Source organism: Asterias rubens, chromosome 2 (assembly GCF_902459465.1).
Source record: "Asterias rubens chromosome 2, eAstRub1.3, whole genome shotgun sequence".
Lineage (NCBI taxonomy): Eukaryota > Metazoa > Echinodermata > Asteroidea > Forcipulatida > Asteriidae > Asterias > Asterias rubens.
Genome location: NC_047063.1, coordinates 13,140,712 through 13,386,295, shown reverse-complemented (window position 1 = coordinate 13,386,295; position 245,584 = coordinate 13,140,712). Strand labels below are relative to the sequence as shown.

General features: G+C 40.0%; 7 protein-coding genes and 36 non-coding genes across 45 annotated transcripts; 41 read left to right on the top strand and 2 right to left on the bottom strand.

Moving 5' to 3' along the window:
- The first annotated feature begins 5,536 nt into the window (after positions 1 to 5,536).
- LOC117307413 (monocarboxylate transporter 12-like) lies at positions 5,537 to 9,408 on the top strand. Its single transcript, XM_033792161.1, has 5 exons — positions 5,537 to 5,968; positions 6,110 to 6,357; positions 6,997 to 7,140; positions 7,520 to 8,383; positions 8,796 to 9,408. Exons 2-5 carry the CDS (start codon positions 6,147 to 6,149, stop codon positions 8,924 to 8,926), a joined length of 1,350 nt encoding a protein of 449 aa, XP_033648052.1. The 5' UTR covers positions 5,537 to 5,968; positions 6,110 to 6,146; the 3' UTR covers positions 8,927 to 9,408.
- A 7,314-nt stretch (positions 9,409 to 16,722) lies between these two features.
- Positions 16,723 to 16,842, top strand: Trnal-caa. Its single transcript has 2 exons — positions 16,723 to 16,760; positions 16,797 to 16,842. It is a non-coding gene; the product is annotated as a tRNA-Leu (tRNA).
- Positions 16,843 to 17,309: 467 nt separating this feature from the next.
- Positions 17,310 to 17,429, top strand: Trnal-caa. The gene is made up of 2 exons: positions 17,310 to 17,347; positions 17,384 to 17,429. It is a non-coding gene; the product is annotated as a tRNA-Leu (tRNA).
- Positions 17,430 to 17,503: 74 nt separating this feature from the next.
- Trnal-uaa lies at positions 17,504 to 17,623 on the top strand. The gene is made up of 2 exons: positions 17,504 to 17,541; positions 17,578 to 17,623. It is a non-coding gene; the product is annotated as a tRNA-Leu (tRNA).
- A 467-nt stretch (positions 17,624 to 18,090) lies between these two features.
- Trnal-caa lies at positions 18,091 to 18,210 on the top strand. The gene is made up of 2 exons: positions 18,091 to 18,128; positions 18,165 to 18,210. It is a non-coding gene; the product is annotated as a tRNA-Leu (tRNA).
- Positions 18,211 to 18,283: 73 nt separating this feature from the next.
- On the top strand, positions 18,284 to 18,403 carry Trnam-cau. The gene is made up of 2 exons: positions 18,284 to 18,321; positions 18,358 to 18,403. It is a non-coding gene; the product is annotated as a tRNA-Met (tRNA).
- A 77-nt stretch (positions 18,404 to 18,480) lies between these two features.
- Trnal-caa lies at positions 18,481 to 18,600 on the top strand. Its single transcript has 2 exons — positions 18,481 to 18,518; positions 18,555 to 18,600. It is a non-coding gene; the product is annotated as a tRNA-Leu (tRNA).
- A 74-nt stretch (positions 18,601 to 18,674) lies between these two features.
- Positions 18,675 to 18,794, top strand: Trnal-uaa. Its single transcript has 2 exons — positions 18,675 to 18,712; positions 18,749 to 18,794. It is a non-coding gene; the product is annotated as a tRNA-Leu (tRNA).
- Positions 18,795 to 34,241: 15,447 nt separating this feature from the next.
- On the top strand, positions 34,242 to 34,358 carry Trnal-caa. Its single transcript has 2 exons — positions 34,242 to 34,279; positions 34,313 to 34,358. It is a non-coding gene; the product is annotated as a tRNA-Leu (tRNA).
- Positions 34,359 to 34,429: 71 nt separating this feature from the next.
- On the top strand, positions 34,430 to 34,546 carry Trnal-caa. Its single transcript has 2 exons — positions 34,430 to 34,467; positions 34,501 to 34,546. It is a non-coding gene; the product is annotated as a tRNA-Leu (tRNA).
- A 73-nt stretch (positions 34,547 to 34,619) lies between these two features.
- On the top strand, positions 34,620 to 34,739 carry Trnal-caa. The gene is made up of 2 exons: positions 34,620 to 34,657; positions 34,694 to 34,739. It is a non-coding gene; the product is annotated as a tRNA-Leu (tRNA).
- A 73-nt stretch (positions 34,740 to 34,812) lies between these two features.
- On the top strand, positions 34,813 to 34,932 carry Trnal-caa. Its single transcript has 2 exons — positions 34,813 to 34,850; positions 34,887 to 34,932. It is a non-coding gene; the product is annotated as a tRNA-Leu (tRNA).
- A 72-nt stretch (positions 34,933 to 35,004) lies between these two features.
- Positions 35,005 to 35,124, top strand: Trnal-caa. Its single transcript has 2 exons — positions 35,005 to 35,042; positions 35,079 to 35,124. It is a non-coding gene; the product is annotated as a tRNA-Leu (tRNA).
- Positions 35,125 to 35,197: 73 nt separating this feature from the next.
- Trnal-caa lies at positions 35,198 to 35,317 on the top strand. Its single transcript has 2 exons — positions 35,198 to 35,235; positions 35,272 to 35,317. It is a non-coding gene; the product is annotated as a tRNA-Leu (tRNA).
- A 72-nt stretch (positions 35,318 to 35,389) lies between these two features.
- Trnal-caa lies at positions 35,390 to 35,509 on the top strand. Its single transcript has 2 exons — positions 35,390 to 35,427; positions 35,464 to 35,509. It is a non-coding gene; the product is annotated as a tRNA-Leu (tRNA).
- Positions 35,510 to 35,581: 72 nt separating this feature from the next.
- Trnal-caa lies at positions 35,582 to 35,701 on the top strand. The gene is made up of 2 exons: positions 35,582 to 35,619; positions 35,656 to 35,701. It is a non-coding gene; the product is annotated as a tRNA-Leu (tRNA).
- A 72-nt stretch (positions 35,702 to 35,773) lies between these two features.
- Positions 35,774 to 35,893, top strand: Trnal-caa. Its single transcript has 2 exons — positions 35,774 to 35,811; positions 35,848 to 35,893. It is a non-coding gene; the product is annotated as a tRNA-Leu (tRNA).
- Positions 35,894 to 36,155: 262 nt separating this feature from the next.
- Positions 36,156 to 36,272, top strand: Trnal-caa. The gene is made up of 2 exons: positions 36,156 to 36,193; positions 36,227 to 36,272. It is a non-coding gene; the product is annotated as a tRNA-Leu (tRNA).
- A 73-nt stretch (positions 36,273 to 36,345) lies between these two features.
- Trnal-caa lies at positions 36,346 to 36,465 on the top strand. The gene is made up of 2 exons: positions 36,346 to 36,383; positions 36,420 to 36,465. It is a non-coding gene; the product is annotated as a tRNA-Leu (tRNA).
- Positions 36,466 to 36,538: 73 nt separating this feature from the next.
- Trnal-caa lies at positions 36,539 to 36,658 on the top strand. Its single transcript has 2 exons — positions 36,539 to 36,576; positions 36,613 to 36,658. It is a non-coding gene; the product is annotated as a tRNA-Leu (tRNA).
- Positions 36,659 to 36,730: 72 nt separating this feature from the next.
- Trnal-caa lies at positions 36,731 to 36,850 on the top strand. The gene is made up of 2 exons: positions 36,731 to 36,768; positions 36,805 to 36,850. It is a non-coding gene; the product is annotated as a tRNA-Leu (tRNA).
- Positions 36,851 to 36,922: 72 nt separating this feature from the next.
- On the top strand, positions 36,923 to 37,042 carry Trnal-caa. Its single transcript has 2 exons — positions 36,923 to 36,960; positions 36,997 to 37,042. It is a non-coding gene; the product is annotated as a tRNA-Leu (tRNA).
- A 74-nt stretch (positions 37,043 to 37,116) lies between these two features.
- On the top strand, positions 37,117 to 37,233 carry Trnal-caa. The gene is made up of 2 exons: positions 37,117 to 37,154; positions 37,188 to 37,233. It is a non-coding gene; the product is annotated as a tRNA-Leu (tRNA).
- A 402-nt stretch (positions 37,234 to 37,635) lies between these two features.
- Positions 37,636 to 37,755, top strand: Trnal-caa. The gene is made up of 2 exons: positions 37,636 to 37,673; positions 37,710 to 37,755. It is a non-coding gene; the product is annotated as a tRNA-Leu (tRNA).
- Positions 37,756 to 37,828: 73 nt separating this feature from the next.
- On the top strand, positions 37,829 to 37,945 carry Trnal-caa. Its single transcript has 2 exons — positions 37,829 to 37,866; positions 37,900 to 37,945. It is a non-coding gene; the product is annotated as a tRNA-Leu (tRNA).
- Positions 37,946 to 38,019: 74 nt separating this feature from the next.
- Trnal-caa lies at positions 38,020 to 38,139 on the top strand. Its single transcript has 2 exons — positions 38,020 to 38,057; positions 38,094 to 38,139. It is a non-coding gene; the product is annotated as a tRNA-Leu (tRNA).
- Positions 38,140 to 38,210: 71 nt separating this feature from the next.
- Trnal-caa lies at positions 38,211 to 38,330 on the top strand. The gene is made up of 2 exons: positions 38,211 to 38,248; positions 38,285 to 38,330. It is a non-coding gene; the product is annotated as a tRNA-Leu (tRNA).
- Positions 38,331 to 38,404: 74 nt separating this feature from the next.
- Trnal-caa lies at positions 38,405 to 38,524 on the top strand. The gene is made up of 2 exons: positions 38,405 to 38,442; positions 38,479 to 38,524. It is a non-coding gene; the product is annotated as a tRNA-Leu (tRNA).
- A 71-nt stretch (positions 38,525 to 38,595) lies between these two features.
- Positions 38,596 to 38,715, top strand: Trnal-caa. The gene is made up of 2 exons: positions 38,596 to 38,633; positions 38,670 to 38,715. It is a non-coding gene; the product is annotated as a tRNA-Leu (tRNA).
- Positions 38,716 to 38,787: 72 nt separating this feature from the next.
- On the top strand, positions 38,788 to 38,907 carry Trnal-caa. Its single transcript has 2 exons — positions 38,788 to 38,825; positions 38,862 to 38,907. It is a non-coding gene; the product is annotated as a tRNA-Leu (tRNA).
- Positions 38,908 to 38,981: 74 nt separating this feature from the next.
- On the top strand, positions 38,982 to 39,101 carry Trnal-uaa. Its single transcript has 2 exons — positions 38,982 to 39,019; positions 39,056 to 39,101. It is a non-coding gene; the product is annotated as a tRNA-Leu (tRNA).
- Positions 39,102 to 39,172: 71 nt separating this feature from the next.
- Positions 39,173 to 39,291, top strand: Trnal-caa. The gene is made up of 2 exons: positions 39,173 to 39,210; positions 39,246 to 39,291. It is a non-coding gene; the product is annotated as a tRNA-Leu (tRNA).
- A 74-nt stretch (positions 39,292 to 39,365) lies between these two features.
- Positions 39,366 to 39,485, top strand: Trnal-caa. The gene is made up of 2 exons: positions 39,366 to 39,403; positions 39,440 to 39,485. It is a non-coding gene; the product is annotated as a tRNA-Leu (tRNA).
- Positions 39,486 to 39,559: 74 nt separating this feature from the next.
- On the top strand, positions 39,560 to 39,679 carry Trnal-uaa. Its single transcript has 2 exons — positions 39,560 to 39,597; positions 39,634 to 39,679. It is a non-coding gene; the product is annotated as a tRNA-Leu (tRNA).
- A 71-nt stretch (positions 39,680 to 39,750) lies between these two features.
- Positions 39,751 to 39,869, top strand: Trnal-caa. The gene is made up of 2 exons: positions 39,751 to 39,788; positions 39,824 to 39,869. It is a non-coding gene; the product is annotated as a tRNA-Leu (tRNA).
- Positions 39,870 to 39,942: 73 nt separating this feature from the next.
- Trnal-uaa lies at positions 39,943 to 40,062 on the top strand. The gene is made up of 2 exons: positions 39,943 to 39,980; positions 40,017 to 40,062. It is a non-coding gene; the product is annotated as a tRNA-Leu (tRNA).
- A 71-nt stretch (positions 40,063 to 40,133) lies between these two features.
- On the top strand, positions 40,134 to 40,250 carry Trnal-caa. The gene is made up of 2 exons: positions 40,134 to 40,171; positions 40,205 to 40,250. It is a non-coding gene; the product is annotated as a tRNA-Leu (tRNA).
- A 1,203-nt stretch (positions 40,251 to 41,453) lies between these two features.
- LOC117306911 (leucine-rich repeats and immunoglobulin-like domains protein 3) lies at positions 41,454 to 123,097 on the top strand. Of its 2 annotated transcripts, XM_033791479.1 has the most exons (16): positions 41,454 to 42,194; positions 56,250 to 56,658; positions 71,582 to 71,656; positions 99,157 to 99,294; positions 100,872 to 101,015; positions 104,648 to 105,079; positions 106,165 to 106,317; positions 107,102 to 107,173; positions 107,395 to 107,558; positions 108,380 to 108,516; positions 109,358 to 109,535; positions 109,885 to 110,445; positions 112,515 to 112,652; positions 113,468 to 113,740; positions 114,447 to 114,773; positions 115,157 to 123,097. In XM_033791479.1, the coding sequence occupies exons 2-16, from the start codon at positions 56,441 to 56,443 to the stop codon at positions 115,474 to 115,476; spliced, it is 3,330 nt and encodes a 1,109-aa protein (XP_033647370.1). In that variant the 5' UTR covers positions 41,454 to 42,194; positions 56,250 to 56,440; the 3' UTR covers positions 115,477 to 123,097. The 2 variants fall into 2 exon arrangements, with proteins under 2 accessions (XP_033647370.1, XP_033647371.1); XM_033791480.1 differs by lacking the exon at positions 41,454 to 42,194 and having other exon boundaries at positions 56,046 to 56,658.
- Positions 123,098 to 123,759: 662 nt separating this feature from the next.
- LOC117307180 (uncharacterized protein At5g50100, chloroplastic-like) lies at positions 123,760 to 126,503 on the bottom strand. The gene is made up of 3 exons (XM_033791850.1): positions 126,271 to 126,503; positions 125,227 to 125,412; positions 123,760 to 124,182 (listed from the first exon to the last, which is right to left on the bottom strand). Exons 1-3 carry the CDS (start codon positions 126,412 to 126,414, stop codon positions 123,967 to 123,969), a joined length of 546 nt encoding a protein of 181 aa, XP_033647741.1. The 5' UTR covers positions 126,415 to 126,503; the 3' UTR covers positions 123,760 to 123,966.
- A 734-nt stretch (positions 126,504 to 127,237) lies between these two features.
- Positions 127,238 to 169,533, top strand: LOC117307256. Of its 2 annotated transcripts, XM_033791948.1 has the most exons (19): positions 127,238 to 127,430; positions 136,192 to 136,300; positions 136,906 to 136,982; positions 144,884 to 145,018; positions 149,489 to 149,557; positions 150,228 to 150,290; positions 153,090 to 153,232; positions 155,529 to 155,595; positions 157,265 to 157,342; positions 158,204 to 158,320; positions 158,844 to 158,909; positions 160,197 to 160,284; positions 161,650 to 163,050; positions 163,814 to 163,966; positions 164,691 to 164,730; positions 166,905 to 167,004; positions 168,091 to 168,214; positions 168,374 to 168,442; positions 168,612 to 169,533. In XM_033791948.1, exons 1-19 carry the CDS (start codon positions 127,332 to 127,334, stop codon positions 168,704 to 168,706), a joined length of 3,093 nt encoding a protein of 1,030 aa, XP_033647839.1. In that variant the 5' UTR covers positions 127,238 to 127,331; the 3' UTR covers positions 168,707 to 169,533. The 2 variants fall into 2 exon arrangements, with proteins under 2 accessions (XP_033647839.1, XP_033647840.1); XM_033791949.1 differs by lacking the exon at positions 163,814 to 163,966.
- Positions 169,534 to 177,040: 7,507 nt separating this feature from the next.
- Positions 177,041 to 182,554, bottom strand: LOC117307402 (translocon-associated protein subunit delta-like). Its single transcript, XM_033792143.1, has 6 exons — positions 182,464 to 182,554; positions 182,002 to 182,120; positions 181,492 to 181,563; positions 180,911 to 181,000; positions 178,543 to 178,608; positions 177,041 to 177,966 (listed from the first exon to the last, which is right to left on the bottom strand). Exons 1-6 carry the CDS (start codon positions 182,552 to 182,554, stop codon positions 177,862 to 177,864), a joined length of 543 nt encoding a protein of 180 aa, XP_033648034.1. The 3' UTR covers positions 177,041 to 177,861.
- A 144-nt stretch (positions 182,555 to 182,698) lies between these two features.
- Positions 182,699 to 211,414, top strand: LOC117303377 (G-patch domain and KOW motifs-containing protein-like). The gene is made up of 10 exons (XM_033787554.1): positions 182,699 to 182,853; positions 183,796 to 184,028; positions 203,312 to 203,451; positions 204,237 to 204,343; positions 206,031 to 206,232; positions 206,802 to 206,934; positions 208,027 to 208,375; positions 209,040 to 209,239; positions 210,144 to 210,229; positions 211,122 to 211,414. The coding sequence occupies exons 1-10, from the start codon at positions 182,699 to 182,701 to the stop codon at positions 211,260 to 211,262; spliced, it is 1,746 nt and encodes a 581-aa protein (XP_033643445.1). The 3' UTR covers positions 211,263 to 211,414.
- A 3,585-nt stretch (positions 211,415 to 214,999) lies between these two features.
- Positions 215,000 to 244,968, top strand: LOC117307183 (structural maintenance of chromosomes protein 1A-like). The gene is made up of 24 exons (XM_033791858.1): positions 215,000 to 215,281; positions 221,276 to 221,456; positions 222,421 to 222,541; positions 223,914 to 224,150; positions 224,898 to 225,110; positions 226,093 to 226,178; positions 226,444 to 226,609; positions 227,508 to 227,677; positions 227,863 to 227,907; positions 228,947 to 229,160; positions 229,373 to 229,584; positions 230,163 to 230,384; positions 230,992 to 231,187; positions 232,219 to 232,287; positions 232,775 to 233,030; positions 233,211 to 233,296; positions 234,282 to 234,417; positions 234,680 to 234,825; positions 235,171 to 235,320; positions 235,917 to 236,029; positions 237,145 to 237,313; positions 237,819 to 237,997; positions 239,469 to 239,649; positions 242,865 to 244,968. The coding sequence occupies exons 1-24, from the start codon at positions 215,173 to 215,175 to the stop codon at positions 242,955 to 242,957; spliced, it is 3,750 nt and encodes a 1,249-aa protein (XP_033647749.1). The 5' UTR covers positions 215,000 to 215,172; the 3' UTR covers positions 242,958 to 244,968.
- Positions 244,969 to 245,584: the final 616 nt, after the last annotated feature.

Here is a 245,584-nt window from a genome sequence, read left to right as displayed (position 1 = left end):
CCCTGTAAATGATGATACTGTATCACAGCCAGTGAAAGAATGAAAGAATGGGAGGGCAGCTGACTTCCGAGGACCAATTGATGCAGCAATGCTGTGAATGGGTATATATCTTAAGTTCTTGCCAACTCCAAAGGCCACCCAGAGCTCTTCAGGCTTGATGTCGTTCATGACAGATATTGCAATGACAACAACATCCGTGTCTACTGTGCGCACCAATAGCTTCTTACATCCTTTCTGCTTGGCATCGGCTGCATGCAAAAGCATTCGGGTGTCCGCTTCTTCATGAGAACATGGGGCTATCCTGCTGATATCGAGTGTGGATGGAGAGCAGCGAACACTTCCCCCATCAGTAGCGTATATATCTTTGCCGGGTATTGCTAACAATGTAATCTGCTGCGTCAAGAAACTGAATAACTCGGTCTTGTTCTCGTTTACACAAGTCTTTCCAGTATCTTGGCATTGTCGTTGAACCTTCAACTCGCCTACGAACACCTTTGCCTCTCTTTTCTCTTGTTGTACCCTTTAGGCTATCTGGCCGATAAACATCCCAAACAATATCCAAACGTGAAGTCTTCCCAAGCTCCTTTTTCACATATGGTACGAATATCTGCTTTGCATATTCATAGAATGTCTGAACTGTTCCTGGGGCCAACATCTGTACTATAGCAGCACCATCCAAAATTGTGGCATCAATGGTTAAAGGTTCATTTGAGCCTTCGACCTCTGCTTCCAAACAGGACATCAGCTTTGCTTTAGTTCCAAGCCTCAGTTTTCCGTTTTGTGACAAGGAAGGTGGACATGCCTGGTTCTCATGTTCGAAGAACGTGTCGATATCTCCGTCTCGTGATTGGCACGCGAGATACAACCTTGCAAAGAGGTTACAGTCACTCTTTAATGACTGTATTTGGAGTTTACTTTTGGTTCGATGGATTGGTGCAGAGCTTCTAAACAACGTCAGCTTATTCTTGCGAATTGTTTCAGAGACGGGCTTCACACACGTGGACAGCCTCTCCTCAACAAATGCATCGTACTGCTGCTTTCCTTTGTCTTCGATGTTTCTCACAGCTTCCACCACTGATTCTTGCATTATTTCTTTTGTATCCAAAACAAGAAGATCCTTGCTTGTTTCGAGAAACGGATTTCCGAGCTCTTCCATCGCTGTTTTAAGGGAACTGACATCTGCTTTGAACGTATTCTGCACTGCCGGACGCTGTTCATGGTGTCGCTCATTATTACCTTTTCGTGCCTTTTGGGATATGCTTAAGTGGTCTTCTTCAAACTCAGTCAGTACACGGACGACCTCAGGCCCTGCCACCATCCAACGCCTTAAAGCTCCCGGGTTATCCGTTAGCCCAACTGCTCCTCCCGTACCCTTTATCAAAGCATTGTTCTGCTCATGGCATTGGTCGATGGCCATTCCTGAAAATCGGTGTACCGACTTGTTGACGACGAACTTTCCTGCTCTGAATTCCTCTAAAATGGAAGGGTGTTTTTGTTCTAGAGACATCATGTCACGGATGTGAACAGACAACCACCGAGAGTAGTGAGTATGGTCCAGTGCAAAAAACCAGGGCATAATTGCAGTGAGAGATTGAATGTATAAATCAAAGTTCCCTTCGCGGATGGAGCGCACAAAGATTAGAAGTTTGATCTCTAGAGAGATTACCTTCATCCAGTAGTCGAAGTGGACACTCTCTCGAGCACGCTGTGAGCACCAGTCATCAAATGATAGACTACATTCTGAACCAGTGGTTCCATCAGTGTAATCAGTGTAAGCATCTTGAAGAAGAGCATGAAGAGCGGCTGCAGTGACTTGGTGTGCATGACGTGTCTTTGTTACATGGCATACCCTGATGAATGAGTCCGATGTACCCGTGCTAGCAATGCTTGCTTCTGTTAGAACACTGGTCCATCCACTACCATCTAGCCAGTCCCCAAGTAGCTGGAAAGAGATTAATAGAAGTCAAAGTTAAAACACAAAAAAATCTAGTTAAAAAAAAAAGAACCACACAATTTAAACATTGCGCTTATGTACAAATAGTAGAGTATGGTTTATAGTTACCTTTAATATGGCCATCTCGTTTGTGGAGTCCTCCAAACATCACAACGATAGAGTCTTCTCCATGTGATGCTGGCCACATCCACTGAATTTGCTTTGCTAGGGCGAAGAGTGGTTGATCTACTGCAAGTACAGGAACTTGACCAGGGTTGAGGTACTTGACCGCCGCACTGACAACATCCATAGAATGCTTTATCATGGCAACTGAGTGAGCATTTTCCAAGAAGAGTGGCATCAGAGCATTCAATGCTGGTGGCGGGGCATCTGTTTGCTGTGTGTCGGCATGGTATGCACTCCACGATATCCATTCTGAGTCATCTAGTTTGTCTCTCTTCAAGGCTGCAGTGACCACATTTAACCACTGTTTCTCCTCTCCAATGGCCTTAGAAAACAGTTCGTCAGTGGGAAATAACGGCCCAGGTACTGCAGGTGCAGTGAACTCCTTTTTCTTCATAGCAACTGGTGGAACAGATGTGTAGAAGGTTGGTAGGTGAGAAACCGACTTCGTACAGCTTGAAGATGTTTCTTTGTTGATCAGTACCAGTGCACGGTCAATACCGGTATCCCTATATGATGGATGTTGCATGATGGATATGCCTGTACCATGGAATGAATCATGAGATGTTGTAGAGCTGGGATTGTGATCTATATTATCCACTGCCCCTGTTGTGAAAAGCTCATGACGCATTTTACTTGGGCACACAACTTTTTCTGTTTCAAATTGGTTACATATTCCATTTGCCATGTCTGCTGTAATTTGGAGAAGTCTGTCATAGGATACACACATACCAAGGCAGTAGAATACATCAACCAGATTTCTTTTTCGGGTTAGTCCATATAGCTTTAGAGCAATGTACACGGGCAGAGGTGTTTCTCTTTCTCTTGTGTGGCGTATTCTGTTACCCGATTGAAGATGAGACTTGTTTGCATGTTGAACACTGTTGAACATTAGCAATTGGGATATAGATAATGCAGACGGGGTCCTGGATGACGTACCATCTGCAAGTTTAGACTGATTTTCGATGTTTGGTCCTTCTTGTATCATTTTTACCAGAGCTAGCAAAGAGGATGGTACAGCATCTTGTTGGCAACCTTGCTTGAATGTTCCCAAGAACGAACATTGATGAGTGAACATCTCACGGCGTACAATTTTTGCAGCATTTGCCAAATGTATGGCATCAGTGTCACAATTACACGCTTTTATCAAAGCTGCTCCAAGATTTGTATCAAAGGTAAGGAGAACATCACGGCCCTCTGCGTGTGCTGACAAATGAGGAAGTGCTGTCATTAGACGATCTTTTAGCCGTGTACTGTGAACTCTAGAATCACAGACTGCTCCCATCTGCTGTAGCCGGTCCTGGTAAAGAGTAGCAAGATCGGATAGTTTGAACACAGGAGCAAGATCTTCTTGATCACAAAAGTCTTCCATGTACGAAACGAGTTCTGCCAAAACGATGCCATGCAGATGAGCGTCAGGATCATGAGATTTACTGGGCTTGTCTCTAGCAGCCTTATTATACAATGTGACTAAACACCTTGCATGATATTTTGCTTCTGTGGCTATCATGTCACCATCTGCCAGCTTCCGAATTAGCTTTGAATCTTGCAAATCAAGAGCACACTTTCTAACTCTTGCGTCAAGGTCAAAGGTCGACACACTGTGAAGAAGTAGTTTCCCAGCAGGTTCTTCACAGAAGAAGCATAATGGTTCAGAGCATGTTTCACTTGGCCGTCGAGTTTGAATTGTTGCATTTCTCTCATGTGTGCTTCTCGTATTTTTAGACTTGATGGCGCGCTCTAACTTAATTTTACTGAACTTCAGCAAACAGCTTTTGTGCCACACTGCGTTATGCTTCATTAGTGTTGCCTCGATGCCACGCCCATCATCATCAAGCCTGCTAGGATCAAGGTCAATGGGCAATGGGCATCCGAAATCTTGAAACTGTTTTAGATTCTCTGCAAAGGTCATGTATCCAATTCCTGCATACTTTGCTGGGCATTGCAGAGCTTCATCCGTATCAGTTTGGCACAGGGCACATCGCTCCCAGGTTGTTGATAAAATCTTTGGCTGCTTGGGTGTGCTCGGCTGGAAAGGATCAACAAGCATGTAGCGCTTGGCCATTTTTAGTCACTGTGTACCAGTTTATGTCCAAACAAGGCCTACTCTGTCTCTTTGCTCTGTTGTAATACCTCACTTTATATTACTTATTCACGCTGGTGCTTAGATCAGATTTTCTTCATCGGTATGGCTGAGTCAGACTGAAGCTGTGTCTGTAATACAGTTAAATGGGAACTTGGTAAGTTGAGTTATCCATGCAATTTCATACACTAAAATCCTTTGAATGGAGAAGAGTTACTGCAGAAAATGCGATGGTGTAGTTGGGTTGTAAGTTATTATCAAATTAAAGAGTGAATTTACTTCCCTACGGACCATGCTTTGTATAAAAATGTCAAAATAATACTCACCACGTGGCTGCACTTAACCAGATCATAGGGGCTGCCATATTGGTTTTGCGCCCTCTTGTGACAATTACAGTTGCGCCCTCTTGTGACGCTTACAATTCTCAAGGGTAATATGGTATTCAAGCAAAGAAACGTTTGTCTTATTGTATAGATGTATCATCCACTGACTATCTATAAACAATCGCTGTTAAAAATTGTTTTAGAAGTTACTATCTGTTAAGATACTAAAAAAGGAAGCAAAATTTTATGTTACATGTATACCCTAAGATGTTTCTCCCCAGTGTTTAAAATACAACCCCACCCACAAAAGAGGGTCCGATAGGGGAGATTTAATTTAAGATCAATTTCCATTCAGTCTAATGTCTATAAATAACATGTTTGTAAAAAAAAATATGATACCACACAAGGAAACGAAATTCTTTTAAAAAGACGCCCACTTTTAGGAAAATCGAAGCTCCGCCCACTAAGGGGGGATTTAAAAAAAAAATTGTACCCCCAAATATAATGATATTGTTCAAGCTTGTAATAATTGCAAAAAAAATGCAAAATTTCTCAATTCTATAATTTGTTTTCTAATTTTTTAACTATCGACACCCCCCTTTTATGCAAATTAAGCTCCGCCCCAAAATAGGTGAGACCCAAGGTGGGTCCAAGTCTAAAAATGATATTTAGCCCCATACCAACCATCATAGCAAATTTCATGCTTTTACCACAAAGTGCACAATTGTTCACCTTAGCAGCTGCACTATAAGCCTTGTTAGTGTAGCCATGGAGGAATAAACCTCCCATTTTAAAAAAAAAAAATCAACAGATTCAGAACAACTGAAGATTACTTTTTGTTGAATAGTTATCCCTCTGTCCTTACTCTATGGTTATCCAGACGGTCTGCAGACTGGTCACAGATATTCAGTGCCTCATGTTTATTCATTAGCCTATTGACACTCCAACAATAGTGCCAACCCAGTGCACCTTATTAACTGTGCTGCGCTTGGCCGCACATGACCGTTCTGTCTGCAGACTGTCTGCAGAGGAACGGCTGGGGAATTTCGACAAGGCCCCTTACAGTTGGAAGCACTTTCGTTGACTTTACGAACTCTGTGGAATTTGAGCCATGGTTTGAGTGTCCTTACTCTATGGTTTGAGCGTGTAGATATCAAGTTCGAATGGTGAAATGGTTGACTGCAGTCACTGATTCGAAGTATGATAAAGTGTAGTTCGGTGAAGCAATGCTTGTAACACTGAGTTGCGAGTTATGCACAAACAAGTTAAATTCGTAACCTAAAGCGTCTGAGGCTGATACAGCTTTGATCTGTGGGTGCGTTCGTTTAGCTTCCCTGGGTCGACCCCGTCGTGCGGGTTTATTTCTTTCCAGGACGAACGTGTGCAGATAATTCCCCACGGTGGTCCTGGAAAAAAAAGCTTTGATCTGTTTATCCCAGCAGGCAGGTAAGTTGGTTCAAATATTGTGTTGTTTTTCTAGTAAACTTTTAACCTAATTCTGGAAAGCACATTGTTGTTTTTTTTGTTTAGATAATGCACTTCTATAGGGATTGCAGTTTATGATATTATTTAATTTTGTTGGAACAGGGGTGTCATTTATAATTGAGCAACTCGGCTGTGCGTTATGTCTTCTCAACGAAGACCAGTTCATCACCAGGACAAGGATCCTGGGGGTTGGGTTGTTGTGGGCGCAACATTTGTCGCTATACTCATCACGTTCGGAAATCTGAAGGCTCTGGGTGTCCTCCTCCTAGCCATGCAGAATGACTTCGATAGTGACGTGTGGATAATTGGTTGGATGGCTGTCATGTATAACTCAGTTAGTTACATCTCCGGTAAGACACTTTCCATAATTTTAACAATATTTGTATCTGGATGGCAACTTTTTGCGAAGCAAGCAAGTATAGTAATACGTGCCTTGTTCATTTGAACCTTGTGGAGAAATGCTTGCTTGCTTGCGTGCGTGCTTGCGTGCGTGCTTGCGTGCGTGCTTGCGTGCGTGCGTGCTTGCACGCTTGTGTGTTTCTGTGGTTGTGTGTTGTGGTTTTTTGGTTGCGCCTCAGTTGAGTTAAATAGTTAAGTGTGCTTGTTTTAAAAAAAATCTATGTTTTATCTAAGTTAAGTTCTCATAACGTCTCTTTTGTCTTTCATTTTAAAAATTTTAATGTTTCCTGTGTATAAAATATTCTCCTGTGCTTTTTAAACTTTGAAATAAAAATGTAAATCTGTATTTTAATGGACTGCGACAAACAGTTGTTTTTTACAATAAACCAGTGATAATAATAATCATAATCATAACATAATCATAATAATAATTGTATTTAAATTATCATTATTGGACAATATCAAGCGAAAAAGACTCCATTTGAACGGTTGGATGCCCATGCGTTTATTTCAGTTGCGGCAGTCGCAACAGGCAAAGGTGATTGGCAGAATGGTATCAGTTACAAGGTGTGTTTTGTCTTTGGATGCAGGTCCTTTTATTGTCGGCATAGATCGTCTCGTTAGCAGCAGACGCTGCGTTATTGTCGGTGGAGTACTGGGGTCAGCTGGATTCATCATCGGCTCGCAGTCGACTACAGTGTTACAGTTAACACTTTCAATTGTCATTCTATCAGGTAGTAATATTTATTGCTCAATGGTAATATACATGAATAAACTTATACTGATGGCCACCGTCTTATAATGTTGAGGCTTCGTTCTCAAAGGGCCGAGGTGAAGATTTGAGGTCTGTTTAAACTATCTTCCTGTGTAAGATTTTATGTATGTCCACAGTCAGGTAAAAATGCTGTCGTTTCTTATTTTTGTTTGGTTTAAACAACAATGACAACGACACCCGCAACGACAACAGTATCAACAGTATCAGTTGTAACTAACGCCTAACCCACTTAGCAATCATGTCGCAACGAATATAGTTGGTACGTGGTCCGATTTTTTAATCTATGAGTGGTTATTATGACACGTGGAGCTAATATATGAGTTGTCTTCCTGATATAGGTGCTGGTAAAGCTTTGAGTTTTTTCCCCTTCTTTGGTGTTCTGGCGTGCTACTTCAGTGAGAACTATTCCGTTGCTATTGCGATAGCATCATCAAGTATACCAATCTCGATGGTTGTGTATGGTCCCCTGACTCAGATACTTCTGGATACATACGGCTGGCGTGGAACCATGCTGATAGTGGGTGGTATTACTTCCAACCTTGTAGTATGTGGTGCATTGCTTAAAACTCCTGCAGTAGCATCACCAACAGATACAGAACAGTACCAAAAGGTACCAGACGATGCAGCAGACGGGGACGACATTTCAATGGGGGGAGAAAACATTCCTTCTTCCAAATCTCACAAGGGAAAGTGCTTGACGCTGAAGGAGAACATCCAGCGTTTCCTTACATCCATGGACTTTGAAATAATGGCAAACAAAAGATTCTTATTTATGACCGCGTCAATGAGCTGCGTTGACTTTTGCTTCAATGGGTGGTTAGTGTACATGGTGTCACATGGTATATTCCAGGGGCTGAGCAGTAACCAAGCTTCACTGTTACCAACATCATTCGGGATTGGATACATCCTCGGCAAGTTCATGGAACCTTTGTTGGATCACACCCGGTTCAAGCTTTCTACATGCACATGGGTTTATCTTGGCTGCGTCCTCATGAGTGCCTCGTACCTCACCGAAGCTTTCATGACACTTTTCCCTGTGCAGATGATCGTCACATGTTTCATTGGAATTGGGCATGGTATTGTATCGCAGTCAAATGACGTCATTGTGCGGTTTTTAACGTCAGGTGACCGGATCGTAGCTGTGGTCTGCTGGCAGGCGCTGATAGGAGGAGTTTGTGGGATGGGAAGTGGATTGCTAACAGGTTGGTATTTTTGCGTAGTACATAGGTTTGCAACTTTTATGTGAGATATCGAAAGTGGTGTTTGCTCGCCTCGGCGATTTCCTATGTCGCGAGTTCACTTACTCGCCTCTGTGACTGTGATTATGAGAATATTGCACACAGAATAATGACTCAGTTACTATAAAAGACGACAAAACTAATTCTTACCATTATGTGAAATAAGTGGTTAGCTCGCCCGGATTAGAACCCGTCACCTTCTATTTGCCAGTCCTGAAGCCAATTACCAGTTGATCAAGGCGACGTTTAGGAACACAGTTCGAAGTTCTGAAGCATGGGGACTATTTAACACACCCCTTACAGTGGACGAATGAACACTGATGAGAATTGCACTCACAATTTTACTATAACCTATCTCATCGTTGTTTGCTTTCAGGGTTGACTTTCGAATGGACAGGAAGTTTTCAAGCGGCTCTCATTATGTACAGTGGCATCATGCTGATTTCGATCCCATTATTTATCATATATGATATAATAACAAGACAGGAACAAGACAGGGTTAAATAAGAATGCCGAGGGTGGAAATAAGGCGTCATTTGATGCTCTCCTTCAAGAAGACTTCTTAATTTCATCCACACGGGGAGACTTCGTAAGAAATGTTATTGTATTCAACATGAACGCACATGTACTGGACGGATTTGGGGAATGGCATCATCATTATCTTTAGCTATCTACTTAACTGGGACTAGTGGGATTGACAACCTTGGGCCTCTTCGCAAATACCCTTTGCGCAAGTGCTAACTGTTGAATCAGATGCTGGTCTAGGTAGCGATCAAACTTGATTCTATCTAAACCAGCATGCACCTCAGTCCATGCCTATCGTGCGCGTACCAAGTATTTGGGATAGGCATCACGCCCTCTATCGGATGTGAGTAAACTGGTCCCTAGCCTGGGGTTAGACTGGGCCCCTGTCTTTATCCGCAAGGATAAAGACAGGTACCAGCTATTCAGATCCAGTGATTCTATTGGGTATAATGATTGGCTTTCATTGTTAGTTCGGTTTGGGCTGGTGGCTATGATATAATGTGCATTTGGGTTGTATGGTTCTTTTTTCTTAGGGCTATGGGTTTATGCTGTAAACAATAATTACCCATTATCGGTTAGGGTTTTCACCTGTAAAATGTATTGTCATCATAGGAAATAACAATAGTACTAGTATACGAACCGTTTACAGTCGCAGAAATTATGTTTTTGATTTTGTTTAACCCCAACAGCTGCCGAAAATGTTCCTATACAACGCTTTACTTTCGTCGTTTCAAGTCTATACATAACTGCATCCTGGGTGCCGATCGATCCTTCTTTTAAAAATACAATTTCAATTGAGATTATTGTATGCACTGGGTCTGCATTGTTACCATGAGCAGCGAGCTGTATCAGCTATTGGCAAAGTGCAATCACCCTCAGGGAGGGTGACTGCACTTTGCTTGAACGAAATTATTTGAGTTTTTGTATTGCCTTTTTGAGTTAAATGGTAGCCATAACAGGAGTGCACTGAGTGGTTTTGATGTATACAGACAGATTTACTATCGTGTCCACCATCTCTCAAAATTGCCCTATTGTTACTCGAAAGTAATTATCGTCATATAAGTTAGCTCACATGACGTTTTATAACACTCGAGTAAAAATGCAAATTTGATTTATAGTTTGCCAGTCAATCTGAGCAAACAAATTGCCCGACAGTAGACAAAATTGCAACACAATTGTTTGGGTTTTTGGAGGTTTTTTTGCAACAGTTTCTCAAAACAACAATCCTCAAAAACAACATAACAAAAAAGTTTTTAAAAAGTAAGCAGTGAAAAATAATAAATTATGCATAGTTTGCATATAATAATAAAAAATTGATGTTTTCGCCTCTACTTACACTTCTGCCTGTGTCGGTCACCCTGTAGTTGTAAAAGTGATACAGATTTTACCCCAAATCTGCATGCAAATCAGTACTGATGAAAATGTCTCTTGAAACCCTACAAATAAAGTATCAAAACAGTAGAACAAATATATACGGAAAATAATTTGCATAAGTTAAAAAATGTCGTGTTCGCCTCTATTTAAACTTGTGTATGTGTGCACACGCCCTGATAGTTGCAAAGATTGATATCATTTTCATCCAAATGTCTCTTGACACCAGATAACCCTCACAAATTAAGTATCAACAATATTCAAAGTATCAAAGTTGGCAATACATTTTAATACAATTTGTTTTAATAAAGTTACGTGCGTATTATACACTAACAAGAAATGCAATATTGACTGCTCCTTTAAAATAATTATGTTTGACGCCTGGACTGTTCACCACTGGGTCAGAAGATGTTAGAGAGAATCCAAACTTAAAAACACTTATTATGCCTAGCCCGAAGCAAAAGGATTTGGCAAAGTTTTTTATGCCCTTTGTCATGTAAATTTTTATAGTGTGCGTTTTGCGGCTCAGATGAGATTTAGCTTTTTTTCAATGTGGTCTCCTTTTTATCAGAAATGGGGTTGTGGGTCCGCTTGACACTTATTTTTTTTGTATTTTATTTTTTACAAATGATTGTTTATAAAGCAATGTTTTACTAAATTTTTGCTACTTTTTTAACTGTTGTGTATTTTAAAAAAACATTTTGCTATTTTTTCTCATCTTTTTAAATCCTGCTTTTAAATGTTTTTCTTGACTGTACGGCGCTTTGAAACAGTCTTTTAAAAAGCGCTTTGTAAATGCATTTAAGTTCAGTTAATTTAAGTTAAGTTAAGTTAAGTTAACTACTTCTTATCTATAATTAATGCATAAACAGAGAGATTCAGTGTGTGTCGTCGCCCCCCTCCCCCCCCCACCCCATTTGGCAAACTGCGTACAAACTTCTCCTGATAGCGCCCTCTTTTGAATTGTCCTCCTCTAGCCAGTGAACTGGTTAAGCGCCCTCTCTTGTTGGAGCAGCTCTATCTTTTATATACTGTTTTTGTGTTCTTATCGCAAGGACAGGTATTGGTTTTACAAACACGCAATTTCATTGGATACAACGTACATGTATTTAAGTATAATAATGCAGATTTATTATTAACTGTGTCTGTAGAGTTTGATTGCGAAATGAATGCGAGTTCAAATGTACATCCGTACCACGTGACCGTCAAAATATTGGCGCAGGCTCGAGACAACTCTGTGGTGTTATTCACGAACCTCGAAGTGTGACGTCAGATTGTTCAGGTTATGTCCATTAATACTGCTATTTTTAAAACAGCAACAATTCTGGATTTGTTGATGACTCATTCTAGAATGATGTTTACTCCAGGGTTTCACCAGTGTTTAACAGGGACCTGAAGTCCATTTAAAGGCACTCGGCACTATTGGTAATTACTCAAAATAATTGTTAGCATAAACACTTACTTTGTAACGAGCATGCAATGGAGAGCTCTTGATAGTAAAACGTGAGAAACGGCTCCGTCTGAAGTTATGTAGTTTTTGAGAAAGAGGTAATCGCTCACCCAAATACAAAAATACTTCTTGCCGGCCTTAGCTCTTTTTAGGCACATGCAAAGCAAACAAGTTTGTGCAACAAAGTGTTTTTTTCTTTAACTATCTTGCACTAAGACTATCCGATGACCCTTTGAGTCCAAGTTTTCACGGATTTATTATTTTATGTTTGTTTGGATACACCAAGTGAAAAAAAAAATTGCCCGTTCCAATGCCTTTTAGGCTAACCTTTCCGCAATCTCAAATGAGCATGGAAGTGGGACAATCAAATGTATAAATCAGAATAATTGGTCTTTATTGATGCCTCCTAAATAGCTTTCCTTCCCCTTTCAATAGTGTTGCGTTTCCCTCGTGAAGAACCCTAACCTAAGTAATTGTTTCTAAATTGGGTCATGCCTCTCTCTCTCTCTCTCTCTCTCTCTCTCTCTCTCTCCTTTACCAACTTAATTGGATTGAAATTGATAAAGTGTTTCTTTTTATCCCCTGAAGCTCGTTTGGGAACTTGTGTAATATGACATGTAGGCCTAGTACACAATTTTATTAAAAAGGGTGGTTTAATGGTCAGCAGGCACTGGACACTATCGGTTATTGTCAATATCTCAAAATGTGCATAATATAATTGTTTTTAAAGCTGTGAAAATTTTGGGATAAACTGGTCATTGAATTTACAAGAGAATAATGATGAAAAACCCCATGGGTGCATAATTTTGTGTACTTTCAGATGCATAGGCCTAATAAAAGGCTTCAGCTGAGGTCTTTTATTATTTGACTTAGAAATTACCTCTTTCTCCAAAACTACGTTACACTATAGGGAACCTTTTCCCACAAAGTTTTGTATACTATCGACAACTCTCCATCTTGCTCGTTACCGAGTCAGTTTTCAGGATGTGATGGTATTTTCCAACAGTGTCCATGCCTTTAATGGACGACCTGTTACACTTTATTGTCGTCTGTGTTATGGTTCACCGACTTTGCACTGACAATAACAGTTCTAAATCTTGGGTCTTAATCAGGTACCAGGCTATTTCCCACGATTTTTGTGAGGTAGAGAAAAACTTGCACATGAAGCAAGAATTATTCAAATAAACATGGCAACAATTTTTAGGAAAATGTGTCTTGCTTGCAACCCTTATATAGATACGCGTCTATATAGAGTGGGGGTTATGAATAAATTGGTCATGACATCATAGTTGCTAATAAGAGAGCGCATTATGGTGATTTGGTGTAAGATTGGGTATTTACCTGTTCAAGTATAACTGCCATCTTTCCCGGGCAGGACTTTCTTCAATAAACTGGAGTGGGTGCATGGACTCCCCCTTTCTCACCGTGGCCTCTGACATTGGCCTTTGACCTCACTAGCCTTCTTGCCCACCAAAGGGCAATTTATAATTGTTGTGAAATTCCAGTCATTGAAACAACGGCGGTGAAAACACGTTTGCTGCAAGAAGATGGCAATAAAACTGATCTACGGCATTAAACCAGTGATTCTGATAAAACATTGTGGCGCCAAAACCTCTCAAAATGGAGCCTCAAAGTGAGGAAACAAAAGCATTTTACCAAGGGGGAAATGCACTTCCGAACCGTCTAGTTGTATAAATACATATGCAAAGTCTCTCCTACTCTGCAGTTCGCACGTATTGCTATCGATTGAAGTATAACATGAAGTCGGATGCTTGTGTTGTGTGCACTCAATGTAGACAGAATGCCACAACATGCGAGTGTGTGCTGAGAAAACATATTGGCTGCGACTAGATTTTTTTAAATGGGGATTGTCAAACAGCCGTACAGCGAAAATCAAAACGGTTGCGTCATGGAAAGGCATTTTTTTATATATTTTTTTCACCCTCAGAATCTTCAAAAAAATGATACTAAAATTTTGATCAATATTATTTAGATCTAGCGCACCTTCAACAAAGCAGCAAAAGACCATTTCCACGACATAATTTATGTAAATTGCACATAGCGCGTGCACACACACTACGGTTGTCAAAATGAGAAACCACAATGCCGTTTTCTACGGAAGGCACTAAAAACTAACCTCTACAGCGGTTCGGAACTTTTCGTGTGCTCTCGGAACCTTCCGGCACGGTTCGCGACGATCCCCCACGCAGCAGGTTTGGGGAGTTGTTTAATACATAAGAGTGGACTAACCACTAGGACCTGGTTGTTAATGATTTCATTTCTAAAAGATGCAAGTACTGCTTCAGACCTCTTTATTCAAGTACATTTGTAGCAGCAGGTTTGGGGAGTTGTTACATAAGAGTGGACTAACCACTAGGACCTGGTTGTTAATATTTTCGTTCTAAAAGATCAGTACTGCTTCAGACCTCTATATTAAAGTACATTTGTAGCAGCAGGTTTGGGGAGTTGTTACATAAGAGTGGACTAACCACTAGGACCTGGTTGTTAATATTTTCATGTTTAAAAGAAGCAAGCATATGCAAAATGACGTCATAAGGTCATTCTCGCTCGGGTATTCTCCGATGGGCCGAACCGCTGTGGAGTTTAGTATTTAGTGCCTTCCGTTTTGGACGCGATTGTGCGTCTGTTATGCTACTCTCACACTAGGAAGAATATGCTAGCGAATGTGCTTACGAACGGAATATTGAACAGTCGCTCAAAATTCGACACAAATTCACTACGTTCACAAGTCATTCTCCACCTCCTTACAAAGATCTGTCACTTTATGCTGCTCTCACACGGCGAATATGCTAGCGAATATGCTATTGGAAGGAAATATTGACAATCGCTCAAGCTTCGCAACACTCGCCGTGTCTTCGTAAGCGTTGGTAACAAATTCAGAAACTTCACAAAATTATTCCCCACCTCCTTACGAAGATCGCTCAATTTCCAAACCGGTTTGTAAATTTCAGCGAATGTTGCGAAGACGGTCATTCGGCGTGATTTTCGTAAGCATTGGTAACGTTGGTAAAGCGTGCGTAAGCGTTTGCAACGTTCGTAAAGGCATTGGCAAGCGTTGGTAATCATTTGTAATATATTCGTAAGATATTGGTAAGGAGAGGGCCGACCGAGGACGATCGAGGGGTGAGACCGAGATGAAAATAGTCACTATCCAACCGCCATTTTGGACGAATTCAACGCGAAATTCAAATGTTCATTTTCGCAAGAACATTCGCCACACTGTGAGAGGGGCAATACGAAGCACTTCCGTACATTCAGCGAATGTTGTGAAGACGGTAATTCGCCATCGATTTGCGTATAAGCATTTGGTAAGCCATTGGTACTGTTGGTAAAGCGTGCGTATTATGCGTAAGATATTTGTAAGGAGAGGTTTAAGGACGACCATAACATATTTACTATCAAATCGCAACATTTGAGCGAATTCATCGCGAATTTCAAACATTCATATTCGCAAGATATTCGCCCAAGTGTGAGAGTACAGCATTATAGAGTGCACATCTCTATGGCGTTTGCCAACCAATATGTGCGCATGCGCGAATGTAAAAAGTATAATGGTGGCGCCCTGATAAGGTATGTTTGTTGATAATTTTTCAACTAACATGTAGGTTATTTGTATTTTAACCAAATCGAGACCCAGTGTATGAATGGCATTATATTTTGCACAATCGCTTGTATGTACATGTATATAGGAAATAAACGATGGATTTAAATGGACCGTAAATTTAATGAAAGCCAGTTCAATTGGTAACCTACGCTCCATGCAGTTATTTATGGTCAACTTTGTCATCAGAGACAATTAAATACTGTACCGCAATGGAAATTCAAAATTGGTAAATTTATTGCTTTTCGTTAAGCTGCACCCTGATCAGAAAGCATCCAAGTCTGGTTCGCAATCACCTAAAGTGCTGTATTGCTGATTGCAGTCGGCTTTGGGTGATATAGATTTGAAATCCCCTTCAGCCCCCACCCCAGCAACCACCAACTGAGTCACACTTAAAGGCACTGGAAACTATTGGTATTTTTCAAAACAATTATTAGCACAAAACTTACTTTTCAGGCATCTGAAAGCACACAAATTTGTGCAACAAAGGTGTTTATCTTTTATTTCTCTTGCAACTTCGATGGTCAGTTGAGTCAACATTTTCACAGAGTTTGTTATCGATGCGTTTGTTTGAGAATACTGGTCTTTGAAAATTGTCCGGTGCCTTTAAACACTGGTTCCACTCCTTCATTTTGATCAATCCCGAAGATGATCTAAGTTTGAGGTGAATATCTGTTAACCAGAGAGATCTCCAGGAAAATAAAGACAATACTGGCTTTCAATCTTGTTTTCATTAAGGATACGGCCCACTTGCTTCCATTAGTGTTGCGACCTAAAAGGTACAGCCATACGCCTACCACTATGCCACCTTTGGACTTGGAGATTCATCGATGACATATGCACATACACAGATGGTGTAAGACGAGAACCACTGTTCAGATTAGAACAACATTTGTGGGGAGAAATGGTGCCCAGTTACCCTCGGGCTGTTGAACTTGGGGGTTTGTGGGCCACAAAAGGAAAACCTGTCAGTGATGACTTATTGACCAAAGTGTTTTGTTTCTTGCCATACTTTACTAATTCCAAGAAGTTTTGATTTAACTGCTTAAGGTTGTTGGTGAACAAAGAGAAAGGATGTCACAACATAATGATTGCACTTTTCAAGTTACTGAACAAACTAAATCGCATCTGCCGACTTTTGTTGGTTTACTTTAAATATGTTACTCTTTACTGTACTTTATTCATTATCTGGTATTGAAAGAGATTGTGGAGAACCCTGACTCGTTTTAAGGCGTGAGTTCGATCCACACCTCTAACATAGCTTTTGTTTTTAAACTTATTTATTTTTTCAAGATTAAAGTGAATTGTCGCCCATATTTGTATGTCTCATATCGTGTCAGGATGGCCGAGCGGTCTAAGGCGCCAGACTCAAGGTGCTAAGCCTTCACTGAATACAGTGATTATGAGTGTTCTGGTCTCCAATTGGAGGCGTGGGTTCGAATCCCACTTCTGACATTAATTTTTGTTTCGTTTTAAGATGTGAATTGTCACCCATATTTTTATGTGCTACCAGTATACCTGTCTCATATCGTGTCAGGATGGCCGAGCGGTCTGAGGCGCCAGACTCAAGGTGCTAAGCCTTCACCGAGTATGGTGATTGTGAGTGTTCTGGTCTCCAACTGCAGGCGTGGGTTCGAATCCCACTTCTGACATTACTTTTATTGTCGAGACTGAAGTGAATTTCACCCGGTTTTTTTGCCCACCAGTTTGCCTGTCTCATATCGTGCCAGGATGGCCGAGCAGTCTAAGGCGCCAGACTCATGGTGCTAAGCCTTCACCGAATACAGTGATTATGAGTGTTCTGGTCTCCAATTGGAGGCGTGGGTTCGAATCCCACTTCTGACATTAATTTTTGTTTCGTTTTAAGATGTGAATTGTCACCCATATTTTTATGTACTACCAGTATACCTGTCTCATATCGTGTCAGGATGGCCGAGCGGTCTAAGGCGCCAGACTCAAGGTGCTAAGCCTTCACTGAGTACGGTGATTATGAGTGTTCTGGTCTCCAATTGGAGGCGTGGGTTCGAATCCCACTTCTGACATTACTTTTATTTTTAGAGACTGAATTGAATTTTCACCATTATTTTCGCGTACCAGTTTACCTGTCTAATATCTTGTCAGAATGGCCGAGCGGTCTAAGGCGCCAGACTTAAGGTACTAAGCCTTCACTGAATACAGTGATTATGAGTGTTCTGGTCTCCAATTGGAGGCGTGGGTTCGAATCCCACTTCTGACATTAATTTTTGTTTCGTTTTAAGATGTGAATTGTCACCCATATTTTTATGTGCTACCAGTATACCTGTCTCATATCGTGTCAGGATGGCCGAGCGGTCTGAGGCGCCAGACTCAAGGTGCTAAGCCTTCACCGAGTATGGTGATTGTGAGTGTTCTGGTCTCCAACTGCAGGCGTGGGTTCGAATCCCACTTCTGACATTACTTTTATTGTCGAGACTGAAGTGAATTTCACCCGGTTTTTTTGCCCACCAGTTTGCCTGTCTCATATCGTGCCAGGATGGCCGAGCAGTCTAAGGCGCCAGACTCATGGTGCTAAGCCTTCACCGAATACAGTGATTATGAGTGTTTTGGTCTCCAATTGGAGGCGTGGGTTCGAATCCCACTTCTGACATTAATTTTTGTTTCGTTTTAAGATGTGAATTGTCACCCATCTTTTTATGTACTACCAGTATACCTGTCTCATATCGTGTCAGGATGGCCGAGCGGTCTAAGGCGCCAGACTCAAGGTGCTAAGCCTTCACCGAGTAGGGTGATTGTGAGTGTTCTGGTCTCCAACTGGAGGCGTGGGTTCGAATCCCACTTCTGACATTACTTTTATTGTCGAGACTGAAGTGAATTTCACCCGGGTTTTTTGCCCACCAGTTTGCCTGTCTCATATCGTGTCAGGATGGCCGAGCAGTCTAAGGCGCCAGACTCATGGTGCTAAGCCTTCACTGAATACAGTGATTATGAGTGTTCTGGTCTCCAATTGGAGGCGTGGGTTCGAATCCCACTTCTGACATTAATTTTTGTTTCGTTTTAAGATGTGAATTGTCACCCATATTTTTATGTACTACCAGTATACCTGTCTCATATCGTGTCAGGATGGCCGAGCGGTCTAAGGCGCCAGACTCAAGGTGCTAAGCCTTCACTGAGTACGGTGATTATGAGTGTTCTGGTCTCCAATTGGAGGCGTGGGTTCGAATCCCACTTCTGACATTACTTTTATTTTTAGAGACTGAATTGAATTTTCACCATTATTTTCGCGTACCAGTTTACCTGTCTAATATCTTGTCAGGATGGCCGAGCGGTCTAAGGCGCCAGACTTAAGGTACTAAGCCTTCACTGAATACAGTGATTGTGAGGATTCTGGTCTCCAATTGGAGGCGTGGGTTCGAATCCCACTGCTGACAATTGTTTTCTCAGTTTAAATAAACAAAGCAACATAGTGAGTTTGGACACAAGCTGTCTTTTGAACAAAGTGTAGGAAACCTTGTCTGGAATGAACACGTGTGATTCTCCGTTTGAAGGCGTGGATTAGTTCAGTGTGTTTCTTCATCGGGTCTCCTTTGAAAACCTGGGTCAGCATCAAACCAAAATCTTACAATATTCTTACGGAAACAACAAGTACACGGGGCGGCTGCATGCATCCCATCTAAGATGACAGACTCACGGTAAATTATAGTTTTGTCCTTATAGCACCATGATTGTGAGTGCTTTGGTGGTTTTCATTCAGATGTGTGAATTCGTATCCCACTTCTGACACTTTTTTAAACTAATATTAAATTGAGAGCATGTAATTATGAGCGTGATTAGTCATGCTAGGTTTCGTTCCATTTCCGCAATCTGAAGGAGTTGGTTCGAATCATATTTCTCTTGGAAAACCGTCCCTTCAACCCTGAACCTGTCCTTAGTTAGATAAAGATAACCTTTTACTTATCCTCGTGTACTTATGTTTCAAATATTTTTTTAAGTGTCTCCAGGGATAACGTTTCCTCAATACTTATCCTAGGGTCACCGACCAGTGTAAACCATCCATAACCGCTCCTCGTCCTGGCTTACTCTTATCTCAAAGTGATTGTGAAGATTAATTACCCATCTCATAGATGGGAAAAGGTGTATTGTTCTTCCCAAGTAGTTGGAGATCGGGTCGGCGTCCAGTTGAGCACTTTTTTAACCCCCTAGTTTCGGGTTTTTGTGTACCCGGTTGGAGTGGCTTCAGCTCCGGGGCCCGTACGGACCACTTGAACCCTCTTGAGGCAGGTATCAGCCCCATTGGGTTGCGACCCATAAGGGTAAAAGGTATACAAAGCCCAGCCCAACCAGCATACCGGTATTCATCCGAGATTCACAGGTGTGACTATTGTCATCGTAATACAACTGGTATGTGCCCCGTTATAATATGATGACATCTGCGAGGTATTTTAATGGGGCCACACGGTGGTTTTTGTTTATACTGGTGCTGTTTTTAATTTTGCAGGTATGACCAATGGTTGAAATATTTGTGTCGGGACTTTCAAGGCGGGGATCCGCGTAGGTAGTAACTGGGGTTTCGATCAGTTTCCTCTGAACATATTCAGATACGGTAGATTGTGATAAAGCCCGATAATGTGGCAGAGGGTACCCCCCCCCCCCAAAAAAAAAGGGGGGATGCTCCCTAACGTTTACACACTATTTCTCTTGTATAGTAGAACCCCCCCCCCACCCTTCCTTAAGACTTCTAAAAAAAATCCTGGGATTTCAAGCACACATGCAGGCTAATAATGAGGTTGGGGTTATATGCCAAGCCTCATATCGAGCACAGTATTAAAATGGTGTGTACACAACGAAAACTATAAGGAAATCGTTCCGGACAATGTTCTCCTTTCCTTTTTTTTTTTGTCGAGAACACCCGCACTCTCCAATGAGAATTCCCAGAGTCGGTTTAGTCTTTAAACAAGGCAGTGTGTAAAATCCATTTGAAGTGTATTTACAACAGCCATGAATGACTGTACAATGGTCATAAACTGCGAAATATCATTTGTGAAATGTGTTCAATGTTTACTTTCCTGCGCCATAAAGTGCATTAAAGTAGTAGCCCGCATAGTAACAAACGAACCGCTGCCCATCACTGTGCCAAAGGCAATGTTATTAAAATGACGAACGTAGATCTTATCCCAGTTTCGTTTTTCTCAAAAATAGCGAAAATAGGTCAGCAAAAACAAACTATAAAACGGCTCACTGTGTTGGAACCTGTGTGTCATGAAGCACCATGTTGAAGTTTGATTCAATACAAAACTCGAACAGTTTTATTGGGTCGTATCCATGTTGGCGTTTACAACTACGGCTACGGCTGTTGCTAAGGTTGTTTTGCTACGGACGTCCTATGCCTCAACTCATGACCCACTAGCTGCAGCCACAGCTGTAACCGGACACGGCCTGGATTAACAAACTCTGTGCTCATAATTTTCTAGAAATAAAATCCAAAAATTATGTACCGTTCCTTCCTCCTGAGGCCCCATCCGAATTTGCGTCTACAGCTCACCGAAGCCGTAGCTGGTAGCCGCCAATTTGGGCACGGCCATAGATTGTACTTTATGTTGCCACACGAACGGTGTGGTGTACAAACGTAAGCAAGGGGTCAGATTAGGCAAGGGTAAGATTGCGTGATAGTTCATTTTAAAACAAATCCAAAGAAAGACATCATTAGGATGAATAAATTAATCACGACCATCGACCATTCGGATGGTTCTCGGGTTAGAAACCACACTTTCACGTAAACACCAAAGCTGTTCCATGAAAAAGTTAAAATATCTAAAATATCCCATAACTTAATTATAATCGGATGGCCTTAAAACTTATGTTGTTTTAACTTTTTAGAAAATTGACAATGTACAGGATTTGATCGATTAATATTTCCCACTTTGACAACTTCCTCCCCAACCCCCAAACGAAGAGCGTGTTTTCTCCCTCTGTCGCGTGATGATATCAACGGCTGCCGACGTACATAAAATGACTTGAATTTGGGTCTCTCAGACATTAAGCATAACAGTTTGGGCGCCAAATCTCGCGAGGTCAAAGATTTGGCGGGAAAATGGAGAGCGATCGATACGTGCGGGCCCGATCCACGCAGACACGAGTGCTCTTTACGGTGCCAAATCTGATCATTAAACGGAACGGGCCAGCCTGCCGTTTGTCTTTGACTTGCTGTTTGCTACCGTAGCTATTCGATAATCGGCACCTCTCGTAAATTATTTCATATCAAAGGTTCTCAATGGACAAACTCTAGAGTCTTTGGGTTCACCTCATTTTCCATTCCGCTTTAATAACGGCAACCGTTTCCTGTTCAAAATGAAATTTGTTTTTCGCTTTAATCTCATTGTTTGCTAACTTTCTCTTCTCTAAATATAGGGACATTCAATCTGCTTTCCTTAATATTATAGTCCTTGCCATTACACTACAACAGTGGAAGATGCTACAAATCATTATTGAGGCCTCTCCTTTGAAACTCTATATATCAGGTCACGGGTCAGTTGCCGAGATGGAGAACAGGGTATTACTGACCCGCGAATGGTAATGGGTGAGCCATACGGACCCGTCTAACGGGTCAATGTAATGACCAGGCACTTTTTGGAGTGCTTTATTGACCCTATCTTTTTGAAAACCTTCCACACTATAGCGGCCGCTTTCGAACTTCCACTCAAAAATAATTTCGCAAAAAAAAGCGCACATTTTTGGCGGGGTTTTGAAGGAGTGCGTGTCGCGCCCTATGATCATCTGGATTAGTACTGGACTACACACACCTGCTAAATGTACAGCAAACGAGCTCATTCACACGTTCAGATTTGTCTTTTTTATTAACTCAGGTGGTGGGGGGGGGCTTTCTTTCATCTCATTATTGTGTGTCTCTCTTTGAGTTCTATTTGAGGATTAAACATTGTCACAACGTGAGGGTTATTAGCCACGGTGGATATATTACGAACATGCAACACGTTTGACATGCGAATGGAGCTGTACGGTCCCATCAGGGACCCACGTCATCACTCCCCCCTCCGGACTCCGGGGGGAAGTAGGCTTGATGGTGTGTCACAGACCTGTCAATCAAGAGTGACGTGTGAACGGCTTAAAGGGAGACTTCATCATCTCATGCCACTTTGGCAGTTGTTTTTGGTTCACACGGAGAGGGGGGTAAATGAATCATAGGGGTAAATCATCTTCATCAGTTGGTGGATCCGAGGGGGTTTCATCTCCTAATAAACTGTTCCTTTTTGTGAAATTTTTTAACCTTCACATCTTTACCATCTTATACGGTGACACCTGTTTTGGGCCTGTTCATAATGAAACCTACACCGTATGTAACATGGTTGTTAAAAAAAAAAGACCGAAGCCGAATTAGCGGTTACAATGATGCGTTTCGCGTATGGAACGCCAAAGAGGCATTTAATCATCGGTGATGGTCTTTTGCAACCGGTGATCAAATTTGTCATCGGTGGTGGTCCTATGCGATCGGTGATCAACTTTAGCGAGCGGTGATAAAACACGATCGGTGGTCCATTTTAGCGATCGGTCATGCATATTCATGATCGGTGATGGTATATAGCGATCGGTCATGCATATTCACGACCGTTGATGGCTTTTTGCAATCGGTGGTCAACTTTAGTGATCGGTGGTGGCCTTTTGCAGTTGGTCAAGTTTAGGGATCGGTGATGGCTTTTTGCAATCGGTCAACTTCAGGGATCGGTGATGGCTTTTTGCATGCGGTCAACTTTAGTGATCGGTGGTGGCTTTTTGCAATCGGTCAACTTTAGTGATCGGTGGTGGCTTTTTGCAATCGGTCAACTTTAGGGATCGGTGATGGCTTTTTGCAATCGGTCAACTTAAGGGATCGGAGGTGGCTTTTTGCAATCAGTCAACTTTAGGGATCGGTGGTGGCTTTTTGCAATCGGTCAACTTTTGCAACCGGTGATGGGATTTTGGGATATCCGAATTTTGCGTCCGGTCGGTGCAGGCCTACTTCAAAACCTATGATTGTGTAGATTGTGGATATTAGTTGTTTTCTAGTTCACACCACCATGGAGGAATAAATTACACTCACCAGCGGGTTGACTGACTTGCCAAACATTTTTAGAAGAGTACCATTTTATAACTATGTAAGGGGGAACACAACAAACATCAAATTAATCAGCTTTTTCTAAAAAGATAATAATAATAATAACAAATGGGTAGGATAGGGTGTGGAAGGGTTATCTATGTCCCACAATTGGTTGTCGTCTTCCGGAAATGGTGTATGCCGGGGAAATACAAATTATTTATATTCAGTGAAGGGAAATGTTTTTGAACAAGAGTCTCTACCGATAGTTTTGTGTGTAAGGGGAAATCTGAAATCATACAAGTAGCCCTGTGTAAACAGACCCGGAGGTGAGAACATTATGACCACACAAAAACCGTTTTGATGGAAAACACATATTATGTGCATCATGAATGTGATGGACAAACACAGACCGGGACGCACTCAACACGTTTTATAAAAGGCTAGGTAAAGTATTATACAAATATTTCCTTGTAATAAACGAAGAGGCACGTATTAATTGAATCCAAAGCGAAAAACGTATAATATAAAGTTCTTAATTTAGGGGGGGGGGGTGTATAAAGTATAAAGATAAAAGAGTTTAATCTTATATAAAATTGAAGCTTGAATATAAGCTTTACTCTAAACGTAATTTTGTTTTAAATTATTATTTAATTAACCTTGTGATCTTCATTTGCATATTTAATTAGTAAATCTTAGTAGAGCGCCATATCTCAAGAAGTATACTTCCGGGTCAACCGGAAGTTGGCCCATTTTTTGTTTCAGTTATACTACATAATCAATCTTCATTTTTTGTTTCAGTTATAGACTCCTTTTAAATTTTTACTTTGGAACACCGTGACCCTATGTTGACCTCTATTTTCGGGTCAACCTGAATTGGGACCAGATCTCAAGACCTATACAACCTATTTCAAACTTGTCCCAGTTTCCGCGACCACATGTTGACCTCTACTTCCGGGTCAACCGGAAGTGGGACCATATCTCAAGAACTATACAACCGATTTTCAAACTTTTTTTTCAGTTGCACACTCCTTTGTGTTAAATATTAACTTTGAAAAATGTGTCCCCTTGTTGACCTCTACTTCAGGGTCAACCGGAAGTGGGACCATACCTCAAGAACTACACCACTAATTTTCAAACCCTTTTTTACTTATAGACTCTTTGGGCATTAAGGATTAACCTTAATACAATTTGGCCCCCATATTGACCTAGCTCTACTTCCAGGTCAACCGGAAGTGGGACAATATCCCAAGAACTTCACAACCTATGTTCAAACCTTTTTTCAGTTATAGCCTAACAAACAATACAGTATCGGGCCAATGGTGGCATGTACCGGCGTCGAGTTTCGATACGGTGCCGTTAATTGTGATGATGATATTGAGCCAGAATTGGGCCAGTGCTGGCCTTCTTCAGGTCAAGCGTCATGTCCTTGCTAGTAAAGTGCCCACACTGGGCCAATGTCGGTTTTATAGAGGCAAACTATTTTAGTTAGGACGGAGGTTTGCCTGTCTTGGCCAATATTGGTTTTGTGCGGCACACCGTTTCGGCAAAATGATTAACCTTTAATGGGCCAATGCTGGTTTTGTAGCGGTGCACCATTTTGGGAAAGTGGTAGAAAACCTGCAGTGGTCCAATACTGGTTTTGTGGCACACCATTTGGGAAAACAGGCAGAAAACCTCTCATTGAGCCAATACTGGTTTTGTAGCTGCACACCATTTTTGTCAAAATGGTGTCATATAGAAAACCTTTTCGGGGCCAATCATGCCAATACTGGCTTTGGCAAAACGGTAAAGAAATAATGTTCTAATTACTAAACCGACTTGATATTTAAAAAGGAATCAGCCATTGCAAGTTATTGAAGCTGGGGTGGATTTCACAAAGAGTTAAGACTAGTCTTATCTCGAGTTAGGAAGAGTTAATCGTCCTAACTTAGGACTAGCCATACTAGTTCTTATATCTCCAAGGACTATGTCCGAAGTTAGGACTAGGCCTAACTCTCTGTGAAATCGACCCCTGATGGTACCGGCATTTTGAGAAACCGAATACTATTAATAAAACAAAATTCTAAAATGTATACCTCCTTTATTATTTTATTGGTTTTTACATAGCATTTTTAATTTGATTTATTCATTGCTGCTGTTTTTTCATTTTTTATGTTTTGTGTTTATCATGGACAACTACACTTTATTGTAATGAACTTTTTTATTGCAAAGTAATTTCATTTAAATTTAATATATTTGATATACTTTTTGCATTTTTATTTTATTAATAAAAACTTACGAGTTAAAATGCTGGTTGAATTTTCGTTTGATAATGAAAGTTTTACTTTCTGTCATCTGTCTACTGGTTTGTTGGCGGCACACCATTTTGGCAAAATGGTAGAAAACCTCTATTGTGCCAACACTGGTTTTGTAGCTGCACCATAGACAATCTTTTCTGGCCAATACTTTTTTTTTAGCGCCACGCCATTTTGACAAAAAGGTATAGACAACTTTTTCTGGGACATTAATGGTTTCGAAGTGGCACACCATTTTAGCAAATAATGGTATAAAACAACTTTTTTGTGCCAATACTGATTTGGTAACGGCCACCATTGGGCCGGCATTGAACCGACATTGGTCATAATATGCAATTTTCAAGGCAGGGTGTCAAAGCTGTGGCACAGGATGTCTTAAGATTGTCGAAACAATTAAAAAATGACAAAGTAATGTAATTTGTTGAGATTTTTTTTGCTATAAAATACCCCAAAAATTGTAGATATTAATAAATCTTGATTGCAATAATGTAATATATGCCGTAGCCGTAGCCGCCAATTCGGATACGGCCAACGAATCATTCCTGTTTTCTTCTATTAAATACTCTAAATAAATATTAGCATAAAACCTTATATTTGGTAACTAGTAATGGGGAAAGGTTGATAGTATAAAACACATTGTGGCACCCACGAATGTAACATAGTTTTTGAGAAAAAAAATTATTTTCCACGAATTTGATTTCGAGACCTCGGAATTAGTTTTTGAGGTCTCGAAATCAAGCATCTAAAAGCACAAAACTTTGTGTGACAAGGGTGTTTTTTCTTTCATTATTATCTCGCAACTTCGATGGCCACTTGAGTCTACATTTCCACAGGTTTGTTATGGATAAGTTGAGATACACCAAGAGAGAAGACTGGTCTTTGACAATTACCAATGGTGTTCAGTGTCTTTATTTAAGTAACATTATTATGCACTATTGAGTACTAGGCGTGCGCGTCCTTTGAACTGTCAGCAAGATCTTCCTGTACACTCAGAAAAAGAATGGTAAAAAAAAGTTATGTTAAATGTGTTAAGTGAAAAAATACTTAACATAAGTAAAAATTAATGAAAAATTTAAACAAAATGTTTGTGTAAATAAAAAACTACTCAAATAGTTAGTAAAACTAATAGTTTACATAACTTAGCAACTTTAAACACATATTATGCAAATTTTACTGAACTGGTTGTAAAAGTTTACATGGTGTTTAGTAAACCACGATATTTTACTCAAGTATTGTGCAAAATACGCAGCGTGTGACTTGTCTGCTGGGGTCGCGCTCTGCAGTACCACAGTGTAACCACACACAACGTAACGAAATGGATCTCATGAAAAAAAAACCTTCTTGAGTGGAACTTCCCTCATTTAGTTGAGACGTTTGAAGGTAAGTACTATAACATATTTCTGTATTGATGTTATTATCTGTAGTGATAGACTATACACGACTCGTTAGCACGAGTTAGCACAGATAAAGGGACAGTTGAACGTCATATTTTGACTGACAACACTTTTGAACAGTGACTTGAATATCACAAATACATACGTAGGTCTGATCAATGGTCCCCGTATTGTGCACATAGTACACGTACAGCATGCATCGTTGAAGACCATTGTACACATGTACATCGCCACTGTGTTAAAGCACCACCACTGCATACAGCCACGGTGCATCAGGCCAATGATTGGGCTAACTTTAATCTCTCATTTGTTCAGAAGAACAATCAAATAACTTTTCAACATTTTGTCTTTACAAGATACTGACAAATGATACAACTGACTTAAAATGCAAATTCTGGGAGAGGGGAATCGCACAAACACATCTACCCTTTGTTTATTTTAACCTGTTAAAGGAATTATTCAAGAAATCTCACCCCCCCCCCCACACAAAAAAAAAGGACGAAAGAAAAAGAACAAAAAGAAAAATCAGATAAAGATCAAGAAAAATCAAAGTTTTCAGGTAGCCTACTGTTTGTTATGTGGGATTGCATATATAGCACCAAAATTATCTCTCCTCCTGGGATCCTATCACCTTATTCCAGAACTGCAAGTCTCCATCATTGAACCTTTTGTTGATTTGTTTATTTTTTAAGCCCCTATGTATTTGTTTATTTATTTTATTTTATTTCAATTTGTATTTGTACTTTTTTAAATTTATGTGCATGTACATCATGTACAAATTGTATTGCACATACATTGCAGTACTGGAACGTTGTCTCTATTGAAGTGTTGTAATATGATAATTAAACCACTATTGATATAAAATAATGGTTTAATCTGACATTGTGTGTACCCCCATCCTTAAGACAATCAGATTAAATCATTATTTTACAGCAAAATTGGTTTAATTGTAATATTACAATACTTTAAGTTCATTACAGACAATATACACGTGTCATACAATTTGTACTGCACCCCCATTGAAATTTAACCTATTGTGTTTAATATTATTCCCCTTTATGCAGGAAAACACAAGTTTGGACCAGTATTTGAAAGACATCAACAGGGACACCAGATCGCAACCATGCTGATATTAGGTGGGTCTGCACTGGCTCCACAGCAAGTGTTCGTAATTTTTGAGCAAATGCATTTGAACAGTCATCCCTTGTGAAAGCACTGGATGTGTGTTTCAAAACACATTTTGTCTTCGACTTGAGCTACCAGGAGGAGTGTTCTGGCGTTTGGGAGTTCATTGAATTGGTTGTGTTTGAACTCAAAGGCGGTGTGAAGAGCAGCACTATTCGAGAGTTCAGGGCTTACTGTTCATCTCATGATGCATCTGATTAATGTTGACCATTCCATAAGCATTGTAGTTAAAGAAGTTCTTGCACAAAATGTTTGCAAATACGTATCAAAATCATAAGAGATGTGATAGTTGTGATAGTTTGGATTTATGGAACAACCTTACAGTTTAAATAGGAACTCAAAGGTCAAATTCAAATTTGTATTCAACACCCTTCCAGTTTTGTCAAATTTGTCAAAATGTCAAATTCAACGCCGTTTTGATTGCTTAGCGACAATGAGGATAAACCAATAATTCCCCATACAAATTGTTCAAACCCAAAATTGAATTTTTACCATGGAGTTCTTCTTTAAGCTGTGTTAGCCTGGAAGTATTTATTCTGACCTTGCCAATTAATGTAATTTGACCATTCCAGAAGCATTGTAGTTAACCCTCTAGTCCCTGCACCGCCCGAGTTTCTGAAAACCAATTTTTCAAGATTCTTGCAGTAAATAACTGGAATCGTAGTTCAATTTTTAAAAGATAGCTTAATATTTATGCACAATTTTTTACCCTTTCGGTAATGTTTGTATAAAAGTACAAGCTCCCATTGGGAACAATAATCGGCTCTCGAATATTTTTTTGGAAGGATAAAATGGACACAATAGCTTTTCAAGGCTTTAATCTGACTCAATGCTCAAACTAATTAAATGCGAAGGCGTTAGTTTTCGACAATATCAATATTAATGATGAATAAATACAGTTTCCTTTGTGTTTACTAATTGGTATGAGCTAAATTATTTCATCGTCATTAGCTTCGATGAAATAATTTAGCTCATACTAATTAGTAAGCACAAAGGAAACTGTATTTATTCATCATTAATGATTGATGATATTGTCGAAAACTAACGCCTTCGCATTTAATTAGTATGAGCATTGAGCCAGATAAAAGCCTTGAAAAGCTATTGTGTCCATTTTATCCTTACAAAAAAATATTCGAGAGCTGATTATTGTTCCCAATGGGAGCTTGTACTTTTATACAAACATTACCAAAAGGGTAAAAAATTGTGCATAAATATTAAGCTATCTGTTAAAAATTGAACTACGATTCCAGTTGTTTACTGCAAGAATCTTGAAAAATTGGTTTTCAGAAACTCGGGTGGTGCAGTGAAAGTTCTTGCACAAAATGTTTGCAAATACGTATCAAAATCATAAGAGATGTGATAGTTGTGATAGTTTGGATTTATGGAACAACCTTACAGTTTAAATAGGAACTCAAAGGTCAAATTCAAATTTGTATTCAACACCCTTCCAGTTTTGTCAAATTTGTCAAAATGTCAAATTCAACGCCGTTTTGATTGCTTAGCGACAATGAGGATAAACCAATAATTCCCCATACAAATTGTTCAAACCCAAAATTGAATTTTTACCTTGGAGTTCTTCTTTAAGCTGTGTTAGCCTGGAAGTATTTATTCTGACCTTGCCAATTAATGTAATTTGACCATTCCAGAAGCATTGTAGTTAACCCTTTAGTCCCTGCACCGCCCGAGTTTCTGAAAACCAATTTTTCAAGATTCTTGCAGTAAATAACTGGAATCGTAGTTCAATTTTTAAAAGATAGCTTAATATTTATGCACAATTTTTTACCCTTTCGGTAATGTTTGTATAAAAGTACAAGCTCCCATTGGGAACAATAATCGGCTCTCGAATATTTTTTTGGAAGGATAAAATGGACACAATAGCTTTTCAAGGCTTTAATCTGACTCAATGCTCAAACTAATTAAATGCGAAGGCGTTAGTTTTCGACAATATCAATATTAATGATGAATAAATACAGTTTCCTTTGTGTTTACTAATTGGTATGAGCTAAATTATTTCATCGTCATTAGCTTCGATGAAATAATTTAGCTCATACTAATTAGTAAGCACAAAGGAAACTGTATTTATTCATCATTAATGATTGATGATATTGTCGAAAACTAACGCCTTCGCATTTAATTAGTATGAGCATTGAGCCAGATAAAAGCCTTGAAAAGCTATTGTGTCCATTTTATCCTTACAAAAAAATATTCGAGAGCTGATTATTGTTCCCAATGGGAGCTTGTACTTTTATACAAACATTACCAAAAGGGTAAAAAATTGTGCATAAATATTAAGCTATCTGTTAAAAATTGAACTACGATTCCAGTTGTTTACTGCAAGAATCTTGAAAAATTGGTTTTCAGAAACTCGGGTGGTGCAGTGAAAGTTCTTGCACAAAATGTTTGCAAATACGTATCAAAATCATAAGAGATGTGATAGTTGTGATAGTTTGGATTTATGGAACAACCTTACAGTTTAAATAGGAACTCAAAGGTCAAATTCAAATTTGTATTCAACACCCTTCCAGTTTTGTCAAATTTGTCAAAATGTCAAATTCAACGCCGTTTTGATTGCTTAGCGACAATGAGGATAAACCAATAATTCCCCATACAAATTGTTCAAACCCAAAATTGAATTTTTACCTTGGAGTTCTTCTTTAAGCTGTGTTAGCCTGGAAGTATTTATTCTGACCTTGCCAATTAATGTAATTTGACCATTCCAGAAGCATTGTAGTTAACCCTCTAGTCCCTGCACCGCCCGAGTTTCTGAAAACCAATTTTTCAAGATTCTTGCAGTAAATAACTGGAATCGTAGTTCAATTTTTAAAAGATAGCTTAATATTTATGCACAATTTTTTACCCTTTCGGTAATGTTTGTATAAAAGTACAAGCTCCCATTGGGAACAATAATCGGCTCTCGAATATTTTTTTGGAAGGATAAAATGGACACAATAGCTTTTCAAGGCTTTAATCTGACTCAATGCTCAAACTAATTAAATGCGAAGGCGTTAGTTTTCGACAATATCAATATTAATGATGAATAAATACAGTTTCCTTTGTGTTTACTAATTGGTATGAGCTAAATTATTTCATCGTCATTAGCTTCGATGAAATAATTTAGCTCATACTAATTAGTAAGCACAAAGGAAACTGTATTTATTCATCATTAATGATTGATGATATTGTCGAAAACTAACGCCTTCGCATTTAATTAGTATGAGCATTGAGCCAGATAAAAGCCTTGAAAAGCTATTGTGTCCATTTTATCCTTACAAAAAAATATTCGAGAGCTGATTATTGTTCCCAATGGGAGCTTGTACTTTTATACAAACATTACCAAAAGGGTAAAAAATTGTGCATAAATATTAAGCTATCTGTTAAAAATTGAACTACGATTCCAGTTGTTTACTGCAAGAATCTTGAAAAATTGGTTTTCAGAAACTCGGGTGGTGCAGTGAAAGTTCTTGCACAAAATGTTTGCAAATACGTATCAAAATCATAAGAGATGTGATAGTTGTGATAGTTTGGATTTATGGAACAACCTTACAGTTTAAATAGGAACTCAAAGGTCAAATTCAAATTTGTATTCAATACCCTTCCAGTTTTTGTCAAATTTGTCAAAATGTCAAATTCAACACCGTTTTGATTGCTTAGCGACAATTAGGATAAACCAATAATTCCCCATACAAATTGTTCAAACCCAAAATTGAATTTGACCTTGGAGTTCTTCTTTAAGCTGTGTTAGCCTGGAAGTATTTATTCTGACCTTGCCAATTAATGTAATTTGACCATTCCAGAAGCATTGTAGTTAAAGAAGTTCTTGCACAAATTGTTTGCAATAAAGTATCAAAATCATAAGAGATGTGATAGTTTTGATTTATGGAACAACCTTACAGTTTAAACTGTGTTAGCCTGGAAGTATTTATTCTGACCTTGCCAATTAGGAAGATTTTTTGTAATTTTTTAAATTCACTGAAATTGTTGACTGATTATGAAACATACAGAAAACCCATTTTTGCACATGTGATGTTTTGGATTGTTAATATTATTACCATTAAATTTTTATTAAAAAGTTGTTATCTTGAAATTCATGTTGTAGTCGCCAAGTCTCAGTATTTATGATGTGTCCATTTATTACAGCCCTAAACTCCATGAAATAACACTTTGCTAGTATTCAACACAAGCATTGTGTATATTATTACCAGTTTTAAAGGCACACAGTTTACATTAAAAATCGGTAAAATCTATACTTCAAAATTGAGTAATTATTTTACATGAGTGGATTTATACCCAGCAATTCAGTAAAAAAAAATACCCAATATTGATGTAAAGTTTTACACAACTATTTACATTGTAAAGCGGTAAAGTCTTACGTCACAATTAAGTAATATTTTACATGAGTGGGTTTACCCAACAATTCAGTAAAGAAAACTACCCAATATTTATGTAAACTTTTACACAGCTATTAAGCAAGATATTACCCAACGCCTGTTGGGTAAAGTTTTACCTAATAGTTATGGTGTTCGCCCACTACATCTAAAACAGGTAATATTTTACACAAGTTGTGTAATCTTTCCTCTGTGTGTAGTGGTTGGTTTATCTCACGTCCTTAACCACCAGAATTTAACGTCAACTCATCCACCCTTCTCGCTGTATCTTTAATTCAATTTTCAACTGTTTTTTTCCAACACGACTTGGAAATAGACAATCGAAAAAGTTATTTTAGAGTACAGATGTATTAGATAGTGGTTTTTCAATTTGTTGCAAGTTATTCTAAAGTGCATTCGCCTTGACTCATACGACGTTTGAAATAAAAAACGGAAACATAAAAACTACAAGGCCTATTATTAGTGATGTTTTTTCCCCTTGTTCACTAGGGGATTGTCATTAAAACCAAATCCCTAAGTCATCTTTTGTGGATGGCCTTGGCACGTAATCCCCCCCCTCCCTCTCTCTCTCTCTCTCTCTGTCTCTCTCTCTCTCTCTCTCTCTCTCTCTCTCTCTCTCTCTCTCTCTCTCTCTCTCTCTCGCTCTCTCCCTTTTTCTTCCACTACACAATGTGCACGTCTTGAAGTTCTCATCCAACGAATTAATAGATTACTGTACAGAAACAAGTCCCGTCCTGGATGATTTATTTGACGGTGCTTAAATTATTTCCATAGAGTCATCTGTTGGGTCAGTCGCCATCTGCGCCTATTAACTCATGCACCAGTCTCTAAAAGATGACGGATTCTCTTATTTATGTCCTCATAATATCCATCCTAATCCTTTCATAATAGAGAACTGTTTGGCCAATTACCATAATACATACTGTGTATCTATAAGACTCATAAATCAAATGGGAGTGAGCTACCTACAATTTGTGATTACTGATGTTGAGCTGCGACTCCTCGAACACCGGCCCATCGTACGTCGAATCCTCACCTGTCCACTGGCAGGAAATGTTCAAGAAGTTTCCATCATTTGGCTTCAAATCATTACCTTTATCGAAAGATTGGTGTAATCAACTTGGTCAACCTCAACTCAACAGTACCGAGCCTGAGAGAAAACAAACCAACAAGGTTCGTAAAAAATTAAGTGACTATTTTCATCATTTAAAGGCTGAGGATGATCGTTGCTGGCTAGGGGAAAAGGGGGAATGATGAATCTGCCATAATATCTACCTTTTTATTCATTTTGCTTCTTGTTAAATTAATTTGTGTAACAATTTCCCATTATTATATCGTGTCAGGATGGCCGAGCGGTCTAAGGTGCAAGACTCGAGGTACTAAGCCTTCACAGAATACAGTGATTATGAGTGTTCTGGTCTCCAATTGGAGGCGTGGGTTCGAATCCCAATTCTGACATTACTTTTTTTGTCGAGACTGAAGTGAATTTCACCCGTATTTTTTGCCCACCAGTTTGCCTTTCTCATATCGTGTCAGGATGGCCGAGCGGTCTAAGGCGCCAGACTCAAGGTGCTAAGCCTTCACTGAGTACGGTGATGAGTGTTCTGGTCTCCAATTGTAGGCGTGGGTTCGAATCCCATTTCTGACTTTACTTTTTTTCAAGATCGAAGTGAATTTTCACCCGTATTTGTGTGTATCAGTTTGCCTGTCTCATATCGTGTCAGGATGGCCGAGCGGTCTAAGGCGCCAGACTCAAGGTGCTAAGCCTTCACTGACTACGGTGATGAGTGTTCTGGTCTCCAATTGGAGGCGTGGGTTCGAATCCCACTTCTGACATTACTTTTTTTGTAGAGACTGAAGTGAATTTTCACCCTTATTTTCGCGTACCAGTGTACCTGGCTCATATCGTGTCAGGATGGCAGAGCGGTCTAAGGCGCCAGACTCAAGGTGCTAAGCCTTCCCTGTATACAGTGATTGTAAGGATTCTGGTCTCCACCTGGAGGCGTGGGTTCGAATCCCACTTCTGACATTACTTCTTTTGTAGAGACTGAAGTGAATTTTCACCATTATTTTCGCTTACCAGTTTACCTGTCTCATATCGTGTCAGGATGGCCGAGCGGTCTAAGGCGCCAGACTCAAGGTGCTAAGCCTTCACTGAATACAGTGATTATGAGTGTTCTGGTCCCCATTTGGAGGCGTGGGTTCGAATCCCACTTCTGACATTACATTTTTGTCGAGACTGATGTTAATTTCACCCGTATTTTTTGCACACCAGTTTGCCTGTCTCATATCGTGTCAGGATGGCCGAGCGGTCTAAGGCGCTAGACTCAAGGTACTAAGCCTTCACTGAATACAGTGATTATGAGTGTTCTGGTCTCCAATTGGAGGCGTGGGTTCGAATCCCACTTCTGATATTACTTTTTTTGTCGAGACTGAAGTGAATTCCACCCGTATTTTTTGCCTACCAGTTTGCCTGTCTCATATCGTGTCAGGATGGCCGAGCGGTCTAAGGCGCCAGACTCAAGGTGCTAAGCCTACACTGAAAACAGTGATTATGAGTGTTCTGGTCTCCATTTGGAGGCGTGGGTTCGAATCCCACTTCTGACATTACATTTTTGTCGAAACTGAAGTTAATTTCACCCATATCTTTTGCACACCAGTTTGCCTGTCTCATATAGTGTCAGGATGGCCGAGCGGTCTAAGGCGCCAGACTCAAGGTACTAAGCCTTCACTGAATACATTGATTATGAGTGTTCTGGTCTCCAATTGGAGGCGTGGGTTCGAATCCCACTTCTGACATTACTTTTTTGTCGAGACTGAAGTGAATTCCACCCGTATTTTTTGCCTACCAGTTTGCCTGTCTCATATCGTGTCAGGATGGCCGAGCGGTCTAAGGCGCCAGACTCAAGGTGCTAAGCCTACACTGAATACAGTGATTATGAGTGTTCTGGTCTCCATTTGGAGGCGTGGGTTCGAATCCCACTTCTGACATTACATTTTTGTCGAGACTGAAGTTAATTTCACCCGTATTTTTTGCACACCAGTTTGCCTGTCTCATATCGTGTCAGGATGGCCGAGCGGTCTAAGGCGCCAGACTCAAGGTACTAAGCCTTCACTGAATACAGTGATTAAGAGTGTTCTGGTCTCCAATTGGAGGCGTGGGTTCGAATCCCACTTCTGACATTACTTTTTTTTGTCGAGACTGAAGTGAATTTCACCCGTATTTTTTGCCCACCAGTTTGCCTTTCTCATATCGTGTCAGGATGGCCGAGCGGTCTAAGGCGCCAGACTCAAGGTGCTAAGCCTTCACTGAGTACGGTGATGAGTGTTCTGGTCTCCAATTGTAGGCGAGGGTTCGAATCCCATTTCTGACTTTACTTTTTTTCAAGATCGAAGTGAATTTTTACCCGTATTTGTGTGTATCAGTTTGCCTGTCTCATATCGTGTCAGGATGGCCGAGCGGTCTAAGGCGCCAGACTCAAGGTGCTAAGCCTTCACTGACTACGGTGATGAGTGTTCTGGTCTCCAATTGGAGGCGTGGGTTCGAATCCCACTTCTGACATTACTTTTTTTGTAGAGACTGAAGTGAATTTTCACCCTTATTTTCGCGTACCAGTGTACCTGGCTCATATCGTGTCAGGATGGCCGAGCGGTCTAAGGCGCCAGACTCAAGGTGCTAAGCCTTCCCTGTATACAGTGATTGTAAGGATTCTGGTCTCCACCTGGAGGCGTGGGTTCGAATCCCACTTCTGACATTACTTCTTTTGTAGAGACTGAAGTGAATTTTCACCATTATTTTCGCGTACCAGTTTACCTGTCTCATATCGTGTCAGGATGGCCGAGCAGTCTAAGGCGCCAGACTCAAGGTGCTTAGCCTTCACTGAATACAGTGATTATGAGTGTTCTGGTCTCCATTTGGAGGCGTGGGTTCGAATCCCACTTCTGACATTACATTTTTGTCGAGACTGAAGTTAATTTCACCCGTATTTTTTGCACACCAGTTTGCCTGTCTCATATCGTGTCAGGATGGCCGAGCGGTCTAAGGCGCCAGACTCAAGGTGCTGAGCCTACACTGAATACAGTGATTATGAGTGTTCTGGTCTCCATTTGGAGGCGTGGGTTCGAATCCCACTTCTGACATTACATTTTTGTCGAGACTGAAGTTAATTTCACCCGTATTTTTTTCACACCAGTTTGCCTGTCTCATATCGTGTCAGGATGGCCGAGCGGTCTAAGGCGCCAGACTCAAGGTACTAAGCCTTCACTGAATACAGTGATTATGAGTGTTCTGGTCTCCAATTGGAGGCGTGGGTTCGAATCCCACTTCTGACATTACTTTTTTTTGTCGAGACTGAAGTTAATTTCACCCGTATTTTTTGCCCACCAGTTTGCCTGTCTCATATCGTGTCAGGATGGCCGAGCGGTCTAAGGCGCCAGACTCAAGGTGCTAAGCCTTCACTGAGTACGGTGATGAGTGTTCTGGTCTTCAATTGTTGGCGTGGGTTCGAATCCCACTTCTGACATTGCATTTTTGTCGAGACTGAAGTTAATTTCACCCGTATTTTTTGCCCACCAGTTTGCCTGTCTCATATCGTGTCAGGATGGCCGAGCGGTCTAAGGCGCCTAAGCCTTCGTAGGCGTGGGTTCGAATCCCACTTCTGACATTACTTTTTTTTTTGAGACTGAAGTGAATTTTCACCATTATTTTCGCGTACCAGTTTGCCTGTCTCATGTTGTGTCATGATGGCCGAGCGTTCTAAGGCGCCAGACTCAAGGTGCTAAGCCTTCACTGAGTACGGTGATGGGTGTTCTAGTCTCCAACTGGAGGCGGTGCTTCGAATCCCACTTCTGACATTTCTTTTTGTCAAGATCGAAGTGAATTTTCACCCGTATTTGTGTGTATCAGTTTGCCTGCCTCATATCGTGTCAGGATGGCCAAGCGGTCTAAGGCGCCACACTCAAGGTACTAAGCCTTCACTGAATGCAGTGATTATGAGTGTTCTGGTCTCCAATTGGAGGCGTGGGTTCGAATCCCACTTCTGACATTACTTTTTTTGTCGAGACTGAAGTGAATTCCACCCGTATTTTTTGCCTACCAGTTTGCCTTTCTCATATCGTGTCAGGATGGCCGAGCGGTCTAAGGCGCCAGACTCAAGGTGCTAAGCCTACACTGAACACAGTGATGGGTGTTCTGGTCTCCAACTGGAGGCGTGGGTTCGAATCCCACTTCTGACATTAATTTTTGTTTCGTTTTAAGATGTGGATTGTCACCCATTTTTCTATGTACCAGTATACCTTTCTCATATCGTTTCAGGATGGCCGAGCGGTCTAAGGCGCCAGACTCAAGGTGCTAAGCCTTCACTGTATACAGTGATTGTGAGGATTCTGGTCTCCAATTGGAGGCGTGGGTTCGAATCCCACTTCTGACATTTCTTTTTGTCAAGATCGAAGTGAATTTTCACCCGTATTTGTGTGTATCATTTTGACTGTCTTATGTCGTGTCAGGATGGCCGAGCGGTCTAAGGCGCCAGACTCAAGGTGCTAAGCCTTCACTGTATACAGTGATTGTGAGGATTCTGGTATCCAATTGGAGGCGTGGGTTCAAATCCCACTTCTGACATTACTTTTTTTTGTAGAGACTGAAGTGAATTTTCACCATTATTTTTGCGTACCAGTTTACCTGTCTCATATCGTGTCAGGATGGCCGAGCGGTCTAAGGCGCCAGACTCAAGGTGCTAAGCCTTCACTGTATACAGAGATTGTGAGGATTCTGGTCTCCAATTGGAGGCGTGGGTTCGAATCCCACTTCTGACATTTCTTTTTGTCAAGATCGAAGTGAATTTTCACCCGTATTTGTGTGTATCATTTTGACTGTCTTATATCGTGTCAGGATGGCCGAGCAGTCTAAGGCGCCAGACTCAAGGTGCTAAGCCTTCACTGAATACAGTGATTATGAGTGTTCTGGTCTCCATTTGGAGGCGTGGGTTCGAATCCCACTTCTGACATTACATTTTTGTCGAGACTGAAGTTAATTTCACCCGTATTTTTTGCACACCAGTTTGCCTGTCTCATATCGTGTCAGGATGGCCGAGCGGTCTAAGGCGCCAGACTCAAGGTGCTAAGCCTTCACTGTATACAGTGATTGTGAGGATTCTGGTCTCCAATTGGAGGCGTGGGTTCGAATCCCACTTCTGACATTACTTTTATTTTTAGAGACTGAATTGAATTTTCACCATTATTTTCGCGTACCAGGTTACCTGTCTAATATCTTGTCAGGATGGCCGAGCGGTCTAAGGCGCCAGACTTAAGGTACTAAGCCTTCACTGAATACAGTGATTGTGAGGATTCTGGTCTCCAATTGGAGGCGTGGGTTCGAATCCCACTTCTGACATTTCTTTTTGTCAAGATCGAAGTGAATTTTCACCCGTATTTGTGTGTATCATTTTGACTGTCTTATATCGTGTCAGGATGGCCGAGCGGTCTAAGGCGCCAGACTCAAGGTGCTAAGCTTCACTGTATACAGTGATTGTGAGGATTCTGGTCTCCAATTGGAGGCGTGGGTTCAAATCCCACTTCTGACATTAGTTTTTTTTGTAGAGACTGAAGTGAATTTTCACCATTATTTTTGCGTACCAGTTTACCTGTCTCATATCGTGTCAGGATGGCCGAGCGGTCTAAGGCGCCAGACTCAAGGTGCTAAGCCTTCACTGTATACAGTGATTGTGAGGATTCTGGTCTCCAATTGGAGGCGTGGGTTCGAATCCCACTTCTGACATTACTTTTATTTTTAGAGACTGAATTGAATTTTCACCATTATTTTCGCGTACCAGTTTACCTGTCTAATATCTTGTCAGGATGGCCGAGCGGTTTAAGGCGCCAGACTTAAGGTACTAAGCCTTCACTGAATACAGTGATTGTGAGGATTCTGGTCTCCAATTGGAGGCGTGGGTTCGAATCCCACTTCTGACATTTCTTTTTGTCAAGATCGAAGTGAATTTTCACCCGTATTTGTGTGTATCATTTTGACTGTCTTATATCGTGTCAGGATGGCCGAGCGGTCTAAGGCGCCAGACTCAAGGTGCTAAGCTTCACTGTATACAGTGATTGTGAGGATTCTGGTCTCCAATTGGAGGCGTGGGTTCGAATCCCACTTCTGACATTACTATTTTTTTAGAGACTGAATTGAATTTTCACCATTATTTTCGCGTACCAGTTTACCTGTCTAATATCTTGTCAGGATGGCCGAGCGGTCTAAGGCGCCAGACTTAAGTTACTAAGCCTTCACTGAATACAGTGATTGTGAGGATTCTGGTCTCCAATTGGAGGCGTGGGTTCGAATCCCACTTCTGACATTTCTTTTTGTCAAGATCGAAGTGAATTTTCACCCGTATTTGTGTGTATCATTTTGACTGTCTTATATCGTGTCAGGATGGCCGAGCGGTCTAAGGCGCCAGACTCAAGGTGCTAAGCCTTCACTGAGTGCGGTGATGGGTGTTCTGGTCTCCAACTGGAGGCGTGGGTTCGAATCCCACTTCTGACATTTATTTTTGTCAAAAATCGAAGTGAATTTTCACCCGTATTTTTGGCCCACCCGTTTGCCTGTCTCATATCGTGTCAGGATGGCCGAGCGGTTTAAGGCGCCAGACTCATGGTGCTAAGCCTTCACTGACTACAGTGCTTGTTGGTGATCTGGTGTCCTTTTGGAGGCCCGAGTTCGAATACCACTTCTCACAAAGCTGCATGGATAATTCTACTTTATATTATAATTCTTAACTGAAGTGTTTCATTAATTTCATCTCCGAGTGCTGAAGATTATTTCCTCCTTGAAGATTGAAAGTTATAAATTTAATTTTCTTTTCGATCATTATTAATAAGTTAACCAATGCCAATAAGGCCCTCTGTGTTATTCATATCCAAGCAAAACACAGCTGCAACCGCATCTCTCGTCTGCAAATTAAGAGCAATCACACTGTTACGCGGCAGTACCTTCAAAAAAAAGAAGTCAAAACCTTGAGAATGCCCCTGTTATGAGGTTATTGTACACTGAAGGTGCGAACTGAAGGTGAAATCAATATGCTTGCATTCAGCGTGTTGCCACCCCCAGCCCATGACCTCATGTTGGGCCAACATCATATAAGTGGCCCGGTCACTAATTCTATCCCGCCGTAGCAATTTATCCGAGATAAAATTTCCCATCGTGCTTCCCCCTCAAAACAAAATGTGCGGTCCTGTTCGGCTTTACGTAAGATAAAGTGTGCAGATTGCCTTCGTTTTGCAAGCAATTGAAAATAAGACTGCCCGTAAGAAATTTGTGTTCTTAATAATATGGTTTTCATGACCGGGATATGAGGCAGTTCGATTTGCCATATTCTCGGTTGCGACAACTGTTCTCCGGCTCAGTTTTCATACTAGACGTGCGTCATATCGGAGTGACGGTTTATCGAGTGTCAAAGACTGAAATATTGATATTCATTTCTTGTCATAGCAATACCTGTACGCTGTCCATTTGCGAGCTCAAGTTGTTGAAATCGAAGCTGGACAATACGAGAGAAGCGCTCTGAAGTTGTGCTCTGCAGATAATCTTTCGCACCGCCCTGAAATCAACAGCTCATCTTTTTACATATTGGGGTTTTCCACCTCCCTTTAGCGATATTTTATCGCCACACTCAACAACTGTAAATCGCCCAGCTCACTCTCCTCATCGAAGGTGGGCCCAGGGAATTTTAATGTGATTACATGCGTGAGTGACCTTTTCAACACCTTCCGTGGCCAAGAATATTTCATGATAGAGACTAACAAACGCAGTGTTTTGTAAGGCACAGAGTGAGAAAAACTCCATTAGAAAAACGCCGCTCACTATGTGCTGATACCACGGTCGGTATTGACACACTTTTCGATCCTCGTTCGATCGTGAGTAAACATGAAGAACTCACCATCTAGTTGTAAGCAGTGACCACTTGCCTACAAGAAGAGCACGCAAGAAGACTGCGTTTTATAATTACGTGCATTGATACTTCTCATGAGGAGGAGTAGAAGTAGAAAAAAGACACAGCTAAGAACCCCAAAAGATCCACACACGCGTGCTCCCCGGCCAACCGAGCAGAGCCAAGTTTTGAGACTCGGATCACGCCGTCGATTGAGCGCTGAGGTCCGCCTAGCTTGACGAGGGATATCTGGAGGGTTATTCTGTCTCCGGTCTCTAATACACGACAAACGGATTTATTTCTCTACATCTCTATACGTAGCTATAAAGTTACAAATTGTTTATTTTGAACCACAACAATGACATAAATTCTGGACCGAGAGAACGAGGCTTTGGGGAGCGAGCTCGTGGTAGAGCTAGTCGCGTCTGAGTCTGACACACACACCGTCCAGTTTACACTAACGCTTGATGAACACGACTCGTTGTCATAATCATCAGTCTGAATTTGGAGATCATGTATGGTTTCACCTGATAAAGCACATGTATACTTTGAACTGAGAGGTAAGCTGTACTTATTTTCCACCGCATTTTATATAATGATTCAATATGGGGACGGAAATAGGCAAGATTGAATAATTCAATTCCAGACGTACGTATACACGCAGTTAGGAGTGGATGAAAATGCCACAGTCAATGGCTACAACTTGATTTGACTTTTTTTTGCGTGTTTTTTTTTGCGTGTTTGCGATAATAGAAATTCACAGCAACCACAAAAATGTCAAGGTAGCTATAATTCAAAAGGTGTTTGTGGATAATGTGTCTGACAGTGCGACTCTATTAATTACATTATAATTGTTCTACTTTCTTTTTTATAATTTGCGTAAATTAAAACTTGCATTTCCTTGAGGACCAAACGTTGATCCTTGCGGAACACTTAGTGGCCTAAGCTTCGCCAGCCTTGAATTGAATCAGAGCTCTGTTGGGTTCTGGGACTAAGTCGGTTAAAGGCAGTGGGCACTATTGGTAATTACTCAAAATAATTATTAGCATAAAACCTTTTTTTGGTGACGAGTAATGGGGAGAGGTTGATGGTATAAAACATTGTGAGAAACGGCTCCCTCTGAAGTGCCATAGTTTTCGAGAAAGAAGTAATTTTCCACGAATTTGATTTCGAGACCTCAGATTTAGAACTTGAGGTCTGGAAATCAACCATCTAAACGCACACAACTACGTGTGACAAGGGTGTTTTTTTCTTTCATTATTATCTCGCAATTTCGATGACCGATTGAGCTCAAATTTTCACAGGTTTGTTATTTTATGCATATGTTGAGATACACCAGCTGTGAAGGCTATTCCTGACAATTACCAATAGTGTCCACTGCCTTTAACTATTTGGTAATATTTCGTTAGGAGTATTTGATGTGTTTCTCGGTTAGGCTTAGATTTATATCCAAAATGTACCGAGAATCTTTCATTTTCTATACACGGAACACTACAGTTTAAAAACTATTGTAGCCGATGTGTTTCATTCCAAGATATAAATTGACAGGTGAGTGTCGAATGCACATATTTCTTACATGAGTGTGTCATTTTAAGTATGTGTCAAAAGACTCCCAACAATACCTATTGGCCTATATCCCACAGAATATTTACCCCCTAGTTCCAAGTCGACACCGTATGTGTTGGTATTTATGGATCCATAAAAGCAGTTCACTGTGCTAATTTCATGGCTCGGTTGGTTCGAAGGACGCGGGAAAAGAAACCAGTTTTAAGATGACAAATTATTCCTGAGTTTGATAGTCGCGGTTTGCTTTGATGTGAATTGTATGAACACAAATTCCTGATCCGAATCACTCAACTAAAGAACAGATATAGAAAGGGCACATTTCTTTTCCTTTTTTTTTTGGACAATACAAAAACACCCAGTTCTGTCTGCTCGACAAATACGGATATATTTCAATTCCCAAGTTGCATAAAAATGGCCTCTGATTTTTTTTCGATTGACAAACTCTCCTGGACTGCTGCGTGATTTTCATTGAATAATCGTTTCGTGACATATCGAGATTGGAAAATAATTAAGACGTTTTGCAGCAGCAGTAGCAGCTGGGTGTGTATGCAGTTCCATATACAGTAGTCTGTATTTATCATTGAAAAAAAATCGTGGTTTAACTGATTCATGACTATTAATATAATCCAATGTAAAGGGGCCCTCCGCACACACACAGGGCCGGGGAAGAAAACACACGAGCGTATTTGTTGGGCGTCGAGTCCTGCCGTTTTAAGCCCGAGGCACGTAGGGGCTAGGAGAGCCCGCTCACACTTGCTCTATTATACGGTGGCCGGTCCACGAACGGTTCACGTATCGAGCGGCCGCGATGAATTCTAGCCCTACCTCATTAATAACATTGCACTGTACTAAGGAATAATATAGTTTCTGTGAATTTAATTTCAATTTTCTGCTAGTTCAATAGTGACATGCACTGAATGGCTAATTTTGTACATACTATTGACATAACTGGATATAGTGTTGTTTTTACTCACCGTTAGGCATTGTATCGATATTTTGGTGTATTAGTCCACAGGTTTATAAAAGAGTTTTCTATTTGTACTCGAGAATCCGTAAGAACTGATAAATAATTCGATTGAACACTTTGGTATACAATTTATACAATGGCTTCCCAACTTGCTGTTTTCTTATTTGAAAAAAAAAGAAAAAAATCGGGTGGGTTTAGAATTTTAATTCAATTCAACTCACACTTGAAAAAGAACAGTATTGAGCATTCGGAGTCAACACAACTGTAAGTAAGTAACTATCGATACTTACACGCTACAATTTCAGTGAATTTCACCACATTTTAAAGAAACTTTCACTTTCAAGTTTGGACAACGAACCTTTGATTGGTGGCTGGCCGCTGTTACGGAGAGCGAGGTCCATTCAGCAAGCCATCGACAAAGGTCATTACCACGCAGTGAAGACTGAAAATGGTTTACAAGTGTGCCAGTTTCTAAGAACATTTAGTTTTCATAACGGATCTAAATATATGCCCTAAAAACATCTCTCAAACATGTCCACATAATGGCAAATCAATTTGAACAACTCGTATATCTTTAAATATATCCCTGAACAAATTATGTAGTTTTCGTATGTTTCAAAATTATAACTCGTAGGAGATGAGTAAATAACTTGACATTTGAGGATGTCATTAGCATAAATGCTAAGGTACCTGCAACATTAAACTAACTCTGTACTTGCCCCGTACTCAAGACTCGTCCCATGGTGCTTTATACACACAGAGAGTTGAATGTTGTATCAGTGAAACCGGGTCGGGACAAATTCCTCCCTGGGGCCCTGTCAACCTCAGCTAAGGTGAAAAGAGACATTAATCTTAAGCCTTGTTAGAAATGCGGCACAAGTGTTCTCCTACGTGTTGTATTGACAAAACGGCCATGCATCTTCAATAGTTTCCAGAACTATTTATTGGGTGCTCCTGTGTGGTGTATTATACACACAATACAAAGTGGGAAAGGTTGGCCTTCTCGGCTGTTAAAAGTATGTGCCCCCCCCCCCCCACCCCTCAAAAAATAAATAAAATAACATTGTTTAGTCTCGCGCACATTCGCATTTTGCCCCGTTAAAATGCGCAATTTTGTCTCATTCACTTCTTGCAGGTATTGGACTCGTCCAGCATTCTCACTTGGTTTATCTCAACATAATTATTGTGCAAAAATAAACAATTGTGTGGAAATTAGACTCACTTCGTCATCGAAGTTGTAAGAGAATAATATAAACGAAAAAACACCCTTGTTGAACAAAATGTGTGTGCTTTTCAGAAAAACACGACCGGTCCATTACTCCTGTATTAAGTAATTGTTAACCTGTAAACAGCAATAAGTAATGGAACAGTTTCGGTTCATTGGACAAAAATAAAGTGATTTCATGAATTGTGATCATTTAAAGGTTGTAGACCCACTTGCGTTGGGTACCAATCGTCGTGAAAAATGACGACGTGTCAAGCGATGGCAATCTTATAGATGAAATGGTAACTTAATCCTACCTCACCCTTTTGCCACTGCGCAAGAGAAGGGAAAATAAACATACAAAGCACACCCTAGACACAAGCGAGCACCATTTCAATCAAAATTTCAACAGGTAAAGTTGAGCATGTAGGCTATATGTTTCTTGGAAATTGTAAACGTCGTTGGATTAAATTCAATACACGTTTATTCCATACTCTTGTTGAGAAAAAAAAATTGTGAGAATTAAACAGTACATAGAAATTTAACAAATCTAAAGTATATTAAATTATACAGAAAAACAATATAAACTAAAAGCAAATAATAAATTAAAAACTAGGAATTAACTATGTACAATACAGGAGCGAGACCATGAGGCTGTTAGTTAAGCCGTGGCTTGTAGACAACAGCCTTTATACAGACAAGAAAACAAACAAACAAACAAACAAATAAACATCGAAGAAGAAACAAGGGCAAGACAATTACACAATGACAATACAAAATGCTGACGACAAAAACACAAAGAATGTTAAATGATGGCCTATACGATACATGGGCCAACCGCGTTCGTAATCCATTCTTCGCGCGAGCTGTTTGCCTGCGTGTCCCTGGTTGTCAGAATTGTAGGCACATTCTAATCTTTATTTTGCAGGAGCAGATCTACTAATGAATATGCATGTTAAAGTTTACAGGGGCAGATCCCCTAATAAATAAGTAGTTTTCTCCCCCAAAGGTCGCGAAAACACATTGTACTTAAATTTCAAATATCTTCAATAAATCATTAAAACACTCCCACGGACTAAATTACAAGTGGGTTTTCCCTGGAATTGTTCTCATGGGTTATCCTCCAACATAATCTAAACCTTAAACTTCCTCAATTGTCTTCTCCCTATTGGGTTCTTGGCTAGTACAGGGATTAAGTTCGTTTTTGATGTGACTGCTCCTTGACTTCATAAACAAAATAAAAGAAAGGAAATTATAAGAAAAGAAACATTCAAGTGAGAATGAACTCCCTGCATGCCTTTGAGAAACTGAATTTGTGTTGAATTGAAAATCAACAATGTCTTAATTGAGGTTGATTGAGGTGAATTATCAGCATCGACTTCATAAAAGTTGACCTTGCCAAATTTACAGAAAGCAACAAAACACAAATTCGGCTTATTTTCTCCTTGCTAATGAGGCAGGTCAAATATGACGCGATACTGAAGAACCAGACTATACCTGTATGTAATAGCATCCGCATGCGGTCAGGGTCCCGACTCACCAGGTGTTTAGTGTTCGCAGAACCCTTGACACTCAGTAATTAAACGAGAAAGGTAAAGGGGTGGATGCCAACGAAAGCAAGACAGGGTGCCAGTGACCACGTCCAGGGGTTAGAGGTCACAATAACACCGGCCAGTGACCCGGTGCATTCTTATTTTTAATGAAGGAAGACAAAATCACACACACGCACACACAATGGGATTAAACGGGCGCTTTTAGTTATTGGTGTTGGTTCCTATTAATATTCATACAAAGTATGAGCTGAATGAAATTATGAGCGGTTTGATTATCAAGGGAGATCGAAGGGGTCGAACCACTCTAAGTGTCTTGTTGAGTATGAATTTTACCTAGTTATGACTCATCACCGTTGTAATCTCATTAACGAACTCATAACCAGGAAGACAACAGTTTATGTACACGAAAGTGTTGGGCGAAATTAATTAATGTTAGTAAAAGAAAATGGGATTTGTAAATGGCTGAGTTGAATTGGTTTTTCTTTCAAAATTTGAACAGTACCGCAGTGATATGTTTTACTTTTGGTTTTAAATTCAAGACAATTTCTGTGTCTAAGTTCGGCTGTGGCGCTAATGTCGAAAGGATGTTCAAGTGGTTCCTTTGCACGCAGTGCACTGTTTAAACAATGGATTTGGACGCATTGCATAAGACGCCAAAATCGGACACTTCTCTGAAATAATAATAATAATATTAATAATAAAAAAATGCTCCCAGGCGCTTTACAACAAGAACATTTTAACCATAAAAACTAAATAATTAAAAGGTCCAAAATTAAGATCCATAAAATATGATCATAAAACAATAACGATACATGTACAAGAAAACAGATGAATATAAGTGTAATGCCATATATCAACCTTGTATAAATCGGTAATACTGACCTTCAATGGTAGCCAAAGGTGGGGACATTGAGCCCCCCCCCCCCCCCGCTCATACCCCTTCTCTACTCGGCACCCCACCTCCTAATGTGTTTAAACTATAACGACAAAACGACGTTTTTTCTCAGTTACAGTTTAACTAATGGGTTGCCACCAATTATAACCGAACGCTTTGAAATATGTTGGCTAACCGCGCGTGGGATGATGCCATTCAATCTCAAAAAGTGTGTTTCTTTGATTATTTGATAGAGGGCGCGCTTCAAGTTTCGTAAAATATTCTTCGGCTGCAAGTCTTATCTTGACTGCCGTGTTCCAGCCGTTCTTCTTAACTCATATCATTGCTCAGTATTCTCATACGTTTTGCCGAGTCTTAAATAAACTGCTATTTAGTAACCGAGCTTTGATAATCCACGAAGTTCTTGTTTCCTTCACTTGGTAACTCGAAACTCGCGTCTGATTTACATATACTCCCCGGTAGATAATTTATGTGAAACTTGAAATGTCCTTACAGGAACAAATCCGAGCACCACTATTGATCTTCCCTCAAATTAATTCATGTTCCGCTATATTATTGTTAGTCTTGTTAGATCATTTCCAAGTATTACTTGACACATTAAGTTGGGGCTTCCGTATCGAGTTTCGGGCAATGAGGGTGTGTTCTTCACCACTGTGCCTGCGGGACAGACGGTTGATCCTTCCCGCTTGTCTACCTATCAAGGGATTTGCTGTAGAATACTCCTCCGGGCATGGGGAAACAGTATCTTCCAATACATTTTGCCTGGGATTGAACCACATTATTACTGATGCACATTTTCGATTAGGAGACAACCAGTTGTAAATCATTTTTCCTTCGAGACATCAGTGACAAGCATGAAGAATATAGCTTAAAATAAACCAAGTTTTAGGGTGCGGACAACGTTGTTAAGATTTTGTAACAGATATGCTCATTATTTGTGCTAGAAATGCTGTCGTTTTTTTAGAAACTGCTACCCTGATCAATGTTTGAAAACAAGGCTTTGGAATGAATTCTAGTATTGAGCATCGTGTTTAAAGGCAAAGTATACCTTTGGTTTTTGAACCTTTCAGTTTTTTAATCCTATATAAATTACATTTCACAATAAACGAACCTGTGAAGATATCATTAACAAACGTTTTTAAGATAAAATTATCGCCGAAAATCTGGAGCGGTTATGTCTCTGCGCAGGAAGAACTTTCCGTATGGAACACAGTCTGAAACGTCTCAAGCAGAAACCTCCCCGCCACACCCATCCCGCCCCCTCTTTCTACATGGGTGTTACATCTCCAACCCCGTAATAAAGAACACCCAACACTTTCATAAAAAACATCACCTCTTAATTGACTCTAAATGGTTCTAATTGCCGCCTATTTGCCACCCTGATAAATTCGGGAGGAAGTTTGGGATCTCGTGGGGGATGACATGGACGCAGAGGTCATAAGAGGCGACTTCCTCCACGCGTTATCGAATTATCATTATGATGGACGGTGGCCCTACCCCCAACACTGTCTGGTCTCGTTTAACCTGATCATCTCCATGTGCATCTCAATGATCTGCTGATCTTCAACTTGCCAACCGTGTGAAGGGTCTTTTCTTGTTAGTTATTTTATATTGGTTACAGGTGGCATTTTTCTCGTTAAAATCTTTATTATTAAGGCCGTCCACTTCTCCTGCGATTACTTCGGTGTTAATTGCTCCCAGGTTATACAGCCATCGCTAATATCCTGAGCAGAAATAAATTCCATCTGAAATAAATTCAAATTGAAAACGAATAATCCGCCCCCAACAAATAAATAATAAAATCGCTTAATTAAATCAGATCGATTTAAACATGAGGCAATTTTATTTTGTTCTGCAGAGAAACGAGGTGAAGCCGAGATCTACTGATATAGTTTGACCTTAAAGCTGTCTTTAATAATCACCAGGAGATTTTAAAGACAAGTACAGGATAATTATAAACTATTTTTATCCAGTTTAAATCTAGGGGAAAATGTAGGCCTATATATGCCCCCAAAGCTCATAGCAGAAGTGAAGTATTTACCGTCTGAAACAAAACCATTGGTTATTTCGATCGCTGCAATTGAATTTAACATTAAGTTGTCGTGGCGCGCCCATCTTGATTTTCCTTCATTCGAATTAATGTAACCAAACAAAGTGGAAGGACAATTTAATAGTCTGGTTCTTTTTAGTCAATGGATACTAGCATCCATTTCTGCTGCTTGGATACAGAGAACATGACCAAGATGGTGGCAGAATGATAACAATATTGGCTATCATATCAATATTTCTGTCCTTGTATCTGTCTGTGGTTCACTCTGTATTTAGGCCCACTATTTCTCTGTGGTAAGGTTTAACCCCTTTTTACAATGTACCTTTTTACTGGTGACTGTTTGTTATGTGAGCAAAAAGACCAAATGAATTTCTCCGTATATACAGGGACAATAAAGGTTTATTGATTTTGCTCTTTAAACCTTTTTCATATTAGCCATAAGTTGCTACTACTATAGGCGCTATGTGTTTCATTATCTGGTTCACCTATTGTCGTCAGCACTGTGATTTTTGTTTACAGAGTACAGCGGGTGTGAGTTATGTTTTTGGGGTGAATATTTCCATGAGTGATGTCCACAACTTTAATTATTTTGATATAAACGCAATGCGAATTGGCGTGCGAACAGAAATTGTATTTTGCCAAAACAGCGTCAAGCAATAAAACAGCAGGTCCGTGTGCCGTGCTAATGGAACTCTTCAATTGTCTCAACACCCGACCGCCTCACCTGACCCCAAAAAAACTCGGTAAATTTGTCTCCTCCTCAAGCAATACGAATTAGGGAAATCGAGGCCAAGTTTGGAAGGGAAGGGGTAATTTTGTAGGTTAAAGGCACTGGACTGGACACGTTTAGTAATAATTGTCAAAGACAAGCATTGTCACTTGGTGTATCTCAACAAACTATGCATAAAGTAACAAAAGAATGAAAATTTTGACTCCTGGTCATCGATGTTGCAAGAGAATAATGAAAGAAAAACACCTTTGTTGCACAAATTGATGTGCTTTCTAATGTCAGGCCTGGAGTTTTTTTATTATTTGAGTGAGAAATTACCCTTTCTCAAAAACTTCGTTACTTCAGAGGGAGCCGTTTCCCACATACTCGTTACCAAGTAAGTTTTTATGCTAACAATTATTTTGAATAATTACTAATAGTGTCGAGTGCCTTTAACACATCACAGAAGCATACCCTGGTTTTTCAAGCACGGAGATGAAATCTGGGGTACGACATGTACATGTAATTTCATGGAAACGCTGCCGTGAAGACACCTCGATCAAATTAACGAAGAGGACCGCTTTATTAGATCTGGAGGTTTTCTGCGTGTTATCCCGATTACAATAATCCGCCGCGATTGGACGGAAGAAAATGCTCCAAGCTAGAAAAATTCATCCAAAATTGAAAAGAAGCGTGGGCTGGTGAAAGGCAGAATGGTTTTAAAGGAGATTATGCCTTCGTTTTATTTACATTCCTTCCTCCTCCTGGTCACCCCCCCCCCCCCTTCTTTAAAATGAATTTAAGTTTTTGAAAAAAAAACCTACATTTTACGAGAACTATTCAAGTTAATGTATCCCTTTGATGATAATTTCGATGTTACTTAAAACAACACATAAGACCGCAAGCTATTGGTACTTCACACGCAATTCGTCAAATCCATTTTGAAACTACAACGACAGCATATTGTGAATCTAGTCATTAGCTTGCACGACCCACATAAGGAATTAAGTATTTTATTAAAAACTTATTATTTAGCCTCTTTGAACCTTGGCTTTTACCACACTTTTCCCCGATTTGATATTTTGCCTAGTTGCGTCACACCGCGCGTCAGCATTTCATGCTCTGCTTTTTATTGGATTCGATTTATCTTTCGCTTCGGTTGCGATCTGATTCCGTCTCAATGCCAAGGTGGCCCAACGGACGGCTGAGTCGTATGATATGTGGATGGGTACGGATGCTCATTATTCAAGGCGTAATACAGAGGGTTTGTTTATCAACAAAATAAAATGAAATATGCGTATATATTTTGTTTGGTTTGTTTCTAATGTCTCGATGAGGAATGCACAAGTAAGGCAATAGAAATAAGATTGATTGTGAAGATAAATACAGGCCTGTTTGCTTCGTTTTTAAAAGAGCAATGGCACCAAGGCATTTACTCCTCGGTATTATACTATTAGGGCACCCTATATGAGGAAATTTTAAAAAAATTACTGGAGCATTTCAAGGGCACCAAGGTAATGACCAATTGAGGCAATCACCTTCGTTGCCCGAGTATAAGGCCTGAAATAACACCATGACAACAAAAACTGTAAAGCGCACAAATCCACCAAAAGGAGCCCACGGTGCTGAAACAAAGGAAGAGAAAAATAATACAAAAGGGCATGGGACCGAGAAAATAACTTAATTAAAAAGAAAGCTTATGCAGTGTGTTTTAGGAACTCGAATGGATGAAAAGTATGTTGAGGTTTTAATGTGAAGGGATGGCTGATTCCAGTGGCGCTGCAACAGAAAATGGTCTGCCTCCTTTTGCAGCGATGAGAATTTGCTTCCTTCACCCATAAACGACAACTTGAATACAGACAATGGGGTTCTTTAAAACAAAACAGTGTCAAAGAAGAATGCGCAGTTCCGACGCAATTCTTGTAACAAAATCATTGCATCTCTGATGGCTAAATTTAATTTATTTTCATGTTAACCAAGTTGGACTGAATTAATGTACTACTTTAGTACTTTTTGACAAACTGTCCCGCCTATAGGTTATCATTGAGGAAAGTAGTACATTAGCAATTTTGTTGAGAGATAATGGTTTGGAACCAATTCTAACATTAGAAACTGCACATATTAATTACAATGCTGCGATAAACCAGGTGACACACACAGCTTGGGCATGAAATTACAAACAAACCCAACTTGTTTGTAACTCTTCCATAAAAATTGTATTGTATACAATTATTATTCACTTCCCTTGTAACTGTAATGCTTACTTTTCAATTATTGAATGGATGTATGATTTCAAGAAAGTAAAAAACATTCACTATTTTCTGACCGTCGCTTTAGATCGTGAACTATTATTAGACTTCCCTTAGTTCTTTCTGAACCCATATGTATTTCTCCGAAATCTCTTTCGATAAAATACTCACTAGAAGTTTATACTGTTTCCTTTTTACAATGCCCACGATGCAACTTTCCCCTCTATTGTGATCATTTTCATACCGTGCCTGATGACGACAACAGCCTGAATTATTATACAAATCATGCCCCCATGTCTTGGGGAAATCTCTCTCCAAACGTAGCAGGTGCATTGGTCGCCACCCAGGCTCAAATCACGAACTTCTCTGAACTGTTTATGACGAGTCACGAACCGGGTAATTGACGAGTATTGTTGCTGAACTAGTTCTAAGTGGACGTGCGCCGACAAAGAGACAAATTGATGCAGTTAACAACATTACTTGCTTTCATCATTTAATTAACTCATACATCGCTATATGACTCTTGATGAGCCATTGACTCGATTTGCTTGGGGTATTTTCGTTTGTGATCACCAGCAGCCTTAATTCAGTATTTCATATCTCCTTGTCCGACAGATGATGAAAATGTCATTACCTTTACTGTCTGGATACAGATCTTTAAAGGGTAGCCCTATGTATGTTTAGGACGTTTGGTGATTATACTCAAAATTAATGTCAATAAAAATTATACGTGAAAAGGAATACAGCAGCAGCTTTGTGTAGCAGCCTTTACTGCATTTTTAGAAATATTTTACTGTGAAGTACGGCTATTGGAAAAAGTCAAGCTTAGATTCCCAACCAAAATAAAATAAGAAGCGTTTACAGTGGTCAAGCTTCTCAGGTTGTGTATTCGTATTAGGGACTATTCTTCCAGCGCGCACATTATCGCTCCAGAGTTGTGATATCTGAAGAAGAAAAAAAAATATAAAAAAATCACACGTTAATTTTATTGTAACTGTTATAAGACAATCTCGCGGTTCCACAAATCCCAAGGTACACATTGCCTCCAACATACCTTTGTCTGTCACATGGGCAACATCGGGTTACCTATATATTTTAAAGCTGTTTAAAATATTTGCACCAGTGGGGACATTAAAGTGGATTTAATTATTTGACTGTCTTTGCAGTAACAAATAAAATCCCGGACGATGCATGATGACATGTATTTCTATACCATGGTTCCTTTTTACGTAGGAATTAATGTGAAGTGGGTGGTTGCGAGTCCACGTTGCAGTAACTTCATTGTTCTTTATTCATATATACATTGATAAATGAATGTATAGTCCTCGCAGCTGTGAACATAGCCTACCTTTATATGAATAATTAGAAGGCAAAAAAACGTAAAGAAACATTAGTTTCCAGAACGTTATATTCTCCGTGTGACAAACGAAAAGCAATTATACAAACACTGCTTCTAAATAGGCCCCTACTATACTTGAGTATATATCCAATGTTGATTAAGGAAATCAAAGGTATAGCTTATACATTAATATTTTTGAGAAAATAGTATTAGCTGTTCCAAACAACTTCCAACCAAAATTGACCGATAGCATGACTTTTCGACTCTGCAGAATCGTTCATATGGTCGAAACGTCTTCTTCTTCATTTTTTCCTTTTTCTTTTCTTTTTTTCATCAATATTTTGGAAACATAAAAAAAATGATTTTTAAAATTCTCTCCTCCGTGTGACAGACAAAAAGCAATTTAAAAACACAGACGTCCAAGTACCATACTTGATTATATTAAATACCAAAGTAGATTTAAGACATCAAGGGTATAAATCTAACAGCAAAACGTCAAATTATACATGGACGCTTTGATTCAATATAGGATTGGCGTGTTAGAAAGTGAGCAAATTTGGTATCACCACGGTACAAGCCCGTCCTCTTTGTCATGCCGTGCACTCATTTCGTCTCCTTATTTAATATTATCGATTTATGAAGTGCCAATTACTTACTCCTGTTTAAACCTTGGGAGGCCCACCCTCATCCTCACGAAGTCACACCTCTGTGTCTCACAGAGAGTTCGTCTTATTTGCATGATCAAATTGTTCTTTATGAAACGCTGTCGTGAACACAATAGAACAGTTTTCATGCGCTATGGATACCTACAAATATCGTTTGTTTGCCAAATACCAAAGGTGTTGGCCGACCAGAAAAACAAAACTGCATGGGTTGTTTCGGGTGATAGGGCTTCAGCCGAACACTTCTCGTTTTTGTGGGGTTTTATTTTCATCTTCCTCTGCTTTTTGTAGGGGGGGGGGCGGCGAGGGGTCGGTGGTATTTTTATCTTCTGTCTATGGAATTCATATTAAGGTTATAATAAATAGGTCTATGTTTTGTTGTAAATAAGTTTATTTCGGAAAATTATATATATCGTGGGGGTAGAAATGCACGAGTGTTAAAAGTATTTTTATAAATTCTTAAGACGAGTCATTGCGATTTCGATGATAGTGTTTCTATTAATTATTACTTATATAAAAAGTATCTTTATGGCTGGATTAATCGTAATCTTCCCAAATCCAGAACACCATAAGTGAACATTGTAAATGGAACTGTAGGTTTCATCTTGTCATATTTTAGCCTTATTTGTATAGTTCAAGTTTGGAAATGAAAACAAAAGTTGAAAATGAATTTATTTATAGGCAAAACAAAAAAGCCTGATCATGTACAAAAATAAGGACAAATAACGTAAATCTTTGAAAAAGATGGATTGCGATTTTATTCTCAATACTTGTTAGTTTTTGTTTTGTTACTACTTATTATTATATAGCATATTATTTGTTAACTACTCACATAGTCAGATGCAGAATTCAAATCAATATCTGGTTTCTTAAAATAATTATGCACCTCAAGTCTATCTAAACGCTTTCTATCCCCCCGAGAAGTACGCGAAACACATTTTTATTTTGGCTTGGCCTTGTTTAAATAATACTTTGCATTTTGGCGAACGAGCCTAGGGGCTAATCTGAAAGGTCAGATGTTGTCCAATCAAAATATCGCTAACATGTTAAGGAATGTGTCCTCTTTATTTAACATCTTCGCTGATTGGTCCGTTGCCAGTAAATTTAGAAATATAAATATTCATGAGGAGATTAGGCCACCGCCACTCAAGTGTACGTGTACGTGTTTATTGAGAGAGCATAATGTGGGATTTCAATGCATAGCATCGTACAGTACATGTACACTGCATGCACTTATGTATAGGCGCGTTTGTTATGCATGTACCGTCGTACATTACATGTGAAGGCTTGTGCTTGCGATATCAAACGTCAACAGTTCACTAGAAAACAGGGAAGTTTTCCGCGATGTTTCGACTACATTTCCCATTTTCATAGCAGTGGAGCATTCTCTTACAGTACAATGTTTCTCTTGGATTTTTCAGCAACAATTCGGACTCAAGAAGGGGAGTGAGAAGTCTTCATTTTCCCTGTCGGTGACGCCGTTATCGTCCATTCTACTCGGAGCAGCGAATACACAGCGTTTGGTTGTGTGTTGTTGAGATCGAGAGCTTCCCCCGAACACCGTGTGCTGTGCTCCGGTCCGCGGGTTCGACCATCCAGTCGCCGAAGCAAGATGGCGTCTGCCTGGGTGACCACAATTCGAGTGATATGGTGGTGGTGTTTCTTCGGTGCTGTGGGCTTCCTTGGTCGGGGTACCCTTACTGAAGCCCAGCAGCAACCTCAATATGTTCGATGTCCTGAAGTATGTTCGTGTTTAGGAGAAATGGTGGATTGCAGTAAACGACAGTTGACGGCTGTGCCAAATGACATACCACACTGGGTCAAGATTCTGTAAGTATTTTCACTTGTCAATCACATTGTAAATAAAATAGTGTTTATGCTTCTCATTTGCCAGGGAGGTTGTGTCATTTCTAGAGCATCATCCCCTCTTCAATTGACTATTCGTGTGTTGTAAAATTCGTGGCATCCAACAAGATATAGTTTGCATATTTATAAAGTAAATGGCTAATAAACTAACAAAACAACAATCATCAAACAAACAACAAAATTGAACAACATGAACAAGGGCGAAGTGGGTTATAAAATGGTCATGTTTTCATATTGTTTGTTGTCTGAAAAGTGTGATGGCTTAGCCAAAATAACATTCAGGAATTGGAAAAGAGACAAGCCTTCAACAACAAGCTGACTGACAGTTTCACACAAAAGTTCACGAGTATGGTATGGTATTTTGATACTATTCATTCTAACGTACTTCCACAGTACGTCACAGCAGAGTCCCTAAATTTCAACACACCTGGCCGGAGTGGCCTCTGCTCCAGCCAGGGATACCCCCAGCCAGAATCTAACGATCCCTCACACTCACAAAAGGGCATGCAGGGGACCGGTCCTTCTTAGTCGCTGGTCCTCGATCCTTCTCAGTCGCTGGTCCCCGATGCTGGAAGGCCCTACCAAGTTATATTCAAAACTCCAACATACTCCAGACATTCAACAGTAAATTAAAAACACATCTGTTCTCTTCTCTTTCATAAACTTACTTTTTCGCAGCTCTCTTACCAGCGCATTGTTTCTTTGTAAATGGTGCTTTATAAGTCTTGTTTATTATTATTTATTATCAATGTATTCAACCAGTGGCAGATGACACGTTTATATTTTTGATCACAGCAAGTGCACTTTATTAAGTTATTATTTTTCTCTGGTCGCTATGGTTGGATTGTCAGCATATTTTAGAGAATTTATTAAAATGTAGGCCTAACTTTTCATTTGCGACAGCATTGACTTAAGACACAAACTATACATAAAACCTCCTCCATCCTCCTTGTGTCCGTCGGGAGGAGGGTGACGTTAAATCAATATCACAACTAACCACACAGCGAAGATTTTATTGCTCTTTCCCAACACTCTTGAATGACATAGATACAGCAGACCGTCCACCATAATTCATCCAACATGAAGTGGTAAAAGTCTGCTGTAAACTTTTGAAGGGGTCATAGACCAGAGCAACTGAGACCATCATAAAGGCCGGTTTAAAGTCGGTCGCGCGATGGAAATTTTGACGCATGACACAGTCATTGCTGAGGACTAAAAACTGTGTCCTTTTTTTTAATCTTGCGTTAAGATTTCCAGCAACTGACCATCGCGTGACCGACTATAAACTGGCCTTCACATGCATGGCCTCACTTTAATTCCATCCCTGGAAAATGTGGAACCACTCCCTTCGAAGTACTAAAATTTTTCATTTGATTCGTATTTTAGTGTTAAAAAAACTAACATGTATTTGTAACCAATTAATAACCATGTGTACTCAAAACTTAACCTGGATGTTGTAAACTTACCTCAAGGAAAAACATTCAAGAACCACAGTTTATAAATGTTCATCTTGAAGTCTAACTTTTGACTGCTGTGAGGTTGAGAATGCTGCAACCAACTGCCACTTTTTCAATTGTGATAAAAAATATTAGGATTTGAATAAAGTAAGTTCGGTACAAGTAAACCTTTTTGGGGTTTAATGATGACTGGAAAGTGACAGTCAAGAAAGGTCTAAACTGTTATCTGTCTGAGGAACTCCATAGCTCAGGTCAAGTGGAGCAATAGGAGACTTTCCAACGCTAGGTGGCAGCAGACATACCGGGTAAATTTCCATTGTTTACGTAGTTCTGAACATGCGCATAATTCTGAGAACAATGGATTTACCCGGTAAGTCTGCTGCCCTCTATCGTCCCAGAAAGTCTCCCATTTGCAATGTTTGCACGAATCTATACTAGACTATCTAGACTTTCCATGATAGTAGTATCCATGCAGATGCAGGTAGAACGATGCAGATGGAACAGTAACACCAATGCAACACCTGGGTAACACCTTGGTCCATTGGGTCTGTTGTGCTTGAGCGTCTGTCCTTGAGCAAGACACTGAGCCACAATTTTCTCCACCTAGATGCAAAGTAGACACTGTTGTTAGTTGGGAGGGTAGCTGGTTCTAGTGGTTCATAAGTCCTTCAAGGTTTTAAAATGGCTGCCTCGATTCCGGCGGTATGACTGAAGTGGAACTCTTACAGTTACATGTATGAAAAGTTTAGGAAAAGTATGGAAGAAAGAAAAGGTGTAGAAGACAGCTGTGGAAAGTCGCTGAATATCAGTCACAGTTTATTTTTCTTAGCTTTGGTTTTCTTTTTGACATTTTGTTTGTGCAGAAGTGTGGTATGGATGTTTTCAGTCAATCATCATCTTTTGAAACTTTTTGCTTTGATCGTGCTTGATAAGTGTCCAAATTGGGTGTAAAAAAAACATCTTAAAGTCATTGCACTCTCAAGTCATGTTCTCTTTTTATTCAATCAAAACAAACTCTGGAATAATACAATATACTATAGTACAACAATTATGTGGATTTGTTGTCAGAGGCTGGGATATTCCAACATTTGTGAGTTACCGGCCCAACCAATTTTATTTTATGGAATACCCATTGCACATTGTTAATATTCTCACATTCTCGTGTGTTCAAGTGTATGGCATCCTCACCGATAGCATTGCTGACGAACCAAGCAACTGGGGTCAATAGCTGAGTGACCTTTTGACCCTTATTTCCTGGGCTGTGCTTTCATTGTGTAGAGGTGGGGCAGCAATAAAATTACCCAATGTGTAGATCATGTACCTGTACCGCAAACACGGCCCTTACAAGCTCTCTTGTGAGTGCTGGCATTCACGGAGAGTTATAGCTTTATTCTTCTGCCCTAAATTCCACACTGCCTGCAGAAAAATAGTCTCATTTCTTTACTTGGTGTTATGTTCAATTGTGCTGGGATGTCAGAGAACCAATAACGGCTTCCCACGGAATCTTTAATGATACAGTCTTGAACTTTGCCCGACAGGGTAGATGTGTACATTCTCAAACACTTGCCCACTGAACCCAACTGGAATTCCTCTATTTCACTCTTGATTGTGTTTAGGCATGGGGGTTGAAATCAATGGTGTAAGAAACCTTTATTGGAAAGGCTGCAAGTTCGCAGTGTATCAGGCCTCAATACCAACATTTTTGTATGTTTGAATGTTTTGAAATATTTTTATGATTTTTTTTACAAACCTTTGTCTGGGGTTGTTTATTGCTGCCATTTTGAGTTGTTGTTTGTTTGGTTGTTTTTTCATGGGGTGTGCAAAGAGGTTGTTCATCCATCAACATTTCTGCACAAATCTGGACAGTGCACTTAAAAAAAGCTTTCTGTTAATATTCTATTTGTTTGTTCTGGGTGACGAATCCACAATTTGTTCACACCTACGTGAAGGATGGACTGGATATATTTATAACTCGCTTGTAATTGCCGCCTCATTCTATAGTCCCCTTCTCTCGCCAATCTAGGGTACATTTTACCGATATTAATGAAACATAAGTGCAGACACAACATCTGAAGCAAGCCGTCCCTGATCAGATGTGCATAAACATAAATTGCCATTAAAAAAGTGTAGGCCCCCCTTAAAACTCACCTGTGTAAACCTAGTGCAGACGGTTAATGGTGCCATATTTCACCTGACTTGTATACATTTTGTCATATTTATGCACACCTTACTTTTATTGCTTTTTTTTATAGTAAGTTTTCTATTTTCTCCAAGATTTTTTTCTTCTTTTTTCGGTGGACGAGTTTCAAGTACCCCTGGGACTACATGTTAAAAGCAGTTAGTAGTTGTATTGAGTGATTATTTTAGTAATAAAGATCAGACATTTTGACTACAAACATTAATGGGAGTGCAATTCAGGTCCATCGTTTTTTGGGGGTAGCATGAATTCTAGTTGCTGTATTTAACCTCAATCAGTCGACGAAGTTGCGTGATATTAATGAAAGACAAAAATACCCTTGGGGCACCATGTTCACATGAAGTTGTGTCAAATTCTAAATCTAAGGTCTTGAAATCAAATTCATGGAAAAAAACCTTCTTTCTCGAAAACCACGTCACTTCAGAGGGAGCTATTTCTCACAATGTTTTATACTATCAACCTCTCCCCATTACTCGTAATCAAGATTAATTATGATAGTAATTATTTGAGTAAATACCAATAGTGTCAACGGCCTTTAAATGTCACCGTAGTTATTTTTAAATGACTTATTCCCACACCTATTATCATTAACATTATTCATAGATGTAAGGATAATAATTTGCTAGATCTAAAACACACGGACACCATTAAATTACTGTATACTGCAAACATGGCAGACCTCCATCATTGTCCTGGTTAATGGCGATCCTTCATCGATATGACAATTTTATCACCCAGCCACCATCAGTCCAGGAATTTTTAATGTACCTTGGCCTTTTCACACCTTGCAACTGAATGAGTCCATGTATACCCTCACTTTACAAAATTGAAGTCCAGTTGCCCAACATAAAAATCCAGTGAAGGACTTTGTTTGTTTCACAGGGGTTCTGTTTGAGTCGCTTGCCTACTATGCTCTTTGGAACATGCAGGCGAGGATCACAATGGGTTATTGAAGTGCCGCATAAAATCATAAAAAATACAGAGTCCAGTTTGAGTCAGTGTGCTTTCTTGTTGAAGCTGGTAGTAAGCACACTATCAAATTAAATTGAACTAAATATAAGTTGGAAGGTTTGCCCCACCCAGTTTTGCCAGTTTTTTATCTTGTTTTGCGCAGCTTAGAAAAAAACAAAAAAAAAAACCCAGTAATTTCATTATAAACAGTATGTAAAGAAGACATTCACATTACCAATAAAGCTGAGGGTATGTTCAGAAAATTATTTACAATAAAAAAATAAAAATCATCATTCATCACTATAAAAATGTATTTTCATATATCCGTACTGAATATATTCAGTACGAAGAATTAATGAAATTAAATTGCTCTCGTTCAGGCATGAAACCGTTAGGCCCCTACCCTCTAAAAACATTTGAATTAAAAAACTCAAAAACAAATTCTGTTAAACGCCTCAATTGAAAATTTTTGCTCGTTCCGATAATCTTTCTCTTTGAGTTGTATACAAATAAAGTAATGGATGCGATACAATGAAAGTGAACGATATTTCAATATATTTTGAAATGATGTTGCTGGTACATGTTTATCGTAAGTATTGCTAAGTGCCTCGTGAAGAACTCTTTAATTTTGATTGCTCTTTCAGATAATATCTCTCTTTGAATTGTGTACAAATAAAGTAATGGATGCGATACAGTGAAGGTGAACAATAGAGTTATATAAGAACTAGAGGGCGCACTGGCTTATATACGCTCCCCGGCATGCGCGCAGGCGACCAAGACCATTTTCTAAGTTGAACAAACAGGCATTGCTTAGCGTGTGTTTGTGCGGCCATTTTGTAAGTTGACAAAACATGATCGCGTCAGCATTCAATAAACACAAACTCCAACGTGTACTTCATATTCAACGCGCGTGCTTTCTCGCGGTCCCATCGCGTTTGTGCAAGAAGCATCACCAGTGCGCCCCTCTAGTTATATTTACTCTATGATTTCAATACATTTTGAAATAATGTTGCTGGTACATGTTTATCGTTTGTATTGCTAAGTGCCATGTGAAGAACCCTCAAATTTTGATTGTCACATTGAAATCCCAAGATGAAACAACAAGACAAATATTGGATAAATTCAAACCCTAGCCCTTCCTATAAATCCTTCAAAATCCTCTTCCGATTCTGGAAGATAGCACAACCAACCCAAAGATGGGTGCCCTTAGTTACAAACGTACCTTTCCCAGTACATTCTGACCGCCCTAACTAGACCATGTATGTTTCCCAAACACACTATGATTATTCAATGGCTGCTCCCATCACAAGCCCTAATGAAATTTTAACCTTGGCTGTACCCCCGACCCACTGCCATCTTCTACCCAGCAGGACAGCCTGAATGTGTGAGATGCCACGGCCTTTATGTCTCGCTGGGATGTAATTCTACAAACCCCGTCAGTTGGCCTGGCAGATTAGCATGCATAGGATCAGTCAATAACAAAACAAAATACGATCAAATAAAATAGTCCTTTCAACCAAGTTGGCTTTGCTTAGAACTTGCTTTTTTTTTTTCATTTTTCATTTGGTAGATCTGCCAGTGCTTGATTTTCAACATTCAGCACCATCAAAATTAGGCATGCTTAAAAAAAACATTTTTTTATGTGACCACAATTAAGGAAATATTTTTAAATAGTCTGTTTAATTGTACAGGTACCAATGTACGGTTTGAACCCACATTGCATTTTTAAAATACACATAAAATTGTGAGCCAAAAAAGTTTTCAAAGGAAACAATTTATTTTTAAAGATTTTATCTTTTTAAACAGCATGTTGAGGTAATAATATCGCTAAGAATAATATTCAAATGCGCAGCGCATTTACAATACTCACTTACATGTAGTCAAGGGCCTTGTTTCTTGTAAAAAAAAGCCTACATGTACACTGTGTAACTTAAAAGCAAAAGCATCAAGATAGGTATCTCTGTAGACAGGAAGGTAAACCAAAATGAGGCACAGGCATTTTCAAGGTCAATTTTATTACCTGTACATGTATTTAAGTGTGCTGCCTAATACTTGCATGCAGAATTCACTTTGAGGGATGATCGAGCAGTGTGTTCTTGGTTTAGACTGGAGGTCCGGTACGCTCCAGTTGCCGTGCATGTCAGTTGTTGTTGGCCATGGCTTACGGCGCTTCCTTCTGTGCAGTCGTCCACATTAGCAGTCCTGTGAAATCATGCAGGGTATTATGATGGGCTGGAGAGTGGGATCAAACTGAGAATGCACAATTGTATACGTGTTATAGGTATAGGTCACGGCCACATTCTGATCAGCAAGGTTCGCCAGGCCTCAACGCCTGTCTTAATGGTGGGGGATTGTGACGGGCAGTGGTCAAATTGGGGAGATACAGAAAGCAAGAATAATCCCAAATAAGCGCCTAGGAATACATGATTTTAAGGTGTAGGCCTAAGTATAAAATGGAATTGCCATTTTGAGCCCACTTTGAAATGCTCAAGGTTTGTAGTAAAACTTTAATCAGACATTTTAGTTTCGAACGCCTCAAATTTAATTTGTTTACGGTGACAGAAAAAGAGAAATTCCCGTTGTTTCATGTCAATCAATGTGTAAGTCCTGACCAGGTGAAGTAAAGAAACTGCAGAGCAATAGTCATGCCAGATATTTCAAGGCCTAATTTCCACCTTTTACCACCGTGGTACATGTACGGGTAGATTGTAAGAAAGCCGCACAACCTCTATTACTGATCTCCCCTTAACCCTGTACAAGGCAATAGCAGCTGTGAAAATACGGCATAACTCGCCACCTTGTGGTGTTCCTTCAGAGCGGGGAATCTCAAGCCCCTCGTCAACAGGATCGCATTTCATTTTCACTTTTTTTTGTTTTCTCTCACTCTCTTTCTTATTCCTCTGATTGTTGGGTCTGATGCCAATGCCAGCGTTATGCCAAAAATCCAGGACACATGGTCCACACATTGCATTGATGTGGTATGCCAGAAAAGTAATGGAATACATGATAAAATATCCTAATAGGGTCTGGTCCTGGTGAGTTTGTCATTCAGAATGGTCTCCACTTGCCATCACTCACTTCACACTCACTTCTCAAAGAAATTTGAAAACTTGAATAAATTAAATTTTGTTTAAAGTCAATCTCAGATCATTAGTAGTGTCCTTTATATGAAAACTACAGCAGGATCTCATGAAATGTAGAGAAGACTAAAACGGCTATTGGAGCTTTTGATCAAACCACAATCGAAACGATAACATGACACAAATATTCACATTAATGTTCCCTGTCCGAAAAATTGGAATGGAATTGATTTGACTTGTCAAAAGATACTATTGGGTTCTTTGCCATCGAGGGTAAATAGGAACTACAACTAATTTTAAATCAAAATAAGCAATTTGTTTTGTTAATCAATGATTAGGAAGGGGGAAGTGTGAGCAGATGTAAAAAATATGATTTCTAAAATCTAAATCTGCCCAACTTTGTACAATTGTGAAGTATATAATAGATGTTAAATTTGCAACGGGGATAAAGAGTATTAATTTTGTTTTAATAAAGTATTTAACTTCTAAAGTACTTTTAAGTACTACCTTTTATAAAGGTGCTGGCAGAAAATGACATAACACTATCCCGAGTATAATATGCAGGAAATTCTTGCTGTGTGTACAATTATTCCTGGTGGTAATGTTGTGAGCACACAAGTACCCGCTGTGACATTGTGTTTGGTGACTTCAGGTGAGCAACTACAGATTGCCGTCGTCGATGTATGCCAGCGATTAAGCTCTGGCATGTTTTGTCATGTGCGCCACACTATGAATAGAAAAATAGCGGGTCGGTGAGGAATTTTGCACATGATCTTTGCATTTTACCCACTTAGAAATTAAATGAAAAACAAGTGGTAAAGGATGGTGATAGATTTAAGTGTCAACTGATGAAACACATTTGTCGGGAGGAGGGGAACAAGTGTTCACTACAAGTGTACCCTTTAAATAAAATATTATTTGTAAGACTGTATAGAAAGTTTTATTTGTTCTCACATCTGTATGAGATTATTAATGTATTTTGGTGTCTAAATAGAATTTTTTGCTTTTATAGAGCCATTTCAGAGTTAATGGTGCGTACAGACTAAAAGTGATAATAAATGTGTTCTGATGCGTATGATAAAGCATTTTAAACCACACACTGCTAAAATGAAGCACACTTGGTAAAGGGCTTCAAAAATTTAAAAAATAATGACCAATCCTGGGACATAGGTCAAAGAAAATAATGGACAATTTAAATTTGATTTTCAATGTTAGAATAGGAAAGGGAAACATTTTGTGGGGTGGCTTCTGAGGTACATGTAGAGTCAACAAATTTAGGTACATGTAGATATTTGAAGACGTTGATACTTATGAATGCCCCCACCCCCCTGTTTAGATTCTGAGCCAGCATGCAATGGTAGGTGTGACTGCTGCTGTGCTAGGGGATTTGTCCTTCAAATAACACCAAGCCAGTATTACATGAGATTCTTTGGCTCATTAGATATTCATGATGCTGTTGGGAATAAATCTTTGTTTACCTGGGCCCACCATTTTCTCATTGGCAGAATACACACATCTTCTCACATACACAATGTAGGTGTAACAACCCCCTCCTCCTTCCCTTTTGTCAGTCAGTGTTGCTGTGCATGCAGAAAGACAAAAAACAACCCCTGGGCACCTTTGCATTATGGACAAACAGCAGTTGACTGTAAATGAACACAGAATAAGGAACAACAGAGACTTGCGCAAATAATGAAGTTGCACACCTGTGCACATACTTGTGCCGTGCCATGCCTTGTGCACGGACATATATCATCGGAGGTGGGCTAAGTTATTGCAAGATGCTGTGAAATGACATCATGCATTATGTAAAGAGGTGAGGGAAAGGTTTCTGCTAGCATATGCCTGTATCTTGGTTTACGAATGCTGGGTCACAGCTTAGCTTAATAACAACATAGTTATGAGTTATGAGCACTGTATACTCAGTACTTTCCCGAGTCCTGTGAAGTACTGATTATTAATACAGTGCTAACACACATCGGTGTACGGGGAAAAACCGAAATTAACATTTTAACATCTCTTATAATCGTTGTGGTACCCGCTGCCAAAACATAGCATTTGAACTGCCTCTAGCTGCCGAGCAACCTCTGTAGTCTAGTTGGAAAGACACTTCTCTACAATTGCAAGGGTCGTTTGTCGATTCCCACCCGAGTAACATGCCTGTGATATTTTTTCACAGGACTCTTGTAAAAACCAAAATTAACATCTATAGTTATGAAAACGAAAAGGTACATGGCTAAGGGGTAGATCTGAAAACAAGTATTGGCCTGTATGCTTAGTTTTCATAAGGACAAGGGCACAAGACATCTTGTTTCTCCTTGGTAAAGGGCACCTCATGAGTAAATTGTAAATTTCTGCTGAGACAATTTCAAGGACACCAAGGCATGACCAGTGGGCATGGAGGCAATCACCTTTGTTGCCTCCGTGAAATGGGATAGATCTGATCATCGTAGTTCTGTCCTGTGTCCTCAATTTAAATCAATTAAATGTCATCACCTCGTGTGTGCAGTGGATTTAAATAAAAAAGCAACTGCACAGTATGTATAATATTAAAACAAAACAAAATCTGACAATCACTAGCGTATGTAAGGAAGGGGTACTACAAAAAGAACTTGATTTTCCATCTCTCTGACCGTGGTCTGACTTATTACTTTTTATTTACTGGCGAGAGAAAAATGGGTGAGAATGATTAGCATCCAAGTGTTGAAGTTGATGCGATCCTGGGAGCTGAGCCAGCCCCCGGTAGGGTGGCCCTACTGTGATGAAATGTCAACAGAACACAATCTGTAAGGAAAAATGGATTCCTTGCTGTTTGGGGGCAGGGACAGTATTGCGAAGTCCATGGTGCTATGTCTGTGTTATGAATCAAAACATGCTCGTCCTTCTCATTGTGTTTTCATGAAACTCCTCGTGCCAGATTAAAAAAGAAGAAATAATACTGGCGTAGTTACACTGCCGCAACTGAAAAAATCTAAAATGCTTGCGTAGTGCAACGCTTGAGGAGCATTTTTTGTGTGTTGATGGGTAGTTATTGCACAGCTGTGGCAAGTTGTTCAAACCAGAAAGTTGATGAAAATTAAATTGCAATTTTGCAACTCATGTTTTGGGGAAAAAATGGTCCAGGAAAAACAAGTTTTCTGGCTTTGTTTTTTTGTTTGGAAAATGATACTGGGTCATGGAAATCTTCACCAGAATGTGTCTGTAAAAACACCTTGATTCTTTTACTGGATAGTAGGCCTTTCATGTCTGTACTGCTTCATGTAATTAGGGCAAAGCGGTCTTTTTTAAGAAAAAAATCCTGCCGTTTGTAACTCAAAATAAGAAGTACATTGTAGTGTCCTGATAACTTTAAGACACTTCATAATTGCCTCAGTTGAAAGTTTTAGCCCCTGATCCTGAACACAAGAAGCACCTGATGTTTTTTTCCTCTAATAGAAGAGATACGCTAGAGGCAAGCTCACTTGATATGATACAAAGTATTTCATAAATCCAGTGTCAAATCTTGAATTATATATAAACTTGTTGTATCAGAAATGGACTTGGAACTGGTTTGGTTTTGTGTTTATGTAATAAGCATCACTACCAAAGTGTGAAAATAACAGATTAACTTTCATGTTGATTGAAAAGAAGGCAAGTTGTTGGTTCTAAAGGTGCCATTGTTATGTATACATCCTTCATAAGCACTGCCTTTATGAGGTAAAATGATGTTTTCTCAGTGTCTGTTTTATGGAGGTACATTCTAGGAATACATGTACACTCGTTGTAAAAGTGAACTGGAATCTAGAACTAACTGAGTAACTGACTGTGTGTAGTGTACAGTAGTCTTTCTGCAATCCCGGACGGTGCACCTGGGCATGCAAGCTTGGTTTTCTGAAGTATTGGGGAGCAATTGTAATGCCAATTGCCCCTACTAGCCACCTCTGTTTGCAACACAATTAAACCAAAGATTGATTGTGTGCCTGGTGGAGCAAGCCATTGTACGAGTTGATCGCTTTTCGCGCCCTCCAGCAAGTAGGCTTTTGTTGGCCCTGCCCTAGTAGCTCAAGGGTGTATTTTGCGCACTGTGTATGGGCTGACTCAAGCGTTCTATTGTGTCTTTCAGTTTGGGTTTTTCTCTTCAGCAAGCAAACTCTAGTATGGATGGGAATCATGGAGTGTTCCATTGGCTTGGATCAGTCCAGTAGGTTTGAATAGCCTGTTCAGGAATGCCTCAATTGCCTCATTCTGTGTTGTCGTTTCATCATAACAAAAAAAGGTTCTTCACTCAAAATAGAGAAATATAGCCTAGGTGTTAAACACGTTGCCCGATGGTTATAAATCAAGTTGTCATTTTAACATTTCGGTGCCAGGCAGATAGTAATCTGAATGATGTGTTTCACATTTTGGTGAAGAGAGAAGAAAACCTTGAATTCTGAAGAGAAAAATTGTGTGACCATTGAGAGGGTTTTAAAGGAAGTCGACTCCATGGAAAAGTTCATTTGACCCTTCAAATCCCACTATTTATCTGATTGTGTATGAACATCCAGCGCTCGATAGCCGAGGGCCTTCGCAGGAAAGTCGGTCAATCCTCAGAGATTTTACTCCACACAAAGGGCTTAAGTAGAAATGTGGTAAAAGAAAGTAGTCGTCAGAACATGGGAACCAGTTGCAATGCTACTGAGTGCCTTTGAAATATATTCATATCATATACTTACGCAGAAAATTTATGAGTTGACCGGCACTTTTTTTTTTAATGTCAAACAAAAATACTGAAATTCAATTTCCCTCTGAACACAAATCAAATTAGACAACATGAAAATGGAATGATACCTGCCCGTATCAATCAGACTCTCCACGTCATGGGGTCAGCAGAACTCTTCACAGGTGTTGTAATTGACAGTTATGGGGCGCGTAGCCACATCTCATAAAATCTGCATGTATTTTTTTTTTTCTTGACTGGCATTGTGGGTAACCTATTGGCATGATGACAGGTGTGAAAAAGCTCGGCAGGAACAAAACAACAGAAGAGCCGCCTTACAGTTTGGCGGAACCCCTTTACGGCGATCAGACAGAAACTATCCAGTCCAAATCGGATTATGCATGTTTCTGGGTCGTTTCGCCGTGCCATTATGTGCATTTTGGCAATGTTGCAAATATTTTGGCCGCTCGCCTGCTGGTGTTCACGACTGCGGTGGCATTTTTATTTAATAAAATATTAATACTTACTCGTAGCAAGGGTGACACAACTGTGATATTAGATAAACAGACTCGGGTTTTATATAGATCCTCTTGATGTTATAACACAGATTTTCTGTTATTGTTTTTAATACTCAATTGAAATTTTGTTTTGCCATCGCTCGGTTTCTGTTTAGTTATACTTTCGTTCAATTTAACACTTAAATGTGGAATGTTATCACAACATTTGTGGAGGCTTGGCAGACTTAAGTTGCACATTTCATGTACCAACGTAGACTTTGCTATTATTGTTAATACAAACTTAATTATAGGCCCTTTAACAACTTAGAAAGGTGCACTGTCTTAACACTTCCAAGCAATTGCTCGCTGCTAACAAGGTTGGCATTCCTCCATAAAGGGATGTAAAGTGTGAAGTATTTTCAGAGATGAATTTAGATGGGACAAATGAACTTACTGCAATACAACCCATTGAAAAGTGTCAGCCCAGAGACAAGTGTCAACATTTTCTAGCCTTTCTATTTGGTGCAATAAGCTACATGTAGGACAAATTGTAAAGTGGTGAACAACTGCAATGAAATCCAACCCAGTGATAAAATTGTCCAGTGGTAAACAATGCAATGAAATTGGTCTCAGTGGTATGGTGGTATACTACGTGTAAGAATGCATTTCTGCCACCTTCCACCTTTGTATGTTGTTCTACTTTACCTAGGTAGGCTCCGTGCTAATCCATGAGGACCCACCCTATTAAGGGATCTGGCACATGGGACTTCTTTATTGTTTGATCAGGTGGCCCACCCCCTTATCCTTCTGATATTTACCAGTGTACAATTTTAAACTCTGATCCCCTACCCAGAACCCTCCTCCCCTCAAATCCAAGCACAGAAAAACAAGAAAATCTATACAGTCAATAACCGATAATAAAAGATTGGTGTGAACATCTTGTTCGGGGGTGAATAGGTTTCACCCTAATGCTTTACCATGGGGTGATCCTTTTGAATTGGAGACAATGAGGCAACCTCTAATAGAGGGACTGCTTTGGTAATTAGGTGTTGGCTCCATTGTTAGCTGATTATTTGTTCATGGTTAACACCTTGGTTTCTAGAATCAGCACATCACAGGGATGTAGTCTCATGGCTCAATTAAAGAATTGCCTTTTTTTGTGTGTGGTAGCCACCTGGGCACTTGTGCAGAACAGGTGCAAATAAATTAAGTTGATATGGGGGCTCCGCCGACAAAAGTTTAAGATCCATAGTTTTTGGTTTATGATACCATATTGATTAACTTTGAATAGCTGCCTGTATGTGGAAAGTATTATGGCCAGTTTAATTAACTCTGATAAACTTTAGATGTTGGGTTAAAGGCTGGGTTTGTACTGGGGTCAGACACTGAATCAACTTCCTCACTCGTCCTTTTCTTAGCATTGACACTCTTTAAATGTTTTAAATAATGTCTTAAATAATGGAAGTAATTCCATGATCCAGCGTAATTCCGCCCAGATTTGTCACAAAAAGATCAGATGTTTGTATGTATCCACAGTCACTGTCAATGGTAATGAGAGCATTGCAACATAATTGTATTTCTCTATGCCCCCCAATTTCCCCACAAACTAATTCAATTATGTGTCATGAATGTTAAACATTAGCTAAACACAATATGGAGTCTCTTGATATTAAACTGTAAGCAATGATCTGAAATGTGTCTTTTGTGTACACAACCAGTTTTAAAAAGTAAGATTTATTGAAAATGTGTATCTAGCGTGAAAATTAACAAATTTAGCATCAATCATTCAATCATTATATAATATTGGTTAAAATGATTAATACTTTTATCTTTTATAAACATAGACCTTCAAAGACGTTGCTTTCTCCCCTCAAAACAAATAAATAAATAAATAAATAAATAAATAATTAAATAAAACTCCCCCCAAACAAAGGGATTGTGCTTTATAAGTTATTCATCACACATCAATTCTGCCATTTTGATTTATTCTTCCCTCTCTTTCTCTCATTTGTTTTCATTTGCTACAGGGATTTGAGCAAGAACCAGATAACGGAGTTCCCAACTCAGTGGCCAAGCATCAGCAACCTGACCAGGCTTCTCATGTAAGTATCTTTATTACAGGCAAAGAACACCTTTTGTCTGTGGAACTGCTCGATTGTTTTAATACCATTCTGTGAAAATTTCATTTCAAATAAATATCAAAACAATTGTAACAGAAAAGAAATAAACACTTTTAATTTTAGAACGCAGTGTTGAATAATAGCGGCGAATTCACTCGAACAATGTACTCGACATAATGATTGTTGCGTGCCCTCCCCCGCTGGCTGGCCGGCTGAGTGTGCATTTTTTACGCTAGTGCATTTCTGCAAGATCGTACCCATTGATCTCTATTACACGATGGGGAATAGTGCACACGTGCGTGGGGAATGAGGTTGTGTGTGAGCTAACGTGTCACAGTAACCTCATTCCTCATGTATCCACTATTATTGTGCCCACGCTGGCTGTACATGTACTTCATCGAAGCTTGGCAAAAAAAGTACGAAATAATGGCGACAAAAAAAGGAGACCATCTGAACAAAAATACCTTCAACTGAGTGGCCTGTGAGGTCTAAGCTAGACAGTTTCCATGTTTTCCTACCAGTAATTGTAGCGTCGATGTCCAGACAATGCCCAAAATACGGACACGTATTTTTTGCCCAAAATCCGGACACGTTTTTTTTTTTTTTTTTTTTTTTTTTTTTTTTTTTTCTCTCTCCCAATAGCTTGTTGTGGCGTTTCTGATCATTAAAACAAAAACATTTAAGGAAGACCACCCTTTTTTATGTTACATTTAAGTAAGGCCACCTTTTTTAATGACACATTTATTTTTGAAACATAGTCAGAAGATGAGGGAAATCAGGGTTTTTTCAATTTTTTTTTCACTGGCCACTATAAACATTTGTAGCTGTTCTGTTGATGCATACAGGTAATTGTTATTTCACAACAATGCCTGAAAATGAGCTAATTAGCATTGTAGAGAGTAATAGAAAGATCGGTATAGGGAGCCCAAGCTGCGCTCGCCCTAAACATTTGGGAGATGCTACTCTTTTTTTAAAATCAATGTTGGCATCTCTGCATTAGCAAAAGCTGCACTGCTTCTTACCAAGTAAGTTTTTGTGGTCGTTAATTATTCAGAGTAATTAACAAAGGTAGGCCTATACCCTCCTTTTAAGTTTAACGGATTTGGGTACTTTTCCAAAATGTCCATAGACTTACATTAAACTTACAGGGTTTGAAGGTAATGATAGTGGAAAGCTTCCTTTGAAATATTACTTACTGAGGTGCTGTAGTTTTTGAGAAATTAGTGAAACAATGTCATGAAAAAAAGTTTGTAAATGCTTCAAATAATTTTGGTCTCATGAGACCAAAATTATTTTCATGACATTGTTTTACTCATTTCCCAAAAACTACAGCACCTCAGCACGTAATATTTTCAGGGACGCTTTCTACTATCATTATCTTCAAGCTGTGTAAGTTAAGTGTAAATCTGTTGACATTGTGTTTTTTGTCCTACAAAAAGTACATACACCCTTTAAGGCAAACGAGATGTCATCAAATGCGGGAAAACTCATTTGTTTGAGCACTCAGAACTCTCCACTCTGAACTCCCCTCATCGTTGTATATTTATTGTTTACATCTTCACACCTTCTTGTTTACTACTGCCCCTATTATCACCAGCAATGTGTTTATTTGCTTGGTAACTGACGACTCCCCATTATTGATGACATTATCATGGTTTTGGTTTAAGCATCTGTCTCTTGCTTTATTTTTTTTATTTTGTTGCGGAACGGAGCACAACAGTCAACACTCCTTCCAATCTGCTACTTGTTTTCTATGTTGAGTCTTTCTAACCTGTCTTTTACAACATGTACGTGGGTGGGAATTAAATTCAGACTGATTTAATGTAATTTTATTTTCTGAACATGGGCTATCTCACGCAGGGAATTTTATGTCCATATTCAAGAGAAATTATGTCTGTCGTCGGACAAAGCGTACTTGTCTCTTCTTTTTTTTTTTGATTGAAACGATTGTTGCACTTAACAAAAAGAAAAGGAAGACAAAGACATATATTACAGAAAACTAAAGTGAAATTAAAAATTTAGGTATTGAGTCAAAGTATCTTCTTGAGACCCTCCCATTACATAGTGAAAGAAATAAATCTCATTAATTTTATAATATTTTTGTAAATTAAGGCCCCATCGCATTAATTTTTATATTATATTTTTTTTTGTATTGGAGCTCCTGTCCCATCCTGAGGGGGAAATATTCAAATATGAATGCAGGGGAGAAGGGTGGACCCAGAATTGCATCGAGTGATTTCATCGACAGGACTTGCACTTTGTGATTAAGACCACTCAGATTTACTCCATGCTCTGATTAAAAGCGCCTTCTATATGCAAGAACGGTGCACTACCATCAGCCAGGGGGCAGGCAGAACTCTATGGGATGAGCCAGTTTTAATCATAGTGTGGATTAACATAATGTCACGCTTCAGGCCGTGCTTGTGCACTCTCTCCCGCGCTTAGCTCTTCTTCGTCTCATCATCCCCCCCCCCTGTTGTGTATGTGTGTGTAGCTTTCCAAAGCCATTGTTTTATGACCGTGGACTTAGCCAGCACATGCAATTGGAGCGGTTTGCCCCCACTACTGTACACATAGAGGGGAAAGTAGAATTAGCGTAAATGATTTGGGTCATCTGGCTTAGAGGATAAACCTCGGACATCCTGGTGCTTTGGGTTTCTAGAGCAAAATCGCAGAGGCGCATACTACAGCGAGTTTGTGTCTGTGCATAGGATTTCCAACACAGCATTTAATTCAGCTGCTCATATATTGGTCTTCCTTATTTCATTACACTGTATTTAAAAGAATAAATATGGCAACGGACATCTACTCCAGCTCATTAGCTTGAGTAACTTTCAACGGCAGTCTTTGTGACATTGTGTCAAAATGAAAAATGACCCCCAAATGAAAAGCCAAGACTAACCTGTCATCCAGTAAGACTGAGACAACAGAGCAAAGAAGTATGCTTTTGTTTCCAAACCCAAATTGAAATTTAACTTATAAACAGCACATGACAAAGAGCCTCTTTAATGTGGCAGACAATCTATGGCAAAACCCTGTAAGATCTCAGCCCTTCAAACTACAGTTAAGGTGAAAACAAAAATGTCTGTGTTGTAGTCCATTTTATCTGTATATTGGATCATCATACATGTAACATAACTGAATTCTCTCAATAAAACAAACATTGATCCACATAGATCCTGTGTACAAACAATGTAAATAACACAAATATGTTATCACTTAAAAAGGTTCCAGTCACCTCCTTCAATGCGGTATAGCTCTGTATGGCACCTTTCAAATTGATGTGTGAAATGATGAATTTCCCATTTTCCCATTTCGCGGCCTGTTGGTCCATTGTTGTGCCCCCATTGTCTCGCATCGGTGAACACTTTACCACTCTCTCTCTCTCTCCCTCTCTGATCACAATCCCTCAGTTGTCAGATGAATGGGAAAGCGATTATTTGATTTGTGGAGTCCATCTGGGAAGAAGACTTGACTTTGGATATTCAGCCCTACTGTACAGAAAGGACAGGCCTCCAATTAACCCACCGCACACACACAACAATTGTCGTGGTGCCCTGTGCCTTCGCTGTAGTGCCTTTGCAAAAATACAATACAAATTTACCATTTCATTATGTCATACATGTAGTAGAAGTGCCCCTTGTAAGTTGCAATTTACTTATACCAGATGAAAATTGCTGTGCCCTTTCCAAGTCCGAAATTCAAGACCTGTAAGGAGACTGTTCATAATGAGGCTGGTCAGATTGTACGATCACAAAGGTCACAGGGTCAGTCGAGGTCAATGAATAGGGTGCGTATTTTATTTAATAATACAACTGCAATGTCTAAGCCCTGCTAGTGTTAAACCATCTGCACTTACAGCACCCTGTAAAGCGTGCGACTCTATGGACCAAAAAAAAGCACAGAATTCTGTGGTAAGCAGAGCCATGAAATTGGACCTCAATCACAATAAATAAATGAGGTATTTGCAGTACATTTTGTGTATGGTGTAGATAAACCTAAACCTATGGAATAAATTGTCATTGTTTATCAACATGGTCTGCTAAATTGTTGGTATGTGTGAAAATACTCCTGGGTGTTCAGTAATTAGTGTGTATTATTATTATGCACTCATGACTGCCCTTGATTAGTGGGTTTTACACAAGTAGATTCAAAATGGTCATACTGGATGTGTCCAGTCTTCACTTTTGTAAATTTATACAATTCGGTTGCGTATCTACGAATGATTAATTAGACCAAAAATTCACAACAAACTGTACATTGGGACTAATTGGTCGCATACATAGAGATACCGTTTTGGTTCTTGGAGATGGTTGACATTTAAATTGTTTTTATTATTTCTTATTGTCAAACGACAGCAAGTGACCTTACCCTCGTTGTTATTCGAGCTGCAAGACAATTATACAATGTGATGTCATGTAAAGTAAACACTCAGTGGAACTCTCAGAAATGACTCATACTTATGCATTACGTGTAGTGCTAAGTTTAAGTGTAGATGGGTAGATGTTCAAGCAGCATTGTCAAAGCAAAATTATGCCTATCAGAGTTAGGTTACCAGCCAAAATTACAATACCAATTGTACCATTTGTGACCGGTATCACCCTCATAGGCCTATATACTAAGCAGAAAACCGTTGAAGCCGCTTATGAAGTTTGACCCATGTACCCTTTATTCTTGTACATGTCCACAGTTGAGTTGAAGGTTTGGTCTTCCATTTGGAAGAACATCTTTGGATCCTTCTCCATAGCGATCAGAAGAGTCAAACCTTACAGAGGGTCCCCAGTGATCGTCAGAGTCAACAACATTTATGTTTCATAGTGAAGGGAAGCCTAATTATAAACACGTTCAGTGTCTGCCCTGATAAGAAACATTCAAGCGGCATTTAGACTGGACCCCTAAGCCCTTCCAACATTCTCTATAGTCTTTCCTGTGCCTATGCATGTACGTGTCTTCCCGATAAAAGCCTGATGCTGGTGTGCCCAAATCAGGAACATTCTGTCGGCCATTTTGAGGACGATCAAGCAAGGACAGGGTAGATTTTTTTTTTTGTTAATCCCAGCTGTCACTTTTTCAGAGGCGGAATTGATCGAAGAGTTACCTTCACCTGATGTAAGTTGTGGGTTTAGGGTGAAGCACCTGAGTATAATTAAGGGGACAAGTTTGTGAATTACGCAGCATCCAGTCTCTACTTGTAGGGGGTTTAACCTTGGACCCCCTTCATGTCCCCTAGTTACTAGTCTAGACTCTCTTGAATGGAGAGTCTTTGTGGTTGACATCCTAATACAGGTCTGTATGTTTTCCCGTCTGATTCATCCAGGATAGCCTTGTACAGGGGTTTTCCTGAACACCTCAGCTTACACAAATCTCTTGTTACAAACTATCTTCTTTTTTCAACCGCTGCCCCCCCCCCCCCAAACGGAATGAAAAAAGGAGAAAGTGGAGGCTAGAGAGAGACCAAAGCATTCTCAAAGTCCCACAAAAAAGTTCCCCTGTAGGGCCTACATGTATTATAGAAATAGTAGTGGAGTTTTACATTAAAGTAATTCGAGGCGTTAGAACAAAGTGAAACAATTTTAAGACATTTTAATAGTTATGAGACCATTTTGTGTAGCATCTTTTAAGGGTTTACAAGGTGCTGCAGTGCACTTATAGTTGACTTTCTCTTTCGGTCTAGTCATCATGATGTGCCATCATACAATCAAAGGGGCCAGACTATTCACCCTTCTAGCCTCACTATCAATTCCATTCTTTTCAATGGAAAGGGGGACATTAAACAAAAGGGCCGCACTGCAATGATTGTCTATTAAACCCACAAGTCGACGCATCTCAGCCTCTTTGATTGAGTTGCGAGCCGACATTTTGACTCATTGCACTCATGTGATGAACGGACACTTGTTCGTTGACAGCTCATGATGAGTGCATTAGGTATCAATCATTCCTGGCAACAGGCCTTACTGCGCTCCCCCATCTTCAAGGGGACCAGAAACACAAGCTGTGTAGAAGACGTACTTTGTACACTTTGTACAACATCCAATATCAACCCTGCATCTCTTGATGTTTAAAAACAAATTGCCTGTTAAAGTGTCTCTTATCGGCTCAGTACCCATCTTTTCCTCATGACATTTCAAATGTTTCCTGTACTTCGTATTTACACAGTTTGGATGAGTTTGCAAAGAGGGGGGGGGGATGTACATGTATTCATGATAATCACCCTGACTCTGACTCAGCGTAATAGGTCTAAATAAGTCTCGTTAAAAGTAGAAGAGAAGGAAACCTGAAAGGCAGCAGACATCAAGTTTGTCAATCAGTCGCACCTGACAGTTAACCCTGCCCTCTCGGCTGATAACAAAATACCTTAGCACGCATTCTGTAGCCAATAACCAACTTATTCTTATAACAGGAAGACCCTCGGAGGCCTTGGCACCTTGGACAGTTTGGGATTAAGATCTGATATAAGGCTTAACATCTCACCGACACCTGAGGGCTTGCTTCCCTTCAAGGAGGATGGGGCGACCAAGCTTGCTCCTTGAAATTTGTCATCACGATCCCTTCACTCCTCTGTTCTTGGTGTCAGAGGAGACGCTTTATGATTGTCTTCCTCCTGACTGCTCTTTATTTCAACAACATTTTAAGTCCTAAATCAAAAACGAGGGCGATTTTTGTTGTCACTTACTGTTCAGTACTTTGGTTGGCTCATTGAATTTGAGACCATTTATTTAAAGAGAAGTGTACAATGTGTATTAAAGTTGGCATACTGTTGGTAATTACTAAAAAAAATTAATGACAGACAAAAAAACATTTAGAGGAACTAATCCCTTCTAAGGAATGTGGTTTAAGAGAAAGGGATTCAAACAAATGTCATGAATGAAACATTTCTCAAATTGTGTATTTTTCCAATGACGGATTATTTAACCTGCTTTGAGACATAACTGATCCAGATTTTCATTGATATCTCAAAAACGCTACCACCTTTTGAAATTAATTTGTTTTCAAGGTTTTACATTCATAGGGGATTAAAACAATCAAACAGTTCTTAAAACCAAACCAAACGTATACTACTTTGCCTTTAAAAGTGTGTTAAGGGAACAGAAGTTCAACCTTTAAAAAGTGCACGTGCCTTTGTTTTCATTCCTGGCAGTCTATTCCGCAGAAAATAACACCTTCCCTGAATTTGATATTTCCTACTGAATACTAAGTATCTTCCAGACATGGGTTGAATGTTTTATGTCGACAGCCTCATCCTGCTGAGCTGTTGAACGGAAACGTATGTTCAAAAATATTTGTGCTAGAGTCGCGCGAAAATTGAGTAACGGGTATACGAGCCAGATGGCCGTATTTAGTGCAATAACTCCTCAATATGGTATGGTGTACACGTACACACATGTGTAGCAAAGCTGTTTGGTGCAGCGACATCCAGGAGCATGGTCCTGTGTATTACTAGTAATTCATTATTGGTCTGGGACTTGGGGTATCATTGCACTTCCTTTTTGGATCAGATTGTCTATAATGGGTATATTTAAACCTGAGTACCCAGGGTGCTGGGTACCATGACCAAGGGGTTAAGGAGGCAGTGACCTCTATGTTTTCCTCAGACTGTCTGGGCATGACTTTTATAAAGTGTGATGCTAGCAACCGTTGAACCCTATGCCTGAATGTGAAAGAAAATGCTGACTAACAGTTGAAAAGAGAAAAAACTGAAAAAATCAAGCCTGTAACCCTTTTTTGCACTCGTGCCATAGACCTTTTCGCAAATACCGGGGCGCGCGCGTAAAGCTAGGAATTAGGTGCATTGTGATCTTGCTGGTATCCAAATTTGATCCATATATATCCCACAATGCACCTCATTCAACAGTCTGCGCGTGCGCATTGGTATTTGCGATAAGGTCTATACATCATGTAGTTCCTTTTGATTGGTAAGTAAGTTATTTGTGACAGCTAGTTGTGTTTTCCTATTTCCCCCCCCCCCCCCCCCCCCCCGAAAAAACCACACACACAATTAGTAGACCATTTCGAAAGTACCCATTGCGCAAGCGTTAACTGTGGAATGAGATACATGCTGCCCAAGCGAGGGATCAAACTTGATCACTAGCTAGACCAGCATGCACCGCTTTCCACGCCTAACTTGAGTGTACCGAGTATTTGCGATCAGGTCAATGTACACTGTAAAATCTTGCACAAGAGTTAAACTGCAAAGTAACAGCGGTTTTGCAAATCTTTCCTTGCAGGCAATTAGTCTATGTAGTGAACGTTATAGACTCCGCCCTTGCGGTGTACCCGTAGGTATTTGTCATACACGCGATATTTTACTCGGTTTCCGCCCTTGTAGTTTCATTGCCCAATGAAAAGTTCATGTTTATTTTTGTTTGAACATTGGTATTTTTTTTAAGTTGCGCTATACTCTATGGTGACTTGTAATTTCTGAAACAAGTTTGAGTGCGAGCTTTATCTTATCTGCATAGAGCAGGCAGTATTTTGTGTTAAAATTGTGCGGGGGGGGGGGGAGTGAAGCAAGGTCAGGTGATACACACTTTCTTAAAAGTTCTTTGAAAGAAAAGAGAGCACCCAGTGGTAAAAAGGTGGGATCAGGAAAATGGTGTCTTTTAAGGTTTTACCTGTACTTATGGAAAATAATTGTAGAAGTCATGGAAATTATTCGTTGAAGTCTTGCAAGATAGTTGTTAATCTTGATAAGGTTTTGTTACATTTAGTTCAAAGCTGCACTGATTGTTATTATAGAGTTTTTATTATTTTTTTAAGGCTTTGTTAGAATTTGAAAGACATAGGACTGGCCTAGAATTTCACCCTTGCAGAGGCAATGCATTTGTCCCTTTAATACTAAAAAGGGAGTGTCGCTTGGAATATTATAAGGGGCACCAATGTCATTTTGAGGTCAACAGGAGCAATTTCCTTCCGTGGTTCTGTTTCTCTCCATACAAATCATCTCGGAGCTGGTTTTTTGCGTAAAACACGGTGGCTTTCAGAAGGAAGAAAGTGTGTCACTCTGTCCATCTGCACCAAGTTCAGTCACGAGCCTTTTCACAACACACGAGATCTTACAAAGGACAGGGTTACGTGATCTGATCGCGTATATAATGTATTATCCATTCATAAAAAACCGATGCCCACATGCCGAAGAAAGAAAAAAGAAAAAGGTCCTTCGGAACTACTTGAGGATATGTTGATGTTGCATAGGCTATGATTAAGGATTCCTCCAGTTTGTCACTATCGATGTCGGCCCTTGTCAGCGGCCGTGACAAGCCCGTCATTGATCAAGCACCCTACCCAGTCATGCTCCCAGCTACAGTATTGGCTGATGGGATATGGAGAGGGCACCACAGGGATTCGTGGTGTGCCCTCTTTTTTGAGTTAACTGGCCTGACCTATATGCATACTAATCATGCATCTACATCCCAGGGATTGGATGCATACAATGACATCAACGCAGTCACAGCCCCCCTTTTACGAGCTGCGCATACTACAGGGATGAACGTTAATGTACATATATCGTACCGGGCCGACAGTGCAAGAATATTACTACACCATGGTTGACTACATTAATCACCCGACCCCTTAATCCATATGTTCACGGTAATGTCCTTAATGGATGGTTGGCGGCTATTCAAATCCACCAGTTTTTTATAAAATTTTGATGGACTGTTCTCCTTTCTGAAAGAGGTAATCACTCAATTCAGTTTGAGCTTTTCAATATTTCCCTTTTGCCAAAGATATTCTTACAAAATGAAATCTCCTTTCAAGTCAGACAAACTCGATGGCTTTTTCAAGAACATGAAAAACTCATGGTTTGAGCCACGGATGCACCACAGCTTCCAATTGCTCCCTTTCAAGATAGAGGGAAATTGTCTGTTTTATTTTATCAAGGTTCTGCCAAAGATTTCTTAAGTGGTGGAAAAACGTTTTCCTGAAAACCATTTCCCTGAAAACCATTGCGAGATGGTTCAGTTACATACATGTAGTCATATAAATAGATTCAAATCAAAGAAGTGCTCAAAACAAATGGCTTGGGGTACCTTTTCTACTCGCAAGTTCCCAATTTTACTTTTGGTTGAAAACCTTTGAAATGAAATTGCAAGTGTAATTTTAAAGTTTCAAAAATGTGTGGTGGTCGGAAACAGAGGAAATTCTTCCAGTGATGTTTGGGGAGTCCTGATTGCTGGGGTGGTTTTCTCGGCACTGACCACTGTGGGCAGAACCCTGTTTAATGATGCAATTTCAAAAGGAAAGCTGAATTATACAAATTCACAACGATTTGTAAAACCAAGGGAGTCTGCTAAATAAATGTTGTTTTTTTTTGTTTTTTCTTTCTCAATGCGGTGTCCTCAGCACCATTGCTGTACTCGTAGGATGAATGTGTGCTAACACATACAGTTTCATCTATGACTCATACCTTCCCAAGAGAAAACATATGCTGCCATTATAAGGTACTGAAAAAGAGAGAAGGAAAAAAAAACTGGTCGGGTCGATACAGTGTTACTTTGGAGGGGATTCGGTTACAAAGCTACGTGGTAGTTTTTGGAAAAAATATGCAAGTTAAATGGGTCCCTCTTTTTGGCAATTCCGTTTGGGTTCTGTTCTGTCTGATGATTGGGAGGAAGGCCTAGTTACACAAGGGCTGATTTACCAGTGAGGGGGTTTTGGGTTACAGGTTTTAGAGAAACCTGATTTGGAATTTACTGGGGATAAGGTGCTGAATTTTGTTTTGTTCGATCTGGGACAGGTGAGCCAATCGGATCTCCTGGGAGCGGTCATATGATTATAGTCATTCAGTCTGATTGGTCTTGTTCCTTTTGTGAGGGCTAATATTTGGGTCACCTATTCTTGTTGGGAATTTGAAGGATTATTTGGGTTTTTGAGTGTTTTTTTTTATGGGGGGTGTTGGGATGTGGGTGGGGGGGCTTTTTGGGGAAGTTGGGAATATTGAAATATTGAAGGTGGTTTTCAGTCTGACCATTCTGCAGAGATACACATCGATGTATGACGGCGGGTGTTTCATCATCCTGTATGATCACCGATCACTTACTCGGGGTGTGAACTATGTCATGCAGAATTAAAAAAAAGAAAAGGAAAAAGGTTAAAGGCACTTACCTTAGTAATGATCAACTAAAAAAAAAAAAACATCTTAAGAAAAAAGAAATCTCATTTGACCAGTGACTCATTTGGTGTCTGCCAGCATCTCTTAAATCCCTTCCACACAATTAAGTCACCTGCCCCAATCTTCTGCTGATTGATGGCCGAAAAGTGCACGCAACATCTGTAAGTTTCTAAGTTTGGCTGCAAAGAATGAGCACGCCCTTCCTTTTGGCTCGGTCCTCTCTCTCACTCTCACTCTCTTCTTACACAAGCCTAGTTTGAGGTAATCAATAAGCACTTTGGGTCGTTCTGAAGTCTTCTCTCTTTTTTTTTAGGGGTTACTCCATTGGCCAATAATTCTAATGTCAATATTGTCAACCTGCAGTAATAGTGCACAGCTGAGGTTTACGGTGAAGAAAAACGTACCGAAAGAATTCAAAAGTAGTCCAATGTCATAGTGCCATAAGTCTTATTTTATCAAAAGTTTCACAAATGAAAGACATTTAAGAGTCTCAGTCAAACCATTGTCAATTACAATAAACCGGAAAGGACATTCAATAGTTGATCTAGGAAGTTCAAAATGTATGAAATGGTTATGATTTAGTCAGAAGCAATGCTATCATAACGTGTAAACGCAAAAATCTCCTCTACCTACAGTCGGCATTTATAATTTCAGTTAATTCCAAGTCGTAGATTAAGTTGCATTGCGCTCTCTCAGCTATGCGGAATGCCAGCGTTAGACATGCATAATTGTTCACACATGGGAGCCGTGTAGTGTTTCATCCCGTCAGAGCGTAGTGGCTGAGTTGCGCAGAGAGTCAAGAGTTTCTCAGCAGATGATGATGATGCAGGTGACACAGTCCAAACCTGCTGCCAGGAGCACCCGGACAAAAGCTTGCTTAATATGGACAGGGCGTGGCTGCTTCTCATTACCACTCAGACCATTGGTGTTAGCAAGAGGGGCATCTAGGTGTCGTTTGAATTTCTATTTGAATTAGAAGAGCCCACTTTGACATCCATTTACTTTCTTTTTCAATTGAAAAGTGTACCACACTAATTGGAAATGAACAAATTGTACACCCTGTATTTCAGCAAATGTTGACAGCCCTTTGGCTGCTAGTCATTGGACTTCTTTTGTTTGTGTCTTTCTTTGGGTATGTTTTTCAAATTTCCTTGGCTGAAAATTCATACCAACTAGTCAGAAATTAACAATGCTCTATTTACCGGCCAAAATACTGTGTGATGTTGTTGCTTATAATGACATCCTGCTCAGTAACTCAATGGAACACATGCAGGTGTTGAAACATTTTTGCTCATTGTTGAAGTTAAAATATTGTATGTACATGGCATCACCATTCTGCCACATCAACAATAAGCAGAAACTCATGCCGGGGATCTTTCCCGTCACGTTTCCCCTCTGGAATTCTAAAAGCAGAAACTCTCTGAAGTGCTTTCTTACTGGCGATATGTAAGGGGGGAGGGAATGGTGTATAACCAATAACCTGTGATATGTCCTCACTCCGCGATCGTACAAAGGGTGGAAAACAGAAAGCAGTGGAATTAACCTCCATAGGGACACCCATGACCTACATAACACTCATTGCACATGCACATCATGTGAACTAAATTTACATTGCACACTACTGGCTTCACACTAATGCGCTATAACCCCAACCCATAAACTAATAACCTTAATCTCTTTAACCCCCCCCCCCTTCTTGAAATGGGGCGAGCTTTGATTTCCCTGTGGTGCAGTGGTGTTCCATCCCTTATCTCATCATCAGAGCCGGTAAGTACTGGGCTGTCTGCACTGCGCTGTTCCCTTGCGGAGTTCCATCCAGGAATATTATGGTAGTCATTATACGGGGGCAGGGCGCATAAATACACAAGTCACAAAATACAGCTAATTTTCTGAGGGGAGACCCTGGATCACAGTTTTGCGTTGCAAAGAATTGATTAATCCGAAACACTATGTGGACATCTGCATGAGATGAAAAGGAAAGGAAAAAGAGGTTGAATAGGAATGAAACCTCGCACCATTCGGGTGTGTTTGGCTGTATGAGTAGGCCTCCACATGTCCGCCCTCCTGACATACACTTTAAACATTGAGTGTGTTAGACGCCACATAAGTGCATGCAAAAATACCAACTTGCAAATAATATTATCCAGTCAGTTTTTATTGTCTGTAATAAGCACTGACTTGACTTGATTTGGGCGCCTTCATTTCCGAAATTCATTCGCCAAAGCCTGCTCCACTCCTTAAGATTCAGAGTCGGGAAACTCTTATACAACTTAATCTACAATGATCCAACCATTACAAATCAGCAATTTTGGATTCAAGATCGTTTTTTTTTTTCCTGTAAATTTCTTGCATAGTACATCTCAAAGTGCCCTACCCCCTTCTCTGCTTTTTTTACGGTAAGCATCGACTTTCCCTCGACTCGTATGGAGTTTGTTTTGTTTTGAGGTGTGTTTTTTGCACAAATTTTCCTGCCCTCCTCTTTCCGAGATGGTTTTAGAAAGGGCCAGTCGGTCGGCTCACTCAAGTATTTTCCTTGTCATCACGCTGCGTAAATGGACCGGGCTTGTCTATCTCGAGTGTGCACTATTGATCTCCCGGACAATTACGGGTCATAAATGTGCCATCGCTCCTTCTAGCCAAGTTTCATTCAGGTCTTTAGAGTAACGTGATTTAATAACTGATGAGGGACATGTCATGTGATACCCCCTTCCTAGATCACAGCCGAGGTTTCGGACAAGTTCCCTTTTTTTGTTCCTAATTAAAGACGGTTTTACTGTTTCGGTAGTCGTAGTGATATATTTTGGTTGTCATTTGATTAACTGCCGAAGATCTTTTTGAGAAGGAAATTTGTATTTGTGGATAGTGTTCTCCATCTGGACGGAAATGTATTTTTGAAGTTGTTTTTAACTTTCTGATAATGATCTTCAGTGATTCTAAATGAGCACTTCAGGAGGCATGGGTAGGTAGTGCATAGAGTTGCCCCTTCTCTATGCCTAGTGGGACTCATGGACAAAGGGTTACCTTCATGAAATGAATGTAGAATGAGATGTCATCACTTTCTGTGGTGTTTTTATTGAGGTTTTGAAAAGACAACTCTGAAAAAAGGTGGCTGTGGCATCCTAATGAAACACGCCTCCATATCAGATTGTGGCTCCTGGAAGTAACCCAGAAACACCTCAACAGCGCCCTCACAAGGCCTCGCAAAGGAGTGGCCAGATCTATCACTGGAATGATTGACATAATTATACCGTTTGCCCCATCGGATGAGGCAAGCCTCTAATGTTTCAATGAATCCACCGGGCCACTTCGTCAGGTTCAGACAGCCGACACCATGAAGTGTGCAAGCAGTGTCGCTACCCAAGTCTTCCTTACTACCGGCGCTGACATTATCAGTTTTCTTGAGACGCCGTAAAGGAGTTGCATACTTCCTGGTGGAAAATCGTGTACATGTCAATAGTGCCTATCCCTTTCACTGCACCACGTCCAAGTCACTACTAGCCAATCACTCAGTGTGCCAGCTTTTTTTTTTTTCTTTTCTTTTTTGATATTATAACGGCCATAGTCCTGAGAATTCTTTCTAAATCTTGGATTACCTTATTCCGTCCAGTCCCTTTGGAATTGGAAACCCATACTTTTGGTTCGCATACCCCCAAGATTTCCTTTCAACCCAGATCTGTTCAATTTGATTGTGAAAACACCACTTGCCCACTTCTTTTGAACTGGAGCAAGAATCGGAAATTGATATTCTCCAGTTACTGAATTAAATCTTGAGAGCAAGTAAGTTTTTTCCCAAATTTAGTGTATTCAGAATACCTCAGTAGTGAAATTAATGTGGACGTACGAGTGAAATCACTATGCTGCCCAGAGCGCCCCCAGATGGGGAGACTGTACCAACCTCTGTTTTTACCTCTTCAAATCAATGTTACTTGCATGGTTTCAATGAGACCTCTTCAAAATCTGTCTTCAAAACTTAATAACAAGTTGCAAATTAACCTTAATTTTTTTTCGGATGCAAATCAACAAATGCCGTGAACATGGGTTGGCATAATTTATGGAAAAGGAACAAACATGCAAACTGGTTTGGGCAACCAGTTGAAACAGATGTACGTCGCGGAATCTGCTTTTCTGTGTAGTCGGTGCACCCCGGGGCGAATCGTCCCACCTCGCTTGCATTCAGAAAGGCATGTCTGTCATTAGTCAGACATATGGAACCCTAGAAAAACAAGGCCCCCTCACCATCAAGTGCAAATTTCATAAGCGGAAGGGAAAAGGCACGGGCTATGGAAATGTTGGCACTATTACATTTGTACCTGATCATTTTCACAAGTCCTCAAAGGATCTCTTTTTTAGTGTTCTTGAGCTGGTCAGTTTTTACAGATTTAAACAAAAAATTAAGTTGTCCAATATTGGCAGGGACATGGGTCTAGCCCCTATTTTGTTTAGTTTTAATTATAATGTCATGACCTGGATACGAACCCCCATTCTAAAAACACCAGTGCTTGGATCCTTTGAACTAGACTGCTCGGCCACACCAGCCACGTAGAATCAGTACTCATTATGGCTTACATGGAACCTGACACAAAATGAGTGTGAAAAAAAACATTCATGAAATTATACAGGACTGTAGGGGCTTGAATTTCTTTTTTCTTGGTCTAAAAAATTTAAGAGTACAATCATTTTGAGAGGTACAGAGGGTGACACTGTGTTTAACAAACTGGTAGCTCATTTAGCCCCGTTTGATGTGTAATGAAGACACAGAATTGACTGTAAGTTTTAATAACTAATTGATGATCTTCCTCTGTGGAAATCTATCTGCTTGTAGTTTGTAGTACCCCCGAGGCAACGGCTGCAAGGTAGCCCAGATTCCTTTATTAAAGGGCTCAGGAATTGACTTCAGAGGGCTCAGGGAGATCACGTCTGCTCTTGCGAGCGTCGCTGAGAGTGACTTTCGATCCGAGGAGTCTTCCTTTGATCCGCAGAGTGCGTCACCCTGATGTCATTTGTCAACGCTTCTTGATTCATTTCCTCCATCTTGTGGAAGAGAATGTAAACAAGCCATTGTTGGGTGGCTAGGCCCTTTAATTTCTGAGCGCTTCCTTTCGAAGGGGGGCCAAGCATCCCGGACATGTCTGTCAATCGTCGGCGCGATTGCCGGGAGGTGCGAAAAGACTACCTGAGTCTGATGGGGAAGACCAAGCCCATATGATTCACTACTAAGCCCCCCTCTCTCTTATCTGTTTCTTTGCAACGGGGCAAAACATTGCCTTGGAAGCATGGATTCGTCACTCAGTCCTGGAAACACATAGTGTTGAACTTCATAGTCAACTGAGTCAATGTCCATGAACATTAAATAATGGTCACATTTCACCTTGTGTTGTCGGAGAAGCATTTGGAAGGTTAGGCTGACTAACACTGGGTGATTTTTAACCGTGAATTTAGTGCATGCATGCGAAGTCTACTTTGGAAGGGCCGCATTGAAATTCTGTTCATTTTCTACGTACCCAATACTGTCACTGCTAGAAACCAATTTATTACAAGTGGGCAAACTACATGTTATACAGTGTATAACACAAAGCAATTAAAGATTGCCTTTGAAAATTTATGAGACATGCACATAAGCACCATTGGATTTGCAACATTCTGAATAACGCTGTGGGCTTGAATACCTTGAGCTGCGGCGTGTTTTTTTTGTGTGTCTCCCCTTCTTCTTCGGCCGTGTTAAGAAAACTTGCCCTGCACTCATCTCAAACAAATAACTATGAAGCCTTCATGAAGAATTGCCATCCCTGGAGGTTTTTTGCGTCTGTCCGCTTATGATATGCGCTGCTTTTCCTCACTGATGGACGTCTCATGAATACTTCATTAAAAAGTCGACATGGGTTGAAGAGATCATTTTGAAATTCAGCACAGCGCTGCCTCAGTGTATGGTGTTTCATACCTGAGGGGTGTGATGAAGTGTACGGCTAGTGTGAGTTCCCCCGTAAGCGTCCATTTACAATTTTGTTTAAAACATTTCTGAAGTACTCGCTGCATATTTGCAACCACGGCCATATCTCATGTGCCGATGACTCATCCGAACGCAGGTGAGCAGATCTTCATGTCTTTACACGGAAAGCTTTCAATTTCTGTCTTTCCTCCCTATAGAACTTTTTAGGGGTCTCTATCTCTCTCTCTTTTGCTTTCTTTCCCCCAACCCCCTTCGGCAAGTCACTTTTTTTCCTTAAGTACTTCAGAAATTGTAACATCAACTCCTCAGAAAGACTTTATTGTTGACTTGACATTTTCTCGATGCCAAGGTGCTCTCCTATGAATGAAATGTCATCCGAATAAACGCATTTCTTTCCCGCTTTTCTGGTCAAACTGTCGAGAGGTTTTTGGTTTAGGGGGACGTAGTAGAGAGATTCAGTTAAGGCTTGAGGGATTTGGGGAAGAGTGACAGTGACACGACAGTAAAATCAGCATTCAGCAGAAGTATAGAAGCTACTACTGGAGAAAGAAAAAAACAGTTAATCAGAGGAGATTTTTGTGATTTCTCTTAGACTTAATAGTACTTGGCAAATTACCAAAGTTTTGTCATAGGCAGGGTGTGATCCCTTGCTATATACATTTATGTACGACTTCTGACTGTGTTTCTGGCTGCTCAATGTGCATGGTAAACCCTTATACACTGAATGTCTCATAATTCAAAAACCGTAGAAACCGTATCAGTAGAAACATGCGCTATTTATAAGACCAGGTACATCCAAGCCTGATGCTTCCCCAAGGCAATGAAGGTGATTGCCTTGGTGCCCTTGAAATGGTCCAGTTTAAATTTACCATTCCTTGTGTGGTGTCCTTTACCAATGGTAATGCCTTGGTGCCCTTGCCCTTTCAAAAACGAAGCATACAGGTTTGTTCATGTACATCATAATTTTACTTCACCCATTAATAGTTTAATCATTTCCCAAGATTCGGTTACTGTTTTGCCTTTCCTTTCTCAATTCCCCCAGTCAACAATTGTCAGAGCCACACGTGTGACAGCTGCCCCACAAAACCGTTAGAAGATGGATATGTCACGCTGCGAGGATATATGGGTCAAGCGATTTCAGTTAATCTCATAATGCATAATTGATGGAGTGCTAATCTTACAGGCAATTTGAGGTTCTTTGCTAGTTCGCGTACTTTCCAAGTGCGCCAAATGTTAAACGGAAAACCAGACCTAATTTTATTCGTTAATGACTCCGTAATGACTCCGTAATTATAAGTATGTGATTGATTCTACGATAGTGTTCCACCATTTTGACCCCCATCTTTTTGATAATTTTCCCTGAACGTTTCATTCATTTTGTTTCTGAATGGTAAGGTAAGTTCTCCCGGGAGCAAAGCACTTCTATTTTGAAAGTGATACTGCAGATAAGTAGGTGGTTGGAGATAAAGGCCGTAAACAAAACTATAGTTGTTCAGTAACCTGAGTGTGGGATATCATTATCATGTTTAAAGCACAAGCTCATTTTTATCTACTCACTAGCTCACAAGCAATATCAATATTGGATTTTGTTAATGCTCATTTAAAAAAGAAATTGTGATTTTAAGAGTAGTTTTTGCTCAAAAAAGTGTGGTTCGAAAACAACCACTAAAAGGCGTAAGAAGTTTCAACCATGAAGTTTATCTTTGCATGAGTTCTTTTTAAGTTTAATTTCTGTACAACTAACCAAGCCAAAGTCTGGTCAATTTACTTCTTTTTTTTTAAATGCAAGTTTCCCTTCGTTGGCTACATAGTCATGTTCCTTAAATCGTAAGTTCATAGTGACTCATTAAAGAGTAACTTCTAGTACTGATTGAGGGGCGTGATAGATTTGAACCATACATCAACTTGTCCAAAACAGATGTGAAAATAAAACACACTTGCCTGTTCGACGCGATAAAATGATGAACCGGTGTACAAATATCTAGGGCAAGTACCAAACAAGTGCACTAGAAACTTTGTTGTTATGTGATATAAGGGGTTGAAGAGTAGAGCAAACACAACCTCTTAGTTTAACTGCCTCTCTGTTCTCTCTCCTCCACTCCACTTCCCTGGTTGGTAGGTACCAGAGCATGTACCAAAGCAGCTACTAACACAGGGAGCTAAACAGGTACCAAAGCAGGTAGCTAAGCAGGTACTTGTCTTGGTGCAAGACGTTTCTCGTTTTCCTTTTATGCACAGCGCGGCCAACTCACCAACAGCACCCGAATCGACCGCCACACTCACTCACCTGACTGAGTCCACTCAGTTTCTTGCGGGGCGGTGAGTGGACTAAGTCAGGTGAGTCGATGCGGCGCTGTTGGTGAGTTGGCCTCGCTCGCTGTGCGTGAGAGGAAAACGAGAAACGTCTTGCACCAAGACTAAACAGGTACCAAACTAAATGTGGGTACCAAAGCAGGTACCAAACTAAATGCAGGTACCAAAGCAGGTGCCAAACTAAATGTAGGTACCAAAGCAGGTGCCAAACTAAGTGTAGGTACCAAAGTGTACCTAATCAGGTACCAAACTAGGTAAACAAGGTACCAAAGCAGGTAAGCAGGTACCAAAGTAGGTACCATTGCCATTGGTACATTCATTACATTTCTGAACCTGGATGGGTTTGACATTCTTGATGAAAATACCTTGACAGTTTTTGGCTGCTTTCTGAACAAGTAGACACTTTCACAAGTGACTATTTATTGACAATCAGCATTACATTTGAGGAGGACGTATAAAACTCAAAAAGTGCTCATATTTGAGACATTTTCTTCTCGCCAGGTTTCACTTACTTTACAGTTATACACAAAATGAAGAAATTCAAGGGCGCTATCGCAAGCAAGGTCCAGCATTACCAGTCACTACATTTCATCATCAGAGCACTCTCCTCCCAGTTGTGACCTGGTGTATTTTAATCCTTAACTATTTTGACAAGTAAAATGACACATACATTTCTTATCAATCAAAACCAGAATGGGGTTTTTATTTCACAAAATCAATGGTGATGAACCCTGACATTAACAAAACTGTCAACTCTTACCTGTTTTTAGACGCTGCGGCACTACAATTCCACCAAAATAGCCTCATAAATTTAATCTAGTTTACGCCAACTGCAAAGCGTTTTAGTCACTCAGGAAAAGTTTGAATCCGCGTGGATTAAAACATTTCCTCCAGGAATCAAACGATTCAACACATTTGTCACTTTGAATTAAAGATGTGTCTTTAAAAAATTGTCTGGCCCGTGTCCTACTGTCCTCATTGAAAAAGTTTTCAAAGTTAGCCTGCATTGGAAAAACGGTAAGAGTTATTGCTTGGTTGAGTGGATCGTGCGTGCGGGGAGTTTTATCAGGGAGGGCCCATATTAGAAGCAAGCTACTCAATCACTCACTGCTACACAGATGGTGTTCCACTCAACAGTACATGTACGCGGATCGTGGCCTTTTTCTCTGAGCGGGACCTCTATTCCCCCAGCATTAGGGGTGTAACAATTAGTATTTTTTGGGGGTCTCGCTGCTGCAGCTGCAGGAATTAAGAACTCAAAGACGTTGATGAGGCATTTGGCTAATTGGAAATGCCTGTTTTACATATTGCTTCATTCTGAAAAGGGGAGGAGCCTAGAATGTAGAATTCAGCATTTTTGGAGGGTCGTTTTATCCTGGTTTGGTTGTGCGAGTCGTTGAAGGCTGTGCATGGAGTCTTTTCAATTCAATTTCAATTCAACGAACAGTTATTTCCACAAAGGGTAATCACTTAATAAGAAAACAAAACAATAGATACAATAAAACTAATACGTGGAGGCATTACCCAGGAAGCCGAAGCTTATAAACGGAGTAAGAGATGTATGAAATTTGCTTTGGGTTCTGAGGAATGCTACAATGTCATTTATCTTTCAAATTTGGCCACATCAAACTTGTATGGTTATGAAAACATAATAATGTTGGATGCAGAGTTATTGTACAATGATCAACCTTAGCAATGATTAAAGCCATTGGACCCTTTCGGTACAGAAAAAAAAAAAAAAAAGTTCACAGATTTACAAATAACTTACAGGGTTTACAGAAGGTAGTGGTGAAAGACTGCTCTTGAAATATTATTCCATGAAATGCTTTACTTTTTGAGAAAACAGTAAAACAATATCAATTCTCGATAGCGAGAATTACGGATTTATTTTAAACACATGTCATGACATGGCGAAACGCGCGGATACACGGGTGGGTTTTCCCGTTATTTTCTCCCGACTCCGATGACTGATTGAGTCTAAATTTATATATATATTAGTTGTGATACACGAAGTGTGGGCCTTGGACAATACTGTTTACCGAAAGGGTCCAATGGCTTTATGGGGCCTTTAAACAGCATTAAGTTTTATACGTTTGTTTTGTTGTTTTATGCTGTTTTCTTTTATTGTAATGTTCCTGTTTGTGTTTCCTCGTTGTGGAGAGAAAGCTTGTAATTTTAAAAGGCTAGATTGATTTTTAAAACTCAAGGCTAACGACACGTGTCAGGTTGCCAGCATGGAAACTTTAACAAGCATGCAGTGATCCTATGAGCGATTCAGCCTGGTGCCCTGCATAATTAACATCTGCAGAGCGGAGTCCAAACCCAGACTGTGAATCAGGTAGCCCTTTGCCCTCACTCAAGCAGTATGTAAGGTCGTCCCCAAAGTTGAAATTGCCTGCAGTCAAAGTGTAAGAATAGAACTTGGGGGTCAACCGTTCCCAGCAGGGTAGGGACTTGATACTAGTGACCCTCCATTACCAGAGAGGCCAGGGGCTAAACAGGAGCTTCCATTTCTTCACTCTCTACACATTGCGGTTGCCACGATTTCGCTCTCGCTCTCCTCCGCCTTACCAACTATAGAAACATTTCATATTTGTCTTGTAGTCCGTGATTGCCGTGTCCCTTTCGGCGGCCAGATTTTTCTTGACAGGGGATTTTTGGTTTGAGGGGTGTGGAGGTTTTAGCTGGTCGGCTGTAGTTTCATTGGGGGGTTGTTGTGTCCCTGGTGGTCAGTCTACTGATTCATTCAGTGTTGGGTCACTGAGTGACAAGGTCAGTCCGTATGCAAATAACCAGCAGAGAGAGAGAGAGAGAGGTTCATTATTCAGTGTGAATGTCCACTTGTGTGTTGTTGGTAATGATCAATTGCATTCAATGAATAGAGCTGCCGACTCTCCCTGATGCTGTAGAAGGTTCCCTGAAAATAAACCAATCTATCCATGTTCTGATGACCAAATTTTAAGATCTTCCTGATTGTTGAAACATTTTCCCTATTTATGTTGAATGTAGTTGTTACTATCTACCTGATTGTTGTGCAAAATCTCACTTATTGTAAGACACAAATGTTGGCAGCTCTGCTGTATACTTGTATCATGAAAGGGGCAAGACTTTTTTTCCCCTTTTTCTTTTGATTTTGGAAATCTTTTACCCCTTCCACTCTGGTAAAAGTTACACAACCACTCTTTTCGTCAATGAAATTCTACCTTGTAACGAATTGCAGCAACCTCGGTGTATCCCCTTAAAATGATTACAACCCTTTTTATGCATTCCATTTACCACTCTTTTCCGGAGCTGGAAATTGACTAGAGTGGAAGTTTAATAAAAAAGTGAGTTTCTCTGAAAACCGAAAGCATCGAATTTCATGGACATCATCTTTTGAGGCATTGAAGAGGTCATACCCCTGTGGCTTCCACAACAGCTTCCTCTCCATGGTGCCAGCTTCGCTGAGCTTATTTTCCCGCCTTTCGCTTCCTGGTTTAGTCAAGGGCATCTGGTTTATTACCCTACCCCCCTTTACACCACCAACAATCCAGAAACAGGTCATGATTTTAGTTGGCAAAGGTTTTTCATGATGGACAGGTGTCAGGGATGTCCCCTGTAATTAGAGTGCCGCTTTGGGTGGTTTCCTCACAGGTTTTTTTCCCCTCCTATTTTCCTTTTTTATTTCCAGAAACATTTTTTTGCATTCCAGGTTGGCACCAATTTACGGAGAAATATCACATCAAATCAAGAGTGGAGCTCCCACTTAAAATATTTGCGGGAGTTGTGTAAAGTGATGCCTTCGTTTATTTTCATTTTTTACCAGATTTCATTGAGTCCTTTGACATTTCTGACTCGAAAACAAAAAAATGGCACTGGTTTCCAGGCAGTAAAACATTGGAATGCATCTTCATACCTCATCACTTAATATTTGGAGCTCAAAAGTGGCACCTGCTAGTCCTGATTGAAAAGCAAATCTACCTGATCAGTGTCCAGTCTTTATATGGAACGAAACATCAAGTGTTTTACTCCCTTAAACTCAAGAAAATTCTCTGACATATTGACAGAGATTGAATTATTCTGCTTATTGATAATATTTCCTGTGGCAGATTGTACACCTCGATATTGTAATTTAGGTGATCCTTTTTCTTTGACTGCGCACTTGTGTATTAGGCCTATTCACTTTTGATGACATTGCATATTTCCCTGATTGATTATTAGCCTCTTGAGAGTGTTTGCGCTGCGGTATCTTTTGGACTGGAGAATGTCTATGAATAATGACCGAGTGTTTTACTTCATTCTGGTTTGCAAATCAACCTGTGAAATCTCCCGCACGATGATTATTCTGCGAGCGTGATTGTACAATGATGATAGAAACGGTGCAAGTTTTTGTGAAGTGAATGATTTCATGCGGTTAACAGTTTCGTACACGGATGGAAAATTATAGACAAGGCACAAATCATCAGGTACCATTCTCCGCTAAACAGGGTAAGCGCCATCTCTTCTGCGCTAGCTGTGTAAGCGAAGATAGCTGAATAACTTAAAGTCCACACACGCAAAAGCAAACAAAAACCTTTCTATAAACTAGCTATGAAATGCGCTTAAATTGAAGGAGCATCATTTCCATAAACAGGGCATCATGCCCTATAACAGGCCATCAAGTTCAAGATCAGGGCATAATGTCCAAGATCAGGGCATAATGTCCAAGATCAGGGCAAGGGAAGCCAGTGTACACCCTCTGTCGTTCCAGAGCTGGATTTGGTTTTCTGGACGGAAAACATAATTTGTTGCACTTTATCGTTAATGCGAAGAACAGTTCCATTATTGATTGATGTTGAAGAGTTTTCTTTGTTTACTCCTGCATGGCACATATATGATGGAACACTGTTTCTTAATGAAGTACGATTACCGAATGCTTTTACAACAAAATTAATTAGTATGCCAACAAGTTCCCCCCTCCAAAAAAAAAAATAGGGCAACTTGAATTTAAAAAACCCATGTGTTATAGTATGAATGAGTTCCTTGAGACAGTGATTAATTACCGAGGAAAATTGTTAGCGCTTGGTTCAGCGAAGCGTGCTCGTTGCGTTCATATGAAGTGATAGCAATAGGAGAAGACACTAATGCACCAAAGGTACTTAAGTATTCATCCATCGCCATCGTGATGGATAGGTGTACAGTCCCCATTGTGCTAACCACCACAAAGAAAAGAATCTTGAGAGAGAATATTGCATATGGTGCACCATCCACTCCAATCTTGCGTCCTTAGCCAACTGGGTGATTAATGCAGTACGGTGACCGTATTTTTTTATATATTTGATTGGGAAAGTGAGAAAACAAAATGAGGTCACTGTGGTACGTCTGCAGCGGTGCGTGCGAGGTCCTATCCCCCCCCCCCCCCCCCCAAAGGGATGCAGTGTTCCTGGGCCAATATCCATTAATTGATGCGGCTGGCTCGGGCATTGTTATTCCACAGCCAAGGAGACAACGGTGGAGCTATAGGGCTGTAGTTATCAGGAATCCTTGTTTGACGGTAGGTCGGCCGAGTCGGTCGTTCGGCAGCGGTAGAAAGCTCAACCAAGAAACCAGGGTTTTATTCCCTTGCTAAGCGGATCAATATAGGGGATAGTGTTACAGGGTTTGAGGCCCCGTTTGCTCCATATATTTGATGAGTTTGGGGTTTTTCTGTGCGTGCGTCTCACAGGATGAGAGGACTATTGCGAGTGCTATGTGGATTGGCAATGAGAAAATTGACTACTTAGAATGCATGAGGTATACATGTACACTGCACTCTTCCATTACAGTCCCAGCCCGCATATTCTCTACATGTCATTTACAAGTATTTAAACATGCAAGAAGGTTTGGGTGGTTTTAGGTTCAAATCATACCCATTCAGGATTTCATTTGTGTTTATGAATTGTCGTTTATTGCAACTCAACAAAACTTTTAAAGAAATTAATGAAGGGAAAACGAGTCTTTAGATACACAATAAACACCTCTGAAAGATTTTAGGAAAACAAATTTAGGTTCAGGAGGGAAAAAACAACATACATTCTGTTTAATATTAAGCTACTCTTTCTCCTAAATCCAGATCCTTGTCCTTTTTGGAAGCTGCATCCTTTTTTGTTTACTTTTTTTGTTCGCTTTATCTGATTTTGTCAACAATGAAATTTTTGAAGTTATGAGTAAAGTCTCTGAAGTTTAGGATTGAAGTTCTGGGAGTGCACACACACTGCCTCATTCATGGATTTCAATTGGAAAACGAACATTGATCGCGGTGGCTTAATATCCCCAAGGTATACCGACCAGGAACAAATTTAGTAATGGGTAACAAAGGCATAAAAAACCCGAAATCCACCACCGAAAAAGGACCTGAGCTACTTATATCCAGGCAAAGTCTGAAGCGTTTTTTTTTTTTTTTTTTTTTTTGGCTGCCTCATGTCTCGGATCGATTCAGGTCAAGTTTCGGTGCTAGTTTTCAAATTAACCCTTTGAGGGCCTCTAGGCTTGTTGGTCAGGGACAATATGCATTAGCTTGCCAGGATCCTGCAGGTGTTGATGGGAACCTATAATGCTACCAGTTTTTACAAATGGGAAAGAAGCGGGAAGGAGGGGAGAGAAGGAAAAAAAAAGGGTATTCCGGAAAAAAAAGTTGCTGTATTTGCACTCTTGGTATTCCACTTGCTCTCGCAAACAAGCGAACTAATTTTCTATTGAATGGGAACACTTTCAGTTTAATGGGTCGGCATTTACATGTCCTTCCCCCCCCCCCCCCCCCCCCCCCCCCGCCTTCATTTCTAATACTGGGTGTTTGATCTTACAAGAAAGCTAATTGTACCATTGTGGCTGGTAAAAGAATTTGTTGGCCCCCCCCCCCCCCCTCAACAATCACACTGAACTTGTCTTTTGTTACAAGTAAAGTTGGGTGAGACGAGTTTCAGCACGTTGTGTCCACAACATCAGACGCAAAGGGCCCAGAAAAATGGGGTTAAGGAAGTTTTCTTCTTTCAGACTTCTTTCAGGGGAAAGATTAAGTTGGAAATTTTGCAAAACAATTTAGGCGCAAGTTCCATGTTGAATAGTTCTTATAATAGGTCTTAAATAGGGAGCATAGAAATCTTCCGCAAACACATTCATTGTACTCGCACCTTGTGAACTAGTTCTTGAACTGTTACTGATAGCATACATGAATTCTATTTCTTTTTTAATCAAAGAGTTGAAAACTAGTTTAAGGCTTTGCACACTTACAGGAACTTAAGCTAGCGCAGCTTTCATGATAACATTCATCACACGTAGGTACATGATCATGAATCAAATCGGCCATGAAAATTGAAAAAAAAAATCCTTTTCATGAACCAAAACCTTTACCTCATTGTTAATCTGAGGTGGCATCCTCTTCAACTAAAAAAAGCACACCTGCATGAAACATACACCTGAAAAGCATTTGGGAAATTCCAGACATTCTCCAGCGATCCATGGTCCTGTTGTTTTGGCATTTAGGGCCATGTTGGTAGGGAACAGTCCCTGAGAAGAACAGAGCCTTCCTAGAGAAACACATGACCGAGGTTATTATTGCTTTCACATGAGTTTGGTGACCGATGGAGAGGCCCTCTGTTGTTCCTGAAGGATGTCCACCTGCATTGTGGCCAGGGTTTGTCCACTCTTGAGCCTCCCTTGATTTCAAGGTTTTGGGGTCGTTAGCAGTGGGAAAGGAGGTTAGGTATAATAATAGCCATGGAGTTGAGCTTATTTAGCTGTGAGTGAGTGGGGTATGGGTTCTGGCTGTTTGCCATACATTAGTGACTGTCCAAGTATGTAGAAACAGTGACGTAGCCATGGCCTTACATCATTGCGTTGGACAAGTCCTTATTAACATAGAAATTCCCCCCCAAAAAAAAAAAAAAAAAAAAAAAAACAATGGGCACATTTTACAGAGAAAACAAATACTACTCAGCACAAAGTGTTACTTTGACATGTCTTGTTAATGCCTGTTTCCCTGCTTAGCATTTTGTTTTTTTTCTGCTTCATGTAAGTGTGTGTACATGTAGCATTGACGTTTACCATTAGTCATTAACTTAAGTACTTAAAAATGCAATTTGCTTAATGTTGTATTTCTCTTCTTTTTTTCTCCAGGGACCACAATGAGATTGAATACATTGAACCGGGGTCGATGGAAGGGTTTGTGTCATTACGGAAGCTGGACCTGAGCTACAACAACATCGTTAACATCACGGAGAACACTTTCCCATCACAGAGTAACCTCCATCACATGTAGGTTTTCCTTTTTTCACTAAGGCGGGCCTTGAAGGGGGGCAAGGCAGTTTCCCCCTCGTGGCCGTTTCCCATTTAGAAAATTGAAATGTCTGTGGGACCTGTATATTTATAAGGGGAGACATGCATAGACCAGAGGCAGTGGGAGCAATTTGCCTTGCTGAAATTCAAGGACTGGTACAGTAAGTGATGATGTAAACAAAACACTGGAAGCGTGTGTAGAGATTTTCATAAATAATACAGCAGGCACTAGTGTATGTACATGTAGTTTTTCATTTTCACAGGTTGTACTGTGAATAATGCAGTTCTGGTCTTAAAACTGCATATTATTTTCCAGTTCTTCAACTAGGAGAGTATTTTTTCATTTGTCCCAACTGGATAGTATTTCTTAGCTATTCACACTGGATATTATTTTGTTATTTCACCAAACTGGATAGTATCTCTCAGCTGTTTTTTTTTTCATTTCTTTAAATTGGATATATATTATCTTTCACTCAGCTATTCAAACTAGACTTATCTCTCATCTATTCAAACTGAATAGTATCTCTCAGCTTTTTAAACTGGAAAGTATTTTTCAGTTCTTCAAATTAGATAGTATTTTTCAGCTGTTCAAACTGGGTTGTATTTGTCATTTGTCCAAACTAGATAGTATTTCTCAGTTTTTCAAACTGGATAGTATTTTACAGTTATTCAGGCTGGATAGTATTTTCTAGTTCTTCAATATGAAAAGTATTTTTCAGTTCTTCAAACTAGACTTAGCTAAGCTGGATAGTATTGTTCAGTTCTTCAAACTAGATAGTTTGTTTCTGTTCTTATTTCAAATCATCAACTGTTTCCACCCATTAATTCACAGATAAGCAGTTGTAAAAGCTGTGATAAGTCAATGTCAATGTTACACGATACAGAGCGAAGTTAAAAGGAATTGAGAATACTGCTTTTACACGACCACCCAAAGCAAGGCAAATAAAGTACTTAAAAATCAGGCAAGCATTAAATAGAATATTGTGGTAAGGTATTTTGCAATTACATGCGTGAGAGGCCATGCAGTAACACTTTTAGGTTGTTACCTGACCGAGAGGGCAGCATAAAACTCCCTGTCAAATAACACCCTTGTCAAATGTGCATGTGCCCTACAGCAGACAAAACTATGACAAAATGTTATGTGTGAATATTTGTTAGTCATTGCAGCAACAAAATATGTTTCCTGATATCAAGATTTTCTCTAACTCTCCTTGAGCCTACCAATTTTCTTGTAAAAAAATAAAGCAATCGGTAAAGAAATAGTCCTAGCCTGTTTGTTTTTTTCGTCTTACTTTTTTTCTGGTCACGCACAGAGTATGTAAACTTCCTGAATTGTAGCATTTTGGGGGTTCTTGGTCTAGAGTAATGGGGAACCCAGGCCAGCAAGTAATTTTAAAAAGAACACCAGTATAAATTATAAGCGAATCTCACACTTAAAGCAAAACTTTTGGCCGTTGACACAATATAACTCGTAACTCGAAACTTGCAGATAAATTTCTCCTGAATTTTGCCTGTGAACTGTTCTAATATTTATCTCTTATTTATCTTGTTCTTAGATTCCTGAACAACAATCGGATAACTTTGCTAGCGCCTAGATCCTTGGAACCATTGAGGATTCTACAAACCCTCAACCTGGAGAAGAATCGGATAGAGGAACTCCCTAAAGAGCTCTTCTTAATGCTGGACAAATTGGTCACGCTGTAAGTTGTACTGTTCTAGTCTTATTGTTCCAGTCTTATTGTCCAAGTGTTACACGTACTTTCAATTTGGTCCCGTTATGTTTAAAAATAAAATCAGGTTTTGTATGTACATAAAGTACAATATAATGTAGGCCACAGAAAAGGTTAAGATGACTAATTTTGAAGAAATTAGAAAAAAATCAAAATCAATGTGGCATATTGCCAGTATATAAATGACCCACGTGTGTAGAATGTAAAGTTACATGTACCAAACGGTCCTCATGTTTGAAGGGCACCAGCCAAATACGGTGGGGAATTGGTCGCTGCTCCAAGTTATTACGAAAGGAAACTTCATGATTAGAGAGAGAGAGAGAAGAACAAAAACTCGATGATTAACCTTAAATTAAGTTAGCTTTAGATCATCTACGTGGGAAAATGTTAAAGCCATTGGACCCTTTCGGTTCAGAAAAAAAAAAAAAAATGTTCACAGAATTACAAATAACTTACAGGGTTTACAGAAGGCAATGGTGAAAGACTTCTCTTGAAATATTATTCCATGAAATGCTTTACTTTTTGAGAAAACAGCAAAACAATATAAATTCTCGTTAACGAGAATTACGGATTTATTTTAAACACATGTCATGACACGGCGAAACGCGCGGAAACAAGGGTGGGTTTTTCCGTTGTTTTCTCCCGACTCCGATGACCGATTGAGCCTAAATTTTCACAGGTTTGTTATTTGATATAGAAGTTGTGGTACACAAAGTGTGGGCCTTGGACAACACTGTTTACCGAAAGGGTCCAATGGCTTTAACAAATTCAAGGGGATTCTGATGCCTGATTGCAGGGTCTGTTTCTGGTAATCGGAGTGGTGGGTACCAGTCCATGCTTCTTTAATGAATAGTCATCAATCAAATGCTCAACATGGAGTTCTACATGTTGTGTAGGATTAAGGGAAACAAGTTTGTCAAAATTGACCATGTCTCAAAAGCAAGCCAAGCATTATGATCTAAGTGTTTTATTAATGAAACTAATAATCTTACATTCTTAATCTTACAATCTTAAATGATAGGCTACTCAATGCATTCAGCATGCACGAAATAAGTTCAGTCTAAATCTTTTGCTCCGAAAAAATTGTTGGACGAAATCGTTTCTACACTACATATTTAGGTACAAGATGCATTACTGTTTAACACACTCACTCACAGGCATCACGCAGAAAAGAGTCAGCGTTCCTGAGTTAATGACAACCAGATCTCAGAAGCCAATTGTTGAAACCCAGTAAATGGGGAAGTGAGAAGGCTATACCCAGGAGGGAAAAAGGAGAGTTGCTTGTCAGCCTATGTCACAATGCCCCTACAAGGTCCAATAATGGCTATGACCTCTTATGCTCTTGCTCACTCAATAAAATAGTCTTGTTTCTCCTAGCAAACTGATGCACCAAACTTTTTTTGTTTTCCCTTATTTTTTTATACAAGCTGTAGTACACTGTACATTTGTCACTTATGCAGTTTTATTACAAAATTGAGTTATATTTGCATCTTAAATGGCTTTGATAACCATTGAAATAGGCAACATGTTTGTAAATGATGCTTAGAAGAAAGAATTATGAGTGTTTTTCTTGAACAAATTTATGTTATAATTGAAAACACAAAAGAAACACTTTTTAACATAAATAAGGGGTTGCATATATCGGCTGTTAATTGTAAATCCCCTTAATACGGTAAAAAGAGTGTCCACAGTGTATGTGTAACGTCAACACATCCTCTTTCTGATATTTAATTCTCTGCAATATTTTGTATGTATATTCAGGGTTCAATTTCACAAAGATAGTTCAAACTTAGGACTTGTCCTGGGAGTTATTAAACACTTAAAAGCTAGTCCTAAGTTAGCAAGAGATGGAAAGAGTTACTGCTCCTAACTCGAGATAAGACTGGTCTTGAACTCTTTGTGAAATCCACCCCTGGAAAACAAAATTCCCTGTTGACCAAAACGGCAAGATTTGTCTTATTCACTAGTTGGACTTTTCCTGCACTTGTATCCCAGTGGATGTATAATGAAAGAACTTTTTTATGTAATCTGACCTTAACTTTGATTTGCCCTTGCACTTCCCTAAAGCATTTAGTAAACAGTAAATCCTGGAGTTCATCAGTGAACTGTTCAAATACTGAAATCAGACAAAATTGAGAATTGAATTTCATACAGGGGGGGGGGGATATAGCCTATTTCATCTCGTAGTTACCTTCCCCTATCAAAATTTACACTTTGAAGTTGTGCAAATACTTCGTCCCACAAAGATGCTGGGATAGAGTTGACAGGCCTGTAATGTCTATCAGGCCTGGGTTGTGTGGCAAGTTTCCATGTACCATGTGTGTAAATGGGCGGACGGAAAGCTGTTTCTTTCAACAAAGCCATGTCCATTACAAATAGGAGCTGGTGCTCCCTGACCCCCCTGAAGCTGACTGGGGTGTAATAGCAAATACAGATGGCGGGGGTAAACTGGGTGGCTGGTTGTATCGCCCTTGGCTCTCCACATTGAACCTGCTTTACAATTACCCCTCATGCTGCCGAGGTTGGGATTTTTTATTTCTTTACACTTTTCTTGGCGTGTTGTTCGACTGGGGACTATATTAAAAATGATTAAGTTCAGTTTTCCCATGGTTTTCCTGGCTGAATATAATTTTTATTCTGCTTCGTGTAGTTAGTGGCTGGAGATCAAACTGAGAAAAGTAAATCTATAAGTTTAGTTTTATTTGAAGTTTTTTAGTATTTTAAGGCATACCTGAGCATGTTCATGTTAGTTTATATAATTGTTCAGGTTCTATGAAGACTTTACTGCCCCTGTTGGCAATTTATGTTCTGAGTTTGGATGAATTTTGATATTAATTGTGGTTTAGGTATTTGGGTCCAAAAGCTGTAACAAAGAGAATTTTTTTTTACTGACAGTATTTCTTTTTCAGCTTGACCCTTCAGCATGTCCCACAGAAAGAAAAAACAAACTTAAGTTGCCACGTTTTATTTATTAATTTTTAGATGACGAGATGCTATTTTAAAAATTAACGACCCTAATGAGTTATATGCGCAGTAATTACGCTGGTGATTCTTGGTGTTGTTTAGCCTGATAAATTAGTCGCAATTAGTCTTAATGTAAATTGTAATCAGACACTGGTGCAACTCTCATCAAATGGGGATTCAGAAGGTCATTTCTAAATTCTGTTAATGAGGTGGTGGTGGGGGGGGGGGGTGTGGCTGGGAGAAGAGAGGGGAGTTCTGTGGTTTGCTAGGGGTTGACAAATTCTATTGTCTGATGCTGGAGACATCCAAGTTATGGCATCAACCCATTGCTTTGGATTTTTGATAGCGGCCAAGTCCAAAGGGCTAACCCTCTTTTGAACCATCATGCAAGTGCTTGAGTTAATTTTTTGTCTTAAATGTGACGAACGAGCTAACGTTTTCTTCAATATCACCATACTTGATCAACAAGAATTATTACAATTTGATCTTGTTGAAAGGAAATCTTTCAAATATGCACCTCTGAAAAGACAACCTGATTGGTTCCCAAGCATTCCCCCCCCCCTACCCAAGTCTGATTTGTTTTGTTCTTCAACAAAATTTATATTAAGTATGTTTTGATTTTGCTTGATTTTCACCAGGAATCTGAGTCGTAACAAGCTGTCCAACATTAAGAGTCTAAACTTCGAGGGTCTTGCCAATCTGGATGTACTCAACCTGAGGCGCAATCGCATCTCCACCCTTGAAGACGGAGCCTTCTACGGGCTAGCCACCCTCCAAGACCTCCAGCTAGACGGCAACCGCATCAGCAACGTCAGCAAAGGGTGGCTGTTTGGTCTCGACGAGATCCGCCAGCTACTGCTGAGCAGGAATCTCATCAACGCTACCGATCCGGAAGGCTGGAAGTTCTGCCAGTCCCTGGAAGGCTTGGACCTCTCCTTCAATCGCATTCAGGTCCTGAAGAGGAACGGTTTTGAACGGTTGCCGGGTCTGCTGGACCTCTTCATCAACCAGAACGTTGTGTCGAACGTTGCCGATGGAGCCTTTAAAGGATTGCCTGCCCTTAAAGTGCTGTAAGTAGTGTACTCAAAATCACTTGGAACTGTGTTCATTTGTCGGACTGGACACCTTGCTATTGTTGTCCAAGCAGGTTGTTTGTCATCTCTCGTCTTCCCTGTTTGTCTACCTCTTCTTCTTTCCCCCCTTGTCCTTGGTTCCCAACTCCTAAAAACCTGTTTTGTTTGTACAGCGTATTTCCTTTCTTATTTTCTGGCTACTTGCCCAGCCTATTTGCTTTTTTTACCAATTGTAATACAAACAATGGCTGGTCACAACACCCATTGTAAGATGACTTAACGGATGTCAAGCCTAATATGTAAGGCAAGACCTTTTTGACGCAGCATGTATGTTTTATGTGAAACACCATGCACTCAAAATGCAAACAAAATGGAAATTGAAACTATATAAAATTTAGATTATCAAACAAAAAGCAACAATTTACATTCATGTATTGTAAATGTATTAACTTTAGTGCCCATTCTCATGGCACTACTTACCATGGATTTCTGCGCTTACAGCCCAATGTAGATTCATGTACTTTATCGTAAGCACAGATTTATGTGGAAAGCAGAGCCATTAAATTGGGCCTTGACATTTGTGTTCCCAATTTTCTTGAGCTGCTTAAGCAGAAAAATATTGCTTAACAATTTTCGGCTTAGCGGGAATGAACAGGATACCAGTCACAAATTGTACTTTTAAGTGACTTGCTAATTTGGCTGGTAACCTTAATCTGGTTAGCATAATTTTGTTGTTCTTTTGGTTCTTTTGGCTGGTAATATATAAATGGCACGTCATTTCACCACTAGCAGAGTCTTTCTCAAAGCTCTTAAGAAAATCTGTGCTGGGGTCGAAATATCAGGCCATTACCCTTTTTTTTGCGCAAAGAAAATTACTCATGAATCGTCAATAATCATGGAGCTTCTATTTTTTTTTAACCCTTTGCAATAACCTGAACTAGCAGCAACAATAATGGCAATTGAGCGTTTCATATGAACTGGACACTATCAATTACAGTATAATGGTTTGTATTAAAGTGAAAAAGGAAATGTATGCCCATAATCAAGTTCATTTTGGATTCCATTTCTGGTCATATTTTCAGTGAGTTGGGCAACAATCGCATCTCATGGAGTCTCGAGGACATGCCGGGAGCGTTCGAAGGCCTGACATCGCTGAAACGTCTCAACCTAGCCAATAACAAGATCCGCTCCATCGCTAAGAAGGCCTTTGATGGGATCGAGGGAATTGAAGACCTGTAAGTTCTTTCTCTTACCTCATGGATAACGATTTTAAACCCGAGAAAAACAAATCATCGTTTGATTCATGATGCAACAACAAGCTTGAAATTAAAGTAAACTAATATAGAGGTGAAAAGTAGTTTCGAAATCAGCAATACTATAAAAATATAACATTAAAAGAAGCCGTGCCTTGTGAAAGGGTATGGTACTTTATGTACGACAAAAAAAACACAATGTCCTAGAATTTACACTAAACTTACACAGTTTGAAGATAATGATGGTAGAGAGCTTCCCTGAGTATATTATGTGCAGAGGTACTGTAGTTTTTGAGAAATGAGTCAACAGTGTCATAAAAATAATTTTTGTCTCAGTGATCATGAGGCGAAAATTATTTTGGCATGTAAAACGTATTTTCATCACATTTTTTTTTAATCATTTCTCAAAAACTATAGCACTCACATCAGCTACTAATAGTTTATTGGAAGGTTTTTTAATATCATTACCTTTAAACAGTGTAAGTTTAATGTTAATCGGTGGACATTGTGTTTTGTGTTACAAAAAGTACCCAATAAGAAACAAAGTTCGCCACTAAATATGTGTAGTATTCTGTTTGCTTGATGTCTTCAACACCTCTTCACTACTGCAACAAGTATAGGTTCTATGATTGATACAAATAGTTTCCTATTTGATTGCTTTCCTCAATATCTATTCACCACTTCAACAGGTAGGTGTTCTATTGTACCTGAATCATTACAAATAGCTCTGTTTGATTGATGTCTTTAATATGTTTCTTTATTACAGGGATCTTCGAGATAATAATATCACTTCCATACAGGTCAACGCTTTCCACAATATGGACCATCTCAGCCAACTGTGAGTACATTTGTAGTCTCTAAGTGATTTGTTCTGGAAAATGCCTAGAGTCATGGGTTTAATGCATAATATATTTAGATTTTTTTTTTTTTTAATAATAAATCTTGTGATTGTGAACGTTGAACATAATGGAATCTGTTGCTGAGCGCCATGATCTAGATGGAATGGCGCTATAGAAATCATGTTAAATGATGTTAAATATTATTATTATATACCAACAGGTTGATCAACTCCAGTACTCTGTTCTGCGATTGCCAGCTCTCCTGGTTCCCTGGCTGGGTAGATGCGGCCGGTTACCGAGGTACCATCGACGGCACGTGTTCCCACCCTCCGCCGCTCAGAGGGGCCAACCTCTTCAGTGTGGAGCCTACTTCATTCACATGCGGTAAGGCAAATTCTTTGGGGAGATCAGTGGCGATGCCACAGTAAATTGGTGTATGAGTTTCATCTGTGCAAATTATTCTGGGTTTTACAGTTATTTTTCCCTGATTCAATGACATTGCTCTAGAATTTCAAAGGTCGTGGGCTTGAATCCCAACGGAGTAAAATGCCTGTGATTTTTTTTTTTCACAGACGTCGGGAAAGTACTGAGTTTACAGTGCTAACACACATTAGTGTATATGGATAAAACCAAAATTAATATTCTTTATCCCGATGCAAATTTCAGTCTATTAGTGACATATTAGTCGTGGGGTCGCAAATAAACACTGCCATTCAATCAAAACAGCAGTCTTGGATACTCAAAGAACTTTCAGAGGGATCAACTAATCAGTAGGCATTTTAAAACCAAGATAGACACCTCATAGAAAACATTTTGAATACCTTGTTTCAATTGAGCGTATTTCAGCCAAACATAAAAAAAAATTGAGTCCCACTGTTTGGAAAATCCTGGAAAAGAACCCCGAGTATATTTGAATTTGTTAACATTCAGTAATTAAAATCAAGAAATAAAGTCACAATAATGATTAAGCCCACCAGATTTCTGGTGCCTGTGGTCATTGTATTGGAATGCCCATAGATTAGAGTCGCAGCAATGGAATAGCAACACTGGTACGTCACCATACAGCACTGTCACCAACTGTTAATATCATATTCACATTATATTTTCATAAATTAGGATTGCCATGCCCAGAGTCTCCCTTAATCCCTCATATCCTGTGCTTATCATTAATGGCTTCCTATTCTTTGTTCCTGCCCTAATCCCAGATGATAACTCTAAGCCACTGATCATCCGGCAACCCCAGACGACCGAGGCACTACAGGGAGACAACGTGTCGCTGGTCTGCATGGCGTCCAGCAGCAGCGAGTCCACCATGGAGTTTACGTGGAAGAAAGATGGCGCGGTGGGTGTTTTGATTGATTGAATTCTTTTTAGGATAACAATACAGCAAGAACATGCCAAAAATATATACAGAACAACAGGAGAAAAGACGTTGAAACAAGATAAACCATATTAGAAAGCAAGATAGAAATACTGTACAAAGTTATCCATAGATAGCCCCAAAAAAGCCAATAACTTATTTCCATGGCAAAAGAACCAAAAAGAAAAGGGATTACTAAGACCAGACGATACTAGTCATGACCAAAAGGATTAATCATGGAAAACAAAGCATGAGAATACTAAATAAGAAAGTAATAGCAAGATCAGAAGGAACTTGGTTTCTTGGAAATGCTAAGCTGTTAAATTGTCTTGCAAACTCCTTCAAGATTTGTCCCTTGTTGAGACAGGAAGTGCATGCTTACCGGTTGATTGTTTTATCATTGGTTACGGACAAAGCTCTATTGTTTGCTGTTTTCAATTACTATGGAGTCCCTTTATGTCTGATAAACTGTGTCTGTCTTGTCTATTAAAACACTTAGAGGTGTGTTTTTTTAAACCACGTCTTCAAGTAGGATTTAAAGGATGGATTGGTTAAGATTATAAAAACTTACTGAAAACACATTCAGGCTTAGTATTTGAGTTTAAGTTGCTCAGAGCCTCAGAGGGGCATGATGAGGAAGTTGTCAGTTATATTCAATGATATTATGTAAATCAAAACCATTGTAAAATATATTCTAAGTTGCAAAACTCTGTAGATATTAAATGAACTTTATAGATATTTAATGTACTGCTTTTTATCAATGATGACATAATTTGACATAATATTGTGGGGGTTTTTTTCTTTTCTTTTTTTCGGTTTGCAGGTTTTGAACAACCCTAACACAGAGGTGTTTGCCAGCCAGGGTGAAGGGAACATCAGACAGTACAAGAGTGTACTGACTCTGCCTAACATTAGGAACGTTGACATGGGAAGATTCCAATGTGTGATTACCAACAAACTCGGCTCAACCATGTCCAAAACAGCTCGCATCACTGTGCATGGTAAATGCTCGTGTCACTCAATTATTCAGAGAGTTTATGATCGTTTAGCTTTTCGTAAACGCTATTATTTCATAACAGTATAATTGTGTCAGTCTAATCAACATATTCTTTGATAAATCCAATGCATGGATGAGAAACTTCAGACTTTTATCTGAATTAAGACTTTTTAAGTCAGCCTGGTGAAGAAAATCATTAACTGTATACATATCCTGTATACAGCACTCTGATCTGTGTAGGGTGCTATAAAAATGTTTCTATGTATAGTAACTGCATTTGTGCACCATAAATTGATAGTGAAATTGTTGTGACATGATTTTGATATATTTTTTTGTCATCTTTCTTTCGGCAGTGTTTCCCTCCTTTATCCTGACCCCAAACGAGAGTGAAGTCCGTGTTGGGGGCACCGCTAAGCTGGAGTGTTCCGCCACGGGTGACCCCGTCCCGGTCATCGCCTGGAAGAAAGATGGCGGGGACGACTTCCCCGCCGCTCGGGAACGCCGTTTCCAAGTCATGGATGAGGAATCTGAAATGTTCTACATCTCCAGCGTCAAGGTGACCGACATGGGGATCTACAGCTGCACAGCGACGAACGCCGCCGGGGTGATCAGCGCCAACGCCACCCTAACCGTCCTGCAGTCTCCTCGATTCCTGAAAGTCCCCGAAGACATCACTGTACAATCTGGTGAAGCTGCCGTCATCGAGTGTAAGGTCACGGGGTCACCGCGACCCAGGATAGCATGGACCAAGGACAAGGAGGCGTTTGAAGTTGACGATGGTCATCTATTGACGGACAATAATGGATTATTGATCATCAAGAATGTGCGGATGGAGGATGATGGGGTGTATACGTGTGAGGTCTCCAATAAAGTAGGCGTTGAAAAGGGCTCGGCCGTGCTGAGTGTACTCCCAAGTAAGTCAATCAAGATCAATCAGGAGAAAGCCTTTGTTGGCAAGAATCCTTATTTTATCCAAAGTAAAAAGTGTTCATACTAGCTGTTGATTTGAATGTCATGCCCCTCACAGCTCTTGCAAAGTTCCCTCTGCTGTTCTGATTATAGCCTAACGGAGAGAGCCCATTATTCTGAAAGGCATCTTCGTGTCGTTGCACTAAGGCTCTATCTTCTAAAATAGCGTTTAGATGAGTTGCAAATCTATAACAAAATTACAAACCGTAGTAGCTCACTTAAATCAGGAATTTGCGCCAAGATATGGTTTTATTACAGGGAGTGTTTCTCTCGTTTAAAGATGCAACTTTGTTGCAGAATCAAGTTACGACCTTGTTGCACTGACCTGACAAATTAATTTCCATCCTGAGTCACTGATATGATTCAGGTATGGTTAAACGGTCTAATATGTATTCCTATTCCTTGTGCTATTTCTTAAGCACACAGGGTTGTTTTGTCTAGCTTGTAAAAATATTGCTTAGCAAAAGCAGATTTATACCAGCTAATCAGTGTTCTAGCCAGGCATACAATACCAATACAGGCATGTGAGACTTCCTCTTTTCGGTTGATTTCCTCTTTTTGGTTTTGACTTTCCTCTTTTCTTCTTCACTTTCTGTGTACATGTACAAAAGTATAGAAACAGTATCTTTTCCTCTTTTTTTCTTGTCAAGTTTTCTCTTTTCCTCTTTTTTCGTGGAAAGTTACTCACATGCCTGACAGTCGCATGTTTGGCGAAAAACTCTATCCAAAATTTGTTTACTTATTTTTTTTTTCTGCCGCTAGCTATCAGTTCGCTTTCTATAACCATGAATGTATTTCCTTTGTTTAATTCGGGATAAAAATTGAGATAAATGGCTCAGGCCAGCAAGAAAGTTTTACACATTATAATCTATAGGTCGTAATGCAGCGTTATGGAACCACTTTTTTTAGTTTATCAAAAGGGTTGCTGTTAGGTTTAACCGATGTGTTTGCATTTGTGCTATATACATGTACAGTAGTTCATCATTCAATTTATGATCATCACGTAAAGTGCTTTGTTTGCTGTTTTATTTGATGAAAATGAAATAAAGAAATAAGCTGAAAATTAATTGAAATTATTATTGATTTGTTTTCCACATGACTGTAAATACTCTTAACTTTGTTATCATGAACCTCGGTTTCTAGCTGATTACATCAAAACAGTTGTGGTCCTTGCTATGGTTCGATGGTCTGCGATCCAATGGGAGACTTTCCAACGCTAGGCGGCAGCAGACATACCGGGTAAATTTCCATTGTTTACGTAGTTCTGAACATGCGCACAATTCTGAGAACAATGGATTTACCCGGTAAGTCTGCTGCCCTCTATCGTCCCAGAAAGTCTCCCATTCTCAAAGATTTGTGACTCAGATAAGAAAATAGTTGTTAAAATGAAATGAAGGTGGCACAGTTTCAATTCCGAAGTAGCAACTAATCGGAGCTCACCCATCGCCCAGGCGTACTTACGACTGAGTGGTGTAACCTTTTCGCGACAGAAACTTAGGGTTTACAACTTCACAGATGCCTACCGCTTGCAGAGTATGGCAGAAGTATAAACAAAATCTCCGGTCTAGGTATGTTAGTAAACTGCAGTTTATAAAACATACAGAAGGCCTAAATTACAAATACAAATGCTAAGAAAACCATTAATTACCATGATTATAAGCAAAGAAATTGAAGTTTAATTGATTGCAAATATTTGTGTAAATTAAGACTTCACATTGCTTAATTTATTTGTTCAGCATCAATAACAAAAAATTAAAAATCATAATTAAGTTAGGCCTACCGTAAAAGCAAAATATAAATATCAGTTTCTGAAATCGAATGGACAACGAACACTGAACACTTGCCACTATGCCATACGACTTGTATTGCCTGTAACTGGTCCCCCACTGATTTTTCATCCAGCAAATCGGGGATTGTCTCAGTTTAGCATTTCTCACATAATTTTACCCAGATCATAACTTTTCTTTACGATTTATTTGTGTAAAATAAAATGTTCGTCTTCATTTTCTTGCAGAAATGAAATACTCCAGTACAACCACTGGGATTATTATCATCTTGATTGTGTGCTGCATAGTGGGTACATCACTGGTGTGGGTGCTGATTATCTATCATACAAGGAAACAGCGGAGACACTTCACAACAGCGCATGCAGGTATGGCTTTCCTTTACATGGAAGTAGGATAACATGTTGTGAGCAGAGCTTTCAACTCTCCCTGACTCTCCAGAAAATTGGCCCAAAAATAAACCAATATTTCCATGGTCTTATGAACAGGGTCCAATTTCATAGAGCTGCTTAGCACACAAATTTGCGAAGCATGAAATTCCTTTCTTGATAAAAACAGGGTTACCAACCAAATTTCCATTTGTTACACATTGCTTGTTACTGGTATTCAGCTGTCGTTTGCATATCCTGAAAATCACGTGAAAATTTTGTTGGTAATCCTGTTTTTATCAAGGCAAAAATTTCATGCTAAGCAAATTTTTGTGCTTAGCAGCTCTATGAAATTGGGCCCTGATGCGACAATCATTCTGATTATGGAAACTGTTTCCATGTTATGCTGAATGTAATTTTAAATACATGTATCTTCCTGGTTGCTGTACAAAATATGCAGCTTGCAAATCCGGGCAGCTCTGTGTTAGTTTCAACATATTTAGTTCTTACCTCCTGATGTTCAACAACTATATTATCTCTTATAGAGTACAAAATTGGTTGGTGTTGATTCGGGGTTGCCATAACATTACAACCTCTTTCTCACCATGTTTTTACCCAGCCTATGTCTGTTCATATTTCCATTGGTAAATTTTCCACCAGTGTAACCACCTTGGTTTCCGCCCATAAGGGTTAATGGTCAATGCAGCCACGCTTTCCACAAAAACAAAGCAATAAACCGCTTGAAGAATCTGCATGAAAACCGTCAGTAACTTCTTAACAATTGCTCAATGGATGTTTCGCTTAATCAACTACAGGTGATCCAGCACTGCCGCCAGAAATCCCAAGCTCCGCCTTCAACGGCTCCTCAGACGGCACCATCCACCAAGAGACAAGTAGCGGAATATCTAGCGCCGCAACGGACAAGTTCCCTCCTGACAACCCCAGCGACTGCGATTCGTTGGACGGTGGACCCATGATACATCATAGTCTCAAGTACAGACATCGTTTACATCCGCCGATGTATCCCGGTGACTCCAGCGACGCGATGGACATCGCTATTGCTGGAGGAGACGTTGAAGATGACAAAGGTAAATGTGGATAGTAATTGGTCCTTATAAAGCGACAATAACCTAGTAGCTAGATCAAGACACGATAACATTATGTTCCCTGTTTATCAGGCATATTTTAGACCATTCCTCTAACTTTCCAAAATATCCTGGGGAGCATATAACCCCACGCTGCTGAAATTATCTCATAAGGGTTAATACAACACCCTACCTCTCGAGTTCCCATGTATACACCTGGGTTAAGCAAAGCAACTACATGTATGTTTAAGTTGCTTGAGGACACATGTGCCATAAATGGATTCGAACCCACCCTCTGATGAGTGAACTATCTGAACTTGAGTCGGATGAAGTAGACCACTCAGGCCATGACACACCACAGTACCATGTATAACCACACCTTAATTGTATGGAAAGGTTTGCGGTAACACCATGTAATGACTATCTCTAATGAGTTGGGATGGTTCTGTAAAGAATTGTTGGTTTCAACTCCAGCTTTCTCCAGAAGACGATCAGAGCATACTGATCGAACTGTCAAAAGTTTAAACCAACGGTTCTTTTCAGAGCCACCCCAACTCATTAGAGATAGTCATTACATGGTGTTACCGCAAACCTTTCCGTATCGTATTTCCACCATGCAAAGTTTCAAATCCTACACACCTTAATTGGCAGACCCATCTTTACGGAACTATTTTAACCCAATTCTCTCCATACTTTGACACACCTGTAGGTGATAGCGTGCTGGACACACCGCAGCACATCCATTACGATAAAGACCTGGACACAGACCCAGAAAGCTGCCCCGATCACAACGAGTACCCGGGCCACGAGGCCTCGGAAAACACCTTCAACAGACATCCGTACCCAAGGCACCCAGAGGCCGGGGACCACGTCGATGGAATGTCACCAGATTTCGTCGACGGTACGTTATCGAGGCTGTTCCACCCTTCGGTGCCGCCGGGGTCTACGGATCAGGAGGGCCGGTGCACGGCTGATAAGTTTAATAGAAGCACCTCTCTTGGTCGCCATTCACAGGGATGTGTGCATTGTCCAAAAGGTAAATTCTTACTTAATTCTTCCTTAATGGTTTGTATTATTTTTAGTAGTAATGTTAAAATAGGGTTTATAGACATTTCTGTTTGTGTTTACAATTCCGTTATCTTTATTTGCATGTTAATTGGCTTCTTGGTTTACATCTTTAATCTGTAAAGCACCTTCAGGGTGATTTTTCCTAGTGATTTTGGTGCCATATAAATATTGTTAAAAAATACTATTTTCTGGCCAAACTTCAGTTTGATGCTATGGTTGCATGGGGGAAAAAATCAAGAAGATTTAAGTTGGAGAGAAGTCAAGATAAATTAACTATCATTCAGACTCGAGTCTTAAAATGAATTAACTAAAATTGTTTTGTTTTTTTCTCTCTGTTTCTGTTTTCATCAGATCAATCTGCATATAACAGACATCTCCACCCACACACAATACCGAGAAGTCATCGGACTGGTACCCCTCAGCAGACGGCACCCGTCAATCTCCATGAAAACCCCACCCCTACCACAGAGACCTCAAAGGTTCCCCACACCCACTGTCGCAATAACACGCCCGGCAAGAAATCCAATGGCGGGGTGTGTCACGACACAACGTCCGCACCAAGCACCCACCTCTCCCCAACCCACAAGACAAAATCATTGTCATGCCACAAAGCGCCCTCATTGAAGGCACGCCGGGCGCAAAGTAGAATATCACCGCCAAGCAATGTGTAGATATGGTTTTATTTAATCTTATTGTTTATTCTCAAAAGCTGTGTATTACTAAATGTTATGAAATCTGGCAGATTTATTCTACAACTCCTTTTTTTAGCTTTGTATTAAAAAATGGCAAGACTTTTTTTTTTTTCGATCCGATAATGTATCACATTTTATAGATGTTATTTGGGAAGTTGGTCATTTGTAAACGTGGTGATGTAACGTTGTTCGGGCATCGATTTCATGAAGCTAATAAGCACACTAAACTTAAGTGGAGTACCAGAGTTGCAATGCGCATGGCTTTCCAGCGGTGTCCTGCCACTATACATCTGGCGGATAAAGTGTCCAACATGTGCTGCTTAAGAGCATTATGATAACGGGCCCAGGGGGTGAATATGATGATTGGGTTCACGCTGGTGCTGTTCTCGTATCCATGGATGTTCCTGTACTGTTCCAAAGATAAAGCATTAGTTGTTTCTCATTCAGACACACTCACACAAATGAGCAAAACTCAACTGTTTGTAAGGCTTTCTTGTTACTGTTAGTAGACTATTTTCATATGTATTTAAAAAATGGCTGAATATTAAAACAATAATAAAACGTTTCAAAGTATGGTCAACAAAGCTGCGTTGATACAGTGTGGTTCTGTATCGGTCGCCTGTGGTATGTCTAATAGGTGCTTTAATGATGTGATGCATTATGGGATTGATCTCAATGTTTAAAAAAAAAAAATACAAAGGAAAGTCACCTTTGGCCCAATTTTATAAAGCTGTCAAGTTAGCAAAATATAAGCAGGGCACCGGTTGCATCAATGTAAACCTAATTGCTTTTTGGCAGGTAAAATATTTGTCTGCTTTATGGAATCAGAACAATGCTTATTTGTCGCTGTTTGGGCTAATGGCATGGCTATGTTCTCTTACTCCATTTTACATACAATGCAACTTTTTTGCTGAAATTGAAGACAACATAACTTCAGAGCTGTACACCCCTTGCGCCGACCTACAAAACTTTTATTGCTGAACAGTTTTCAAACTACATGTATACTGTTTTTAAGGCAGAAAAATGCGGATGAACCCCATTTTGAATCATTAGAGAAGAAAAAGAAAAGAAAAAAAGCAAAGAAGTTGTATTGAGAATGTGTTGTAAAACTTGTTGCAAATCTGCCAGTAGGCAAGTTTGCCATCTAAGCTCGCTGCCCATCTAAATGTTAAATATTAATTAAATATGTTTTGTATGTACAGAAAGTTTGTAAATAATATATTATTACTTTTAAAAGAAAAGGCATGCTTTTTCATCCCACCCTTTATATATATATACAAATATATATATAAAATGTTGATGTTCTTAATAATGTACTAAGAGTTTTGTCAATTAAGTGTTAATTAATTTTGTTTTGATTTTTTTTATTTATTTTGTTTTTTTGGTAGTACGAAAATTATGATTGAAAAGATTGTAGATAGCTTAATGAGTAATGTTTCCTACACGACAATACCTCCGTTGCTAGTTTTACTAACGTGTTACGTGTTTGAATGTAAGTTGGTCTGCTTGATAAATTTAATATGAAGGGTTTTTGTTGTCCCTGTGATGTCAACGTCGTGCCTCAAAAGTAAAGAAACACCAGTGACAATCTTGAATATGGTATGTACGCTGCTAACCCTCTAAATGTTTACGCCAATTTTTCTGGAAGTAATACTGGGCCCAATTTTATTGCTCTGCTTACCGTAATCAAAGAAGCGGCGCATACGGATGCAGGAAATTTTGAGTTTATGTCAAGCACATTTCACGGGGTTGCATGGAATTTTGTTTTGTGCACAGTGCGAACGTCAAATTACAGGCATTCTTCCCTTAGTACCGCTAGCACAGAAATTTGGCAACGCAAAGTAAGTGGAGAACAATGATAGCAAGCATAGAATTCGGCGGTAAGCAGGGCCATGAAATGATCGCAAGCACAGAATTCGGCGGTAAGCAGAGTCGTGAAATTGGGCCCAGGTTCAAATTGTAAGCTACTTATTTGTGGACTGTATGGGTATCAATTGAAGAAGCCGCTCGTTATTAGTGATTGTATCGAGTTAGTATTGCGCAAGCTCAGATCCTGAGGTGCTAACACGTTGTTTGAAAATTAAATCGATGAAGGTCAAAGTTCGGTGAAGAACGTATAACAAATATGCTGAGTTTAGTTTCTGTTCAAATGACTGCATTCAGATGGACTTGGTTCAAAGTATGGACGTTTGATAGATACGTTTTATATCAGTGTTTGGTTTGGCCTACATCGATGCAGTAAGATTGAGTTGGTTGGGATTCGAATCAAATAATATCATAAAACCAAAGAGATATGATTTGTTTGACAATAGAGGTAGCGGACCACTTCTCTGCTTCAAGAAACTTTTTAATGGGTCAAATTTAATATGTACCTAGGAACATTTTCTGTTGTTGATGTTTTTCTGTTGTTGTTGTGTTCACAAAAAAACATGATTCCTCATGTTGATTTTTGTGACACTTTTATCTTTTATCTTCCAGTCATTTCAATTTTTACATTCATGTGCTAAACAATAATTTACACAAACTTTGTGGAGCTTTACAAACAGAGTTGAATGTACATTTGTACTTGAATAGTCTGTGTGCCAAAAACCGTTTTGATACCAACTGCCAGAGCGTCAAACTTTTTATAGCTTTCTTTTTTGGTATTAAAGTAATATTCACAGAAGCCCAACTGTTTTACATGGATGGGATTTGTTGCTGCTGCTGCTGTATATAGATAATGCACTCATGGTCAAACTATTAATTTGTCAAAATTGTGAATCTTTTTATATCCACAAGGCAAGTTTGTGTCATGATAATATGTGGGCTAATTTCATAAAGCTGTTCATTTAGCACAAATATTTGCCTTAAGCACATACAAATCTAGTTGAAATGGGTTACCAGCCACAACACAGTGGAAAATACACTGCCCGTGGCTGGTTCCCTGTAAGATTCTGCTAAGCTGGGAAATTTAAGTAGTATTTGTAGCTGAACAACTTGATGAAATTTGGCCCAGGCAGCAGACTCTTTTATCACACTGTAGCCAGTGGAGTCAGGTTCCAAGTGTGCAGTAATGGCTGCAGCACTAGTATGCATAAAGGGACCTGACTTTTGAGGATTCCATTCTCGGATCTGGTGATGAGAACTTATGTGAAAGAAATCAAGATGGCTGTACTGTTGTGTGCATTGGTTTACAAAGGTTTTGGGCTATTTCCAAAACCAAGCCTAGGCTCTGGCTCTAAGTGCCGTTTGATGCTTGCAACACCGTACAAAATGTACACTGTGAAATTGGGCTTTGGGTACCACTGCACACTTCCGGACTTGGTAGATCTTTAAATGGCAAGAAATTTACAGACAAAATATTTGTAAAATTTGAGGTCAAAATTGTTCAAAAAATAAACTTCAAAACTCAAAATATTGTAAAAGTTGAAGTGAAATTTGTTCAAGAAAAAAACTTTTTAAAGGAATACTCTAAAGATGAGAAATAATAATTCCAAATCCGGAAACAACATTAATCTCTTTTGAGTTCTGTGGCCAGTTTAAGAGAGCAGTAAAGAGCCTGGACTGATAACATGCGGGAACACCATGGTATTGTACATTGTCACTGACTGGTAGCCACTTATTTCTTCTCATAAAGTTTCTTGTATTACGCTTTGCTTGTGTAAAGGGCCCTAAGTTAATTGAGCTGCTTGAGGGCCCTAAGTTAATTCAGCTGCTAAAGCTGCCTAATTTTCTGTTCAGCATAACTAAGCAGGAACAGCAGATAATACACGCAGAAAAGGTACTTTTGATGGTAACTTTTTTTGTGGTGAGCAAAAATGTTCCGTGCTTGGCTTCTATTTGTGCTTAAGCAGCTCTTTTTAAAATGGGCCCCGGTTTCGAAGCAGTGCTGAAGTAACTAACACTTTGCTGTGTTATAGACGAATGCTTGTATGGCTCCTCAGTGGCTGATGTTGTGATCTCTCTGTACTATTGATGTCATGTACAGCTAGTGGTGCATCTTATTGATGTTGTTTCAATCATTTTTTTAAGTAATTACGTATCCGTCAATCCACCACCATTAATTTCCCACCATTTGATTTAAGAAGAAGGATTGCATATGTGGTTATTTGTTTGACCGAGATTTCAAGAATACGGGCTTGGAAGGTATCACAAGCAGTGGGCAAGATCAGAGCCTGATTTCATGGTTCTGTTTACAATAGACAAACGTATTTCACAGGTTAGCATGGAGTTATTTGTTTGACCAAGATTTCAAGAATACGGACTTGGAAGGTATCACAAGCAGTGGGCAAGATCAGAGCCTGATTTCATGGTTCTGTTTACAATAGACAAACGTATTTCACAGGTTAGCATGGAGTTATTTGTTTGACCAAGATTTCAAGAATACGGACTTGGAAGGTATCACAAGCAGTGGGCAAGATCAGAGCCTGATTTCATGGTTCTGTTTACAATAGACAAACGTATTTCACAGGTTAGCATGGAGTTATTTGTTTGACCAAGATTTCAAGAATACGGACTTGGAAGGTATCACAAGCAGTGGGCAAGATCAGAGCCTGATTTCATGGTTCTGTTTACAATAGACAAACGTATTTCACAGGTTAGCATGGAGTTATTTGTTTGACCAAGATTTCAAGAATACGGACTTGGAAGGTATCACAAGCAGTGGGCAAGATCAGAGCCTGATTTCATGGTTCTGTTTACAATAGACAAACGTATTTCACAGGTTAGCATGGAGTTATTTGTTTGACCAAGATTTCAAGAATACGGACTTGGAAGGTATCACAAGCAGTGGGCAAGATCAGAGCCTGATTTCATGGTTCTGTTTACAATAGACAAACGTATTTCACAGGTTAGCATGGAGTTATTTGTTTGACCAAGATTTCAAGAATACGGACTTGGAAGGTATCACAAGCAGTGGGCAAGATCAGAGCCTGATTTCATGGTTCTGTTTACAATAGACAAACGTATTTCACAGGTTAGCATGGAGTTATTTGTTTGACCAAGATTTCAAGAATACGGACTTGGAAGGTATCACAAGCAGTGGGCAAGATCAGAGCCTGATTTCATGGTTCTGTTTACAATAGACAAACGTATTTCACAGGTTAGCATGGAGTTTTTTCTTTTACATTCTTAACTTACACAGCTAAGCACAGAGATTTAGCGCTTGCTCCAAAGCGATAACTGGTGATCACAAGCCATTAAATCTGTCCCCTATTTAGAAGCAATAGCTTTGTGGCACTGAAATTGGCTCATAGATATTGCCTCGCCATGGCAGTGCTGCTTGTAACATAAAATACGCCACAAGTTAAACCGTTTTTTTAAACATCAATCAATGCAACAACCAGAGAAGGTATTAACAATTAAAAACAAAGTGTCAAGTAGCTCTTTCGATGAAGTAGGTGAATTTTGTTCACACTCCTCTCTGTCGGCAATTTATTATTATTTTTCAAGAAGATAACAAATCTTGCGAATGGTTCAGCATATCGATAGTCGGTATAAGACATTATTTTTGATATTTCTTCTCCCTCCTTCCACCCAACCCTTTTTCCATAGACCTTATGCGCGCATTAGGCGTGGGATGAGGTGCATGCTGGTCTAGCTAGCGATCAAGTTTGATAGACCAGCATGCATGGCACCTGGTAGTTTGCGAAAAGGTCTTTGGATCCTTGAATAATGGGAGTTTTGGCTTTATCCAGAAGGCAGCGACAGTAATTGACTTAATTGCCATTGGTGAAGATCTGGGCGCATCCTCACATTTTTTATGGTCCACCAGGGACCAGTCATCAGTCCAAGTCAGTTCTGTGCTTGGTGATGATTTTGTCAAGAAACCTGTCAAGTGTTTCCTGTTTGTGACTCCTCTAATTTTATTGGAGGGAGTGAGATTGGGGGTGGAAAATCTCGATTGAACTGGGCAAGAATTAGTTGCGAGTGTCAAATTAAGTTGTTGGTTCCTGGCGACCTTCACTGGTTTCATGGTCACATTGCACAGACTGAGAGAGAAACTCTGGTGTTCAGTTTGTCTTTGTTTGGCTAGTTTTTCTTCCATTTGGGTTTGTCAAATAGGCTCCAGGTTACACTTGCGCAAACAGATCACAACAGTTTGTGATCCTTAATATGTTGATGCTCTTGTTGTCGTCACCCTTTTTTAAATAACCAATCAACACTTCTGAAATGTTCACCTGTGGTTTCTTACGGTTGCAACGTTGGTATGTTTGGTAGCGCACAGCTTGTTCAACTCAAAATTGTTGGCAAACCTTGACACACAAGTGGAACATGCCCCCAAGTTTACAGAAGCTTATCTTTATCATGCAACTAAGTCTTGTTGAATGTCTATGTGAGCATATTCCACAAATGATTCAAGTGCTGTTCAGTTACTTAGATACTTGTTTGGGATTTAGAACCCTCATTTTTGTGATCAAAGCCAAGCAGTCTAACCAAAGTATCGGTATTGAACTTCCCATGGATTATTTCCACAGTGCAGCCATCTTTGTTTTATCTCATTCTAATCCATGCAATATCCATCTCGAGGCTGGATGGGAAAGTAGTCTGATCCCTCGTTTGTAAAAGGAGATACAGTTTCCATAAACAGGATCGCAGACAGGGAACATGGCAGTGGCATAATGAAACTGGACATTTTTTCTTCAGTATTTTTGGTGTATTTTTACAGCTTTTAATGTGCAAAGACAAACATAACTTCACTCCAAACAAGGAGGTAGAAATGTTCCAACCAACCATAATGTTAAGTCAACACAAACAATGTCATTTATTTCTTGTGTGCTCTCTAAAAAGACAAAAATGCTTGTGTGACTGGATGATAAAGATTGTTTTTAACAACGGTACAACAGGGTGTAAACTTTAAAAACTGAGGTCCGATTTTGCCTCGGGAAAAAGAAAAAAAAAGTATGAAACAATTTAAATGTTAAATTACAGGTACAAACTTTTATTGATAACTATTATTTCCCTACTTTTCTGAAATAACAGACTTTTCTTTTCTACATTTCTATATTAAAATAAAAAAAAGAACACTGGATAGTTAATACATCTTTGGTTATTTCTTTAAAAAAAAGATACTAGCCCTCAAGAGATCCAAGAAAATCCTCGAGAATTTGTAAAACACTGGTAGCAGTACCTTTACCTTCAGTGTCAGTTAAAAAATGAAATAGTTATGGTAAAGTCTGCTCCCATCCCCACCCTCAAATGACTACCCTTCCTCCTTACCCTATCTCCAAGGCCAACTTCAGCCCTCGTTAGAAATATTTACCAACAAAAAACCAAAGATAACTAATCGTAACTTAATTATCCGAATACTAAAAGGCATTGGTAAGAAATTAAATAAAAAGAAAACTCTAATTTTGACGATAGCTATATTTATGTACAATTATGAACAATGGAGGTACGCCCACTTTATAGGTACATGATTGGAAAACCACCCTGATTTGTGTTTATTTGATTTTTAAAGACGTGTATCCGTTTAAAATACATGTTCCACCGCGGTGTACTGCAATCTTCTAAAGACTGCATTTTGTTTGTTGTAGGAGTGGAGTTTTCCCGTTACAAACATTGTACAGTAATGTAAAAATATTTGAGAAGAAGGCTTAGTAAAATGCTAAAACAAAGTGAACCCCGTGTCTTGAGTGTTTTATTCTCGTTTTTGCATGATCTACTCTCCCTTGACTACAACACAATGGTCGCGCTCATACCATAGATGTATGCTGGTAGTATCGTGGCTGAGCGGACTCCCGCACCGTAACTCTTGTCCACAAATAGTTGGTGTCGGCTGTGGGTTCCCTTGCCAGTCGTGGCATTTTTGACCTTGAGCAAGCCACTTGACCATAATTGCTTCCTCCCTTAGACATAAAGCTGTACAGGTCCCCTGTGATGTGTAATTCTCGTGAAATAACACAGTGCCCTCTATTGATCTCAAGATAGGGGCGTCAAGGAGGCCCGACAGGATTGCTACCCTTTTAAAGGCACTGGACACCTTTGGTCATTGTCAAAGACCGGTATTCTCACTAGTGTATCCCAACATGCATAAACTAATAAATCTGTGAAAGTTTTGACTCGATTGGTCATTGAATTTGCAATTAAAGGAAAAACACCCTTGTTGCACAAATTTGTGTGCTTTCACATGCCTAAAAAAGGCTTCCGGCCTCAAGTCTTTCATTATATGAGTGATAATTACCTCTTTCTCAAAAACTCCATGACTTCAGAGGGAGCCGTTTATCACAATGTTCTATACTATTAACAGCTCTCCATTGCTCATTACCAACCGCCTTCAGATTCTATGCCAACAATTATTTTGACTGTTTTGAATAATTACCAAATACCAATAGTGCCCAGTGCCTTTAATCCAGCCAAATTATAGTTACGATTAAACTCTGTGAGGTTCTTGAAATCAAACAAAGTCTTGGCGTCCAGCTGGTCGATTTGTCGGTCCCAGTTGGGCCATTATTAACAGGAAGACTCTAATGTTAATTATGACAATCTCCATCAGTGGTCTTTGGCAGCGGTTTTAGGGGGTGTCTGGCATTTGTTATCCTCGCACTCACTACGCCACCCCGTCGTCCATCGAAGGCGGTTCCGAGCAAACGCCATGTATGACTTGTCAAAGAGTGTGGAGAGAATGGGCCACTTCATGTAGGCAACCATCCACCTCGCTCCAAGGGCTGAATACAACTCATGTACAGCATCTACCTTGGTGTAAACCTAAAAATAAGATAACATTTAAAATAAACTGGTAATAATCTGGAGGCTGACTGGTTAAAATAAGTTTGGGTTAAACTAAGACTTTTAAGTCTTAAAAGGCCTGATGACACAGGCCTCGATAACGAGAATGTAAACGAGAACATTAACAATACAGGGCCACGATGGTTGGAACAAGTGTGCGCATATTCTGCGCGAAGCAATTCAACCAATAGAATGCGTTCTCTTTGATTCGTGATCGTTATCGCTGCAATGTAAACTTATACAACTGTTTCACCCAGGGGTTTTCCAAAGCGAGTGCTAAAGATATCTTTAATGAAAGAACAGAGGGAAAACAACACAGATGGGTCACCATAGAGGTTTCCAAAGTATATCAATGGTTCTCAATTGGGATTCCCAACTGGGAGAAAAGGTTGCAATCAGAGAGCACTGATATCTTAACGAGAGAGTGTGGTTTACAACAGCTCAGTCAGCCCAATTCAAACTGGCATTCTTAATTTTCACCCAAGGGTTTCCCAATTGAGTACAATGACTTCTCTATGGGGAGACGAGTGATTGTGGTCAGGGTGAAATTGCATCCTAACCTGGGCTAGTTTTAAAGACATCCAAACTGTTTTGAAGTTTTAAAGACCTCAAAGGACATCAAAACTGTTGATTTTCCTTACAATAGCTCACAGTTTTATGCCCTAGTGGGGTGGGTATCACATCCAAAGAGACTTGAGTGTGTCCCAATTTACAACCCTGGGTTCGTCTCTACACCTAAAAGTTGTGAAGTGATTGGCCAGTGATTTATTCATTTTTGTTTTGGCATCAATGCAATGCAAAATTTGTAACCTGTTTTTCAGATGGCTGATTGATCTCGAACTTCTACAGGTTTGTCAGTTTATGATATATATGGTGGATTACATAAAGTGCTTACACTGCCAGCAACCTTTTTGCTAGCAAAACTAATTCTGTAACGTTCCTTCAACTGACATACGGCCAGCAGATAACTGTTAAGGGACAACATTACAAATTGAGCTATCAAAGGTAGGCCTACAAACTTACCTGTTTATCAGGCCCAATGACATGCATAACATCCATAGCCGTCTCGTATGAGATATCGTTATTGTCCTCCGGTTTGTAGTCTGGAGACGCAATGTTTACAAGGTCTAGGGTTTGCCTCTTGTCGTTCAGGTACTTCACCACTTTCATTTCTTGCATACAGAGTGGACAGTCGCCATCATACAAAACCTGAATTTCAGTAAAAATACAAAAAATACAGTAGTGAATAGGATTGACATTTCATAATATTTAAAAAATGAACACAGATTTGAACATCTTTATGCTATAGTACAATGGTATAAGGATGGTCATGGTGTACTTCTAGAAACTATGTAGTTGCGATAACGTAACCCTCCTGCCAACGCCGTTACAATAACACAACTAGGAACTATTAAGGCTCCCCAGTGAGCTCACGGGGGAGCCTTTAGGCCTATAGTTATAGTTTCTAGAAGTAGTCAAGGTGGAAACTTCCTCAAGTTGGTTTATGCAAAAAATATAACCCTTTATTCTCCCATTTGCAATTGTCGGGAGGATGGAGGGTTACTAGAACTAATAGCGTGACTGTCTCCATCGTGGAGACAAAATCGGAACGAACCTACTAATCATACATCTGTAAGAGTGGTAGAGCTAGAGGTTTGATTTAGTAAAACTATTTGAGCTACTTGGGCTGCTAGAGTTTTTCGAAAAATTGGTCTGAAAACAATTAGACAGATCCCCTCAATGGTTCAATCATTAGATCTTGTGCAGTAAGGAAACGGGAAATCCAGAGTTTATTCAATATTGTAATTGAATTTCCCATCTCTTAGTTTGCCCCCCCCCCCTAAGTTGTTAAAGGGGGGTAAACTTGAGCCGGCTTTAATAAGTGTGGCTGTGGCCGTGATGGGTCTGTGACCATTAATTGGCCCCATTAATTAGAATGAGAAGTAGTCATGATTAAGTGTCAATCATGTTACCTTATTTTGTTTTTCAATTTAATATTGTTAATTACTAATTTTGTCAAAAATTACAACAATTGTGACAAATATTTTTGTGACATTCATTTCATACCTTATATTTCTTGTCAATTTTATTTTCTGTTGAAACTGCACTGTAGAAGCACCCAGCCAAAGACGTTCTGTTCGTAGGTAGAACTGTATTATTTACTTTGGATACAAATCTACTCGTAGAACCGATTATCGCTTTCGCAGCCATTGTTTTTTACTGGTAATTGATGTAAGTTTTTCGTTAAAAATACACACGTTGTGTAACAACAATGTTGCTGCTGTCCGTGTGTGTTGTTGATGTTGTGTAACAGTTAGACTGGTTTCCAGTCTGGTGGTGGCTTTTTAGTCTGTTGGAGGTATTTTTGGGATTGCCTGAAATAGCGCCCTCTTGTGGAATAAAATCGACAAAAGCCCGATAAATAATTTAATTGACAACAAGATAAAAGGATTGGCAACCAGGGACACAGTGAACAAAAAATAGAGATAAAGATGGAGAGATGACATCATCAGGGCATATTAATGCATGGAGCATTGCTCCATGATATATGGCATGAGGGGAGAGGCCGGGCTATATCATTTTACACTGGATGGATGAACAAAGCCTAAGGCTAAAATGAATGATTAATTCCCCTTACGGTAACTGTCAAAAAAGCTGTGAGAGTTTAACAAAATTAATTTGAAAATGTTTGTAATATATAAGGGGACCGTTACGTTTACTCCCACTTTTATTAGGAGTCCCTACCATAAAAAAAGCTCACAAACTTCAGACCATTAAACTAAAATACCGCCCTCTCTCGTTTTACGAGATTATTGAGGGCGTACTTTAAAAAAAAGTTTACACGATACACACACGTACTACAAGATGAGCGCATTATTAGGGGTTTGCTCAGTCTGCGGATTTTGCTGCTTGCTTTATATTCTACAAACTGAAAAGCGCAATACAGATTGGGCAATTCTAAAAATGCGCTCGTCACAAAAGAATGCACCACTTTACACCGTAAAGTTGTGGTCAATTTCATTTCCTGGTTGGCGAATCATTTATCACCAAATAGTTTCACATGATATGAGTCAACTTATTACACCCAGCAGTACTTCGGTTACTTTGTGACATGATTGTTGTCCAAAATGTCACAGCGAGAACATTTGAAAGCCTTTCTACAACATGAAGAACATCTACGTATGCTGGCCGAGAGTGGGGAGGACGGATTTATGAAGGAGTTTATGGTGAGTGCTGGGAGAGGGGTTTAGACTTGTTGGTTACTTGTGTTGTGTTTCTTAGTAGTCAAATGTAGAATACACATTACTAGTGTATGGGGGGGGGGGGGGGGGTGTCGAACTGAGGGGGAAAATGTCCGTGTCCTACCACCACTTTTTCATTGTTACAAAAGGAATATCTCATTTGAGTGAGTTAGAAATATAAATTGAATGCATGTTGATGCATGAAAAAGTGTGTTGTCCGGATCAGCAGGATACATATTTCAGTCTGACAGTGACACTTGACAGGTTTTTTTCTCAACTGAGTTAGCCTAAATATTTAGAAATTATATAAAGTACATTTGAAACTTTAAAGGGGAATCACACAGGTAGGACAAAGTATTGGTTTTGTCGATTGTATATTAAAAAATTATAATTTTAACGAATGTCATTTAATATTTGCTGTTTCACTTTAATATAAATAATAGCTTTTGACATGTTTGTTACTTTACTTGATCCGATGGATGAAGCGATTGAAAGTGTGATGGCCTGATGACTGGGAACCGAAACCTAAGCTCTGACAACACTTGAACTGAAGTCGAGTCCAGTGCACTGAACTGCTCTGCCACGAAACTTACACATAATTCACACACATTTTTCAAAAAGTCTTCAACAACAGAAAAGTAAATAAAGAAAAGCTAAACAAACTCAGAAGTGCACTTTTTTTATATTATAGACACACAAACACACCGAGTTCTGTGTTTCAGTCACTACATGTACATGTATAGTGTGGACTGTGGGCATTCCTTTATTCTGTACACTTTTAAAGGAAAATCTATCCTATTCTTCATCACTTTAAAAAACAATGTGTGGATGTGTGTAAGTCAGTTCACATTGTTTAAAGTTCCTTTATTATGTGGATTGTGGCCCTTTTTTCCTCCAAGTCCACACTTTGTATACTTGCGTATATTATGCACTGTACATGATACATTAACTAATCAAAGCACAATATGTAGTACACTGTAGTTAGCCTAACGATTACTAACAATAGGCCTATAGTGTCAAATTTAACACCAGGACTAGCTTGCTGTACTGCACAATTACATTGCTGCAATGTGTCAGAGATTGCCGCACTGAGCTTCAATTTCTTTGTACAGCATCAAATATGATCACACGAAAAAACGGTTTTGCTCAACCTAACATTTATTTCTCTCTTCACAGTTAGACCTGTGGATGTGGCATTGTGTGCTATATTCACACAAAATTGTTCATTGTTATGTGTCCTCAACTTCTCTGTTACTCTAGGGTGTCAGCACGCTGACCACCTGCCAGCGCCCTCTATCAGTGTGTTAATCTACAACACCAAAAGATGAAACTCTATGAATTTTCAGGGTTTTCATTAGAAGGCATTTCATTAAGACAACTTTTATTCCACTTGTTGCGTACACAATACAAAAAAGTTAAATTTCCTGACTGATGGATGTATGAAAAGTAAATAGTCAATGCCTAGTTGCATGACTGCTCGCTATGGTTTAGTTGTCTGACATAATGTATGATAGTGACACTAAATCAAAGTTCTGTGTCTAAACATTAGTTACCTGTGTGCCGATGGTTTCAAACATTGGTGTTGTCACTAAATTTGGTTCCATTTATGCTGACTGATACCTTCAATAAATAAATTTCAGTGAAAAATATTACAGGATGAACGATAAACTAATGAAGAGAATTAGGGTCACGTTCTACTGTCTCAAACTTGTGGTCAAATTCAGAGGTTGTATCACGTATGTAAACACTGTTAAACGAAAACAGAATGTTCAGCGTTGTGTTCGTCCATCCAAAGGACAAACACACTAGATGTCTAGTTTTAATTATAAATACTTAGCACTGCCCATTGTATGAACTAAAGAGAACCTTCTTAAACATGACCTTCCCTCCACTTACAAACAGCCAAATAAAAACAAGTAAACAACTCTCAAGTAAACAAGGTAAAGTGTGGTTTGACAGTTCCAATGTTCGTTTTCTTAAGGATTTAGTTACAATTGTCCCAGGTATTTCCCCCATTGGCTGTCTAGATTAAATAATTGCCACCTGCCTATCAATAAAGGACTTGTTAGTACTGCAATAAAGCTTGAGCTGACACGACCAGCTCATATCCTTTGATACTTACTGACCTAGGCTGACAGGTTCGGACAATGGGTTGAGATCTCATGGTCGTTTGAAAACTTTTAAACACCATTTTTATTTGTTCAGTGCATTGGTTTGTGTTCATAGCATTCACAGTCGTCTTGTGAATGGTTCACTGCATTGTGCAGACAAACCACTGAAACATGTCGTGTTGTTTTTGAAATTGTTTTGAAATTGTTTTGTATTGTTGATGACTCATAGAAAAAGTGAATTTGATCATAAAAAGTAGACAACAAAAAGCACATAAAACGACTTCCGGTTAGTTTGAAAGTGGCTGGCTCCATTACCTCTGGGTACACTGTACTACACTGTATGGGTGTTTCTGTAGGCATCCCGTACATATTGTGATAGAATATTAGAAATAGGTTGATCAGCACTAATTTAGCGCATTGAAATATTTTGTACACGGGCAAATGTGGTCTTACATGTATTTCCTTTAAAGGCACTGGACTCTATTAGTAATTTACTCAACATAATTGTAAGCATAAACCCTTACTTGGTACAGGCAAAGGAGAGCTGTTAAGTACAAAACATTGTGAGAAATGGCTTCCTCTGAAGTAACGTAGAAAGAGGTAATTTCTCACTCAAGGGTGTTTTTCTGTCATTATTCTCTTGCAACTTCGATAACCAACTGAGCCCAAATTTTCACAGATTTGTTGCTTTATGGATCATTCATGTTGGGATACACCAAGTGAGAATACTGGTCTTTGACAATTACCAAGTGCGTCCAGTGCCTTTAAAGTATACGTTCTGTCAGTTTGAGAGCTCCAGTTCATACATAAAGCACTTCAACTCTTCAACTCTCACAATGACAATCATGTACATGTAGAATACATGTACCTTGAACAATATCACAAATTAACACTGACAGGAAATTGGTAAAATAAATGAGTAAAATAATAACCCAAGACACGTGTCATGAACTGAATTATCAATTCTTATGACATAAAAACTGTCATCTTTTTACAAAACCACATTACTTTGAAGTGAATTGTTTCTCAAATTGCCTGTATTCTATCGAAAGCTGCTGTAAGTTTCTGTAAGCTTCTAAGCAAAAGTTGTTGTTATCAAACACCTTCCCTTTAACATCTGGGCCCAATTTCATAGAGCTGCTTAGCACAAAAATTTGCTAAGCATGAATTTTTTGCCTTGATAAAAAAGAAGATTACCAACCAAATTTCGTGATTTTTCAGGAAAAGGAAACAACAATTGAATACCAGTAACAAGCAATATGCAACAAATGGAAATTTGGTTGGTAATCCTGTTTCTATCAAGAAAGAAATTTCATGCTAAGCAAATTTTTGTGCTTAGCAGCTCTATGAAATTGGGCCCAGGTTAGAGACCTTTAATTTTCCCCACTTTCATTTGAATTTTATCATTGGGAAAGTGAGTGCATAACTCTTGTTGACCTTGGAGGCCCTCTTTAACATGTTTAAGAATAGCGTTGTCTTGACGTTGTCTGAGTTGTCGATAACCAGTAGAGAGATTACATATTTCAGTCCTTCCTGGACATGACCCGAGGTAAGCCACACACAATGTCCTATCAGACAAGACACATTAGACTAAAGTGACCAGACTGATGCAGTCTGTCATGACAGCCTCTGATCTCACGGTCACTGCAAATTAACCACATCATATCATATTATTATGAAGCACAGGATGTCTACAAAGTGACAAACGAACATGCGGTTATTTGCAAGCAAAGACAACCTCACTTGTGGCGCACAGAGGTGCCAAGAAGTTGGTGTTCCAGTGTGTTGCTATGGGGGTGTTTAGGGGATGTGGTTTCTAGGGGAGGTTCACAACAAGGGGGTGTACATGGGTTTATGTGCGTTTTTCTGTTGAAGATGTTTTTAAAGAACTACGTGAATTGCATCCAGGTGAATTATTGCCCAACTTATTCAATTTTTTTAAGCACAGTGGACATGTCACGTGTAATTGATTCAGTTTCAGGCCTGATTTACAAAGGCCACTAGAGGCCACATCCTCTGTTGCCCTGGTCTTGGCCTGGGCGCCCTTTAAAAGTTTCCAAAACCCATTTTCCAAATTGAGAGTGCCCTCAGAGTAAATGAAATGAGGACTTGCTTCTCTAATTAACTGAAATATGTTTTTTATCTGAAGATTATCGTCGAAAAAGGAAGCAGGGGGAAAAATACAAAGTATCTTATAACAAGTGCAGCTACCCACACATGTATTTTTAACAAAATATTTTCTTCCTTTATATTTCCGCAGAGACTTTAAGACTTTGGGGAATCTGTAGCAATTTTGGTTGTGTTACCTTCATTAAGCTATTCCAAATGGTAAACAAATTTCCTATAGTGTACCTTTTAACAGATGGAAATCATGGCATATAAGACTTGACTGAACCCCCCTTTGTGTGGTGCTATTTCCTACATGTAGTCCAATTATATGCCAAGTAGAGCTAAAGAAGTTATGATTTGTGGCATTCACCTTCAACCTAAGTAGGCCTATCTTAATTGTTGGACTTCCTGTGTCTCAATTTATACACAATGTGTTTGAAGAAAACAAGTACCGTCACATGTTGTGTTGAGGGGTTTCCACTATACAATTTTGTATAAACTTTTGATGTGAAGAGAGGGGGGGGGGGACACTTGTAACTCAAAATACTATGTACAAAGAGGTAGAAGTGTCCAGGAGTTGCAAAATGAACATGGCCTTTCCCTCTTAAAGATGAATTGCCTTGCCTAGCTGGGAGAGTGAATAGCAGAGCCAGCGTCCCTCGGAAAATGGTGCATGATTGATTAACTGTACTTTTCCAGGTCTTGATTTTGTGTTACACAAAATCAAGATACATGTACGGAATATGAAACTGTTCAGTGACACTATTATGACAAGTGTGCTTGCCTGTCCGGAAATGCCCCGGAATGTGCAAGGTCACTCTTGGAAATAAGCTGAAATGGTACACAGGGTTTGCCTGCAATTTTGTTCACTGACTAGCCGGCAGTGGCAGGACCATTCAGCTTGTCTTTTCACTAGACCAGTCAACTTTTTTTCACTAGTCTTTGATGTTTTTAATGCTTGATGCTTTTCAACACTGAACTAACCAGCTGGACCACTTGAAGATAATTTTGACTGGTCCCAGGGCTTGAATTTGACACTAGGGTACATGTATTTGCCCGAGGCCAGTGATTTCATTGTCGGGCCAGTAAACTCAAGACAGGACAATTGAAGTGCTCTTGGGTTTTTTTCAATTCAGCATTTTTGTCTCAAAAGAATGATGTTTAAAGGAAAGTTACAGAATTGGTTAGAAACAAAAATCGTGTAGATCACAGATTTACATAAAACTTGCACGGTTTAATGATGATTTCAACATCCCTTGAAATATTTCTGTCTGAAATTTCATATTAGACAAGAAATAAATCATCTAATTTCATGTTTGAAGTTTTATCACTCAGTGAGCGTTTTATTCATTTTTGTTTTGGCATCAATGCAATTCAAAGTTTGTTATCGGTTTTTCACTGTTCTCTTGTGACCCAGAAGGCCAATCGATCTCAAACTTCTACAGGTTTGTCAGTTTATGGTGGATTACATAAAGTGCTTACACTGTCTGCAACTTTTTTGCTAGTAAAACCAATTCTGTAAGTAATGTTCCTTTAAATGTTGAGTTTGAGTCTCACAAATAACCGTCAGCGTTGCTGATAAAACAGAAGAGACAATCCTCTCTTAGTAGTGGTCAAATGAAACAGTTTAGATGATTAAACTGTGTTCTCAAATTGATTCTAGTCTCTTCTCATTTTGAATCTGGTCTTATAAATAAAATCCAGCGGTGGATTCCACGAGGATTTAAGACTAGTCTATCTTGAGTTACTCGTCCTAACTTAGGACTAGCCATACGTTTGTAATATCTCTGTCCTAAGTTAGGACTAGTCCTAAGTTAGGACTAGTCCCAACTCTTTGTGAAATTGACCCCAGGTCCAGTAAAGATTCTGAGCTACAATTTACAAGTCCTGCGGTCTTGTGGATTTTCCACCAAATCTAAGTCCGGTGTCTTCAGGTGTTTTCACCAGCATTTGGCAAGCGGACCAGTGTCAAGGGAGACACTGATGAGTGTAGTCCAATGTGATTATATTGCACATTAGACACGGCTAGGTGTTACCCTTTGACATCAGGATCTCCGGGTTCGGAGAAGCACTTCCTGATGAGTTCTGAATTCTGAATGGTGCTTCACAGAAAATGCATTCTTCATGTCCATGACTCGAATTGTACACTGGACCATGAGGCCAGTGCTTTTAGAGTAGGGCCATTAAAACTTCAGTAAACACATGACCACATTAGTCCGGCAGACTATATTTTTATTCAAATGAATAGCAATATCTTCCACTAATAATCCAGAAGTCACAGGTTTTGACTTTGTTTAAACCCCAAATAATGTTAAAATTTTACCCCAAGTCAGTTTCGCTTGTGGTTTATATTAACTGGGATGGGAAATATCGTTGTTGCCAATAGGCCGCCAAGAGCAATGATTATTTGGCATAGTTCAAATTGCCTTAGATAACATGATCATGTCAGCGTTGGCATGTTAATCTGGAGGTCACAGGTTTTAGGCCAACTCTGGTCAATTTTCTTGAATGTTTAATTATTTAAAAATAATTACCCCAAGTCAGTTTCTCAATTGTGGTTATAACTCGGATAGTAAATATCACTGTTACCAATGGGCCAGCGAGAGGTATGATTCACTGGCATGGTTGAAACTGCTTCTAGATGAAGTGCTGATGTCGCCTTATAATGAGAAACACCAGGGGATTGTTTTATGGATCGTAACAATTAATCATCTCCTTCCATTGTCAAGTGAAGCGCCCTCAAGGAAAAGCGGAACGATGCGTGACACTTGCTACACATGAATGATTGAAGCCATGTATTCAATGAATTTCAATACACACAGGTACATGCATGTACATGCCTGAAACCTTACGGAGGCAACAAAGGCGATTGCCTCCATGCCCCCTGGTCATTGCCTTGGTGCATTTGAAAGGTCCAGTACAAATTTTACAATGTCCTCATTGGGTGCCCTTTACTGAGGAGAAAATTGCCATTGCCCTTTAAAAGATGAAGCGTACAGGCCTGAGTGTATTCAATTGATACACATTCAATAAACAGTTTGTACATTTTGAGTGCTTGTCGTAACATTTTTAAACACAAATGTACACAGTGAGAAGTCTCTAACTGTCAAAGTCCAAGGCCCGCACAAGGGCCCCTAAGAAGCTCAGCCTATTTCAAATACGTCCTTGTGCATGTTGTGTTATCTGATACATCCTGATACAGGTACCATTTTGGTTGTTGATGTGGTGGGTGGGTCTACCAGTTGAAACTGACATGTTTTAACAAAAGGGGTCCGGGTGTTTTGACAGAGCGAGGGCGTCCTCGCTTTGCTTTCAATGTACAACACCAATTGAGACATCGCTAAATTAAACAATGAGCACAAAGAGAAGTCCTCCTTTTCTTGTGTTGTTTTATGTGTATTGTATAAGGACTTAGTTTTTATTTATTAATGGGTTTGGAGTGTTGTTTTTTTGTTTTTTTTTGGGGGGGGGCGGCGTGGAATTCACAAGACGGCGGCAGGGCTTGTACGTAGAGAGATTGTTACAATACCTGTGTCGCGGTCTCAGATCTGTGGCGTGCTGAAAGATCCGGGTGACGTCACCAGGCATTTCGGCACGCCGTAGTCATGGTCTCAGAAGTCTGGCGTGCCAAGCTTTCCGGGATTAGGTAGCATGCTGTCGTTGCGGGCGTGAGTCTCCTGTGCTCTGCTACCGCCGTGAATTAATCTTCGAGACCTCTTTTGTAATCGTATGTGTGCTTTTTTCCGACTGGCAACCCAAAACCCTCTTCTGGCTTTCATATGAACATTCTTCGTAATTTTCGCTCCTCAAATACTTTATTATGTGTTTACTTTTTTTCGCAATACTCTCAAAGACGCTCCACTCGTTCACCACACATTTACTTGTGGAAGCCGCCATGACAGCTACGAGCTTGAGCAAAACAGTCGACTCAGCACGGCACTAAAATCTACTACTTTTGCTTGCTGTGCGCAGGTATGGCATGACGTAATACTACCGTAGTTGGTAATCCGGATCTTTTAGCACATGGGACATTTGAGACCGCCACACCGGAATCGAAATGAGAAGAACATTATCTACACAGAGTCTCATTTGAGTTGTTTCACAGTTTCTCTCATTTAAATTAAATACTTTCAAAATTCAATTGAATTTCAAGATATTTGTATCAGGTTAGGTTAAAAATGCAGTGAGGTTCTAAGTTATCAAAAACACTGTCGTAAGTTTACTAGCCTCGGGCCTGAGATTCAGTGTTAATTTCGAGCCCTGTGTCTGTAAGTTATAGGCTATAGTTTGTTATGGAAAGGCTACAATGATGTACTTGTACATTGCTGATACACATAGTAGAACTGCAACTGGATGGAGGAGGAGGAGGGATGGGGTGCCCTCGACCTCTTTGACAGAAATAGTCAAGGTCATTCTTTACTTTACTTGTCTTTCAAAACCCATCCTTTTCTGATTATTTTTTCCTCTCAGTTTATGAAGGTGTATCTCAATTAAACCGTGAATTGTTTTTGATTAATGAATTCCAGGCACTGAAGCAGCAATCAACAAGGTATAAGACGGAGAAGACTTTCTCAACGGCAGAAGGCGAGAATGAAATCAACATTCGCAAGAATAGATACAAAGATATCCTCCCATGTAAGTACATTGTACCATCCTTCCTCAGTCATGGAATTTAATCAAACTCCTGCATGCCGGATACACGGTACTCATAATTCATAGCATAGTGTTAGCAAGAAGGGTGTTTGGGTGTCTTATGGGACGCCCTGTTTTTAATTTGGACACCCTGTTGTATCTGTAAATTACAGAACAATTTGGACACCCAGTTTTTTAAATTTTGACTCCCTTTTACCAGATCCTGGCTGATATAATTACTTCAACAAAATAATGACCCAAAACAATTTCCTGGTTTTGGTAAGAAACACTGTCTGTTAAAAATGTAACAATTTGCCTTCAAAGGAATGTTGTTTTTTAGAAAGTCAAAAACATTTCAATCTGAGTAATTTTTGTGTATGAAACTTTTCTTTGTGTATTCCAGTCACGGATTATTCTTACTGCATGGACAAAACCGCTCCAGAGTTTCAGCAATATCTCAAAAACTCATTTATTTATGTAGGATTCCACTAATCCAAGGATTCCCAAAACTATGTAAGAGATTACTTTACCTTGTATAGATGTACACAGTTTTGTAGTTAAGGGAAAAGCATAGCTTCTTTTACACACTTTTGTTTTTCCTTCAACAGTTGACTATACACGCTTCAGTTTACCGGAGCTGGAGGATGTTGAAGGATCAGATTACATCAACGCCAACTACATCACGGTAAACTTATTTTGTCATTGAATTGCAATTGTAGTTGTATATATTAACTTTGATTCCATGACTTGGATTGATGAGTGCAATCAACGCTTAGCTTGCTCCGTACGACAGAGGTCAGCTTGGCAAGTGATTTCAGACAGTTTGCTGGCGCTCATTTTCTATACCCAATCCCCCCCCCCCTAAAAAAAAAAATATATAGTAATAAAAAAAAATGGCAAAAATAAATAAAAGCAATAATCGTTTCAGGAAATATCAAAACAATTGTCGTCATAACGGGAGGGGTGGCAACTTTTGAGAAGAGCAACACTAAATAATATTATTTCAGGACTTTCAGTACAAGAACAACAACAAGCAAGGCTTCATTTTCTAGCGTAGACAATGTGTGTAAAATCCATAATTTTATGTGAGTTTTTGTCCATAACTTTAAAATAATGATAATAATACCAAAACTTATATAGCGCCCTTATCATGTAACATGTTCTAGGGCGCTGAACATGGAAAAATAGACAAACTAAAAAATAAGAAAATACGGGATTATAACAACAGGAGTAAAAAATTCTTAAAAACATTCAACAAGTTAGAAAACAACTGTAATAAATAGACATCCAGAAGTATTAAAAATGCAATTTTCTGTGATTGGTGAATATTCAAGTAAAATGTGGGTGGGAGTTGGCAATCAAGCTTTTATTAGTACCAGGCCTTGATTATTTAGAGAAAAGGGAGCAGCCACTAAAAATACTTTATAAAAGAGTAAAATGTGCTGAGCAGCTTCTGAACAAAAATTCTGATGATGGTTTTATTAATGAAGCCAAATGAAACGCAGTATACATACTTTTGGGTAAGGTTTCAGAGGCAGCTGGTCTGCTTGGCCATGGGACGAATTCTGGTACCTAACTTACATTCCATCTCTGTGCCCTGTTAATTGGAGAGCACTTGGGGTCACAGTGTGACACAAAACGGGGGCACGTGTTACTCATTTGGTGGATAGGGAAGTACATATTTCAGATGTCATCAAAAAGGAAAAGACAGAAAAAAAAGTCTGCAATTGTGTTTGGTGTGATGCGTCATTTATGAGTGAACTCTATGTACATTTGTACACCGACTGTATGGCATTGTAGCACATTCAATGCTGTTATGTCGAACAGAGTGATTTTAGAAATTTGGTGGGTGTCATACGCTTCATTAACCCTTTAGAGTACATACATTCGTTGAGATAATCATCACAGACTGCCCAGACATTGCCGACATTGATTTATTTAATCAAGTTTTGTTAGTAAAAGCATTCTACAGAGAAAACATGAAAATTAGTTTTGTGTTTAGAAGTTGGATTACCTTAACAAACTACATTGGAAAATTTCAAGTTGGGACGTGACCTTTACTTTGACCTCTCTATTTGAGTGGAAGTACATGTCGGTCAAACATTGCGTCCCCTATTTGCATTTTGGTGTTAGCTGCTAATGACTGCTTTGGTCTCGCAACCAGAAAGTGGAGTTCCTTTTTTACACCATGTATAATTTTATTGGATATACATGTAAATTACACATTGTCAACGGATGAATTTAACAAAAATGCTTGTTGACTGTTTTTTGCTGGTTTTTTTTTTGCTTCTCATGATGTGTACCGAATGCAACATAGAAATTTTCCTTTGAACATTAATTGTACTTCATGATGAACTTTTTATTTAGCTGTTTGGCTGACTTCCTCTCGTTTGTTCTTGTTAGTGCCATGGAAATCTGTATTCACTCTCCAAAGTTTTATGTGATGGGCAGTTACCTAATTTTTTGCAAAAACAAAAAGTCACATGTCCGGTCCTTTACAATGTTGTTGCATTGTTTTTGTGGAGCCTATCACACGTTTCGGGCATGCAGGTTTTCCAAAAAATCCTTGAGCCTTTAAATGTTCCTTTAAAGGAATCGCCAAGTAAAACAGTCGCCAGTGGGGGAAATTAGTAGTCCACAATGTGGACTCCACATTGTGTCCAAACGTGCGGTTTTGTGTTTCTGGTGATTATGCACATTGTCTGTTAACCTCTGGAATGGAAACATCTGTGATTTTTAAAGGGTCTAGTTGTAAAATGAGGAACCCCTGAGGCCAGCAAACCATTCGCCGGATTATTCACATTGGTCAAACCTCATCAATGAATTACTGTATGTGCCATTCTTTGTGGAAAACACACAGCTGGTTTGGAAGGATTCATGGTTTCAGATCTACATTTTCAACTTGAAAAAAAAAAAGTCATTCAAACTGGTGCAGAGATTTTTCTTAAAGAAGCAACTCGTTGTGTTTGTTTCTGTTAAATGTGTAGGATGTTACATTTTATTTCAGTGAAACTAAAAGACCAACTCAACACAAATGCAAACATTTTAGCAATTTCTGTAATTTTTTTGATGGGAAGTTGACAACATATTTTAAAAAGATCTTTAAATCAGGAAAACATCATGTGACAATTCACAGACCTTGACCAAATAAAAACACTAAAACCAAACCATTTCGTCAGTTGATGGTTGAAACAAACGTGATGATTTATGTAAGGCTTACATTATGGTTTGATTATCTGTGAGACATTCAGCATTCAGGAAACTTCCTGTTGCATTTTAAAAACATAAGCATGGCCAACATTCCCTCTTACAGTCATTGGGGTGTGTGTGCGGAGCGGTTAAAAGCACCGAATTTAAACTCTGGTGTTTCTATTCAGTAGAGTGTGGGTTCGAGTCGGACGCATGTACGAGGGCACTTCCTACATAAATTACCAATGACATCAAAAATGCCTTTTCAGAATCTTCAGGAAGTTCGTTCTTGAATAATAGCCGGATAGATTTTATTTGATTCCATAATATATTTACGTGATCGTGACGATGGAATGCAATCTTGGATTTACGAGCGCGATTAACGCCAAAGCTTGCTCCGTATGACAGAGGTCAGCTCAGCAAGGGATTTCTGACAGACTGCTGGCGCCCAATCTCTATACCCAATCTCAGAAAGAAGAAGAAGAAAGAAAAAAAATTCCTCGTTAGTTGATATCAATGGTGGAAGGGGCAAATAGAGTGGCTTTGCTGCCAAAACATTCTGAACTTGATGGGTAATCACGGTCAATGTTTTGACTCATGGAAAGAATTTACACAGCTAGAGTATTTATAGGCCCTAGCATCAACTGTTCAGAGCTTGGTATTTACTTGGTGATTACTAATTTATGCCTTGGGTGTGAGTTTGTCTTTGAGTTTGTCTTTGAGTTTTTCTTTGAGTTTGACTAGGAGTTTATCTTTGAGTTTGTATTGAGTGTGTCTTTGAGTTTGACTAGGAGTTTGTCTTTGACTTTGTCTTTGAGTTTGACTAGGAGTTTGTCTTTGAGTTTGACTAGGAGTTTGTCTTTGAGTTTGTTTTTGAGTTTGTCATGTGTTTGTCTTTGAATTTGTTTGTGTTTGTCTTTGAGTTTTTCTTTGAGTTTGTCTTGAGTGTGTCTTTGAGTTTGTCTTTGAGTTTGACTAGGAGTTTGTCTTTGGGTTTGTCTTAGAGTTTGGCTTTGAATTTGTCTTTGAGTTTGTATTTGAGTTTGTCTTCTAGTTTGCCTTTGAGTTTGTCTTGAGGTTGTCTTTGAGTTTGTCTTTGCGTTTGTCTTTGAGTTTGTGTTCAAGTTTTTCTTTGAGTTAGTCTTCAAGTTGGTTTTTCGAGTTTTTCTTCGAGTTTGTCTTCTTTTAATGCTGTACTTGGCTATGATTTTCACCTTCAAAACTTGGCAAAACATCCTCAGTGACAATTTATGATATGCCTTTATCTGATGTAAAAGTACACAGTGTGTTAATGTACTGAAGTTTTATATTTTTTATCCATGGTTTCTGATGTCTTTGTGTTTGTGAAAGCAAACGATGCAAGTTCCGTTCAGCTGTTACATAGCGTAGACTACATGAAAGTGGAAATACACTACATGTAGTTTTCGAGATCTTCTGCAAACAGAGGGGATATTTTTAGAATCTGTTAAAGGAAGTAAATAGTATTTAAACAAAAGGGAAACGGCAAAATAACAGTATTTTGTTAATCTAAATGCCAGAATCTGTATGGCAAATTTTTCAAAATTGGTAGCCCAGACACAGACAATATTTTTGAAATTAAATAAGCACTCTCCTGACTAGATGTGCTTTTATGGTTTGAACCACATTAGAGAAAATGTGTTTTGGGGAAACTCTGGGAGAGTTGCATGTATGGTAAAAGTTTGTCGTCTTTGACAGGCAAGTGATAAAACAACATAGAAACCACAAGAAAATGCTGCATGAAGAGAAAAGAAAATGCATGGTTGGAACCCAGGTTCCTGTGTTTGAGTCAAACACAATTTCACAGCAGGCTTGTTACTTCACAGAGGTAATAAAGGTGATTGCCTCCATGCCTTGGTGCCCTTGAAATGCTTCAGTAGAAAATTGTAATTTCCTTATTGGGTGCCCTTTACCAAGGAGAAAATGCCTGGGTGCCCTTGCCCTTTCGAGAACGAAGCATACAGACACATCACAGACCATAAACAAGTACAGCAAGTGTTGTGGGCTGTCATATCCAGTTCACACACACACACACACACACTGCACCTGACTATGGCAGGACTTGGTTTCCTCCATGCACAGGGTCCTGCTGTCACAGAGTTTCCTGCCTTCATATCCAGACTTCTGGTGATTCATAGTTTTTTCCCAGAAAATTATCAAACATAAACATACACTGTGTTTCGATCAGGGGCCAATTTTATTTGAGGGGGACAGGCTGAGAGATTTGCCGAGCAGTTGACCCACTTCATGTACCATTTATTTTAATGATAAATTGATCAAACACATCTTTACGTTGATTCTCTGCCAAAGGGAGACCATAATGATTCACATAAATATCCCTTGAATTTTTTTTTTTTTTTTTGTGAAATTCGCGAAAGAACACAGTCTGCTGTTTTGTAGATTTTTAACAAATTCTTCAAATTTGTTAACATTCTCTTTTTTGGATGTTACTTAGCCTAGATGTTCAGTTTGTTGTTCATCGGCTGGTGTGTGTGTGTGCGCCTACATTAGTTATACACATTCAAACCGGGGACTAATAACACCCACGCTTCGAGAAAAGGTCCACAGATGGGAAATGTGTACAAAACCAATGGGAGCTGTTGCAAAAGAGGTCCAACGTTGCATGCTTAAATACAAGATTGGGTGTGTGTGTGTCTATTGGACAGGATGGACCCTAGATCTGTGTGTAAAGCCATAAGATTTCCAGAGCAAATTTATCTGTTGGTTAAACCGTTATGCTGACCAAAATGTTTCCCAGTTATCTGTGTGCAATGCAGGATGCAGAGTTTCACGTTAAAGTCCATTCTACTTTATTTCCGTCTTTCATTGTTTGCACTTCTATGATATCAGCTAGAAGCTCTTGATGATAAATGTGTTTGTAGAGTGGTGTAATTCAATGAGATAGGGACTGTATCACCACCACAGTGCTGACCATTGCCATGCACATTCATTCAATCAAACTGCACTTTGAATTTTAAAGACACTGAATACTATTGGTAATTGTCAAAGACCAGTCTTCTCACTTGGTGGATCTCAACGTATGCATAAAATAAACCTGTGAAAATTTCAGCTCAATTGGTCGTCGAATTTGCGAGATAATAATGAAAGAAAAGTACTCTTGTCACACGAAGTTGTGTGCTTTCAGATGCTTGATTTTGAGACCTCAAATTCTAAACTTTGAGACCTCAAATTCTAAACTTGAGGTTTCGAAATCAAATTCGTGGAAAAACACTTCTTTCTCGAAATCTACATCACTTGCGAGAGTGCCGTTTCTTACAATGTTTTATACTATCAACTTCTCCTCATTACTCGTTATTTGAGTAATTACCAATAGTGTCCAAAGCCTTCAAAGGTGTTACTTTGGGAAGAATGCATTCATTTCAGTCTAGTCGATTGAATTATTGCCGACTGTCACTTTTTTTCATAAACTTCATCTCATAATGGAAAGGCTATTTTCAGTTTGAAAGTTCACTCCATCTGAACAAGTCTATTTGAATATTTAGAATTGGCACTAAGGCTAAAAGGAGGGCATGTTAATTCTAACCGGATTCCCCACTTTTGAAAGACTATGGGGGCAGCGTGTCTACTAGTTCACCCCATGGATGTTGAATTTATACTTTAAAACATTTTGTTTAGAGGCACTGGACACTACTGGTAATTACTGAAAATTATTTTTGTGCGTAAAAACTTACTTGGTAATGAGCAATGGAGAGCTGTATACAGTATAAAACGTTGTATGAAAGGTCTTCCTCTGAAGTAAAAACATTTTGTAGAAAGAGGTAATTTCTCACTTCAATATTAAAAGACTTCAGGTCTGTAGCATTTCATTATTAGGCAAATTTGTGCAAAAGGGTTTTTTTTTTCTTTCATTATTCTCTTGCAACTTTGATGACCATTTGAGCCAAAATTTTCACAGGTTTGTTATTTACATGTTGGGAAAAACAGAATGAGAATACATGGCTTTGACAGTAACTTGTAAAGTATACACCCTGCCTGTACTGTAATGATTAAAACTGGACAACCTCCCCCCCCCCCCCCCCCCCCATCCCCCACTCCTCCAAAAAAGTGATTGTTTTTAAATACTTACAGGGATACTTGCCACTTGCCAGCTCACCCTTCAAGAACCAAATTCAAACCTGTTAGTGTTGTACATGTCATGCTGTGTTGTTGGATCTTGAACAATTTATCATTTAAGTCCATGTTTTAATTCGTTAGACATGAAGGACTTTAACATGAACATGTAATTAATCGGCAGAAGATATAATTGATATTGACAAGGAGGAAATGCTTCAATTCAATAAACTAAATATTTGATCAGAATTTGGAAAGGCCATTCAACCAGTATTTCAAAATGTTAGTGTTAAAGGGAAGTAAGTGTAGATCTATTAGAGTTGGATTGTATTCACCAGGGCTCAAATTTTACACTAGAACACAGGCCCGATCCTTTCTTGTGTTTTTCATTTGAGTAAAAATACTTCTCTGTGTAATAATTAAAAACAAATTATGTTAAATTTTGAAATTGAGTCTCATGAATATCTTTCAGTTTTGTTGAGTAATGAAGTATTCTTAATACCAATAAATCCAAATATGAAAACGAAACTTCTCAAACATGACATTGCTGTGCTGTGTAGATATACGTGTTTAAGAAAATTGTTGTAACATAAAACACAATGAACACAGATTTACATTAAACTTACACAGTTTGAAGATAATGGTAGTAGAAAGCTTACCTTAAAATATTACTAGCTGAGGTGCTGTAGTTTTTGAGAAATGAGTAAAACAATGTCATGAAAATTCATTTTACATGCTAAATAATTTTCGTAACATGTTTTACTCATTTCTCACAAAACTACAGCACCTTACAAGTAATGGGAAGCTTTTTTACCAACATTACTTTCAAAATGTGTGAGTTTTATGTCAAATCTGTGGACATTGTCTTTTGTGTCCTTCAAAAAGTACCCAGACCCTTAACAAAGCGCCGCAAATCAAATAAATCTTTGGTAACCACGTCATGAAATTGTGTCCAGGATATACACCAGTATTTCCTATCAATTCAGATTTCAGATTTAAAGCCAGCCAGATTGAATCTGGGTTGAATTTGAATCAATGCTAGTTTAAACACCAGGAAGTTTAACTTTGTAGTTTTGATTCCATGTACATGAAACACTGAACAAAGAAATAAAACTGTACATGATTTAACCTTTGACATACATGTAGTCATCAAAACCATTGATTCAATTACATACAAACATTACACATTGTGTTAATTTACATTGTACATTCTTGATGATATCATGTATATTGATTTTACTGATTTTAAACAAAACTGAAACAAATCAAATACGTTTGACATTAACAAATCTGGTTTCTCTTTACCAGGATGTACATGGCAAGAAAGTCTACATCGCAGCGCAGGGTCCGTTACCGCACACTGTGGTCGACTTCTGGAGGATGTTGTGGGAGAGCGGGGTGGAGGTTGTCATAATGGCATGCAATGAGTACGAGGGAGGAAAGGTACATGAGATATAAATGGTCACTCTGTCGTATATATTGGGGTGAAGGTTGAAGTTACAGAGGAAATCATTGTTGTTTCGATGCTTTCAGTTGAAACATTAGTTGTTTGAAGGTTCCGTTATACTTTGAAAAAGATAATCCAAACATGCTGCCTGTTTGTGAACAGTGTGCATAGCTTTATATGGTTGGTTAAGAGTCCCTGCCTGTAAGAATGTACCAAATTAGGGGGGGGGGGGTGTGATTCATGGGTTCGCAGATCTTCTTCAAAAAAATTAGAGTGATACACCATCATACCAAACGAATAAATCCAAAATTTTAGTTTGCTGACGCTTTCGGTTTTGGAGTTACCAGTTATGAAAGTTTGGGGCAAAAAGCCCTCAAGAAACGAATAGTACATTCCCTGTAAACACAAAAACGTGCGCCAAGGTCATCCCACAAAAAGTAAAACATTTTTTGAAACCTCCAGTTGGGCTTATAACAAAAGTAAAAAAACAAATTTGGGATCTCGTTGGCGCGTCATTTTACGCGCACCTGAACCTTTGACGAACAGTGCCCTCGTGCCATTTTCAACGCCTCATAACTCAACGCGCCTGTAGGATCCCATGAATTGAACAAGTTCAAATGAAAGAGCTTGCATCCCTAAAACAAATTTAAGTGCAAAGCGCGTGGGATCTCGTTGGCGCAGTGAGATAATAGAGGTCAAAGTTCAAATTTTACCAATATATTGCGTTTTCGCACCTCCGTAACTTTGCGCGCCAACAACAAAAAATTGTTTTTATGGCAACTGGGTATTGGAACAGTTTTCATCTAATGACAAATGAAAAAAGAATCTTGGGATCTCTGCAACTTGCATGTCAAAAGATTTTTTGAAAATTTTCTAAAGTATTGTCATTCCACACATTTTGGCCTAAATTGGCACAACATTCCCTTTTTTCATCACTGTAAGTATCTATGCCAACAAGATCCCATCAATGTTTTCTTGTAATTGATTAAGTTGAGTGTTCCTAAACAGATTTCAATTGAAAAATAATTGGGATCATGTTGACCCACCAATATAACAAAGGTCAAAGGTCACATGAAACTACACTACTGCCTATTTCGGGCGATTTTGTGTCGTCTAGAAATCCACGCGCCAATATGATCCCATTATTAAAAAGTTGTCTGCGTTTTATGATTATATAGATTCTCAGCAACACATAAAAAGCAAAAACCAAATGGGATTGAGTGGCGCTAACAAATATTACAGATCAAAAGTTCACAATACATGCCTATACTTATGCATTGCTGTGGCAACCGAAAGTGAGAAATATCCCCCAATTTCAAAATGTTGGCAAACCATGAAGGGGATAGGTCTCCAAAACGAATTTTGGTCAAGATATAGACTGGACTTGTTTTTACAAATGGTGTTAGTTTAATGTTGGTTGGTAACTGTTGCCAAGGTCAAAGGTTACAAAGAATATGGGTGTTTTTTATATTTTCTATCAAGAGCCAACTTCAGAGCCTTTTCAAGATTTTATTTAATGAACAAGGGCTCTATCCTTTATGTTGGGGAAAACCACTTATAATATCTAGGCACATGTGATTGTCCCAAATTAATTATAGAGCCCTTGTTCATTTGATAAAATGTTGACATGGCTTTGAAGTTGGCTCTCCACAGAAAATATTGGTGTTTTGTAATACATTTTCTGTCAAGAACCAACTTCGAAGCCCTGTCAACATTTAATCAAATAAGGAAGGGCTCTATAATTAATTTGGGACAACCATATGTGCCTAGATATTATAAGTGGCTGTCCCAAACTGAAAGGATAGAGCCCTTGTTCTTTAAATAAAATCTTGAAAAGGCTCTGAAGTTGGCTCTTGACAGAAATATAAAAACACCCATATTCTTTGTAACCTTTGACCTTGGCAACAGTTACCAACCAACATTAAACTAACACCATTTGTAAAAACAAGTCCAGTCTATATCTTGTTTAAAATTCATTTTGGAGACCTATCCCCTTCATGGTTTGCCAACATTTTGAAATTGGGGGATATTTCTCACTTTCGGTTGCCACAGCAATGCATAAGTACAATGTGTATAGGCATGTATTGTGAACTTTTGATCTGTAATATTTGTTAGCGCCACTCAAATCCCATTTGGTTTTTGCTTTTTATGTGTTGCTGAGAATCTATATAATCATAAAACGCAGACAACTTAATGGGATCATATTGGCGCGTAGATTTCTAGACGACGCAAAATCGCCCGAAATAGGCAGTAGTGTAGTTTCATATGACCTTTGACCTTTGTTATATTGGTGGGCCAACATGATCCCAATTATTTTTCAATTGAAATCTGTTTAGGAACACTCAACTTAACCAAATACAAGAAAACATTGATGGGATCTTGTTGGCATAGATACTTACAGTGATAAAAAAAGGGAATGTTGTGCCAATTTAGGCCAAAATGTGTGGAATGACAATACTTTAGAAAATTTTCAAAAAATCTTTTGACATGCAAGTTGCAGAGATCCCAAGATTCTTTTTTCATTTGTCATTAGATGAAAACTGTTCCAATACCCAGTTGCCATAAAAACAATTTTTTGTTGTTGGCGCGCGAAGTTACGGAGGTGCGAAAACGCAATATATTGGTAAAATTGGAACTTTGACCTCTATTATCTCTCTGCGCCAACGAGATCCCACGCACTTTGCACTTAAATTTGTTTTAGGGATGCAAGCTCTTTCATTTGAACATGTTTAATTCATGGGATCTTATAGGCGCGCTGAGTTATGAGGCGTTGAAAATGGCACGAGGACACTGTTCGTCAAAGGTTCAGGTGCGCGTAACATGACGCGCCAACGAGATCCCTTTTTTTTTTTTTTACTTTTGTTATAAGCCAAACTGGAGGTTTCAAAAAATGTTTTACTTTTGTTGGGATGACCTTGGCGCACATTTTTGTGTTTACAGGGAATGTACTATTTGTTTCTCGAGGGCTTTTAGGCCGAAACTTTGATAACTGGTAACTCCAAAACCGAAAGCGTCAGCAAACTAAAATTTTGGATTTATTCGTTTTGTATGATGATGTATCACTCTAATTTTTTAGAAGAAGATCTGAAAACCCATGAATCCACCACTTGGTACACTCTTACAGGCAGGGACTCTTAAGCTATGCAGGACTTGTAACGTCCATGAAATTGAACAGAAGAATTGATGTTTCAATCAGGGTCTAATTTAATGGCTGCTTACCACTGAATTCTGCGTTTGTTCTCTGCTTAACTGTGCAAGCGGCCAAAATCTGCACTAGTTGTGCAGACAAAGAATGCCTAGCAAAAATGCTCTACTTACCCGTGAAATACACTTGACTTAAGCGCGAAATTCCCTGCTTACGTAAGCACCGATTCTTTGGTAAGTGTAAGCAGAGCCATAAAACTGGGCCACGAAAGATTGATTTTGTTTACATTGTGAAATGTTTGTTGGTTGTTTTTGAGACAAATAACATGCTGTTTCCTTGTTATGACGTTTGTAACCATAGAAATCCATTTAAATCTTAACAATACAAGTCAGTATAAATAAGGTTTTTTACCACTTATGGCACTTCCTCAGCTCAATTTAATTAATCACTTCAAACTGTTCACCATGGTGTGGGAGTGAAGGAAAAACTGTACTAGTTTATTCTGGCTCGATTGTACAAAACACTAAGATTTATCTGAAGATTTATGAGCTGTCAGTATCACATTGTGACATCACACTTTGCTTAGCAGTGAAGATGGATCGGCACTGAAGTTCAATCTTTGGTCTATGAATTGGGCCCAGGGGATGCTTTCACAAAAAGCTAAGATCGATCTTGGAATGAGTTGTCAGTATCACCATATTGATTTGCATTGTGACATCACACTTTGCTAAGCAATTTAGATTGATACAAAGCTTAAGATCAATCTTAGCTCTTTGTGAAATTTGCCTTTTGGGCTCATCTAATGGTCTCCACATCATACGTAGTTGATTTCATGAAACTGTGCACCAGGAAATTACATTCTGTGAGGCAATAGACAGCAGGCAGCCCCCCCCCCCGATATTATTATGGCTTATCTGTTTGAATGTCAGACTTGCCACTATGACATATTAATCATATAAATGGGAGACTTTCGAGCACTAGTTGGCAGCAAACTACTAAGTAAATCGGTTGTTCTCCGAAATATTGGTCACAAGTTCAACGTAAAACATGTACCAGGTACACAATAGCCTCAATTTGTTTTTAAACAGGTTTAAGGAAACATTTCTGCGCAAAATATGTTTGGGTTTTTTTTGGGGGGTTTTTTTTCAGTAGTAATTAAAAGCAATTTGTTTTCAAATGCCAATGATATTGTTTTAGGTAAGTTTGCTTTCTTTTGTTCGAGAAAAACAAACGGAAACATTTTTCATGCCTGTTTGTTGTTCTCACTGTCAATTACATGCTTTAATACTTTGATAAACTTTTGATTGTTTTCTCCATTCAGCATAAATGTGAGAAGTACTGGGCAGAAGAGAATGAGAGGAAACAGTTTGGGGAGATCACAGTCACACTGGTAAGTAATTCAGCATGGGTACCAGGGAATGATTTCTTCAAGCAATTTTATATTTCATTTTAGTATTTAGACTAAACCCCGTCTGGGTTTTTTTTTTTTCCCAATAATATCTTGAAAGTACTGAGAATACGACACATCAGATCATTTTTATCCCTGATGTAACTATAAATTGTTGCGGTACCCGCAGTTAAAATAATGCATGTGCGAACTGCCTCTGAATACCGGGCAGTCTTGATGGTGAAGTGGAAAGACACTGCTCTGTCAAATTGCTTGGTCGAATTGTAAGGTTTTTGTAATTTTTTAATATTATGTATATTTTTTTAATAAAAACTGAATTTCAATTTTCAAATATTTCTTATGACCCACCCATCCACAATTTCTAGAAAAACAATATAAATGATAAAACATTCTGAACGGCCCCTAGTGTAAATGGAATTCTAAGTATCTCCTTGTTTGTGTACAAAATCTCCCCATAATTGCAAGATAGATGCAAACATTTGCAGCTCTGTATCACACCCTTATTATGGCCCCAGTGTCTGAGTGCATCGGAAGGAGATGGAAGGCACAATAAAGCTGGCTTCTGTTTAAATTAGATGAGACTCCCTGCAGCTGCAAGGCCGAAGAAGTCATATCTTATCAAAATGAACTTCTTTGTATTTTACTCTTACAGATTAGACAGTTGGGCGTGACGCCAGACTTTCTGATTCGGACGCTCAAAGTCAACAATCAAGTGGTATGTTTTTAAACTGTATTTAAAAAAATATATGCAAGGAACATCAGAACTAAAAGGCACTGGACACGTTTGGTAATTACTCAAAATATATATAAGCATAACCGTTTACTCGGTAATGAGCAACGGAGAGCTGTTGATAGGAAAAACATTGGGAGAAACGACTCCCTCTGAAGTAGTGGGTTTTTGTGAAAAAGGTAATTTTTCACTGAAATATTTTAATCTGAGAAAGACTTCAGCCTCATCTGAAAGCACACACATTTGTGTATAAGATTTTTTTTTTTCTTTCATTATTTTCTTGCAACTTTGATGACCCAATTGAGCCAAAATTTTCACAGGTTTGTCATATGTTGGATACACCAAGTGAGAATACCAGTCTTTGTCAACTACCAAACAAGTCCAGTGCTTCTAAGAATCTCTTATTTTGTGTTCAATAACAACTCATGAGAATGCGTTATTTGCACTTTAGATGTTTTCTTTTCAAAACTGGGAAATTATCTCGTTCATGGGTTCGGGATTTTCTGTCTCATGGCACAATGACTCAGACATGGACTGTCTACAAGTCAAGGTGTACTACATTTGACTAGTAAATGATCACAGGAAGGAATCCATTGTGTTGAATGGCAGGATGGGGCAGAGTTCAGGAATAGATGTACCTATGTACATTACACTTTTTGAGCAGTGCCCAATTTCAAAAAGCTGTGGAGCAGAAAATACTACTTAGCAAAATTCTTTGCTTAGCAAGACGTGAGTAGGGCACCTGTTTCAACAATGTCAATTGTTTTGCTGCTTACTAGTCTCTGTTAAGCAGGATTTTTGGAAGGATAAAAACCTCAAGACAGAGGAAAGTCTGTGTAGGTTTGTTTGTTTTGGCGGGGTTTCCTGCCATAGGAACAGGCCACAACCCCCACAGAATGATGTATACATGTAGATAATAAACTTGCAGTCAATGTCTTTCCACCACTGATTCAACCCCATTAAAGACAAAAGTTTACCTTTGGTGTTTTTGAAGCATGCAATTGCTTAATTGTTTATAAATGTAGATGTACACAATAAAACTAACCTGCTAACACATTTCTAAAGGAGGTTGCATTTTTGAGATATCACTGAAAATTTGGAGCGAATATGTCCATGCAGGAAGAACAATCTGTAATTGGAAAACACTTTCTGAGAAATGTTACTGACAGTAACGCTTCTCGGTTTTAACATTTTGGTGCATAAAATTTGTCATCTTTTCACATTAAAGCCATTGGACACTTTCGGTAAACAGTATTGTCCAAAGGCCCACACTTCGTGTATCACAATTCACAACTGATATAAAAAATAACAAACCTGTGAAAATTTAGGCTCAACCGGTCATCGGAGTCGGGAGAAAATAACGGGGAAAACCCAACCTTGTTTCCGCATGTTTCGCCGTGTCATTACATGTGTTTTAAAATAAATCCGTAATTCTCGTCAACCAGAATTTATAATTGTTTTAATGTTTTCTTGAAAAGTAAAGCATTTCATGGAATAATATTTCAAGAGAAGTCTTTCACCATTACCTTCTGTTAACCCTGTAAGTTATTTGTAAATCTGTGAACTTTTTTTTCTTCTTTCTGTGCCGAAAGTGTATACTGGCTTTAAACCATTGCAGTGAAATGTTTCTTGGAATGCTTATACTATCAAAAGCTTTGATAGGCTTCTCACAATTTCTTTTTTTAATGTACCTTCCCTTTAAAGCCATTGGACACTTTCGGTACAGAAAAAGAAAAAAAAGTTCACAGATTTACAAATAATTTACAGGGTTTACAGAAGTAATGATGAAAGACTTATCTTGAAATATTATTCCATGAAATGCTTTACTTTTTGAGAAAACCTTGAAACAATATCAATTCTCAATAGAGAGAATTACGGATTTATTTTTAACACATGTCATGACACGGCGAAACGTGCGGAAACAAGAGTGGGTTTTCCCGTTATTTTCTCCCGACTCCGATGACCGATTGAGCCTAAATTTTTCACAGGTTTGTTATTTTATATATAAGTTGTAATACACGAAGTGTGGGACTTGGACAATACTGTTTACCGAAAGTGTCCAATGGCTTTAAATGAGTTTTAACAAAGCATAATTTTTTATGATAAAAATAAGCAATTGGCTTGGGAATTTAACCCAATAATCTTGTCAAGTTGTGCGGTATCACTACTCGTTAAAATTTACTGAAAACCAGGTTTTTGGTAGTCTGAATGAGGGAAGTTTTGAAAATAAGGCGTGATGTGCAAATTTGAAAATCTCACTGATTAACTTTTCCCTGTTATGTTTAAAGACACTGGACACTATTGGTAATTGCACAAAATAACACACCTGGGAAAATATGAACTCAATTGGTCGTCGAAGTTGCGAGATAGCTATGAAAGAAAAAACACCCTTGTCACACGAAGTTGTGTACTTTCAGATGCTTGATTTGGGAACCTCAAAATCTAATTCTCAGCTCTCGAAATCAAATTCATGGAAAATTGCTTCTTTCTCGAAAACTCTGTCACTTCAGAGGGAGCCGTTTCTCACAATGTTTTATACTATCAACCTCTCCCCATTACTCGTTACCAAATAAAATTTTGTGCTCATAATTATTTTTAATGCAGTTCTTAATATCTCCCTCAAAAGTGTACAAAATTTCCATGATTGCAAGTTTCAAAAGTTGGTAGCTCTGGTACGAACTGGGCTCAGATATTGAATTTTATCTTAAAACAAGGAGGAAGAAACTTATTTCTTTATCAGACTTGGGCTAATTGTTTTAATTTTTTTCTGAAATGATTACGCAGGAGGAAAGAGTTATAAACCAGTTCCACTACACGGCGTGGCCGGATCACGGTGTACCTAAGACTGTGCAACCCATCATGGATATGATAAAACTATTCAGGGAGTATTTGCCTAATGAAGACCACCCAGTGGTCATGCATTGCAGGTAAGCCACATTCACAACAATAGACCTTTCCTTTGTTGATAAACAAAGTGCGCCGGTTTAGTAAAACACTTAACCGTTTAACAGATATTTTCAACATATTCATAATTTTCTGCAAACTTTCAACTAAATAAAATACCTCCAATTGTTTTGCATCCAATAAATTCAACACTATCTTTGAATATTTTGTGTGACATACATTGTAGTTACAGACATTTGTATCTGTTTTTGCTTTGCATTGATGGTTTTCCATAGGTTTCCATGGCGAAAACTTGGGCTGTGACATGTCACAAGAAAGGTTTATACACCTTTATGATAATGCCACCATCTTGGTCTAATTCCCTGTATCCAATAATAGTAATGGATGCTAGTATTCATTGTACAAAAAGGAACAAGACCATTTCTACTTACAGGCTCGGTTTGGTTACATTGCACGTCTTTCACCTTAGAGAATAGGTTTTGAGGAAACCAGTAACAAAGGAAATCTTAAAGAAAACCAATATCAACAGTGGCTATTGGACATCTTCATTCATACCAGTTTTCCATTTTGCAAGGCTATCACCATGACCAAACGACTAAACGACTATTTAGGCAAAATGATCAGTGATCTAAAAAGTTTATTACTTGTCATAAAAATTTATTGGAATTTTTAGTATCACCCAAAGAAATATTTAACGATACTAGCTTTGATTGTAATGAAGCGAAGCCTAAATAAACAGTCTTTGGAAGTAAACATTTTATGACATATTTGTGTCATGTATCATTTGTATTAAATAAGATATTTTTAGCAAAATGATTGCATTGGTTGATTTTCACCGAAAGAATTTTTTTTGTTCTGAACTTTTTCTTTGAGCTGACAAAAATTTGACTGTCAATGCTGTTTAAAAACAAAAAGTTCACCAAAACATTTGCATGCAATGGACAATGCACAGAATACATGTAACATGTAAACTAATATGTTTTCTGTTACGTTTCAAATGTTTCGATGTTATTACTGTAGTTTGATTCAGCATTTGAGTCATCCTTGTTGGGATGTACTCAAGGCTGATGGATATGAGATAATGTCGGGATCCTGACAACAATTCATTTGTAGTTTTTTTGATGAACTCCCCCAAATAACTAATTTTTAATCGATGTCATGCAAAATTTGTTATCGGTTGTTTCATTGAGACCCAGATGGCCGATAGATCTAAAACTTCTACAGGTTTGTCAGTATATGTACATGGTGGATTACACTGCCAGCAATTGTTTTGTTCACAGAAAACAATTTTGTAGGCTAATGTTCCTTTAAGGCTTGTCTTAACTTTGGACGAGTAACACTCGTCCTAATTCCAGATAAGACTAGTCTTTACTCTTTGTGAAGTCTACCCTGTTCATCTTTGTTATACATGTAAACGTATGAGCACAGTTATTACATGTGTGTAATATTATTAAGCATGTGAAACCTCTGAGCCCCCACGTATCCAAATTGGCCGTTTGGCTTGCCATGGCAACCTGTTTCCCCCCTAGGGTGGCTGATTTCCTGAGTTGGGGAAACTTGTTTTATTTATTTCCCGGTGAGTGTGCAAGCTGATAGTCCAAATACTGAGCTTCCCATGTGGGGGGTAAGACGTAAGAGTGAGACATAGGGAATTGAAAGTGGGGGGGGGGGGGGTACTGGCTGGCTGTTCTGACCCCTTTTCTTGAAGTGATGATGCGCAGTTAAGAGCAGCGCTATCAATTAAATATCGAAACTTGTTGGGATGTTTTTATTTGTAGCTGTCTTCTAAAAACATTTCACTGTTGGTTATAATTCATTTATTTTTTACAGCTTAGACATGACTTTGGCTTGTCAATTGATTTGGTCATAAATCTTTGTACTTGGAGATAAATATCAAAGTTATTCAAATTATGTTTGTTATAAGTACAAAAAATTACATGTACTTTCAGCATAGCGAATAAATATGAAAAATGCAATATTTTGTGGTACTTTAGGCTTTATATTTTTATTTTTTTTGTTGTTGTAGTCAATAATTTGTTTGCAATGCTTGAAAAACTAGGTAGGAAATAGAAATGTTGTTTATTGATTTTTAAACTGCATATTGTCATTTCATCAAAAAATTACAGTTCAGGACTTGATCTTAACTTGTAAGACCTTGATAGTCTGAGGCCCTTAAATCTTGCATCAGTAAAAGCTGCTCATGGCCACTGCCGTCTTTAAAATTGATCTAGTATTAGTAATCAACTATGAGTCAAAGAATCAAAGCTCACGAGTTCAATCATGTTGACAATTCTAATGTGTTGTTTCTTCTTCTTTCAGTGCTGGTTGTGGGCGGACAGGTACAATGATCTGCATTGACTTTGTTAGAGCACAGATTAAAGCAGGGGTAAGCCTCAGATAATATGATATCCATACCTGTCTGGCCAAAGGACTTGTAGACTTATGAAGTGATAACAAGTAACTTTAAATCTACCTAATAGTCCTATACAACATTGATGACTAAACAAGGTCTATGCCAAATGTTTCTTGAAAAGACAAATCAACTTTGGTAGACAAATTGCACACTGCATGATTGTCTTCTTGGCCCCCTTATTAAACTGTGGTTTTGTCGCTTGGGCTCGGACAGACCAAGGTTGTCTTTAAGACTGTTGAGCCAAGTCTAGATTAAGCCTCATATCCCTTGGGTCAAGTGCCAAGTCTCAAGTCATCGAGGGCAACTTGCAAGCCTGGAGATTTTAGAGGCAAGCATCAGCTCAGGTTTTAAGAGAGTTAACATGGCATGTTCTGTTTTAGTCTGGAACATTAACTATTAGTGCCTTTTGGATCGAAAAAAATCTGTCTTAAGCCCTTTAAGCCCGATTCGTACTTCCTGCGGGTGCTTCGTGTGAAGTGAATTTGGTGTAACAGCTCTGTTTTCGCTGCGAATGCAAGAGTTCAGCAAGTCTTAACTCTTTCTAAAATTTTCATTGCGATTTTGCAGTGCCAAAACTTGCTTTGCATTCACATTCAAAAGTACGAACTAGGCTTAAACTCTGTTTAAAGAGCCATTGCTAGAACCAAGCTACCTGTACATTATCCAATTTATTGATAGCTCTGAAGCAAGTTTTGAACCAGTAGCTATCAACCCCTGTTGATCAAGGTAACAAACTAGGGTTAAGAACAGACTCTATCACATTGGCAAAAGCGTACTGCGTTGACGCGCATGCGTTGGCTCACAAATGACGAGACATAAAAGCAAGTGCATTAATTTGCAGTGCAGTTTAAAGGCCACTATTGGTAATTACTCAAAATAATAATTAGCATGAAACCTTTCTTGTTGACGAGTAATGGGGAGAGGTTGATGGTATAAAACATTGTGAGAAACGGCTCCCTCTGAAGTGACATAGTTTTCGAGAAAGAAGTGATTTTCCACGAATTTGATTTCGAGACCTCAGATTTAGAACTTGGGGTCTCGAAATCAACCATCTAAACGCACACAACTTCTCGTGACAAGGGTGTTTTTTTCTTTCATTAATATCTCCCAACTTCAATGACCGATTGAGCTCAAATTTTCACAGGTTTGTTATTTTATGCATATGTTGAATACATCAACTGTGGAGGCTAGTCTTTGACAATTACCAATAGTGTCCACTGTCTTTAAAAGAAGAATAAAAACATGATGAGTGGAGCTACATCAGCTGGTTATCCCTCATACATATAGCTGCTTTAAATATGTCGAGGGATGAGTACACAGCTGGATCATTCTGTAGAATATTCCAATTCTGGATGGTGCAGGGAAAGGAAGAGTTTGTACACAAGAAGTAGCTTAGCATTTCAATTACCAGATGAGTTTACCAGCCATTGTACCATGTCACATATACTACATGTATTTGTGACTGGTATCCCGCTGATTGTTGCTAAAAAGCAGACAAAGTTTAAGCAATATGCTGAAGCAGCACTGTGAAATTGAGCCCAACTGGTTTGTTTAATTGTATACATCTTCTAAAAAGAGGAGTCTTTCTTTACTTCTATCAGACATTTTATAAGTGTTTCTTAAATTTTATTCTTCCTGTCAGAAAATTGGTGCTGACTTTTGTCTGTATGACATCATTAAGGAGATGAGGAGGCAGAGACCTGCTATCGTCCAAACCAGGGTAAGATTTAATCTGTCGTTTTAGAATCATGACATCTCTTTGCCTTCCTTTTTTAGTCAATTGATACTGTTGTCTTTCATTGTTGGTTGAATGATACTTGGCTTTGCCTGGATGAGGCTCTCGCCAAAGTCAAGCATGGTAATGTTCAAGGTATCAATAATATTATTATTATTATTATTATCATTATTATTTTTTGTTCAACATTCAAACAACAACACAATCAAACAATACAGAGCAAGACAGTAAGGAAAATGACACGAGAACATCCAAAAAAGCCAGCAACACTTGCCAGGAAATAAAAAAGTTAACCTACTAACTGTGGCCTGGTGGGCTTTGTTTCCTATGCTACTGGCTTTCAGAAAACATCGGTATGAGGATACGTTGTTCAACTTGAACAATATGAAATCTGAAATCTCAATCTAAAATCTAACTGATTATAAAGTGTATACAACAAACAATTCCCTCTGAAGCACGGCAGAGCTTGCTGGGCTACACGGTCATGCCAAACTAAAGTTAAAAGTATGGGCTAAACATCACTCATTGGTCTAATTTAATTCATCATTTTCTTATTATTTGAGTTCCACACAGCAAATGTGCGATGTTTAGCACAGACCTTAAGCAAAATACATTGTGGTACATGTACTCTGGTTTCTTACCAAGTCATTTTATAACCTCCTTACACGTGTCTTGCGTTCCCACTGCCTCAAGATTTGACTCAGGTCAATGAAAGAACTTGTCATTTTCTTTGCTAACGTTCCTGTTCCTTTTTCCATATTTGTACACCCCGAAAAAACTTAAGTAGACTTTTATAGTCACATGATGGGCGACTGTTCACAAAACTATTTTCAATCTTTTTTGCAGGATCAGTATGAGTTAGTTCACAGGGCAGTGGCTTGGCTGTTTAGAAAAGAACTTGGACTTCCACCAAATCCAAAGGACTTCGGACATCTTTATGAGAATGTCAAACTGCAAGCAGAGGTAAAACAAAACTATGAACGCCTCGCATTGGCCACCATTAATGAGTTCAACCAATGGACACTTTACGCACAATGCACTGGACACAACTCTCAGCCAATGATAGGTCTTCATTAACCTCAGTAAAGGCGCTGTTTGGGTCTTCTGGGTAATTTTCAAGGGGTCTATAGAAAGAGCATGAGTGTTACATTGTCATCTTAAATTTACAGCCTCAAATTTAAAGGTTTTTCAGTCCCTAACTGATTGCATGTGTTTTCCCCATTGGGGTTTTCCCACCCTGTCATTGGCGCTAATTGCGCTGTTGGGTACTCATCAATAGCTTTCTGTATGATGTCTCTGACCCATCTAAGTTGTAATTTTGTTTTTTTAAACATTGTGTCAATTTTTTTATGTTTATGCTTACAATTTGCTAGACTTGTATTCTTGGTATTTTATATTGATTTTTCTTGTCAAGCGCTTTGGGACTATTTGGTGTGAAGCGCTAAAAGCTGTGTTTTATTTTAAACATTTTTATTGTTCTCCCTAGGGTCCACGTCTGCCACCAGGAGCAGCTAATAGCCTAAGTCCAGAGATCAAACCTCAACCGTGTAAAGTAAGACTTTGTTTTAGTAACATAAGACCAGGCCTTAGATCATTTTACCGAGACGAAGTCAAGGTAAATTATCAAGAACCAGGGACTGCGGGTTTAAACCACTAGTTGAAAATTGATTTAACACACTTTGTTTCCCATTCATAAATACCTTTTCGGTCAAGAAACATCAACACTTTTTGGTCAAAAGGTAAAATAAATGCATAAGTTTTAGTTGTTAAATGATTTCTTTCAACACAACACCCCTCCATCTAGGAAAGGGTAAGGCCCTCGGGTAAACAACTCCTTATAAGGAGATGCTGTGTGCGTCGGGCGTATCGCGTGTTGTTGCCCAACTGTTTCAGCCGTTGCTCTCGACCAATAGGAATGAAGAAATTGTCTTTTAAGCACAGGTGCAAGCTTGCGTGTCACGCCCATGTTTCAACACTTTGTGTTATATCATCCGTTCAAACAACCCCTCATGATGCCCTCTCGACCAATCAGAATGGATAAACTGTCTTAGGTACATTGTATTTATGAATGTTTATTATCTAACACCCAAGCAGATCCTTGCCATTTGATTGGAGGATTGTCCTTCACGCGTTAGCAAATAAAAGTACCGGTACTGTTGCACGCTTCATCACTCAGCATGCATTTTTCGTTCCATCCAAAAGTGCTCAAAGACCATTATGTCTCACTATCCCAACATATGCATAAAATTGCAAACCTGTGAAAATTTGTGCTCCATTAGTCATCGAGTTTGCTAGAGAACAATGAGGAAAAAACAGTAGTAAATTCACCTTTGATGAATAGTATTTGTTTGGATTCAATTTTTAGTTGTTCCCCCCCCCCCACCTTCATTATGAAGCGTTCCTTTAAAGGCAGTGGACACTATTGGTAATTACTCTAAAAAACTGTTAGCATAAAAACTTTCTGGGCAACAAGCTGTTAGCATAAAAACTTTCTGGGCAACAAGCAATGGAGAGCTGTTGATAGTATATAACATTGTGAGAAACGGCTAGGTCTGAAGTAACATAGTTTTGAGAAAGAGGTAATTTTCCAGGAATTTGATTTCTGAGACCTCAGAGTTAGATTTTGAGGTCCCAAAATCAAGCATCTGAAAGCACACAACTTCGTGTGACAAGAGCGTTATTATCTCGCAACTTTGACAACCACAATTGAGTTCAAATTTCACAGGTTTGTTATTTTGTGCATATGTTGAGATACACCAAGTGGGAAGACAGGTCTTTGACAATTACCATTAGTGGCCAGTGTCTTTAAGTGGAGATATGTCAACCTTTTGTTTTGCAGTTAAGTCCCAAGCAACGAAGACACAAAGACATGAAAGACAAAGACGACTCGGGCCATAACTATGTAAACCACTCGATAGCAGGAAAAGGTATTGTTGCAGAATGTGATTTCTTCAATTTTACCCAGTTATCTTTTTCTTTTTTTTTTTCTTTTTTTTGATAAATAAAACAAACAAATAATAATGATATATAAATAAAGCAGACCCCCCCCCAAAAAAAAAATATAAAAAAAATTATATGAAATTTCTATTATTATTGGTTTTTTTAAACTAAGATCAAATCCACAAAGACATGAAGATAAAACCATAAAGAATGCCTCAAGATTACAAAGCATAAATGTATGTAAGTAGGCCTCATCCTCTCGCAAGCTTTCACGCTTTGCTCTCACAGATCAAGTTTTTTTTTACAACAGTCTATCACATCCACTACATGTATGTCTATTTTCCTGAGTTGCCTGGCTTGGCTGGATGGTGGGTAATGTGTGTCCCTCCTGGGGAGGGTGTGATTGGCCTTGTTGTTGTATAGAACCAAAAGGTCAGCCACTTTGAAAAGGACTTTTTGTCACTGTTGGCTTTCCCTGCTAGGTTTCTCGTCTGTTGTTTTGCTTACATACATACATACAACATACAACAAGGTATTTATATACCGCCATTCCATCTAGATCACGGCGGTTGCTTCTTGCGGTGCTTCTTGCGCTTTTGGGTATCACTGGAGGTTGTTTCTGCATTTTCCTGTATCTGCCGGGCCGGGTTAATCAGTACTTTGCTAGTGTTTTAACATATATGTAATTTTCTTAAATCTATTTTATTGCCTCTTTGTGTAGATCTTTTTATTTGCCATTTTTAAATGTGATATTTTTTTTGTTTGCTGGCACAAAAAAAAATGAAATGAAATGAAACAAAATGAAATACATAATCATCTTCAGCATTACTATCTATAGGTGGTCTCTCTAGGCTGAGAGTTTGCTTAAAGGGTCAGTGTTATGAAGACTCAAAATGTTTGGCTCTTGTTTTTTTTCTCCAAAGTTTCCGATCAGAAAAAACTTGTAGAGGATCTTTCCCCAGCAAGCCTTGCTCGCTCATAACCCACTGGAATTGGTTCAATAAAATGTGCAAGGAACGGGCAGTGTTGGCGATAATTCTTTCTTGTTTGTAATGAATATAGTTGGACAAATATTTTTAAAGTAGATTACCATGGTCCACATCATTATCCCTGGAATGTATGTATGTTTTGTGTAATTTCATGAAAGAACACATGCATGCTACTTATCAGCTGATCAGTTGATTTCCTCTCTTTCTTTTCAAAACAGTGCTGTAGAAAACTGAAAAACACAGTACAAAAGTTCAGTGTGATCAGCCATTCCTCTTTTTGCAATTAGAAAGCTGTATGTTTGAGATCACTGCCTGCTAGTTTGTATAACCAAATTTTCATTTGACCTTCATTTACATTTCTAGGTTTGCCCGTCGATGGAAGGTCAAGCCCACCGGCGGCAAAGGTCCTGAAGCCTCCCTCGTTGCCCACCAAGCAACAACGTGATGCAGACAGTAACGAAACCATTTATGCAAATGTCCAAGACAAAGTAACCTTAGAGGAGAAAGCAGCTGATGTCTCGAGCCCCCTGACGCCAAAACAGAGCCCCCTAGCTCAGGAGAGATTCGAGAGTGGCTACAAGACCACTCTCGCCGCTTTTAAGGATTTTGAAATTCCACCAGTGCCTCAAGCTCGCTCTGCCCCACCCAAGTCAGCAGATCAGGTCAAACCATCGTCGCCTTTCAAACTGGCTGGCAGAACTGTCCAAATCTCAAAATCTTTTGATGATCAAGGCGACCCTCCGAAGCCTTTGCGATCATCGAAGCCCATGCTCAGTGAAAAACCTCAAATGAGCGAAAAACCAGTCAAGGTGCTTCCCGTAGCACGTCCTAATATTCCTACAAAACCAGCCATCGGAAAGAAGAAGGAGACGGATAACCAACCGGGTAGGGTCTCTGGATTGAGGAGGCGACCGACTAGCGAACCGGTCAACGGTAACGCGGAGGAGCAGGGGAAAGTACCACACTTAGGGACTGCTCAGTTTCAGCAGGCCAAAAATCTAATCCAGGCAACTCTGCTCACCAAACCAGAAAGTGATTCTGGAAAGGACAAAGATCCTAAGAAGGGTAAAGATGGGAGGGACTCCAAGGGTGGACCCAGACCCACCTCTGCCCCTCCTAAACCACCCGTCGCAGTCATTAAACCAATACCAACGAACAAAACCACTAAGTCGCAGACTTATGAGGAAGTGGGTGATTTAGGTAAGAGCTTCCCGTGTCAGGTCCAGCCGGTTTCCATGGTGAAGCTTCAATCTCACAAGGACAAGGTGGAGTCGAAGAACGCCGGCAAGCAGGACTCGAACCCGAGCCAGATGCAGCGGAGGAAAACAATGGAAGGATACAGACCTAAACAATCAGTGCCTGACAACGGCAACTCGGAATACAGCTATGCAACTCAACCAAAAAGCGTCATCGAAAAACTCAAAGAGGCTCAGTCGAGACCCCAACTCAGAACTGGGTTAGCCCAGACCTATGCCTCAGCCTACGCTGATCCTACGGAGGAGGGTAATCCTAAGGAGTTGCCTAAATCTCCAGGTAGCTCGCAGGGATCAGACTATTCGTATGCATGCGGTGTGCAGATACCCATAACGCCTGGCAAGGGCAGGGAGAATGTGAAGAAGTTCTCCATTGATAGAAGTGATCCTAGTAGGTCTTCGGCGGTATCAGCATATGAGGTCATTGAGGTCGGTGGCCTTGCTGGCCAAAGGTCAGTCGAACAAGAAGAATCGCCTGTGTTTGATAAAAACATCAGCTACGATTCGCAAGGTAAGGATTCAAACACTGCCAAAACTTCTGAAACTGTTGTCTGCTTTCTTCACATTTTAATAGTCAATGCTTCATTCCATCTACAAAGGCCATGTCACAAAGGACAATTTACAGGCAACCAGTTCCATACATGTATGCCTGAGCATCATCTTTTAGTCCATTGTAAAAAAACGCATCTTTAACTGTGTCTTCATCATGCAAAATGGTGTCTGTGCTTTTAATGCCAACTTCTGTGTTGCTGAACGGTAGCTATGTGCTGTAGATCATGCCCTGCTTCATACATGTAGTCTATTAAGGGTGCCATTCACTTGGTTTGCCAACAATTTTGAAAGGAACGAGTTGTGTGCGCGACTGTACTTCTGAGGTGTTGGTGGGTGGTTTCAAAATGGCGGACAACAACATGATACGCAGGCAATATTATTTTCTTGCAAAGAACATAGTTAAAGTGTGGTTTGGGTGGTTGACTACACAATCAGGTGAAGTTGAAACAACAACTATCGTAGATGTCATGTTGAACACAAGATAACTAAAATATAACTATAAAATACAATACAGCAAAAACAAACGTAAAAAAAAAATACTTATGATACGTGTCGCCATATTGATATCTCAAAGTGCGCGTTCCAATTACAAAAATGTTTTGCCAAACATTTGCTATACGTTTGTGCGAGTGGAATGCACGCACCCCTGGTGTGAATGTTTTTTTGCTTATTCTGCTTCATGTGCTTATCATAAATGCGACATGATCCCATCTTTAAAACAGGGACACAACCGACATCGCCCGGTCAGCCCAGGGAGTCCATCTTGAGCGGTTCCTCATGGGCGTCGTTTACCGACAGCGAGTTTGACTGCACCGATGATGAGAAGCCTCCCGAAGTGCCTGTGAAAACATCGGCATCGTTTGAGTACCACGATGGTAGTTATCCAGTCATTGAAATCATTTCAAAACACATATAATAATAAATGTGTGTGTATTCTAGTATGACACCTGCTTCATACTTCCTGTGAATGCAAATGCGATACAAATTTTGACAGCGGACGTTTCGCAGCGAATGTTCCGCAGGAGTTGAACACAGTTCAACTGTTACGAATTTATCGATGCGAATTTGTGACGCCAAAGTGTGAACCGAGCTTTAGTCATCCAACATGTCCAATATAGCATTCCTGAGTCCCATGTGCAACACGGCCAAAGCTCAAGTTGGGTATGGGATGTGATGAAAAGTTATTTTCCGGGAGCTTTTTTTTAAATTCTTCTTCCCAAGATGAGGGCCGCAGCTAGTTTCTCTACTCTATGGCTGAAAGTAATTAATAGTTGTTTTTACAAAACTTACAGCTCGTACATAGGTTTTGCCAAATTTAGTACACAATTAGTTGCCATAAGGCTAGTACTTGTGTGGTGGTGGTGGTGCTGCATATGAGTTATCTTAAAACTTGTCTTTTTGTGCTAAAGGTTAAAAGCAGCTTTTGGAAAAGTGATACAAAAGGGTGATACCTTGTTTGAGGCATTACCATTAATCTTTTGTTTTTATAGTCTCTTCCTGTACATATGTACGTGAAGCGTGTCAGCAGATGCTCTGGGGAAAACCTCTATTTGTAGATGTATAAAACATAACTGTTGAATTATTTCATTTGTTTATCAGGTGAAGAGGGTGATGATCATGAGTCTGGATCTGGGGGAAGGTGAGCATCTAATGAATATTAGTGTGTTCAATGATGAATATGCGTTAGGATTTGAGGCTTCGCATGGTGGAGACACATGAAGAAATTCTCTATGCACTCACCAATTAAAAAAAAAATGTTGTGCCACCAGACTAACTAGACTGGCTGATAAAGTCTTTCCACAGCACCACTTCTCCCAAAGATCAAAGCTAGATATTCTTCTTTCTTTAGTGTGGGCTCCGTTTTTTGTTCCCTTGGAAAAATCAGGAAAATTATAATAAAAATATAGCCTGAAAAGTCTTCTAATGCCTGTTACATGCGTACATGTACAACACTTGTACTTAATAACATTTTCCTACTTTCTTTCTAAGGGTTCAATATCATGCCTAAAGATCCAAGAAGGGTTTGTTATATTAGTGGTTGTTTGTTCTTTTTATACATTTTTTAGGGAAACTATAATTAGAGAACGGTTGTGGCCTTGACATTTCGAACAGTCTACTCTGCTCAAACAGTATGTACTCTTGTTCTAAAGGCAAGACGAGTATACCACTGTTCAAAACATTGAGACAACGATGGTTCTCCTTTGAGCCGACACTCTTCCAAAAAGATTTGAAATGGTTGTACCCGTAGTTTTATACTTGCCTTAAAATCCCGCCATGCTAAGCTTTAAACATCACTTGTATTGTTGGTCGCCATGATGTGTGGTGTGCTATATCAGAAGCCATTTGTATCATTATGTGCTGCGTTGAGACAAAGTGTGTATTGAAATGTGTAAAAATATGACCAGTGATGACAAATTCGCTTTCTTTTATGTCCTCTCAAAAAAATTGTCACTTGCGTTGCAAAATATATTTTATGTTAAATGAGCTGAAAGAGAGGCAAACATGGTTTAAGTATGTGTATTATTAATCAATGTGCTCATGTTGCTACCATGAAATAACTTCCGATTAATATTCAATGTTATTTATATCATTTTTGTTACCCTCCCCTGGGGTTGAGTTCTCGAATGGATTTAAACAGTCGGTAATCTGCTGACATTTCTAAATTGTTAATATTCATCGATAACTGCATGCAAAAGAGAGAGCGCATTTTCCTGTGCGTTTGTAACTCCTGGAGGCGGGCTACTGTCCCCTAGCCTTTGATCTCAGGAGTAATTCTCAGGTTACTCGCTGTTCCAAAGCCCCATCATTACTGTCTTGTCACAGCATATAAAAGAAGGATAACATTTCCCTAGTCGGCGCATATGCAATTTGTTCTGCGTTCATGGCAACAAATTTACCGTACAGTAGATGTCATGAATATTGACCAATGAAAACACATGAACAGATAACACAAAGGCCGGCTGAGCTCAGCGTTCTCCTGGTTCTATTTCTATGGGCTACATTTACATCCTGTAGCCTAAATCCTCAAGGGTCTTTCTCAGGATCCTCCCTGTTCCAAGATCTGTAGCAGATCTTCCCTCACAGTTCGATCTTGATGCTGCTTCAAATTATTTTTTTCCTTTTTTTCTCTCTTTTTTTCCCCGTCTTCTTCTTTAACAGATAAAATATTGTTTTATTTAAAACAAATTTTCTGTACTGCACATGCGCATGTTGTGTCTTCATATAGTGACTCTCGCTCAACCCATATGTTGTATCATGTGTTTTGATTTTGTTATGCATTGCCTTATTCAATTGAAACTTTCATTTATATTGATTAGACAATGAAGGTACAATTGCAGAGGCAAACAAGTTTTCTTCTTCTTTTTTTATCCTTAATGCCACTAGTATTATTATAACTATTATCAATGTGGTTTACTTGAAAATATGGGATTATAATGTTGGTACAATGATCTGTAGTCCCTATAGGACATCAGTCACATTTGATCAGGGTAGTTGTGTGGCAGTAACGTTACTAGACAACTGTTGTATAATATGTAAGTAGTGTTGGCTTAGCGAAGAGTGTGAGTTTCTCCCTGTAGAAGCAGATTATTCTTTAAAATCAGACAGTTCTTTACCAGCTCAGAATTTTGCAGTGTGCAGTGCCATGAAACCGAGCCCTGGTGTCCCAAGCATTCTCTTAAAAGCAAGCTCTCTCAAAAGGGAGATGTGGAACTTTGTAGAGAAATTAATTATCTTTTAGCTGACCAGAAACATGTACTTCCTGAGAAGTTTTGTCCATTAGTTGCATAATATTTCTTTTTCTTTTCCACACAGATCCAAGCCGAAACTCTCCCAGTTCATACTGAACCAGAGAGACAAGCTGGCAACACATAAAGAGAAAATTGAAAGTAGAACAAAAGGTTTCTTTGTGAAGGTAATTTTGAAACACACACAGTCATGTACATCATTGTCTCAGTGCTATAAGGTTATTTATAACGAAATGTAACACCCTGGTTTTTGCAAACACTTTGCCCTTTTGATCAGAATGACTACATTAAGTCTGAATAAATAGTGAGACTTAAGTGTCGTGGTCGCGACTATTGATTGCTTACTCAGGTTGCGACTACCGTTTTTCAACTACTGGGTCAATTCCGCGGCTACACCACTACAGAAATAGTCGCGACTACCTGTTTGGTTAACCAATTGTGCCGCTGACGACTATTTACGACAACATAATTCACTTACAAAACACAATCAGACATCACTGACACAATCCTATAATCAGTGTGAATTTTGCTATATTGCGCAAACAATATGCTGCAATGCATCAAGTGATGTAAAAATACGTTGAAGTCGCTACTATTTGAGGCAGGACTAGTGGAGTAGCAAGTTTCACTAGTCGCCAGAGTACATATCAGATTTTATAAGGGCAACCTCCCAAGGAGTGAACGAAGAATGTGATGTGCTACAAAGACACATGTACATGGCTTAGGGGAACATGAGTAATGTATCCCACAGGGTACATTACCTTAATTGTGCCTTCCGTTTGTCATTTCCACTGCCTTGTACAATATTGGAAATAGCCCCGGGTATGATGTATTAATTATGCAGGTACGTGGTGGATTGATTTATGTTCCTGCAGTGCGATGTGCCGCAGTGAACACACTTGACATCACAAAGGGGTCGGTGTAGCTGGGCCAATGATATTGATATGGAATAAATTTGTGTGCTTTCAGATGCCTAATAAAAGGCTTCATGCCTGAAGTCTTTTAATATTATAGTGAGAAATAACCTCTCTCTCTCAAAACTCTCCATTGCTTGTTTGTTCCAAGTAAGGTTTTTACTCTAACAATTGTGTTGAGTATTTAACAATAGTGTCCAGTGCCTTTAAAGAGTGGCTTGTATGTAAATTTCCCCCACTTTCATGATGACTCGATCTATTGTAAACTGACTCACAAAACTGAATTTGACCTTTGTGCCCCTCAATAAGAATGTTTGTCTTTTTGTGATTCTCATCCAGATTGGAGATGTGGTGAATAGGAGCTCGAGTAACCCATCATCTGGTACCCGCTCTTCTCCTCCATCTACCTTATCAACAAGTCCACAACAAGCCGCTCTGGTGTCGGACCTCAACGAAATCATAAGTAAGCAATTTAGGAATTTTTGAACAGTAACAAAACACTTTACATGTGGGACAAAATTTACAGTGTTTCATTATTGTGGTTTTTTGTTTTTGTCTGGTTTATATACCCTATCCATTGTATATTGTAATAGTACCTGAATTTTATTCTTATTTGTTGCAGAGAAAACATTGCGGGAATATGAGCCAACATACAAAGATGGTCCCACGATGTTCAACAACTGCGACATCAGTAAGTATTTTAATATATATATGCATCGAGGATAGAGAGTGTATATTTCTAGGGGTGGAGATTTATGTACATGTTCACACCACATAATAATGAGCACCATTACTAGGCAGGTTGATCCATTGAAGATAATATAGCAAGATTTGTTAACTGTTCCTATTTTTGTTCCTAGGTTTTCCGAAGCGAGTACAGAAGCCAAAGTCCCCGCCCCCAGTGCCAACCAGTTGGATCAAGTCAGAGACACATAGTACCACAGTACAGCTATGAGATAAGCTCATTAATTCAAAGCTTGCTTAGCATCTTACAACAACAAAAATTACTTAACACAGAAAAGATTTGCCAAATTAACTGTTCACCGGCCGGTTAATCAAAGCTTGAGTTTCACAAAAATAACCGTAACTAAAACAACACCAAACTTCACTTTCACAAGACCGGTGCTATTTAGTTACTCGGCTCTAGCTTGTGGGGGGTTATTGGTTCGAATCCCACTGATGAGTAGTATGCCTGTGCTGTTGTTTTTTATGGCCAGCGGTGTAAGGTAAAACCACATTGGCTGCCAGGTTGGCAAAGTGGTACATGTAGCTTTCCTCGCCTTCCACCTCTGGAACCACAGTTCAGTCCCACTGGGGGCACTATGTGGATTGGGTTTTCAGTCAGTCACTACCTGATTGCGTGTGTTTTGCCCTGGACTCTTTCCAGGGTTTTCCCTCCCACTTCCAAAACTGAAACTTCCTTCTTTGTCTGCTCTCCATTGGGTTCTTGGCTAGTGTTATGATTAAGTTCGCTTTTCTGAGAGTCCTTGGCTTCAAACCAGAACTTATTAACACAATGAAATTATTGGACTTGTTCTGTTGTTAGTTTACCGAATCTGAGCCTGGAAATCACTCAAGTGGAGCAGAGGTCAATAGGTCATTCATGCCTTAGTCATTCATAGTCACAGTGTCTTTCCAGTCTTTTGTAATATCAAACATTTTATGGTCCACTGACAAGCGACATTTTACAAACAGGCATGATGTTCTTCCTACTTAAAGGCAGTGGACACTATTGGTAATTACTCAAAATAATTATCAGCATAAAACTTGACTTGGTAACGAGTAATGGGGAGATTGTTGATAGTATTAAACATTGTAAGAAACGGCTCCCTCTGAAGTGACACAGTTTTTGAGAAAGAAGCAATTTTTCACGAATTTGATTTCGAGACCTCAAGTTTGGAATTTGAGGTCTCGAAATCAAGGATCTGAAAGCACACAACCTCGTGTGACAAAGGGCGTTTTTTCTTCCATTACTATCTCGCAACTTCAACGACCGATTGAGCTCAAATTTTCACAGGTTGGTTATTTTATGCATATGTTGAGATACACCAAGTGATAAGACTGGTCTTTGACAACTACCAATAGTGTCCAGTGGCTTTAAAGGCACTGGACAATATGGGTAATTAATCATTGTTCGCATGAAAACCTGGTAACGAACAATGGAGAGCTATTGGCAGTATAAAACATTGTGAGAAATGGCTTCCTTTTGAAGTAACATAGTATTTGAGAAACAGGTAATTTCTCACTCAAATATTAGAAGACTTCAGGCCTGAAGCCTTTTATTATGCATCTGAAAGCACACAAACTTGTGCAAGAATGTTTTTTTCTTCTTCTTTCATTATTCTCTTGCAACTATAACCAAATGAGTCAAAATGTTCACAGATTTGTTATTTTATGTATGTTGGGATACACCTAGTGAAAATATACTGGTCTGTGAAAGTTGCCAAACATGTCTAGTGCCTTTATTGACCAGACTTATTAAAAGTCTTTCAGATTTGTTCGCCCTTCTGGAAAAAAATATTGTTTTACAGAAGGCTGTTAATAATGAGGCATGAAAAGTCTATTATGAGAGCTTTCACTGTGTGGATATTATGTTCAGCCCTTGTACACGATAAAGTGTTGCTACTTTTTCCCCCAAGGACCAAATATTACGTCTGTACAAAGACAAATTTTAAAAGAACACGTTGCCACACAAACATGCCTCTAAATTGCACGGTTTTTCTTTTACCTCGTCGACTAACACAGTCGGCCATTTATGGGAGTCAAATTTTTGACTCCCATAACTGGCCGACCGTGTTAGTTTGCACAGTAAAGGAAAACCACACAATTTTGAGGCAAATTTGTGTGGATCATTGTATTCTACTTTTAAAACATCTTACCAACCATATGCATTTTATAAAAAAAAAACGGTTACAAACGCTTTTTATAGACCAACTCGTCCGATCCAAGGCAACGTGTTCCTTTAATTCTTTACTATATCGACTTGCACTGTTACAGATATGAATGTTTATATCATCCAACACGGTAGTTTGGAAACTGCTCTGTAGATACGTGTTAAAATTCTAGTGCCTGTTAAAATACTCCATGTCCACAGATACAAATGGGTAGAATCCTAAGTTTTTTTCCAATGGGAGTAAAAAAGGAAAAATGATGTTCAGTGTGTGCCCTGTATTTTTGTGTGCCTTTTGTCACAAGGAAGAGGTCAAAATTTTACTTTATATTGATACGTATCCCAGGTCAAAATTCCAGTTGAACCTAGTTAACTGGGGTCAACTGGTTCAACTGGAAAGTGACCAAACTCGTCCATTTTCCATATTAACCAACTGGTTTGGACTAGGTTTAACTGTGTTCAACTAGGTTGAAATTATAAACCAGTTGGTTTCTGTCCATTTTCCATATTAAACCAACTGGTTTTAACTGTGTTTAACTAGTTTATCAACTGGTTTCAACTAGTTCCAGTTTAACTAGGTTCAACTGGAATTTCGACCTGGGATGTGTGCTTTGTGGCAACAAATCTTTATAGGAAAATACACATGTATATATCAGATATGTTTCTTACAAGAACTTTGTTTTTGCTGGCAGAAACAAAGTCAACGATACATTGACCAGATTTTCTTAATTTTTATAAATTGAGTTTAGTACACTGACTCTTTTGACCTGTCTTCAGTCTCAGGTCAATTGTTTTAGATCAACAGTCCGCAAACTATGGGTCGTGAAAAATATTCAGGTCAAACTCTGCCAGAGATGCTGTAAATTAAATTTGTTAAAACGCTTTTGATCTTTAAAAAGGCACTGGACACTATTGGTAATTACTCAAAATAATTGGTAGCATAAAAACACACTTGGTAACGAGCAATGGCGAGTTGTTGATAGTAAAAAACATTGTGAGAAATGGCTCCCTCTGTAGTAACATAGTTTTTGAGAAAGAAGTAATTTTCCACTAAAATATTTGTATTTGATTTTGAGACCTCGGAATTAGATTTTAAGGTCCCAAATCAAGCATCTGAAAGCACACAACTTCGTGTGACAAGGGTGTTTTTTCCCCATTTATTAGCTCGCAACTTGGACGACCAATTGAGCTCAAATTTCACAGGTTTATTTTGTGCATACACCAAGTGAGAAGACTGGTCTTTGACAATTACCAATTGTGTCCAGTGTCTTTAAAACACTTTTGATCATTAACTAATAAATATTTCTAATAATGCAAAACTACTTTTATAAATGACCCATATTTCAAGATTAATCTGTTTGTATTACTCTATCTCGCTTGGCAGGAGGTTGGTTGCGATCATGCCTGACATTTTCAATGGGTTGCAAGCCTAAAAGTTGGCGGACTGCTGTTTTAGATTAGTAAATCCTGATCTTTTGTAAGAAGTTATTTGATTGAGTGACGTGTGAGGCCTGTGATCTTATCATAATCCCATAACGAAAAAATAGTTAGCGGCCTGACGTTTCGACCCTAGCAGAGTCGTTCTCAAAGGCTATTTCACAGCACAACAAACAGAAACAGGTATACTGGTGTTACAAAAAAAACAGTTTATTTTGACTAGAAGTTTTGTTCGTATTTTTAACGACGGAAGAGAGAAACTAACACGACTAACAACTTGAATGAGATGGAAGTAAACAGATTTATTTTATTTGACAATTTAAATAAACAAATTATTATCGACCACTACGTTTTGGTTTGTATCGAGGCCAGTAAACTAAGACTAAACCAGATTAGCTGTAAAAACAAGTGATAATTTTAAAAATGTGCTTAGTGTAAGTGGATTAAAGCAGGGTAGCTGGTTGGGGATAGAAAGGTGAAAATTGAAGAAGCTGTACATGTACATGTGATAAATAAATCAGTGGAAGGGCTTTTTAAAACTGTGTTCATACCTCGACAACCAATAGCCTGTGTAAGTCTTGCAACACAAAGGTCTCACAGCACATTTTTCTGCCCTCCAAAAAACACTGACAATTAAAACGTACAAGTAACCAATAAGGTTTAAATCAAATCAAGAACTTTATAAGAAAATAAAAAAATTCATCAATGACAACTTAAAAATGAATTTGTGTAAAATAATCATGAAATTATTATTTCTTTTAACTGTACATGACAGGTAGCAGTTTGCAAATCAGCTCCTATTCATACAGTATCACCCTACTCCAACCAAAAGGAAAATGCCTTCCATATGCTCCTTGGTTTTTATATGACATGTATGACGCTGTAATCAATTTTTTTTTTTTTTTATACTTCAAATTACAGATAGAAAGTACAGAGGGACTTTGCGTGCAAACAAATTTTTTTTATTAACTCTTTCTATCAAGTCAGCCATGTTGACAAATCAAAGGGGACTGAATGTATTTAGTTACATGATCATGTTTCTTTCGGACAAATTTTTTGATATAGCATGTTATCATGATGCGATATATACTATATATTAAACAGACGTATAGCAATTTGAACAAATCATGTTATATATGCCTGTAATTTTCTCAATTGAAAAGAAAAAGAAGAATGAAAATATGTCTATTGAAATGTAAAACAGTATTTCTGCTCAAGAATATACTTTGATTTGTATTTTGAGTATATTGTAAAGTAGTATAGTAGAGGTGTATTTTTGTACTCAGCATGCTCACTAATGGATAAGTAGTGATATAGCTTTTTATGTAACCAAAATAGTTAGTTTATAGATAAAGGGTTATGAGTTTAGGTATTGGGCATTGAGACTTATTGTGAAGATAGGAGCAACTCGGGCAAATGGGAGTGCTTTCAAAGTTCCTCTGAAGTTTGACGCTTACTAATGGTTGATTTCAGTGCATCTAAGGTGTTCACTATATGATTTTGGAACAATTTGAAACACAAGTATATCTGTGTTGTATACACTCTCTGGACATTCCTTTGTTCTATGCACTTTAGAGGCAACATGTTCTTCGATCAACACTGTGAACAAAAACACTGTGTGTACATGTTAAAGTCCACATAGCACTTCAAGTTCCTCATTATGTGGATTTCTTTTGTTCTCAGTCCACACTATGTTAACAAAAAAAACAATAGCAATTTTTTGGGACACATGTTTGCAGCCCTCCTACCTGGTAAATCCAGGTGTTTTTTGAGATAATGACCAACAACTTTTTAGTTTTGGCTGTGACGATAAAAAAAGAAAGGTCTATAAGTATGTGAACAATGGATTTCTGATGAATGGGATATCTGCTGCCACCTATTGACGATGTGACCTGTGACATCACATGTTACTAAAAGAGCCAGCTAGCCTGGACGCAAGGCTGCGGACTACCTGCAGGCATGATTTGTACACAGCTCAATGGAAGAAAACATAAAATCTTATATTTTATGGAGATTGCACTGTCCAATTTTTATCAACTTTTGATATGATGAAATGGGGCACATCTTAAAACTTGTCAAGCTTTACTTTCGTAACTCTTAGATTTATGTGGAAATTATGACACAATGTCAACTTTCTCATATGACCAGAACCTGTACAGTATCTTGCCTGCCATACTAGCCAAAGAATGTACGAGGCCACACCTATCGTAAACAAATTTCACATGGTCATAGTTTCCCAAAACTGGTCTCCAATAGCTGCATGGTGGTCAATAGTCTACCAGGGTTAGACGTCAAACTTGCTCTAGAATGGAGAGGTTTAAGATAGAGGAAAAGTGCTCCTGTTTTTTGTGTGTGTTTGGAAGAAGGTTCGGAGAGGGAGACTGCATAAATTTATATTAAATTTGACTTTTATATGATTGAGCATGAATAAATATGAAATGATGTGAATATTAAAGTCACCTGGAAATAAAAAAGCCTTTTCCTTCAAACATTAGAGTATAATGTTTATGAACAATAAAAAAATATTTTAAGTAGTTGTTTGTAACGATTATTATGTTAAAAAAAAAGTTATTTTGGGGGTGACTCCACCTTTTGTGACGTCAATCGAGGCAGACTTTGCCTCGATCTAACATCAAACACACGTACGTGCAAGTACATGCCATCCTAGTCGTGAGTTTGTACGTTTCAAAAACAAGTTTTTTTCTTACATTTTTCCGGCAATGTTGACCAGGTGTATTGCTGCTGGATTAAACAAAACAACTAAAGATGGGGTCAGTTTGCAAATTGGTCCGGTCCGACGTCTTTTCCAGCGCTGTGCTTCGAGAATCCGAAATATCGCGCCTCGATTGACGTCACGAACAGCACCCTCTCGGGTCGGGCCTACTTTTAAATTTGTAAATAAAATGGAAACTAATTTTTTAGAACCTTAGTTAACTGTTTATTCATATTTTACTCACCAGGACACATATTTTAGTGACAAAAGCTTTATTTTGACAAAATACCACTTCCAGGTGACTTTAATGATATGAACTAGTATTGCCCTGTACCCATGGAAAGTGAGTGTAAAGGCCCGGTCACAGGCCCCGATAACGAGAACGAAAACAAGATTGATAAAAATGCATGCCCTCGATTGGTTGAAATGCTCCATGCATAATACGCCAATGCTCATTCAACCAAGGGAGGGCGTGCATTTTCATCATTGTCGTTTTCGTTCTCGTTATCGGGGCCTGTGTGACCGGGTCTTTAATAGGGCTCAAATTCACAAATCACTGAATTGAATCATGAGTTTTCCATGCATGTATTACCTAAGTCGGTTTTATTTTGACATCACACTATCCAAACTACATAAATTGAGAATCTTTTGGTGTATGTAGTGGTTGTCTTTATTAGAACAGAACAACTTTTTTGTATATGCATATTATGTGAGGGAAAAGGTGGTTTTGGTTGTCACGCAATTCCCTGCTGTGTGTGAACCGAAGTACAAGTGTGTGAACCGATTAATTTTCAAGGATAACAAAATCTGGAAAATTCTGAATCACCTCAACGTCAACCCTTCTGTGTGAATGCCAATACTGTATTGTTCAAATTGATTTCAGAAAAGCTGGTTTTGTAATTACGCACAATGTGCCTTTATATGTACAAAGTAAAATGGCCGATATCTTTATGTCCCCCCCCCCCTTTTCATTTCGCTGCTTTTTTATATATATATATACATATTATATTATCAAACCGAGTATGCAATTTGTGATTTTTTTTCTTTCAAGGTATGCTTTTTGTATTGTTTATAAAAAGGGTCTTCATTGTTTATTATTATTGAAAAGTAGTCTTTGAACTGAATCTTGAATTATACTGGACCTATTAACCACTCTCAACGTGTAAACAAATTTGAAATGATGAAAACCTTTTCATTATAATACCACTCTCACATCATGTGTAATTTCTTAAATCAAGTAATTATATTTAACAAAATTAATCGCTGGAAGGCCTTAATTAGGGATTTTGATTATATGTAAATTTTCGAAGTGCTGATATTTTTAGGGTGAACTACATTGATTTCTGTCTTGTCTCAGACTGAATAACATTAAAGAAATCTTGATATATATTTGCGTGATCCAACTGAGATATTTATTGAACAGTAGGATACGTGGCATGGAGTAAAGTGTTTACGATAGAGAGCAATATCACAAATGTCTTGTTTGACAAGATGGTGATTCTCCCCCCCTCCCCCCCCCACCCTGGAGTATAATTCAGAACTGTGTCATTAGTAATTTAGTGACAGGCATTTTATACTTGGTGCGTTTCTCCAAGTGTTCATTGTTTCAGTCATAAGTCTTTTATGTGACAAGCATTGTTATACTCGGTGCTTTCATAAGTGTTCAGTTGAGCAACCATTTTGGTTGTTAATGTTTCAGTGATGGGCACTTCTCCAGTTTTTATCGGAGCAACTGTTTCAGTCTGTAGTCATTTATGTGACAAGTACTTTATTCTTGGTGGTCCCCCTCCCAGTGTGTTCATTTCAGCAACTGTCTCAGTCTTTGGTAATTTTTAGTAACCAGCTATTTATACGCGGCGTTCTCCACCTCAGTGTTCACCGGGAGCAATCGTTTCAGTCATTCTGTGTTTAAGAGGCAGGCAGTTTAAAGCCGAATGTTCATCGGAGCAACTGTTTAAAATGTCCATAGGATTTTAGTGACAGCCATTTTATACTTGGTTCTTTATGTGACGAGATTTCCTAAGTGTTCAATTTAGCAGCCACCTCGGTTGTAAATATTTCATTGGTTCGCACTCTATACTCTGGAGTGTTTATCGGAGCAACTGTTTCAGTCATTAGCCGTTTGTGTGACAGGTCCCTCTCTCGTCTTTTAAATCAATGCGTAATATTATATGGCAGAGGGGTAAAAAACTCTATCCTAAAGCGTACTTCACAAACTGACAAGCAATTGAAAAACAAAACTCATGTTCTCCATGTTTTATTGGAAAAACTCATGTTCTCCATGTTTTATTGGAAAATTACACCCGAAGAGAATGCCACAAATATTTAAAACAGGCTGGTGAAAATGTGTTGCATATCGTAAACTGGTCCATGGATTATTTGTAAAGGACATTTAGAAAACAAGTCTAGGTAAAAACTTCCAGATCATTGGGTTCTTAGAGAATAAAGAAACATACCAAAAGTAGGGATCTTGACTTAATACCTTTCAACTGAATTCTGTCCTGGGTTCAATTTCATGAATCTGCTTACCACAAAATTTTGTGCTAATGGTGCCATTGAAGCACATATCTCTATCAAGGCCATAAGCACAGAGTTCCACAGTAAGCAGAGTCATGAAATTGGACCCTGCTTTTTAATAGTTTAAATAATTCATTCTAGTGATCTATGACAAGGGGACAAACTTTACAAAGCGGCAGAAATTAACCAACAATTATTTTTTCCAAATCAAGCACTTGTCCATTTTAACAAAGACATTTTTATCAATGATTCACAAGTATGACTCAAAAATTACTTGAAGAAAACTCTGCGACATTCAGAGACCAATTTCCGTGACAAATAGGCTTTGGTGGTTGTGAACCTTAATCATAACACTGCCAAACTACATGGCCATGCAAATCATAGAAATCTGCAACTTGGCTTCACCTATTCTTCAATGCGTAATTTTATTTTATTCTTAATCAAACTTAATCTGAACCCCATAAGAATTGTTTTCATTGAAACAAAAAACATTTTATTTGTAATCTGGGAAAGAATTTTTAAAACAAAAAAAGGCTGAGATTGTGAGATTGATTTAGGCTTGAATCTTGCTCTTTGCTCGGTAGGCAGAATACCATAGTAAGACAGCCAGGACGGATGCAATGACTTCAGTGCCTACCACTGGACCGTGAAACACTCCCTGCAAATATCGAAAAACAAAGTATGAATTGGTGATGGAAAACGGGTCATATTAAATATTGTTAGTTCTTCCAACAGCCGAATGTTGTTTTCAGACTTTGTTTTAGTTTGATACCAATGTAGCTGTCAATCTGCTTTAGAAAGTCCTAAGTCATATCAAGGGAGGTTATGGTGTGTTATTCAGGCCTGTATGTTTCGTTTTTGAAAGGGCAAGGGCACCAAGGCGTTTTCTTCTCGGTAAAGGGCACCCCCCTATGAGGAAATTACATATTTCTACTAGAGCATGGAGGCAATCGCCTTTGTTGCCTCCGTGAAGTATCAGGCCTGGTTATTGCTGAGAGGTCAAGCGCACCAGACTCAAACTCTGGTGTTTCTGATTATTAGAGTGTGGGCTCGAGTCCCATTCTTGAAACGTGTGTACTTAAGCAAGACAGTTGACCATTTTTTATTTGTCCTGCGGATGGGACAAAAAACATGTCCTGTGTGTTATGTTAATGTATGATGAATTCAGGACATAGTCAATTCAAATGTCGTCAAGAAAGTCCGGATTTCCTCAAAGCTCAAAGTCTAAGCTTACCTGATGATTGACATTGATTGTGAAGGCTGGCTTGACTTTAGTAGAATCGTCCCCAGCTCTCATGGCCTGTAATAATTATGAAAATAAACTATTCTTATATAGTATACATCACCGTGAGGTCCCTATGCGCTGTAAGGGGAAATCAACAGTTTTACAAAGTAAACGGTAAAAGATATGCTGACATTCAGGTTTTGAATTGTTCTGATGTAAATATATGAACTGCTGCATATTCGAAGGAACGAGAACTGTACAACTTGGTTTTGATAACTGGGGGAGTCAGAAGGGATTTTTTTGAAGGATGAAAATTGTTTTTTATTCAAAAAGTGATGATGATAAGTATGTATACGGTGTGCCAACAAAATCTTTTAAATTACACATCTATTTTGAACAGTTCAACATTATTAACTCTCTCAAATCAAGGTGCCTCTGGCAAGCCACTAACAGCAGCTCCAAAGTCAACACAATTAAGACAAAATACGATGCAAGGTTTAATTTAGCTTAGCATCAAACAGGATTTGATTAAACGAGTGTACAGTTCGGAAGATGTTTTTGTGTACAAACAATTGTCCCAGCTAAAGAGTTCAGTATCAATTATAAAAAACACAGTCACACATTAAATAATAAGATGTGTAAACAAGGTTTGCGGTGACACCATGTACAAAAATCTCTTTTGTGAGTAGTGGTCAGTGGCGTATAGAAGAGCTGGTTTGTTGTTTGCTCAACGTTTCGATTAGTCTTGGTGCAAGACGTTTCTCGTTCCCTTTTCACGCACATCGCGGCCAATTCACCGACAGCGCGCGCACCGACTCACCTGACTTATAGTCCACTCACCGGCCCGGAGAAACATCTTGGTCCGTTTGCTGATCGCTCGGGAAATTCCGAGCACATTCCAACCATGCCGTGCTGCGCTAGGCCTGCATAACTCTGACGTAGCAGTATCAGCATAATTTCCCACAGTCTTGTATCTGTACGTCTTCGGTGCAACGCAACCAGAAACAGCCATGCTTCCTCGTATGTTAGTTGGTGTGTAGGGCTTTTTGGGTTCGTCTTTTAATTTTTGTAAACATGATTGCTGTAGAACGATGTGGGCTTGTACATTTGGGTTCGTCTTTTAATTTTTGTAAACATGATTGCTGTAGAACGATGTGCGAATTTTAGTTTGCCCTAAAATACGTTTTTGGGGAAGATTTTGAGAATTTTTGTAAGTGCAATTAATTGAGGGGAATGGAATCTAAAAATGTTATGAATGAGGATGTTTAACAACAGAGCTAACAAAAATAGATCGATGTACACGAACATGGGATTTTCTGGCATTTTTAGTCTTAGTCCAAAGGGTAACTTTGTAGGTAAAAATAATTATAGGGTCACAGTGCCTGAAAGTTCTTATTCAGAATGTGCATACAAAACTTCCGTATCATACTCACACAGCTTGGTCAAAATCAACTGGTGGTCGACCACCATTAAATATCTAAGCCTATGAGTAATTTGACACGTCTTCGCGAAGATGAGAAGCCCAGACACAACACCACGTTGGCATTCGGTTGTGTACTGTGTGCATGTGTACAAGAAGGTACATGTACATGTACATGTCAGACATATCCTTTGCCCACGCACTTGGCCACAATTAGACGCGACATGTAATGGAGGAAAATTTTGGCGAACGACTGTGATCAACTGTGCCGTGCAGGATATCTTTCTTTATTTTCGAAATAATGTGCAAATACACCCATACAAGTTACAAGTTCTCTCATCTGCAAATAAAACACTCGACTCCTCGAGTCTTGCCGATGCGGTCAGCAATATTGTTATAGTATTTTTTCATTGACTGACAATTTCTTCCCTCTAACAATCGATCGCAACCGCTGATCTCTAATTAATAATAAAATAAAGATCAGTGATCGCCTTTGCATGCGCAACAAAACGAACATGGTGTATATTTCCCCGGGTTCCCGCCGTAGCATGATACAGCGAGGCTTTTACTCGACACGTCGGGTGCATGCAAGTTACCAGGCTGGCCCGCTTGTCTGTTTCCAGTTGTGCGCGTGCGTAGTATTTTGTTGACCCAGACGTTGAATATGTATGTGAGGTCACATAACTCAAACATGTACACGGACCAAGACGTTTCTCCGGGGCGGTGAGTGGACTATAAGTCAGGTGAGTCGGTGCGCGCGCTGTCGGTGAATTGGCCGCAGTGTGCGTGAAAAGGGAACGAGAAACGTCTTGCACCAAGACTACGTTTCGATCAGTATACTTTGATTGTCTTCTAGAGAATACTAAGATCAAACAACACAATCTTCGGGAGATAGATAAGAACAGAACTTCCCCTTTTTTTCATACCGGTCTATGAAATTTCTATTCAATAACTCACCTTCCTCAGTGCACTGAATCCTTCTTCATCGTAGAATTTCACCTCGTAGTTACCCGATGGGGCATTCTTGTGCTCTTCAGTCCAGCTAACCTGATCATTACAAAAGTAAAGCAAGTCATTATTACTCTATCACTACAATAATAACCTGTTACATCACAGTTTTATGGGGCTAGAGCTTTTGCAGTAGCAGCAGCAGAATTATTTAATAGTCTTTCCGACAACATAAAACAAGTACAAAATGTACAAACAGTGAACTAATTCAGTACAATGCAAAACCACATTTATTTTTGCATAGCCTTCAGTGTTTCTTACTGTGTCAACTAAATTTTCCTTATCATGAAATTACTTGTCTCTAATTTCTTTATATAACTTCTCCATTTTCTTATATAAGCGCATGGAGACTTCTCTTTGAATGTGATTTGCGCTACACAAGAATGGTTCACGTTATCACATTTTTACAAAAAAAAACTATAGAGCGTAGCCTTTATCAGAGGATGAAAACATATTTTATCCAGATTTTAATTATTTCAAACTTCATTTGGAAAAAATTAATACATCAACCTGTTTTTGAAATACGTTACCTGATATTGATTGTCTCCTGATCGTGAAACTGGGAGTTGTTTACCAGCAGCCTCGGCATTCAGGAATAAATTCTGAAGAAATTATAGGGGAAAACAATTATATGATTGCGCTCTGGATTGATTTGATTAGAGCAATTCAGCCTCTATTCCGGGCCTGGTATTTAGTCCTCAACCACTTCTTAAATTAAGTATCACCAAAAAAATACCTTAATTGAAATTGACAATAACCTCAGTTTTCTGATGTGGAGCTCTTTGTTTACAATATGATGTATGTCGGGGTTTATTAACCTTCTTTGTGATTTGCCAGCAGGACCAGTTAACTTGTCATTTTAATTAATAGTTCTGTCAGCTTTTTCACCTGTTGAATATTATTTCAAAAGAAAAGGGACCACTGAACTAGCAGACTGCTTGGAGAGAATTATGATTTGTCCTGAGGCATTTTAACTGACATTTTGGCCAGCCGACTGCTGAATGTGTTAATCAATGCACTTCTGGTGATTTGGTCTTTACCTTGGCGTTATTTTTGCAGTTGAGAGTGAATTCAATCAGAAATACAGTTTCGGTTGAGCTGGATCCATCAGTGGTTGTGTATACCTTGTGGTCTGTACTAGCTCCAATGCAGGTATCACCTTTAAAATAACATAGATTTAAAAAGTGTCTTAAGCTCACATACAGTAGAAGAATACTCGTTATATAGTCGCCTACTAAAATCATCCATTATGATGTTATTATCAGCGTTATAATTTTTTCTAACTTCCTTTATTTTTGTGTTCACTTTTTCTATTCACTTGTCCAGTTGTTGTGTGGGGCAGTCCTCCTTTCTTTCTTCGGAATCCAAATAACATTTCTCACTTTTACTTTTAGTCGCTAAGTGGATAAACACGACGTCATTGTACTTTTACTTTAACGAAAATTATTCTGCCATAATCAATCAGTTAAACAAACTAATTCAGTAACCATACTTTAGCTTACCAAAGATGAAAATTGGACCAGAAACTAGCAGCAGGGCCAGCAGAAAGTGCACACTGGAAGCAGCCATGTTGAAGAGAGGACACGTCGACATTACGCAAACGTTGAGGGCGCAAACAGATTAGTCCAGTGGATGGATCAACGAACAAACAGCCGTTGAATAAATAAACACGTTTTGGAGACGCTCTTTTGTAAAAAGTCACCGACGGCTGTTTTACGAGAGCAATATACGAACAAAATGGCCGAGCCTGAATGTGAGAAAACAATTCTTGGTCAAGAAAAGAAACCGTTTTCATTCGTTTTATTAAAGAAAAAAGATGCGAAAGTCTTGGAGAAGAAAGAGGTCAAAGAAACTGACTTTGTTCATGCGTTAGAAGGAAAGGAAGTTAAAAGGTTGGTGTCAAAACAGAAAAATAAAGTGCATTTACCGGTATTTATTTTAAATCAAAGTTTTTGTTTGGGCTGTTGAGAACTTGAGTGTTGTTTCTTTCATTTCATGATTGCAATTAGACCCAGGTGACTGGTTGGTCTACAGTATGCCATGGCGTTGCCTGTGTGGTTTTGTGAATTGTGGCTGTGCTCGGCAGAGGCTCTGGTGTTTAATTAAGATCAGCAGGTTCAATTTTCAAGTCATGTTATGATGGCTGGTCAATTATTTATAAATTAGGCCTAAAACTAAATATAGACTTCTTGACACTTGATTTGACTCATCATTGCATACAAATGCATTGCATGTATTGTATGTACCAAGTTCATGTAGTGTTCTGTGTGTGTCCGCAAGGAACAGTTCAGGCAACCATTATAATTTGTAAGAGTAAGACTAATAAAATAAGAGAAGTGGATTGGCCAAGTTTCTTTCTGGCAGTGGCTTCTGAATGCGCCACAGCACCTTCCTTGTTCAGTTGTTTGCAAACCCTTTCATACAATTTTTACAACTTTTTTATACACAAGTTGATTTTGGTCTCATAAACACAATATCTCAACTCAAAGACTGTCTGTTTGATAACATGGGCTTTGTTTGAGATGCCCATCACGCCCTTAGCTAAAGCTGTTGCACAACAAAGAAGATCCCCACAAAAATTTAAGAAAGTAACCCAGAAGGCCAGACACAACGAACAACATGTGCCTCTCCTTCGTCACATGGACTCTGTTTCAATTTAAATTGACAGGAAGAAAACAAACAAACAAACACCCCAACAAACAGACAGACTTGGTATTGTACTTACTGCAAAGATTTGTCTGTACCTGAAAAATTAAGATATGGCATCAAGAAAGTAACAGTCTAGAAATCACTCATGAATTACTAAACTTTGATTTTTAAAATTTTATTTACAGCACAAAACCCAAAGAAAAGGAAAAGCTGCTTGTCATCCCGCTGATAAAACGCAATGATTATGGTCGCCATGGAAATAGACAATCAGATAAGAGTGAGAAGTCGGATGACAAGCCAACATCAGACCAGATTGGAAAGCCCAAGGTGCAAGACGGTGAACAGCCAAAATCTGAGATTGGTGAAAAACCGAAGGAAAACAATCTTGAAGATGATGCAGTCAAAGAAATAATCAAAGGTTAGAATTTTGAAATAATATCGTTCATACATGTTTAATGACTGAGGATCATATCACACAAGGCAATTTACAAGCAGTTCACATTTAAACGTTCACATATTTGTCTTGGGGATCGTAAGACATTGTTTTAAAAATAACTCATTATGCTACCAAAGTGGTCCAGTAGCATGCACTGCAGTTAGTTGCTTCGCGCGCATACCGCCGTGCAAAACCTTTGTGTTTTGGCAGCCAGCTAGAAAGTGTATGCAATCTTACCATAACTACGTGTCTTTTTGCCCTGCGAAACTTATACAGTGTTTTTTCAACAGAGGGCGGTTTAAATGTAAACATAGGTCACATCGTCTATATATTGTGCCTCTTGAGACATAGCCCTTAATCTGGTCCCACCCAAATGTCCGGCTCACTCAATACTGTGGTCCATCTTACTGTTAGACACCCTTACCCGATTCAATACTCAATCTCTCAGCAAGGACTATAACTAAGATGAGTATAGTGCTGGGCGAATAGTGAAATTTTGATATTCGGATACCGCTGGCCAACTATCCAAAATTAACCGGATATTCGAATAGTTTTTTTTCGCTGTTCGCTTGTGAATGAGATCGTATGGGCAGATTGATATTAGTTTTAGAGAGTGTCACTCAGTTCATTCATAAAAATAACCGGATCTAATTTAAAGATGGCGATTTGCTTTTTCGTTTGATCGTTATTGACTCTACGTGAAGGAAAACTTTCGTAATCTTTTGAACAAATTACGCCAGAAATGTCATTGTTTTAACTCTTCACGGAGGTGAGCATAGTTAAATACTTAATAGAAGTTTCATAAGGATTCAGACAAAACATTCCTATCAGTTGTCGCCCGACGTCCGCGGATATTCGGATATTAAAAGAATATCCGGTTACTTGGTTGTAATTACAGAACTATCCGATTTATAAATAGGTATTCGCGCCCTATGCGGATATCCAGTTAAGGAAAACCTATTCACCATTAACCGGATATTCGAATAATTCGCCCAGGCCTAGATGAGTAGTCCCACCCTTCCCACTTCCGAGTTAACCTTCTCACAACTCAGAACATATTAGTAATCACCCAGAGGTTAATAACTAACCTACCAACCACCCCCAGGAAATAGAGCCTCCCCTATACACACAGTGCAGCTCAGCCCTACCACCCATCCCCAGGAATTAGAGCCTCCCCTATACACACAGTGCAGCTCAGCCCTACCACCCATCCCCAGTAGTTGGAGCCTCCCCTATACCCACAGTGCAGCTCAGCCCTACCACCCATCCCCAGGAATTAGAGCCTCCCCTATACCCACAGTGCAGCTCAGCCCTACCACCCATCCCCAGGAATTAGAGGCCCCTATACCCACAGAGCAGCTCAGCCCTACCGACCATCTCCAGGAATTAGAGCCTCCCCTATACCCACAGAGCAGCTCAGCCCCACCACCCATCCCCAGGAATTAGAGCCTTCCCTATACCGACAGTGCAGATGAGCCCTACCACCCATCCCCAGGAATTAGAGCCTCCCCTATAGCCACAGTGCAGCTCAACCCTACCACCCATCCCTAGGAATTAGAGCCTCCCCTATACCCACAGTGCAGCTCAACCTTACCTACCATCCCCAGGAATTAGAGCCTCCCCTATACACAAAGGGCAGCTCAGCCCTACCACCCATCATAAGGAATTAGAGCCTCCCCTATACCCACAGTGCAGCTCAGCCCTACCACCCATCCCCAGGAATTATAGCCTCCCCTATACCCACAGAGCAGCTCAGCCCTACCCCTAATCCACATGAATTAGAGCCTCCCCTATACCCACAGAGCAGCTCAGCCCTACCAACCATCCCTAGGAATTAGAGCCTCCCCTATACCCACAGTGCAGCTCAGCCCTACCACCCATCCCCAGGAATTAGAGCCTCCCCTATACCCACAGTGCAGCTCAGCCCTACCACCCATCCCTAGGAATTAGAGCCTCCCCTATACCCACAGAGCAGCTCAGCCCCACCACCCATCCCCAGGAATTAGAGCCTTCCCTATACCGACAGTGCAGATGAGCCCTACCACCCATCCCCAGGAATTAGAGCCTCCCCTATACCCACAGTGCAGCTCAACCCTACCACCCATCCCCAGGAATTAGAGCCTCCCCTATACACAAAGGGCAGCTCAGCCCTACCACCCATCCCCAGGAAATATAGCCTCCCCTATACCCATAGTGCAGCTTAGCCCTACCACCCATCCCCAGAAATTAGAGCCTCCCCTATACCCACAGTGCAGCTCAGCGCTACCGACCATCCCGAGGAATTAGAGCCTCCCCTATACCAACAGAGCAGCTCAGCCCTACCACCCATCCCCAGGAATTAGAGCCTCCCCTATACCCACAGTGCAGCTCAGCCCTACCACCCATCCCCAGGAATTAGAGCCTCCCCTATACCCACAGTGCAGCTCAACCCTACCACCCATCCCCAGGAATTATCGCCTCCCCTATACCCACAGAGCAGCTCAGCCCTACCCCTAATCCCCAGGAATTAGAGCCTCCCCTATACCCACAGAGCAGCTCAGCCCTACCAACCATCCCCAGGAATTAGAGCCTCCCCTATACCCACAGTGCAGCTCAGCCCTACCACCCATCCCCAGGAATTAGAGCCTCCCCTATACCCACAGAGCAGCTCAGCCCTACCAACCATCCCCAGGAATTAGAGCCTCCCCTATACCCACAGTGCAGCTCAGCCCTATCACCCATCCCCAGGAATTAGAGCCTACCCTATACCCACAGTGCAGCTCAGCCCTACCACCCATCCCTAGGAATTAGAGCCTCCCCTATACCCACAGAGCAGCTCAGCCCCACCACCCATCCCCAGGAATAAGAGCCTTCCCTATACCGACAGTGCAGCTGAACCCTACCACCCATCCCCAGGAATTAGAGCCTCCCCTATACCCACAGTGCAGCTCAGCCCTACCACCCATCCCCAGGAATTAGAGCCTCCCCTATACCCACAGTGCAGCTCAACCCTACCACCCATCCCTAGGAATTAGAGCCTCCCCTATACACAAAGGGCAGCTCAGCCCTACCACCCATCCCCAGGAATAGCCTCCCCTATACCCATAGTGCAGCTTAGCCCTACCACCCATCCCCAGGAATTAGAGCCTCCCCTATACCCACAGAGCAGCTCAGCGCTACCGACCATCCCCAGGAATTAGAGCCTCCCCTATACCCACAGTGCAGCTCAACCCTACCACCCATCCCCAGGAATTAGAGCCTCCCCTATACCAACAGAGCAGCTCAGCCCTACCACCCATCACAAGGAATTAGAGCCTCCCCTATACCCACAGTGCAGCTCAGCCCTACCACCCATACCCAGGAATTAGAGCCTCCCCTATACCCACAGTGCAGCTCAGCCCTACCACCCATCTCCAGGAATTCGAGCCTCCCCTATACCCACAGTGCAGCTCAGCCCTACCGACCATCCCCAGGAATTATAGCCTCCCCTATACCCACCAGGCATGCAACTCTTCCGCGTTTCCGCGGAATTCCGCGTTTTTAAAAAACTGATTAGCGCTAAGAAAAACATTCCGCGGTTAGCGCGATCTTAAGACAATTTACAACAATGCATCATAACGCATGGTCTGGCCTCTGCCGCGGCACGCAATCCATTCTACTGCATGGTCAATCTAAAGCCCGCAGCAAGCAATGCATACGTTTACACACTGCGTGCGGTCATTAATAGCCGTGTGTACGGTCAAAAAATCTGGAACAGTGGAACGCACCCCGTGGCGCAGGCGAGTTGTGTGCTAAACCAAGTTATTATACAGCCTTGATATGAGTCTAAGGTCATGTCTTCGTCTGGTCCCGCTATTTTGCAATAGTATACACGTATTGTACATGTATGTATGTGTGTGTGAGTTAGTTACCAAACGTACATGTATACTGCTGCTGTGTGCGAGTCTCACATTGCGCTACGAAACAGTCGCATCTTCAAACGTCCGTCAAAATGACATCCAAAAGAAAAGATATTTTAGAGCGGGATCGAGTGGTACCTGGCCAAATTAAAGCCATAGATAAAGGAGTAAAAAATACCTGGAAATGGTTCTGGTTGGAAAAATAAGACGTAGACGGTAAACTGCTCTCCGAAACCGTCCGGAAAGTGGACAAGCCAGGAATGGCATATTGTGTGATGTGCAAGACGGCAAGCGGGAACAAGTGGCTCTCACCGAACATTGTAAGGCGGCAAAGCATCGGGAGTTGATTAAGTTGAGGAAAACTAACTATTGTTTCCCAGGTAGTTATGAAATTTGCAAAAAATTATTATTCCCCCCCCCCCCCAAAAAAAAAAAATAAATAAATCTGATTTTTTTTTTTTTTTTGGGGGGGGAATAATAATTTTATGCAAATTTCATAATTACCTGGGAAACAATAGTTAGTTTTCCTCAACTTAATCAACTCCCGATGCTTTGCCACCTTAGAATTATGGTGCATACATAGGCAAGGTGTTTTTCCATGTTATTTTAGTTGTATAAAACACTTCACTTTGTCTTTGTCATACATGCTAAGATTGATCCTGAGAGCATAAAAAACCTCAACACTTTTTAGGGTACCATTGTGGGTCTCGAAAAGTTTCCTCTTTTTTTTTCATCGGGCAGTTGCATGCCTGACCCACAGAGCAGCTCAGCCCTACCCCTAATCCCCAGGAATTAGAGCCTCCCCTATACCCACAGAGCAGCTCAGCCCTACCACCCATCCCCAGGAATTAGAGCCTCCCCTATACCCACAGTGCAGCTCAGCCCTACCACCCATCCCCATGAATTAGAGCCTCCCCTATACCCATAGTGCAGCTTAGCCCTACCCCTAATCCCCAGGAATTAGAGCCTCCCCTATACCCACAGTGCAGCTCAGCGCTACCGACCATCCCCAGGAATTAGAGCCTCCCCTATACCAACAGAGCAGCTCAGCCCTACCACCCATCCCCAGGAATTAGAGCCTCCCCTATACCCACAGTGCAGCTCAGCCCTACCACCCATCCCCAGGAATTAGAGCCTCCCCTATACCCACAGTGCAGCTCAGCCCTACCACCCATCCCCAGGAATTAGAGCCTCCCCTATACCCACAGTGCAGCTCAGCCCTACCACCCATCCCCAGGAATTATAGCCTCCCCTATACCCACAGAGCAGCTCAGCCCTACCCCTAATCCCCAGGAATTAGAGCCTCCCCTATACCCACAGAGCAGCTCAGCCCTACCACCCATCCCCAGGAATTAGAGCCTCCCCTATACCCACAGTGCAGCTCAGCCCTACCACTCATCCCCAGGAATTAGAGCCTCCCCTATACCCACAGTGCAGCTCAGCCCTACCACCCATCCCCATGAATTAGAGCCTCCCCTATACTCACAGAGCAGCTCAGCCATACCACCTATCCCCAGGAATTAAAGCCTCCCCTATACCCACAGTGCAGCTCAGCCCTACCACCCATCCCCAGGAATTAGAGCCTCCCCTATACCCACAGTGCAGCTCAGCCCTACCACCCATCCCCAGGAATTATAGCCTCCCCTATACCCACAGAGCAGCTCAGCCCTACCCCTAATCCCCAGGAATTAGAGCCTCCCCTATACCCACAGAGCAGCTCAGCCCTACCACCCATCCCCAGGAATTAGAGCCTCCCCTATACCCACAGTGCAGCTCAGCCCTACCACTCATCCCCAGGAATTAGAGCCTCCCCTATACCCACAGTGCAGCTCAGCCCTACCACCCATCCCCAGGAATTATAGCCTCCCCTATACCCACAGAGCAGCTCAGCCCTACCCCTAATCCCCAGGAATTAGAGCCTCCCCTATACCCACAGTGCAGCTCAGCCCTACCACCCATCCCCAGGAATTAGAGCCTCCCCTATACCCACAGTGCAGCTCAGCCCTACCACCCATCCCCAGGAATTAGAGCCTCCCCTATACCCACAGTGCAGCTCAGCCCTACCACCCATCACAAGGAATTAGAGCCTCCCCTATACCCACAGTGCAGCTCAGCTCTACCACCCATCCCCAGGAATTAGAGCCTCCCCTATACCCACAGAGCAGCTCAGCCCTACCAACCATCCCCAGGAATTAGAGCCTCCCCTATACCCACAGTGCAGCTCAGCCCTACCACTCATCCCCAGGAATTAGAGCCTCCCCTATACCCACAGTGCAGCTCAGCCCTACCACCCATCCCCAGGAATTAGAGCCTCCCCTATACTCACAGAGCAGCTCAGCCATACCACCTATCCCCAGGAATTAAAGCCTCCCCTATACCCACAGTGCAGCTCAGCCCTACCACCCATCCCCAGGAGTTATAGCCTCCCCTATACCCACAGAGCAGCTCAGCCCTACCCCTAATCCCCAGGAATTAGAGCCTCCCCTATACCCACAGTGCAGCTCAGCCCTACCACCCATCCCCAGGAATTAGAGCCTCCCCTATACCCACAGTGCAGCTCAGCCCTACCACCCATCCCCAGGAATTAGAGCCTCCCCTATACCCACAGTGCAGCTCAGCCCTACCACCCATCACAAGGAATTAGAGCCTCCCCTATACCCACAGTGCAGCTCAGCCCTACCACCCATCCCCAGGAATTAGAGCCTCCCCTATACCCACAGTGCAGCTCAGCCCTACCACCCATCTCCAGGAATTCGAGCCTCCCCTATACCCACAGTGCAGCTCAGCCCTACCGACCATCCCCAGGAATTATAGCCTCCCCTATACCCACCAGGCATGCAACTCTTCCGCGTTTCCGCGGAATTCCGCGTTTTTAAAAAACTGATTAGCGCTAAGAAAAACATTCCGCGGTTAGCGCGATCTTAAGACAATTTACAACAATGCATCATAACGCATGGTCTGGCCTCTGCCGCGGCATGCAATCCATTCTACTGCATGGTCAATCTAAAGCCCGCAGCAAGCAATGCATATGTTTACACACTGCGTGCGGTCATTAATAGCCGTGTGTACGGTCAAAAAATCTGGAACAGTGGAACGCACCCCGTGGCGCAGGCGAGTTGTGTGCTAAACCAAGTTATTATACAGCCTTGATATGAGTCTAAGGTCATGTCTTCGTCTGGTCCCGCTATTTTGCAATAGTATACACATATTGTACATGTATGTATGTGTGTGTGAGTTAGTTACCAAACGTACATGTATACTGCTGCTGTGTCAAGTCTCACATTGCGCTACGAAACAGTCGCTAGGGCCACTGATTTTCCGCGATCGCGGAAAACGGACGGAATTCGCGGAATCCGCCCTTTGAAACGGAAAACGGGATTTCAGAAAATTTGATTTTTTTTTTTTTTCTTGACGCCAAAACTATTGAAATTGCATTCTTTATTAAGATTCTTTTTGTTAAACTAAAAAGGCATCAGAAATCAGACCATTAAAAAGTACGAGATCGTAACCGTGGATCATTCTGTTCTACTTCACACCATCCTCAATGTTTACACACATGATGTACACACGTTGTTAACATGGTTAAGCGAAGGGCATTATTCGCGGCACGTTTTAAACATTTTTTGTTCACCCAAATTGCATTTTCTCCCTCTCTTTTACCAACAATAATACACAAACTAGCTTACCTATGATCTATAAGAACACATACAATGTTTTTTCATCTCGGAAAGGTCTAAAATAAAACCGTAAACTGTCAACATTCTGTCGCCAAAGCGAAAACAAAATGGCTGACATTTTGTTTGTGGATGGAGAATGGTCACGTCCATAGACTTGTTCCCAAGTCTTTGATCATGCTGAAACAGCGCCCTCTTGTGGATACACTCCTGTCATTAGACTACAATGTGGCTGATGCAGAGAATCAACTGAGTTTTAGACTTGGAATCAAGTCTATCACATCATGTGCATTGATACTGCAGTCACAGTGCAACCTTTTTAGAACAGCAGTATACAAAATAATCCACAATTATAAAAAAAAGTATTTTTTTGAAATTTGTCAGTTCAAATGAACATTTTACGAAGTCAACAGTGCAACTTATCTCAAATTGATTTTTATAAGTATGTCCCTGGGTATTAAACAACCTTTTATCTAATTAAAAAAACATGAAACGGAATTTTTTGTGCCTGAAACGGAATTCATGTTTTTGCCAAACGGAATTTGCACTTTTCTGAAACGGAAAATCAGTGGCCCTAAGTCGCATCTTCAAACGTCCGTCAAAATGACATCCAAAAGAAAAGATATTTTAGAGCGGGATCGAGTGGTACCTGGCTAAATTAAAGCCATAGATAAAGGAGTAAAAAATACCTGGAAATGGTTCTGGTTGGAAAAATAAGACGTAGACGGTAAACTGCTCTCCGAAACCGTCCGGAAAGTGGACAAGCCAGGAATGGCATATTGTGTGATGTGCAAGACGGCAAGCGGGAACAAGTGGCTCTCACCGAACATTGTAAGGCGGCAAAGCATCGGGAGTTGATTAAGTTGAGGAAAACTAACTATTGTTTCCAAGGTAGTTATGAAATTTGCAAAAAATTATTATTCGCCCCCCCCCCCCCAAAAAAAAAAAATAAATAAATCTGATTTTTTTTTTTTTGGGGGGGGGGAATAATAATTTTATGCAAATTTCATAATTACCTGGGAAACAATAGTTAGTTTTCCTCAACTTAATCAACTCCCGATGCTTTGCCACCTTAGAATTATGGTGCATACATAGGCAAGGTATTTTTCCATGTTATTTTAGTTGTATAAAACACTTCACTTTGTCTTTGTCATACATGCTAAGATTGATCCTGAGAGCATAAAAAACCTCAACACTTTTTAGGGTACCATTGTGGGTCTCGAAAAGTTTCCTCTTTTTTTTCATCGGGCAGTTGCATGCCTGACCCACAGAGCAGCTCAACCCTACCCCTAATCCCCAGGAATTAGAGCCTCCCCTATACCCACAGAGCAGCTCAGCCCTACCACCCATCCCCAGGAATTAGAGCCTCCCCTATACCCACAGTGCAGCTCAGCCCTACCACCCATCCCCAGGAATTAAAGCCTCCCCTATAACCACAGTGCAGCTCAGCCCTACCACCCATCCCCAGGAATTAGAGCCTCCCCTATACCCACAGAGCAGCTCAGCCATACACCTAATCCCCAGGAATTAGAGCCTCCCCTATACCCACAGTGCAGCTCAGCCCTACCACCCATCCCCAGGAATTAGAGCCTCCCCTATACCCACAGTGCAGCTCAGCCCTACCACCCATCCCCATGAATTAGAGCCTCCCCTATACCCATAGTGCAGCTTAGCCCTACCACCCATCCCCAGGAATTAGAGCCTCCCCTATACCCACAGAGCAGCTCAGCGCTACCGACCATCCCCAGGAATTATAGCCTCCCCTATACCAACAGAGCAGCTCAGCCCTACCACCCATCCCCAGGAATTAGAGCCTCCCCTATACCCACAGTGCAGCTCAGCCCTACCACCCATCCCCAGGAATTAGAGCCTCCCCTATACCCACAGTGCAGCTCAGCCCTACCACCCATCCCCAGGAATTAGAGCCTCCCCTATACCCACAGTGCAGCTCAGCCCTACCACCCATCCCCAGGAATTATGGCCTCCCCTATATCCACAGAGCAACTCAGCCCTACCCCTAATCCCCAGGAATTAGAGCCTCCCCTATACCCACAGAGCAGCTCAGCCCTACCACCCATCCCCAGGAATTAGAGCCTCCCCTATACCCACAGTGCAGCTCAGCCCTACCACTCATCCCCAGGAATTAGAGCCTCCCCTATATCCACAGTGCAGCTCAGCCCTACCACCCATCCCCAGGAATTAGAGCCTCCCCTATACTCACAGAGCAGCTCAGCCATACCACCTATCCCCAGGAATTAAAGCCTCCCCTATACCCACAGTGCAGCTCAGCCCTACCACCCATCCCCAGGAATTATAGCCTCCCCTATACCCACAGAGCAGCTCAGCCCTACCCCTAATCCCCAGGAATTAGAGCCTCCCCTATACCCACAGAGCAACTCAGCCCTACCCCTAATCCCCAGGAATTAGAGCCTCCCCTATACCCACAGAGCAGCTCAGCCCTACCACCCATCCCCAGGAATTAGAGCCTCCCCTATATCCACAGTGCAGCTCAGCCCTACCACCCATCCCCAGGAATTAGAGCCTCCCCTATACTCACAGAGCAGCTCAGCCATACCACCTATCCCCAGGAATTAAAGCCTCCCCTATACCCACAGTGCAGCTCAGCCCTACCACCCATCCCCAGGAATTAGAGCCTCCCCTATACCCACAGAGCAGCTCAGCCCTACCCCTAATCCCCAGGAATTAGAGCCTCCCCTATACCCACAGTGTAGCTCAGCCCTACCACCCATCCCCAGGAATTAGAGCCTCCCCTATACCCACAGTGCAGCTCAGCCCTACCACCCATCCCCAGGAATTAGAGCCTCCCCTATACCCACAGTGCAGCTCAGCCCTACCACCCATCACAAGGAATTAGAGCCTCCCCTATACCCACAGTGCAGCTCAGCCCTACCACCCATCCCCAGGAATTAGAGCCTCCCCTATACCCACAGAGCAGCTCAGCCCTACCAACCATCCCCAGGAATTAGAGCCTCCCCTATACCCACAGTGCAGCTCAGCCCTACCACTCATCCCCAGGAATTAGAGCCTCCCCTATACCCACAGTGCAGCTCAGCCCTACCACCCATCCCCAGGAATTAGAGCCTCCCCTATACTCACAGAGCAGCTCAGCCATACCACCTATCCCCAGGAATTAAAGCCTCCCCTATACCCACAGTGCAGCTCAGCCCTACCACCCATCCCCAGGAATTATAGCCTCCCCTATACCCACAGAGCAGCTCAGCCCTACCCCTAATCCCCAGGAATTAGAGCCTCCCCTATACCCACAGTGCAGCTCAGCCCTACCACCCATCCCCAGGAATTAGAGCCTCCCCTATACCCACAGTGCAGCTCAGCCCTACCACCCATCCCCAGGAATTAGAGCCTCCCCTATACCCACAGTGCAGCTCAGCCCTACCACCCATCCCCAGGAATTAGAGCCTCCCCTATACCCACAGTGCAGCTCAGCCCTACCACCCATCCCCATGAATTAGAGCCTCCCCTATACCCACAGTGCAGCTCAGCCCTACCACCCATCCCCAGGAATTAGAGCCTCCCCTATACCCACAGTGCAGCTCAGCCCTACCACCCATCACAAGGAATTCGAGCCTCCCCTATACCCACAGTGCAGCTCAGCCCTACCACCCATCCCCAGGAACTAGAGCCTCCCCATACCCACAGTGCAGCTCAGCCCTACCACCCATCCCCAGGAATCAGAGCCTCCCCTATACCCACAGTGCAGCTCAGCCCTACCACCCATCCCCAGGAATGAGAGCCTCCCTATACCCACAGTGCAGCTCAGCCCTACCACCCATCCCCAGGAATTAGAGCCTCCCCTATACCCACAGTGCAGCTCAGCCCTACCACTCATCCCCAGGAATTAGAGCCTCCCCTATACTCACAGAGCAGCTCAGCCATACCACCTATCCCCAGGAATTAGAGCCTCCCCTATACCCACAGTGCAGCTCAGCCCTACCACCCATCCCCAGGAATTAGAGCCTCCCCTATACCGACAGAGCAGCTCAGCCCTACCCCTAATCCCCAGGAATTAGAGCCTCCCCTATACCCACAGTGCAGCTCAGCCCTACCACCCATCCCCAGGAATTAGAGCCTCCCCTATACCCACATTGCAGCTCAGCCCTACCACCCATCCCCAGGAATTAGAGCCTCCCCTATACCCACAATGCAGCTCAGCCCTACCACCCATCCCAAGGAATTAGAGCCTCCCCTATACCCACAGTGCAGCTCAGCCCTACCACCCATCCCTAGGAATTAGAGCCTCCCCTATACCCACAGAGCAGCTCAGCCCCACCACCCATCCCAAGGAATTAGAGCCTTCCCTATACCGACAGTGCAGCTGAGCCCTACCACCCATCCCCAGGAATTAGAGCCTCCCCTATACCCACAGTGCAGCTCAGCCCTACCACCCATCCCCAGGAATTAGAGCCTCCCCTATACCCACAGTGCAGCTCAACCCTCCCACCCATCCCCAGGAATTAGAGCCTCCCCTATACACAAAGGGCAGCTCAGCCCTACCACCCATCCCCAGGAAATATAGCCTCCCCTATACCCATAGTGCAGCTTAGCCCTACCACCCATCCCCAGGAATTAGAGCCTCACCTATACCCACAGAGCAGCTCAGCGCTACCGACCATCCCCAGGAATTAGAGCCTCCCCTATACCAACAGAGCAGCTCAGCCCTACCACCCATCCCCAGGAATTAGAGCCTCCCCTATACCCACAGTGCAGCTCAGCCCTACCACCCATCTTCAGGAATTAGAGCCTCCCCTATACCCACAGTGCAGCTCAGCCCTACCACCCATCCCCAGGAATTAGAGCCTCCCCTATACCCACAGTGCAGCTCAGCCCTACCACCCATCCCCAGGAATTATAGCCTCCCCTATACCCACAGAGCAGCTCAGCCCTACCCCTAATCCCCAGGAATTAGAGCCTCCCCTATACCCACAGTGCAGCTCAGCCCTACCACCCTTCCCCAGGAATTACAGCCTCCCCTATACCCACAGTGCAGCTCAGCCCTACCACCCATCCCCAGGAATTAGAGCCTCCCCTATACCCACAGTGCAGCTCAGCCCTACCACCCATCACAAGGAATTAGAGCCTCCCCTATACCCACAGTGCAGCTCAGCCCTACTACCCATCCCCAGGAATTAGAGCCTCCCCTATACCCACAGAGCAGCTCAACCCTGCCAACCATCCCCAGGAATTATAGCCTCCCCTATACCCACAGTGCAGCTCAGCCCTACCACCCATCCCCAGGAATTAGAGCCTCCCCTATACCCACAGTGCAGCTCAGCCCTACCACCCATCCCTAGGAATTAGAGCCTCCCCTATACCCACAGAGCAGCTCAGCCCTACCACCCATCCCCAGGAATTAGAGCCTCCCCTATACCCACAGTGCAGCTCAGCCCTACCACCCATCCCCAGGAATTAGAGCCTCCCCTATACCCACAGTGCAGCTCAACCCTACCCCCCATCCCCAGGAATTAGAGCCTCCCCTATACACAAAGGGCAGCTCAGCCCTACCACCCATCCCCAGGAAATATAGCCTCCCCTATACCCATAGTGCAGCTTAGCCCTACCACCCAACCCCAGGAATTAGAGCCTCCCCTATACCCACAGAGCAGCTCAGCGCTACCGACCATCCCCAGGAATTAGAGCCTCCCCTATACCCACAGTGCAGCTCAACCCTACCACCCATCCCCAGGAATTAGAGCCTCCCCTATACCCACAGAGCAGCTCAGCCCTACCCCTAATCCCCAGGAATTAGAGCCTCCCCTATACCCACAGTGCAGCTCAGCCCTACCACCCATCCCCAGGAATTAGAGCCTCCCCTATACCCACAGTGCAGCTCAGCCCTACCACCCATCCCCAGGAATTAGAGCCTCCCCTATACCCACAGTGCAGCTCAGCCCTACCACCACTCACAAGGAATTAGAGCCTCCCCTATACCCACAGTGCAGCTCAGCCCTACCACCCATCCCCAGGAATTAGAGCCTCCCCTATACCCACAGTGCAGCTCAGCCCTACCACCCATCCCCAGGAATTAGAGCCTCCCCTATACCCACAGTGCAGCTCAGCCCTACCACCCATCACAAGGAATTGGAGCCTCCCCTATACCCACAGTGCAGCTCAGCCCTACCACCCATCCCCAGGAATTAGAGCCTCCCTATACCCACAGTGCAGCTCAGCCCTACCACCCATCCCCAGGAATCAGAGCCTCCCCTATACCCACAGTGCAGCTCAGCCCTACCACCCATCCCCAGGAATGAGAGCCTCCCCTATACCCACAGTGCAGCTCAGCCCTACCACCCATCCCCAGGAATTAGAGCCTCCCCTATACCCACAGTGCAGCTCAGCCCTACCACCCATCCACAGGAATTAAAGCCTCCCCTATACCCACAGTGCAGCTCAGCCCTACCACCCATCCCCAGGAATTAGAGCCTCCCCTATACCCACAGAGCAGCTCAGCCCTACCACCCATCACAAGGAATTAGAGCCTCCCCTATACCCACAGTGCAGCTCAGCCCTACCACCCATCCCCAGGAATTAGAGCCTCCCCTATACCCACAGAGCAGCTCAGCCCTACCAACCATCCCCAGGAATTAGAGCCTCCCCTATACCCACAGTGCAGCTCAGCCCTACCACCCATCCCCAGGAATTAGAGCCTCCCCTATACCCACAGTGCAGCTCAGCCCTACCACCCATCCCTAGGAATTAGAGCCTCCCCTATACCCACAGAGCAGCTCAGCCCTACCACCCATCCCCAGGAATTAGAGCCTCCCCTATACCCACAGTGCAGCTCAACCCTACCACCCATCCCCAGGAATTAGAGCCTCCCCTATACCCACAGTGCAGCTCAACCCTACCCCCCATCCCCAGGAATTAGAGCCTCCCCTATACACAAAGGGCAGCTCAGCCCTACCACCCATCCCCAGGAAATATAGCCTCCCCTATACCCATAGTGCAGCTTAGCCCTACCACTCATCCCCAGGAATTAGAGCCTCCCCTATACCCACAGAGCAGCTCAGCGCTACCGACCATCCCAAAGAATTAGAGCCTCCCCTATACCCACAGTGCAGCTCAACCCTACCACCCATCCCCAGGAATTAGAGCCTCCCCTATACCAACAGAGCAGCTCAGCCCTACCACCCATCCCTAGGAATTAGAGCCTCCCCTATACCCACAGAGCAGCTCAGCCCTACCACCCATCCCCAGGAATTAGAGCCTCCCCTATACCCACAGTGCAGCTCAGCCCTACCACCCATCCCCAGGAATTATAGCCTCCCCTATACCCACAGAGCAGCTCAGCCCTACCGCTAATCCCCAGGAATTAAAGCCTCCCCTATACCCACAGTGCAGCTCAGCCCTACCACCCATCCCCAGGAATTAGAGCCTCCCCATACCCACAGTGCAGCTCAGCCCTACCACCCATCCCCAGGAATCAGAGCCTCCCCTATACCCACAGTGCAGCTCAGCCCTACCACCCATCCCCAGGAATCAGAGCCTCCCTATACCCACAGTCCAGCTCAGCCCTACCACCCATCCCCAGGAATTAGAGCCTCCCCTATACCCACAGTGCAGCTCAGCCCTACCACTCATCCCCAGGAATTAGAGCCTCCCCTATACTCACAGAGCAGCTCAGCCATACCACATATCCCCAGGAATTAGAGCCTCCCCTATACCCACAGTGCAGCTCAGCCCTACCACCCATCCCCAGGAATTAGAGCCTCCCCTATACCCACAGAGCAGCTCAGCCCTACCCCTAATCCCCAGGAATTAGAGCCTCCCCTATACCCACAGTGCAGCTCAGCCCTACCACCCATCCCAAGGAATTAGAGCCTCCCCTATACCCACAAAGCATCTCAGCCCTACCACCCATCCCCAGGAATTAGAGCCTCCCCTATACCCACAGTGCAGCTCAGCCCTACCACCAATCCCCATGAATTAGAGCCTCCCCTATACCCACAGTGCAGCTCAGCCCTACCACCCATCCCCAGGAATCAGAGCCTCCCCTATACCCACAGTGCAGCTCAGCCCTACCACCCATCCACAGGAATTAAAGCCTCCCCTATACCCACAGTGTAGCTCAGCCCTACCACCCATCCCCAGGAATTAGAGCCTCCCCTATACCCACAGTGCAGCTCAGCCCTACCACCCATCCCCAGGAATCAGAGCCTCCCCTATACCCACAGTGCAGCTCAGCCCTACCACCCATCCCCAGGAATCAGAGCCTCCCCTATACCCACAGTGCAGCTCAGCCCTACCACCCATCCCCAGGAATTAGAGCCTCCCCTATACCCACAGTGCAGCTCAGCCCTACCACCCATCCACAGGAATTAAAGCCTCCCCTATACCCACAGTGCAGCTCAGCCCTACCACCCATCCCCAGGAATTAGAGCCTCCCCTATACCCACAGAGCAGCTCAGCCCTACCACCCATCACAAGGAATTAGAGCCTCCCCTATACCCACAGTGCAGCTCAGCCCTACCACCCATCCCCAGGAATTAGATCCTCCCCTATACCCACAGTGCAGCTCAGCCCTACCACCCATCCCAAGGAATTAGAGCCTCCCCTATACCCACAAAGCAGCTCAGCCCTACCACCCATCCCCAGGAATTAGAGCCTCCCCTATACCCACAGTGCAGCTCAGCCCTACCACCCATCCCCAGGAATTAGAGCCTCCCCTATACCCACAGAGCAGCTCAGCCCTACCAACCATCCCCAGGAATTAGAGCCTCCCCTATACCCACAGTGCAGCTCAGCCCTACCACCCATCCCCAGGAATTAGAGCCTCCCCTATACCCACAGTGCAGCTCAGCCCTACCACCCATCCCTAGGAATTAGAGCCTCCCCTATACCCACAGAGCAGCTCAGCCCTACCACCCATCCCCAGGAATTAGAGCCTCCCCTATACCCACAGTGCAGCTCAACCCTACCACCCATCCCCAGGAATTAGAGCCTCCCCTATACCCACAGTGCAGCTCACCCCTACCCCCCATCCCCAGGAATTAGAGCCTCCCCTATACACAAAGGGCAGCTCAGCCCTACCACCCATCCCCAGGAAATATAGCCTCCCCTATACCCATAGTGCAGCTTAGCCCTACCACCCATCCCCAGGAATTAGAGCCTCCCCTATACCCACAGAGCAGCTCAGCGCTACCGACCATCCCAAAGAATTAGAGCCTCCCCTATACCCACAGTGCAGCTCAACCCTACCACCCATCTCCAGGAATTAGAGCCTCCCCTATACCAACAGAGCAGCTCAGCCCTACCACCCATCCCTAGGAATTAGAGCCTCCCCTATACCCACAGAGCAGCTCAGCCCTACCACCCATCCCCAGGAATTAGAGCCTCCCCTATACCCACAGTGCAGCTCAGCCCTACCACCCATCCCCAGGAATTATAGCCTCCCCTATACCCACAGAGCAGCTCAGCCCTACCGCTAATCCCCAGGAATTAAAGCCTCCCCTATACCCACAGTGCAGCTCAGCCCTACCACCCATCCCCAGGAATTAGAGCCTCCCCATACCCACAGTGCAGCTCAGCCCTACCACCCATCCCCAGGAATCAGAGCCTCCCCTATACCCACAGTGCAGCTCAGCCCTACCACCCATCCCCAGGAATCAGAGCCTCCCTATACCCACAGTCCAGCTCAGCCCTACCACCCATCCCCAGGAATTAGAGCCTCCCCTATACCCACAGTGCAGCTCAGCCCTACCACTCATCCCCAGGAATTAGAGCCTCCCCTATACTCACAGAGCAGCTCAGCCATACCACATATCCCCAGGAATTAGAGCCTCCCCTATACCCACAGTGCAGCTCAGCCCTACCACCCATCCCCAGGAATTAGAGCCTCCCCTATACCCACAGAGCAGCTCAGCCCTACCCCTAATCCCCAGGAATTAGAGCCTCCCCTATACCCACAGTGCAGCTCAGCCCTACCACCCATCCCAAGGAATTAGAGCCTCCCCTATACCCACAAAGCATCTCAGCCCTACCACCCATCCCCAGGAATTAGAGCCTCCCCTATACCCACAGTGCAGCTCAGCCCTACCACCAATCCCCATGAATTAGAGCCTCCCCTATACCCACAGTGCAGCTCAGCCCTACCACCCATCCCCAGGAATCAGAGCCTCCCCTATACCCACAGTGCAGCTCAGCCCTACCACCCATCCACAGGAATTAAAGCCTCCCCTATACCCACAGTGTAGCTCAGCCCTACCACCCATCCCCAGGAATTAGAGCCTCCCCTATACCCACAGTGCAGCTCAGCCCTACCACCCATCCCCAGGAATCAGAGCCTCCCCTATACCCACAGTGCAGCTCAGCCCTACCACCCATCCCCAGGAATCAGAGCCTCCCCTATACCCACAGTGCAGCTCAGCCCTACCACCCATCCCCAGGAATTAGAGCCTCCCCTATACCCACAGTGCAGCTCAGCCCTACCACCCATCCACAGGAATTAAAGCCTCCCCTATACCCACAGTGCAGCTCAGCCCTACCACCCATCCCCAGGAATTAGAGCCTCCCCTATACCCACAGAGCAGCTCAGCCCTACCACCCATCACAAGGAATTAGAGCCTCCCCTATACCCACAGTGCAGCTCAGCCCTACCACCCATCCCCAGGAATTAGAGCCTCCCCTATACCCACAGTGCAGCTCAGCCCTACCACCCATCCCAAGGAATTAGAGCCTCCCCTATACCCACAAAGCAGCTCAGCCCTACCACCCATCCCCAGGAATTAGAGCCTCCCCTATACCCACAGTGCAGCTCAGCCCTACCAGCCCTACCATACGTGCGCTAAATAAGACTTCGATATTATTATTATTTGTATTTATTCGGAGGCCTTTTTTTCCCAAAGTTTATTTACCCATTTTGTGTCTTAAAAATATGTGATTAACTTCTTAAAATATGGTTGGGAAAAAGTGTTATAAAAAAACAATAATCCTGTCTGAATGTCTTAATGACTGCATTGTAGTCTCTTCTGTAAGTCATCAGTGCACACTTTCTCTGATAAAAACACTATTTCCTAGAAAAATGTCAGACTGTGTGTCCTGTGTGGAAAACTGTTGATGTTTTTTATTAAAAATTAAGTCTCAAGTTCTTTTTCAAATCTTAAACCAAAAATGCTATCGTTTGATAAAAGCACTAGACACTTTGTAAACACTCAAAATAACTGTACCTGTAAGCCTAAAAACTTAATTGGTAACGAGCAACAGAAAGCTGTTGATAAAACATTGTTTGTGAGAAACAACTCCCTCTGAAACGTAGTTTTTGAGAAAGAGGTAATTTCTTACTAAAAAAACAACAGCCTTTTATTATGCGTCTGAAGGCACATAAAAGTAATGCAACATTTCTTTTTTCTTTCTCCTTATTCTCTTGCAAATTCGATGACCAATTGAGCCCAAACTTTCACAGGTTTGTTTTTGTATGCATACATGTATGGATACACCGATTGAGAATACTGGTCAGGTCTTTGGCAATAACCAAACATGTTTAAAGTGCTTTTAACTGTCAAGATAATCTTGAAGATACTGAAAAACGTTTGAAGAACAAATTTAAGTTTGTTTGGATGCTATTTTATTGATGTACTAGGTCTCTGTCTAATTTATTTAGATAAAATGATGTTGTTATGTCCCTGTCTGATGAATATATTGAGTTATAATTTGACCTATTCATGATGTATTTCTATAGATGCGGCTCTATATAATGATGATTGGGAGGGGCGAGGCAAGGAAGACTTGAATCTTACAATCCCAATCCTGATGCAGAATCAAGTTCCTGAGGGATTTGAGACGGATGGTAAACTTGATGTCTCCATCAGACCTAATGAGGTAAGAGTTATTTATGATGGCGGAGCCATCCAGTGCCTTGAACCCCAAGAACTTGAAGCTTGTACAGGCACTGGACACTAATGGCAATTACTCAAAATAATTGTTAGCATAAAAACTGACTTGGTAATGAGCATTGGAGAGCTGTTTATAGTTTAAAACATTTTTGTCCCCCTATTCATTGTTTGCCCCTTGCTTTTTTCTGTATGCTTTCTAACCACATTCATGTATTTCCACTTCACTGCCTATGTTTCACTTAGTTACCTGTTCGTGTTTGTTGTGTTGTCATTTATCCTTCGAGAAAGACTCTGCCAGGGTCGAAACGTCAGGCCATTAACTATTTTTTGCATTTATACTCTCTGTCCATTTGGTTGGTAAGTTGTTTGCAACAGCTAATTCTATTTTCTCATCGAGAAAGACTCTGCTAGGGTGGAAACGTCAGGCCATTAACTTTTTTTGCAGTTTAAAACAATGTGAGAAATGGCTCCCCCTGAAGTAACCTAGTTTTTGAGAAAGACGTAATTTCTCAATCAAAATATACAAGGGTGTTTTTTCTTTCATTATTCTCTTGTCTTCCTTGACCAAGTGAGTAAAAAAAAATGACAGATTTGTTATTTTATGCATTTATGTTGACATACACCGTGCGAATACTGGTCTTTGACAATTACAAAAAATATCAAGTGCTTTTTAAAGAGTCTATCGCATAAGAGTTGAGTAGATTCAGGTAGCTTGCAAATCAAGATTGGAATGTTAGTTTTGACTTCTTTCTTTTTCCCCTTGAACAACAGGCAACAAATGCTGACTACAGCCAAGTTCCTATTGAGCAGTTTGGTCTTGCAATGCTAAGGGGAATGGGCTGGAATCAAGGCGAGGGAATAGGTGGAAAGATGAAGAAGTGAGTACCTGATATGGATCAAGAAGGTTGTCAGGACTGCACTGGAAAAATCCTTCAATTCAATTCGTTATTGACCACTCCAAATCTTTCAAACGATTTTTGTTTATACATGTCTAAAAACTGATTAAAGGCAGTGGACACTAAAATAATTATTAGCATAAAACTTTACTTGGTAACGAGTAATTGGGAGCTGTTGACAGTATACAACATTGTGAGAAACAGCTTCCTTTGAATTAACGTAGTTTTCGAGAAAGAAGTAATTTTCCACTAATTTGATTTCGAGACCTCAGATTTAGAATTTGAGGTCCTGAAATCAAGCATCTGAAAGCACACAACTTCGTGTGACAAGGGTGGTTTTTTTTCACTATTATCTCGCAACTTCGGCGACCAATCGAGCTCAAATTTTCACAGAGATACACCAAGTTAGACTTAGAAGACTGGGCTTTGAAAATTACCATGTCTTGAATGTCTTGAAAAAAAAAATACATCTTATTCTGTGTAAAGTTTCTTATCTAAGAGCCATGTGGCCCAGTGGAGATTGTTTTGAACTCCTCAAGCCCTGCATTTTAAGGGGATCATTAGATTTGGAGACAAAAGGCTTCATTAACATGATTTATTTTATATGACAGTGTTACACAAGGGCCCAATTTCATAAAGCCTGTAAGCACAACAATTTGCTTAGCACGACATTTCTTCCTTAATAACAATAGGATTACCAACCAAATTTCCATGTGATTTTCAGGATAAGCTAACAACAACTGAAAGGCAGTAACAAGCAATATATACAACAAATTAAAACTTGGTTGGTAATCTTATTTCAGAGGGAGCCATTTCTCACAATGTTTTATACTATCAACCTCTCCCCTTTACTCAGCACCAGTATTAGGTTTTATGCTTATAATTATTTTGAGTAACTACCAATAGTGTCTACTGCCTTTAATTTTCATTTCTTTAAAGCTTAGGTAGGGCTTGTGGTAGCACCGTGTTTTAATTTCTTTTGAGTAGTGTTGGTTGTGAAAAGCACCGGTGGTTGACAACTCTAATTTCGATCAGTATGCTCTGAACGGCTTCAGGAGAAAGAGCATACTGATCAAAACGCTGAGTTGTCAACTACACCTGTTCTTTTCAGAACCAACACTGTTGCGTCGTAGCACCTTGTAAACCCTTATAAGGTGCTAAATAATTGGGTCTCAGAATTCATCACTGCAATAACCTATCTTTCTGAAAGTTTGTATATATACTCAGCGCCTTGAGTACCTTGTTTGGTAGATACGTGCGCTGTATAAGACTTCGATATTATTATTATTATACTCCCACCATGCAAAGTTTCAAATCCTACTTCCATAAAGCTGTTTAGAACACACATAAAAATGCCTAACTTTGAACAAATTTCAACTTGTTACCACACCAAACATCTTATCAGGATAAGGGTTTAAATTGGTTTGTTGAACTAACAACATTTCAGCACATGAACCACCAATGATGAGAAAGCTATTGAGTGACCATTGCTAGTCACAGTGGAATGATTCTTATACTCACTATTTACTTTAATCTCATTAGTTTAAGTCTGAGGTGGTTCACAAATTTTGCTAATGATCATTTTCCGCTAAAGATTGTATTTCTGCTATGTTAAATGTAAGCTCATACTAGAACGATATTAACACAAAATTACTTGTTTGTTAACCAGATTTGTGAAGCCCATTGAAGCAGTTCTACGTCCCAAGGGTCAAGGTCTTGGAGCTGATCGACGACCTGGGGATGAACTTGACCGGAAGAAGATCCGTAAACTTAAACCAGGGGACAAGAGGGTGGAGGAGGAACCACAAGGTTTTGCTAAGGGCGTTGGGGTCTTGGTCACTGGAGGAGCTCATAAAAACCTATATGGAAAGGTAATAGAGGAGTGCTGAGATTCTTATTTGTAAACGGGTCCCAATTTCAATAACATTGCTAAGCAGAAATGAGCTGGATACCAGTCACAAATTGTACATGTGACATGGTACATGTGTAGTTTGGCTAGTCACTTTATTCTGGTAAGCATGAGTTTGTTCTGCTCAGCTACTTAATGTGCTTAAGCAGCTCTATGAAATTGGGCACATGCATTTAACTCAGAAGTTCCCTCAGTAGGGTAGGGGCTGGGGGATGTGCATGTTCCCAGGGATTTTCCCGGGCAAAGGGGGTGGTAATCTCAGGTGAGGTTACATCAATTTTCACATTTACCACAAAGAACCTTTAAAAATAAGATAAGTATTCCCTTGCGCTCTCATACTTGTTAAGCAGCTTTTACGATTTTTGGGGTGTATACATACAATATTTAACGGATTTGTATTGATTTGTACCTAAGGTGAGAAGAAACAATTTACCAGACTTCTTGATTTTAACTGAAATATTCTCACAATTTAAAGGGCTGTTAAAAAATGTGTAAACACAATAGGCTGAAATTAAAAATATCCATTTGCAGATTGAAGGTGTGGATGAGGATAACGCACGTCTAGTCATCAAGCTCGCACTGAGTGGTCAATCAGCCACACTCAGTCAGTCTAGTGTCAAGATCGTAGACAAAGATGAGTACAGGAAATTCTCCAGAGACCTTAGTGAGTACTGAGTAACTTTGATTATGTACGGCACTAGTAGGTTCATCAATAGTTTGCCATTTTAGTTTCCACATGTAGTTCAGGGGCACGCTGTGGTGACCTCGACCAGAAAGTTGTTTGTCTTTGATGAAGTATTTTCAAAAGTTTGGTTGAGCGACGACATGGCTGTTCCAACCAAACCATTCCTGAGTTTGGGAGCGGTTTCATTGGGACAGAATATTTAGAGTGCAACAAAACAATTTTGTTTTCATTTTAAAAACTTGTTACCACAAAAACCATGTTTTTTTACCCCTTGCACGCACATTACATGCAGTGACTGTGCCATGCTCACCATTTTGAAAGTCAATAGGCATACATGTAAACCTGCCCCAAATGCACACGTCGATGTATATTGCACAGTGACATTGACTCCCCAAGGGGCACACTTATCATATCAGAGCAAAAACATTTGGGTCTCGAGTAGATTATTTTTAAGGATTCAAAAAGGTCTCTATCAAAAAACACTAATGGGGCTTCAGTTAGTTGTTGAACTAACAACATTTCAGCACATGCACCACCAATGATGAGAAAGCTTTTGAGTGACCATTGCTAGTCACAGTGGAATGATTCATACACTCATTTCTTATATTAATCTCATTAGTTTAAGTCTGAGGTGGTTCTCAAATTTGGGTTTAGATAAATCTGAGATTCAGCAATAAAATCAAGTGTGCACTGATCACTTCAGATGTTCTTTTTTATAAAATAATTCTGCCGATATAGACCTTTCTATTGCAATTTCAAAGGCCCAAGTTTTTGCCAACCAAGGTTGGAAAGCTATCAAAAGCCCTAATGGTGAAAAATTAAAACAAAGTTTGTAAGAATTTCACACAACTATTCAAAAAGAGTGTTGATTTGGTGTTGTTGGAAACAAAGCAACCAATTATGGGAGATTTTTTTGAAAAGTTGCAGAAAATGTAGAATTTTGCCAGAACATCTGTTAGCATGATTGAAAGTTTTTCTAACATACGGCCATCCATGCCAACCAGCTTATCAGCAGTTTGTTTATCGACAGTGAAACGGTCTATTAAGCATTTGTGTATGTTTTGATTTAAGGTCGATTCAGCAAGGCGCACGAGGCATCCAAAGAAAAGACAGCAACCCAACGAGACAGGGACCAAGACCACAGTGCAAAATCCACCTCACACCACGGAGATAAAGAGAAAAGAACTCACAGTGATGATAAACACAGAACTGATGATCATGACAGGGACAGTGGTAACCACAGAGACAAACATAGTCATACACACAGGGGCAGTAAGAGAGACACGGATAGTGATAGACATGGTGAAACAAGAGAAAAGAAGCATGACAAATACAAAGATAGACATGATGAGAGAACCAATGAGGATAGAAGGGATGACAGAAGCGAAAAGAGGAGAAAATTGGAAGATACTTACGGCAGGTAAGTATGTTTAACGACCAAGGCTAAGAAGTCTATATCATAGTCTTAAGCCGTTGTCACATTGGACTTTAGGGGGGTGAACTGACCGAGCTAATGGGTAACTTTACCTTTTTTAGATTAAAGGGACACGTTGCCTTGGATCGGGCGAGTTGGTCTATGAAAAGCGTTTGAAACTGTTTGTTATAAAATGCATGGTTAGAGAGATGTTTTGAAAGTAGACACACAAATCCACACGCAAATGCCTTGAAATTGTATGGTTTTCCTTATCTGTCTTGAACTAACATGACACACCATTTTGTGGAGTCAAGTTTTTGACTCCATAAAATGGCAGATTTCATAAAAAAAAAACGGTTTTAAAATGCTTTTCATGGACCAACTCGACCAATTCAAGGCAACGTGTCCGACCTATGTCTGCGCAGTTTAAATTTAGGTCAGTTTATTTTTAAATTGCTTTTTTTGTTGAGGAAACACATTGGGTGAACAATACGTGCTTTCTTTTGTTACAATGGATCTTGACAAAATCATGGTCGGCATGTGGACAAGCAGTCTTATTTCAAGCCTTGATGTACGAATTCTGTAATCAAGTCAAGTGGACTTACTGTGGTTAATTTCAAGTTGTGAAAGATGGATAGCACGTTCTGATATTTGTGTTTTTTCCATGTAGGGTCAGTCCTCACGGAGAATCCCACAACGGCCACTCGGACCACACGGAGCAGAGACACTGGCTGAGGCCTGACCTAAGAGTGAGATTCATTGACAAACAGTACAAGAAGGGGAGGTACTACAATACAAAAGTCAACATCGTAGATGTGGCGACCAGAGACACGTGCACCTGCCGAACGGATGATGGGAAATTACTCGATGGTAATTCAGTTATCCCACATTAGCCTAGCCGTTAATGAAAGTTTCTGTTGGCACCCAGTACATGAAGCATGGAGCAGAGGGACAGTTCCAAGTGGCAAACAAGCCACTTTGTTGCCACCCCCCCCCCCTCACTCCAAAAAAAGAAACAACATGCAGATTTATCTGAACCAATCACCAGTGGATACAAGTACATTTACAATTATTAAATTTGTTAAGACTACTGAGTTACATGTATGCATCAGCATTTCTTTACAAAATTTTGGCTATTCCTATTGGTGGAGAGCGCGTCACGTGGGTGTGTATAAACCTTTGTTTATGACCAGTAAAAAGTGTTGAAGCATGGGCGTGACACGCAAGCTTGCACCTGTGCTTATAAGACAGTTTCTTCATTCCTATTGGTCGAGAGCAATGGCTGGGACAGTTGTGCCACATCACGCGATTCGCGTGCAAGCACAGCATTCCCTTATAAGGAGTTGTTTACCCGAGGGCAGCAGGAGGGCCTTACCATTTCATAGCTGGAGGGCTGTTGTGTTGAAAGAAATCATTAAACAACTATAGTTTTTGCATTTATTTTACTTTTTGATCAAAAGTGTTGATGTTTTTGACCGAAAAGGTATTTATGAATGGGAATCAAAGTGTGTTGAATCGGTTTTCAACTAGTGGTTTAAACCCGCCGAGGCCTGGTTTTTTATAATTTACCTCAACTCCGCCTCGTTGGGATTAAACCACTAGTTGAAAACCTCTTCACCACACATTAAATTTTCCTTGCTGTTTATATTGGTCAGAGAAAAAAAAATTAACACAGTACCGGTAAGGCCAAACAAAATAGAATAGGTTTTAGAATGTCCTCCAGGCCAGGAATCTGCAACATTGAAAACATTTTATTTGTGTTTTTTCCTAATAGGTATTGATCAGAGCATGGTGGAGACATTAATACCCAAGACAGAGATGGCGTGTGTTATGATCGTAGCTGGTGGACTCAAAGGACAGGTACTATGCAACTTCTTGCCAAATACAAGGCTCAATGCCCGGTCACACAGGCCGCGATGAGAGAATGAAAACGAGAACAGTAAAAATGCACGCCCTCGATTGGATGAACTGCTCCACGCAGAATACACCCATTCTCATTCAACCTATCGAGGGTATGCATTTTTATCGTTCCCGTTTTCATTCTCATTATAGGGGCCTGTGTGACCGGGCCTCAAGCAACCCTTTTTCAACCCTTGGCTAGACACATTGGGCAAGCCATTGGGGCAGGCCATTGGGGGCAAGCCATTAGACATCAGGGCTAGACATCAGGGCAAGACATTTGGGCTTGCCACTGAGGCTATCCATTTGGGCTAATCATTCTTGGGTAAGCCATTTGGGCAATTTATTGGGGCCCAAGCCATTTGGTTTAGCAATTTTTGGAGCTAGCCATTTGGGAAGGCCTTTAAGGCTATCTAGCCATCAGGGGAAAATATTGGGGCAATCCTTGGGGCATGCCTTTGGGGCTAGCCCAGGGCAAGCTATTGTGGCAAGCCTTAGGGGCAGGCCATTGGGGCAAGCTATCTTGACAAGCCATTGGGGCATACCTTTGGGGCAAGCCTTTGGGGCATACCATTGGGGCATACCTTTGGGGGAAGCCTTTGGGGCAAACCATATGCAGCTAGCTATCAGGGCAAGCTATTCGGGAAAGACTTTGGGGCTGGCCATTAAGGCAAGTTATCAGGGCTAGCCATTTGGGCAAGCTACAGGGGCAAACCATCGATGCTAGCCATTTGGCTACCCATACATGTAGGGTCAGCATCCATAACTTTTGACTAGCTTGTACGATAATTTTATCAATCTTCTGTAGCCTCTTTTGATCTGTTGTGTGTTTTGTGTTTTTTTCACACTGCAGTTGGGTTCATTAGTAAAGCGAGACAAAACGAGAGCCAAAGCTGACGTCCAACTCCTGAGAGATCGGGACCAGATTAAGAGACTTGACTATGATGATATATGTGAATATGCTGGCAATATACATGATGAGGACGATTACTAGACCATTTGGAGGTCATAGCAAATTTTGAAAAAACCGTTGTACATGAGCGTGTTATCTTCCTGTATAAACTTACTTCGAAAGTGGGGCCAATTTCATAAAGCTGTTAAGCAGAAAATGCTGCTTGACAAATTTCTTTGTTTAACAAAAATTGAGTGGGGCATCAGTCACAAGCAATGTCCACTTATTTAATGTTGACTGGTAACCTGTTTCTGTTATAAAGCAATACTGTTTGGTGCTTAGCAAGTTTCTTTGCTTACAGGCTTTATGAAATTGAGCCCTAGTCTACTCGAGGCTTTGCAGCTTTGATGGGTACAATTCTCAATGACTGAGAGCTTCGCTGATGCTTAGGTAATGTCATCTAAATCCATGGCAACAACCAGTGGAAAGGAAATATGTCTGCTCCGAACTGTATAAGGTCCTCAATAAAACTGCTTTTGCATGTATTTTGAGCTCCTGGTAAATGGGATTTATTGATCAAGGGTGGTCATCTAAGTATTTGTTATGCAAAATAAAACATTGGTTTTCTAAGTAAAACATTGACATTCATTGATTTTTTTATTTGGACTGGTTTTTTTTTCTTCAAATTTGTATGCATTTTCTTAAAGCCATTGGACACTTTTGGTAAACAGTATTGTCCCACACTTCGTGTATCAACAAATAACAAACCTGTGAAAATATTAGGCTCAATCGGTCTTCGGAGTCGGGAGAAAATAACGGGAAAACCCACTCTTGTTTCCACACGTTTCGCCGTGTCATGACATGTGTTTAAAATAAATCCGTAATTCTCGCTATCGAGAATTGATATTGTTTTAATGTTTTTTCAAAAAGTAAAGCATTTCATGGAATAATATTTCGAGAGAAGTCTTTCACCAATACCTTCTGTAAACCCTGTAAATTATTTGTAAATCTGTGAACTTTTTTTCTTTTTTTCCTGTACCGAAAGTGTCCAATGGCTTTAAGGACCATTTGATCATTACGTATATAAACCCATGTTGTCTCTACTGAGTGATCGAGTGAGATCTTTGCATGCAACATGTCCAAGGCTAAAAGGGGAAGGCTTGTATAATAATTCTGGGCCCAATTTCATGGCTCTGCTTATTTATTCCCTGTAAATGTGGAGTACGCACAAGCACAAACCATAACTCCCTGCTAAGCCGCGAGTTACGCTTGACGTAAGGGCAGAGTTCCCTGCTTCCGCAGAACCATAACATTTTGCCCTGTTGAGGTGGTAACTAATGCGATGCCCTAATGGTTGTACATAGTCTGGGTCATTTTGGTTCTTATGCAGAGTGGAACAGCTAATTTGTTTTCACATCACATTTTGTAAAGATTGCACCTTCCATCTTGCCATTTATACTCGCTGATTCACAGGATGAGCAGAACATGTATAATATCAGGCGTGGAATTCTTCCTACTTTAGTCTGATTATTTTTGCTCTTGGAAACAATCATATGAATACATTGTGATTCAATAGCTTGAAATGCTAATAAAGCCTACACCATGTGCACAAAAAGGTCGGCACTTGTAATTGGTAAAATATTCCTACTTTTTCCAAGGACCAAATATCATGCCTGTTACGTAATTGAGAAGACAGAGGTTTCCATTAAAGGAACGTTACAGAATTGGTAAGAAACAGAAATCGTGAAGATCACAAATTTACATAAAACTTACACGGTCTAATGATGATGATAGTAGAAGACATCCCTTGAAATATTTCTGTCTAAAATTTCATATTTGATGAGAAAGAAATAATCTTATTTCGCATTTGGAGTTTATTGCTCAGTGAGCGTTTTATTCATTTGAATTTTTGCATCGATGCAATGCAAAATTTGTAGTCTGGTTTAAACTATTCTCTCGTGAACCAGATGGCCGATCGATTTCAAACTTCTACAGGTTTGTCAGTTTATGTTTATGGTGTATTACATAGAGTGCTTACACGGACAGCAAATTTTTTGCTAGCAAAACCATTTCTTTAAGGTTCCTTTGATTGAATTGTTCTCCCATTAGTGACATGACTGGTATGACAAAAGTTGTTTATTTTCTAATAAAAAGATATTATGCAAAATATAATTGAGTAGATTGCTTGTTTTGTGAAGTGTCCTTTTGATTAAGACTAGTGAAGCGAGGGATCGGTTAGTTTGGGAATGGTGCTGTGAATTAAGATCCAATAATTTACCACATTGGCAGGAACCTGTCCAATATTTATCGTGGAGCATTGCAGCAATTAAATGCAAGGATGAAACATTGTGCGCCTTTCACCAATCAAATGTCAAGCATCTCTGTGTGTAAAATAAGGACTGCTGAATACTGACATTCAGTCTGCACAACACAAGTACATCCTAAATATTTGCTGTGCAAAATTGCCGGACAATTTTCCTGTGTCGTCGTTCAATAGAGTTAAAAATCAAGTTGGTAAACGATGAGGCCTCGATCTCATTTTGGGGGCAAAGATTGGGACCAGGCCTTTCATGGGGCTCAGCAGAGCACTCTCCACCAGCTGGATGGAATGGACCGATCCGGCCTATCAATCAAACTGTGCGCGTTCACCCATTTGACCAATCACAGCAATGATTGTGGTCGGACAAACTCGGTCATGCGTGCGCGTATGTTTGGCACGCGCGGCAGAATCGTGCAGCAGAATCGTGCAGAATGTCATTGGGAGTGTTCATACACGTGTCTTGCTCACGTGCACGGTGGGCGGAGCTTAGTGGAAAGCCGGAACGGTCCATAGGAGGATCAGGAGTCAAGGCAAAGGGGGAAAGGGTGGGGGCGCTACTGTTCAAACTTGTTACTTGGCTACTAATTTGACTGGTATAGCCAACTTGTATAAAATCAAAATGATAAGAGAGCCAATTCATTACAATCATACACAAGTTCTGTGAAATACTGTTGCACTGATAACAACAGCTAGATGATGGACGAACAAACATTCACAGTAGGCCTACACACACTAGGTTGAGGCAGTGTACTTAAAACTCAGTAGTACCAAAGTGCGCAGCAGTAAACCCAGTAAACTCCCTGGAACAGTCGTTCACTACAACTGCTCAACTATTCAAGTCAATTTCTTTTGTGAGACAGTGCCCAGTTAGTACTGGGGCCGAGTTTAACTTGAGGAACATTATTTCCGAGTCTTGGGCCCTACATCCCGTCTTTTCAAAGGCCACCTCAGATCATATATCTGTAATCACACCAATAAATGATATTATTCGCCTTAGAATCATCATTGGTGGCCCATGAGCAAGTGAGCTCAAACAAAAAGGATGGGGGAAATTGAAATGACTAAAATGACCCTACACTGGAGGGAGCATTTCAGATTGAAAACTTTATTCAAGACATCAACTGGACACAAAATTATGTGCCCATCAGTCTCAGTTTGTGTCCTCAGTAACGCATCACCTCCAAGGGCCACTGAAGTCAAGGAAGAATTAAGATAAAGAAGGAAGAAATGAAGATACATTTAACATTGAGAACAATAACATGTACACACAGAGACAAATAGCGAAAACAGACTCCTGTAGTGAGGACAGACTGAGAAAGAATCGAAGAAACGAAAAGGTGTAAGACGAACGAAAAAGACGACGTTGACACAGTGAGTGATAAAGGTGAAGTGAATCAGTTTACGTTTCAGAGTAAGATAGTATAATTACAAACAAGCATTTCGTGATAATTCATTACCAATGGTAGGTATGGGAAACACAGTTAACATGAACTACATAAGGTAAAAGTCAACGAGAACAGCGTACAGTGGGGGTTACTGCGCATGCGCTATCATCTACCGCACTGTTTCGCGCGAATCGATGGGTTGATCAAAATGCCACAAAATTGATCCAGAAAATAGTTAAATCGCTACCAATTGCAGGATAGTTTTATCTGGAGATAGTCGACTAGCCAGTGTACTTGAAGGGCAATCATGGGGTACCTCAAGTTGCTTCTTTTGGAGAATTTTAAGTCCTATCGGGGCAAGCAAACCATCGGGCCGTTCAAGCCGTTCACTGCAATCATTGGACCAAATGGAGCAGGTAATGTATGATTATGCCCTTAACCAGTTATGCTATGTTTTTGTTGTTCTGTTTTATGATGATTCTAATTGTGTCGTGTTGCCTGTTAATTTTCTTGCAATGGTTGCTTAAATCAAATGTGTTTAGCCCTGCTGTTTGGTTGATTGTCACTTTCAATAATTAAATTTAAACTCATTATTGTTCTATTATTATTTTTGTTTATTTCAATTTATTCTGAGTTTATAAATTTTAATTATTAAGTTTAATTTAAAAATGATCTAGTTCATTGTATTGAAATTGAATTTAATGAATGATGTCGATTTATATATATCAGTACGGGTGCATAGACTTTTTACCGGACGTTCTTACCAGTCCTTCATTCAATAGTCTGACTTCTTACTAATGCTATGATGATGGGAAGTTATTTTCCTCTCGTATTTGTAGTAAGGCCTAGGCCCTAGACGTAGCGGTAAAATCTGAGAATGCTGAGACAATAATTGTTTGGCAAGCCCTTCGCCAAAACGATCCAGTTTCGTGCAGTGTGAATGAATAGCGTCATTGTGTTCAGCGTAAAATAGCCCCCTTTTAAAGGCTTATCTTGGCCGGTACTTTTTTTACTGGATTCTGATAGAAAAAGACATGCTCTATCAAGTGATTTTTATTTCGTTGATTTTTGGAATGATACATTATTTCAAAAACTGGGTCAAAGGTCACGATAACATATGAAAGATTACAGTAACCTACATTTCTCAAAATTTATTTTTAACAAAAGAACTGATTTGAGCATGCAATTCTCATCATTTTGATACCAAATTTGCATATATGTGATAAAAATTGACATGTAATGATATATTTTTACCCAAAAGGTGGTATTTTACCCTAAAAATGTCAGATTTTAGTGGTTTCTGCCCTGACCACATGGTAAGTCGGATCGGGCTAAAAATTGGTGTGCATTCATGGCTCATTAGGACCTACAAGCACAGCAATTTTTATCAAAATCGGAAGACATGAGGTAAAAAAGTGTGTTGGTCTGACATGGAATGACCCATTTAGAACTTGAGGTCTCGAAATCAACCATCTAGACGCACACAGCTTCGTGTGACAAGGGTGTTTTTTTCTTTCATTATTATCTCGCAAGTTCGATGACCGATTGAGCTCAACTTTTCAGAGGTTTGTTATTTTATGCATATGTTGAGATACACCAACTGTGAAGGCTAGTCTGTGACAATTACCGATAGTGTCCACTGTCTTTATCTTGAATGGTTTTTAATTTTTAGGTAGCTTAACATGCCCATGGTTAACGGATCCTCTTTCAAGAAAATTTTTGATTATTTAGTTACTGAAAGATTATTTTTATTAATTGTAATATTCTTGGTTGGGTTTGGGTCCTTCATCCTCACGTACATGTATGTGAGTAGTAGTAGTAAGTTAATTGGGAGGGCTTGAAGTTGACGTTGAATAATTAAAGTTCACCACAGAACAAACAAATGACACAAGTTGAACTCGAAAGTAAGTTGATGTCACGATAAACGATTTTATTAAGAGTTCTCTGCTCGAACTCTCCTGTTCTCCAGTCTACGTAGCTCAAACTAACTTCGTACATTCCTTTACTTTATTCCAATCCTTGTTATTAATTATCTTCTATTTCACAATATTCTTAATTCCAAACCAACCGCGCACACGCTCGCGCTTAGTAATTTGCTCGCGCTCTGTAATTAGCTCGCGCTTTGCGGTTGGTTTAGGGTAGATCACTTCATTATGAATCACAATTTATTGACTTGATGTCATTTAATAATATTATAGGCCTAAAACACCAAGGTAGGTTAGGTATGTGACAACGCTTGGGCAGTACAGGTCTGTGATCTCTACATATTTTTCTTCATGTTTTGGAAGCCAACTGATTTTAGAATAACTGTAAATCCATGAGTTTTTCACCTAGAACAGTTATGTACATTCTCTTTGTGCTCTTTAATCTGGTACCCATCATTTCAATTAAAATTGGGTGAAGTTAATTGTTTGTCACAACAAATGAGAGAGAGGTTGGCAGTTTCAAACTTGGGGTTTAGAATTTTAGCATAGATAGGGTTAGAGGCGTCTCCTGAAAAGGTCAAAACATTACCGATGCCAGCAGGGATAGGCCTATGTAAAAAGTAACTATTTGTTCTCGGTTGGCGGTACAGATGTATCCCCACCCCATACTTGCTTCTGTTTGGGCACTGGCCTGGTGACCAGTCTTTTTTATTTGTCTTTCACTCTGTACTTTTTAACATGTGTTCTGCGCCTTTGATCATTTTGTATGTAAGGGGCGCAATATAAATTTCAAATATTATTATTATTATTATTATTTTTATTATTATTATTATTATTATTATTATTATTATTATTATTATTATTATTATTATTATTATTATTATTATTATATATCTTTTTGGGAGCTTTTGCCAAAGATCTTGATGGGAACATCATGTACATTGTAAAACAATTAACAAAACAGTTTGATAAACCTGTTGGATTAACAAAAGTTTCATCCTAACACCAATCCTGACATTATTTCTTGACATCGTTGAACAGATTTTTATCACCAAATTGCCATCCTACCACAAATCTTCAAAATTAGTCGCGATAAAAAGTTTAAAATGTAAATCTTCACAAAGATACATAGTTTTGAAGTAAAACAAAAAATATATTGCCTCTAGCCCATCTTATAATTAAACCACCATAGCTCACCTACATGTATGTTTTAAATTGTGCAAAAAAACTAAACATAAATGCAAAACTACATTGTAAACACACAGCCTAATTATACTAGCCGAGCTACATGTAATACTTAATGACAACTGACGACACGTCTTAACTCTGGATTGGGGACAATTCCCACCTGTCACACAATTATCAAATTATCACTTAACAACCATAGCCCTGCAATACTACATTAACTTCTATATAATTAAAAAGTAGTGCGTTGGTAACAATTGCCTCAAATATCAAAGAACAACAATATGAATAAAGCGTGGATATTAGTAAACACCTGAACCTATTACATACATACACTGGGTTTTATATAGGGCAATTTCATTAGAGCACAGCTCACCTATCGTAAATAAATGTTAAGCTCCTTACAATTCCTACGCAAGACCTTGGGTTGCGTTTTAGCGGCTGTAATCAAAAACTGTTTTGGTGACTGATTAGTGTTTAACCAATGGCCAAGAAAAGTTACAGAAAAATGACCGGAAAAGTTATTGGTTATGACCGCCAAAACGCACCCCTGTCAGGCATGTGAGACTTCCTTTTTTCAGCTGATTTCCTCTTCTTCTTTTTTTCTTTTTTTTTTCTCTTATTTTCTTCACTTTCTGTGTACAAAATGATAGGAATATTCTCTTTTCCTCTTTTTTCATGGGTAGTAACTCACATGCCTGCCTGTGCAACCCTGAAAAACATGGTACAGGCTAACCTGCACTGAATGCAAACAAACTAGGCAGCAATGAGGATTGACAATGAAGATCGAGCTTCGGATTCTGTAGTTTGTAAAGGCAAGAACCCAGTGCACTTATCGTAAAGAGAAGGGGTTCGCCCACGTGTTCCATGCTGGATTGTCAGCATATTGCGCCACAGCACCTTTTAAACCATTACATGGTGCTAAGGATTACATGGTCTTATATCTCAAACTTCGTTCCACTCCTTGCAGTAATATAATAATACATGGCGCTTTGTATCCTTTGGCAAAAGGCGCATTATAAATACGGTTATTATTATTATTAATAACAATTGATCTAAAAAGTCTCTAAAAGAACATTATTTTAAAAGGAATAATGCAAACACACACCTCAAATCTGCAAAATCATTATTATAATATAATTGTTAATGAATATATGCAAACATGTAACTGTGTAAAGTTAAATACTCATTTTAAATTTGTAAATTGCTGAAATGTTGCACAAAACTTAACAATTAGTTTGGCTAACTACACACTAATAGTCTAATATTACAATAAAAGTAAACTTGAATTATGCCTAGCTAGCAGCTAACACATATCGTAGTATATTTTGTAAGGGGACGTGATATTTCTTAGTCCACAGGGCTTACATGTAGATGGCAACTTATTGACCAGGGGTTGCCCTTAACTTTTTTTTTCAACTGGCCAGCAGGACCAGTTGGCTTGATTTTTCACTGGTCCGCCAGGTTTTTGACTGGTCCGTCAATTTTTTTATATTTTTTTCTAAACTAATAGTATACTGTTGTATACCAACTGCTCGATTTCCGATCGTCGCTATTTCAAATCTCAACATGAATTGCAACGTCAACTTGTTATTGTGTTCGAAAATTTAGTATGATCTTTATTTAGAGAGTTTTTTTAGTCCACGGTTTATTGTAAGCACTCGACATCAAAGTATTCCTAGTAAGAAAAACTTTGTTATAAAAAGAAATTAGTGTTTTACTAATCAAACAAAAACACTTTAAAGCCGACTGTTAAAATATCATTAACTTTTTATGTATTGCCTTCAAATCTACGGTAAGGAAGGTTACGTGCGATCGCTCAAGTTATTTTATCATGTATAAACTTTGCCTATTATTGTAGTTTTAATAAGTATTCATAAACAATACATCTACCGAAGTTCCCAAAATCGTTTCACTTTCGTGCAGAAAAAGTAAACCCCCAACATAAAGTAGACATCAAAGTAGTTGCAACATCCATGAAGAAGCCTATGAGTTTTACGGTATTCTTTTCAATTATGTGTATGGAATGGTCGGTGGCTGCGTCTGTTTTGTGAACAAGATTTTCATTTAAAAAACTTTTTTAAGAGCAGCAAAAACAACCGCGCCTTTGTTAAACACATGATTGCATTCTAGAACCCAAGTCTTCCTTGAAATCAACCTGCAAAAAAAACCAAACAACCGCGCATTTATGACCAATAAAACCATGGAGCAATAAACTAGATTGCCCACCGATCGCCCTGCAAAAAAAAACTCTTGTGTTTCTGATCAGCAGAGTGTGGGTTCGAATCCCCAGCCGTGACACTTGTGTCCTTAAGCAAGACACTTAACCATTGCTTGGTCCTTTGGATGGGACGTAAAGCCGTTGATCCCATGTGTTGTGTAACCCATGTAAAAGAACCCAGTGCACTTTTCGAAAAGAAAAGGGGTTTGCCCCAGTGTTCTTGGCTGTGGCTGCTGTTATACGCCGTAGCACAGTTCTCAGATTTATCTTTTACATCTTCCTCCAAACGCTCTTGAAACAGACTGCCTGAATGTTTGCTGCCACCTAGCGTCACAAACACACCAAGTGGAGAGTGCTTTCTGAATGGCTATTATTTTACTAATTATTACTCTGGATGTCTTCGTTGTCAAAAAGATGTTGAATGAGATCACTTGGAGTGGTTATCTTGTTATGGTCCCTGGTGAGACTGACACCAATGTGTAGACATGGTAGTTCAATCAGAGCGCGGTCTGTGTAGTCACCTAACTCCGGTCTGCCAAAAATCCTGACAAAACCAAAGAAAAGGAGGAGAGCAATAAATCACAAGAACCTTTCATTACACATTGAACAGGGACAATCACGAAACCTGTCACTTTATAGGGTTTTTCTGTTTTGATATATACCAGAATAAACTAGTTTGTTTAAAGGAATGTTACAGAATTTGTAAGAAAACAAAATCGTGAAGAGCACAGATTCACATCAAACTTACACGGTCTAATGATGATGATAGAAGAAAACATTCGTCTATGAGCCTGCGCGTGTTTGAGTGTGTGCATGTGCCGAAGAAATCAAACCAGGAACGCTGCGTGCTTCAACCTCAAATTCTAAATCTTAGGTCTCAAAATCAAATTCGTGGAAAATTACTTCCTTCTCGAAAACTACATTACTTCAGAAGGAGCCGTTTCTCGCAATGTTTTTTACTATCAACCTTTCACAATCACTAGTAATCAAGAAAGGTTTAATGCGTATAATTATTTCAAGTAATTACAAATAGTGTCCAGTGCCTTTAAGTGAAAATTATCATCCTATTTCATTCTCAGGTAAATCCAACTTGATGGACGCCATCAGTTTTGTGCTCGGTGAGAAGACGTCTAACCTGCGTGTGAAACGATTGTCTGACCTCATTCATGGCGCCCCCATTGGCAAACCAGCGTCCAATCGTGCAACTGTAACTGCGGTGTATGCTGAGGAAGATGGAACAGAGACAAACTTCACAAGAATGTGAGGCAATTTTGTTTTAAACAAATTTATTAGTGCTATTAAAAAGTCTTGTTCACTTAATTCATTCTCAAAGAAACTGAAACAGCACCTCATGTATAATTTTTTTTGTAGATACATTATTGTACATGTATACACTAATTGAACAAAGACTGTTGTGTTGATAATTGATTAGTGTGGCCTGTGTCATTGTCTTTTACTTTAGTTTCTTTGTTTTGGTGATTTTGTTTGTCCTTGTCGTGTCCAAGTCCTTGTTCTCAGGGAAACCACAAAAGCATTATGCTGAACTTTTTCCCCTGCATATTGGGAAACTTTTGACAGGGCACCAAGACCAAGCACAAAGGAGGCCATGGCCTCCGTGAAGTTCCAGGTCTGTTAGACATACATGTACTTTGCTAATCTAACCATACATGCCATACTTCAAATGCATTCATGGTGCCCATTACAGCATTAGAACTACATGTACCCTACACAACTTATTGCAGTTAAATGGTTTGTAAACTCACTGGCAAATTGTACAAAATGTAGAGCTTCATTTGTATACTACATTTATAACGATTACAGGCAGTGGACACTATTGTAATTACTCAAAATAATTATTAGCATAAAACCTTACTTGGTAACGAGTAATGGGGAGAGGTTGACAGTATGCAACATTGTGAGAAACGTCTCCCTCTGAAGTGACGTAGTTTTTGAGAAAGAAGTAATTTTCCACGAATTTGATTTCGAGACATCGGAATTAGATTTTGAAGTCTCAAAATCAAGCATCTGAAAGCACACAACTTTGTGTGACAAGGATGTTTTTGATTTCATAGTTACATGTATCTCGCAACTTCAAAACAGGTTTTTTAAACTGGTCTTTGACAATTACCAATAGTGTCCAGTGTCGTTAAAACAATAGAACTGTTCCAAAAACCAAGGGTAGCCGTTCCATTTGAAAGCAGAAGACTTGTTTATATTTTTGTAGTATTATGGGAGCTGCATCAGAACACCGTATCAATAACAAGGTGGTGTCTGCCGCTGACTATACAGAGAAGTTAGAACGCATCGGCATCCTCATCAAAGCAAGGAACTTCCTGGTTTTCCAGGTAAGCATCCTCAAGGATATTTATGTAGTAGACCACAACAATACAGAAAAGTCTCGGGAATTCCGGAAATCTACTCCGCTGCAGTAGAGAAGTCTCCTTATTGAACATCAATCAATCAATCAATCAATCAGACATTTACTTCCACTTTTACATGGAGGCATCATCCTAAAAGCAGAGGCTTGTGACGGATGTGCCCGTTACAACAATACAAAATAAAACAGGATAACAGCACTAAATAGACGAACAAATAAATTCCCTTGTGGTTTATATTGAATAAATAAATACTAATTGTTATGGTAGATAACTACATACATGTAAAGGTTTAAACCATGAGTGCCGTGGAGTCCATTGCGATGAAATATGTAGCAAGACAGGTTCTCAATGAAGACACGATCTACCCAACAAGTATACACATGGTGTATTGGTGTTACCACAAACAGGGTTGTAGCTAGACCAATTTTAGTGGTGGGCAATATGTCCAATTTTTTTGGAAGTCTACCAAGGGCAAGGGGATCAACAAAATTATTCATGTTTAATTATGGGGCCAATATTGCTGAAGTGGGGCCATGTTCCCAAACTGTTCATGTTATGGGGCCATGCAATAAGTTGAATAGCCTTTTGACTGTGTTCTTTCTCTGTGACATTTGATTCTCCTCATCATTAGCTGTGTCTCAGATCAATGCAAAGTGGACAATATTTGAAATCTGTGCTGGGCGGCATAATATATTTTTGTCAGAGTGCTGGGCAAAAATTGTGAGTCCTGGGCAGGCTTGCCCAGCACCGCCCACCGTGGCTACAACACTGCACAAACCAAACCTACACAACAATGCTACAAATGTATGCAAGGCAAATTAAAGAACTGTAAAACTGCAGGGAACGATATCATTGCAAAGTATTTGCACTGAGCATTTTTGTGTACACACTGAATGGTAATATTTTGTTTGAATCTTTTAGTCAGAAATGACTAAGTAGGATTTGAAACTTTGCATGGTGGTAAATACAAAAAGGTTTGCGGTAACACCATGTAATGACTATATCTAATGAGTTGGGTTAGTTCTGAAAAGGACCTTTGATTTCAACTTGACGTTTCGATCAGTATGCTCTGATAGTCTTCTAGAGAAAGCTGATCAGAGACGATCAGAGCATACTGATAAAAATGTCGAGTTGAAGAAACCAATTGGTTCTTTTCAGGACCACCCTAACTCATTAGAGATAGTCATTACATGGTGCTGCCGCAAACCTTTTCCATACAGAAATGACTACTTTAGTCCTCTTGTTGGAAACACCTTGTTTACCCTTTCCATCACATAGTTTTCTTGATTCTTGTACAAATCTCTTTTACTGGTTTTGTTGTCTCTGTCTTTGTCCCAAGGGTGCTGTTGAGTCCATTGCGATGAAAAACCCCAAGGAGCGTACGTCTCTCTTTGAGGAGATCAGCCGCTCTGGAGAGCTCAAGACGGAGTACGACAAACGAAAGGCAGAGATGCTGAAGGCTGAAGAAGACACTCAGTTTAACTATCACAAGAAGAAGGGCATCGCTGCTGAACGCAAGGAGGCCAAACTGGAAAAGGAGGAGATGGAACGCTATCAGAAACTCAAGGAAGATGTTGTAAGTCATAATGTATCATATTACGATAACATTTAGTGTCACCATCCAAGTTTACAAATTGCAGAACGGTCTAGAGCATCGGACTCATGTTCTGGTGGTTAAAGATACTTCCTGCAGATATTCCTGCGAATGCGAAATGAATTTTGGTGATGCAATAATCGGCACGCACCCCTTTTCCAGTTGTGTCGCATCGCAAGAAGTATGAACCTGGCTTAGGTCATTGGAGTGTGGGTTGGAAGGCCAATCATGACACATAGTTGTCCATAAGCAAAATCCTCTACTAAAATTGCTTCTTTCACCCGGGATCTAGTTAGTTATCTGCAAGGGTAGAGGTTGATATTTTTTATGAAAAAGCCTTTTGAGCGCTACGTTTGCCCAGGTTGTATACTCGCCAGCCATTGATTTCACCAAACTCTTCCTAACTTAGGAAATTAATCTTAGGACTTAGGACGAGTCCCATCCTTGCACTGTAACATGTAAACCTTAAGATTAATCCTTAGTGAGGACTAGTTTACTCGTCCTAACTTGAGATAGGATTAATCCTAGCGTTTCGTGAAATTGGTCGCATGGAGCTGAGAGAGATGTTATTGACCCCAAAACAAGGGCACTAATGTAAAGCACATTGATATGGTTATTGTAAAATACGCTCTATAAGAATGTATAAGAACCTTTGGAAAATGCGCTATTTATTATGATATATTCTGGATTAATCTCTGATTGCCTCATACTTGATTTCCTTCCTTACAGCTTGACCTCCAGCTTGAGCATCAACTCTTCAAACTATTCCACAACCAGAACGACATCAAGCGTTTCAGTGAGGAGCTCAAAGGACGCAACGATGAACTCCATCGATCCACCCAGCGGAGAGAGAAGGTTGAAGATAAGATCAAGGACAAGAAGAAGGAATTAGGCCAGCTGACGAGGGAGCTTGCATCCATCGAGAAGGACACCAGGGAGAAGGTCAGGATTCCTTATTGTCATTTCTTAACCTTTTCAGTGCCGGTTTTTTTTTTTGGCAGTTTAAATAAAAAATTCACTGCTTTTCAAGGTTTTTTGAAATGTTGTACGAAAGCAACTTTACAAAGTCTTTCTCACCAAATAAAATGTATTTTGCTGATTTTTGTTGCATTGGTACAACCAAAAGTCAATATTATTAATTGAGTGATAATGCACTCTCGTGATAACATCAGGGATGTGATTTATCAATTTTTAACCGGATATTTGTCTTCTTTTTTTTTAAAAATTAATTCTTTATTTGTTGATTGTGTGCAACTCAGATTGCAAATTGTGCACATTTGCCTGCAATTTGTGCATATCAGCCCACAGTTTGCGTGTTTGCGTGTACCAGCTGATATGTGGAAGTGTCGTGGCCGAGCGGTTAAGAGCACCGAATTCAAACTCTGGTGTTTCTGATCAGCAGAGTGTGGGTTTGAATCCCCAGCCGTGACACCTGTGTCCTTAAGCAAGACACATAACCATTGCTTCGTCCTTCGGATGGGACGTAAAGCCGTTGGTCCCATGTGGTGTTTAAACGCATGTAAAAGAACCCAGTGCACTTGTCGAAAAGAGAAGGGGTTCGCCCCGGTGTTCCTGGCTGGATTGGCAGCATATTGCGCCACAGCACCTTGTAAACCATTACATTGTGCTTAAGGATTAGGTCTTATATTATCTCAAAAATCGCCCCCACTCCTTGCAGTAATAATACCTGGCGCTTTGTATCCTTTGGCAAAAGGCGCGTTATAAATACGGTTATTATTATTATTATTATTATTATTATTATTATTATTATTATTATTATTATTATTATTATTATTATTATTATTATTATTATTATTATTATTATTATTATTATTATTATTATTATTATTATTATTATTATTATTATGCTACTTTATTCCTGCAGGTAATTGTTTAGAGTTTTTCGTTCTGATTTTTCTCACAGGAAGTGGAGTTGAACAAGAAGAAGCCATTGTTCATCAAAGCTAAGGAGAAGACGGCCCACATGATCAAGAAACTGGAAACAGCAAAGTGAGCATGAACTTTTAAGAGTTTGGAAGTTTTACTTTTATAATTTTATAAAGTCATAAAGTTAAATATTTGATCAGGCATGCAAATTTTCTGCCGCTGCGCAGTTTTCCGCATGTTATAAAAATAGAAATTTGCATACGAAAAATCTAAATGCATGTTTAGTGAGGTTTTTTGTTATTTTTAAGTGAAGAGTTGCGTGCCTGTTAGTGGTGAACTTTTTAAAACTCTATGTTATCATGAATGCCATCTTTACATGCACCCGCAGGAAGTCGCTGAAGAGTGCTAAGAAAGCCAACGAGAGTCACATGGGTGAGATACGAGAACTAGAGAAGGAGCTGGAGGCAGTGGAGGCAAAACGTCTTGAGTATGAGGAGAGGATCGAAGAGGAGAGTCAGAGCCAAGGGAGGGATCTTGAACTTGAAGAGTCTCAGGTTAGTCAACCTACAAACTTCAATTGTTTGAGGAACATTTAAACGATCGTGTGAAACTTCCGCAGATTTCAATGTTTTGCATTTCTGAATTTATCATTTCTCCTGTGACTTTTTCTTTTGAATGTTACCGTTCAGGGCCATGTACTCCCCACGTTTAGTAAATGTTTCTTTAATGCAGAGATACACATAGATTGCGTTTTCAGGGCTGTAACCAAAAGCTGTTTGAGTCACTGGCCATTGATTTAACCCTCTTGAGACCACAGTGGCCACAAGCTTGTATCGAAATGCCAATGCCCCTTATTTTTGACCGCGCGAGGGCGCTATAAATAGTATTTTGATCACTTCCGGGGGTACACGCGATTCGCCCTGCACAAATTAATAGGCGTTCTGTCACTTTTGTTGCGCCGTAGTTTCAATTTGCTTTAGAGGTGGATTATAACGGCTCCTTTAAAAGTTTTATTGTCTGTGATGGATTAGATGTCTGCGGTTATAATGTGTTCCAATCTTTAAAAACTGTTTTGCGTATGAATGAATATACCCCCGGAAGTGATTGAGAGCGCCCTCACGCGGTCAAAAATATGGCCCATTGAAGCTGCAAACGGCTACAAGGTTCGACCTCACATAAAGAGATCAAAGTTAAAGTCCTGTCTAGATATGAACTTTTATAATGTAGTATGTAAACTTGCTATTTAAATTTCTTTTGTTAAGCAAAATTTTATCACTTAAAATCAAACATGTCATATGAAACAAGCTGATATTTGTTTTTAAGAAGGATAAACTATGTTCAGAAACTGTCTGAAGTTCATTGGAGCTAAAGTGATTGATTTTAAAGACGATTGAAGACAAGATAAGTGGCACAAGACACATATTAATACACTTTGAAATGGTCTGTTTCTAGGTGGAGGAATATCACCGTCTGAAGAAGGAGGCAGGAATCCGGGCATCTCAGTTGCATCAAGAGTTAGATAAGATGAATCGGGACCAGAAATCTGACCAGGATCGTCTTGAGAATGAGAGACATCGTAAGAGTGAGCTACAGGCCAAGATCAGACAAAAGGAACATGAAAGGTGAGATATATCTTTAAACTTCTCCCCATGTTTGTGTTATTTGGTAGTTTACACCTCTTCAGTATGTACAGTGAGCCCCAATGTATTTTTTTCAATAAAGGTCACCATTTTGAAGCCATGTAATGAGCAGATGTAAATTGTATAGCATGTGTAATGATTTTCAAATGATGTCTTTTTTTTTATAGAGAGGAAAACCAGAAGAGATTGGAAAAGCTGAATGAATACATCAGGTATGAGTCAACTACTTATAGAACGATACTAAGAGAGAAATGGCAAATTGCAAAAAAACAGGAAGGTTGATGATTATGCATTTAGTTGGTACATAGCAATACAAAAGACTCCCATTTGGTATTGAACTTATCCAAGTTGTTATTCTTAACAAAGATCATTTTTTCCATTACAAAATAATGATTTATTTCCTTTTTGATAAGAACAAATGAGGGCTTTCTGTTATTCATCTTCATCCGATAAATATGAAAACGGCAAAGAATGAGAATTAAATTGGGAGCAGACCATTTTTTATTAAGAACACCAAACAGCTTGGTCGTGTTGTCAAAATTAATGTCAATGTTCAGTGTATTAGTCAACCAGTGTTTTATCTGACGCCAAAAATACAGAGACACCTTACAACTACAAAACAAGTGGACTAGTGTCTCTTCTTCCATTTTACAAAAAGTACACAGATTAGAATTCTTCCAACCAATTTTAGAAAGAAAGGAGTTTACACCCAGAATTCTATGCACCAATCTAAACTGGAACCAACGTAAGTTGGTGTCACATGTGCAGTTAAAGGGTAAACCACAGAAAATGTGCCATTAAGGAATCGGAAAAATCACGCAAATTTTTTCTTCCCATTTAACAATAAACTTGCTGGAGGTGAAAACACTGTACAGACTGGTGGAGCCCTTTATGTCCTTCAACAAAGTCTCAAAATTAAATGGTAAAAAAGGGCGAGCAATTTCTGAGGTTTCTCCATTCAGTACATTACGGAAGGAATGTTTGATTGCATTGACCACGCCCCCGTGCTCTAAAAAATTTGTTTTGACCCTGAATTTCCTTTGAAATGCCACAAGAGAAAGAGCCACACCTTGCGAGTCAAAAATGTCACACACGAAGTTCACACCCTTTTTGGCCCAGTGTGGGAGAAAAAAAGGGGAGATAGTCAACATAAGGCTTAGATTGCATTTTTGGTAGAGCACCGGCACGTTAATCTGTAGGTTGATGGTTCAAATCTCGCTATAGCCCATTTTTTTCTGATTCTGATTTTAGAACCAGCGAGCAGGCCGTTAAGGAGCAACAACGTCTCCGAGACTCTCTGGAGGGTGATGTTGAGGGCGCTAACGAACGCATCAATAGCATCAACACTGAGTTGACGAACATCGTTGATCAGCTGGGAGAGGCAAAGGTGGATAAACATGAGAATAATCGCAGCCATAAGAAAGCAGAGCTGATTGATAACCTCAAGAGACTCTTCACTGGAGTGGTGAGTCTTCATTCTTAGTCAGTATTTTTTTGATATTTCGTGAGAGGGACGAATATGATTTGGTTTTGCCCTACACCAGGGTTTGATAAGGGCACTTCACAAACTCTTCGTGGGGATTCAAACACAACTAAAGAATGAGATTAATCTCAGGGGGGGCATATGTGTTAGTCAACACACTCATGTTGTTTATTTATCTCCCCCTTTTCTTTCAGTATGGCCGACTGATCGACCTTTGTGAGCCAACCAACAAGAAATACCAGATTGCGATCACCAAGGTCCTTGGCAAGAACATGGACGCCATCATTGTTGACTCGCAGAAGACTGCTCGAGATTGCATCCAGTACATGAAGGAGCAACGTTCGGATCCAGAAACCTTCCTGCCGTTAGACTTCATCGAGTTCCGGCCAACTAATGACAGATTGAGGTAATACAATGGGCAGTTTTTTTCCCCTAAAAGTTGTTTAATTCTTATCCCTTCCAAGTGTTTAAACACTTGTAATCGGGAACCTCCTATTGTCCCTCTTTTGTGTTGCTTAAACTTTTTTTTCAATAGCTCCCATTGGTTTTGTACACACTCTCCAATTGGGAACGCTCACCCACCAGGCACCATGTTGTCCTCTTTTGTTGTCCATTTTTCGGTTTGAATGTGTATAGTTATGGGTGTGCCTCTTCCGACCCACACACCCACAAAGGCGGAGTGAAAAACCCACTTTTTGTATCACATTTCTGTGTTGCAGTCACTGTCTGGGCATTCCTTTGTTTTGTACACTCAAGGGAAATCCTGTTCTTCCAACACTGTCGTGAAGCGCCTTGAGCGTCTTTTAGGCGGACTTTCGCGATATATAAGTCTTCGTTATTATTATTTAAATGCCACCATTTCTACATACCTTCTTTAAATTTAGGTCCTAGTTTCAAATTTTGTTGTCAGCAATGTCTCTCTCCCCTGATCTTAACTCTTAGTGTAAAATTTTAAGAAAACGTTGATGTTTTTACTGTTTTCAGGGAGATCAGAGATCCTCGTGGTGTTAAGCTCGTGATTGACATCCTTCGTTACGATCCGCCTAACATTAAGAAAGCCTTGCAGTACGCATGCGGTAACGCTCTAGTCTGCGAGACGGTAGAAGACGCCAGGAAGATTGCGTTTGGCGGCTCGGAGCGTCACAAGGCGGTGGCCCTGGATGGAACTATGTTCCAGAAATCAGGTGTCATCTCTGGTGGTGCCAGGTAAGGACAACTTCCTCTTGAGTTAAGTGAGTGGAAGTTTGCATTTCGAATGGTTGAATGATTCAATGATTCCACTAGAAAAGACACTGTTTTATTTACAGTAAAAACTGTTTAAAAAAAAATTGCAAGAAAAATTTAATGTGAAGAATAATTAATGGCCTGATATTTCGACCCTGTTTCGAGTCTTTCTTGAAGGCTTTAAAATAAGAAACATTTATAAAAACATGTTTGTTTACTCAGATGTTTCTTGATATTTTGACCTCACTAACTACATTTAAAGGCGTTGGACACTATTGGTAATTAATCAAAATTATAGCATAAAAACTTCCTTAGTAATGAGCAATGGAGAGCTGTTGATAATATACAACATTGTGCGAAAGGCTTCCTCCGAAGTAATGTAATTTTTGAGAAAGAGATCATTTTCTTTCACTATTCTCTTGCAACTTCAATCACCAATTGATTTTATGCATATGTTGGGATACACCAAGTGAGAATACTGGTCGTTGACATTACCAAAGTTGTACAGTGCCTTTACATGATAGTCTCGTCTGAGGGACCTCTTTAACCACATTATAGTTATTGCCAAAGATGTTTTGATTTTCTCCAGTGATTTGAAAGCCAAGGCTCGTCGGTGGGATGAGAAATCTCTCAACAATCTCAAGTCGCGTAAGACTGAGCTGACTGAGGAGCTGAAGGAGCAGCAGAAGATGAAACGAAAAGAGTCTGAACTCAATAACATCCGCTCCCAGATGAATGGTCTGGAGACCAGACTCAAATACTCCATTAATGATAGAGATAATACTGTAAGTACAAAGGACACTTGAGTAGAGTAGAGCAGACAAGACAGTCATTTGATCGAACACGAATACTTAATCAATGATATAGATATCACTGGCAAAGACCTAAAATTCAAGAAAATACATACCTCAGGTTCCTACTTATCCTCTTGGGCCCATAAGGCTGCAAGGTTTCCTCTCCATTGCACCCGGTCTCTGGCTTCGGGCTAGGCTTCACCCCAAGATAACCATCAAAAAGCCTTCCTCTTTTTTTTTTTAAGTTGTCTCTAGGTTGTTTTAGGGCATCCTACTTTCTTCCTGCCTTGTAAACACAATGTTAATGCCGTCATACAGTGGCAGCTATCATCCATTCTCAGGACATTTTTCCTTTCCACTGCACCAAGTCTCTAGCTTCAGGCTTGGATTCACCCCAAGATCACCATCAAAAAGCTCTCCTCTTTTTTTTTCTACAGTTCGCTCCAGGTTGTTTTAGGGCGTCGTACTTTCCTTCTGCCTTCTGGACACCATGTTTTCTTTAGACATAGCCAATCCGTTTCAACTGTCTTGCCTTAACTTCCTCACATTTCCTTATCATCATAGTATGTAATTTGTGGATCTTGTGTATGGCCATCTGATTTATTCTTATTGTCTCCTTCATTTATTTTCCATGTGTTGAAGCCATATTATACACTGAATGTCATGACAGGCCTATAACTATTTTGTTTTGCTGGTTTGTTTCTATACTTCCTGCAGTTGTTTTGATGGTTTGCTCAGGATGTTTCCAAAATCTCCTTGAGCCTTCCAATTCTTGAAAGAAGTGAAACGGTCAAAAAGGGGTGAAAGAAATTGTCTTGCAGTTTTTTTTATTTTTGGTGATGCTCAGAGTCTATATTAATAAAGGGGAATCAAGACTGCAAGCCTTTTTACAGGAATTGTAAAATTTGTCAAATTCCATTCCTGATTTTCTTTGAGAGTTGGTTTCTTATGAATACTAGTTTGGAATGTACTCAAAATAATGCCACGTTTACAAATGTTTCATAATTATTCTAAATCCACAGCAAAAGAAGATCTTATCAACAAACAACAAAGCCATTCAGAAATTGCAGCAGGAACTAGAAGGCTATGAGGTAGGTTTATTCTAAATTTTTAATAATAATATTACCGAAGTCTTATATAGCGCACTTATCTACTAAACTAGGTAGGTACTCAAGGCGCTGAGTATATACAGGTGTGCATACAGCAGCCGCAGCCAGGAACACCAGGGCGAACCCATTCTCTTTTCGATAAGTGCACTGGGTTCTTTTACATGCTAACATAACACATGGGACCAACAGCTTTACGACCCATTCGAAGGATGAAGCAATGGTTTAGTGTCTTGCTTCAGGACACGAGTGTCACGGCTGGGGATTCGAACCCACACTCTGTTGATCAGAAACACCAGAGTTTGAATTCGGTGCTCTTAGCCGCTCGGCAACGACACTTCCAAAGAAAACGGGAAAACTACACTATTTGAACTTAATCTACAAAAGGTATCAAACCCTTTAAGCAGTTGAGACACAACTGATGCAAATCCCACTTAATCAATCACTTCCACCATTTCCTTTCCATTTCAAGCCAAGAATGGAAGCAATTGAGGAACAGATCACCGAGCGCGCTGAGCTCCTTGACGCTAAGCGCACCCAGATGAATCGCGTCGAGGATGAAGTGTTCTCGGATTTCTGCGGTTCCATCGGCGTGGAGAACATCCGGCAGTACGAGGAGAAGGAGCTGCGAGCCCAGCAGGAGCGTGCCAAGAAACGCCTGGAGTTTGAGAATCAGAAATCACGGCTGGGTAACCAGCTGGAGTATGAGAGATCAAGAGACACAGAGGGTAATTATGATTGTGGAGTCCCTGTAATTTTTAAATATATCTTTGATGTGCTATTTGTCCTATACAACTTGTTTGTTTTATCATTGTAAATTGTTTGCTTTATTGTTGGTTTTAGTGAATTGCTGAAATAAAACTTGAAGATTGAGATTGACTTAATACTCTCTTTTTCCGTGTTTTTAGGAAATGTCAAGAAGTGGACGAAGGAAGTGTCCCACGATGAGAAAGAACTGGAGAAGCTGAAAAAGGAAGAGGCCAAGCACATGAAGGTTTGTTATAACGGCAAAATTTCATGAAATCTAAAACCATAACATTTTGCTAAGCAAAGAAAAATCTTTTTCAAGAAAAACTGGTAACCAGCTAAAATTCCAACCACCAACAGTGCTCTCAAGAGACAGTACTAAAGTTCTCTGAGTTTGGCCGTAACGAGAAAAGTTATAATCAATTAGTTATTAATTGATTGTTTAGTAGTTTGAGTCCTGATGAATGTTTAAAGCCATTGGACACTTTTTGAACAGAGCAAAAATTAAAAGTACACAGATTTACAAATAACTTACCGGGTTTACAGATGGTAATGGTGAAAGACTTCCCTTGAAATATTATTCCATGAAATGCTTTACTTTTTGAGAAAACATTCAAACAAGTATCAGTTCTCGATATCGAGAATAACAGATTTATTTTAAACACATGTCATGACACGGCGAAACGTGCGAAAACAGGGTTGGTTTTCCCGTTATTTTCTCCCGACTCCAATGACCGATTGAGCCTAAATTTTCACAGGTTTGCTATTTTATATATAAGTTGTGATACACAAAGTGTGGGCCTTTTGACAATACTGTTTACCGATGTTGTGCGATTGCTTTAAATGCACTTGAAACACACCTTTGGTAATTGTCAAAGACCAGTGTTCTCACTTGGTGTATTCCAACAAATGCATAAAATAACACATCTTTGAATTTTGGACTCAATTGGTCAACATAATTGCAAGATAATAATGAAGAAAGAACACCCTTGTTGCACAAATTTGTGTGCTTTCAGATGCCTAATAAAAGGCTTCAGGCCTAAAGTCTTTCTAATATTCGATTGAGAAATTACATTACTTCAGAGGGAGCCGCTTCTCACAACGTTTTATACTTTCAACCGCTCTCCATTGTTCGTTACAAAGTAAGGTTTAATGCTAACAGTTACGTTGAGTAATTACCAATAGTGTCCAGTGCCTTTAAGTCAGTTCAACTTTGATTGTAATAAATTTAGGTGATTGATGAAGAGTCAGAGGCCATGCAGAAGCTGAAGTTCTCTAAGACTACCAAGAAATCTGAGATTGATGACAAAAACACAGAGGTGGAGGAAATTCGTAAACAACTCTCATCTGCCAACAAAGAACTTGCAGGTATGTGGTTTGGGAATTATATGAACAAGTGATGAAATAAATATTCTGCAAATACAGGGTGCTCAGAAATGTTCTTCTTTTGAAATTACTAGCTTCAAATCAATATATCTTATGTTTTGGGCTCAATTTATGTTTTCTTTTGAATGCAAATATTTTGTTTTATTGAGTTCACACAAGGTGACAGAGCCTATTTTGTTTCTCAAGATTCAAACTTTGTGCTCAGCAGTTAATGTTTGTTTTTTCAATTGATATTTCAATGCAGTAATTCAGAAGCAGATCACAGCCATGGAGACCAAGCTGGAGCAGAAACGAGCGGATCGCCATAGCCTCCTCAAGACATGCAAGATGGAGGACATCAAGTTACCGATGAAACGGGGTACTATGGATGACATCACAGAGGAGGGAGAGGTAAAAACATAAAAATAGGCCTGAACCTGCGATATCTGGATTAACGTGCACTTTTTTTTCTTCTTCTTTTTGAAGATTGCTTGAAATGTTTTGAAAGGCACAATTTGACAGCGTAGTTTTTTTGTTGATGGTCGGTACTGCAAACTGATTTTTATAATTCAGTGTTTAGTTGAAGTAGCTTTTATTAGTTGGTTTGTTATACTTATTTGTAATTTATAACAAGTTGAACAATTCGGTAGTTCTGTCAGTTACTACAGTGAGATGTTTCACTTTGGTTATTGTACGATTGCTTGATAACTTGATTGATCGATAACGTATCATGAACTACTTGTTTTGATTCTGCAGTCATCCAGCCAGCATGAGAGTACGGCTGGTGAGGAAAGTACAAGCATTACCGGCATGGACAGTATGAGCAGTCAGGGTGCCCGCACCATCTACGCCAAGGAAGCTAATATTATCATCAACTACAAGCGCCTCGGTCATGACCTCAAGGAGGTAAGATCTTTAACTTCATTGGTTCATCATGGTCTAATTGTTAACCCTTTTATGCACCATTTTGTTTTAGTGATCAATTGATCATTTTTTAAAGGTTAAAGATCAAAGATCAAAGATTTTCTTATGCTGCTCCTTTTCTTTGGAATAGTCTTCCTGTGCATGTTCGCGTGGCTAGTTATTTACATTGTTTTAAGTCTCTGTTTAAAAACTCGTATTACTTGTATTTTATATCTGTCACTCATTGAATATTTTATTCTTCTCTCTATGCGCTTAGAGGATTTTGCATTATCTGTTTAAATTTACTTTTAGTGAACTAAAATTTTCTGTTATCGGGGTTGTAAGCTAAACCAATTTTAGTAATGGGCAATAAATCAATTTTGTTTAGAAGTCCACGAGCGGATCAATTGAATTATACAGGTTTCCAAACTAGTTAGAGTTATGGGGCCACGCAAAAAATTGTACTTTGCTCACAGTGCTGGGCAAAGTCCTGCAAAGGCCCCTCAGCACAGCCGACCGTGGCTACAACACTGCCTGTTATGCATCTTTTTGAAGTAAGGTCTGAATATGCGATTGTTTCTTCCCGTGTTTTTTCATAGTGTGACACCCCTGAAGAGATTAAGGAACAAGGGGATAAGTTGTCGGCTAACATCGCTAGTATGCAGGTGACTCTGCAGAGGATTGCTGCTCCAAACATGAAGGCCATGGAAAAGTAAGATCACCTTTTGCCTAATCTCATTGGTCTAAGGGCCCTGTGACATGAGGCAACTTTTACAGGCAACCTAGAGGCAACCAACTTCACTCTCTGCTACATGATCTCTTTGATAGCACATGAGTAAATTATTGGACAGTTTCTTACGATCCCCAAGAAAAATATGTGAACGTTCAAATGTAAATGCCTTTTCTTCTTAGAGATTGCCTGGGACTGGTGACTGGTTGCCTGTATATTGCCTTGTGTGACATGGGCCTAACTACATCACAAGCGAAACTGACTAGGCTGTCAACCTTTAAGACACTGGACACTATTGGTAATTGCCAAAGACCAGTCTTCTCACTTGGTGTATCTCTACATATGCATAAAATAACAAATCTGTGAAAATTTGAGCTCAATTGGTCGTCGAAGTTGAGAGATAATAATGAAAGAAAAAACACCATTGTTACACGAAGTTGGGTGCTTTCAGAAGCTTGATTTTGAGACCTCAAGATCTAACTCTGAGGTCTCAAAATCAAATTGGTTGATAATTACTTCTATCTCGAAAAGGGAGCCGTTTCTCACAATGTTTTATACTATTAACAGCTCCCCATTACTCATTACCAAGTAAGGTTTTGAGCTAATAATTGTTTTGAGTAATTTAACAATAGTGTCCAATGCCTTTAACACCCTAATATCCAAAGTCCATGTTCTGACTTTGCCTGATTTTGTTGGATTCAGTAAGGAAGGCATCCAAACTGAACATGCCTAGCCTGAGCACCAAGAGTCTAATGGCTGACCACTAGAATTTTGATGGATGGTGACAGGCTTCTAGACCTCCATTTGGGTTTTGTCAAGTTTGTTAATGTGCCGTTCTATGTGGCGCCAGTCAGAAGTCCTCAAACTGTACTGCCGTTATACTGTTATGCGTGTTTTCACTGTATAAAAGCTGATAATTTAGGAAGTTGTAAAAGTCCCAACAGCTTTTTAGATTATAATGTGAATAAATAGTTTAGCAAAGAATAACAAGTCCTTTAATAATTTGTATCCCTTTAAATTTATTCATAAACCAACCGTTGAAGTAAACATTTTTAGAGGGAGTTTTTATTAATATTCTAATTTTAATTTCCCACAAGGCTTGATGGAGTCAAGGAGCGATTCCAGGAGACAACAGACAGCTTTGAGGCGGCTCGCAAACGAGCCAAGAAAGCTAAGCAGAACTTTGAAGTGATCCGCAAGGAGAGGTTTGACAGGTTCAACTCCTGCTTTGAGCACGTATCCACCAGAATCGACGAAATCTATAAGGTCAGTTAGACAATGGAATTTGTTATTTCTTTTGGCTCGGTGTGGCCGAGCAGTCAAACGCACCTGGCTCAAGCTCAGAGTGTGGGTTCGAATCCCTGTCTTGACACTTGTGTGCTCCGCAGCAATATGCGCAACCCCACCTTGTATGCCAGGAGCATCCTGTCCTGCATTAGACGGAGTGGCAACGTATTACGTACTACGAACAGATGTGCGTACTACGAACAGATGTGCGGTACTTAGATCGTACTGTGGCCGTGCTAGACTTGGTGTGGTCAGGTGCCATTTTGATGTACATGTGCACACAGACAAAGCACGTGCATCCCGTTTACAGACACACCCAACTCATTACCAGAATTTAAGTTTTAAAAAAAAGTTTTAAAAAAGAGCTATATGTTCTAGCCAGACCAAACCCGTTTTACCATTTTTTCTTAGGACGCGTTCAAACGTTTTGCAAACTAGTTTGGTATGACCCAGCCTTTAATGTCCGGAATTTGTTTGTTTACAGGCGCTGTCGAGGAACCAGAGTGCCCAAGCATTCCTTGGTCCAGAGAACCCTGAAGAGCCTTACATGGACGGGATCAACTACAACTGTGTAGCCCCTGGGAAACGATTCAGACCCATGGATAACTTGTCCGGTGGGGAAAAGACTGTTGCTGCACTGGCCCTTCTTTTTGCACTCAACAGGTGAGAAAAGATAATCTGTCTTGACCTTCTTCTTTGTTTGTAGAGTTTTTTGCAAAATATATGAAAAAAAAAAGTATTTTAAGACCTTTTTGATCGACTTTTTAAAAAGTACTTCAAATATTGTGGGAACCTTTTCAAAAAAGTTACATTTCACAAATTACAGTTTGTGAAAATGTACAGGGCATTATCAAGATCAAGCTGCTTGAAGGCTTCTCTTTTACAAAGTGCAATTAAGTTTTTGAACAGTCATTGGTCAAAATAAAGGGGCTCATTTTTTATAACTTGTGTGTTTATATATTTATCTTTTCAATGTTTTCTTCACTAACAAGTTACCCTTACCTTATTGTAGTCACTGGTTTTTTTTTGTTTGTTTTTTTATTCTTGTTAGTATAGTCTATTATCTGTATTTTTATGCCCTATTCTTTTTAATGTATTCTCTGTATTATGCTTTAATTGGTTAAATACGTTTGTGTTTTAATTTTTTTAAACATGTTTCCTTTAGGATACATCCTAACCTCAGGTTTATTATTTTCGAGCCAGTTTTCCTAAATACTTCTAAGCTTCACATAAATGCTGCCCTCTATTGACTTGTGTACTATATAGTTTGATTTGCTGTATTTGTGTACTTTTCATGAAGATTAAACATTATTGCACGTCTTTTTAACACATGCCCATTAAAACATTAAATACATACTTTATGTGATGATATAATTGTCACAAAAGGTTAATGGACTTCATGAGACTGATCTAAGGGAAATAAATTTAATCTATTTTGATAACTTTGACCCAAGGCCAAGTAAACTAAACACCAGTTGATGGTCTCGCCCTCATTCTATTTTGAAGCTGCATTCTCCTTCTTTTGAAAACAAAAACAGGACGATCAACTGGTGGTTTTTTTTCTTCTTTACTTTGCCCAGTGTGCTCTATCTTTAATGTCTCATCAAATATGAGTTTTCAAAATATGTTTATTTTTATGTGTGACAGATGAAAAATGTATGGTTTTGTTTTACATCTTCTAGCCTCCTTCTTGAGCCCATATCCAATCATTCATGGGGAGACTGATCTTTCTCACATGCTGCCCCATGTCTATGGAACAAATTGCCTGCACTAGTTAAATCATCTGTTAATTCTTTCACCCAATTTAAAAAACAACTTAAAACACATCTTTTCAAACAGGCATTTGAGTCGATGGTTTGATCTTTGTAATTTTGTGTTACCTTTTGATGTTTTCTTAAATATTGCATTTCTATACCACATGTTCTAGATTTCTTCTCAACTTAGGCTTATGTTATTGTATATTAATTTAATGTTATTGTTTCTTTTTTAGCACCATGAGCATTTTTTTATGGATTTTTGCGCTTTATAAGTTTTCATTATTTATTACCCCCCCCCCCCTCCTCAATTGGCTACAATCCTTTCAAATTGTCATGGAGAGTAATTTTTTGTTTTCCTCAATCTTGGAACTGTCTAGTTTCCAGCCAGCTCCATTCTTTGTCCTGGATGAGATCGACGCTGCTTTGGATAACACCAATATCGGTAAAGTAGCCGAGTACATCAGAGAGCAGTCCGAGGGTCACTTCCAGTGTATCGTCATCTCGCTGAAGGAGGAATTCTACAACCACGCTGATGCCCTGATCGGAATATACCCAGAGGTAAGATACAGGATTCTGCTCAAGATTTATTTAGTGGTCGAAAAATGTTTTCCGAAAATACTCATAAAAATAGACTCAAACTAAAGAAGTACTTGATATTTATATATGGCTTTGGATACTAGTTCTGTACTGGTAAATATTCAATTATACATTTTGTTGAAAACCTTTGGAAGGAAGTTGCAAGTTTAGATTACAATTTTGAAAATGGTGGTTGTTGGAAATAGAGAAAATTCTGCCAGTGAAGGTTTGGTAATCCTGGCACCGACCACCGGGGCAGAACCCTGAAGATTGGAGTTACGTTAGATTCAATTTTCACCCAATGCCACAAAACAAGAACAGGAAAACAAAAAACAGGGGGCGGGGGAATCAAACTTTGTCAGGTCTTGTCACTCTTAAAGGGGCACACCAATTTCCCTCTGATAAGGGGCACCTCTGTGAGGAAAAAGTAACTATTATGTACAGGAATCTTGCACAGGGCAGCCCAGCAACGGCACAGAGCACCATGACAATTGCTGTGGGTGCCAGAGCAATTGCTGTGGGTGCCAGGGCAATTGCTGTGGGTGCCAGGGCAATTGCTGTGGGTGCCAGGGTAATTGCTGTGGGTGCCAGGGCAATTGCTGTGGGTGCCAGGGCAATTGCTGTGGGTGCCAGGGCAATTGCTGTGGGTGCCAGGGCAATTGCTGTGGGTGCCAGGGCAATTGCTGTGGTGCAGTGGGTTATTTAGAGGCCTGTTTTGTGTGTTGTAAGGGGAAGCTCTTAAGAAATGTACATATTCATAAAATGTTTTTTAAAAGTATACACTACGACGGGTGTGTATATTTTGTATGTCTCTGATTATTGTTTTATTTTTATTGACAGTTTTTTGTACCAATATTGTTTCGAGAGTTGACTTGTTTTACGTAACTTGTGTAGATAGCATTTATTAGTCTTGTGACTATTTATTTATTGGTTATATAGTTATTTGGGTGTGTGTCCATTTGGTACAAATTCACATGACTAGAACTCAAGTCTCCATAACTCTGGTTTTCATCATTGTTCCCTTTGGAAATGTTCTCAAGTTCTAAGTGAATAGCTCTTTTCTCGAAGGAAGTAACCTCTGTCCTTGAGGAAAATAAATTCTAGAGTCTGTACTTCTGCAATTGCTGTAAATCACCCAAACTGACTGTTTCTTATCCCCACCCAGAAATATTTAAATAAATTATAAAAATGTACATGACAACCTTTGTTTACAAAGGCCTACTATATGTGCATATTTAAGAGTTAAAGAAGTAACAGCTCAGCAAGTTTTTAGATGTTTTGCCTTTCTTCATAGCAAGAGTTGATAAAAGCCAGACTGTGCAATTCTGTAAAATACAATGCTAAAATGTATTGTTCCAGAATTCCAGGCGCTGTGGTTCGTTCACAAACGTGTGATGTCACAGGTCACATGGGATGTAGGTGCTTATCTGTAATTGTTAAATTCCATTTTGAATGTTCCCCTATTTGTACAAGTCTCCATCATCAACATACTGTTGGTGACACCGAATACAGTGTACATGTACAATCATGCTACAAGTTCTTCAAACTGTTCATGTAGGAAATTTCAGCTTTAGGCAGGAACAGTACATTTGTAATGTACTCAACTGGTTGAGTGTAAAACCAACTTGTTTTTAAAGTTGGATATAGGGCCCAATTTCCTGGCTTTCCTACCGCGAAATTCAGCGTTTATGTCCCATAGAATCATGCCTTTTACGGGACTCCATAGGAACACGTTGCCTTGGATCGGTCGAGTTGGTCTTTGAAAAGCGTTCTGTAACCGTTTCTTATAAAATCGGTATGGTTAGAAAGATGTTGTGAAAGTAGAATACAATGATCTACACAAATATGCCTTGAAATTGCGTGGTTTTCGTTTTACCTCGTCGACAAACACGGTCGGCCATTAATGGGAGTCAAAAATTTTACTCCCATAAATGGCCGACCGTGTTAGTTCGCGACGTAAAATGAAAACCGTGCAATTTTGAGTGATACTTGTGTGGATCATTATATTCTACTTTTAAAACATCTTTCTAACCAGATACATTTCATAACAAATGGTTTCAAACGCTTTTCATAGACCAACTCGTCCGATCCCAGGCAACGTGTTCCTTTAAGCGTGGAACTTGGTGGTAAGCAGTGCCAAGAACATGGGCCCTGGTGTGGCACCACAGCACTACAAGTGCAAGTGTGCTGACATTGTAACATGATGGATGAAAGAAATCGATCATCAGTGGTTTATTGTACTTCAATGCAATTTACAATGTCAAGCTAGGAATTCACATTAAAAAGATTTATGCTTTGTATATAACTGTAGGGTCCATCTCGAGGCCAAGTCATGTCAAAGGTCAATATACATGTCAAAGGTCAATATACATATTAGACTTTAGGGATGAGCTGGTCTTATTATTCAGCAGAATGCTGATGTATACATTTACGACAATGTATTGTGCATTTCCCATGAGATTGAAAAGTTGATTTATAAGTGCTTTGTATTGTGTTTGGAAGCTAACAAAATAGTTTCAGAATTATTCAGAAATATGTTGACTTTAGTACCTTTTTTTTTCACAGGAAAAATATTTTGTAAACAAGTTTTTATTGATAGTTTACAAATAATGGTCCTGGGCCTCATTACTATGCCAAGAAGTTAAACTATGACAAATCTTTAGGGGATTTTAAGGTTGAGATGTTTTATTTTGATTAAGCCAGAAGTCTTTTATTCTTATCTGAAAGCACACAAATCTGTTCAACAAGGGTGTTTTTTCTTTCATAATTTTCTCGCATCTTCGATGACCAATTTAGCCCAAATTTTCACAGGTTTGTTATTTTATGCTTATGTTGGGATACACCAAGTGAGAAGACTGGTCTTTGACAATTACCAATAGTGTTCAGTGCCTTTAAAAGAGAGTCTGCAACACATATAAACAAAAATAAATGATCATTATATCCCCATAGAAACCTTACCTGACAAATAATTATTGTCAAGATTTTGTCATTCCTGAATGTGTTTGCAGTAAACCCTGGAATCCTGCCTTGATATAAAACCTTCACGTTTATCATCAAAAGTATTTAAATTTTTTTAAATTTGCCATGAATGTTCATAATGTGTGGGTTGGAATGTTGACAATGTCCTTTGACCATTTGTTCTACTTCTCTACATACATTAATGACTGTGTTGTTTTTTCCCTCCTCTCATTTTCCAGCAAGGAGAATGTACCATCAGTAAGGTCTTGACCCTTGACCTCACAGAGTATGAACGTGAAGGCAACCCAGCCAGTCCCAAAGCGGTCCGCTAAAAGCTGCTGTGCATAGTGGGAGCGAGTCTAGCCACAGACTCTGCATGAGATATCATGTCAAAACAGTTCACCATTGAAGTATTTCACTGTGCAGACTTATTATGACCTGTCATAATGTAGCTATTCCAGTCTGGGCATGATTCCCACTTGGGCGGTTATGTTATGTTTGTAAATACTGTTCTTGTTTTAGTAGTTTCATCATGTAAAATATTTAAACTGTAGTTTGTATTTTGTGATGAGCATTTTTCTGCGGAATCAAAAAGGAAATTATTGTTACTCCTGTTGTTTTGTCTTACTTCAGTTATGGGGATGGTACATCATTAGTAAGAAGGGGGGGTTGAGCTTTGAAAATTCTCACGCATAGCTGGCCTCTGGACTTGGCATCTCTGACTTATGGCACTTGTCCAACCTTTTTTTTTTAAAGGAGAGAAAGAAAAGAAAAGGAAAGAGAAAGAAATCAAATTTAATTTGTGAGTCTAAAAAATTATCCTGTGGTCTCCCAGCATGACATGTTGGCAACTGAAAACCGATTGTCCCTGTCAGTTAGGATATTGGTATTTATAAATTGTAGTCAATGGTCGCAGAATTTTCTGGAGTATTTCATAGAAAAGTTGAATTGCCCAATTTGTTTTTTTAAAATACTTTGTAAAATTTGTCATGGAATTTTTTTATCTTGGTGAATTTTGAAAAATAATGCCAATTATACATATTAATTTGGTCTTCGTTAAAATATTAATACAATATGATATCAAAAAGTAAAACAAAATAAGGTCCTTTTTTTCCTTGATAATTATTGTCTCAGGGAATTTATGTATGATTGTCCGAAATGAAAACAATTGGGGAACCCGAATACATGCCTTATGCACCACTTAAGATTAAGGCACTCGCTCGGTCGCCCACAGGCGAGCTTGTCATTAGTATAATTCAGTTCGCTTCTAATATTTTGAGATAACTGCGGTTATCCCTTGTTGTAATGAGAAAATACAATTACATTGCCAACCATAAGGACCTATGGTATAAATGCAAAACAATAGTCAATGGCCTGTCCTGACGTTTCAACCCTAGCAGAGTCTTTCTCAAAGACTAACAATAATGTGTAATAATGTGTTCAGTATTCTGAGTAGCATCTTGAACCGAGACAAGTTCACTACATGAAACTATTGGTCCTGGTTTGGTTACATACATACTGCATACTCTCCAATTCACTCATCATTGTGCACAGAACGTATGCAGGAAACATTCACATTTCCTTCTCTAGCATCACTGTTGGTTTGGGTTTAATAGAATTCTTGCATTCAGCTCAGCTCCTCTGAATTTGGAAAACAGCGGGAGAAGTTTCAGATCAGGAATGTCACCTCCCGTTCCTTGGGTCTCATCACATCAGTTTCTTTATCCAATGACAACAAAAAGAGACTCAAATATGGACGTTAAAGTTCGCAAGTTTGTCAACCACAACTGTGAGCAATTTCTCTTCGTTTTTCGGCTGTGGTTTTTTCGAGGGTGACACTACCCTAGATCATAGTAGGGTGCTTTCTGTCATTGAGGAAGTCGTACAATGAACATGCACGAACCCCTGAGGTAATTTGTGGAGATGATCACGGGATGCCCCTTCTGGGGCCAGACAAACAAATGCTTGAATCTTTCACGTTTTTCTACTGTTATTCCTGCTATTTAAGTCATACAGAAGTAGAAGAAAAAACATTGCCGACTGTTTATTTTTACCACAAATTAATGGTTGCTTTTACATTTCTGGTTTTCAATCATCCGTTTAAACAAGCATGAAACCATCCTCTGAAGATTTTGCAATCTTGATTTGAAAAGATTGTAACGTGTGATCTTTGCTCCTAACCTGCAATAAGTGAGCAAATGGGAAAATACATCCACTTATGCAGTGTCATGGAAATTTATGTTCAATGAAACATGAAATCAAGTTATGTTAAAGGTAGTGGACACTATTGGTAATTACTCAAAATAATTATTAGCACAAAACGTTACTTGGTAATGAGTAATGGGGAGCGGTTGATAGTAAAAACATTGTGAGAAATTACTCCCTCTAAAGTGAAGTAGTTTTCGAGAACGAAGTAATTTTCACTTCAGATTTAGAGTTTGAGGTCTCAAAATCAAGCATCCGAAAGCGCACAACCTAGTGTGACAAGGGTGTTTTTTCTTTCATTGTTATCTCGCAACATCGATGACCGATTGAGCTCAAATTTTAACAGGTTTGTTATTTTATGCATACGTTGAGATATACCAAGTGAGAAGACTAGTCTCTGACAATTACCAATAGTGTCCACTGTCTTTAAATTGAAAACATGTTGACTTTGTTCAAACTTTTACATTGAAATGCATTCAAATATACTTGAATATTTCTTGGGAGATTGTAAACTTGTTAATTTTCATTGCATGGAACTGGTTAAATTAGTAAATTTTCTCTGGTGCCATTACCCCTTTATTCTACAGAAAAGGCCTACTTGTTTATGAAGCGAAGATTTTTGTTCCCTTGTTGGTTATTCATTTGTAAGGTACCACATCTGTGGAGAAATACTACTGCCTAAAATATTATAATTATACAATATTGTGCTTGAAGTCTTTCTTATTCAAGTATCCAAACCAAGAAGTTTACATAT

Bases quoted from the DNA above. Each gene is read 5' to 3' on its own strand.
- LOC117307413 (XM_033792161.1), top strand. From the start codon at position 6,147: ATGTCTTCTCAACGAAGACCAGTTCATCACCAGGACAAGGATCCTGGG. The intron at 7,141-7,519 runs GTAGTAATATTT...TTCCTGATATAG, and splicing joins TTCAATTGTCATTCTATCAG to GTGCTGGTAAAGCTTTGAGT. The intron at 8,384-8,795 runs GTTGGTATTTTT...GTTTGCTTTCAG, and splicing joins GGGAAGTGGATTGCTAACAG to GGTTGACTTTCGAATGGACA.
- LOC117306911 (XM_033791479.1), top strand. From the start codon at position 56,441: ATGGCGTCTGCCTGGGTGACCACAATTCGAGTGATATGGTGGTGGTGT. The intron at 99,295-100,871 runs GTAGGTTTTCCT...TCTTGTTCTTAG, and splicing joins CAGAGTAACCTCCATCACAT to ATTCCTGAACAACAATCGGA. The intron at 106,318-107,101 runs GTAAGTTCTTTC...TCTTTATTACAG, and splicing joins ATCGAGGGAATTGAAGACCT to GGATCTTCGAGATAATAATA.
- LOC117307180 (XM_033791850.1), bottom strand. From the start codon at position 126,414: ATGGCTGCGAAAGCGATAATCGGTTCTACGAGTAGATTTGTATCCAAA. The intron at 125,413-126,270 runs GTATGAAATGAA...ACTGAAATTCAG, and splicing joins AAATTGACAAGAAATATAAG to GTTTTGTATGATGGCGACTG. The intron at 124,183-125,226 runs GTAAGTTTGTAG...TCTTATTTTTAG, and splicing joins TCATTGGGCCTGATAAACAG to GTTTACACCAAGGTAGATGC.
- LOC117307256 (XM_033791948.1), top strand. From the start codon at position 127,332: ATGTCACAGCGAGAACATTTGAAAGCCTTTCTACAACATGAAGAACAT. The intron at 127,431-136,191 runs GTGAGTGCTGGG...AATGAATTCCAG, and splicing joins GATTTATGAAGGAGTTTATG to GCACTGAAGCAGCAATCAAC. The intron at 136,983-144,883 runs GTAAACTTATTT...TCTCTTTACCAG, and splicing joins TCAACGCCAACTACATCACG to GATGTACATGGCAAGAAAGT.
- LOC117307402 (XM_033792143.1), bottom strand. From the start codon at position 182,554: ATGTCGACGTGTCCTCTCTTCAACATGGCTGCTTCCAGTGTGCACTTT. The intron at 181,564-182,001 runs GTAAAGACCAAA...TAATTTCTTCAG, and splicing joins ACTGCAAAAATAACGCCAAG to AATTTATTCCTGAATGCCGA. The intron at 177,967-178,542 runs GTAAGCTTAGAC...CGATATTTGCAG, and splicing joins CAATCAATGTCAATCATCAG to GGAGTGTTTCACGGTCCAGT.
- LOC117303377 (XM_033787554.1), top strand. From the start codon at position 182,699: ATGGCCGAGCCTGAATGTGAGAAAACAATTCTTGGTCAAGAAAAGAAA. The intron at 182,854-183,795 runs GTTGGTGTCAAA...TTTTATTTACAG, and splicing joins GAAGGAAAGGAAGTTAAAAG to CACAAAACCCAAAGAAAAGG. The intron at 206,233-206,801 runs GTAATAGAGGAG...ATCCATTTGCAG, and splicing joins ATAAAAACCTATATGGAAAG to ATTGAAGGTGTGGATGAGGA.
- LOC117307183 (XM_033791858.1), top strand. From the start codon at position 215,173: ATGGGGTACCTCAAGTTGCTTCTTTTGGAGAATTTTAAGTCCTATCGG. The intron at 222,542-223,913 runs GTAAGCATCCTC...CTTTGTCCCAAG, and splicing joins GGAACTTCCTGGTTTTCCAG to GGTGCTGTTGAGTCCATTGC. The intron at 226,610-227,507 runs GTTAGTCAACCT...GTCTGTTTCTAG, and splicing joins TTGAACTTGAAGAGTCTCAG to GTGGAGGAATATCACCGTCT.